General features: G+C 40.0%; 2 protein-coding genes, 1 long non-coding RNA gene and 1 pseudogene across 7 annotated transcripts; 1 reads left to right on the top strand and 3 right to left on the bottom strand.

Moving 5' to 3' along the window:
- Window positions 1-159,834: 159,834 nt before the first annotated feature.
- On the bottom strand, window positions 159,835-182,965 carry Inhba (inhibin subunit beta A). 5 transcript variants are annotated; one of them, XM_021650789.2, is made up of 5 exons: window positions 182,824-182,965; window positions 179,470-179,654; window positions 177,316-177,397; window positions 174,050-174,582; window positions 159,835-165,115 (listed from the first exon to the last, which is right to left on the bottom strand). In XM_021650789.2, exons 4-5 carry the CDS (start codon window positions 174,435-174,437, stop codon window positions 164,229-164,231), a joined length of 1,275 nt encoding a protein of 424 aa, XP_021506464.1. In that variant the 5' UTR covers window positions 174,438-174,582; window positions 177,316-177,397; window positions 179,470-179,654; window positions 182,824-182,965; the 3' UTR covers window positions 159,835-164,228. The 5 variants fall into 5 exon arrangements, with proteins under 5 accessions (XP_021506464.1, XP_060228662.1, XP_060228664.1 ...); XM_060372679.1 differs by lacking the exon at window positions 182,824-182,965 and adding an exon at window positions 179,761-180,014; XM_060372681.1 differs by lacking the exon at window positions 177,316-177,397.
- On the top strand, window positions 165,113-279,371 carry LOC132649265 (uncharacterized). The gene is made up of 6 exons (XR_009587705.1): window positions 165,113-168,353; window positions 237,595-237,763; window positions 240,725-240,786; window positions 264,782-264,884; window positions 267,236-267,585; window positions 277,300-279,371. It is a non-coding gene; the product is annotated as an uncharacterized LOC132649265 (long non-coding RNA).
- Window positions 273,529-273,897, bottom strand: LOC110556831 (anaphase-promoting complex subunit 15-like; the record flags this gene model as incomplete). Its single annotated transcript, XM_060372540.1, is given in 1 exon segment — window positions 273,529-273,897. A coding segment is annotated over 1 exon segment (315 nt), but the record flags the coding sequence as incomplete, so codon positions are not given.
- Window positions 279,372-280,939: 1,568 nt separating the features above from the next.
- On the bottom strand, window positions 280,940-281,521 carry LOC110556829 (large ribosomal subunit protein uL6-like; annotated as a pseudogene).
- Between the last annotated feature and the right edge of the window lie 6,837 nt (window positions 281,522-288,358).

The following is a 288,358-nucleotide window of genomic DNA, read 5'->3' as shown; positions in this document are numbered from 1 at the left end:
AAGCTGTTTGCTATGAAGAGTCTTGGGGGAGTAGAGCTCCCTTCACAGCTTTGTTTTAGTTATTGTCAAAACTGAACAGGAGGAAGTGGGCCACCCTGCTTTTGCTGTTGTATAGTTTTCACTATGGTGGGTTAGTTGTTTTTTTTTCTTTTTCTTAAGAGAGAAAGAGAGAGTAGAATAATTTAAGAAAATCATCTATTTTCTAAAGTCTGTGAAAAGTAATGTCAACAATAGTTTATTTGCATACAACAATACATGTTATTTATGTTTCGTATGTTATTTACACACAAAATAACAAAGTTAAAAGGACAAAGGGGTATATAGAAGAACCAGGACACCACATTCAGAACAATTTGTATACAGGAAATATGGCACAAATATTATTTCTTGCTCTCCCAGACAACCCTCCTCCTACCTTTCAGTGGCAGAAAACTAGTTAAGATTTTTCTAAGGTTGTTTGGTTTGTTTGTGTTTGTTTCTGTTTTTGACTACTCACCTTTTCATGGTTTCTGATACTATTCCTTACCCCAGGCTTGGGTATCTGCCTAGTTCCTACCTTTGTTATCTTCTGCACGCAGGAGCCACTCAAGCCAGGCAGAGCACTTAGCAGGACCTCGCACACTGGAGGCTAGTGTCTGGATAGAGCATCCAGAAGAGAAAACTGCAGCCTGCAATACAGAGCTACACCATACTGGTTCCACAATCCTTCTCACTGGGTAAAAGCACAGCTTCAGGGAAGAAAGCTCTAAGCGCAGATCCCAAACCGTGGCATTGGGTCTATGAGCCTACCATGGATCGTTGTACTTGTCTGAGATCAGAGAAAGCCAGGGGCAAAGAAATAGCCGGTGTGTGTGTGTGTGTGTGTGTGTGTGTGTGTGTGTGTGTGTGTGTGCTCCTTGCTTCTGGGTCCTTAGAGGCATACCATTTAAAACGTGTGTCTGTAGCAGAACTGATGTTCTAGTTCGCACTTGTTCTAGAGAAGTGAGTGGGCTCCAGAAAAAAAGCGAGTGGAAAAGAGCAACAGCAGAAGCAATCAGAAACATGACTGATAGGCTGATAGGAAACATGACTCTTATTTAGGATGGGAGAATTGAACAAGACAAGCACAATTAGCAAGCTGTGATCGGTAAAAAATGTTTTTAAAAGCTCCAGCAAAAGTCTATGTGAAAGAAGGCAACTTAACACTCCTCGGCTAAACATGCCCACGTGAACTATAATTCGGCAATAACCGGAGCCATACAGCATACTATTAGGCCCAGTTTATAAGACACAGCCTCCACGCACGGTAACGCAAATTACCATGATTCCAATTCTAATAGGCCCTTGGGTGGGTAAGTTATGAGGAAAGCTTAATATGCAGCAGCTCTAAGGACAGCACTGAGAAAGGCTGGTGCTGTTTTACTTGGGCCTCCTAGGTTTGGTTTAATCCTGTCCTTGGGAGAAAATGAGTGAGTGAGTTCTGGTTCTCTTGCCTGCAGCTGGAAGAGAGGAGGGATTTTAGCAGCCTCGGCGTGGTCCTTTTGCATTCACTTCTGCCGTCAGTCCAAAACCACAAGCTTTTAATTTTCCCTGAAGATTAAACCAATATTTACCAGTAAGCCTGCATTTATCCTAGGAACCCTTTACTGTAAACTATTGGTTTCAAGTAAACGTTAGATCTTGTTTAAGCCGCCCCTCCTTACTGCAGCAGCGACAGGGGAAAGAATGCTGCATCTAGAGCAAGAGAATGAAGACGGAAACCTTCCACCGCTCCTGCCAGAGTAGGCTTTCACAGTCTGTTCCTCATTTGTTTCCCAGGATGTCTAATTAGTGATCCAGTGTAGTCATTCCTGAATCCCAGCAATGAATTACTTCCTGAGGTGCCCGTTAGTAGAGCGAAAGATGTAAGGAGCTCAGTAAAACAGTGAAAAGAAATCTAGTCCGATATAAAGTAGACTAATGAACAAGAGACTTAATAGAAAGCAGTCGCAGCATCAGAAAGCATATCGTTTCCAAAACCGCCTGTTGTAAACTCTGCATTTGCCCTACTCCAACTCATCATTGGAGAAGACAATGTTTTTCAGTCTGTTTAAGGCCAGTGCACTTCAACTTCCATTAACCAAAAAGGCTGCAGAATACTCTCACAACTTGAACCAGCTTTTGCTTCATAAGTGGTTTAAAGTTTTGATGATCTAAGTGGAATCCTCCGTTAACAGAATCCAAGTAGTTTCTGTACCATTCCAGACTGAAGGGTAAAGGCTGCATACCAAAGATTTCCTGTGCTAGAGTTCCAAAGAAGCTCCAAAGGGGCACACTGAGATCGTGTTCGAGGTCTATTACTTCTCAGAGATGACAGAGGGACTCTGGAAAATGCCACATGAGCACCGTTCATGAGGCCTGCCTGATGTATTCCCTTCAGTGAGGAAGAGGAGCTCTGGCTTCATTCAGCTGCCATTGGTCACTGGGCGCTGTGACTCATTCTAATATCATGAAGGGAGCTGCAAACTGTGCTATGGAGTATATGAACTTGGAGGAGGCTCTGATTTTTCTCCTGACACCGTGCTCGAAAAGCTATCTGTTATTAAAGGTGAGTCCTATGGTACACTGTGTAGTCTTTTGGAAGTCTACTTTACCAACCAAACAGTTTGTTCCTGCTTCAAAAACCGCCTCGTCGAAAGCTATAGAGAAGCAGCGCAGCAGATTTTCTCTGTATTCATTCCAGGGAAGGTGTAGCTGAGCCTGTAACTCCAGCCTGGAACAGAGCATTTCTACTGTAGCAGCTGCACTGACACTCTTTCTCAACATGGCTCATTCTCCCTCTTTGCTCCATTTCTGGAGATGAACTAAGATGTCATTGTTTAAGACTTCCCTCCCTGAGTGTGAGTGTCCATTTCCTGAAGGCACAAAACTGAAACAGGCCCCAGGAGTCCTGGGGCTGTATTCTCATCATGCCTCTGCTGAAAAAACAATGTGTCATCAGTAACGTTACAAATTGGACACATGTTTTGTTTCCTTTGTTTGTTTCAGAACCTGTAGCTGTGCTTCGTTTTGTTCTTAGGAACTGAACCCTTTTCTTAAAGGTGGTTTTATTTTTAAATCTGGTGACAGAAAATGGTTAAAAGCCATACAGCTTTGGATGAAGTTGGGCTAACAACCTGAGTCCCATCCACTGGCTTCCTTGCCACTTGAGGGGACTTCACATAAGCTTCCACTCAGCGTCATTGGGTTGTCAGATAGCCTTCATGATCTATGGAGGTTTCTAGCTCTTTTACCCTTTGAAATTCTTCCTATGTGTGTCTTTTGTTCAGTGGAATATTATGGTCAATCATTACACGGAAGATATGGAAGCAGGCAGGAGATGGATGTCTGCAGGAAGCCCGCAGGCCACATTGCATTTGTACTCAGCATGCACAGTGTCTAGGAAGCAGAACTGTGCTATAAAATAGCTCCAAGACCTGCCCACAGTGACCCACTTCCTTCAGCAAGCCTCTGCCTTTAAGGGTTCTACACATTCCCAAATAGCACCACCAGGTGGGGACCCAGTGATAAAAAATGTGAGCCTGTGACGGACATTTCCCATTCAAGCCACAACAAAATGGAATGGGCGCATTGAGTATTATTTGAATGTTGCTGTCAAATGAAAAGAAAAGCCAAGAATGATAACAAAGTTTCTAACTTGAATTAAGGTAGAAAGTACCGCTGCCTACCATAGGAAACTCTAGAAAATGGCTGTTTTCCTTTTCATCTGAAGACAAGATGAGCTTTCTTATTTTATAATGAATAAATGACAGCATTAACTCCAAAACAGCCCAATAATTGAGCGTGGCTAACCTCTCTGGAACTCTTTCATTGTTCTTGCAACTGCCACAGCCTTCTCATTCTCTCATCTACCATCTTTTGTGGTTTTTGTGTAGACTTCTGTTTCTTGTTTGTTTTAAAGTTTTGAGGATCTTTCTGAGTCCATAAAGCAATATTGTTTGGCATGTGACACAGCTCTCATGTTTGTACTCAGAGGCCAACCTTCCCTTCTAATCCAGTTCCATTCAGTTGCTATCTTTACTTAGAAAAGTTTGCTTCTACCTTAAATATGAGATGTGACACAGGAAGCCAGAGGAACTATTTTTATCATAATTTCCAAACAATGTGATGGTCAACGTCACTTTGAATGTTTCTTCTTCAGGAATGTGCTTGTGAAATAGTTTTTGTGTCATGTGCCTCTTCTCATAGCTGTTTTGTTTGGCTACACCTGCTCTACTTCCTCTCCTCAAGCCCTTTTCAGGATCGCTTCTAATGTCAATTGTTTGTGAAACCTCCTTTGCTAGTTTACTGATTATGCCAGTTCAAAGAACATGTACAAAGAGATAATTAGCATTTACTCACAAATGGAAAGTAGTAGAGGAGATTTAATGAAACTGTGGGGCTCTGAGTCATTTAAGCCTGTATTCTAGAGCTGATTCTTATTCAATGAAACTTGTCTCGTTTATTTCTGGTTGTCCCCCTTCTTACTATTTCTAATTATTATTTCATCTTTAAGTGACAAAATCTCTAAAACATGTTGACACTCTGCATTGTTTTCTCGAGAGCCTGCAGTCATGCTTAAAATTCCACAATCCTTAATAGCAAAGCATGTGTTTATCCTCTAAAGCTGAGTCATCAGTAATATTCTATTTACATGCCCTGGTGCTGTTAGGATGTAGATAATGCCAGGAGAGGTGCCAGACCAATTTAAAGATATATTATTTTATCTTTGTAAAGCATTTTGATTACTTAGATAATTTTTATGACTATGCTATAAAATTAGCATCTTGTGACTGGGATGCTGTCTTATGCCTTGCTTTAAGAAGCAATATTGAGATTGTGGGAAGAAGTAACTCTGGCCAGAACATAGGGACTTCTAATTTTGTAAAGTCTTGAAGCCCTCCTTCTACGAAGCACACATGTTATATTTTCACTCATATCTAAATAGTCTGCATGACATTCGACATGCGGTATCTTGTTTGTATGTTCCTTTGGTTGGTTGGTTTGGTTTGGGTTGTTGGTGGTGGTGGTGGGTTGGGGTTTTGGTTGTTGTTGTTGTTTGGTTTTGGTATTTAGCCTATAAGCCTAACAAGGGTAAGATGACCTGGGATAATGTTTAAAACAAGTTGTTTGCATTGCCAAATCATTACCAGTAACACAAAAGATCTGAAAATTACCCAGGATCCTGAACAACTAGGGTGCAGGAGTGCTGCTTGCAATTGCCTTGTACAGTCAGAGAGCATTTCTATCATACAAGCCAGACCCTGGGCTCTGGCAGGCCAAGGTCTCCTCGGTTCCAGTAAACCAGGGCAGAGAGACAGAGGAGAGCTAGTAAGTTGCACGCATATGTTTTGAAATAAGCCACTTAGGCTAACGTTATTTTCTCCTCCACAAAATAAAACAAAAGTTCTTGAGAAGAGAATGAAGCAGAGTTTTCTGTATTTTGTTTATTTCAGAAAACTGGAGTTCTGCTAAGCCACGAATGGCAAAGGAATAAATAATATCACTGAAATGATAACACCGACTATTGTAGAGGCCTTAAGATATTCTCTTACCTAACACCAATCATATCATATCCTCACAAATTACCTATTCACTAAACCAGAGGTAAAGATCCCATGATTCCTTCAAGTCTCCTCAAAACAATGGCCATGCCGAGTCAGTTGTGCCAACTGTCTCAATTTTCAGCCTGCACTTTCTTTGAGTCTATGAATTGCCAAGTAAGACATTTTATCAGATTACCTTTGAACTTATCTTAAGATCTTTTTTTTTTTCTTTTCTACCATGATACTGTCAGAAGAGAAGGAATAGTAGAGAAGCAGACACCAGCCACATGGAGAGCCGGAAGGAGGAGAGGACCTGTGCTAGCTAGTTTTATGTCAACTTAAATCAAGCTGTGGTCAGTTAGAGGGAGGGCCCCCCATCAGACTGGTTTATGGGGAAGTCTGTGGTGCATCTTCTTAACTAATGATTGATGTGGGAGGGCCCAGATCCCTGTGCACAGCACCATCTCTGTGGCCCTGTGTATGAGAAAGCAAGCTGAGCAAGTCATGGAAAAGCAAACTCCTAAGTAGCATCTCTCCGTGCCTTAGCTCCTGACTCCAACTTCCAGCCCTGCTTGAGTTCCTGCCCTAATTTCCAAATATGATATGGAAGTGTGAGTAAACTAAACCCTTTCCTCCCCAAATTGCTTTTGGTCATGGTGTTTATTATAGCAATAGGAACCATAGATAATAATGGGCTGCCACAGTATGAAATGCAGACAGAGAAGGGACACAGTCTGCTCCCTCAGAGCCCTTCCTGTGACCAAGCTCTCAGTAACAAGAGAGTACAACCCTGCGTGCCCCCACGCTGTCCTCTCAATCACTATCCTGTAACAAATATCATTCCTTAATCTACTTCCTAAAGCAGTTTTCATCTTGTCATCCCTTGGCTGAAAATTCTACAGTGGCTCTTTTTGCCTGTAGAAATTCAAATGCTGAGTCTGGTATTCAGCCTCAATTATTCAGGCTCCATTAATTAACACCATCTTATCTACTTGGCGCTCTTCTTCATTCATCTCCAGTACGTTTTGGTAGTGCCAGGCTAGGGACTCCTGTCACAACACAAGCCACGCACATTTTGACTAACGTGCATATATTTTTTTTCCAGTTTCAATTCTATTTCCCTCCTTCCTGCCAAAACAGAAACTAAGCCAACTTGGAAATTGAAATAAAGCCTCTCTCCTTCACTCTTTTCTGTTTTAGCTTGGGAACTATTCTAGCCCTGATGTCTATTCTTGAACTATTGGGTTTTTTTTAATTATGTTATACTTTTTTTTAATTACAAGATTTTTATTTAAATTTTTTTTCAGACAATATGTTTTGATCAGGTTTTCCCCTTGTCCAACTCCTTCCACATCCTGCCTCTTCCCTACCCACCCAACTTCATATTCTTTATCTTTCTCTGTCTCAAAAAGAACCCACAAAAACACAAAAACGAAATGTAAAATAAATAAGCAAAAGACCAATAAGACAAAAGAAATGCTCAAACAGGACAAAAATGACATTAAAAGTCTATAGAAGTTCTTTTTTTTTTTTTTATTTTTGTTATCAAACTACTCCAGGGCATCAGGTTTGCTGAAGAGGAGCAGGTTGATATAACCAGTGACACCCCACTGGAGAAAACGGATTTTTCCCTTTGCAGATAGATTCTTGTTTAGGGGTGGTACCCCACGTCAGCTTTAAACTCTTAAAGTTGGGATTCCACCTGTGTAGGCCTTGTGTGCCACAGTCTCTGTGAGTTGGTGTGTGTATCAGTCCTATTGTGTCTAGAAGATGTTTCCTCAGAATCATCATCACCTCTGTCTCATAATTTTTCTGCTTCCTCTTGCACATAGATCCTTGAGCCTTGAGGGATGGCATTTGCTGAAAATGTTCCATTTAGGACTGAGTGTTCCAAGGTCTCTCACTCTCTGTGTATTGTTCAGTTGTGGGTCTCTGTTAATTTTTACCTGCTGTAAGAAGAAACTTCTCTGGTTAAAGTTGATTGAGGCACTGATCTATGGGCATAACATATACATATGTGTGTGAATGTGCATTATATGTGATATATGTGTTTGTATGACATATATGTCACAAATGTCATTAGGAGCCATTTGTTGCTATGTCCCTTTAACCCAATAATAGTATTAGGCCCATGACCAGTCTAGTCTCAGGTTCCTGACAACATAACCAGTGTGGATTCCATCTCATAGAGTGGGTTTTAAATCTGATCATAAGGTGGCATTTGTGCCACTATTACATCAGTATATCCTGCAGGCAGGTCACTGCTGGAAGTCACAGGGTTTGTGGTTGGCTGGTATTGATGATTACCTTTCTCTTCTAGAAGCATGGATAGTACCTTCCGGTACCACGAAGGCTGGATAGTTGGGATGAAGCTTCTACTTAGGCACCAGCTCCACTTCTGTAGTGTTGTCGTCAGCGATAGGGCCTAACCATGTGGTTGTGGAGAGGAACAAAAGTCTTGGTAATAGCCTGTGGTGTTTGGGGCTTCCATGGGAAAGGAACCCTTTGACCAACACATCTACAAAATTAACCCACTTCTGGCACTTGAGGCTTACTTGGTGGCATAAGATGAATAGTTGTGGCATTGTTTATCCTATTATATGGCTATTCCATTTATATTCCTTTCATATATGTACAGTTTAGGAATCTTCTACAGTAGTAGTTTTTCGTATAATTTTCAAATGGCCTTTACTGTTAGTTACCCCTTCCCATATTTCCTCCTTTATCCTCTCCCATGGCCAGTCCTCCTATTGTAGTTTTCCCCTTTTCTCTCCAAAGCAATATATTCTATTTCCCCTTCCTTTGGAGATCCCCCCCTTCTCCCTTACTGGGTATCTAATGAAGAGACTCTAGCCTACATTCTCTTTTCCTAGATTTTCTTTACCTTGCTAAAAACTGTTATATTACAAAAATTTAGCCACAAACTGAGTTGACCACTTCATCCTCCTGAGGCTGACTACCAAGGTCTAACTATCAAAATATTGAAATTCAGCAACCAAGGCCCCTTTGGCTCAGCTAATTATCACGTCCAATTAAAATTAAACACCTCAGCCTAACATGGGGTTTCACTTCCTTTTCTCTGTCTTCCATTATCTGCTGTCTTTGTATCTTATTCCCTGTCCCCTCACTCTCTGAGGCAATAAATATCCTTTGTGCTGAGAACTTGGTCTTGGGATGTCTTGAGCTGACTTCAAGGTTCCCTACACCTGCCCTCTGTGGTTATTCAGAATATAGCACACATATCAGAAGTTTAAATACTAACATTCTCATATAAGAGTAAACATACAATATTTGTCTTTTTAGTTCTAAGTTACCTCATTCAGGAAGATTTTCTCTAGCTCCGTCCCCAGTCACCTGCAATTTTCACAATTTTATTTTTCCTAACAGCTGAATAATATTCCATTGTGCAAATGTACCGGAATTTAGTTATCCATTCATCAGTTCATGCACATCTAAGCTGTTTCCAATTTCTGGCTATTATGACTAGAGCAGGAATAAATATGAATAAGCAAATATCTCTACCAAAGGAAGTAGAGTCCTTTGAGTATATTCCCAAGAATAGTGTAGCTGGAAGATTCTTAAGGGAAATAGACAAGTATTTTATTTTATTTTTTCTGTACTCCCAACAGTGATTGCCATAATATAGACCTCAAAGCATGTACTCACATATAAACTAACATATGAACTTGAAACAGTAAGTTTTTAGGCTTTCACAAGGATACAGTCAAACTGCTGATAACCGACTACAATGTGTTCTGAAGTTTCTTGCTCAACAACCAGTCCTACCATCTATCAGTTTGAAAGGCTTAAGTCATGAAGGCTTTTGTATTGCCACATAATCAAAAGCTTTCATTTTCATGAACTGTCGTGTAGGACACTGCTGATTTTCTGTGATTGCAAGTTCCCTATAAAATGTTAAAATTCCTCTTTGTATATTAAGTTTTAACTTCCCCCTTAAAGAGAATCACAAAGGAAGACAATGCAGCCAGTCCTGATGAGACCTGATAGGCTAGGGTCAGATAGAGGGAAGGAGGACCTGCACATCAGTGGACTAAGGGTGGGGCATAAGGGGAAGAAGAGAGAGGGAGGGTAGGAGTGGGAGGAGAAAGGAAGGGGGGCTATAGCCAAGATACAAAGTGAATAAATTATAATAAATAATAAACAAATTTTAGAAAGAAAATTAGGCACTATTCTTGAAATGAACCTGAAATAAAAATGAAAACTGAGCTGTAAACTTGGAAGAGTATGTCCATAAAGAAACTGTAGGAGAGCTGAACATCAAGTTTGTATGCCTCACCACTGTGCCACAGTCTTCTAGGCCATTGACTACAAGAGAATGTATCTACTTTCTGAAACAGGCGTCCTCAATTTTGTCTTCCATTCTTCACCATCAACATCATCCTGAGGGTACAGTTTATTCTCAGTTTTTCTTTAGAAGAGGTTTCTGCATGGAAATCACAAACAGGAGAGTATTAACACCACACAGGAATACTAGTTCAGTGAAAAAATTTCAGAAAAAACACTTTCACAAGAATTCAATTGTGTTTAAATAAAAAACTAACTTGCTTATAGCCCCAAGTCTGACTGACTAGAAAGGGCATTTTGGATACCAGTCATGGGTGTGTGGCATAAAGAAACACATGACAGAGATTTAATCTTTCAACTACTTGTTGAATGATTTTCTCAGCTAATTCTTCCTTCTATGATGCTTTAGATGGAATCTATGGGAATAACAAGGTTGAGAAGATTTTCCTGTTATGTTTTGGGAAGGATACATCCCATTTAACACCAAGATTAATGAGAATGAGATGAGGAACTAAGTTATAAGACTCATTTGCAAAATCTGGGAACTATGCAAGTAGGTCCGGAGCTGAGTTCAACATTTATCAAGGAATCTGAAACTCAAGAAAAGGAAAAGAAAGCACGGAGCTCTTGTAAAAATGTCAGACTCATCTGGTCCTCCTTACAGAACCAAACATAAGAGAGACACAATTCAGAACAAACTGTGGAGATGGTCTTGAACACTTTTGAGAACCCCCAACAGACTCATCTTTCTGAGAAATCTCCCACTTACACATGAATAATGAGCAAAAAGGCACTCGTCAAACCTAAGACTTCAGGGCAGGAAAAGAAGCAGGGGCTGCTACAAGGGTTAGCCCAGATAAGCTTCCAGAACACACTTGTAATAGGTTTGAAACTGCCAGGCACCTTCTGGAGCTAGTGTTTCTCGAACAACAATGTCAGCATGACCTGAGTACCTGGTAGGGGGGCTGGTTCTTGGGACCCATCACAGACCCACTGAGGTAAGACCATCAAACTATATGCTGTGATAAGCCCCCCGGGTCACTGTGATTTAGACACAACTATAGCTATGGGGGCTTCTGACCCATAGGACTCCTAATTTTGACCATTTTCTTCCCTTTTTATCTTCCCTTCATCTTTTACCCACCACCCCTATGTCATAATGACTCACACTTATCTAGTTTAAATGGAAGAAAGAGAAGGATTCTTACAATTTATCACAAAACAGTTATTAATAGCTGAAAAGAGAGAAAGTGGCAAAGGGCACCTCTTCCATTGTGTGTGTGTGTGTGTGTGTGTGTGTGTGTGCGCGTGTGTGTGTTCAGACCACACTTTAGCAGTTGAAAGTGCTGGCTCCAGGGCCAGAAGGCCCACGCTTGCTTACTCTGCTGCTCTGCCACCTGCTATTTGTATGATATGGAGCAAAGCCCTTTACCTCTTGGTAACTATTTCCTCAAAAAACAAGGATACAAGCATACCACCCAGCAGGGATATTACGAGCATTAAAATGTTTACAGAGCTGTGAAGTATTTAGAGATGTGTTTGACTGTAAATGTGAACTCCAACATTTAAGGTCAGGCAACACTGTGCATTTACCATGACTTTGTCTAGTCAGCACTTCTCTATTTAGGACTGTAGTTAAAAAAAATCACAAGATCACAACATTATGAGGTATCAATGATCTTTCTTACAAATGAAAGCCACTCCCCCTGTCTTGTGTTCTCAAGCTACCTTCAGACAGCAAATGGATAGGTCCCTGCGAAGGATATAAGAGGCAAAATTGCTTGACAGCCCATGGGAGTTTTTACACAGGATGACATCCACGCATGCTGGTCTCTGCGAAGTCTACTGTACCTTATCTCTTACATATTTTTAGAAATGCGTGGCACGCTGTGGGTGAGATGCCTCCGAGAGACCAGCACTTCCTCTTTTCTCCTCTTGTCTGCTGTCCACCCAGCCTTGGAGTAAATACTCTTGCTGTCTTCTCTATGAAAATTTGTGACATGTTCTATTTTTCTCTTTTTTGAAGTACATATCACACGTTAGTGCTCTAAGGGCAGGCTGTGGAGCCTGAATTAGAGAAATGTGGGAAGGACCCAGCCGTCTCTCTAGCACTCTGATGTTAACAGAAGATTTGGGACCAGCATGTTAGATCCTCCAGCTGCCAAATTCTTTATCATACTCCCATTCAAGATGCTCTTGCATCAGATTTCTTTGTATATTCCATGGGACAGCCTTCCAGCTACAAAAACCATTTAGATAAATAGAGAGGAAGTTAGAGTCCCAGCCTCCAATCTCTTACAAAACATACATTTTTACAACCTGTCTAACTTTATTAATTGTTGTTATGGTTCTGGAAGAAATATTAGTGTCTGGAAAAATAAATTATTTAAAAACCAGTCTAACACCAAGAGAATACAACATCAAAACCACCTATAAATTTGTCACTATATTGCAAGTTTAAACCATTTGCTTGAATTTTATAAGCCAAACAAGTTCACTTCCCCATCACTTAAATACATTGATGGGCAGAAGGTGGATTACAGTATATGACCTCATTTGTGAAAATTAATGCCTTCAGAAGTCTGGAGCTAAGGATATGTTTCTAGGGCAGCACTGGTTCAGACTTACGTGGCTTTCTGTGAGTATCATACCTGAGCTGAAGCTGCCCTTTCATTGACTCTTATCTGCACCATCCCCACATGCTACTGAACTGATAAGGCAGATAGATTTGGCCACCTGGTTTTCTGTAATCCATGTTTGCTCTGACCTAGCAAACCACCACTCCATATTCTGCAAATGATTTTTCTCCCTACATTTTCTGTTCCATACTTACGCTTTAGACTGTGATACTGGTGAAACGAGAATTTGACCAGGTCCTCCTTCTCTTCAAAGCCTTGAATCCTCAGAAACAGTGTCAGGACATATTTCTCCATTTTGTCCTATTGGCCTATTTACCTTCATGCATTCCTACTTCTTGCTTCATATTTTCTAAATCAATCACTTCCCATGAGCTTCTAATTAGGCCACTGTTTTCTTCTTATGAATATTCTTTCAGGTTACATTTTATGCCCTCTCTTCACCTGACTGACATTTAATGATCCTCAGCCTAAGTGCTGTATCTCCAAAAGAAGATCCTTAAATTGTTTCAGTCCTCAGTTATGGCCAGCACCCCGAAGTGATGTCGCATCACGTTTTTATCCAACTGGGAGTTTTCTGGTTGAATAATACTGTCTCCATCTGAACTATGAACTCTAAGATGGAGATCATGTTTGTCTAACCACTGAATCCTTATCCATGATTCTATGTGATCACCTTTCAGCACCTTTTGAAAGTTAAAGGAACTAATCAAGTGAAAATCAGAGAGTATTGGGATGGGTCACGAACAGGTGTGTGTTTTCAGTTTGGGTGATTTTGCCGTGTAACCAAATTTTTCACTTCACAAAAACTGTCAGAAACGTTGGCTAATAAATACCTGCATGAGGGTAATGGGCAAATACCCAGAAGTTAACCAGTTTATATCCCGTTACAGTGAAGAAATATAGATGGCAGAAACTTAAATCAGTTAATTACATCACACCAATAGTGTAAAACAACAAGAATATATCTTGTTTGTGTATGTTTGGTTCAGTAGTGTTATTTTTCTGTTCTCTTATACATTAGGACTCTGCCTAGAGAAGGTGCTGCCTGCCCTGGACTGGATCTTTCCACTTCTATTCAGCTAGTTGAGACAATCTCTCATAAACCAATCCAATATAGAGAATCCCTCCTTGAGATGCTTCCCAAGTGATCCTTGTATAAAGCTAACAATTAAAGCTATCATACTATGTCCCATGTAAACTTGACATGCAAACCTATCACTCTAAAGCTGTGCTTCTTGTCCCCAGATCTCATTTTTTTCTATAGTGCAAAAAAAGGTTCAACTTTCAAAGTTCAAAAAAAAATGTGGATGAGGGAACTGTAACAGAAGCCATGGAGAAACTCTGCTCACTGGCTAGCTCCTAGTGACTTACTCAACTTACTTTGTTACACCATTAAGGATCATGTGCCAAGAGGTGGCCCAGCCACAGTGAGCTGTGCCCACCTACATCAATCCCTAATTGAGAAAATGCATTACAGACTTGTCTATAGGAAAATCCTCTCTCGATCTTTTCTTTATGTTTGTTTGTTTGCTTGTTGTTTTTCTTTACAGGATTTCTCTGTGTAGCCTTGGCAGTCCTGGACTCGCTTTGTAGACCAGGCCGAACTGGAACTCACAGAGATCCGCCTCCCTCTGCCTCCCCAAGTTATGGGGTTAAAGGTATATGCCACCGTGCCTGGCTGTGTATAGGGAAATCTTAAGAAGGCATTTTCTCAGTTGAGAGTCCCCCTTCCCAGGTAACTCCAGCTTGTGTCACGTTGACAATAAACAGGATACTCCTCAGTCTTGTAAAATTCATTTCTAATTTCTTCTACCATTTCAAGGTGATGTCTGGCTCCTTTGACCACAGCTGTACCAATTTCTTCACGCTGACCCTGTGAAAACACTTCCTTCTTCCATGATCACAGGAGGCTTCGCTCCAATGGTGCTTGTCCCGTCTTGACAATCACAGCTGTTTCTTCAGCCCCAAAAGGATTGGTAGACATACTCCTAATAGAATAACATGGAATAACTCAAAAAATAGCCCCTGTCCCTGCTAAAGTCTTTGTTACTTTCTAAAACCTCCACTAGTTGCTCTCAGCATTATTATCTTCCATGCTCCCCCTAGAGAAGCCCATTAAGCTCTGCTCACAGCATTTAACTACATTTCCAGCCCAATATACCAAATGCTTCCATATTCCTTCCACAAAAATAGTTCAAGTCATAAAAGCCAAGAGGTCAAGTCTATTACAGTAAGGGCCTTGCTGCCTATATCTACATGATGCTATTTTCACTTCTTTTGCTGTTGTAAAGTATTTTGCTAAAAAGAAACTCATATGATAAAACTTACTTTAGTTCACAATTCCAGTTCATACTCCACTTTTTGGGGGGGAATTCCAGGTGGCAGAAACTTAAAGCAGTTAGTCACATCATATCAGCAGTAAAGAACAGAGAAATCAATTCATCAAGATTATATGTTGATTATATATAGATTATATATGTTCAGTTTAATTTCTCCGTTCTTATACAGTTCAGGATCCACTGCATAGGGAATGGTGCCTCCCATAGTGGGCTGGGTCTTCCCACAATAATTATCCTAATTAAGACAATCTCCTGCATACTTGCCCACAGAACAAGCCAATGTAAACAATCTCTCCTTGAGAGTCTCCTTCTAAATGATTCTAGTTTCTTACTAAATGAGTCTAGGCTCTATCAAGTTGACAATTAAAACTAACAACCAGCTACTTAAAGCCTGAGAGAAGGAATTAAGTTACAGAAAGCAGAAGAAAGATCCAAAATCTGGCCAAACTGATTACAGCTTCTTTCTGTCTTATTGAAGTTGGCTATTTTGATTGGCTTAGACCCAGCTGCTCCTAAGAGGAAGAAAGATAGTAGCCTGTAGCTTACTGGACACGTAGAAAATCTTCAGGCAAAACTTAAAATATGCTAGAGGCATATTTGGTCCAAAACTTATAAGCATAAACAGTTCCCATATGTCTTTCTTCCACTCTTCTTCAATGTTAGCATTTTACCGTTGAGATCAGGCAGTGCCCTGCTCTAAGTTATTCCATATTGTATAAAGCAGTGGTTTTCAGGCTACAGCCTTATCCCAAAAGATTCCTTTTAACAAGTATCATTTGACCCCACCTTGAGTACTAATGCAGAAGTACGATGACTCTGCACCTTGTTGAACATGTCAACAAGATATAGTGGTTTAAATGGCAACATCCTCCATGGCCAGGATATTTCAATACTTGCTCCCAAGTTTTTCTATTATTTAGGGAGGTTTAGGATGTATGGCCTTGCTGCAGGAAGTATGACCCCAGGGGTTGGCTTTGATGTTGAAAGCCTGTTTCCACTTCTATTTGCTGTTCAAGATGTTAGCTCTCAGTTTACTGCTTTTGCTACACTGCCTGACCCTTTTGCCATAATGGCTCTACCATTGTGGACTTTTGTCTTTTGGGACTTTAAGCGGAAATAAACTCTTTCATTTATTAGTTATCTTGGTCATGGTGGGTTTTTGTTTGTTTGTTTGTTTGTTTGTTTTTGTTTTTTTTAAAGCAACAGAAAAGCAACTAATACAAACATCATCTGTCCAACACCACCCACGTGTCAAAGACTGATAACTTATTCCTAAAAGCAAAAAGGGTGCCATTTAGAGAATTTATAAAAGTCGACTGGGACTGTATGAGCACATGGTGGCATTAAAATATCAGGAAAATCAGGTCTGAGAACCTATCAATCATAACAGACTGAGGAAAGCATGCAACACCCTCACCTTGGGGTCATATAGAGGAAGACTTCATTTAGAGAGCAGCTAATTTTCTCAGCAAATTCTGCTCTGCTCCATCCCCATTGTAAGCTTGTTCAAATTGCTATGTTTGGACACCTGTTTCTCTGTCTGGTCCTAGTCCTGTCTATTCTTTTTCTGGTCACCATAGTTATCACTTCTACAGCTCTACTCAGTTTTTTGAGTGTCAGCTAAAATCTGACCCTGCTGCTTGACTCTAGCAGCAGAATCTCAAACGGATTTTCCATAACCAAAGACTTAAGGCCTTTGAGCTTCCAACTTTGGCCTTGCAGAGAGGCTAACCACAACACTCTGTGAACTCTTTAGGGTTTTGTGCTCACTGTGTAACCTGCACACACACACACACACACACACACACAGAGAGAGAGAGAGAGAGAGAGAGAGAGAGAGAGAGAGAGAGAGAGTTAAGAACACAGATTGTTCCTCAGAGGATGCAGGTTCAGTTCCCAGCACCCATGTAGTTGTTCACAAACACCTGTAACTCCAGTTCCAGAGGATCCAACGCCTTCTTCTGGCCTCTGGGCACCAGACATACATGTGGTACACAGACTTACATGCAGACCAAACATCCGTAAGTGTGATTTTTCTTTTTTACTTAAAAAAAAAAAGATTGGAATAAAAGAAACTTTTTCCTATAAGACCACAGATAAGAAAATAAGTAAAAGTGTATTTATTTGCAGATAATATGATTCTATACTTAAATGATTCCAAAGAACATTTCCTCAGCTGGTAAATACATTCATCAAAGCACACAAAATTTATGAACTTTCCCATATACAATCAACAGATAGACATAAATAAATCAAGGAAACAATACAAGTCACAATTACTTTAAAAAATACCAGAGAATAAAAATAAATAAGATAAAATAAAATAAAATCAGAAGTGAAAGATGTATACAATGAAAACCAGAGGAAGACATTGCAGCCAGTCCTGACGAAACCTGATAAGCTAGGGTCAGATGGAAGGAGAGGAGGACCTCCCCTATCAGTGGACTTGGAAAGGGGCAGGGAGGAGATGAGGGAGGGAGGGCGGGACTGGGAGGGAATGAGGGAGGGGGCTACAGCTGGGATACAAAGTTAATAAACTGTAACTAATATTTAAAAAATTAAAAAAGAAAACCTTAACACACTCAAAAATAAATTGATACTAGAAGATGGAAATACCTCTTGTATTCATGGATTGGCAAGATTAATATTGTAAAACTATCCATTCTTCCAAAAGCAATGTACAGATTCAATACAATCTCTACCAAATTTCCAAAACAGTTATTCACATAAATGTAAATGTAATCTTAAATTAAATATTGAATCCCATACACACGAACAAACAGACAAACAAAAACAAAACAGGACAACCAAAACAATACTGAAAAACAACAAAAATAAAAATCCTGGAAGGATCACTATCCTAGATTTCAAGTTTTGTTACAAAGCAATGGTAATAAAAACAACATGGTACTGGCATGAAGGTGTTTTTGCAGGACTCCAAACTGTGGGAGCCATGTGTCTCTGACTCTTGCTTGCTCTTTTCCTCCTACTCGTTTGCCTTGTCCAACCTCAATATGAGGGCTTTTGCTTTGTCCTATTGTATCTTATTTTGTCATATTTGGTGGCTATCTTTTGGAGGTCTGCTCTTTTCTGAAGAGAAATGGGGGGAGAGGCTAGATCTGGGGAGAGAAAAATTGGGGGGAAGCTAGGAGGAGTTGAGAGAGAAGAAACAATGGTCAGAGTATTGTATGAGAAAAGAATCTATTTTTAATAAAAAAGTAAAATAAAAAAAGATTTATTGGAGCTGGAGAGATAGCTCAGAGGTTAAGAGCACTGGCTGCTCTTTCAGAGGTCATGAGTTCAATTCCCAGCAACCACATGGTGGTTCACAACCATCCATAACGAGATCTGTGCCCTCTTCTGGAGTACAGATTATTAAAAAAAATAATAATAATTAAAAAAAAAATATTGTGTCACAAGGGCTGTGGTTCACACTTGGAATAGACCATGCTTGGTGGGAGAAGAGCTCATGATGCTACATCATCCGAATATAGGTGCGGATGAGACAGATAACACTCTTGAAATTCCTATTTGAGATTCTATGTGAGCGATGCCACATGGTCCTGGAGCATCCTGGTGAGTAGGATAGTGGGCTAGCTCAGGGTCCTTACACAGTACCCCAAGTCCTTACCTACGGGCTGGTTGCAGAATCCCGCACAGTCCCAGAGCAGGGTGGTGGGTGAGAGAGAGCTGAAGGAGAGGCATGTGAACTGTCTCTGCAAATTTCTATTTGGAAGCAGTCACATATCTGTAGTTTGAGCTGCGGGTGGAAACACCGGCCAGTGAGCAGACTGGTTCTGGGATCCCTTCCTGTAGTTCCAGGTTTCATGACTCCACAAAGTCCCTAGCTGATGCAGTGAGTGGTGTGGCTGAAGTCGCAGATCGCCATACTCAACATAGTGCCAGAACGAGTGTGTAAAAACTCATTCAGCTAACATTTGGTTGTCCTGAGAAATCTTGTGGTCATTTTTCTTGAACTTATGAGTGTATCTAACTTGCAAGATTTCTTTCTAACACTTTACAACTGGAATTATTAGTGAGATTGACCTACGGAATTTGGGATCGTGCTTGTTATTATGATGATTTTTAGCTACTCAATGCTTCATTCTTAGTGAGTCAAGTACTAGGAAAGACAGTACTATTACTGGATGCATGTATGAAAATTTTCCAAGGGCTGGTCAGGCACGAATCCTCTTTAATGGAATCAATTGCTACATTCTTAACGTCTCTGTGTCTTCCCTAAATTGATCTTCCTGAGAACAGACCTGGGATCAAGTCCAGCCATCAGGCTGACTCCTTTCCCATCACTTCTCACAATTGCCTTTTGTTCTGAATAAGAAAGACAGAACTTTCACCGATCTGAATTTAACCAGTTGCATCCAAGATTTAAATCTCTAAAGAAGATTCAAAATATAGTTCTAGGTGTTGAGAACATAAATGATGTTGATAACAACATAATACCTTTCCAAAATTGTTATCTGGTTTTCAAGTCTTCACTTTGTACAAATTGAAAAAAGACTTAATATACTATCAGTGTTGGATCACCAATGTTTAACTTAGAAGAAACTCAAAACGAAACAAAACTTGCCAAATTTTCCATTTCTACTTACAAAGTTTCTTAAGATTACAACTGCTTCAAAAGAAAATTTAAAATAGCAGTTTTAATGATGGTAGCTTACATTAGTAATCCAAAACTTAGGAGACTCTGGCAGGACAATTGCCATGAGTTTGAGTCCACAGAGAGCTACATAGTAGTTTTCAGTTCAGCCTTCACTATATAGAGTGAGACCTTTTCTCAATGAAAAAAGTAGAGGAAAAAAAAGAACATTTTTTAAGATGCTATAGACATATATATTTAAAGATGCATCCAAAGTCTTAAGGGGTATTGTTGCAACAAGACTTTATCTTGTGTTTAATAACTGTTCTGATATATATTATTTACCTTTTTATCATTTGCATCATGAATAGTTATTGCCATTATTATTACCATGCTCTAATTAATACACAGACTACTGAACATATAGATTCTTACAGCTCTGGAAATGAAAAATCTGTACCTTGAAATCATATAAAAACAGTTGAAACTGGCAAAAATCAAACAAGAAACTTTTAAAATTTTGTTGCATAGTTTAATTTAAATGAACTGATTATAATTTATATGCATTTGATTATTTTAAAATAATTCATCCAAATTTTATTTTGAAAGGAACAATTTGACTCTGCTCCAGGAAGCTTTTTCTTCTTCTTTTTGTCCTCTTAAACATTTTATACTAGACTTTTTTCTATTATTATTATTAAACTAATATATTAATACACTGGCCAAAGTTAAAGTCTAAAAGTAACTCTTAGTCCAAAAGATTGAAAATGTGCCTGAGACTCAGCCACTTGGAAGCTGGCTCCTTCTATCTGAGTTGCTATGTGACTCGTGGCTTATATCCAAGGTGAGGCCTTGGGAAGCATGGTGGCCTGGGATCCTCCCAGCAGTCTTTGTGGCATGACTGGCTGCAGCTTCACTGTAGCTCCTCCATGGAGCTGCATGTGTGGTTTCTGAACCAAAAACTGACAGGAAAATAACAAAAAGGCCAAGGGTCGGGGCAATTGCTTCTCTCCTTGGTATTGATATAGAGAGCATTCCTGCTTTGCATCCTACCCATCTGTTACAATGGTTGCTTTTCAAGTTAAAAAAAAAAAAGTGTAATCGTTTTTCTCCAAGAATTGATTTAGAGGAGTCCCATCAAGGATTTCAGTCTAGAAACCTTCTTTGTGGTATTTTGCCGAAATTGGGCTCCACCAGCAATGAAAATCAGACCTACTCCAGAGTAAAAACTTGCTGCTTTCTCTGTCTGTAACCTTTACACTTTGCCTCAGCATTATATCTCAGTTCAAATGACACTTCAAGCTCAAAGTAAAGATGGGGCCTTTCCCCTCTCAAATGTCCTCATACACCCCCTTTGGAAAAGTGATCTTTTCTAATCTGTGTTAGCCTTTCGCTCTTCTCTAAAAGACAAAATCTTTAAGGCAGAAATTTGTTTATGCTGCTCTTTTCTCAAGTGTTTTCAACACTTGGCATAAATAAATGAGCAATATTTTGAGCGGAACAATAAATAAAACGTAAAATAAAGTATTACAACTCACACAGCTAACTGTCTTCTTCAAGAAAGACCTCAGATAGAACATCATATTTTTTTGGACATGGAAAGGGCTTTATTTTGACACAGTTTAAGTTTATGTTCTGGTATGGCTAACAACGCATAAAGACAGGAGAGTAAGACAGCTCAGGAAGCACAGAAAGAGGGCTGGTGGTTGTTCTCCTTGGGTAGCCTGCAGGGTACCTTATGGTGCGATGAGAGGTCATCCTCTAGGGGAAAGCATCCAGATCAGATACAGCTCAATTCCTCCAAGTCCTGTGTCTGAAATGTGGGTTGTCTTCAGCAAATGATTTATATTCAAATGCTAGGAGGCAACTGAGGACAATGCCAGTAGCCTACACTGTTTGGGATCTCTTGATCCTTCTGACCACCACTTAGACAGGAGGTTTATGGTGCTTGGGTTTCTGTTAGCCTATGGTTTTTGTAAGGAACATTATTACTGTAAGTGGCATAATGTAGTTTAAACTATATCAATACGTGCGCGCGCACACACATATACACAGAGAGATAAATATATGTGTGTGTGTAATTTTAGGTAAAATATTCTTGTTCCCTCTGGCCTTCTTTCAAATGTTGTTAGTGTTATTTATTCCTCTCCCCCCTCTCTCTATCTATATTTCCCTCACTCCCCTTCTCCCATTTTTTTATCTCCTCATTCACATCACATCTCGCTATGCTCCTCTGTAGGGATTCCTGGCTCCATGATCCCATTTTATTTTTTTTTTCTCGTTTTTGTGGTTGCTTGTATCTAAAGACACAGAGGTAGGAACCACAGATAACAGAAAATAGTGGCATTTGTTTTTCTGGATATTAGTTACCTCACTGTGTGTGTGTGTGTGTGTGTGTGTGTGTGTGTGTGTGTGTGTGTGAAAGTTACATTTTTCAGTCACTTTTACCTACAAATTTCTTGAGTTACCTAAAAATTTCCTTTTTCTGAATGAATAGAATTTCATTGGAATAGATGTTCAACATTTCCATTACTCATTTATCACTGGAAGGATATTGAGTTAGAATTCTTAAAAATCTCTCTATAATATGACCCAGCTATGCCACTCATTGTTATATGACCAGAGAAGTCAACATCCTATTCCACAGATGCTTGGCTCCATTCATTGCTGCTCTGTTCTCCACAGCTAGAAAATAAAGTGCCAGTGTATCTTAACAAATTTCTTCTTGAACTGTATCAATGAACTGATCAGTTACTCAGTGTATGATATTTATTGAGCACCCATTCTTGTCTGTTGTGTTTTAAACAGGAAACGTCTTACATACTGAAGGTCTAGGTATCCGGTAGGTGGCACCATTTTGGTAGGTCCTAGAAACATCGGAAGACAGGCACAGCTGGAAGAAGCAGGCCATATTCTTTGGCCGTCATCCTGCCCTCTTCTTCTTGTGGCATGAACCATGCCTCCTGGCTGCCTTGAGATGAGCAGTTTTGCTATGTGACTTCCTTCCTTCCATGGTCCTCAGCTTCACTTCTGGTTCAAAGAAATGGAGCCAAAGGACCATGGGTTGAAACACTTGAAGGCACAGACCAAAACAAATTCTTCCAACTTGGACTGCTTCTCTGGGGCATTTGGTTACAGTGATAACAAGTTAACGAACACAGTTCCTAAACCAATGCTGTGTCTCATTAATATCATTCCTCTGACAGGAGGAATGACTCTGATCTACACCCAGCAAGGTTTACTTCATTTTCTGGAAAACTGCAATATTCAGAATTCTTAAGAAAAAACATATTTTACTACAAGGGAACTAAGAGATTCTGAGAGGGGTAAACAATAGTCTTCCCCAGGGAAGAGATCTCTATTAAATATCTAAAATCAAATGGTCAGCCTTAAAATCATATTCATAGAACTAACATTACCTTCACTGAGCAAGCTATCTTCATTTAGCTAGGCATACACACACACACACACACACACACACACACATTTCATAATGAAAGGAAAATAGGCCATGATTTAAGGGAGATCAAGAAGTGGGTACATGAGAGCCACTGGGAGGAGTAAAGGGAAAGGAGATAAATAAAAAAAATATGTTTAAATTCAAATATAAAGCTAAAAACTTTGAAAAGTAAAATTAAAGAATATTTTCCTTAACTTTATTTTTCCAGTTCTATGACAGTCCAATTATAACTTTTATTGTTGCTCTTGGTATAACCATGTAGATTTCCCTGGCACCCACATAGCACTGATATTTTTATGGCAACATTGGATATTCACTGTCTCAGAAAACATGAAGGAGATTCTCAGGCAGTCGTCAGCTGAAGAGCGGCTGGCTGCCAGTAGCTCTTTTTACTTTGCTGACTCAGAATTGCCTCTTCCCTCCCTGAAACCACAGGTCATCCTTTTCTAGTGCTTCACTCAGCTCTTTGGAGAAGGAAAGAGAACAGTTTCTGTTGAATGTTGCTTGGTCTTATTTCAATAAACTAGCAAGGCCAGTGGCTCATGAAATGTGCTGCAGAGACGTATCTGATTCTTGGCCATCACAACAGGTTATGGAATGGAATGTTTCCTCTTGTCTAAAACTTTTAGCTAAAGTTCCAAGCTTACCCTAATGCTGTTTTAAGAACGGTTACATTCCAGAGCAATACACTAGATTAGATAGTCCCGACAGGGCTTGCTAAGCAGAATCTATCCATCCTGAATCAGCCCAAAGGGTCTATAAAAAGAGAACAGTAAGATTTCAGTAGGGAGGAACAGAAGTCATTTCTCTGAAGTGAGTCCAGCAGAATGCAGAGCACTGTGACATTTCCCTGCTTTCCTTACCTCCTTTATTCTGTAATCCAAGCAGTGGGCTGCTGGAGGTACAGGCTCAGATCAGACATGGAGGGGGTCTGTGAGAGGCAAGAAGATTTGTAGCTCCAGCCAGCTGGACAGGTCCCCAGTTGAACAATAGAGTGTACAATGACTCATACCCCAAGGACTGGAGACTGAAGATAAAGACTGCACTCTCTGATGATTAAGAACGTTGAGCATTTCTTCAAGTGTTTCTCTACCATTTGATATTCCTCTGTTGAGAATTCTCTGTCTAGCTCTGTACCCCATTTTTAAATTGGATTATTTGATTTTTTTGCTGTTTAACCTCTTGAGTTCTTTCTATATTCTGGTTATTATCCCTCTGTCAGATACAGGGTTGGTGAAGATATTTTCCCAATCTGTAGGAAGTCATTTTGCTCTGGTGACAATGTCCTTTGCTGTACAGAAGATTTTCAGTTTAATGAAGTCCTATATATTGATTGTTGATCTTAGAGCCTGTGCTGTTGGTGTTCTGTTCAGGAAGTTGTCTCCTGTGCCAATGAGTTCAAGGATCTTCCCCTTTTTCTTCTCAGAGGTTTAGTGAGTCTGGCTTTATGTTGAGGTCTTTGATCCACTTGGACTTTAGTTTTATGCAGGTTATAAGTATGGATCTATTGGCATTTTTCTACATGTAGACATCCAGTTAGACCAACACCATTTGTTGTCATCAGGGAAATGAAAATCAAACGACCCTGAGATTTCACCTTACACCCATCAGAATGACTAAGATCAAAAACCCAAGTGACAACACATTCAGGAGAGCATGTGAAGAAAGGGGAACCTTCCTCCACTGCTGGTGGGAATACAAACTTGTACAACCACTTTGGAAATCAATCTGATGCTTTCTCAGACAATCAGGAATTGTCAAGATCCAGCTATACCACTCCTAGGCATATATCCAAAATATGCTCAAGTATACAACAAGGACATTTACTCAACCATGTTCATAGAAGCTTTATTTGTAATAGCCAGATGCTGGAAACAACCCAGATACCCCTCAATTGAGGAATGGATATAGAAATTGTGGTACATTTACACAATGGAATACTCAGGAATTAAAAACAAGGAAATCATGAAATTTGCAGGCAAATTGTGGGACCTAGAAAAGATCATCCTGAGTGAGGTATCTCAGAAGCAGAAAGACACAAAGGGTATATACTCACTCATAAGTGGATATTAGACAAATAACACAGGATAAACATACTAAAACCTGTACACCTAAAGAAGCTAATCAAGAAGGAGGACCCTGAGTAAGATGCTCAATCTTCATTCAGAAAGGCAAAGAGGATGGACATTAGAAGAGGGGAAAAACAGGGAACAGGACAGGGGCCTACCACAGAGGACCTCTGAAAGACTCTACCCTACAATGTATCAAAGCAGATACTGAGACTCCTGGCCAAACTTTGGGCAGAGTGCAGGGAATCTTATGAAAGAAGGGGGAGATAGAAAGACCTGGAAGGAGTATATACCCTGTGTGTCTTTCTGCTTCTGCCAACTTTTGGGCAGAGTGCCAAAGAAAGTGGGAAATGGTAAGACCTGGAGAGGACAGGAGCTCTACAAGGAGAGCAACAAAACCAAAAAAATCTGAGCCCATGGGTCTTTTTTGAGACTGATACTCCAACCAAGTACCATTCAGGGAGATAACCTAGAACTCCTGCACAGATGTAGCCCACAGCAATTCAGTGTCCAAGAGGCTTCCATAGTAATGGGAACAGGAACCTTCTCTGACATGAACTGATTGGCCTGCTCTTTATTCACCTCCCCCTGAGGGGGGAGCAACCTTACCAGGACACAGAGGAAGACAATGCACCCAGTACTGATAAGACCTGATAGACTAGGATCAGAAGACCTCCCCTATCAGTTGTCTGGGGGAGGAACATGGGTGGAGAAGGAGGAGGGAGGGTGGGATTGGGAGAGGAAGAGGGAGGGAGCTACAGGGGGATTATGAAGTGAATAAATTATAATTAATTAATAAAAAAATAAAATTAAAAAAACAGAAATGGCAAAGATAGAATGAGTATGCAGTCATGAGCACCAAGGTATTAGATAACATTCCAAAATAAGGAACCTCCATAACTGTCAAGACCTTATGAAAATTAAAAACAAAAACATTGATAACATGGAAAAAGAAAGAAAGACCTGGAGGGGACAGGAGCTCTGCAAGGAGATCAACAGAACCAAAAATCTGGACACAGGAGTCTATTCTAAGGGTGATACTCCAACCATGGACCATTCATGAAAATAACCTAGAACCCCTGCACAAATGTAGCCCATGGCAGCTCAGTGTCCAAGTGAGTTCCCTAGTAATGTGAATGGGGACTGTCTCCGACATAGACTGATTGGCCTGTTCTTTGATCACCTCCACCTCAGGGGGATGCAGCCTTACCAGACCACAGAGAAAGACAATGCAGCAACTCTTGATGAGACCTGATAGACTAGGATCAGATAGAAGGAAAGGAGGACCTCCCCTGTGAGGGGACTTGAGGAGGGGCATTGGTGGAGAAGAGGGAGAGAGGATGGGAGTGGGAGGTGAAGAGGGAGGTATCTACAGGTGAGATACAAAGGGGATTAACTGTAATAATTAAAAAAAAAGGGCTAGACTCTTTCACTAAACTACAGATGCCCAGAGGTAGTCTAAACAACTGATGAAAGTAGGAGGAGCAGTAGGTACTGCCTGCACTTCAGAATGTGGTAGGGTGAAGATACCTGAGGATACCTGGGTAGAGCAAGTGTGGCTCAACCCATCTTCAAAATCGTGTAAATGAATGTTCTGCCACAGCAAATGGGAATTTAAAATGGGGACCTAGAAGAGATTACAAATTTAGAAGGCACTGGCATCTTTGAATGTGTGGGAAGAGATAGATCAACTAGGAAGACCCTGGTACCACATGATGGTGGCTTCAATTCAGTTAATGTTCTAGTGATCTAGAGAGCACTTCAGCCAGGGATGGCTAAAAAGCAAATCTTTTTCTCCATGTAGTACGTTCTCATCATCATTTGTGTCACAAGGAACAGAAGGAGGTGATGGGATGGGAATGAGCTGAGGAATTCCAAAGGGCAGAGTCTGCCTCTTCTGCTGCTGGCAAAGAGACTCTCGAGTAAAACTAGACTGATGGATGGGGGGATGCTTTAAAATTGAACACAAGTTCAGTATAAAAATAAAACTGGCTGAAAGAAGAAGCTATTTATAAATGTCAACAATGTCAGTGTCTTCTTACCATGCTGTGGAAGTGATATGGAATGGGCAACAAGGATTTGGAGGAATCTGTAAGGAAGCAAAGCTATTACCAGAGTTCATATCACTGTCAGTGCCTTTCATGAGTGGAGTTCTACAATTGGGTTAAAGTTAACCTAATCACATCAGGGAATATGGGTCAGGGAGAAGAAGTCTCACACTGCGGGCCATTGAGAATCCGCTCCTTCTTTTCTAGAACTTCCCTAGATGAAAACACCTCCTACTTAGAAATTGTATGTCATAAAATATTAAGTGAAATCATTAAAACATGTTATCTGTTACTACCTATGAGGAGAAAATCGCTCCTGCATCCCCCCCCCCCCCACACACACAAGATTTCAGTATAATTCTCTCTTGAAAGACTTCAGACACTTTTTCCAGACTTTCATCTCTGTAAGTGATCTGGATAAAAGTGAACAAGTAAACCTGAGGTTGTATAACAACTTGATTTGGTTATAAAGTATGTAACCAAAGTGTGTGGTATCTTCAGTGACAGGGTCTTACCATCAAGTTTTAACAGGCGACCAAGAGCAATGGCAGTGTCCTGTAGTGTTTGGTGGGTCTCCAACACAACCCAGACCAAAAACTCAAGAGGAATTATCCCATGCCTTGTTAGCTTTCATACCATAACAAGGTTCCAGGCTGTTGATAGAGTCTTACCATGGTGGGAGCCCTACAAGCTGCAAACAGCATAGAAAAACATGCCCATGGAAGCAATGGTTATATAATGTTTTGGGGGGTAACAGCATGTTTGGGATTGGATTTTAAGGCCTACTTCACAGGTGAAAATGCATGCCTGGTATGGAAAATCTGGCCAAGAAATTATGTCTGGGAAGATCATAGGCCCTAAAAATGAGCCTATTGCTATTATTTTGTTAAATGAACATCGTATCAAACTTCCCTTTATAGTCTCATCTCTATACCCACAGGTCAGTGCAGATCTCAAAACATATTGGAGAAGTTTCTTCGTGCCATGGGAAATAGTCAATACAGAAACTCACAACTAGTCAAAATGTAGAGAATCGGTCGTTGCTATAAATTGGGCATCTGCCTCTTCTCCTCTTTCCCAATGCTCAAGAACCAAAGCTAAGAAGACAGAGTGGAAAGACTGCAAGAGCCTGAAGTCAGGGAGAACTGGTGTGAAACAATGCCGTCTGGACAGGACAGGACCACTCTACTCACAGAGCATCCGGAGTTGCCTTCCCAAGACCTGAGCAAACTCAAGCCAGTAAACATTTTAGCATGAAAGAGGCTCAGAGAAAGCTACTGAAAGAACAAGAGTCAATTTTTCTTAAAAAGCATGGTCTTTGGTAGGTCAATTATGCTCCAGTGGATGGCCTCACATCCTAGAGTACATGAACAGCATGATTTAGACTTAGTGGGTTATTTCAAAAAATAATAGAGAGCTTGAAGTTGGGAGAGGCTGGTATGGATCCAGAAGAATTTAGGGGAAGAAATTGAGGCATGCAATCAAAATACACTGCATGCTTTGCTTGAAATTCTCAAAAACTTAGTGAAAATATTATACATTTTAAGGAGCAGAATGTGTATGTGGTGTATGATCTGAAAACAAGGCTAAAGTCTATGGGTCTTACTCTCTAGCGCAGTGGTTCTCAACCTGTGGGTCATGACTCCTTGGGGGGGGGGGATCACATACCAGATATCCTGCATATCAGATATTTACATTATGATTCATAACAGTGACAAAATTACAGTTATGGGGCAGCAATAAAATAATTTGATTGTTGAGGGTCACTGTAATAAAGGAACTGCCTTGAAGTGCCACTGCATTGGGAAAATTGAGAACCACTGACCTAGTGAAACCAAAGGCCTTTGACCTAACCACCAGTTCTCATCGCATTTTGTACCTAGTAAGGAGGTCCTACAGCCAAAAAATCTTTTTTATCCAGGGTGCAAGACACAATTCCTATTGTACTTTGAAAAGTAGGTCTTAAGTATCCATCAGTCCATAATACAACCAACCTAAGGAAACAAGGGCTGTCTCATTCTCTTGTCATATCAAGTCCATTAGCTTGCACTGCTTCTTTTTTTTTGTCATAGTATGCACATGATCCACTTACATACATGCAAGCAAAACAATCGTGCACATAAAATAAAAATGAGTAAATCTCTTTTTTTATTTTTTTATAAGTTACATTTTATTAACTCTGTATCCCAGCCGTGTCCCGATCCCTCATTCCCTCCCAGTCCCTCCCTCCCTCCCTCATCTCCACCGTGCCCCTTTCCAAGTCCACTGATAGGGGGGACCTCCTCCCCATTCATCTGATCCTGTTTTATCAGGTATCTTCAGGACTGGCTGCAAAGCCCTCCTCTGTGGCCTAACACGACTGTTCCTCCCTTCAGGGGTGGGGAGACCAAAGAGCCAGTCATTGAGTTCCTGTTAGAAATAGTCCCTGTTCCCCTCACTTTGGGAAACCAATTGGTTACTGAGCTACCACAGGCTACATCTGAGTGGAGGTTCTAGGTTATATCCATACATGGTCCTTGGTTGAATGTCAGTCTCAGAAAAGACCCTGTGCCCAGATATATTTGGTCCTTGTGGAGCTCCTATCCTTTCCCCATCAGACTAACTCCCCTTCTTTCTTATGATTCCCTGTACTCTGCCAAAGGTTTGGTCATGAGTCTTTGCTTTGAAAACACTGCTAGTTAGAGTCTTTCAGATGTGCTCAGTAGACTCCTGTCATACGTTCAATGCACATCCCATCTGTCTTTCTAAACGAGGATTGATCATCTTACCCCATGTCCGCTCAATTGATTATCTTTTTTAGGTGTATAGATTTCATTATGTTTATCATATCTTATAGGTCTATATAAGTGAGTATATCCCATGTTTGTCTTTCTCCTTCTGGGATATTTCACTCAGAATGATCTTTTCTAGATCCCACCATTTGCCTGCAAATTTCATGATTTCCTCTTTTTTGATTTGCACTGCTTCTTGACTGTTCTCAGGACTGATTTTTGTGTCCATACATGACACAGTGCCCATCTCCTCTGCACTGAGTTTCTATGGCTTCTATCCATTGCTTCTGCCTCACCTATCCAATGCACTTATCTGGTGCAGACTGGCACAAATTGGACCATCATTGTGACTCTGGAGTTGGGGATCTTTGCATCATCTGTAAGGGGAATTACAAGTGAATAAATCTTTCCCAGAACGGTGTATCTGGATCCTGTGGTTGACCTGTTTTTAACTTTTTGAGGAACCTTCCACACTAATTCCCATTGTGGCTGTACCAGTTTCCATTCCCACCAGCAATAAGTGTTCCCTTTTCCCTCCATCTTCCACAGCATCTGCTGCCACTTGTTTTTGTTTTGTTTTATTTTGGTCTTGACAATTCTGACTGGGGTAAGATAAAAATCTCCAAGTAATGTTATTTTGCATTTCCCTGGTGGCTAAGGATGTTGAATTGGTTTTTAGAGTGTTTTTTTGGTCATTTGTGCTCCTTTTGATGAAGCATTTCTATTTGGGTTATTTGTTTTCATGTTGGTTAGTGTTTTGAATTTGATGCAATTAACAATGAGACTCAGAACTAGTCAAAGCGCAGAGAACCAGAGACACGGGAGTCCTCAGCCCTAAATTGTACTTGTCAGCCAGAACAATTAAGAAAGAGAAAGAAATAAAATACATGCAAATAGGAATGGAGGACTGGCAGCATTTATTTGTAACAATGTGATTCTAGAGATAAAGAACCTATATACTGACTGTTAGAATTCTTAAATTCACAGAATTTGTAAATACAAACTTGTGTGCAAAAATAACTAACATTTTTATGTATCAATTACAAACTGCCTGTGAGCAAACCAAGCCATATATGGAGGTGGGGGCGATGTGTACAGAAATCAACATTTGAGTTACACAGTGCCTTATGTCTACAATGAGAGCTACAAAGTTAATAATATACATGGAAGTAAATTTATACTGAAAGTCATAAAATGGTGCTGAAAGAAACTAAAGGCACATACATGCAATGACAGAAAGACCACCGTGCTCCTAGATTAGAAAGAGTGCTGCTGTCACAGGATTCCTACTACCCCAACAGTTCCCAAACTCACTACAGTCCACATCAGAAATACCAGTCTCTACAGATGTCATAAAAACAACAATGAGAAAATAATATGGAACCAGAAAATACTCCAGATAGGCCAAAATAATCTTAGGCAAAGGAACAAACCTGATTACATAACAGTAACTAGTCTTGGGATGCTACAGGACTTTCCTAACCAAGACAACATAGACTAGGCATAATGATCAACAAAGAGAACAATGGAGCATAGAGAAAATGCAGAACTAATTCTACACACAGAAAATTGATTTCTGACAAAGATTCCAAAAACATATTCTAGAAAGAGAATAGACTTTTCAATAACATTTTTAACTAGGTAACTAGAAGATGAATTGCTTTTTTTTTAATTTTAAACTTAATTTGAGGATTTAAAATTGATTCCTGTCTGGCCACTTGCATAGAGTAGTTTGAATACTGTGATCTGGGGAACACTGCAAAGTATGCTGCTGACTAAAGTGGCTGTAAATATATTGTACCTACCCAAAACCCACATGATGGAATGTAATCCCCAATGTGCTGGTATTGGTAAGGTCTTAGATTCATGAGGATAGAGCTCTGAAGAATGAGATTCGGTCTTTATAAAGAGACACACAAGAGAACTGGCTTCCTCTCTTGTCTCTTCCCCTCACCATAGGAGAACACAAACAGTGACCAGACTTCTACAAACTGAAAAGGCTTTCTTACCAGGGTCCTTAGCTGCCTTCCCAGCTTCTACAACTATGAGGAATAAATATCTGTTATGTAAGCCAGACAGTCTATTTTAGTTTTGCTACTGGGGTGGGGGGGAATCTTTGTAAAAAGCAACTATGAGATAAACTGTGAATTAATCCATCATATTAAGTTATCAGTTGATATTATCTTTTCACATAATATCAGTTGATATTATTTTTTAGACAATATTTTCAATTGAGAAGCCGTACTCTCCCTCAATACTAAATTGTGAAAGATTCTAGGAAGTAAAAATTGTTGGATGTGGGATACTAGCAAGGTTTGCTGAGGTTGAACGACATAGATTCCAATGGAGTCTTCTAGTTAAGGAGAGTAGAAAAGGCAGGAGTGCACCACTCCTGTGTAAGAAACAGTGGAAATGAAGGAAAAAGCTGGAAAAACAATGTTAGGTGGCCTTCACTAGTAAGGAGATTTTGACAAGTGATGTTAGTGAAGAACAAGGTGAAAAAAATCTGAGTTATGACAAAAGGGGAAGACAGGCTAGGTGCCAGGGTTGTGCAGTGGAGTTACACAGTGGGTTCATAAATCATGCCATGTGGCTGGTTCCATATGGGAGGTTTTATTAAAGGAAGGGAAGAGGATCACAGAGACCATCTCTGGGCAGGGTAGGAGAGAGAGGAAGTCGTAAAGTTCTCTTATCAGGTGATTCAGAGCATGCACAGGTAGTTTCAGGTGGTCCATAAGTGGTCTGTGGCCTCACAGATGCCTGAAATCCCATTTTTTAGGTCCCTTAGAGCCGTCCATAGAGATGTCTGCTTATGGATCCCAACATTCCTTCCTTTTTGTTTTATTAAAACATGAGGATCTAGGAAGGGGGTGATGGTGGGGAGGGTATAGGGGCAACCTTTGCTCTTCAAGCTACTTCCTGCTGATTGGGGGTATTGTCATTCTCAGGGTATAGCTGGTCCCCACCATCAGGGTCAAATGGAAGGTCATTGTCATCTGGTTCTGTAGGCAGAGGTTGATAATCCTGTAAGAGTAACTGATTAATGGTTTGGTTAGAGAATTTTTGCAAGTCTTGTTGGAGGAATGTAAAGAAGAAGTTAATAAAGCAGGGTGAAAAAAGCAAAAGCAGAAAGATGAGCAGAAGAGGTGTGAGGCAGGGCAGAATCCATTTCCATATGGGGTTCTCGAAGGCCCAAGAGCTAGAGGCCTCGAACTGTTCCTTTCACTTTTTTACATCTATCTGGAGCTGTTGGATTTTGTCTTTTACTGTACCTGTACCCAACTGGTTGACATAAAAACAGCATTCCTCCTGCAGGAAGATGCAAAGGCCACCTTCTTTAGCTGTGAGGAGATCCAATCCTCATTGGTTTTGAAGTACTACTGCTGCCAGTGAGTCGTACTGTCCTTGGAGAGTTAGTATTGTCTGAGCCACTTGCTGGAGATCCTGGATGAACTGGGAAGAAAGCTGATAATACAAAGTTAGGGAAGTGCCTAGTCCTGCTGTCCTGGTCCCACAGCTGCTGTGTTTCCTGCAACAGCCAGGAGGGGCAGGATTTGAATTGCCTTCTTATCCTGCTGGGCAGCTATTGAGTCCATGACCAGGATTGGTAGTGGCTCCTTTTCATTTACTACCCCCAGCTCAGGGAAGAGGAGCGCCTGACCAACCAGCATGCAGACGATGATAGACCTGAGTACCACAAAGAATCAAGGTATTATTAGCAGTAAGGCATTGGGGTTGAGATAAGGTATCAAGGATTATAGTTTTATAAAGAGTAGGCAAACAAAAATTCTTGGACAGAAACAGGCAAGAGGGAGAGGAAGAAAATGTATATCCAATTCAGTAGGGTCGAACACAGCTGTTGCAGAGAGGCCTCATTTCTCTGGAACTGGAGGCAAGGTGGATGATCTTGGTGTCTTCTGGAGCTTGAGGGAGCAGAGTCCTGTTGGAGTTAATATGTAGGAGGGGGCATTGTCTTGAAGAGGAGGTGTAAAAGGCTTGAGGTGAGATAGATGAATCCAATGAGAGAAGCCCTCAAGCTTAGCAGCTGTGGGGGTCACAAGAGTCATCTTGAAAGGGCCTTGCCATTTAGGAAAAAGAGATGAGGGGCTTTGTCCTGGAGGGCCTGGTCCCCAATGTTAATAGGGGATGGATAGGGGTTATTGTGTGGCTGTGGTAAACAGTGGCCAGTAAAGCTCCATAGAAGAGAACAGAGATGACAGAGTAAGGGAGTAAGTAGGTGGTTAGGGAGAGGCGAGGATTTAGCTGAAAGACCAGACGTTAGGACCTGTCTTCCATACATGAGCTCAAAGGGCAAGATGGACAGAGGTTTTTCATAGCCTGAAAAGGGCCAGGTGAGGAGTTTTATCCAATCAAGGTGAAGCTCTTGTGATGGTTTAACAAGAGTATTTTTTAATTCTTTATTAATTACACTTTATTCACTTTGTATCCTCCCTGTGGTTCCCTCCCTCCTCCCTTCCCAATCCCTCCCTTCCTTCATCCTCTGCATGCATGCCCCTCCCCAAGTCCACTGATAGAGGAGGACTTCTTTTCCTTTCTTCTGATCCTAGTCAATTAGGTCTCATCAGGAACAAGAGTATTTTTTAAGGATCAGTTAGTTCATTCTATCTTTCCTGAGGACTGGGGATGGTATGGGATATGAAAATACCAAGGAATATTAAAGGCTTTAGATAAGGTCTGGGAAACCTAAGAAGTGAACTCAGGACCATTGTCTGACTGGAGGGAGGTGGGGATTCCAAAACGTTTGATATTCTCGAAGAGAAGGTGATCTGAATCTGTTGAGTTCTTTTGTTAGTAGGGGGAAGGGGGAAGGGAACACCTCCACTGATCCTGAGAATGTGTCCACCAAGACCAGGAGATACCGGATATCCATTTGACTGCTGGCATGTGGGTAAAATCAAGTTGCCCGTCAGTCCCAGGGAGAGAGCCTCTAGCCTGGTGGGCAGGGAAAGGGGAGTTACAAGATTCTGAGTTAGGATCTGAAGTCTAGCAGATTTTACAAGAGGCAGTAATAGTCTTTAGGAAATGCAAGTCCTCAGGGGTAGGCTCCAGGTGGGTCTCGACAAAGTTAGACAAGGCTCAACTGTTAGGATGAAAGAGCTGGTGTAGATAGAAAAGAATCTGACTGTCAGGAGATGACAGGTGAGGTGAGATGTGGGTTGTAGTGTAAGGATGTCCTGTGGTGGACAAGACCAGTCTAGGCCTTTAAGGGCTACAGCTTTGCTATCTCGCCATCCTGGTTATTTCCTTTGGAAACGATGGAATAGGCTGTCTGGTAGGACCGGCAGTGGACTATTCCGATGGCTGTGGGAAGGCGGGAGGCTTCTAGCATGGCCATGATTTGGCCTGCATTGATTACAGCTTCTCCCTTTGCTGTAAGCAACCCATGCTCTCTCCAGGTGGCATCATGGGAGAGAAGAATATGATAGGTATGTTTAGAGGCTGTGTAGGTGTTTAGGGATTGTCCCTAGGCCAATTGGAAGCATGGGTAAGAGCTATTAGTTCAGCCTGTTGATTAATGATGTGGGCAAGGAGGGTTTGTGCCTCAACTCCTCAGAAACTGACAGTGCAGCCTGCTTTTTGAATTCCCTCATGTACAAAGGAGGTGCTATCTGTATATCAGGTATAGATGGCCTGAGGCAATGTGCCCTCCTGTATGTTTGAGGGGTTGGGCACTAGTTCCTCTAAAGTTTCAATGCAAGAATGAGATGGGTGTAGTCAGAGTTAGGTCAAGGAAGAAGGTTTGAAATATTAAGATGTGGGCATGGTTGGAAAGTAAGAGTAGAGCCCTCTATTTGTGCCACGTAAAGGAAAGAATCCTGGAAGGAGGTAGAGTTTTTAAGCCTTTATATGTTCAATGGTGAGACAGATTATGAGAAGAGAAGACAATAATAAGTGACTCAGAAATTAGGGTTTTTTTGGACTCTCAGATAAGAAGCTCAGCAGCCGCTAAGGCACAAATGCAGGATGCCCATCCCTGGATTGTCAGGTCTAATTTTTTTAAGAGGTGTGCTAAAGATGCAAAGGAGGGTCCCAGTTGGGACCAAGGCTACAAGGGCATATCCCTCTTTTTCTGTTATATTGAGGGAGAAGGGAAGGGATTAAGTCTGGGAGATGTAGGGCTTGGGGCCTCAAGAAGAGCCTGTTGGAGCCTCTGAAAGAGCTTAGTAATGGGATTAAGAAGGGGTTCATGCAAGGATCCTAAGGCTGCCTCATATAAGGGGTGGGCAAGAAGGGAAAGGAAAGGGACCCAGGACTGTAAGAAACCAGCCATTCCCAAAAACAATAAAATCTTTTTCTTTAGTAGAGGGAACTGCCAGAGACTGTATTAGGTCTTTTCTATCTAGGATGATACCCTTGTGGGTTATTGGTTATTGTTAGTCCCAGGTAAATGACTTCAGAGGTGGACAATTAGACCTTGGAGGGTGAGATCCGATAGCCCCTGCTGGATAGAAAATTTAGAATAGCAGAAGTGTTAGTTTGGCTAACTTGTAGGGATGTGCTGCAGAGAAGAGAGTCAACTATGTTTTGTATAAGTTTAGATTTAGGGAGAGATAAGGAGTGTACATCAGAGGCTAAGGCTTGGCCAAACAGGTGTGGGCTGTCCCAGAATCCCTGGGGTAGGAGAGTCCAGGCAAGCTGAGTAGAATCAAGGGTGTCAGGGTCAGTCCAGGTAAAGGCAAAGATATTTTGTGCCTGGGCATCCAGGGGGAACAGAGAAAAACACATCCTTGAGATCCAGAACTGAGAAGTGGGAGGTACCTGAGGGGATGGATGGTGGATAGGGGAGTATAGGGGTTAGCGACAACAGGGTGAAGGGGGACAACTGCAGAATTGAGAAGCTGGAGGTCTGGAACCAGGTGATAGGTTCCACTGGGCTTTGTGACTACAATTATAGGAGTGTTAAAAGGAGAGGAAGTGGGGCGAGGGAGATTTTTTTTCTTAAAAAGTCAGCGATAATAGGCTTAAGTCCCCTGAGGGACTCTCAAGAGGAAATGGCTATTGAGCTTGGATGATATACCAGGTGGTATCTTGTAACTAAATGACCACAGGGTAATGGTACCTAGTAATAGAGGGGTTTTGGACATCCCAGACTTAGGGATCCACTTGAGAAGCTGGTAAAGGAAGTGATGTGTCACAATTGGTAGGTAGGGTAGCTAAGAAAAAGAGGAAAGAGGATGCTGATGAGCAAATGGGTGGAGTGAAGGAGACAGAGGCTCTCACTCTGGCTAAAAAGTCCCTTCCCAATAAGGGAACTGGGCAGGTTGGCATCACTAAAAAGGAATGAGTCAAGGAAGCACCCCTGAAAATGAAATTGAGTGGTGGAGTCTCTGGCAAGGCTGGCAAGGCTGTTGCCCTACCCTGGCAACAGAGGAACTAGAAGGAGGGGTTGGTCCCCAATACTGTGTCAGGACTAAGTGGCTTTAGTGTCCACAAGAAAGGAGATGGACCACCCCATTGCCATGATAATTATCAGTGTCTCCCTGCTAGTGGTGACAGTAGTTGGGTCAAGGGAACCCGGGCACCTTCATTCATCCATAACCAGGCCTAGGATATTGGCCAGAGGGCTATCTGGGAGTGATGCCCCCATATCATGGAAGAAACAGTGGCAGTCAACACCCCAGTGTCCTTCTTAGTGGCATTTTGGACATGGCCCCTGTGGCTTGTAGGAGTTAGGACAAAATGGAGCCCAGTGACCTACCTGACCACATTGAAACCAGGACCCCATGGTCCTCATGCCTTAGGAGGCCAGGGAGCCTGGGTAGTTGCTGAGGCTGGTCAGATGGCCTTGGCTAGCATTTGGCATTTTTGCTTGCAGGCTTTCTCATGTCTCCCATGGTACACCATGATAAAGGCCAGTGCTAAGACTTCTGCCTGTGGAGTCAGAGGTCCTCTCTCCAAGCACTTGAGCTGAGCCCTGATGTAGAGGTGACTCTGGGAGAAAAAATATGTCATCAGGAGTTGCCTACACTCTGTCCTTTCAGGTCTAGATTAGTGTGTTGCAAGAGGGCCTTTGTAAGGCGCGCTAGGAATTGAGAAGGGTTTTCCTTTTTGTCCTGAATGACCTCCTGAATCATTTCATAATTAACTGGCTTGAGGGCAGCCATGCAGAGCCCAGCCAGGAGGCAGGCCGTGAACTGATCTCTAGCTAAAATGCCTTCTGGGGTATTATAATCCCATTTTGGATCCTGGTCTTGTACCACCTCAGTCCCAACCAGGTGTGCTGTGTTTGTTTGGTGAACCTCATCTGCATGTATTCTAGCCTGTTCCTAAACTTGCCTGCGCTCCAATAATAGGTTATAACCAATAATAGGTTATTGGTAAGAATCATATATATATATATATATATATATGTATATATATATATATATATATATATAACATGGAAGGTGAGACTATAAGATTGAATGAGACATTGAAATTCTTTAATGAAAGTAGAAGGATTAGAGGTATAGAAGTCCAGTCTCTTTTCTTTTTTTTGGGGGGGGGGAGGAAAGAGGTGCGGGAGAACTGGACCTGGCCTTTATTATTATTATTATTATTATTACTATTTACAATTTCTTTATTTTATATTCCAGGTGTAGCCCCCTCCCTCATTTCCTTCCTGTCCCAACCTCCCTCCCTCTTCTCCCTCTATACCCCTCCACTAGTCCACTGATAGAGGAGGTCCTCCTTGCCTACTATCTGACCCTAGCCTATCAGGTCTCATCAGGACTGTCTGGATCCTCTTTCTCTGTGGCCTTGTAAGGGAAGGTGATCAAAAAGCAGGCAACCATGTCATGTCACAGACAGCCCCTGTTCCCCTTACTCAGATACCCCCATGGAGACTGAGCTGGCCATAGGCTACATCTGAGCAGGGGGTTTAGGTATTCTCCATGCATGGTCCTTGATTGATTCATCAGTCTCTGCAGACCACCCGGGGCCCAGATTTTATGGCTCTATTGGTCCCCTTGTGGCGTTCCTGTCCCTCTAGGTCTTTCTATTTCCCTCTACTCTCATAAGATTCCCTGCACTCTGCCCAAAGTTTGGCTTTGAATATGAGCATCTGCTTTGATACCCTGGTAGAGTCTTTCCAAGGCCCTCTGTGGTAGGTTCCTGTCCTGTTTCCTGTCTTCTCCCTCGTCAGATGTGACCTGTGCTTTTATATATATATATATATATATATATATATATATATATATATATATAAATTACAGTTTATTCACTTTGTATCCCAGCTGTAGTCTCCTCCCCCATCTAGTTTCTTTTCTACTTGAGAAAGTTCAGTTAATGAGAAGGGAACATGCACCCTAACTAAGCCATCCACGCTGGCCACCTCTTGCAAGGGAAGAATTGAGGCTGGTTTAGAGAGAGCAGGAAGCAAGAGGGCTAATAGCTGTTGGTGGGGTGAAAGTGGGTGTCAAAGTAAGATGGCCTGTTGCTAGGAAGGAGGGTGAGGATGCTGGAGAAGCCAAAAGGAAAGAGGAAGAAGCAAAGAAGGAAGGAAAAGCCACAGGCAGAGAACCCAGAGGTTGAGAACAGTGAGGCAGAGGTTCATCCATAGGATCAAAAGTAGAGAACTCTTGAGGTTGAGACTTTATAGCTAGGGGAAGTTGGGTAGGAGAACAGGAAGAACAGAGAGAAAGTTTAGAGCAGAGGAGAGAGAATGCTTAAACTTAAGATACCTCCTTCCATTTACCAGATTGCTGACAGTAATTAAAAAGATCCCATAAAATATTGGAATTTAATGTGCTATTAATCGGCCAATTTGAACATTATCTAAGGAATATGTAGGCCAAGTTTTATTACAGAGGCATATGGGCTGAGAGGCCTTTAAGTCAGGCTCCATGTGTAGTGTTTTAAAATTCTCCAGAAGACATCCTAGTGGGCATGCTGGAGGAACAGGACGAATGGGCAGTTCCCATTGGGAGGGTAAGAGTCAGTGACCTGCCAAAGGCAGCCCAAAGGCAAGGTTTGGCCCAGTAGAGAAGTATGATACTACCTGATCCAACAGCTCCTCAGCATTGGCCAGAGACCAAGGGCACAGCTGCCTACAGTAGTTTACCTAGCACTAGGATTTTCATAAAGGAGTAAGAGGGGGACAGGCAAAACCTTACTAGTGGGGAGAAAAAATCTCACCCAAGGAAAAGAGAAGCCCCAAATGAAGGTCAACAAAAAGAGCCAACTGTGGCCAGTGAAGGCCATAGTTGGGGTCTCCTTTATCTCAAAAGGTACCAGGAAGTTGCCAGACACTCGAAGGTCAATCTTACCTACCAAGAGAGTTGTTTGTGCTGACCAATGAGGGAAACTTACTAATTCAGCTGCTGTTACAGGTATGAGGTAGTGATCTGATTGCTGGAAAGTGGGCCTCAGGCAGATTTGAAATGAAATAGGCTTCCAGCAGCTCCGGTGGTGGCCCTGGCACCAAAAGCAACCACCACACAGTGTGGTCACTGAAAGTACCTATTTGACCAATGCACCAATGTTAGGCTTGTGCAGCATAGTGGCAGGTTCATAAAAAAATGCTTCAGGACTGGTTGCTCATGGGAGGTTTTATTAAGGGAAGGGGGAGGGGGTCACAGAGACTGTCTTTGTGCAGGATAGATGAGAGAGAGAGAGAGAGAGAGAGAGAGAGAGAGAGAGAGAGAGAGAGGAGATGGTGTGAATGCTCTTATAAGGTGACCCACAACATGTGCAGGTGGTTTCAGGTGTTCCAGGTGGACCATATGTGGCCTGACAGATGCCTAATATCCAGTTTGTCAGTCCCCTTGGAGCTGGCTGTAGAGATGCCTGCTTACGGATCACAACACTAGGGACACTGGGATGGGTAAGCACAACAGGGTTTGAGGAAACTACAAACAATGAAATATTAAACAGGAGTGGGGGCACAGGAGAAGTTGGAGGAAGGATCCAGAGCAGGGAAATTATGTAAATACAATTCTCACTTATGAAATTATTAAAATTGAATACCCCCAAAATTAGGTTCAGGAAGAACATACAGAAGTAGCCATGGTAGAGAATGAAGTCTGTGTTTTGGTTAAGAAGCACCATCAGGCTGGACTTGGTGGCACACACCTCTAATCCCAGCACTCAGGAGGCAACGTGAGGTAGATCCCCCTCAGTTTTAGGCCAGCCTAGTATACATTGTGAGTTCCAGGATAGCCAGAGCTATGCAAGCAAACAAGAACCACAACACCTGCTGAAAGAGGAAGGGCCAGGGCTCAAAGAGTACAGACCCTGATAAGCCTGCCACACCCTACCTGCAGCCTACATACTCAAGAATAGTTAAACAACTGGTGGAAAGGGCAAGGGTAAGGATCCGGGAAGAGTTAGGGGAGAGGGTGAATGTGGTGAAAACGTATTCTACAACATTCTCAAAGAACTAATTTTAAATATCCATAGGGGCCAGAGAGATGGTTTGGTAATTAAGAGCACTGGCCACTCTTCCAAAGAATCCAGGTTAGAGTTCCAGTACATGGCAGTTCACAACTCCAGTTCCAGAGGATCTAATACCCCATTCCGGCCTCAGTGTTTCACAGCTGATACACAAATAGACATGCCAATAAAATCTTTATTTATTATATAAAGAAAATAATAAAATTTTAAAGAGTGTGGGGCAGGAGGCATTAAGGATGCAGAAAAAAAACAACCTTGAGTGTTGTTACCCAAGAAACATCAGCCTTTTTTGTGAAACAGGGTCTCTCAGTAGCCTGGAACTCACTGAGAAGGCTAGGATAGCTGTTGGTGATCCCACAGTATCTACCTATCTCTACATTTTTACACTGAGATTTCAAGTGCATATATATATGTATATGTACATATAAATGTATATCTATATATGTGTATGTACATATAGATGTATATGTATACATATTCACTTTACATCCCTTTTGGAGCCCCCTCTCTCTTCTCCTCCACATCCCACCCTCCCTCCCTCTTTTTCCTCTCCCTTCCTCTATTCCTCAGAAATGGAGAGCTCCCCAACACCAACAACCCATCCAGGCTCATCAAGTCAAGTCAGGACTGGGTGCTTCCTCTTCCTCTATGGTCTGGTGAGGCAGCCCTGCTAGGAGGAAGTGATCAAAAAGCAGACAATAGAATCCATGTTAGAGACTGCCCCTGTTCCCCTTACTAGGAGATACACATGAAGCCCAAGCTGTCCATTGCCTATATCTATGTAGGGGCCTAGGTCCAGTCCATTCATGGTCCATGGTTGGTGTTTCAGTCTCCACAAGTCCCTCTAGGCCCTGGTGAATTGGCTTTGTTGGTCTTCTTGGGGAGTTCCTATCACCTCCATGTCCCTCTATCCTTCTCCTTACTTTTCCACAAGACTTTCTATAATTCACCCAATGTTTGGCTGTGAGTCTCAGCATCTGTTACCACCCACTGCTGGGTGGAGCCTCTCAGAGAACAGCTGGAATTTTAATAAGGTTCTGGGAACTGGATTCTGGTCCTCAATTTCAAATCAAGCACTTTACTGACTGAGGTATCTTTCCAATGTTTTTTAATTGAAAAAACAATTCATACAATATATTCTGAATCACAGTTTCCATTCCTGACTCCTCTCAGATCCTTTCCACCTCCTCATCCACCCAACCCCATGATCTATCCTTTTCTCTCTAGAAAATGCACACACACACACACACACACACACACACACAAATTTAAAAAGAGATACCACACAAGAAACACATATGTACACAAGTAAAACCCACAAAAAACAAAAAGTTGGAATCCAAAATAAACAAACAAATGACCAGTAAGGTAAAAAATAAAATGCTTAAACAAAGCGATGTGAGACAAAATATTTACAAAACTTCAGTGGAGTTTGTTTTGTTTTAGCATCTACTCCTTGGAATGAGACCTGTTGTTTAGTGTGGTTAATATAATCAGTAATACTCCATTGAAGAAAATTAATTTTTCCTTTGCAAGTGAATGTCAATTGGACAGAGCTTTTTAGTTAGGAATGGGAATGCTGTGACCTGGTCTGGCTTGAACCTTTGCAGGCCCTATGTGTGCTAATATGGTCTCTGTGAACTTGAACTTATATTGCGTCAGTACTGTTGTATCTGGAAGATACTGTTTTCACAGAGTCATCTATCCCTCTGGCTCTTACAACTTTTATGCCTTCTGTTATGCTACTGTAAAGAGAGGATAGAAGAAGAAAGTGAAATTGAAATAAGATGAAGTTGTGTGCACTATTACAGTTCAATGAAATTACTTTCAAAGGTGTCTAAATTTTCTTCCTATATGAAAGTGTGCAAAGTTGCTCATCTCAAAATTCTTTCTATCTAGTGTCTGGGACACCTGGACTGGTCATGCTATTCTAACTTACCAGATGAATGGAATTGAAATTACTACTGTCATGAGAAATTTCTGTCTGCCTCTACTTAAAAAAAAAAAAAAGCCATGTGAAAATGGCATTTAAGTTGTAAGTAGTTTTCTCTGACAAAAACACAAGTGCTGTCTTTCCAATACTGTTACACTTGTTTCTGTCCCATGATAACTGTCTTTTAAAAAAAGATATGGTTGGTTTCTTTTAGATTTCTCTTGCTTCTGCACATCCTTTACCACATACAGAATGAAGCAATGGACACAGTCATGCTTTTAGGTCATGGGTATTCTAAAAATAATAAATGCTAAGAATTTTTACAATTTCTTCCATTTCATTGTTATATTAGCTTTTAAACACTCATTTGTTTTGTATTTCAAATCATGACACTATAAGGTGGAACTCACTTTTCTTCAAGTGAAATTGTATTTGGAGAAGTGAAATCGGTAGTTTTATAACCTTTTTTATAAATAGTTTCATAAGTCCCTTAGTAAACAAAATCCACACATGCTTTTATCTTATTATTAACCATATATATTTTAATAATAAAAAACTTTAAAACATTACACATACAAAAACTGTTCTGGAATCTCAACAGACCTCCAAATTTGTTACATTAAATACAATTTGCTCATTAAATTCAGACTAAGTTTTTGAAATGATACCCTGTACATGGACTGGGACTTTTAGCTAAAGGCCAGGGTGATAACATACTTGGTCAATTCAATATGGTGGCTTGGAGTCATGAAAGAATCTGATTAATCTTTTATCACACAAAGTACAATTTGAATGAAATTCAACTGAGCTGTTTCCTAACTTGAACAAAACAAAACCAACAAACAAACAAGAAAACAAAACAACAACAACAAAAAACAAAAAAAAACTGTATTTACTACATACCACATTTCTCTCACCACCTTTACCATCTCAAAAATCGAAAGGAACTGAAAGACTATTTATTCACTCAAACACCTATTGATTGCTGTGCAATGAGATACAAATTACTATTACTTTCCTCCCCTCCCAATATGCTCCCTGCTCTGGAATATCCTCTAGTTAGTTAGGAATGAAAGCGTAGCATAATAGAGGCACTGCTATGAACCTAAGAAAATGGGTAATTGCTGCTCCATGGGAGAGCCTAGGAAGTTTATACTTAGTATAAACATTTCAATCAAGGGCTAGGAAAACACCCCCATCGAATAACAAAGAAAAAGATACATTCTCCGGGAAGAAATCTATGGGAACTGTCCGGAGTGGCTGGACAGCAAAGTGCTTCTGAGGAAGAGGAAGGCAAGAGCTGTGGGGGAAAGGGTGAAGGGTAGATTACAATAGATTCTCCTCCCTGGGATGTTAACCAAGGCAGCAAAGAAGCGTGGGAAGAAAAGGATATAACAGCAACACAGCAGATGAAAAATACTCAGTGCTACTCAGTCAACGTGCTGCAAGGGGTAGAGAGGAAGGAATGCCTGTGACGGTTGCTGCTCGTATTGGGGTTCTATTGCTATGAAAAGACACCGTAGCTATGGAAACTCTGATGAAGGAAAACATATAATTGGGTATGGGTTACTGTTTCAGAAGTTTGGTCCACTATCATCATGGCAGGAAGCATGGGGGCATGCAGGCAGACATGGTACGCAAGTGGTGGCTGAGAGTTCTGCATCCAGGCCTGGCTTGGACATTTGAAACCTCAAAGCCCACCCCAGTGACACACTTTCTCCAAACAAGGCTACACCTACTCCAACAAGGCTTTACCTCCCAGCCCTTGTTTAATGAGCAGGCATTCAAATATGAGCCTGGGGGCCATTCCTTTCAAAACACCACAGTGGTATAGACTTACAGGATGTGAGCATTTTGTGGACCTTAAATATCTGTTGGACATGGAAGTGAGAGAAAGGTTATTATTACGTTAACTAAGAAGAAATTAATGTCTCCACAAATGCTACGGGGGACAGTAGATTGGAAGAGAGCCTGAAGCAGCAAAGTGGGGAGTTTTCCTATCATATTAAGGTTCAGATTGGAAGCACTATATCCAGGGGACACATACAGCAGACAGGATCAGGGATGACAGGTTACAGATGGCCTGAGGATTTGCTAGTTGGAAATACTATGGTCTACATGGACTTTGTCCTTTTAAAATCCATGTTGAGACTTAATCTTGAAATGAGTGTGTTAGCAGACAAGAAGTTTGAAAGGTGAATGAAATCAGTGTCATTTGCTAATATAAATTTCTTGTTAGGATTCTTGTGACTGGCATGGTGTCCTCTTAAATGAAATGCCAGAGAATCCATGTAAGGACAGAAATAAAAGGTACTGTCTAGCAAAAAAAAATAAAAAATAAAAAGGGCCCTTTTTAGACACCAAACCTGGACCTGTCTTGACCTTAGATTTCTTTGTCTATTAGAAATGAATTCATGTGATTTGTAAGCTATCCAGACAATAATACTCTCTTATAGCAACTCAAATATACTAAGAAATACCAGCGAAAGCTAATATAATTGACACAGTCACTCATTAGTGCTATGGTTAATTTCAAAATCTGGGCCATCTGTTCTATAATTATTAATTTGAGGGTTGCATTGTATTAACATCCATCACTACGGACTTTTGATGCTTTTATTAATAAAATTGACATCATTGGTGTCAGTGAAATATTGTCATAATGCATTCGATAGAGATAATAAAATAAAAATTTCTTTTTTATATTAGTGCTTGTTTTAATGTCTGTCAAACTCCAAATCATTTGTTTATTTTTGAATTCATAAAATTGAGCTAAGTGAACATATATCTAGATATAGATATAAATATGGTTATAGAGGTAACTCAAGTATAGTAATGAAATAGTAACATGCTTGTTTATATATATATATTATACATATTAAATACAATATATATTGTTAGTTCAGTGTTCATCTTCATCAAAAGTTACCACTCTAAAGCATTTAGTTTCTTTTTATCTACTAGTTATTTTTTTCACGCACTTTTTGAAAATATATTTTTTATACAATATATTCTGATCACAGTTTTCACTCTCCCCAACCTCTCCCAGATTCTCCATACCTCCCCACTAACCCAAATCTCCGCTTTTCTTTCCTGCTAGGCATTAACTTCTATCTTTAATTCTTATGGCTTTGAATACCATTAGGTAACTGACAGTTTATTTGCCACAGCATATCTCTTTGTATTTACTGAGAGGGACTTGAACACTTGAAGAACTCACTTAACTGCAGTGGATGTAGTCTCTGCAGCAGTCTTGCTCTATCAGGGTGAAGCAAGGATGACTCTTGAAGAGCTCCCAAATGCTTCAGGTGGTGAAGGTAGATGCCTTTCTCCACATTGTCCTCTGACGGGCTTACCCCAAACTGGCCTTACCTTAGGGCTTCTTAGTCAGCTGCCCAGCATGTTCTGTGAAAAAATGCCTGTTGGTGTGGTTTTAGTACTGTGAGACTGAGCCTGAAATAAAAATGGACCTGGTTTTATTTTACGCCTCTCTTTGTTCTACAAAACAGCACACATTCAGGCAGTTATATCCTCACAGCCCAGGCAGATGTATATACGAGCCATCACATAAAATCCCTATGCATTTACACTGTGTATTTGGATAACATATACACACAATAAAGCTTTCCGTAGATACTTTTTCATTGTATGTTCTCACTTCTAAGTGAAATGAAAATCAACGCAAGAGATCACTACATGCTTCACCCAGATGACATTACTGTCATGTGTACCATACCATAATTCATATATTAATACGTAAAAATGACATTTTTTAATAAAAAGTGTCACTTTAATTTAGGGCTGGAGGAGAAGACATAGGAAAATATTTTCCAATTCATTAGGCCACAGGCCCAAAGAAATAAATCCTTCTGATGAATCCTGTCATCGCATTGTAATTCCAACACTTCAATATTCTGAAATTAACCAGACCCATGCCACCCTCTACTTCACTATTTCAGCCTAAAAATGCTTCCAGAAAGTTCCCCAAGCAGTGGCTGTGAAATTACATTGTGCACTAATGGGAGTCACTAGGCAGGGGGTAAAGAGAGTTTTTGCAGCGTGTAACTGATGTCAGATAAGGCAGTGAGCTCATGAGTCAGGAAAATGACTTGTTTCCTTTCTGTGTTCTACATACTGAAACAAACAAGGTAATTTTACAAATAGGGGTTTTGCTTTTGCTGCTGAGATTCTGATTGTGTGTGTGCAAACAGGTCTCCTGCCTCGATCCTGAGGTCTGTTTTGGTATCATTTATTCGTCATCTTTGGATGGTTCTTCTCCCTCATGTTACGTGCCTGGGGAATTTACAGCAGCAACGGATCCGAACTCCAATGCAAGGAGAAAATGAACTGGTAAATTGGACACCATTGCTCTTCTCTTTTGATTCCTCAGCACTTCAGGTCACAACCATCTCTGGCAAAATGGCACGAGAGACTGACAGTATTTTCCTTCCAGGCATTGGTCTTACAGAACCAACTTCATACTTTCAAACCACAGAATCATCCCCTTAGCCCGATGGGCTCCTAGCGCTATGATGCACCAGACAGTGCTTGCCATTCACTTGGGAATGTTCCTACAAACATCTACCCAGGATGGGACTTAGGGAGACACTAAGCTCATTTGTAAAGCATGGGTTTCTAAAGAAATTCAAAGCACAGTATTTCACAACTGTCTCCATAGATTCTTTTAGAACAGCCATAGCCCCACTTACTGAGATGTGTTGTGTGCTAGTACTTGGGATGTACCTGTAAACAAAATAAATATCCCTACATTTGAAGAATCCAAAGATTAGATAATGTTTAAGAAAATGTGGGAACACTTTTAGAAATATCACTGCCACTCCTCAGTTCTAAGACAAAAACAGTATTCTTTTTCACCTTTCCAGTTTATTTGATCACAGAATACTTTAATAATTTGTATCAATAACATCTTTTCTTCTTACATATTTCCAATTATTTCTTTCTGCATATTCTCTGATTACTCAAAAGTTAAAGCCATCTAGTCAGAGGCTTGGATGGTATGAGATATATTAGAAGCTCTAATTTGTGACGAGCAGTCTTTGAATTTTAAATGTTGCAATCCCAATAATTTAAGTTGCCCTTTACATTCTTTAAAAGAAAAAAAGAAAATACAGATAAATATGTGGCTGAAGGTCATAGAAATGTGTTCCAGTAAGGCTAAGTATGCCCAAAACAGAGTCCCTAGACCCAAGACCCTGGCTCTCACTTTGTGAAAAAGTTACCTTTGACAGGTCCATACATTTTCTGTTCTTCTGATATTATTACAGAGGATGCTTTGCCCAACTCTGCATCCCAAATCAATTAAAGAAGTCACCCTTTCTTTGTAGGGATCACAGTCCAAGACCCAGTGGATCCCTGGAACTGTAGCTAGACCTGAGCAGAAATGTACTGCATTTATATGATACAGTAGAAGCTGTAAATTATGAGTAGTAATATTCTAATATCAATGACTACTAATAAAATAGAATTATGGCAATAATATTTCAACGAAAATTATTTAAAACATGCAACTCTTATTACTACAACTTGTCATTTAATATTTTGGGAGCACGACTGATCTGGAAAGTAAAAGGGGTCTCTGCGGGCGCTTCTTTTTATACAGCAGTTGTCTTGTAGAAAGTGCCTTTATCACATTCTTTTATGTACATCTAACCATTGTCTTATGTACATCATGCTTTGCACATATGAGCATCCCACGGGAAATACTGTTCTCAATTTTCACTGTTCCCTCGATTTATTTTATCTAAAAAAAGATTAGCAGTTTAACATAGCGAGGACCACAAAAGAGAGAGGAGAGAGAGCAGCCTTAGCTAACTTTCATTCACGTTTTAAAATCTCCATAGGGAATAAAAGAGGAATGAGTACAGCAAGAAGGTTCTATGGGGTACACAAAAATTTTTAAAGGCAATATTTCCCTGATATTTCCAGAATTTATGGGAGGAAAACAACAATACTTTATTGGGAATAAGAAAAGGAATGCCTGTAATTTGTACCACATATCCAATATGTTAGACGTGTAGGGGAGATTATATACCTGTATATAAAGTTGTCAATTGCATACACACAAGTATAGGGGCAATAAAAAGTCTCAGTGAAGTTAACTACCCGAAGGTACTGAAATAACTGAGCTTCACTGCTCTTCACCACATTGATTTAATATCAGCATCATTCAAACATAGAAGCATGGAGAACTTCTTTCCCTGGCTCAGGATTTCAATCCTTGAAGCATTTTATCCCTAGTACCTTCCTGCTTCGTTCAAATATCTTCAGAACACCTACCTTTGTCCGTAAAAAAAAATACATTTGTTAATGTTTCACAGTATACCAGACACGTGGTTGAAAGGTGTGAAGTACACCAAGATGAACAGAAGAACGATCCACATAGCATGCGGTGCAGTTGGGGGGAAAAAAGAAATTATGTGTACTGTACAAGGTGGACAAGTAACCATGGCATTTGTATGGGGATTAGAGAAGGATACAGAGAGCACTGTAAGTGTCTTTGCACAGTCCTGGATGCTTTGGATGCAACACTGGATGAACAACAATCTGCCAGTGCCAGACAGAACAGACTGCAACTCAATGCTATGGTTTCTACAGTCTTCTGTAGCTAAGTTGATGAGGGCCTCCTTTCCAATGGTAAAGGATGGAGGGAGCCAAAGGGGTCAAGGACACTACAAGAAGACCGACAGAGTCAACTAACCTGGGGTCCTGGGGGCTTACAGAGACTGCACCACTAACCAAAGAGCAATCATGGGCTCAAACTCGACCCCTACCATATGTAGCAAATTGCAGCTTGTTCTCTATGTGGACCCTAACAATTAGAACAAGCAACTCTGTTGCCTGCCTTGAGATCCCTTCCCCAGAGCTGGGCTGCCCTGTCAAGCCTCAGTGGAGGAGGATGTGCCTAGTCCTGCTGTGACTCCCTGTACCAGAGAGGGTTGATACCCACAGGGGAGCCTCCTCTTCTCTGAGGATAAAGGGATGGAGAAATGGGTGAGGGGTGGGAGGGTGGGACTGGGAAAGAAGAGGGAGTGGGGTTACAATCAGGCTGTAAAGTAAATAAAAATGATAACACAGGTTTTTTAAAAGATGTAGAGAAGAGGATCAAACAAACATGCTCCACTAATCCAAACAATCTTCCTGTCAAATAAACCAAGACTAGAAATGGCGTACATAAGGTACCTTAGTGTGAGTGAATAGGGAACTCTCCTAAAGAGTCATATAGGCCTAAGGCCTGATAAGTAAGAACCAGTAATCAAGACAGACATTCCAGCAGGAGCCACTTTGGAAAGAGATGCTGCATTCTGCTTAACTGTGTAAGGCAGAGAGGCAGCTGTGTGGCCAATGAGCACATCAAGCAGTTGAATACCCAGGTTTAGAGTCTGAGCTCCCGAGGAGATAAAGTGAAGCCATTTACTTTATACTGTTGGGTAGGCAAGGTTGGGCACAATAGTAATGAAGCAAAGCTAAAATGTTTTTCCTTATACAGTCTGAAAAATACGCTCTTAAATCCAAGCTTCATGGGACCGCCTTATATCCTTGATATTTGGTTTATGTGGAATTTTGCCTGTGCTTGCTTCGTATTTCTACTACTCTGCTTTTAAATCTCGCCGTCTTCTCATTGTTCCTTCTGCTGCCAGTCCTGTGGCTTGTACCAATAGCTGGACACACTAAATTTCACTCAGCACCTCCCACACAGCAGAAGTTAAAAACCTACAAATAGATGACAAATATGACATTGGTAGATTGTCTTGGGAAACTTCTGCTATTTTTTTAATGAAAACACACAACAGGATACTTATGAATTAGCTCATGTTTCCTGGAGCTGAAGCCTAAGGAGAATGGCACAGGCTTTAGGGTGAGGGCTGTATCAACCCCTCTCCATGTCTACCCTCTCCTAATAACACCAGTGTGGGACCAAGCCAGCCTCCTGTCACAGTGGACCCTTAAGGGGCATGCAGCAGACCACACCCAAACTGTAGGGTATAGTATTTTCAAATATTTCATGTGCTTCCTATGATTCCCTACCTCCGTGGTTGCTAAGTTAGAGCCACAGGACCAGCTGTGGTGGGTAAACAATAAAAATAAAAAATAAAAAAAATAACACTTTCAGTTCAAGGCAGACTAGGTATCCTCTGACCATGTGCTCAGGGCAGCGTCTCCCCAGATGGATGCCACCCCACACGACACACAGTGTATAGTATGTAAATAAGGATTAAATCTCGGTTGGGCTAAGCCACTGAACTTTAGGGAGCGGTCCGTTGTGGCCAGTGGTATTACTGACAACAACTTACATAGCAACCTAAAGGCACATACTGTTTGAAAATGAATAGGCTGTTTGCAAGGGAAGTTAAAAAAGAATCAGCAGGCAGAATAAAGCCTTCTGGAAGGGAGATCTGCATGGCCTGTGTCCCAGATTGCACCTTCAAAATGTTCATGTCATTTGTCCTCTACCCCTAGTCCTTGAGCTTGCAATAAAAAGAGAAGAATTAACAAATTCTCTCATCTGTTAGTGTATTGTGAGATAATGTACTAAGATACGCAGCTGCCTCCTGGCTTCTTGTACATAGTTGCTTTCATTAGAAGTAAGCTATTTCTTATCACTGTGACTAAATATTCTATAAACAACATACAACAATACTGAAGACAATTATCCAGGAGCATCCTTTTAAGGCTTTCGACATTGAACTAAAATACATACACACACTATAATTTGACCATAATTATGCTTTTCCACTGCACTATGGATGGACATTGAATACTTCTGATACAAAATTCAGTTACATAATTATGTGGTACTCTTATTTTAAACACAACTTAATCTTCGGTTGGAACCTAGCGATGGTGAATTTTTCTGTGAGTTTGTGCACTCTCCACAGGATGGTTCCTTTTCAAGAGGATCAAATGGTGAGAAGGCAGAACTCACTGGGAGGTTGAAGCCAGAACTTTATGCTTAGGGTTAACCATATTCTCCTCCCAACCCCAGTAAGCATCTGAGGTTACATGAATGACATGTGGTATGATTATGGTTTACTGAGCACAAGACATAAGATGGTTATAAAGTTTGGGCATGAAATCCATGCTATGCCAACACTACACATTTTCCCACACCTATTTGGGGCAAAGTGCATCTGTTTCTTCCCTTTGTCTGTGGATGGGCCTTTTATATGACTGTGGAATATCTCCTCTGTCAAAAACCAAAGCATGAAGCTCTGGCATCCAGAAAGTTCAAATGTTTTCATATTTCATATCATCTCATGTCTATGGCCACACTGTTACAGTGGTTGAGTTGGCTTTTCAATTTTCAAATGATGTAATACAGTTGTCCTTGCTATTTACAGGACTGAAAAGAGAGCTAAAACAAGAGTCGTCCAAGACAGTGAGTATGGTCTCCAAAGTAAATTTGTAAGAAATATATTTGTGGAATTGGCAAGTTTAGCAAGATATAATAATTGCGTCGGGTTGGGGGTAGGGAGCAGACCACCAGAAAAACAGCAGCCAGCCAGCATCAAGACATTGTTCTTAAATATAGATTATATGTTTAAGGGAAGGGAGTTCTCGTGAGAAGTTTTAAATCTGGCACCGAATGGCAGCATGGTTTCATTTAGTTAGAAAAATAAAGTTCAAACATCTCTAAGAGTTTGACACAGTAGTAAAAAGGGAGTTTTATTTTATTTTATTTTTTATTTGTTTGTTTATTCACATTACATCCAGATTGTAGCCCACTCTTTTTCTCCTTCCAGTCCCACCCTTTCTCTTTCCCTTCCTCCTTCCCTACTCCTCAGAAAATGGGAGCCCCACCACCACCAACCCACCCCAGAACATCAAGTCCCATCAGGACTCAGTGCTTCCTCTTCCCCTGTGGTCTAGAGACTGAAACACCCAAGCAAGGACCATGCATGGAATAGACTTAGGCCCCCTACACAGCTGTAGCTGTGGACAGTGGGCAGCTTGGAGTTCATGTAGATCTTCTAGTAAGGGGAGCAGAGCCTGTCTCTGACATAGACTCAATTACCTGCTTTTTGATCACGTCTCACTGACTGGGCTGCCGCAGGAACAGTTTTAGTCACAGAGCAGAGCCTCAGTATGTGCCAATCAGGATGTGTAGGACAATGAGAGTCTTTGCTCCTTGTTCCTAAAACCCTTCCTTAAAAAGATGTTAAGAAAGTTTCCCCCACTATATTGATGGCTATCTGAGATTCTGGAAAAGAAACTTCCATGTTAAGTTCAGATGATGGAATATGAACTAAGCCCACCAGTATCAAAACTTCCACTTGTTCATCATCTCACTCAACTGGCACACGGGCAATCAAATGTCAACATGTTGCACCACCTCCAACACACACACAAACACACACATGTGCGCACATGTTTCTACACAGTCTGAAATTCTTAAGGGCCTAGACAAAGGCAAATTTCTGGTACTTGATTGTTTTCCATATTGCTATGTGTCTCTGAGTATTTTCAATAGAATTACAGTATTTCATATCCATTTGAGATCTGGTTTAACTCATGTGGCCTCTCCTTTCTTGACATCGCCAGAAACTCGAGGAATTAAATGGAGTGTACTTCCTGTCACCTCTTCTTCACCAACAATAATTCATTGTCTATTGTTAAAACAAAATACCAGAGGCTGAATTGTCCAAACTAAAGGAAGTTTATTGAATTAACTGATTTTGAGGCTGAAAGTAAAATTGGTTTTAGTTTAATTTAGACCCTGGAATGGAGCCCTTGCCCTTATAGTATTATTGATTCATCATGATGTCTATAAAAGAATGACATCAAGGAATATACAGGTAACAAAAGGGCACAGTGATGCTAGTTATGAATGTGAATCATTTTTTATAAGCACTCACTCTGAGACTGAGTGGAGTCTTGGGGGACCTACAGATATACAACAACACAAGCACCTCTTTAATATTCCACCGCCTCCACACAGCCATATTGAGGAAGGAGCTTCCGCCATTAGAGCCTCTGGAGAATAAACCACATCCAACCTCAGCACACCTCAAGCACCAGGAACTACTTTGCATTGTGGGAAAATGTTATGACTACACTGGTGACCTTCACCTGCCTTTAGAATTGTACTCTTGGCTGAGATTTCCTTCTTTCTAAGTGCTAGCTGCCAAACTGGATCCTCAAATATTGGCAATGACCAGAATTATTCACAAATTTTAATATGAGCCCATGTTGGGATTAGTCATTAAGACCCCTGACAACTCACACAGAAGACCGGGGTTTGGTTCCCAGCACACAAATGGTGTCTTACAATCATCTATAACTCCAGATCCAGGGGATCTGACACTTACTTCTGACTACTATGGGCAACAGAGATAAGCACTTGCATATATATGAGCAATTAGTCATACAGATAAAACTAAGTCATTAAATCCTTTTTTTTTTTTAAAGGCACTCAAAAAGTTATCAAAGTTACCCTTACAAAGGCCATCTCTATAGAGTGGATTAATCTCCTGACTCTGCTCATGGCTCCAGTAGCAGGCCCCTTTTACTTCAAATATCATGACTCTACCTTATCAACCCAAGTATACCAAGAAGCACCATCAATTACTACCCAAAAGTAATGCTGGAAGTTTTTGTTTGTTTTCAATGATAGGAAACAAATTAGAGAAAAGTTTAAGCCTCATCCCCATTTAGGCCACTGAAAATATACCGAAACAGGATACGTTTTGTTTAGTTAACTAACAGGTATTGTTTTACGAATTAACTCATCAAAGATTCCTCCTATGTGTCTCCACTTATTGAGAGGAAGTATTTGGTGGTTGTTGTCAGAGGTGGTTTTGCTTTTCCTTCTGATTGAATTTGGACAGGTGCTTTGTGAAAAGGCACTGTGCCAATTTGGGGGCCTTTCCTCTTGGATTCTGAGATGTAGTGAAAGAAATATAGTAATAATGAGGGTGAAGGGGAGGGGAACAGCGGGATGAGAAAGAGGGAGGGAGACAGAGAGAAAGAGAGAGAACGGACCAGTTCTGATTCTTAGAAAGTCACCAAGATGACACCCATATAAACGTATAATAAAGCAATCTTTGACACTCTAACCGCAGTTAATCACTTAATTGAGTTTAAGGGAACAAGCAAGCTATACCACCACACACAGCAGAAGGCGCACACACTTCATGATGATACCTGTTAAGTTGTCGTCACTATGTGTTATTAAATGCTGATGTACTCTGGGTGTAGAACTATACAATGAAGACAAAAGCATGTCCTGTAATCTCTGTCCTGCAAGCACTCAAGGTACATTAATCTCTACAAACACTGCCCATGGCTCATTGTAAGAAGTGAAAATTAAATGAGCCTACAGGAAGATCTCCTGGATCTTTAAATAGCATTTCTTACCCCCAAGCTGGGAATAATTTCAGGGAAGTTGCTGAGATAGATGGCAGAAGGTCAGGACTAACCCTGTGCTTCCTCTTCTTCTTTTTGTACTAGAAGAGACTACTGGGAATAAGTAGAAAATAATTTCAATCTAGCTTCTGACAGAAATTTGTTTTTTCAAGAGTGAACTCTAGAGTAAAATAACTTCTCCATCTGTTATCTAACACCTAACTCATCTTATGTCTCCTATGACATGACATGCAAAGCAAGGACTTCCCATAAGCCGTTGTTTGCTTCAAATATTTATAGGAATTCTACAAAAGCCTGGGCAGGACTTGAGCTTGACAATGACTTAAGCTAATGTTGAATATACCTTCCTGGAAACACCATGTATCCAGCTATGGATTTCAAGGAAAATGAAAAGTATTTCCCTGAGCAGATGTTAAAATGGAAGGCTCCAAATTACAAAGTTACATTTGTTTTCACGAAGAAGAGTGGGGGCCCATGAGATATAGCTCAATAGCTAAAGGCAAGTGCTGCTAAACCTGGCAACCTGAGTTTGAGACCCAAGATCCGCATGATGGACGAAGAGAAATGACCCCTGCAAGTTGTTCTCTGACCTCCGAATGCATGTAGCACATGCATGCATGTATAGCCCAAATGTGTGTCCTCACACATACATATGCCTACTAAAATAAACAATGTTGAAAGAGAGAGAGAGAGATCAAACCAACACTTGTTTTTTCTATGCCTTTTGCTTGTGGAGGGCCTATTTACTCTAGTTTGACTGAGCAGAAGCCCCACCATGGATACAACATGGAGGTCTTTTGATAGCTCCTCAGGGCACCAGAAAACTCTTGGATAACTGCTAAGTCACTACTCTGCATACAAGGGTTTGATGGCACAGACATCATTTGAGTCCCTACAGGTAGACAGCTGTTACCATTCCCAACTCCTCTGGCTCCTGGAAACAAAGTGAAATGAAGCTGTTTGCAGCTGCAGGAATCAGCGCTGCCATCTGCTTGGTTCCCCAGAAGCTCCCAGCCAAGGACTCTGCAACCAACTGCTTCACAGCAGAACAGGCAGTTTTCTGTGGGGAACTGCTCTGAAGGTCACCTCTTGTCATCTCCAGAAGGCCATTTCCAGAAAGAAGCACACAGCAGTTCTGACCCTTAGCCATCTATCTCTGCTACTGCTCAGAAACTGCCCCGAGAAAATAAAGATTCAGGGAGGCTTTCTTCCCGCGGGATTCTCTCCAGTGCTTCAGCAATGTGGCCATTTACCTCTGCACAAAATTCTACCTGGAAATTTGCCCATTCTGTGTCCTTCTCTTATGCCAACCATTTCCCTAAGCAGCACTCCATTCTCCAGCCCTGAGGGATAGCAGCCCCATAGACCTGAGTCTTCTATTCTTGCTTTTTGTTTTCTGATTGCTCTTGCCCATCTCATTCCTGTACACTGTGTATACACAGGTCAATCAATAACACCCATGTCTTTGCCTTCCAACAGCATGTCTCCACTTGGACTTCAACCTTTCCCAAAATAGCATCTTTAAAATAAATGCAACAGTAGTCCTACCCAGATGATTAACTAACACTTATCTTCCTTACCTAATCACTTAAGGTTTTCAACCTTGACTCATAGCCTGGAAGCTATTGATCTATTCATATTCAAAGCCAAATATTATATCCAAGGAGTGTGGGACATCATAAGCTAAACTCTCCACACTTGCAATAGTCCTCTATGCTTGGCTTTACATCTATCATTTTGACTTTCAAACAAAAACATAGATATTTCTTCTGGAGAAATTTCTCCAATGCAAGTTTCCCTCTTTACCTCTCTCTTCAAAAACCTCCAATTGTTCCTTATTTTGAAGATAAAGGTCCTCATACTCACACTCAAGCCTGGTTCAATACATACCGCCCTGGACTAACTATCTGATAACATATATACCCATGTCTAGTGCTCATAGAAGTATAGACTTAGGAATAGATTACAGTTTGCATCTGGAATGTTCCTCAAGGACCACTAGGTTAAAGATGCAGCCCCCAACTATTGGAAAGTGGTAAAAATTTTAGCCTTTTCTTCCTCTCATTTACTTCCTGGCCATGAAGTGAGAGAAATTTGCTCTGAAGTGTATAGCTGCCATGATTGTTGCTTCACCACAGGCATAAAAAGTAATAGGGCCAATCATAGGCTGAAACCTCTGAAACCTAGCCAAAATACACTGTGTAAGTTCCTTCAGACAGTGTTTTTTTTTCCCCACAGTGAAGGAGAGCTAACTAACACACAAACTATCCTGTTAAATAATTCCCCCAGGGGGGCATTATGGAGCCTCAGCCTCATCCTGTTTCTGACCGATTGGGTGCTTACCTATCGTTTACATTCCTCAACTTTTATTTTTCTCTTGTATTCTTAAACTCAATATCTGTGTCCTTTCCTCTAGGAAGACCTCTCTAGGTGACTCAGTATTTACTCTACATTTAGGTAGTGAATTACTGCTTAAGTCATTACGATGGCACTTGTCTTCCACCAGGCCCTTAGATAAGTTTGATCATTTTTATGTATATTGTCAATTTATAATATCTGAATACATTTCCTACAAATGCCTCTGAAATTGTATGTAGCTGAACGTTCAAGGAAAAAGTTTTTATGTAATTTTTTTGAGAAGTTCGTACATGAGAGTATTCTATGTGTATCATTTATGCTCCTCCTACTCCTCCATCAATCTCTTCGTGTGACCCATCCCACCCCCTCTAAAATCCATAACCTTTTCTTCAACTATAGTTGATATATACAAATAAAATAGATGTAGACATAGCATATCTGAATAGATATCCTTACCATCCCAGGCAGTAAGTAATGCAAATCAAAAATAACAATAGATATGCCATAAGTGACATGACCTAGCTAACAATAAGAAAGACTACAAAACACAAAGATGTATGGAGCACTGAGTACATAATATATTTGTATATTATCATATATGCCTACGTATGCTAATATACACTGAGTCTGTATGGTGATATATTTGTATCTTGGCACATACTCAGCCTATTTCATAATTTTCTCAAAATGTGTAGATAGATAATGACAATTTACCCCATAGGCTCATATATTTGAAAATTTTGTTTCCAGTTGATGGTACTATTTGAGGAAGTATAGACTTGGAGAAGGTGTGTGGACTTTGAGAGTTTATAGTCTGTGTCATTTTCCAGTTTGTTCTTGAGGTTTCAAGATGTGAGCTCTGAGTGTCTTTGCTCCAGGAAACATTGCTACTGCTTGCTATGACTTGCTACCAAAATGGACACTTACTCTCTGTAACCATAAGCCCAAATAAAACCTTTCTTCTATAAGTTGCCTTGGTCATGGAGCTTTATTACAGCATTGTAAAAATAATACAAATGTATGTAATTTACTGAATCTTTTTAATGTGATGCGTATGTAAATGTGTTTAGGGCTGACTACAGATTGGATAAGACAATTTTTTAAATTTGTTGTTTTGGTTTTTGGATTTGTTTTGTTTTGTTTCCCAGAAACAACTGTAAGGTCTACAAAATATGGACTGGAGAACATATTGTTTGTTTTCAGGTGATGTCTGAGCAAAATCATCTGACAAAAACTAAATAGCTAGCTGTATTCCCTGATAACCAAAAGTCTCCCTTTTCATTACTCTTTATATATGACATTATATCCTAAGAAATTAATTCACATCAGTCATGATGCCACTGCTAGTATTAGCCAGGCAGTTTAGAGATGACACTTATCTATCTTGTGAAAAATACTATTTGTAGAATGTGGTATTGCTGGCCAGCTAAAGCTAATTTCTGCCCTCCCTTGACATCATCACTACATCTTCCTAATTTCCCTTGCATCTCTACCTCTTCTTTTTTTGCCTGATGACCTTATTTCTTCACATTTTGCCCTCAGAGCTTTCTCTTTGACCCTCTTCATCTCTCATTCCACTTGATTTGGAGTAATGATTTCTAGTGTCTCTCCAGTAAAACTTAAGTGACAAATTCACCTCCCACCCATGTCTCTCACTTCTATTCATGGCTGCACTAGATTTCCTACTTTTCTTAATCAACATCTTCAAATCAAAAGCAGTCCAATTTCCACCTATATGATGACTGACTCCTGACTGTAATACTACTGACAGTGAGTACTGCATTTGCATCGTTTTTACTCCACTCCTTCTCCAGTCCAACTCCTCATGTGACCTACTTCACTCCCTCTCACATATATGACATCTTCCTTGATTATTATTGATATACCTAGATGGTTGACAGAATAGATAGCTGATAGATAGAGATACATAGATAGACGCATACATGCATACATGCAAACACACATAGATGGTATATATAGATGAGAGAAAGATAGACAGATAGGTAGGTAGATAAATACTGATAGATGGATAGATAGGTAGATAAATAGATAGATACATACATACATAGATGGATCTTTAAAAAGTCACCTCCCACACATAATTCAGATCACCATAAATTTGCATGAGCCATGATGTCCCTGTTAATATCAAGTAGACAGCTTATGGCTGATACTTATCTTGTAGAAAATGAGCATTCTGCCACAGCCATCATTGCTGCTGCTTGCCATCTTGCCTCTCTGATGTGAGCACATCCCTCACTTGATGTTCTTCAGGCACTACAAACTGAATACGTTCTCCTTTCTCCCTCACCTTTTCATCCTGTTAAATGTCATAGCCATTGTCATCTATCTGGGTAATAGTCCAGAGTCATCATTTATCTCTTTTTCTGTTACCATTCTTAACACCAACCTTTTATCTCTTGTGGTTTTTACCTCTAATCATTTTTCTGCTTTCAAAATACAGATTCAAAGTGTAATTAACACTAGCTGCTTTGGATATCAAGCCTGGAAATTTTAATGGCTTATAGTAAAAGGCACTTTCTATAGATTTAATCAAATCTGACTCAGGCTGTGTGCTCTTCTTCAACTGGTAAGTCAGGATCCATCCTTGGTGCTGCCTAATCTTCTCACATACTCTGTGATTGCTGATGGAAGGGAGGAAAGGAAGTTGGATAGCTTTTTACGGCCTCAGTCAGAAACAACAATAGAAGTGACATAAGTTACATGATTTATTTAGCCACAAGAAAGACTTAAAATGCAGAGATCTATGGAATATGTAATGAACACTGCATATGTACTGAGAACCATTCATCTCTCAGTTACATTAATGCTACTTATAACTACATTCTAATTTCCACTGTAGCTCCCTCCTTACCATATACTTTCACTAGAAACATTTATTTATTGTTTTTCTTCAAAAAACAAAAATAGATCACATTATGCTACAACCTGTAAAGCTTCTGGATTGACCTCACTGGGGCCACAGGGAACGAAAAACCAACAGACAAACATACAAAAAAAAGGTGGACCCAGTGGAGATATGGGCTTTGATGACGATGCCCCAGCAGCCAGCACTTCCTCAGCAGCCTGGAAACTCAGCTGATTATTATACACAGCTGGAGGAGACAGGTTAGCCCATCTCAGTAGGAGGACTTTGTGAGGGAGCATTATGAGGCTGAAGTCATCTGAGGAGGAGGCTGTGACTGATACTTTATGGCCATACTGTCAACAACCATACTCAGTCAAACCAGGGAAGAGTTTTGTGATCCTCACATCCCTGAACCTCAGAAGTCCCAGCCATTCCCACGTGTCTAAGGCACTGGGATCCTTGACTTGGTCATGCTCACATCATCAATACGCATGCACTCCGGGCTTCGTGTCCTCTCCTCTACCTCACCTCCTCTTCCACCCATCAATGGATTTCCACTGTTAACAGAACAAAATATGTATGACTACAAAATATTTTTCCAGCATCATCACCATACCTACGAACTGTCTGCCAGAAATACATCTGATGAAATCATCAGAACATTCCATTCATTTTCTATCCTATTTTAGCACGTATGGGCAGAGCCCTCTTGCGTCACGTGGAAATGTAATTTAAATGTTTTGACTTTACTGTGAATTGTTATGATAATGCAAATGTTGAATTTGGAACCATAAAAAATATAAGGAAACAAACCGATTCTTAGAATTTCCTTATCTTAAGAAAACAGGCCTACAGCTTAGTTTTCTTCTTTTCTCCTTAAATTAAGAATGTGACCACAATTGGCCATCATTCCCATTCTATGTATACTGTAATCCCTCAAAAAGCCAGTAGTGAATGATGTCGCCTTTTTGAAGACAGGTTCCAGATCCCTAATGAGACTATTAGGGGGAAAATTGGACATACTTAACAGCTGATGAATTTCATATAAGAATTAGAGTATTTCCCTTCTGGTCCAGGCCATGACCGCACTAGCCAGGATTCTGTGCCAGGAATTACCCCTGGGATCTGGCTTGTATGTAAGGGAAGATGAGGTCTTTGCTGCTGACAGCCTAAGCCACTAGGAGCTAAGATTATTCAAACACGGAATAAAGAAAGTTCCTTTGGGAAGCTAGGCTGCTTTAGCAATAGAGGAAGGGATTAGTGGGAAGGCAGTGTAGCCTACTGGATGCAGCCAGGGGTCTGAAGATGAAGAATAAGTTCTGCTAAGAAGTCTAGTGAGCTTCTGAAATGATGTAACTTTTTTGAACTGAAGGAGCTTCATCTACATATTTTTTAGGATGATAAGTGATTATATAAACAGTGTGTCACGGGCTAATTTTGTGAGACATTAACTTGTTTTTGTTCTCTGCAGCTCCTCCAGGACATTCATTCACACACTCCCAAAATCTGGATTCACTTCAGTCAAGGGCTTTGCACAGCATGGAGGAAAACCTGTTATCTTGTTAGAAACATACTTCTTGTCCTGGTTTGTTGTCAGTTTCTCAGAGGAGACTTTAAAAACACTGAAGGGACTTTAGTGACAGGGACTTTACAATCTGGGGGGGGGGAGGGAAACCTGGAAGCTGGAAGGAGAAAAGAAATCTCCGATGATACCATTAAGGAGGTTAGGCTAAAGAGCCTTCCTAAGTACCCTCAAGCCATAGTGCGTTATGGAAAGCTCAGTTCTAGACTAAGTAGAGGTCTCAGAAACAATCTGAATGGCTTGAAAACTAAGTACTTCAGATACCTTTCACCCGGGAAGATAACTGTGGTGTGCTGATTGGTTCTTTTGTTAACTTAACACAAACCAAGACATATCCAGGAAGAGGGAACTGAACTGTGGAAGTGCTGACATAATGCTGACTTTTGCTCAAGTCTGTAAGGCATTTTCTTAATTAATGATTGGCTCTGATATGAGCCCCGAGCAAGCAGCCATAGGCTATACAAGAAAACAGGCTAAGTAAGCAAGCCATGAGGGACTAACTAGGAATCAGCATTCCTTCACGATCTTTGCTTCAGTTCCTGCCTCTAGGATCCTGCCTGTGTTCCTGTCTTAGATTCCCCTGGTGATAGTAGGCAGTAGCCTGTAAACTGAATAAAGCCTTTTCTCCCCAAGTTGCTCTTGGTTGTGATATTTTATTATAATAACAGATAGCAAACTGAAACATAAATTAGCCTCAGAAATGGACTGCTGCTGCAACATACTTGTTATATTGTGGAAAGGATTGTGGGAGAAATTTGAAAACTTGCTTCGGGCTCATATCAGAGCCAACTGTTGGGCAGAGTGCAAGAAGTAATCTTATGTAAGAAGTGGGAAGTAGTAAGAGCTGGAGAGGAAAGGAACCACACAAGGAGAGCAACAGAACCAGAAAATTTGAACACAGCGGTCTTCCCAGAGACTCATACTCCAACTAATGACTATTCATGGAGATAACCTAGAACCCCTGCACAGATGTAGCCCATGGCAGTTTAGTGTCCAAGTAGGTTACATAGTAATGGGAAGAGGGACTGCCTCTGACATAATCTGATTGGCCTGCTCTTTGATCACCTCCCCCTGAGGGGGGAGCAGCCTTACCAGGCTACAGCAGAAGACAATGCAGCCAGTCCTGATGAAATCTGATAGACTAAGATCAGAAGGAAGGAGAGGAGGACCTCCCCTATCAGTGGACTTGGGAAGGGGCATGCGTGAAGAAGAGGGAGGAAGGGTGAGATCGGGAGGGGAGGAGGGAGGGGCTTATGGGGAGATACAAAGAGAATAAAGTGTAATTAATAATAAATAAATAAAATAAATAAAAAATAAAAGAGCTTCTAAAAAATAAAATAAAAACAAAGAAACCAAATATATATAAGGAGGAGAGGAACATCCTTAGAATACGATAGACAGTGGAGGAGAACTATAAAATAAAATTGTGCTTAAAGAAGTGCTAAATCATGTTAAAACCAAGCACTAAGCATTCCTTTCTAAGTGAGTAAGAAGGAAAGGCACAGAGTGAACAATTTCTCTCAAGTCCACACAGCGCCTGCTGTTTGTGTGACTGTCACCCTCAGCCACAAAGCCAAAACTATACCTGAAGTCAATGAACTTGAAAAGCCATGTAGTTCAAATTTGAAATACATGACTACTGCACACGCGTGTATGCTGCATACAACTGAATACATCAGGACTGCTTAACAGAATTGCCAGGAAAATGGTGGTCACACAATGAGGAGTGCTAAGATTGACCCAGGAGGAATCTGTCCTGATGTGCCAGTTCAGCTGCAAAAGTCTTTGTGAACACTGAGTCTTTCCTCCCTCTGTGGCAACATGAGGGTACAGTTCCCATCTCGTAATCCAGGGTGGCAGCTAGAGCCGCATTCCAGCAAGCAGTAAGATCAGGAAAGGGAGAAAAGTAAATTATTGGCCTTGAGTCTAGTTCTGTGTGTGCCATTTTAGTCCCAAACGTAAGCAATCATAATGTTTTGTTGGCAGGTGGCAGGCTTCATGGGAGGAAGTCGTCCTCTTTCCAACAGACTTGGTGTATAACAAGCATGGCTCATCTATGGAGAGGGTGCATCGGCCAAAGCCCCAGGCTTTCCCTGACCATCTTACCAAGCGAGGCTCGTGCGCTCCCTAAATTCCAACACCAACTGGTTACATTATGTGACTTCAGCTAGTCTCTGCTTCAGTCCCACTCAGTCTAATGGAACACTTAAATTTTAGACTGTTTGACTTAAGGCAGTATTAAACTTTCCTATATTATCTATGCTTGTATTGTTTTAAAAAAAACAAGACCAAATATTTAAAGCTTTGCCATTCAAATCTCGTTTATGTGAGAACCAGAGCTAGGGCTCTCAGGGCAGACCACCCACCCACCACTGAAAATGTTTCCCCATTTTTCAGGTTTTACCATTTATTTGCTTGGTTTATTGCCTTAGAGGAGTGGCATTCACTTGCAAATTACAACTGGGTATGTTTCAACTAAAGAGGATGCCAATCCTGAGATATACTGATCTCCGAGATGACTGTAGTAGATGCAGAATTTGAATCTCAAAGGGCACAAATAAACCAAATGCAGTAAACCTAACCATTCCATATGGGGGGAGGGGCGGAGAGAGGAAAACTATGTAAAACCTTTCTTACCCACGAGATACTCTGAAACCATTTCCCAGAGCTTCAGGTTATATTTAAGAACTTTACTTAGCCAAGATGTTAATTTAAATCACAAAAAGGGGCCATTGCTGCCTCTAATGTCTGCTTTGAATGAGTCCCTCATCCAACCTTCCTTCAGCCAAGAGTCACTGGGGCTTAGTGCACTTGTCTGTGTGTTCTTCTGTTCCTTTTGTATTCAAAGGGATACTGTCAATCTAAAATCACACTTTTTATAAGAGAGATTTCAGACAATACATTTGTAAAACAAACGAACAAAAAAGAGCATCATTTACATCTAAGCCATCTTTGATCATTTATTTGTTTTATAATGAAAACCTAATTTAAAACCTATAATTCATTATCTTATACCCTAACAGGTATATACAGCCTGCTATTTTACATGGTTTTACATTTATTATGACATACTCAGGATCCATTAAGTGCCAGGAGTCTTGTGTTGTCGCGGAGTAACTTAACTGTGCTTCAGCTTCACTCTCTGCATAAGGAGCTTGTGCCCTGACATCTAGTCTCGGAGGGGAGGTTTCCCACGCATGTCAAAGCTCTTTCACAATATCCCAGTACTTATCCCTTGCCACAACCACACTTCAGCCCAGGCAGAGAGTCACTGTGAGAGAAGGGAGCTCCTTGCAATCTGCCATAACCTCCTTTGTAAAAACATTTTTTGTTGATGTTGTTGTTGGAAGAAATTAAAGACTGAAGGAAATGGAAAAACATCACTCATTCATGATTAAAAGACAGTGCTGGTAAGATAGCAAATGCCCCAAAGATGATCTCTAGATTTAACATAACCCTGGTAGACTTGTTTGTAGAAATTCAAGAGCTGATTCTAAAATGCACGTGGAATCTCTAGAGATCCAAAATACCCAAAGCAATCTGAAAAAGGGAAAAGAAAGTAGAGGAGTGCCCTCTGAACTTTAAAGAGCAGCGGCTGTAGTGAAGTCACTCTGACTTCAACGCAGTGGTCGTCAAGACAATGTAGTACTGACATGAGTGGCTAGAAAAGGCTATGGGACACAACTGAGGTTACCCTCAAGAATCCATATGCCCGTGGTCAACTTACTTTCAGAAAGAATGTTGGCATCGTTCAACAGAAAAAAAAAATTAGAGGTTTCAACAGCTATACACAATAAAAGCAGAAACAAAAACAAAACCAGTCTCTTCACCTTATTCACAGCGTACATAGATATAGTTCTAATATAGATCAAAGACCCAATTGTAAGAATTAAAACACTTAGAAGGGGAAAGAGAGGAGTAAATATTTATGGCTTTAAATTTAGCCATGTTAAATATGACACAAAACCTGAGCAATGGAAGGAAAGAGTAGGTAGGTGATGGGAAAGTCATTTCATCTTGGTCACACAACAGATCCAGAGCACAGCTAAGGGAAATTTTGATGTATCAGCTCCATGAAAGCAATTATGTAATGGAATTCCCTGAACTCTGACCATGAGGTTCCAAAGAAGAGACTGAAGAATCCAAAGACTGTGGTTTTCCACATTTGCATCAAACCTGGATAACACGATGCAAATCTCAAAGAACTGAAGGTCTGGTAGAAGATTTCCTACAATTCTATGTGTAATTTATATAGTTGTAAAGGATCTGGAGAGATGGCTCCTTAGTACTGATGTTTTTCCAGAGCACCTGGGTTTCATTCCCAACCCCCATTGCCAGCTCATAACTATCTGCAAATCCAGTCCCAGGGAATCTGACACATCCTTCTGGCCTCCTCAGGTAACACATACACATAGTGCATAGATAATGCATGCAGGAAAAACAAAAAAACAAAACAAAACAAAAAAAAAAAACAACAAAAAAACACATGCATACAAAAATAAGAAGAAATTAAAAGGTTAACAAAATTATTCTTCTACTTTCTATAATAAAAGACACTGATTCAGAAAAAAATAATAAAAATTAAATTTTCAATTTTATATTTCATGGGACAATTTTAAAAGGTGTCAACAAATATTTAAAGACATTTCCTTTCAAAGGAAGTCATCTTTTTAATTGTCAATAGAATTATTAAATTGCTTTAATAAATAAATTATAATAGTGTGTAGATATGTAAATTCTAAGAACAGGTCAAAAGGCCCCATGGCCTCCCCTTTCCACAGAAAGTCCTTCATTCACAATATAATTCCAGGCCTGGGACAATTAGGGTGTTCCATTACCCTGAGAGAAGCTAAGTAGCAAAAAACAGGAATGGGACACAGGAATGGGACATTGGGAAACTGATCCTCCCATACCCAGTAAAACCTTTGGATGATGTAGATCTCTCCCCAATGTGACCTTTACAATAACCTTTGGAGGAGGCCTGACCTAGGACCAGCAACACCACACACTGAACTTCTGACTCATGAGAAAGTAAAATAGATTTCTTGCCCAAAGCCATTAGATCTAGGTGTAAGTCATTATTTCCCAGGAGTTCATCATCTTTTAACATTTCTTTTGGGTGCAAATAATTTTAAATATGACTTTATCTCTCAGTTCCACTTAATCTGAACCCCGCAGTTTTGATGTTTTTATTTTTGTTGAGAATCAAGTAGCTTAAATTTCTTTCTGATACATTGTTTGCTCCAAGATATTTAACAGCCACTTTAAAATTATATTTATATGTATATGTATATATATATATATGCTCAATTTTTTAAACTTTAGCTAATATTTGACTTAAAATTTTTAAAGCTTTGGTCCCATGAGCATATAGTTTTTTTTTATGTAAGTCATAAGAATATGTTTTGGGGTTGGCATTACATGTAAAGGTGGTTGCCACTAAGTCTGACAATTTGAGTTCATTATCCAGGGACCACATGCTACGAGAGAACCAACTCCTACAAGTTGGCATCCGACCTCCACAAGTGTGTCATGACATGAACACACACACACAAATAAGCAAACGTAGCATGAAGATGTTAAAGACTATCTTCCGCCACTGGGATTATTTTCTTCATGCTTCCTGTGTTAACCCATCTCTTAACTGTAGTTACATGCAGTTAGTCTGCTCTCCGATAGCTTATTCTGCAACAATAAAAATGTTGTGTTAACTCATGATAGTGTACAACTCATCAGCTCACTTGCCTTCCCTACTGTTGTTAGTAAAAATCCTCCATGCCATTGTAACAGAAATCCCCACAGACACAACTCAAGGAAAGAAGGATTCGTTTCGAATCACAGCCCACGAAATCGTAGAGCATCATAGAAAGTTGTGAAGGTTCATCTTTGCTAAAGGGACTTGGAATCACCCAGAAAACACACTTCTGGGTATATCATTGAAGCCATTTCCTCAGAGGCTTATGAGCAAAGGATGACCAACCCAAACATGGGTGGGTGGCACTACCCCACAGACTGGGGTCCTAGACCGAGTCAACGGGGAAATGCAGAAGCCAGATGACTGCTCTCCTTTCCCTACCCTTGATCTGCCTGGACAGTGAGGGTAGTTGTACTACATACTGGAGTCACATGCACCTCACTTTCCCTTCCCTCCACTGATAGCCTTGGGGTTGACACCAACACGTTTGCTATGCTTATATTTTAATTGATTGCATACTTGCACACTCATCTATCATTTTACTACTTAATGTACTACATTTTTACTATGTATCATTTCCTGTTTCGTTGCCTTTTTCTACATTAACTAATTTTTTTTAATGACCTAGTTATGGCTCCTCTTCACTCTTTAGGGGAACCTACTTATTTTTCACTATTAAAGTTAACATGGCAACTCACCATACAAAGACTTTTTTTTCTCCCACCTGAAATAAGGTTTTTCGGTTTTGGAAGTTTTGCCTGAATAATTGCCTTTATTTATTTATTTACTTACTTATTTATTTACTTATTTATTTATTTATTTATTTTACTTTTCCTTTTTCCATTTTTCACTTGTTATTTATGTAAGGGTGATTATTTTTATGTCTGCAATATTTTTGGTTTTGTTGTTTAAGACAGGGTCTCACAACGTAGTTCTGGCTGTCTTGTAAAGTATGTTTATTAGACATTTATCAACATAAAAACCTAATTTGTTGGTACATTATCTTAATCATCTTTAGACAAGGTTCTGTTTGCTATATAATGAAAACTGTCTCTTGTCAGCCCTTGGGGAGGCCATTCTAACAGCTTCTGGCTTCTCTCGTAGTATTATAGATTTGTTTTATTTTTTATTTTTTGCCTTGAAGGTGATGAAAGTATTTGATATTAAGAGTAATGTGTACCCCTCCTCCCCAGCTTCAATGAACCATTAAGAGTTTTATATTCTTTGATTTCAGTGAATTTTACAATGCTATGCGTGCAATGCTTTGTTTCTAATTTTGTTCTTCTGTTTTTATATTCTGAGTTTCGAACACTATTTAAGTCTGTAATTGATATCTTCCACCAACTCTGGACACTTCTTTTCACTATTATTTAAAAATGGAAGCATCCTGAAAATTGGAAGAGTTTTTCATTGGCTTTCTTCTATTTGACCTTTTGTCTTTAGCTTCCTTTGCTTACCTGCCCCTGTGTTCTTCAGTCTGCTTATTTTCCACTGAGCTATGTCTTGGTTCTTTAGCTCTGTATTTTACTACATTGTTTTGCTATTAGTTTGCTACTAGTAGTTCTGCCTTGTGTTTGTCTGTGGTCATTTATGTTTTAAACACTTCTTTTAAATTATTTATTCACTCACTTTGCCACCTGCTTTTAGAATACCTAATGATCATGATTTATAAATCTTTATCTATTAGTTCCAGATTCTCAATTCATCTTGGGTTTAATATTCTTGGTTGTAGTTTTCTCTGCATTTTTAAATTCATTTCTCTAACAAAAACTTTCATTATAAATTCCTTTTAATTAAAGTTGGAAGTTAGTAGTTAAAGTAATGAGCTTCATTGCGGCATTTTCATACATACGTGTCATTAGACACCGGCTAGACCATCTTCTTACCTCCACAATCGCCCAGTGATTTCCTGAATTCAATGCATTATGTTATCCTACAATCACTGATTATGTCAATTATTTTATTTTTATAGAAAATAAATTTTTCACACAATATAATCTGATCAGTTTTCCCTCCTTTATCTCTTTCTAAATTCTCCCCACTTCTCCACTCATCCCAACATCACGCATTGTTTCTCTCTTCAGAAATGAAACACGTTCAAAAACAAAGTAACACAAAGACACAGCACAAGAAATACATACACGGATAACGTGTGCGCATGCACACACAACACAAAAATACAAAATTGTAAACCATAATATATAAGCAAAAGACTAGTGAGACAAAAATAATCATGATGTCCAAAGAAATAAGAGACAAAATTTTTTAAAATGACTATTGGGTTCATTTTATATTGATCACATACTGCTGAGATAGAGTCTTCCTTAAGTGTGATTTATACACCTAGTGAAACTCTATTGGAGAAAACCAATTTTTTCTTGGCAATTGGAGAAGACTTCTTTGTTAGGGATGGGAGTTTCTGTACTCTTCTCCCTCTCGGTGCTCAGATTTCACCTGACTTAGACCTGGCAGGCCCTGTCCATGCTGCCACAGTGTCTGTGAGTTCATAATTGTATCAATTCTGTTTTGTCTGGAAAAGAGTTTCATTGCTGTCATACATCCCCTCTGGTTCTCGTAGCCTTTCTGCCTTCTTTTCTACGTAGCACTCTGAGCACGAAGGAAGAGGACTTTGATGAAGATATCCTACTTAGGACTGAATATCCCAAAGTCTCTGATTCTCTGAACATTGTCAAGGTGTAAAGATTCTCAATATTAGTTGGCATCTACTGCTGGAAAAAGATTCTCTGATGATGGTTGAACAAGAAACTGATCCATGGATATGGCCAAATGTCATTAGGAATCATTTTAATGCTATGTTCCTTCAGCAGAACAATACTATTTGGTTTTCCCTTAGACACATGGCATATGTAGCCTCAGGTTCTTGGCCACCCAAGCAGTGTCGGGCATGGGTTTCATCTCATGAAGCAGGCCTTAAATCCAGAGAGTGGCTGGGTACTCCCGCAGTATTTGTGCTACCGTGGCACCAGCATACCGTATAGGTAGGTCACCATTATAGACTGCATGGTGTGTGGGTTGATGGATACCCTTCTCCTCTAATAGCAGGCAGAGTACTCTTCAGTGCCAGGAACACCAGTCAGAAGGGATGAAGGTTCAGTTTGGCATAAACTCAGCTTCATCACTTTCAATGAGATTTGTAGCTATTGTCTTAAGCAATAGAGCCTTACCCTCAGTTAACAGAGAACAGCTAAGAGCCCAGGCAATAGCCTGAGTTGTATGAAGGTTTTCAGGGGACCTCTTTGGCCAAATGAAATGTAACCCATTCCTAGTACTGGAGGTTTCACACTTGGTGGCAAATAATGTCTAGTTGGGCTTTTCCTACTATTGGATGAATTATTCCGTCCCATGAAATGTATGGGACTGCTTGTTAGGGAAAATCAACTATCTTAATAAAGAGATACAGTTTTGAAAGTATAATTTCCCTCCAGAGGTGATATTTTTACAATTGTAGGTGTCATGTGGTCTGATGTTAAACTGATTTGAAATGTTTTATCCACCGTGAAAGATTAATATTAATCTAGTTATTCTAAAGTCTAACGACTGAATTTCTTACTTTCGAGGCTGAGATGTCTAATGGTAGCCTGAGCTCATTGGTGAGCTCCTGAGATTACTGAAAGGCCTGCTCAAATTCTATCCTCACAGTCGCTGTTTCTTCCCCTAGTTTTTTAGAGTTTACAGTCTTCATAGATGTTTTGATTTCAGTTCCTGTTCAATGAGTATGAGTTTATGACTGCAAATTCTCAAGACAGACATGAACCTTTCTTTTCTGATTCAGTTCAGAGGCAAGGCCTCTGCTAATGTGCGTTCTGCATCTGTACCTGTATATATGTGAATATATGTGTGTGTGCATGTATGTATATATGTATATGTGTTTGCCTGTATTTGTGTGTGTGCACATGCGGGGGTGTATTATTTCCACAGTCATCTTTTAGTTTTTATATTAGTGTAGAACCATTCATCTGTATCATTTATACATAGCCTCACCTTTTGCATCTTGTCCATATCTTACATAGAGCAGTAGTACTTCCAGGGACTTTGGATCACTTGGCATTGGTAGATATCCCCAGAGCCAATGACATCCACATTGAGCTTGTGTTTGCAAATCAATGAATGCTGTCCTCTGGGAAAATCTCTTCATTATTTCTAATTGCTTCAACAGCCTATTTAAATAATTTCATCATTTAACTCACTGTATTAGGTGTGCGGCACCAGGAGGTGTATTTCTGAACATCTGGGATGTCATAATGCTTTATGTTAGTACCTAATCATGCTGTTCTTCAGTCACATTAAAAACTCATTCCACACGTTCCTGCTCTCAGTCTCTGAATCTGCCAATTCTTCTTGAGTTAAAAGATACTAACCACTGTTCCAGAGTTGTCTTTGGAGTTATACAATTTGAATTAAATTCTTTGCTTTACTACCCTCTAAGCACATTACTTTGAGTTTCTTACTTCTAAGGCCTCTGTTACCTCTTTTACAAAATGTCGTGTTAATAGTGCACTTAGAGAATTCGGCAAGACCATAGTGAAGTACCAAGAACAATATTCAACACATTGAATAAGCAATCTGGAGCCAAACATAATAGGCATAAATCACCATGAGTTATTATTATAATTACATAGCATAGTTTTCCGTTGTGTAATTATTTGTTGGGTTTTTCTCTTTCATTTAAGGATCAACATATATTTCTACTGCTCTCCAAACCTATTCTGATTTCTCTACCCAGAGATGATTATTTACATTATATAATCTTACAACATGTCTATGTTTTAAAACTCCAACTATTTATCTAGTTCCACCAGGCTTAGAGTATTTGCATGAGTATCTTCTCCACTAGTCTGTGAACATCTATAATATAGATTCAGAGCAGTCTAACTTGACATAGCAAGCCCTAAGAGATGCATCCTGGAGTTCACCAAGTTGAATCATGTTTTGTACCCTCTGGGATCAAAAAGGCTCCAAAGTGAGTAAATAATATGTGCATATAATTGAGAATAAAGAACAAGTTTAATAGGTGAAATTTTCCTGAGATTCTGCATTACATATGTTATTTCATGTGATCCTAACCTGGTTGACGCTTCCGTAGAGTTTTTCATTTCCTTTTCACGGTCTATACAGATCTATGTCTAATTTTTTCTTCAAAGTGCGATGAAGTTCGGGTTTCCCGATATTAAACCAAGTGAAAACAGTGACACTCAAATCACTTGATCAGAGAAAGTTTGAGAAAGCATGCTATGTTTTAAATCAAAGAAAGGTACATTTTCCACAATAGAGATAGTTGAGGTGAATTGGGATAAATGAGATAAGAAATTGAAGAAATTTATAGCTGTGTGTTGGTCAAGATCCTCCAGAGAGATACTGAGAACAACACATTGCATAAGCAATCTGGAGCCAGATAGAATAGGGCGTAAATCAACCTCAGTTACTCTTATAATTACCTAGTGTATTCTTCTGTTAGGTGATGATTTACTGGGTTCCTCTCTTTCTTTTAAGGATCAACACACTTGATGCAGTCAGACACATAGCTAAGGAAGAGATGAGACAGCCAACAGGCCAAAAGGCATGATGGCAAAGTTTCTTCCTGGGCAAATTTCTTTAAGGCCTCCAGGTGACAGGGAAAACCCACTCCTATCACTGTTAGTGTGTTTCACCCAGAGATGGATGAATTAAAGTTTAGTTATAATATGCCAATACCATCACATCTAGACAAGTGTTTGATTGAAAAGTAGGTCTGACAATGTAATCAAACTGACATATAAAGATAACTTAGAATCACAATGGCAAAGAGAAGATGTACTCATGAATAAATCATCTTCACATTATGCCATTTTGTGTCCTTCCTTTCAGCTGTTTATATTTCTTCTTCACATTGTATGCTCTCTGAGCTCAGTTCTGTTAGCTAGATTTAAAAAAAAAAAAAAATTCTTACACCTTCTCAGGTAGTAAAACTAACCTTTCCAAATGACCTTGAGTCAAAAATTCAAAGAATCCTTTTTTTCTTCTATCCACCACCCCAACTTTCCTTTGATTTTCAAAAAAATATATATAGTTTTACATGGCATCTTGGGATATGGGAGATTTTTAGCAATGTAAGTGAAGAGTGATGAAATAAAATGGGATGGATAGAAAGAGAAAGATAAAAGCGCTCATTCTGAGAAGACCTAAGAGGAGATTTGAAAGGCAAAGGAGGATGTGTAGATCTAATAGTGTCAACAAAGACTTTCCTGGAATGCACTAGTTTGGGAATACTTTGAAAGACTGAGAGCTTCATGGCTGAGCAGCAGCCTTGCAAAAAGCAGCTCTTTCTCACTGTGTGGAAAGAGCAGTGCTGAGGAGTCTGCAAAGAAAACCTGTCATTTCTAAGAGAATGGTTCCTCACGCCGCGGGTTAGGCAGTAAGCACTGGTTAGCATCTTCTTCCTGGTACTCCATCAGTGAGATTTTAGACAGTCTCCTGAGTACCCAGGTCCCTACCAGTTGAGTATCTCCATTTTTATAGTCCACTAAGAGCCACATAAGAAGGAATAAAACTTGTCAAACTTCTTTAAAACTTAATATTTTCTATGTTTCCAAGGATGACTTTATACTCGGAAACAATACGGTTTGTTATTACTAAGATACAGGCACACTACCGAAAAATGTAATCTTGTTCTTTAAATAATTAACTGAAATAAGTCTGCTATGCTCATTATCTTTACCATAGTCTCAAGCACAACTTCAGAAGCTGTAACGTGATCTACATTTCCTTGCGCTGTTTGAATATCTTTCACAGTATTCTACACAAAGCAGTGATATAATTTGTGTCTGAAGCTTCCTACTGGTAAGGAACCCACTCCAAAGCCCTCCTATATTTTAGACAACTCTGCCTGCATTCCACTCTTATGTTGTCCTGTAATCTGTCTTTCTGGGTACCCACTGGCATGCTTTCTACTATTCAGGTCCAATTACAACCAGCCTAGGACGTTTGATTGCTAACACTCCAATTACATGATGAGAATCTCACTCCACTCCTCATATTTAATTTAGAATTATCTTTTCTTTAGTTATATTTCATTATTACTTAGTGTAATATACATTTGGCTTTCTAATTCCTTTCCTTTAACAGATTCAGAACTAGCCAATTCTATATATGATCTGACCAGCAGATGATGGTGGAAAACTCTTTTGATTGCTCCTATTATTTCATTATCATATCTTTTTAACTTTTCAGTTTATTAAAACTCAGCCGTCATTTTATCACATTCCGCAATGCTACATTGCTTCCAACTGTATTTGGGCAGTGGGGTTTTTGGACCAAAGTGTAAGATCTTATGTTAATCCCTGTTAACTTCTATCTTTTTAGAGATTCATCCCATTGCTACAGACTGACAAGATTTTTTTTTTTTGTTGTTTCAATTCTGGTTCTGACATACAATGTGTTCGTTCTCTTGCCAGGCTTCATGCCATCTACATATTTGATAAGCATGCCTTCTGTGGCTTCATACAATTCAATCTATAGGATTATACAGTCGTAATTACATCTTTTGAGAACTTTCCAACCTTCTAAAGTTATATTTCCTTTCAAAACTTCATGTTATGGAGTAAGGACCACTTTTCACTCAACTTTTAGAAGTTCTACTTTCTAAACTTTGCAGTATATCCTTCCTTTCTTTGAATAACACATATTCTCCAATAAGGGTTTCAGATATTCAAATATCATTCATTTCATTAATTCACAAACTCACAATCATCTTAGCATATACTTGTTTGCATTAAGAGAATTTATTTAAAATTGTATCCATTACCCAATTTGGCTGTAACACATTATCATAAACCCAGAGGCTTAAAATACTAAAATTTACCATCTTACACCTCAGAAGATCAAAAGTCCAAACAGGTCCCAATTGACTAAAATTAACAAACAAACAAACAAACAAATAAACAAACAATGTGTTGGTGAGGCTGGATTTCTTCACAAGCCACAGGGGAACCCACATCTCTCTTTCCCAGTTTCTAGAAATGCCTATGTTCCTTGGCTTGTGGCCTCTTCTTCCATTGTTAAAGCCAGAAGTATTTTCAAGTTGTTCTTTCCCAACCTGACTTCCTCTCCTGCCCCACTCTTCTACAGTGAAAAGGCCATGCAATTTCATTGGGCTTAACTTTCAAGGAAGCCTATGTACTTTGACCAGTTAGTTCAACAAACTACAGTCTTTCATATTTGAATAAAACATCTATTTAAAATGTCTAAGAAAGGGACCTGTGAGCAAAATAGAAGGCAAATGTCTAAAAATGAGCTATTGGAAGCTTGTAAAGATGGTGGGTTAAATTAAGGTTGTGGTGTTTTAAAAATCTATTGACTACTAAAGTGAAACTAGTTTGGATTTGGTATGATCACGTGAGAGAACAGATTATGAAGTGAAATTGTGATCATCAACTAAATGGATGCTGAGAAGTCTTCATAAGCTCCTTCACTTTAAAAATCACAGGACAAATGGGTCTTGGCTTTGGAAAACACAGAATTTCAGTTTGTCATATACAACAGAGTATCTGTCTGTATATTCATAGATACAGTCTAGAGCAGTTATACCACGAAGGGTAACAGTTATCCTCTAAGAGTCATGGGCTAGTTAACGAAACCCTTAGTGCCATGCATGAGAAACCTCCTCTCAGCTTTGTGGCAGGAAGGTCCAAGAGACCCAAGAGCTATGTAGGCTGTTGTTGTCCTTGTTTGCCTTCCAGAATCTGAAAGAAAGTGACGACACTATTCACTTTGGACATGGGACTTAGAAGAATCAAGCAGGAGTAGGCCTGGAATCCCTGGAAGCTTAGCTAATGACTTGTGGAAGGAGGGTTCATAGACTTGAGGAAACTACCTTCTACTGTTCAAATCCGAAATGAATATGATTTTTATTTTCTGAATACTGACCCTTATAGTTACAGAGAAGTAGTTTTTGCTCCTCATCAAAGAAACTTCTTTTGACAACAGATGGAAACTATTATGGAGATCCACAACTGATTAAAATGCAGAAAATCAGTGATTATGGGATGCCTAAGCTCAACTGATACATCTCTTAAGCAGCCCCTAAACTTAAGGCTCAGGAAAAATCACAGAAGAGAGGGTGATTTTAAGAGCCTGAGGCCCAGTATCCTGGCTGATAAATTGTGTCCCATAGACATGAAAGGGAAATGAACGCATAAGTCTCAAAATGTTGTTACCTGAAGAAGATAAACATAACAACAATATCAACTGACACATCAGTGTGGGCAGGAAAACTTCTACTTGATTCACCAGCAGACGAAGGGCAATGGCTGCTTAGAGAAGAGAATCACTTACCTCCAGAGATGATTCCCACATAAGTCGTTCAGTCTCCTGTGTTTAGCCATGGACACATGCACATTTGAGAAAACTTATATCCCTATAGAATCCATGTAGAAACAGATATAGACATAGATGAAGACATAGACATACATACAGATAGAAATAGATGATATATATATATATATATATATATATAGAGAGAGAGAGAGAGAGAGAGAGAGAGAGACATAATTTTGGAGAAAGGAGAGGCGTTGAATACAGAGAGGGAGAGGCAAGAGTGATGCATGTATAGTATTCATGTATGCAATTCTCAAGAAAATATAACTTCCATTTAAAACTTTGGTGGTATTCAGTTTCCTAATGTCTGAAGATGTTGAACATCTCTTCCAGTGTTTCTCAGCCATTTCAAAAGCGTTTCCTCTTTTGAGACCTCTCTGTTATTATCATTACTGCAGTTTTAAAATTATGTTATTTGTTTTTTGATGCCTAGGTTTTTTATTTCCTTATGTATTAAATATTATATATATATATAGGATATTGAATATTGGATGTAATTTGTAAAACTCTTTCTCCATTTTAAAGCTTGACTCGGATGATGTTGAGATTTGACATACAGAAGCTTTTCAACTTCATGAGGTCCCATTTATCAACTGTTGTTCTTAGTGCCTGCCTGTGCTAATGATGTGCTATTCAAAAAGTCGTTTCCTGTGCTAATGAGTTCAAAACTATTTTGAACTTTCTCTTCGATAAGATTTAGTGTGTCTGGCCCTCTGATCCATTTGCAGTTGAGTTTTGTGCAGGGGGATAAGTATGTATGTATCTCTTTGCTACCTTCTACATGCAGCCATCCAGCACCATCTGTTGAAGATGCTCTTCTTTATCCATTGTTTATCTCTGACTCCTTTATGTAAAAAGAAAAAAAAATCAGCTGTCCATTTGTATGGGAATTTATGTTTGAGCCTTCAGTTTGATTTCATTGATCAACATAACCGTTTTTATGCCAATACTATGCTGGGGTTTTATTGTTGCTGCTGTTGCTTGTTTTGTTTTTGTTTTTGTTTTTTGATAGTACAGTTTTGGGTAGTACAGTTTGATATCAGAGATAGTTATAACTCTATCAATTCTCTTGTTATTTAGGATTATTTTTAGCTATACTATCCTAAGCTTTTTTAAATTTGTGTTTCCAAATGAAGCTGAAAGAGATGTCCTTTTTTTTTTAATTTTTCATCAATTACACTTTATTCATTCTGCATCCCCCCATAAGCCCCTCCCTCCTCCCCTCCCAATCCCACCCTCCCTCCTCCCTCTGCTTGCATGCCACTCCCCAAGTCCACTAATAGGGGAGGTTCTCCTCTCCTTTCTGATCTTAGTCTGTCAGTTCACATCAAAAGTGGCTGCATTGTCCTCTACTATGGCCTGGTAAGGCTGCTCCCCCCCAGAGGGAGGTGATCAAAGAGCAGGCCAATCAGATTATGTCAGGGGCAGTCCCTCTTCACATTACTATGTAACCCAATTGGACTCTGAACTGCCCTGGGCTACATCTGTGCAGGGGTTCTGGGTTATCTCCATGAATAGTCCTTGGTTGGAGTATGAGTCTCTGGGAAGTTCCCTGTGTTCAAATTTTCTTGTTCTGTTGCTCTCCTTGTGGAGACCCTGTCCTCTCCAGCTCTTACTATTTCCCAGTTCTTACCTAAAATTCCATTCACTCTGCCCAACAGTTGCCCATCAGGCTCAGCATCTGCTTTGATAGTCTGAAGGGCAGAGGCTTTCAGAGGCCCTCTGTGGTAAGTTCCTAGGTTGTTTCCTGTTTTCTTCTTCTTCTGATGTCCATCCTGTTTGCCTTTCCGGATGGGGATTGGACATTTTAGTTAGGGTCCTCTCTCTTGCTTAGTTTCTTTAGATGCACAGGTTTTAGTGGGTTTGTCCTATGTTGTATGTCTATATGAGTGAGTATATACCATGTGTGTCTTTTTGCTTCTGGGACAACTCACTCAGGATGATCCTTTCCAGATCCCACCATTTACCTGCAAATTTCATGATTTTCTTATTTTTCATTGCTGAGTAATATTCCATTGTGTAGATGTACCACAATTTCTGCATCCATTCTTCAGTTGAGGGGCATCTGGGTTGTTTCCAGCTTCTGGCTATTACAAATAAAGCTGCTACAAACATGGTTGAGCAAATGTCCTTTTTGTGTACTTGAGCCTCTTTTGGATATATGCCCAGTAGTGGTATGGCTGGATCTTGAGGAAGAGCTATTCCTAGTTGTCTGAGAAAGCGCCAGATTGATTTCCAGAGTGGTTGTACAAGTTTACATGCTGCCCTCTCTCTCCATATCTCTTCAACATAGTACCTGAAGTCCTTGCTAGAGCAATAAGACAACTAAAGGAGATCAAGGGGATACAAATTGGAAAGGAAGAAGTCAAATTATCACTATTTGCAGATGATATGATAGTATACGTGAGTGACCCCAAAAACTCTACCAGGGAACTCCTACAGCTGATAAACACCTTCAGCAAAGTGGCCGGATACAAAATTAACTCAAAAAAATCAGTAGCCCTCCTGTATACAAAAGACAAAAGGGCTGAGAAAGAAATTAGGGAAACAACACCCTTCACAATAGTCACAAATGACATAAGGTACCTCGGAGTAACCCTAACCAAGGAAGTCAAAGACTTGTATGAAAAAAATTTCAAATCTCTGAAGAAAGAATTAGAAGAAGATATGAGAAGATGGAAAGATCTCCCATGCTCATGGCTTGGCAAGATTAACATAGTAAAAATGGCCATCTTACCAAAAGCAATCTACAGATTCAATGCAATGCCCATCAAATTACCAACACAATTCTTTACAGACCTGGAAAGAAAAATTCTCAACTTCATATGGAATAACAAGAAACCCAGAATTGCTAAAACAATCCTCTACAATAAAAAATCTTCTGGAGGTATCTCCATCCCTGATATAAAGTTGTACTATAGAGCAACAGTTTTAAAAACTGCATGGTACTGGCATAGAAACAGAATGGTGGATCAATGGAACCGAACAGAGGACCCAGAAATAAACCCACACACTTATGGACACCTGATCTTTGACAAAGATGCCAAAACCATACAATGGAAAAAAGATAGCATCTTCAACAAATGGTGCTGGTCTAACTGGATGTCTACATGTAGAAAAATGAAAATAGATCCATACTTGTCACCCTGCACAAAACTGAAGTCCAAGTGGATCAAAGACCTCAACATAAAACCAGACACATTAAATCGGCTTGAAAAAAAAGTGGGAAATACCCTAGAACTCATTGGTACAGGGGAAAACTTCCTGAACAGAACACCAACAGCACAGGCTCTAAGAGCAACAGTCAATAAATGGGACCTCATGAAACTGAAAAGCTTCTGTAAAGCAAAGGACACCGTCATCAAAACAAAGTGACCACCTACAGATTGGGAAAGAATCTTCACCAACCCTTTATCTGACAGAGGACTCATATCCAGTATATATAAAGAACTAAAGAAGCTGAAAAGCAGCAAACCAAGTAATCCACTTAAAAAATGGGGAACAGAGCTAAACAGAGAATTCTCTGTAGAGGAATACCGAATGGCAGAGAAGCACTTAAAGAAATGCTCAACCTCACTAGCCATTAGGGAAATGCAAATCAAAAGAGTTGTCCTTTTTAATTAAAGTGAAGAATTATGTTGGAATTTTGATGGGGATTATATTGAATCTGTAGATTGCTTTTGGTAAGGTGTCCATTTTTAATATATTAATCCTACTAATTTAAGAGCACGGGAGATCATTCCATCTTCTGATATCATCTTCAATTTCCATATTCAACATCTTAATTTTGTATTATACAATCTGTTTATTTTCTAATTAGAGAGAGCAAAAAAGCATATGGATTTTGGTAGTTGGGAAAGTGGGAAGTTCTGGAAGAAATTGGGGGATGGGATCTAATCAGAATATCTTGTAGGACAAAAAAAACTATTTTCAATTAAAAGAACTATCCCCCATAAAAGTTCACGCTAGAATATGGAATATATGAACAAGTTATAATGTTTGTAACATCTATGGGCTGGTATAAGTTAACTTTTTATTTATAGATAGCCACTAAAAACATAAAATACCTTGATGTGACTCTAACCAAACAAGTGAAAGACCTATTTGAAAAAAATTTCAAGTCTCTTAAGAAAGAAATTGAAGAAGACATCAGAAGATGGAAAGCTCTCCTGTGCTCATGGATAGGTAGGATTAACATAGTAAAAATGGCTATTCTGCCAAAAGCAATCTACAGATTCATGCAATTCCCATCAAAATACCAACACAATTCTTTACAGACCTTGAAAGAAAAATTCTCAGCTTCATATGGAAGAACAAAAAAAAACCCAGAATTTCCAAAACGATCCTGTACAACAACAGATCATCTAGAGGTATCTCCATCCCTGATCTCAAGCAGTACTACAGATCAATAGTAATAAAAACTGCATGGTATTGGGATAGAAACAGAATGATGGATCAATGGAACCAAACAGAAGACCCAGAAATAAACCCACACACCTATGGGTACTTGATTTTTGACAAAGAAGCCAAACCCTTTCAATAGGAAAAAGACATCATCTTCAACAAATGGTGCTGGTCCAACTGGATGTCTACATGCAGAAAAATGAAAATAGATCCATTTTTATCACCCTGCACAAAACTAAAGTCCAAGTGTATCAAAGACCTCGAAATAAAACCAGACACACTAAACCTGTTAGAAGAAAAAGTGGGGAAGAGCTTAGAACTCATTGGCACAGGAGACAACTTCCTGAACAGAGCACCAACAGCACAGGCTCTAAGATCAACAATGATCTTAGACTAGGGTCAGATGGAAGGGGAGGAGGATCTCTGCTATCAGTGGATTTAGAGAGGGGCAGGGAGGAGATGAGGGAGGGAGGGTGGGATGGGGGGAATGAGGAAGAGGGTTACAGCTGGGATACAAAGTAAATAACCTGTAATTAATATAAAAATAAAAATTATTAAAAAAAACATTCCTCAGACTATTTGTTTGATTTTTTTAACAAAATTCCCTTTGCTGTTGTTACATCTACATTCTGTCCATTTCAGACTGAATTCATTAACTTACGCAGCACGGCCATTTAGAGACAATTTTCTATAACCCTTTTGAAAGGGAGTTGTATAACCCTTCTTTGAGGGAGGCACCTTTAGCACTGTCAGGGTACATCAGAATGCGTGTGAAAAAGAAATCGGGAGAGTAGGTGTATTGCAACTAATTTCACAATGTAAACAACAGCAACAATGTTCTGACTTTTTGCATCTTTATCAGTGTTTGTAAGAAATCTCTGTGTCTCATACCCTGTTTTACTAAAGGTATCTATTAAAAGATCCCAAACAGGCCGAGTATGGTGCTACACACTTGTAACCCTAGAACTTAGGAGATGAGTGAGAAGGATTGCAGTCAACTTGAATTACATAATTAGACTGTATATCAAAAGGGGGAATAACAAAAAAAAGAAAGAAAGAAAAGAGGTCACAATACAAATAACAAATATTGTCATTTTCTGATTCATGTACTACCTATCTTTAAGACAGTAATGTAATCAACATATAATCTAAAATGATATCCAAAGGAGAAAACCTAAGTCCACACTATTCAAACTGTAAAACCAATCTTGAATAATTAAGAATTGGCTTCATACAGTACAGTTTTAGTTTGCAGTTCCTGAAACAGATACCCAAGAATTTGTGCCGTCAGAGAAAAATTAAATAAAACAAATGGGGAAGATGAAACCTCTTCACTAAAAAAAAGTATAATCAATGAATGCTGAAGAAATGGGTAAAAATCCCCAGCAAACTCTGGGGTAAGGATGCTACCAACAGGATCCACTAATACATAAAAACAAAACAAAACAAAAAACCTGCTGAGTGATATGTGGGAAACATAGTTTAAGGTGACAATATTTCATTCCCCTAGTGTTTACTAAACATTATAGAAAAAAAAATGGTATGCTTTGTCTTTACCAAATCACCATTTTATATTAGAGCACGTCACAGTATGTGTTAGAACATTGTGGTGAGTTCTGTTTCTCTAATTAATAAGATGTTCAACCCATTTAAGTCAAGGTCTTAATCTTGTTCTAACATTTACCTTAACATTAGAAAGAAACAAAACTTGAATAAATATAAATGGTTTTTCCATATACTGTTAAAAACATGTCACAACATAATTATCAACACGATATCTTAAAATTATAATTATCAAACCAATACCCTAAAAACACATGAAAAATAAATTTTCTAAAATCATCTCTAAATAGACAGATAGGGAGGAAAACAAAACAAACTGTTCTTTAGGAAATAATCTATTTACAACTGACGTATAACCAATCTAGGCATGCCAAAAGCAAAAAGCAAAACAAAAAAACAAATTGGAAGAAAACGTCACAGTATCTTTTATGTATGCAAAAAATAAAATATTAAAATAAAAAAATAAAATATTTTTATCATTACATAAAAATAACACAGCACATTAGAAATCAAGCATGAAACTGGGAAGAACATTCGCAACAGATGTAATAGCAAAGCCCAATGACTACAAAGTCTACAGTGTCATCCACTTATTCTCCCACACATACACAGTCTGTCCACTTCTTTCACTCAATAGTATTGACTAAACAATATTCTGTGACACAGCGGAACCCAGTAATCAACAGAACAAAGTTATTCCCTGCATGCGTATCCCCTAAAGGTAAAAGTTTCTACAGGTAATAAGCAATCAGTCCATCAGGCAGTTTGAAAAGGATCAATATGCAAGTTCAACATAATACTGCATAGTGGAGGATGCTGGCCAACAAAAGGATAGTGTACAGCAGGAATCATTTTATACCAGGTAATCAGAAACACATTGATGCCATAATCTGAGAAGAAACCTCCAGGTAATGTAGGAAATTGCCGGGCAGATGTCAGCATGAAAGCTTCCAACGGCAGAGGAAAGGGGGAAAACGAGTCAGGCTTAAGATGGAAGTCACCTATCATGCCCAGTGCTTGTGAAAAGCCTTGTGCAAGAGCTGAGTATCAAAGGAGACAGAGGGTGGAAGTGTAGAAGGGAAGGGTAGTCCCCTCATACATGATTGTGGAATTAAATGGCGACATGATTTTACTTGTTTAGTCTCTATTTGTTGACTGACTTTGTACCGCTCACTCCCCTGAGGTCACATGGCACAACTATAAATAAATTCTGCCCCTTGGGGGTGTTGTGCCTTTCCTTTCATAAGGAAAGGCAGCTAACCAACAAATAACAGGAATATCTGTGCTACTTAACAGCAGTGCATACTACAGAGCATGTAAAGCCTGCTGGGACAAGGAACATTCAGGATCAGTTTCAGAGGAAAAAATATCCCAGTCTCTAGATGTACGAAGGACAATGGCCTCTGGAAAAGCTCTCCTTAGTATGAGAAGCAAGAGTAGAAATGAGGTACAAGAAAGCTATTGAAATAACTTTCTGAAATAGTCTAGGCAAGAGAAGTTTTCAAAATTAGGATATAGAAGAGCGAGTAGAAAGTTTTTTTGTGTATTTTTTTTTTACCTGAAGTCTTAAGAATGCTTAAGCTGCTGGATCCGAAGTTACTAGGCCTCCAGACATAAAGAAAAGCAGGAAAGCATGCGCTGAAATATGAGCCACCAACAGGAATGAAAAGACCATCATCAATGGCCCATTTTATATCTTGGAACATTATCTCACTGGGTACCAAATCCCATAACTAATGGCATGGCTTTCCGTGCCATTTTTTAATTAATAAACTACATTTTTCTCAGATTAGACGGAATGGTTGAAAACAAAAGGGCTGTCAACACGAGAGCATTCTTGTACTTTACTGTTGACTGCGTTGAGGCTGAAAGCTGGAAAGCTTCATTAATGCTATCAGTCCCAGAGAAGACTCCTTGCCCTCAAGTGAAATTCCTAGCCTATTCACAATGAACCTATAAATCAGTTCTGTACCTGGAAGCTTAGAAAGGTTTTGACCTGTGTCTATTTAGGAGTCCTGTGCTTTCATTTTTAAATGTTTATATAAAATAATCACCTTGTCCTTTTTCTTTACTAGGCGATGACTGTCATTCTATGTGGTGCCATGAGAAAGGATTAAGAGGCCATGGATGAAAGATCAAGAGGAAAAAGGGAAGGAAGGAGGCAAGGAAAGGAGAAAGGGATAGAAAACAAGGAACAAGCATGGTCAAGATGAAAAGGAGGCAACGGTAGATGAAAATTCCTGTCTGCTCACAAATTACCCAAAGGCCACGTGGAAGACTCACCAGAGTTTCCTGACTGCATTGTTTCCCCTAGTGGTTCAGGCAGAGGAATGCTTGCAACACTCTCAATTGGAAGCCAGCATCTTATGAACTGAAATGAGAAGTACCATTCTCATTACTCAGTTAGAGTTTTCTAAAGCACACAGAAAGAATTTCCAGCAATCCTTGGGGCCTCTGTGATTGGGTGTCGTTGCCACTGTGTTCCCAATCTCACTTAACAAAAGCTCTTGGAACCTTAACCAGAAGAGAACATAACAATGTGCATTAGAGATGTTTAAGTTAGGACACCAGCTTCCTATTGTGGTGGACATGATGGACATGGGAACAGTTGAATGTCTTCCATAAAATTGTTTCAAATGCTTAAGGCAAGTAATGACATTAAAAGACACAGACATTTAAGGGTGATTTGAGGACTTGAAGACATCAGTTGCTGTCCATTTGTTGGAGAAGAGTCTCAACCCCTCTGAAAGGAATTTCTTTGTTTTATCATAATGTTGAATTGAGGACAAATCATAACAAACTTTGTCAAATAAACTTCCTTGTCCATATAGCAAAGACAGCTCTTGCCTTGATTTGGGGCTAGGTGTATAGTTTCTAGTTGTTTGTTTGTTTTATATTTAGTAGAAATTTAATACTTTAATTTAACATTCAAATGTTAAACTTAATATAGCTCTATATTTAATGGACAGTTGCAAGTTTCTTCACTGTAATTCTAATTCTTATAGCTTGAATTTCTTAAAATAATTCCTAATTTATCTATCTTTCTTTTGAGGTTGTTTTCTGTTTTTTTTTGTTTGTTTGTTTGTTTGTTTGTTTTGCCCTAGCTTCAGAAGGCTCTGTTTTCTACCTGCTGGCACCTGTCATTTTTAGTGAGCTACTTGGGCATTTTGTCACAGAAGTTTCTCTGATAATAATACCCCCATTTTTATAGAGATCCTCTATTATAGAGAGCCTCTTTATTTCAAGAACATGTCAAGAAAATTATAAAAACCAACATTTCTTCAAGAGAACTACAAATAATATAATAACACAGGCTCGTGCATGCTCCTTCTGTGAGCAGTCAGAAGGGGACGTGATAGCTAGCTGTTTTCCCTTTCTCAGAACAGCCTGATTGGAAATTTACATCCCATGTTTCCTAAACCACCTTCTGGAAGGACCGCTATGTGTTTCTCCTCGGTCAGAGCATCAACCACTGATAAATACAAGTCTGATTTTGCACTTCTTCTTTCCTTCTTTTGCTGCTCCTCACCTTCTTAGTCTTTTTCCTTCTTAGTCTTTCTTTCCTGGCTTCCTTAATTCTTCAGTATACTGATACCCTTTCAAGCTTATACATCACAACTTCCTCATGTGACAGAAATTCCCCAGGAAGCTTTCAGTGTGGTTTTTCTTTTATTCCTGAAATTGTGGCAGGATACCAAGTACACATATTTGAATTAATGAGTAATATAACCTACTAAATTAAAAAGTAATAGGGTTGACAGAAAAAAAGAAATGAAAGACTTACCTAGAAATCTTTATAATTGTTTAGCATATAAATTGTTGAAAATCTTCAGTCCTGTCTGATAGGACTTACTGTGAAATCTATAGAAAAAAATATCAACCTAGTCTTTACACATAGTTTTTGTATTTTGTTATATTTTCATGATTTTCCCCTTGGATTATTACTATTTTCATCTGTATAGTATGACCCTAAACTCAGTGTTTATATAATACATGAAACATAATAAATGTTTACATAAGTGATTCACACACAATCAAAAGTTGTTTCTTGGTGTCCACATTTGTGCTGTGGCACTTGCCCTAGTCTCTACACTCATACACACAAATATATAAATAAGTAATAAAGTTAAATAATGAAGTCAGCCATTTTGATACTCCAGAACCCTGATATCTTTAAAATATGTTAATTTACACAATAAATGTGAATTCTTTTCTAGGAGACAAGGTGGTTTAAAACTGCAATTTTGGGTCAGCCAGATAGATCAGTGGGTAAAGTAGCTTTCCACCAAAGCTAATGGCTTGGGTTTGATACCCAGAATCTATATGGTGAAAAGAGAAAAGACTTTCCCAAATTGTCCTCTAACCTCAGTCTCCCTCTCTTTCTCTCTCTCTCTCTCTCTCTCTCTCTCTCTCTCTCTCTCTCTCTCTGTGTGTGTGTGTGTGTGTGTGTATGTGGGTGTGTATGTGTGAGTGAGAAGCATTTTTGACCAACAGAATCATCAAGCCTGGGATAATCTCTCGAAAGCGGCAGCTTCCCAGGAGCAGCTCTCTGATACCTGCATTTGTGTGTTCTCTAACAAGCAAGGAGAGGAAGAACTCAGAAAACTGAGAAATCCTTTTTCCAACTGCTTATGCACTTGTTTGTCTTTAAGACTGTGGCTGTGTGATAGTTGGTGACCTGCTTCTCCTCAGCCACTGAAAGCCAAGGGTGGTGGGAAGAGTTAGTTAGCAGCCTTGCTGGGTCACCAAAATGGTGAACCAGTTCATCAACACCTGCAGACCAAACCAAGACTGCCCCAGAAGGTGGTATTGCAATGTTAGAATTGCTAGAATTTATGGTACATCTTTAAAGGGTAAGATGGATTACTGTGTCCTTGGGGACGTACTTGGCTAAAGATTAAGGACCCATTGACCAATTGTTTGAAAAGTGAAAGTCTGTGCTTCTGTGCCCACATTTTCTCATTCCTTTTTTTTTTTCTTCCTCTATCTCTCTGTCACCTCATGCACACTATGTAGGGCCTTGGTGAGCAAGAGTAACAGGATAGAAGGCGGATTCCTCCCAACAAACTATTCCTCATGCTCCAGGGCTTCAACGAACTGTCTCCACCAAAGTCTTGCTAGCACAGAACCACCCCCTGTGCCCCCCCAACTCCAGCTCTACTTTGAACCAAGAACAGCAGTGTAGGATTTTCTGAAAAATGAAGTAGCTGCCAGATGCTGTTAAAATTTCCAGATCTTGAAAAAAAAAAAAATGCATCTTCTCTCCAGAGTGCGCATTCAGCTGACGGAAGCTCGAGTTTCCTTGTGACCATCTTTAAGTTCTGAAACATCTGGATGATGTCTGCAGCTTTGTGGTGCTAAGTGCCCCCTTATTCATCATAAAAAAAAAAAGAACTTACCACATTATAAACTGAAGACAGAGCTCTTCTTTATGGCCAGACCTAAAACAAATGGATTAAAGGAAGTGACTTTTATCTCCTCAGGTGCGGGTCTGCCCTCTGGGGGCACCACATACAAGTTAACTCAAAACTGCTAGTGGACAGAAAGTTGCCATTACCCAAGAAAAATAATTGTGAGGAGACTCTAGCATGAGAAATGACAAACTCGAGGCCGTGAAAGAGGACGAAAAAACCCTTTCTGTTGCTCCTTATGCCGTATTCACATTCCTCCATGGAAAACTATGACTTCTGAGCACAACAGGGTTTTATTTATTTATTTATTTGTGTATTTATTTATTTATTTATTTATTTTGGCTATTCTCCCCATCCCTTACCCACGAAACCTAGATGAATATTTGCTCAGCTATTGTCTAAGAAGAGCTTGGCTTTCACACATGACCTATCATCCATGGGCTTAGGAAGTTGAGCAGGCTGTTCAAACACTACATACAATGATGGAATTGAATTCAACTTGATGTTCATTTTACCTTCCTTCTAACAGTTCATGCTCCACATATATCTTCAAGATCTTTTTTTTAAATTTTCGAAATAAGTTAACATTCAAATACACCAAGAAACATTTGAATGCACAGTGTGCATTTCAACTTTCTTAATGCTCTAAGGAAAAAAAATCTGACTTTTCTCCTTTTCTTCTCTAAGTCTGGAATTTAGGGCTTCTTCTCCTGCTTCTGCTTCTGCTGCTTCTTCTTTTCCAAGACAGGTATTCTCTTTGTAGCCTTGGCTGTCTTAGACTCACTTTGTAGACCAGGCTGGCCTTGAACTCACAGAGATCCACCTGCCTCTGCCTCTCCAAGTGCCGGGATTACAGGCATGCACCACCATCACCAGCTATTACCTTCTGTTTTATAACATTTTATAACATTCTGCAATAAAGATTTACTTTGCAAGTACCTATGATATAATTTTTTTATACTGAAATCTATTCTGAAAATAGGGGGTTAAATGTAAGAATTAAGCATTTATCTTACCAATGAAATTGCAGTTCATTCCCCTTGAGGAAAAAAAAACAATTCTGGCTTACAATCTTTAATAAATTAAGAAATAATGAGTGTCTACATCTCCCAATAATTAAGGCAAGGAACACCAGCGACTGCTACAGCTGCAGAGAAAAGTCTGTTGGCAACTGGACCATACATGGTGTCTGAAAGTCACTTCAAAAAGAATCCACTAAGCAGAAAGTAGAAACTGGACATCGAAATGGTGAGAGATCATCTTATGGCCACGTGGCTAAATTCAGCTGTACAGCTAGGGGAGAACCTAGACTCCTGTAACTCTTGCCAGTACACAGTATGAAGTACATAGCTCCATACTGGATATTCTCAATGAAATGTTTAAGTGAATCTAGTTGAGTCTTTTTCTATACCTAACAACTACTTCATAGGAATAGGCAATACGAGGGACACTGAAATGTCGTAAACCCAAAACAAGAGGAAACAATCAAATCAAACCACAGTAATGAAATATTAGATAGTTTTTAATAGCTTTTCTTAAAGGTTTGACGGACTTACCAAAATTTTCAAAGACTAAAGAAATGAAACTTACCAAAAAATGCACCCAGAAAATTGGATTCTGCTGTGAGATTGTGGTCAACTAAACAAGATACCAGCAGATATACCAACAACGGGGGAAATCTCAAAGGTCCCATCCCAACATGAAAAATGAGTGTGTGTTGAGAGTGGCAAAAATAGGTCTTCTCCAGGCACAAACTCCCTGATCAGTGACACACTATCAGGCAGTCAGCTCTAAACACATGCACATATGAGCAACACTAAATGGATTCAGCAAGCTATGTTTATATATAAATATGTATATGTATGTATGCATATATTCATACATATGCATATAGGCACATATACACATATAAGTAGAAAAAATATTTAAAGAAAAGGAGGTGATTAATTTGAGAGGGAGTAGAAGGGGACATGAGAGGAATGGTAGGGGAAGAGGCAGGGGTGAGATGATAGAAATACAGTGCTCATGTATGAAATTCTCAAAAGAATAAAAAGGTTTAAAAAGAATTCTAAAAGCATCTAGAGTACATGTGAGAAGAGCTGAATGTGAATTTACTGTCAGATGTTAAGGAATCGTGGATCGCACTTTTCAGCATTGTGGCTCCATGGGAGAACACCCTTAATTTTAGAGGTGCTAAAGTATTCAGGACTGAAATTTTCTTTAAGCAACTTCAATATTAAACAGGAGATTTAAGAGTTTCTCAACCTCTTTTTTTTTTCCTTGTTTGTTTTACAAACAATTTGAACTGAAGAACTCTTTAGTTTAGGGACTTAACAAAACAGTGGCCTCTACCTATTAGATACCAGCAGCACAAACTAACCCTTCCTGTCTAAGGTAATAACCATCAGTGTCTTCAGACATTGTTAAATAGACCCAGAAATTATTCTGGTGGAGAACTACTGTGCTAGATAAAGCAAAAATTATATATTTAAATAATTTAAGTCTGGCCAAATGTTAAGAACTGACGGATCTTCTATAGGGATATATGGGTAATTTTTAAGCTATTCCTTCACTATTGGTAGGCTATTCTTTCAACTCCTCTATAAATAGGAAAATTTTTCTAACGAGGATGGGGGGGAGGGTGCTTTGGTTTCATTTGCTGAGACTCCTAAATGGGTTTGGTTAAAGACTGGGCATTTGTGTTTTTCTGAAGTTAGTATCTTTTTCTCCTTAGGATCAGCAAGGATTGGGGACCAACAGATAGAAGGGATTTTGAAATACCATCAGAGTTGCAATAGAGCCTTATCAAATATAAGAGGAAAATGAAATACAATGTTATTTAAACCATATTCTGTGTCTATTAAACAAAAGAATCCCTGTTGCTGGTGTGTACCCATGAGCAATAGAGGATTGAGAGCATCAAGGATGTGATCTCACTGTGTTGCATCAGCACCATCTGAGAGCTACTGAGCTTCAGACTCTACTCAGGCCTATGGAACCACACATAGAATCTAGCAAAATTAAGTTTGAAAACTGTCATAGAAAATATCCCATGGTGGCTGGGATACTTGTTTCTTTGGGGGGACCTTTCTTACCACTGCAAGTTAAGAGCTAAACAGCCAGTAATTAAGTGAAACAGTGAAGAGAAATGAGTCAATGGAGGCATGTTAAATTCTCGTTTAATCCACATATTGCTTTGGTCTTATACAAAACAGAATTGAAAATTTACTACCATCTATTCCCTCCCCTCTGTTTCCTCTTTTCTTCCTCCCTTCCTCCTTTTCTTTCTTCTTTCCAAAGTTATTTATTTTCTTCCTCTAGAAAGATAACTCTTCCTTTAGTTAATTAATTTTCCACTGGTTACCAAAGATACTCTTAATCACTTTATTTCTCAAAAAAATATCAAAAGTGCTATTCTTTTACTCCTATAAATAATCTCTAATTGAAACTAGTGAATTATCAACTTCTGTGATTTTTTTCAAAACTGAAAAGACTCAAGAACCGACTTGCTAAAGGAAAGGAGGGAGCAGAAGCATGGAAAGCATTTGCTTTTTTACCACATAACGCAAAGGAGCAAGATTCATGCTCTCTACTTTGTGTTCAAAGACTTGTTTTCTCCTAGTGATGTGACTTGCACATCTCCCTGTGAGGAAATCCCTTCTGTGGGAATAGTTCTGTGGGCCCTAATAGTTGCAAAGGGAGGCAGATGCAAAGGCCAAAAGATGCCTGATCTCCAGCTCTCCATTCTTTATCCACACACATACACAAAAGCTTTAAGACATACTTTCTATTCCTGCCTCCCTTGCTCTGTTAAGTGTTTCAAGAGATGAAATATTCATTGCATCCCTTTGACTACTTAGAGCACAACAGGCTTCTCGTTAGGAAATATTTTTGGTAACTCTAACAATTTTTTTCCGTGTACAATTCCATCTAATTATCCCGTACTACAACCATTTAGAGACCCAAGCCAGCCCTTCTTCTCTGTAGCTACACCCTCCAAATATAGCTTTTGGAGTTAGAGTCAGCTTTCATATCCACTCTTAGTCATAGCCCAGGTGCCTAAGAAGAGTAGAAAGCACCTGTCAAAATGAATCCACAATAGAAACCCTGAGTAGGTGAAATCCTCCTCTTTTCTTTCTCCCTCCTACATCTCATCTGAAAGTTGAGGAAGAGAAGAATTCTCTGCGATTTTTCAAGTAGAGAGGAGTTTTCCTTTTACATTGCTCCACAGTGTTCAGCATCTCTCTGCTCTTTCTTCCTCAGGATTTAGAGAATTTTCAGGTCAAAGTAGCACTATTTGCCTGTAGACCTTGTACTACTCCTCCTTACTTCCCAAGGACTAGTATCTCTGGCAGAATGGCTAATTGCTTTAGGAGCACGTTATGAAAATCCACATGATGAACTGCAAACATGGTTGGTTGCAGTGAACAATCACTGAATGCTCAGTTTGCAGAGCACTATTTCTGTGTCCTCCCACCCCACCCCAGATCATCATCACAATTAGTTTGTTTAGCCAAAAGGAAGGCCTTCTAGGTTTAAGGGGTTAATTTTCTTTTAGCATAGAAAGAAATGCAAATGATGCAAAGAAAAAAAAAAACAGAAGTAAACATTTAAATCTTCTGGTTGGAAAAGGCTGTGTAGTTAATTAAAAAAAGAGGAAGCCACCACTGGTTTGCATGAGAATTTGTGGGAAGGCTGCCCATTGTTAAATTAGGATCATCCATTCATTGCTGAATTTGATTTCACCACACTCCTTGCTTTAGTTCTTCAGTGGGAACAATGCCAGGTTTGAGATTTACAGCCTTCCCCATCTGTTCTTGCCAACACATGGATATTGGGAAGGTGCTCCATAGCATATAAGATGTTTTCAATAAGAAAAACCTGTCTGTGGGGTAAGTTCACTTTTCGCCCTCGCCTTTTAACTTTCATTTGGCTATGAACTTGGCTTCTTTGTTCTTTCATGACTAATATCCCCATCTGTGACATTACATATCAACATAGCAATGTAACTAACATATTAAACACAGGAAAACTCAGAATGTTTGAGTTCATCCCAGCATTTGTTGCTTCAAGTTCCAGGCCTGCTTCCTAGCCACCTAAAGGGCTCCCCAAGTTCCTGGAGACCTAATAGGGCATAATTATTCAAAACACTTTCATCTCATTAGAATGGAAACCACAAAACCTTTGGCATAGCAATCCTTCGGTAAGATGTCATTTTTGCCTCCTGACAACAGCTTTTCAGCTTCAGAGGAAAGAAGAGTCCTTTGGTGATATCCCTATTCCCTGTAAGAAACTGCTACTGAAAGAACCGTCTCACTTCCCTTTAGAATGAACTTGGAAGAGTTTCTGTGTGGATTCTGGTTCTGTGCACAGAGGGTCACACAGCTGGTCCAAGAGGAAGTGAGCAGGGAACCAATACAGTACACCATGTGGGGAAGAAAGACGCAGGAAGCAAAGGTACGATTTGAGCAATTATTACGATGGATTTGTCAAGTACTTGGGCTACTTGCAGGAGAAGCCACAAGGTGAGGCCAATACAAAGTTTAAAAAAAACAAGCCTGGAATATTGCTTAATAGTAGAGTGCTTGCCTAGTATGCTTAAGAGCCTATCATTCTTCAGTTACTCAAAAAAAGGGAAGGAAAACAAAAGGTGAAGTATATGTGTGCTCTTACTGTGTGCATAGTAATATATCAACTTTTCAAAATAATAACATCACGCGATGCTTACATTCTTAAATCTAATAAAGAAAATCACTTTCAGTTTTACACTGTACCTTTCCATAAGTTTAAAAAGCATCCTGAGTTCAGATGGCAGAATCCTCAGGCTAAGAAGCCCTTAGTGTTTCCCATGAACATCCTCAGTATGCCAGCACAAGTACTGCCTTATGCCTGGGTTCGCTGGTACCAAGTCCACAGTTAATTCGGTTTAGGTTTTTGCTTCACATTTTTAATTGTAAATAAGACCATGATTGGGAAAGTTGGTTTTGCCTTGGGACAGACTCCAGGCAGAGAATCGCGGATAATATTTATTATAGGAACAGGTTTATCACATGATGTTGGGGCCAGCTCCTGTTGCTATAATAAAATACCGTGGGCTGGGAAGCTTAAACAATAGACAAGACAGTAGGAATCCAAGATTAAGATGCTAGCTGACCCAGTTTCCAGGTAAAGGCTTTGATCTGAACCTCACATGATGGACAGGGAGAAAGACCTCTTCTCTGGTTGCTCTTCTACAAGAGAAAAGTAGCCCTATCATTGGGGAAGCGCTTTAAAGCTTTATCTAAATTTGATTTCCTCTCAGAGGCCTCAACTTCAAATATCACCACTTTTAAGATTAGAACATAAACACAGGAAGTTTAGAGACTCAAAGATTTATGATACAACATGCATACATGTTAATGAGTGTCAGCCTAAACAATCATAGTGACAAAAGTTGATAGGGTTGGACTCCATTTGGGTAGAACAGACCTGTTATAAATGACATTTTCTGCAACTGCATTCAATAGCGTCAGTGTTTTCTGTTGAATGTTTGTTTCAAAATTACTTTTAATTTCACTTATGAACCACTGTCTGAAAAAAGACAAAAATGACAATTACTGTCCCACAGGAAGAGAATTTTGGGTTTTATTTCGGAGACACATACTAATACACACACACACACATACACACAGTTGAGAATTTTATACAATGTGCTTTCATTATGTTTACAACCGACCTGTCCCTTAACTCTTCCCAGACTCACATTCCCCTTCTTTACCTCACAACTTGTGTCCTTTCCCTCCACCAAGGACAATTTATGCTGCCCAAATATTCTTGGCTGTGTAGTCTTCCACGGAGTATTATGGCTAACTGTTCTGGGGCTACACATTTCAAGAAAACTGTCTGCCCTTCCCCAACAGCTAAAGGTGAAATTCTGTGCCCAATTCCATTTCCCATGCTAGGATTTTTTCTGGCTTAGGCTTGCTGTGTTGTGTTTTGTATTGGCTTAGGTCCTATGCATGCTGTCACAACCGCTGTGAGTTTGTACATGCAGCTAGCTGCCCTGCTCTGTTCAAAAGGGACTTATCTCTTAGCTGTCTACAACTTCTGGCTTTTACATTCCTTCTGCCCCTTCCCTCTTCTTCAATAATCCCTGAGCATTTGGAGGAGTGGCTGTAATATATGCTTTCTGTTTAGGACTGACAATTCTACGGTCTTTCAGTTTTTGATTCTCCATACCTTGGGCAATTGTGTCATTCTGTATTAGTTTTCATCTACTGAAAATAGAAGCTTCTCTGACGCATTAATGCATATGTACAGTGATGTCATTAGGAGTCAATATAATCCTGTGTCCTTGTAGCAGGATAATAGTAATAAATTCTCTTCAGGTTACATGCCCTGTCTGTACAAAGGTTCTTTGCCCACTAATGATATCAGGTATGGGTTTGCTTTATGGAGAACAGCCTAGATGCCCATCAACTGTTGAAGAATTGATAATGAAAATGTGGTACATTTAAACAATGAAATATTTCTCAGCTATTAAGAAAATGAAATTAAGCCGGGCATGATGGCACATGTTCAGCACTCCTGAGGCAAAGGCAGGAGGAGCTCTATGAGTACAGCCTGGTCTACAAGAGGAGTCCCAGGACAGCCAGGCCAGAGATACATCGAGAAACCTTGTCTTGAAATACAAAACAAAACAATAAGAAAAGGAAAGGAAAGGAAAGGAAAGGAAAGGAAAGGAAAGGAAAGGAAAGGAAAGGAAAGGAAAGGAAAGGAAAGGAAAGGAAAGGAAAGGAAAGGAAGGAAAAGGAAAGAAATATGGAATTTGAAAGTAAATAGATGGAGCTGGAAACAGTCATTCTTAATGAGATAATCCAAATCCAGAAAGACAAATGCTATGTCTTTTTTCCTCATTTGTGGATACTGGCTAGAGGTTAGATGTGAATGTAGAGATATGTGTGTTTCATTTAGAATATCCATAGAGGTCAACAAATTACTAAGGAGCAATATGGGGGGCCTCCCATGGGAGGAAAATAGAATGCTCTAGAATAGAGAATTAAATGGAATTCTGGAACAGGCAGGGTTAAATTGAAGTAGCAGAGGGGAAGGCAGGTTCTAGAAGGTAAAGTAGGAAGGGACAAATAAGACCACAAGTTTTTCATAAAAGTCATATGGAAACCTGCTAATATAGATGAGTCCTGGTGTTTGTGTGTACTATTTATGAGCCAATAATGCCCAGATGCTAACAAAAAAGTCTGGGGCCCAGAATGAGTTACTTGTTTTGAAGTTATTGGCCAGTGAGGTTCCATGGATCCCAAAATATTTTTTGCGCTCCAGAACTTGATGGTAAGACCACATTGCTGAAAATACCACATAGTTAAGTCATAAAACATGGAGAAATCAAGCTGGTACAGACCTGAAAGTTTCATCCCTATTCCTGCCTCTCATAGAAGGTGTCTCAGTTGCTTCCCAAACATAATTTGGCCAATTTTATTATGGCTGTTATTATTGTTATGTCAACAGGTAGTTAACAGAGGGGAACAGGCTGAGAATAGGGAGGAAAGAAGCTCAGTGGGCAGTATTTACTGGTACTTATGTTATAGATGGCTGAATTTAATCTGTCATCCTGTCTTTACAAGATGAGATGTACTGTAGCTCATTACTAGAAAGCAAAGTCTCCATGGGTTAAACAAATAGTAAAGTCCAATAATAAAATTAGGCAATGGTATGCTCTGAGTATTTATTACCTTTCTCTTTAAATAATTCTAATTAAAATTTTACATAATTTAATTTTTAATGATAGCTGTGTTGAATAAGTGACTTACATAATTCATTTAAGAAGTTTAATGGGTTTGACCAATTTCACCACTGGATAACTATGGCTCTTAACATTGGAATCTCCCCATGGCAATAGAAGTCTACCATAAAACCAATAGCTGGCATCCTGAAGGGATCATCTGCCTCACTCAGCTTCTCCATTCTTCCCACCCTCCAGTTCTGCACAAAACCTAAAGTAAAGCAAATACATACATACATACATATATTCCTACATACATACTAAGAAATAAAGAGCAAAAAAAAAAAGAAAATTTCAGTCCGTTTTAAGCAGTCTAATGGTTTATTAATGACTTTTAAATGTTTAGAAAGTATATAAACATTAGAAAAACTAGAAAATATTTATGCAAATAGCTTGGAAACAAGTTCACTTGGATATTTAAAATTAAATGGGGTTTTTGCATTTATGATTTTTCTTACCTTAAAGCTTTTAGGTTCTTTTTGGATAAGCAATGAAATGTAAGGCACTTGCAATTGTCTAGACCAGTGTAAGAAACTGCTGTGAAGACGGGAAGGATGAATGAAAAGTGCAGTTACATTATGAGTTAGAGGTGCTGTGTCACCAACGAGCACCCTACCCTAGGTGAGATTATGTCAGATTAGGAACAGCTGATGGACCTACAAAGGTTAAATCAGAGCTGAACCATTCACCATCCTTCCCAGAGGCAGGAAGGGTCAGTACTCCTAGCCACATAGATCCTCCCTGAACACCACAGCACCCAAGTTTCATGGAAAGTGTCATTCCAGAAATTGTTTGTCATTAGTGACTAAGCAATCACCAAGAACGGGTGGAACTAAATACTGATTTCACACTCTATTCAGAGAGATTTTACAAACTAGCCCAGCAGCTGTGTGTAATCCATTAACACTGTACTTACATTCAGAACCATCTCTTAGGAGATGGAGAAGAAACTTCCTCCTGATATCATAGTACGTCCTAGCCTGAATGGGGAAAGAGGCATTTGCCTTGGGTAAAGAATCTATTATTTCTGGATAATTATCCAAAACATATTGCTACTCTTGCTATGGTTTCAACATGGTGCTTTCAACAGCCGGTCCCTAGGTGGTTCTATTTTGAGAGCTCTGTAGCCTCTTGGAGGTATGGTCCAGCTAAAAATGGAGAAGTCACTGGGGTTGGGCTTTTTCCTGTATGTCTTCCTACTTGCTTCTTGTGAAACCCTCTGCATTTCTGGTTGCAGCCTCCCCAGCAGTTTCTGACCACTGTGACCATAGTACCACACTATGCCTTCCTTGACATGATGAGCCTTGGACCTCTGGAGCTGTAAATCCAAATAAAGCTCTTCTCTTATCAGTTGCCTGTGTCAGAATGTTGGGCATAGTAATGCAAAGTAACTGCGATGGTTAATTTCAACTGTCAATTTGCTGAGATCTATAATCACCGGGAGACAGGCCTCTGAGCTTGTCTGTGGAGTATTATCTTGACTGTTTGAACTGACATGGAAAGAACCACCCACTGTGCTGTGTTACTCCAAAGGCTGGTATCTGGAACTGTCTCAAAAGGAGGAAGGTACTTAAGCACAGGCATTCGTGGCGCTCTGCTGGCTGACTGCATGTGCACTGAGACCAGCTTCTTCATGCTACTGCTACCATTACTTCCCTGCCACGGTAGGTTGTAGCTTGGAACCGAAAGAAAACATTTCTTCCTCCTTTAGTGACTTTTGTCAACTCATTCTCTGAGCAATAGGAAAAGTAACTAGAACAGTAGCTAATATAACATCCGAGCTGACTGATTTCCCTAGGATGGAATTCTCACCCTCTACAATGTTAGCCTTCGGGACCAAGTGACTCTTTGTCATCGAAGACTCTTCTGTGGCAGCAGGATGTCTGGCAGCACTGCTGATCTGTCCTCACTGAACACCAGTCTCATAATCAATCCTCGTGAATACCTTACTGCTTCCACTCCTGCTGAAAATCACACCAAAGCCTTAGAGACAATGCTGCTCCTCTCCCATTGGCTCCCCAAGACCATATGCAGAAGACTGTTGGCATCAAAAGGTGAACATTTACAGAGTGCATGCAAAAATAAAAGAAAATCAGAAGTTCATAATTCAAATGCTTACATTGTCTTGTTCATTTTAAAATTCTGTTTAGGCTGAAATATAAAATTGCTACCATTTAACTATGTCAATTTCTTGTGTCTTGAAACTGATAATTTTTGAGCATATAGCCAGACCTAAGTATTTATTCCATTTTTTTCACAAAGAAAGCCTGGATGCTGATGTAAAGAGGGGTATTACATGGATGCTCCTGCGATGGCCATTGAGATCTAACTAAATTTGGCATGCATAAATTTGAAAAGGTGGACATATTTATTTTTTTAGTGAGACAGCTGGCATCTTTGTGGGGACAGAAGATAGGAAATCCCTGGCAATTTCTAGACCATGGGGTTAGATTGAATAATGGCAAAATTGAAAAGAAGACTTCTTCCCTGTGCTGTTATTTTCTGGATGAACTTAGGAGTATAGAAAACAGTACCAAAGCAAACCACCCTCTTTCTGACCTCTGACTACATCTTAAAGACTCTGCTAATGAAACAGAAGAACAGGGCATTCTCCCCAGGGAAAGGCCCAGTCCTTGTCACCAGTCCTGACACCACTAATGGATTCTAAAGTCCAGGAAGCCCCAAGGAAGTGCTGGTTCAGTTAGTGCCTGCTGTGTGCTACCTACAGTATGCAGCTTCAAAAGTCTGTGGGGGAAAGAAATGAGGCCCTGAGTCACTTGTGCTGTGGCCCTGGCTCAAGCTGACATCAGTGGAAGGAAGGAAGGAGCATTAGAAAAGAATAGCCATCATCCCAGAAGTAGAAGCCTTTTGAATTTGTGCATAGTCCTCATGTCCTTCCTTCTACCTACCCAATGTCTCGGAAAACCCTGACCCAGGAGAAAAGCTGAGGAAACCACAGATGAATGTTTTATCTGCTGGCAAACTGATCACACAAAATCAGAATTGTACAGTAAAAGCAGAATACTGAGACTCAGAGTTTTTCAGCCTAGCATTTCTGTTGGCAGCAAGTACCAAATCCAAGAAGGAACCTTAAGACACTTCCTTTTCCTGTTTCACACTCAGTGAAAGTGGACAACAAGAGTGAAACATCCATCTCCCCAAGTTATCAAGAGTTGCATATACTGAACCAGGCTATATCATCTTACCCCTCTCAACCAGCTTAATATTTCAATTTCACATTTAGCAGCCATGCTATCAGTGTTCTGAACATAATTAAACATAGTGTTTAATATAATGTCAGTGAAATTAAAGTATCCCAGAAAGTTACTAGGCTACAAGCTATTACTGTGCCTGAGTCCAGTGGAAGGGCCATGATGATGATGAGGTCCCCCTGGTGGGTGGGGAGATTTTTGATAACAACATCAGAGGAAGTTGGCTACATGAGGCAGAGGAATTAGAGAAGGATAGAACCAGAGAGGGCTGAAGACAACCTGTAGCATCTATGGAAGCAGCGAACCTTCATCTCTCCAGAGCTGTTGCTCTGTGATGGGGCTGCCCCAACATCTCCAGTAAGCAGACAGTAGCATCTGCCTGTCAAGAGCACCATGCCGAAGAGGCCTGATAACACAGGTCTGGTGACACAACTTCCTACTTACTGCATTGGTTTGATGTAATGATGGCCAAGGACTCATCAGAACATTCTTAAAAGAAGTTTATGAAACCATGCAAAGCCTGAATTGCCCTAAAGCTCATCAGTAAGTTTTATAAGTGAAGCTCATTACAATCATCTAGGAAGTTTTGTGTGGGTCTTCCTGCAAGGCTGTCAAACATTTTATCAGGATAAAATTAAACCCTTCTTATTAATATGGATACTGAAAAACTACTAAAATAATCACTATCCTCAAACTGGCTGTGTCAACACTGAAGTGTATGTATGTACAAACCATGAAGAATTATGTTAAACATTTCACATAGTCCAAAACTTCCTAGTCCCTTTATAAAACAAACTCACCACTCCCAGAACCCAGAATACTCAAAGGGGTAGAGAAAATAACTGTGACTGTGAATGTGCATGGGTGTATCTGTGTCCTTTTCTGTGCACGAATTTCTGGATGTCTGTGTGTGTGCCCGTGTGTATGCGAGTGTATATATTCTTTTTCTACCTTATTTTGTGTTCTATTGCCAATAACATACCACCAACAAAATAATTTTATGAAAAGATTCATTTCTGCTCAGAAATCTGGACCAAAGTTGAGGGCAGCACATGGTAGTGGGCTTCTTGCTAGCCGAAACTCATGGTGTTACAAAGCAAGAAATAAATGGACAGAAACATTGCATGATTGGTTTCAATAGCAGACCATTCTCTGAATGCCCTCTAACCCACTGATCCATTAACCTACTAATTCCATGAATGACCAGACCCCCGGAGAGGAAAGACCTCTCTTATGGAGAGGAGTTATGTTTACCAAGTCAGTGATATTTTTCTTCATGCAGCTAAGTTTTGTGTGAACAATATTTTATTTTATAACTATGTGAAACATGGGGAGTAATGGGAGATGCTAGTACAGAAAAAAAGAAAAAGTCTTTGAAAAGTCTGAAAAAAAAAAAAAGCCTGGGCAAAATCAAGCCAATGCAACAAAAGTTATGGAAAATACATAAAGACCCTGACATTAGTTAGTGTTTGTAAGTTCTAAAACCTTGGTTCCACTTTGAAATAACTAAGTCCGGGAAACAAGTGATGCAACACTGATTTCACAAGAACAAGAATTAAGAGTTCTCCCACCAACAACATGTACCCAAAGATGTGGGAGCCACACGCAAAGACTGATGAATGGGTTTGTAATGAGGACTGCTTCCCATCATACTTCAGTCATCTTTTCCTGCTCTCATAGTTAACTAGTAACATCAACAGGTTGGAGAGAGGATGTAGCACAATCCTGCATGTATTTTAAACAATAGAGTCACAAATAAAGAAGGAAAATTATTATTTACTACCTTCTTGAACAGAAAATAACAACTTGAAAAAGAACAAGTAAAAATGTCATTTCGGATACTCCACCCAATTCCTAATTTAAAAAAAAATGATGCACATTTCCAAATATAAAAATAAAAAGCTTATGTATATGGCAAATGATATTAATATGGAGGGTCTTTCATAATATAAAAGTACAGGAAGATAAATTAAAATATTAGGTTTTCAAATGTTCAAAGAAGACCTAATAAAATTAACTTTTAAAATGGCAAGCCACATGATAATATTATATATGATATATTAATTGTATATTGTATTTATATTAATACAATACATGTTCCTTGGCAAGAAGGACACAAGTACCCCGAGTGCACACTGCTGTACCTCAGAGTCCTGAGATGAGGAGGAGGAGGGGAACGATCACCCTTAGCCCTTCGTTCCTGCAAGCGGCTAATCCCTTCTCAAGTATGCTCCAGTCTCCCTTCTGAGTGGGCGCTGCATGGCACAGGAGCCAAATCATTGGGTCAAAGACTGTTTTAAGAATAAACAGCACAGGGTAATGTTGGCACTTCCTCTGTCCTAGTCTTGCGCTGGCTTTCTTGGATAGACGGTGAGTGCGCGGGCACTCTTTTCTGTTGCCTTTCTATGCACTCAGGAAAATTCACGCTGAGCTCAGCCTTTGCAAATAGCCTCAGTGGAGTATGCTCCCTCAGATCCTACTTCTCTACCCTTCCAGGTGGAGTTCTAACATCCCTCCCTGTTTTGCCTGTCTTTTGGTGGGCACTTCAGGGTCACTGACAGATGCTTTATAGTCATGTCAGAGTCAAGTCTGAAAATGCAGTGAAGTTCCAAATTATAAATTTCCAGTAAGAAAATGAAAGTCAATGTTGCTCCTAAGATTTTCTCATTATATGTGTGCACGGAGGTGGGGTAGAGACACAGGGTAGAATTTAATTGTGTGTGTGTTTGTTTTGTAATTAAGCAGTACAGGAAACACACTACCTCCTAATCTAAAAAAACCAACTATTTCAGTTTATATTTCAGAGAAGATTGTGACATATTCCTGGAGAACTTCTGGTTTGGAGAAATAGGATGTATGAGGCTTGGTTTCACAAGAATAAGCTCATGGGTCTGTTGGTCTGACCTTGAAATAAACCTGTTAGAAATCATGAGACCCATGCCCTCCCTTTGGGGTATCTAATGTAATGTTAATGTGGTAAGGTAGTTGTTAGCAGAAATATGATGATGGATCCATAAAAACTGATTTATAACTTATTCCAAACAGCCAATAATTATGAGGGTGAATGGAGACCATGAGAAGAAAGGCTGTGAAGGCAGAATGAAAACAAGGTAAGTGTGAGGCACAATATACATATTCATGAGATAAAGAGCCTGTGGAATACTGAACCTGAACAATGAGTATCCATTCATAAAGGAAGCAATTGGTGATGATAACTTCAGCATTGGCTTAAAGATAGGAATTAGGAAGGAAGCATTTTTTAGTTTTGTTGGTCTGCTTGTGGAACTCCTTTCCCCTCTGGGTCCTTCCATTCCCCCATTCTTTCCTATGACAGGGGCAGCCCCTGCTCCCCTTACTCGGTCACCCACATGGAGACTGGGCTGCCTATTGGCTACATCTGAGCAGGGCTTTTCATCTTCTCTATGCATGGTCCTCAGTCGGTGCATCAGTCTCGGTAGGGCTCTGGACTCAGATTTTTACCTTTGCTGGTCTCCTTGTGGAGCTCCTGTCCCCTCCAGGTCCTTCCACATACAACTCCTTTTTCATAAGACCCCCTGCACTCTGTCAAAAGCTTGGCTGTGAGTCTCAGCATCTGCTTTGATCCCCTGTTGAGTGGAGCCTTTCAGAGGACCCTCTATGGAAGGTTCCTATCCTGTTCCCTCTCTTCTACTGTTATGGTGTCTGTCCTGTTTGCCATTCTGAATGAGATTTAAGCATCTTTCCTAGGATCCTCTGTGTTGTTTAGCTTCTTTAGGTCTATAGATTTTTGTATAGTTATCCTATATTATATGGCTTATAAGTGCTTATATCTTCTTATAAGTGAATATATCCATGCGTGCTTTTCTGGTTCTGGGTTACCTCACTCAGGATGATTTTTTTCTAGTTCCATCCATTTGCCTGCAAATTGCATGATTTCCTTGTTTTTAATAGCTGAGTGGTATTCCGTTGTGTAAATATGCCACAATTTCTGTATCCATTCCTCTACTGAGGGACAACTAGGTTGTTCCCAGATTCTAGCTATTGCAAATAAAGCAAATGTCTTTGTATGGTGGAGCATATTTTGGATATATACCCAGGAGTGGTATAATAGCCGGATCTTGAGGTAGTTATTATTCCCAATTTTCTGAGAAAGCGCCAGATTGATTTCCAAAGTGGTTGTACACGATTGCACTCCCACCAGCAATGGAGGAGGGTTCCCCTTTCTCCACATCCTCTCCACTGTGTGCTACCACTTGAGGTTTTGACCTTAGCCATTCTGATCAGTGTAAGATGGAATCTCAGAGTCATTTTGATTTGCATTTTCTTGATGACTAAGGGTGATGCACCAACCAAGTACCATACATGGAGAGGACCAAGATGCCCTGCTTAGATGTAGCCAACAGGCATCTCAGTCTCCAAGTAGGTCCCAAGTAAGGGGAGCAGGGGCTGCCTCCATCATGAACTCAGTTGCCTGCTCTTTGATCACTACCCCCTGGTGATTCTTCTTGCCAGGCCACAGAGGAAAAGGATCCAGGCAGTCCTGATGAGACTTGAAAAGGCAGGGTCAAATGGCAGGAGAGGAAATGGACTAGGTGAAAGGGAAGGGAGGGTGGGACCAGGAGGAGAGGGCTACAATCAGGACATGAAATGAATAAAGTGTAAAAAGTAACATAAATAAATAAATAAAGCTTTTTTAATTTTATTTTTCTTATTAGTTACATTTTGTTAACTCTGGGCCCCAGCTGTATCCCGTTCCCTCTAAATAAAGCATTTTGAACGTGCTCATTATTCTCCATGTGTCTCTTTTTATTATTGTGTGCTTAACATGACTGTTGAAGAATGATCTGCCAGTAGGGAAGAATTAAAGATTAACAGCTATCCTCTTTACTTTGGATGACAAAGATAGATGTCTTTCTTTCTTTTGGGGGAGTGGGGCTTTGGGAGGGAGCATTGCAGGATCCAGACACGGTTTCTATGTGTAGCTGGGGCTGTCCTGGATTCAATTTGTAGACCAGGCTGGCCTTGAAGTCACAGAGATCCTTCTGCCTCTTCCTTCCTAAATGCTAGAATTAAAGGTGTAAGCCACCATGCCAGGCTAAGGATAGATTTCTTTTTTATTTTTTTCTTTTATTTCTGCTTTTTTCTTTTTTCATTTATTATTTGTTTATTACAATTTATTCACTTTGTATTCCATTGTAGCCCCCTCCCCATCCTCATCCCCTCCTAACCCCACCCTCTCTTCCTCTTTTCCTCCCATGCCCCTTCCCCAGTCCACTGATAGGGGAGGTCCTCCTACCCTTCCTTCTGATCATAGCTTATCATGTCACATCAGGACTAATTTCATTGTCTTCCTCTGTAGCCTGGTGAGGCTACCCCACCCTGAGGGGCAGGTGATCAAAGAGCCAGCCACTGAGTTCATGTCAGAGACAGCCCCTGTTCTCCTTACTAGGGAACCCAGTTGGACACTGAGTGGCCATGAGCTACATCTGAGCAGGGGTTCTAGGTTATATCCATGCATGGTCCTTGATTGGAGTATCAGTCTCAGAAAAGACTCCTTGGGCCCAGATTTTTTGGTTCTGTTGCTCTCCTTGTGGGGCTCCAGTGTCCTCCAGGTCTTTCTATCTCTGCTTTGGTTTTTTTTTTTTTTTTTTTTTTTTTTTCATAAGGTTTCCTGAACTCTGCCCAAAGTTTGGTTATGAGTCTCAGCATCTGCTTTGATACCCTACTAGGTGGAGTCTTTCAGAGCCCTCTGTGGTAGGCTCTTGTCCTGTTCCCTGTTTTCTCCCTCTTCTGATGTCCATCTTGTTAGCCTTTCTGAATGAGGATTGAGCATCTTACCCAGGGTCCTCCTTCTTGCATAGCTTCTTTAGGTATACAGATTTTAGCATGTTTATCCTATATTGTATGTCTAATATCCACTTACGAGTGAGTATATACCACGTGTGTCTTTCTGCTTCTGGAATACCTCATTCAGGATGGTCTTTTCTAGTTCCCACTATTTCATGATTTCCTTGTTTTTAATTGCTGAGTAGTATCCCATTGTGTAAATGTACCACAATTTCTGTATCCATTCCTCAATTTAAGGACATCTGGGTTGTTTCCAGATCTGGTTATTATGAATAAAGTTGCTACATACATGGGTGAGCAACAAAATCAGATATGAAAAGGAGGACGTAATAACAGACACTGAGGAAATCCAAATAATCATTAGGTCTTACTTCAAATGCCCATTTGCTACAAAATTTGAAAATGTAAATGAAATGGACAAGTTTCTTGATTGATTCCACTTACCAAAGCTGAATCAAGACCAGGTAAATAAATTAACTAGTTTTATATCCCCTAAGTAAATAGAAGCTGTCATCAAGTCTCCCTTCCAAAAGAAGCCCAGGGAAGGATGCTTTCAGCACAGAATTCTACCAGACCTTCAAAGAAGAGCTAACACCAATACTCTTCAAACTATTCCACAAAATACAAGGATAGATTTCTTTAAAAAGATAGTCCGTTGATGTTGGCCCTGTTGTTCACTGAATGTCAAGGACTGGTGGTACTATGTTCCTTCACCAAAACTCATGTATTTCTGAATTTAAAGATTCATTCTTTTGATACAAAAGCAGTTACTTAACAACATTTTCTTTCTTTTTTTAAAAAATTAATGAATTTATTTATTCACCTTGCATCCTGATTATAACTCCCTCCTTCTTTACTCTCAGTCCCACCTTTCCTCCCTCTCTCTTCCCCCACCCCTCTCCCCTATTCCTCAGAAAATGGGACATCCCGACCAACTCATCTCACCACCTCAAGTCCAATAAGAGCTGAGTGCACCTCTTCCCCCTGTTGTCTGGCAAGGCAGACACCCTGCAGGGAAGTGATCAATAAGCATGCAACAGAGTCCATGTCAGAGACAGCTCCCATGTCAGAGACAGCTCCCATGTCAGAGTCAACCTCCGCTGCCATTTGAAGGGGCCCACATGAATCCGACCTGCCCAACCACTTCGGCTACATCTGTGTCAGGGGCTGTGGTCCAGTTCATGCGTGGTCCTTGGTTGGTGCTTCAGTCTCCTCAAGTCCCTTCTGGGCCTTAGTTACTTGCTTCTATTGGTCTTCTTGTGGATCCCCCAACCCCTTCCTATCCTTCCCTGCACTTTTCCACAACACTTCCCTATGCTTTGCCCAAGGTTTGCTGTGAGTCTCAGCATCACCCAAGAGCATTTTCTAATGATACACCTACAATAAAATATGAGAATACTACAATGAGCTGAAGAGCTTTCGATACTTAAAGAGTTTAAGTTGTGCTGATGACATCAGCAAATATGGGCACTTTATTAACATGCTTATACATTAACACGTACAGCAACAGATTAGGTGCCTAAGCAGACAAAAGACTCCAGCTGAGTTCCGACAAGAGACTTGCAAAACAGTAAAACGAAGCCAGTTTTTTACCGCTATTTATTTTGTCTCATGAAATTTATTTTTCATTAAAATGTTTCATTTTATGAGGATATAATTGATTTTTCATTGTTATGTTAGCTGAACTAACTAAGCTGCTCAACTTTAACTTGCAATTTGATGTATGTTGATAAGTAGCATGCATATGCGCAATTCTTTGAAGCCCTCAATGACTCTTTAAAAAGCATGAAGAAATCCTAAAGACAACATTTAAACTAGATGAATAAAATGTGAACCTTGACACTTGACTATTTTTACCTTGGCCATTGCAAATAAAGCCAATGTTCGGTTTTAAACTGTGTTTGCTGAGCACTTCCTTTGTGCAGTACTGAGCTATGAACTCCATTTATATCGCTAGTGTGTGATCTTCCCACAGTGGGGACCTTGGCTTCTGTGCTCTGCCCACAGACTTAAGTGGTATAAGTAACGGATCAGGCCCAGATCTGAAACCAGCTTTCCTGTACCAACGGCTGTGTCCCCAAACAGTGAGTAACACTGACAGATCCCCCTTCTTGTGACTTTGCTGTGTCATTGAAATATAGCATGCTAGAACGTTTATAGATTTTTCAATATACCATGCTGTAAATCATTCTTTCTCTACGCCTCACCCTCCCACTGCCTATAAGCCTCTAGTCACGTGGTTACACTTTCTTACCTCTTTCCAGATTTCTCCGAATCACTGCTACCAGAGGAAGCAATAAACAACCCAGAACAGAACCTTTAATGAACCAAGGTTTTAAAAGTTCTATTCCCAGGAAGGGAATTCTAAACATAAGACACATAATCAATTTTATTAAGTGTTGCTAGAGAATCTTCCAGGATGTAAATAAATTATGGGTTTTCCTAGGCAGAGCATCAAGAGTAATTTTACACAGACAGTGATGCTTTGTCAGACTTTCCAATTTTAGCTGTCGTGAAGGATGCAACCTCTTAGGGAGCTATCCCTCTTCATTGGCAGCCTGTTCATGGTTACAGGACTGTGGGTGGCTTCCTGGAGCCATGGCTTTCTCCTTTGCACTGCAAAATTTTGACTGTATCCCCTCTGCTCTGGAGTTTTCTTTTTTTCTTGCTGGATTTTACTTTTAAATCACAATGTTAATACTTTCCTCATAGTAAATATATTCTCTTGTCTGTTATCCTTTGTTATATTTGTTTTAGAACTCCTTTAAAAATGGCACAAATTTAAAAGCTGTAAAATGTGTCCAGTTTCCCTTTTTAATTTTTATAATTTTGGGATCTGATATAATTTTATCCAGAAGTCATGATGATATTTTTTTTACATTTTTTTCTACTAAACTTAATATTTTGTCTTCAAGTTAGGTATTAATTTACCTGGAGTTTGCTTTTATATTTGCTGAAATTTGTGAATCTGTTTATCTTTTTTGATGTCTTCTGACACAATTTTATGTTTTTTCTCAATTTCTTTCTTACTATTTGTTTTTTAATTGAAATTTATTTTAATATTTTTTTCACTTTACATCCCAATTGTAACCTCCTCTCTCATCTCCTTCCAGTCTCACCCTTCCTCCCTCTCCCCCATCTCTTCCCCTACTCCTCAGAAAGGGGGAGTCCTCTTCCCCTACAATCTGACCCCAGCCTATCAAATCTTTAGGACTTCCTGCATCCTCTTCCTCAGTGGCCTGGCAAGCCCCCATCCCACCCCATCAGGGGAAAGTGATCAAACAGATGGCAACAGAATCCATGTCAGAGAAAGCCTCTGATCCCCTTACTATAGGACCCACATGGAGACTAAGATACCAATGGGCTACCTCTGAGCAGGGGTCTAGGTGCTCTCCATGCATGGTTCTTGGTTGGTGCATCAGTCTCTGCATGCCTCCCTGGGCCCACATTTGTTAACACTGTAGGTCTTCTTATGGAACTCCTGTTCCCCCAGGGACCTTTCATTCCCCCACTCTTTCCTATGATTTCCTGCACTCCTCCAAAAGTTTGACTGAGTCTTAGCATCTGCTTCCATCCCCTATGGGTGGAGTCTTTCACAGAACATCTGTGGTAGCCTCCCATCCCATTCCCTCTCTTCAACCACTTCTGTCTATTTTATTTGCCCTTCTGAATGATAATTAAGCATCCTCCCTTGAACCCTCCTTGTTATTTAGCTCTCTGGATTATTAGGTCTCTGGATTGTAGTATGGTTATCCTGTATTATACGACTAATATCTGCTTATAAGTGAGTATAAACCAGGCATGTCTTTCTGCATCTGAGTGATCATCCTGATCACTCAGGATGATCTTTTCTAGTTCCATCCATTTGCTTGCAAATTTCATGATGTCCTTGTTTTCAATAGCTGAGTAGTATTCCACTGTGTAAAAGTACTACAGTTTCTTAATCCAGCCTTTGGTTGACAGAGGTCTAGTAATTTAACTAATGAGCTTTATGTAAGTACTACACTAAAATTATCGACACGAATAATTTTCTTTCTTAAATTTAAATAAACGTTAGTTCTGACAACAGCTTTTAGGCTCACAGCGACACCCAGCAGGACGCTCCTGTGAGTTTCTTGCCCCACGCTCAGGTGGGGTCCGCATCAACCTTCAGTTCCTAATGCCTCCTCTCCACCATTGGCATTCTGTCATGCGCAGTCCACAGAGCTGGTGAACCCCCACTGACACCTGGTCATCTCTTCTACCGCTCTGCGCCGATTTCATCCCGGGGGTTTTCCTTCTGAGGGTGACAAGCGTGTGACGGCCTAGATCCACCATGCTAACACTGCACAGAAGGCTCCGAGGAGGAAACTTACAAAGCTACAAGCAAGCTCACGCTCTGCCCCATTTTCCTTACCTCCACGTGACCTCTTCTTGAGCTCAACTGGTAACAAAGCTCAGCCTTTGTGCCCCAAGCACCTAGTTTAGGAGGAAGGAAACAGCGCTGGCCTAGTGCTCTCTACCTGAGCCGAAGCTACTGTTTTCAACCCTCAAGAGTGTGAGTCTCCTAGTCTTCGGCTCTTGCTATTTACCCCACTTCTCTTCTCAGTGACTCTCTCACTTTTGTTTTTTGTTTTTTGTTTTTGTTTTTGGTTTTTTTTTTTTTTTTTTTTTTTTGCTTGATGAATTTTTCATAATTGTTAAGACCCAAGAACAATTAGCCTTCTCTGTTTCACTCTTCTCTGAGACTGGTCTTGGCATCAAGAGCCAGCCTTTCATATTAGTTCTGTTCTTGTCAATCAAGTCAGAGATGTCAACTATATTTTTACTCTAAAATCTATGCTTTCTGACATAATAAGCAGAGTGAGGACTTGGGACACTAGGACAACTAGAATTCCAGACGCTGTCTTAAAATAAGATGCAGTAAGCATTCAGCAAATGCTCCTCGCAAAATTCAAGGACAGTTTTTCTCAGATACAATAAAATTCCATTGCAGAACATGTTGTTATTAACTCTAGATAAACATGCTTTAAAGATAGTATATAATTTGCAGTATCAATTTTGTATAAATTTCAACTATATGAATTTCAAGCATAAGGAAAATCAATTTACATTTTTCTTCTCATAAAAAAACCAGCATAGAAAACTCCTAAAGTAGTTCAAAGAGAAGCTGACTTTAAGTTCAAATGCAGAGCACATCCCTATGAGCTCTTGGCCAGAGGCAGACTCAACTCCTCAGAAAATTCCTACTCCATGCCAGAGATTTAAAAAGTTCAAGATCTATATCCTACTTCAGTTGAAGATAAATTTAAAAGAACCCGGAAAGGTTGGTTACTGCTGGGAGGGCCTTCTGGTTTGTTCCTGAGCTTTAAGATGGTAGTTATTTTCCCCCTTTTGTGTTCACAGTATTGTGTTTTGATAACATGCTTTTCCAATGACATAACTTCAGGGCACATTTGTGATTTCAAGCATTATACTTGGTTGTTTAAGGAATAAATAATCTTAAAAAAAAAAAAGAACTAAAAGGGCCAATGAGATGGCTTATCAGATAGTTTTCAACTGACAACTTGGGATAGATTCTCATAACCAAACCTGTGGAAGGATATAACCAAATCCCTGAAGTTGTCTTCAAATCTCTATATGCATACACCATGGCTCACACTCACACACACAAACACACATACACAGTTATTAATTATTTAATTAAATGCAATTTAAAAAAGGATGATAAATGTGGTTTCAGGGCCTTTTATTTGTAACTTCAGAAAAAGGATTAAAGATGTAATCAAAATAACAAAGCAGCATCTTGCTTTCCATGATTGTAAGCGGCCAGTGGAAACTGCCGGAGAAGGATCAGTGACAACCTAAGGCTACTGAATACCTTCCAAAGTCTGACGTAAATTATTGACCACTGTTTACATTTTAATCTATTTTAAAGCTACATAACCCTCCTGCCACTCATCTCCTTTGCTATTACAGGAGAAGAAAGTGAGAAATAAGCACAGATGAAATATCACCTACTGATTGACAATTTTATGTGTTGGGGCAGGTAAAATGATGCATAATAAAACCACTTAACTACTGTAATAATTAATTAGCTTTACTCTATTTTCTCCAGAGGAAAAAAAGTTTCAAGAAACACACTATGTAGAAAACCAACCCCCTCCATAACCCACAGGCTTAGATTAAGAAACTCATCTTTGATAACTAAAGTTCGCAGGACTACTCCCATTTTGTTTAGTTTCATTTTCTATTTTTAATAAAAAAGTATTGCTCAAAAATTAGGAGATCTAACTGAGCCATTCAATGTGTACCAGTGAATATTTTTATTATATTCATAGAACTGTGCAACTGTCATCTTTCCAGAAGGGTCTGTACCTATTAGCAGTTATTACTCATTTCTCCCAACTTACCAGCCACAGTCCACACAACCACCTATATACATTCTGTGTTTATGAACTTGTCATTTCCAGTACCAATGGAAAGGAATGGTGACACCTGCAGCTTTCTGTGCCTGGCTTTTCTCACTTAACACAGTGTTTTCCAATTGCGTTCAGATCTAGCATATAGCGAGACTTCATTTTTTTCTTCCTGCCAAATAGTGACTGTTGTATGGAAATATTACACTCTACCTACTCATTGTTGTTGACTTTTAGTAATCGAGAATAAGGCTCTACAACCATGCAGGTAGAGTACTTTATGTGAATATATGTTTTAATCGCTCCTATAGAAGTGACATCTCTGGCTTACTTGATGACCACTATGTAAACATTTAACGAACTGTTATAAATCTTATTTAGTGACTTGTTCATCCATAAAAAGGCACTCACCCACTGCCCCATTGCTATTTTAGTTCCCCTATCTTGCTATGTCCTCCAGGTATACCAGTGTTCGATAGGAATATTACAGCTGTGAACCCACAGTTGCTTAGGCATGGTTTCCCTAAGGACACCAATGCCTTCTTAGTTCACCACTGATTACTTGGTCCTTAGCAAAGTATCTGACAACTGGTATTCACTCAGTACATACTGAATGAGTAAATGAGTAGATGGAATGAGAGATGACATTTTATTGACCTCTAAGGAACATTTAATGTCTTAGGCATGTATCTAAAATTATTTCTCAGCAAGAATTTGCTAGAAGTGACATTTTCTTGTTAAGTTTCAATAATCTTGAGGCTCCTTACCCAGGAACCATAGGCTATATTGCTCAGGAAAATTATAATTAAAAATTATGACGCACATCTGAATACCAGGCCAGATCTGTACTCTGCACTACTGACCCCAATGCATACTGAGCCTATTTCTAAAATGCAAGAAATGCAGATATCTCTCTTCATTAAATTCTATTTGATAAACCAAGACAATACATTACTGCCTTATATATTGCAATTAAACTTGAACACATTAAAAACTCACCAAATATTTTTGCCTCAATATCATGTAGACATGTGACTAATTCTCTTATTTTTTTTAAGTACACTTTCGGTGCACAGAGATGGCTCAGGGGTTAAGAACATTGGCTGCTACTCCTGAGGACCCAGGTTCAATTCTCAGCACCCACACAAAGATAAGCAACTCCAATCCCAGGGGATCCATATCTTCCTCTGGCCTTCATAGGCACAGCACACTTGTAGTTCACAGCCATAAAGGCAGGTGAAGCCCTCATACACATGAATGAAAAACAAATAAATCTTCCTGAGAGAAAATTTAAAGTACACTTTATTATTGTGTGTATAGATTAGAACAGCATTTCCAAGGACCAGTTGAATTAAAGGTGTGTCTATTTTTAAAGTACATGGTTCTCTTGATAAGATAGATACTTTTAGAACTTGTTATTTGGATGATCAACCAAATATTTTTACGTACACACATAGAGAAAAGTTAGTGAAGTTCGATTTCCAGAATTACACTATACTTTGCTAAGAAGAAAAGCATGTGGAAAAAAAATCATGCACTGAAACGTTAACTGCTCCTACAAAGATGAAACACCTGGTCCTTAAAGTATTTCTCCTTTCCTGTTACATCAGGAGATTTTTTGAAATTTCTGAAGATAGTCTTTGGCTGCTTAGAAAAGTCATCTGGTTTATTGATTTGTTGATTCTGTTATTCTGGCTCCTGAAGACAATGTATTTTTGCTGAATATTAAAATGTAAAGTATCAAGGTAAGTGTTACTGCTGAACGTGCAGCCAGGAATTTACATACTTCTTAATCAAAATTTCCATTTGTTGTGTATGTGCATGCAAGTGTGTATGTGTGCTTGTGCGCACATGTCTAAGTCCACTCATGTGCTAAGGCACAAATGTGAAGATCAGAGAACATCTTGTAAGAATAGGTTCTCCTCTTTATCATACAGATTCTGGCAATCCAAGTCAGGTCATCAGTCTTGATGGCAAGTGACTTTACCCCTTAATCCATCTTGCTGGCCCTGCTGGTTTTTTTTTAAGTCTTCAAGGGGAAAAGGGTCTAAGGATGTTTTAGTAAGTCCTTAGCTGAGGTTGCCTGACTCAACTGGTAACCTTGAGTTGAGAAAGAAAAACAAGAATCAAAGAATTTACTGTGATGCCACCTAAGCCCTCCACCTTAGCGTTGCCCAAGGAAGGTGTGAAGTGAAAGGATGTGAGTAACATGGCTTACCAAGGAACCATGACAGCTGCTGGCTTTCTACCTTTCAGTCCCATGGTCACGTTGTAGGAATCAGAGTGAATATGTACCATCAAATTCTTATTCCTTAAGAGTGGTTTCTTGTGAGGCAATGTTCTTTAATATTGTTTAAGTGATTAGAAAAAAAATGTAAAATATTTTCATGGTAAAAACCAATGTGCGCTATCTGGAGTCCATGGAAGCAATCTGAGTGCTTCAGAAAGAGATGTGGCTGGAAAAAGGAACCACAATCTTTGACAAGAACAAATGGCATTTGGGGACCCACTAATTTGAAATTAAGTTGCCATTAGGAAAGACCTTTACCCCTAATCTATCAAAACACTGTAGCCAACGAATTTGTCTGCGAAGGGGAAGCAGAGGAAATGTATTGGGTCATTTGAAATAGAATCCCTTGCAGCTGACCCATGAGAGGTGCTGATAGCTTCCAGATGGAGCCTTGTCCAGTTCCCATTGGCCAGATGTTTGGGCCTGTCCAGAATGATTGTTTTGTATGTAGAGTGGGGAACCATGGAAATAGCATCAGGATTGACCAAGGACTTACCCCAAAATAAGAAAATTCCAGTCAGAGGTGTGGCCTATAGCTTGACGCATATTCAGTGAACTAACTGGCTACAGAGTCCAGCTCTCTTCTTTCAGAGCTTTGTACCCTCAGGCAAATTAATTAAAGTCTGAGAATCTGTTATCTCATCTGTAGGGTGGAGACAGTAAGAGCTAAACCTCTCAGCATTATTGTCAGGAATACAAAGGCTAGATAATAACTTTTCAATAAGTAATTGCGGTTTGCAATCATTAGATCAAGTCCACTCTTTACCGATTGAATACCTTCTATATGCCTACCACTGTATTGGGTATTGAAAATACAAAACATTTGTGGAAAACAGTTCTGATCTTCATGAACTTCGGTCAAGGGAAATAAGTAAGCAAACAATAAATAAACCAAAGTAGAAGAGGGCTGGTAGAGATATCCATACGGTTCTCAAACGGAGAAGAAAGTGACTTCCGTATTTCCACAATTGCTATATGGTAGTGCCAGGCTTGGTATTATCTATTCAGTGTCACTATTTCTCCCACCGTACAGGTGAGAAAACCAAGGCAAAATAAACTGTCTAAGTTCATACAGTTTATGGCAAAGTTTGGTTTTATCTTTCTTGTCCTTGTCTCAGCTGGTATTTCTGCTTCCCAAGTTCCAAGGATGCTTGCATCGAAGAGAAGGAAGTGGAAAAGTATCTATATCATTTTTATATCTGTGACAGATTGCTATAGATTAGGAAATTTTTAAGGAACAGAAGTTGTTTGGCTTGCACTACTGGAGGCTGTTATATCCAAGATCTCAAGGATGTATACTTCAAAGTTTCCCTCCCTTGTTGAGAGAGCAAGCAGGATTGGCTTCCTCTTAGAAAGCCATTAATCCCAACATGGCGAGCCATCCGGAAGACCTCTGTTATCTAATGCCAATAACTGATGTCTCAAGGTTATTAATCGCATGGCTAAAGTGATTACTGTCATTTTTTTTACTAGAATCCATGAGAAGGAACATTTTACACATTGACTGAGATGCAAGCCTACATAGACACATTAATAAAGCACAATGACCTACCTCTCCCTACCTGTGCAGCCTAAGGTCACTGACATTTCTACCCTACTGTGGCTTATTTTACTGATTCTATGAGCATATGAATTATAGCCTACAGTTTTCAAAACACTGAAAAATATTGCCAGGAAAAAAATGTACAGTGCATCAATCTTGGTGTTGAATAGCCTGGATGAGGATAACATGTTATTTCTACCATAATTGAAATAACTGTAAGATTGTATGCTATATTCTTGAGGGTGGAATGAACATGAAGCAAAATTTGCCTCACCTGTTTAATGAATTTTGAGCCACAAACTACAGATTAAGTTATCAAAAGAGACAAACTAATGTTAAATACTAAATGGAAAGAGTGACAGAAAAAAAAAATCCTGCGGGTATAGGCAACAAAGTTGAATTTAAAAAGTAAATTTTGCTTCTATAGGAAGATGTATGTTTACCTCTAAGCAATTTACTTGATGCATCTTCCTTTTCTTTCATCCCAAGAAAGACATTTTCAGCGATAGGCGTCATTTTGGGTGGTCCTAGAGCATGCCTATTAAATTGGTCAGGTTCTGCATGCAGTGTTGTGCTACTGAAGACATCCAGCCCACAGAAGAGCGCCCTGCCAGCACAGCTAGGGCTGGATCAGTCACTCTTTCATTTACTCTAGGAGCACATTATTTACATGAGGTTGAGTGGCCCTTTCTCAGACTCTCAGCCACCCTCTGAACCTTTGCCCGTGTATATTCTCAATGTTCGGTTGATCTGCTGCAATGTTTGGATGTAGAGTTTACAGCAGGCACTGGAGCAGGAGGTGTCAAAACACGACAAGAAAGGCTTTTTCTTGTTTGACTCCTGGCAGGGATCAGAGTGAAAGTGATGGAAGGCTTGGGAAAAAGCCCAAACTTGTCAGTTCTTCCAGCCAACTTGGCGGACTCCACAGGTTTAGAGAGTTCAGATGAGCTTCATGTCCATAAACCTTTGAATACTTATAGAAAAGCTAATCTCACTATCTGAGGCTTTCTGAGGTTCAACCCATCTAATTGTTCTAAAGCCAAACTCCAGCTACAATCAGATTACCCTCTCTGTCATAAATAACGAAAGGCTTCTTACTGCATCATATACGTTCAAGAAGACAGCAAGCAAGCTGGTGAATCGCACACAGCACCCAACCCAGCCTGGAAGTACCACTTGACGTGTGTTGCAAATACAGCCCAAGTTGTTTGTTTGTCTATTTTGTTTTTTTAAGTTTGTGCTTTTGTATTTATTAGAGGTGTGCACAGTAAAGCAGGCACTTTACCCCATTGTGTTCCAAGTGCAGAAATTTCTGCTTCCCTGAGGGAGACTTAGACTGATAGATTTTTAGAATAAAATGGTTTGTTGGGATGAAGTATGTATGTGAAAGAACATACATGATCTACGTGTATTTTAAAAGCCACATGATGCCTTAAAAGATAATGATTCGGTTCTAAAGTATTTGTGTTATAATTTCCCTTATTTCAACTCTCAAGCTTCAGAAAAGGATGGAATAGGAGCCACCTGAGCAAATGACATCACCTGGCTCTCTGTGACACTGAGCACAGAGGTGGGCCTAGGAAGGACTATGGGATTTTGACCACATCCATTGTTTGTACATTCTGCAGGGCTCAGATAGTATTCTAGGGCTTTGTCGAGGTCTGCTGGAGACTCTGCATAGATTTCAATTATCCAAAACACACATATTTCCTTGAGAACATTCTTATGGAAACCACATTTCCAACCTTTAAGTTGCTGGTGTTAGTGTGCCTATGAAGCTGGCTCAGGACCAGAAACATGTCTCACATCTTACTGCCACATTTCCTGAGTGAACTTGGGTTTCGGTTTTAGCTAAATTTTCTCTGAACATTCAAGATAACATTCAAGAAAGAACAGTCTTACAGTCTGGGAATTTGCAAAAACTCGCTTATTTTGGAGAGCAAACTTCCATAAAGGACATTTTGTGTGCCCACTACTATCAATGGTGTCTTTTGGACTTGTACATCTTCTGGCTTTGTTAGCAAGGCAGTTGGCATTCATTCTATAACACATCCCAAATGTCTAAGTAGGTCACCAGAACTAGTCTCTAATGGATAGAAGCATAAAACATTGTTAAAAGGACAAAAGGATGAAAGATAAATCTTCCCATTTCAAAGATTCATTGTCTATACTTTTTACTACAACACCCAGAAGGAATGCAATATACTTCAAACACCTAGCAAAATCCAAACTGGAGACTTAAAATACCCTAGACTTTACTTCTGTATCAGCAACTCAATAAAAAGAAGATGCTGTTTGAAGCTGATATTTTGTTGATTTCATCCTGTTTCTGCTTTATAGGGCTCTCTAATGTGTCTATGCATTGGGGTGACACTTGGGAGTTTGTCAATGAAAGTTCAAACATTTTCATTTGAATTGGAAATGAAATAATTCACCATGTGAAACAAAATTGGGCAAATGCTTCTACAAATCAGAATGAGCTCTGTTATGTTAAGGGATTTTAGTGTGCTCCGTGTGTACATAATAATTAGGAGTGAGTGCTTTGCCTTGCATCTATAGAGTTCTAGAGCCACCATAGAGCACTGCATGGATGCCCTTTTGAAAGCTTCTGTACAAATAGGAAAAAAGGAATAAATGCCATGCCCTGTAGGGAAGTGTGTTTCAAAATCTGTGCATGACCATATGACAACAAACCCAGATTCATCACCATAAAAAAGCAAACAGCACCATATCCCATAATTTCAGAAAGCTAAATATCATTCAGTAGTGTGTGATGAACTCAGTGATTACATGGGTGCGTGTGTAGCAACAGTTACGGCGCAGACAAGGTAATACAGAGTGCTGAGCGCCTATAAGGCCTTCCAAACCCAAAGGAATTTCACTTGAATGGTGTCATTTCTGAAACTGGGGCAGACAGTTGGGCGGAGATGTCAGCAGCTGGCACATCTGCTCATGGGAAAGGTCAGTCACGCCCGTTTTCTGGCAGGGGTCTGTAGCTTTTTCTCTCCCCGCATAGCCATGCCATGGAACCAGAGCCGGTTCCTAGCAGCATACCAAACACTTAATGAACAACTTCATTATTCTTTCAGGAGGGCACTAGCCACAAATCTGAGGAGTTTAGGGAAGAATTTTTACTAGATTTGTTTTAGTATTTTTCCTCCCAGACTTAAACATGGATAAAGACTGTGGTCTTCCATTTGATCAGAAACATGCAATAAGAGCACCAGCATTCCGCATTCTTTCCCTGTGGGGAAAACAAATTAGAAAGAGAAAGCCAGGCAGGGGAAGGCAATTTTGCCCAAGGATTCATCTTTCAAGTGAAAATCCTGAAGGGTGCCTACTCAACAACATACCACACTCAGGTTGTGGTGTGTGAGGAAAAGAATCACTGTAGCAGTTTCAGCTCTGAGGGTGTGTTCACAGAGGGAAAAAGGAAAAAAAAAAGCAAAAAACAGTAGAACACCATATTTGGATTTTCCTCAAACCACAAGGTGTGTTTTCTCTGTCGACAGAGACTCCTGCAATAACAGGAGGCAGTACCCACAGAAACCCAGGGCTCTGATCACAGTGAGAACCTAATGGTGAACCAGCTCCCCACGTGCCAGCTTTCAAATGCACTGAGCAGCCAAAGCTCAGCTGTACATGGCCAAGTACACTAAAAACAACTCTCAGGCTGCATACATTTGCAGGTAAGCTTTCTATGGAAGCAGAGGAGAGAAATTCCTAAATTTGTTTTACATTTTATTTTTCTATTATATATTGTGACTGAGATGAAAATGAAGTCAATAAAGGGAAATATCAGGCAAATATATCACCAATTAATAGGTTATATTTATCCAGGGTTAATTTCATCAACCATTACTCACCTTATTTCATCTTGTAAGAATTTTAAATTTGAAAAGATAAAATTTTAATATTCAGTGTCAACCAACAGGATTTTAAATACCTGATTTAGGCCAACCATGGGGGAAAATAAATAGAAAAGGGGAAGGTGGGGAAAGGGAGGCAGGGAGGAGGAAGAGAGAGAGAGATCACAATATCATAATCAGAGATTTCTTTTCCACTAACATTCTCTTCCTGGAATGAATGTTCCCTGCAGGACAGTGTTTCTCTAGGACAGTGATGCCCTAGGCAAGTTAGGTTAGGCAGATACACAGACAATTTATACTCTGTAAGTATACTCACTCCATTAAGCATCAGAATTCCCTCTATTGAGACCTTGGACTGTGTAGCTAGCTCACTGGTCCAGACCAAAAGTCTGCATGAGCACTATGCTTCCAGACGGTGAGTAGAATTCCTTGTAAAGGGCAAGTTCATTAAAAAAAAATTTTTTAAAGAGTTTCATTCTCAATAAGACTAAGGAAAGGTAACCCCTCACACATGTGTCAAAGTCTTTCTAGGCAAGGCAATGTGGAAAGGGTTTTTACAGAGGAAAACCAGGATTAGAGAGGTGATGGACAATGAAACAACCTCCCAGCCAGCAAAATGAGAATGTCTTTCTCCCAAGGGTAAGGCTGAGCTAACTTAAAGAATACATATATTATGATTATGTAATTGGGGAAAAAATTGCAAGCCAACCTTTTAAAGCAAAAGGGTCAAGAGTCAGAGATAAGACATCTAAAAGAAAGAAAACATGAGAAAGGAACAAAAGAATGTGATATCATTTCCTGGGTCTAAGTCAGCATGTCCCCAGATCTTCATAGAAGACGAATGGCCTTTAAAACCCAAATAATGTGTCACGGAACATGCAAGTCTGCCTTGGTGGACACTGAGGGAGGTGGGGCTGAGGTGAGAAAAGCTGAAATTGGTTTCAAGGTCCACGGCTCCACTGTTACCCTGAGAATTGTTTCCATTGCACATGTCAGTGGTTCCCACGAAATTACTTGGCTTCTGGGACATAAGTCAGTTTGAAAACCACCTCAACTAGCATGCTCTCTGGTGGCTACGCATTCCTCCAGATGCCGTCTGCAGCAGAGCCTCGCGGTGGAGTCTTGTTGGCATTCCATCAAGTCAAGTGAAAAAATTAGAACACTTAATTCATCAATCAGCCTGTCTCTCTCATCGCCTGTTAAACCCACTTACAAGAGTAGATTAACATAGGCACCCAGCACAGTGTCAGTTTCTTTGCTTATCTTGGAGAATCACAAACTGTCAGGGGGAATTATTTTAGCTACATCAGCTTTGCAGAGAAAAATAGATGAACCCCTAAATCTACAGTCCTAGAGTTCTAACTCTGTTGTGGGCTTCAGCTCACTTCCTAAAGAAGTGCCTCTTTTTCATGTGCTTGAATCTGCCTCACTATGAACTTCCAGACTTTACATCCCCTAGGGAAACGTCACCAAACAGCACCGAAGAACAGCCATTTGTCATCTCATTTCTAAAGACAACTTTTAGATGTCTTTCTTTGGTGTTATCATAGTAGGCTTGAGACATTATCACAAAGAGTCAATTAACTTGGTGCAAACAGAAACATTCACCTATGTAACTCAGACATATACCAGTAAACAAGAATCAATAATATTGGCTAGAAATGTCTCATATGGGTGGAGGTGGGAGTGCTTGTCATTTCCCTGTTACCAGGATCTTGTGAAGAATTTCTAATATGCCTTTCTATGACCAACTATGATGCACAAAAAAAAGCCACTGTGCATTCTGTCACCTTCAGTTTGTAATAGATATAAAACTTGTGTCTGTATAATAATGAGAGTTTTATACTTCTAAGTCAAACCCATTCATAGTGTCCGTGTCCCTGTACTAGTACATTGACATATAACAGACAATTTCTGAGACAATCCTAGACCTTTGCTAAAAATCACATCAGTAAAGTCTTCTTTGGTATCCTATCTTATTATGGCAACAACATGTGTTTCAGATTTCAGTCACTCCCATGTTATTTCTCGCAGAGGAAGGAGTGCATTGCACATGTCTGAATGACGAGCATATGTTAGCACACAGACGTACACATGAATTTATTTTGAGTTAAAATCTCCTAGTGGGACCATAATCCATGTGACCAAATGAAAGTTATAGATGTGTACTTGAAGAGAGACTTTGTTAATTCACATAATTAATAAAGCTTGTTCAAAATGGAAGGTTCTCATTGCTATATTTATCTGCAATGTTTCCATTTTAAGTAATGGGCTCATTCATTGTTCTTGAATTCAGGTTGTGGCTTTCCGTCTCTTAAAATCTCGGTCAGAGGAACCACTTGCAGTTTGTGGTCTCTATGCCCTGACATGCAATTTTGTTTCCGTGTGCCCAGTGAAAGCTATAAAGACGGAAGGCACTCTGTCAGAAAACTTTTACTCCAATGGGATTGTTTGGCTACAATCTGACAATCTCTTGATGGTGTGGCAATTTTAAAGCATTTCCAGCTGGCAAAATATAGAAAATGCAAAAAGTTGACATGTAAGTTTAATGAGAACTTGCTATTATTTGTGAGCAATATTTTAACACAGGATATACCTCTTCTACCATGTGTTGGCCTGGGTGGTTCAAAGTTAGGTGTGTCATGAAAGTCAGAGCATTGCTTCTGCTCACAAACTGTGTCCCAGGACCTCTAACAACATAGCTATTGTCTTGGTTTGCTTTTTCTTGATATGATTAAAAACTCTATGACTAGAAGCGACTTAGGGAGAAAAGGATTTATTTAAGCTTATAGCTTAAAGTCCATCATGAAGGGAAATTAGAGCAGGAAAAGGAGGCAGGAAAAGAGAGGCAGGAAGTGAAGCAGAGATCATGAGGGAAACACTGCTTACTACCTTCTTCACAGTGTGTTTGGTCTGCGATCTTAAATCACCTATGGGTGCCTGCTCAGAGACAGCACAGCCCACAATGGGCTGGGCCCTCTTATACCAACCAATCAAGAAAACACCCATACATGCTTATCTTGACAGGTCAGTCTGATGGAGGAATTTTCTCAATTGAGGTTCCACCTTCCCAGATGACTCTAGCTTCTCTCAAAAACTAACCAGGACAGCAACCAAAGTCCATAGGCATCATGCATTTGAATGTCAGTATCCTTCCTTGTCAGTACTGTTTTTCAGCAGGAGCAGCCATATTTTGGGTCATATTCCATTAATTCCCATCAGTTGTGATATTGAGCCATTGTCTTCTTAACATGAGAATTCATGTCTGAGGGACAAGAGCACCAATTTCCATTCCTACAGACTGTGGGAAACTGAGGCTCAAGCCAGGACCACTATCTCCAAGAATGAGCTGTGGTCATATATTGCTGTAATTTTCACCAAAGGAGACATCACTCCTGAATAGATGTTCAGTTCTTCTCTTGAGAAGGCTGTGGACAGTCACATCTTCTACAGAAGTCCTGGAATCTTTCAAGAATCCATTATAATTTTTTTCTTTGTCTGCATTTTGCCTGAGGTTTGAGAATAAGTCCTTGCCTCACTTCCCAATATGATAATGAAGAATGTGAATACTGAGTTCCAGCCCTCCAGAGACTTCACTGGAATAAGGCTGAACGAAAGGGCTTCTGACTGTGCCTCGTTACATTTGCAGGGCTCCAAACCAGAGAGTGATAGGACTCTCCAGATTCTATTCTAGGTTCCCATCATCTGGAATTGGCTCAGCCCCTCTCTGCAAGTGGGAATTGTCCCCAAACTCCAATGTCAAAACCAATCCTACATACAGAAAACAAAACAAAACAAAATAAAACAAAAAAACCGTAATCAAGCCATCCCAAGCTACCCAGTTCAAGCCTCCCTTGAACCAAAAGATAAAAAGAAAGAGAAAAGTAGGAAAAACATAATATAAAGCTTATATAAAATGAACATTCCTCTGTGACAATCCCCCCTCCTTCTTTCCAGGGCTAGAACATTTAGCTCCATTTCTGAATGTCTGATCTCCTCAGAGCATGCACCCAATACAATCCTGTCACCATCACCTTTTCCTTTCTTCAGGAAGCCTCTCATTTTCCACACCAGCCGGTGTAGCCTCTACTCAGTTATGAGTCTTAGTGATCTTGTCTGGGCTTCTCCTTTTCAAGCATCACTCACTCCTCAGATTGAGAGCTGTGCTTAAGGACCAGGAGAAGGGGAATCATGAGAAGTCCCTTTTCCTCTATCTCCCCAACATGCTGCAGTCTGAACATCCTGTGTATACAGCAGTCCTATTACCACATGAGCCCAAGACTATTCTCTCTCCCATGTGAGACTTTCCTTTGCCTACCCTCTCTGGGATTGTCATACAGGTCCTGTTATGTCCCCCACTGCACTGATTGCCAATAGGTGGGTATGTGCAGCTATGAATCCTTGCCCTTCCCTTCCTGGGCCTCAGTACTGCTACAGACCACTTTGCTAGGCAAAGACTTCAATGAGTTTTGGGGTACTCAAATTCTATTAGTGACCCCAAATCCCTTTTAGTTTATTAGTGAGTGATCTAGTAAGGTATTAAAACTCAATCAAATTTCAATGACATTTATAGTCTTTACTTGGAAAATTCATTTGCATTTATTATGCCCAGGGATTTTCTACAGTTTAAATTCTATCTCTATGGAGTTACAATATAGCCTCATCAAGAAAAAACAATCCAAGCTGAATACTGTGTGTGTGTTCAGGTAATGCCTTAAGGACAACCATATTCTCTTTTGCTTGTTTTCAAGCCTTATATTAAAGTCTGACAAGAACTATATATTCTTATTCTGTTTCAGTTTGTTAACTTGTGTGCACCATATTAACAGGATCATGCATCTCTGCTAAAATATAAATTTCTTAAAGGCAAGTAATACGTCAAGTCTTTTCACTGCAGTGACTTCTGAGTCTAGAGTAGCAGTTGCTATACAGTAAACATTAAGTACACTTTTATTGTATTTTATTTTTTATTTTTGAGACAGAGCTTCTTTGTGTAGCCCTGGATGTCCTGGAACTCACTCTGTAAACCAGGCTGGCCTCAAACTCACAGAGATCCACCTGCCTCTGCCTCCTAAGTACTGAGATAAAGACATGTGCCACTACCTCCAGGCATATAGGAATTTTCTTTCTTTTTTTTATTTTATTTACATTGGTGTTCTGCCTGAATGTACGAAGGGGTTGGATGACCTGATATAGAAGTTATAGACAGTTGTGAGCCATGTGGGTGCTGGGAATTGAACCAGGGTCTTCTGGAAGAGCAGCCAATGCTCTTAACCACTGAGCCATCTCTCCAGCACCCAAATAAACTTTCAAAAGTTATTTTATTTGTAGAGGTATTTTGTCTGCATATATGTCCATGAACCACATGTTTCCTGGTTCCCATGCACACCACAGAGTCCTTTGGTTCCCCTAGAACTGGATTTATAGATAGTTATGAGCCATCACAGAGGTGCTGGGTATCCAACCTAAGTCCTTGAAATGTAAGTCGGTTCTCCTAATTGCCAAACCATCTCTCCAGCCCCAACAACACATAAACTTCCATTGAACAAGCAAAATTGCTATTTCGTGAGCACATGCCAAAACTTGACAGGGATCTAAGAGTCAAACTCGTCATGGAAAGAAATAACAGCCATTGTGTAAATGTTGCGCTGTCTTCAAGACGTTGTATACTCACAGTGTTTTCTGTTTGGTTTTAGAGTCTGATGTTAAATCCATTTTCATCCACCGTAAAAAGTAAGAAACAAACCCTCTGGATTTACTTATGCATGTGTCTACAAAAACCTTGCCAGTCGCTGGAATAAAATGCTTAATTACACACTTAAAAAAGAAATAATCTTCAGCAGGTAGTTGAGAACAGTATATCTTGGGAATAGGAAAATACAACTGTTTAATTTTCCTTTCACTCAGACTCGTTGGCTAGTTCTAAGACCTGAATGCTTTCCTCTGAGCGCATGGCGCACTAGTCTAGGTGCTGACACATTTCATGTCCTACTGGACAAGCTATTCTCTGTAATTACTTGGGTTCCAGGTCAGACGTTAGTGGCTCTGCTTATCCCACACTTGGGTTGCCTCCAGGCTGTTTCAGCTGTCCTTACAAAGCTCATCTGTAATTATTTTCTTTTAAGTTAATTAAATGTGCTTTAAATTTTGTATAGCTACACATTATGCGTTAATCATATTCCCCCTCGCACTTCCCCACTCTCCCTCATCCTGCACGCCCACATTCTGTTAGCTCCCTTTGTCCTCCTGGACAGTTCTGCGTCTATGCCACATACACGTTACATATGGTTGGACCCACACATGTGCGAATCATCTAGGAGCTGTGTATGGAAGAACATGGTATTTGTTTTTCTCAGACTGGCTTGACTCACCTACGATGACTGTCTCCGGTTTCATCTATTTCCCTGCAAACCACATGAATTCGTTCTTGTTTATGACTGAAAAATAAAATTCCCTTGTGTTTGTGTACCTTGTTACCTCTATGGTTTCTCTGTAGTCGACTAATAAGTTTGTTCCATAATTTAGACATTATGGGCAGAGGTGAAACAAATATTCTTTAATGTAACTATCTCTGTGATGTGTCAACCTAGAGTCCTCTGGGTATACAGCCAGGAATGGAAAAACACAGTCATATGAAAGATTTGTTAGATTTTTAAGGAGGCTCCAAAGTACCTGGACTTGGTTAATTTCCAGCTAAGCTGTACAAAAGGGTTCTCTTTTGTCCACGTCCTCAAGACTTCTTGTTATTTATTTTCTAAATGTCTGCCGTTTTTACTGAAGTGAAACAGAATCTCATTTTGATTTGCTGGCTCAACTTGATTCTGATAGCTGGCAGTACTGAACTATTTTTCTGTGGTTTATTGGTCACATGAACTTACTCCTCTGTGTACATGTGAAAATTTGTGTTTAGTGGATGGAAATGAGTATGTGGGTACTAATACCTGTGTGAATTCATGTGAAGCTGAAAAAGATGTCAAGTACCTGTTTCTTTTACTCCTTGCCTCTTTGTGTCTGCCACTGGGCTGAAGGCTAGCTATTTCAAGCGGACTGGTTAGAGCGAGCTTCTGGAATCCTCCTGTCTCTAACCAGCATTACTGGAGTTACAGGCACACACAGCCATGTGTAGTCTTTTACATGCTGAGGATTTGAACGTGGGATCTCACGCTTGCAGAGCAAGTATTCCTACCCATACTGAGCCATCCTTTCATCACCGTGTTTTCTCTCTGGGGAATGATCTAGTCAGCTATTTCAATAGCCCACTTATTGATTGAGTTCTTTGATATCTTGTTCTTTAGACATTTAATTATTTATATATTCTATGTTTAAATTCTGTTTGTTGCATAGCTAGCAATGATTTTCTGTGATTCCGGGAGTTCCACTTTCACCAGATCTAGTATCAGCTTTGCTGTGTATACAGAGTTTAACCTCTGAGGTCCCATATACAATTATTGTCATTATTTCCTAGAGACCTATTGAAGAAATGTTTTCCCTACTTTTTGCTTGACAGTTTCAGAGTTTTAGGTGTTGCATTAAGGCCATTCGAAACATTTGAGTTATTTATGTGCATGGTGAGATAAGAATCTAGTTTTATTTTGTGCATGTACTTACCTAATTCCTCCAGTATGTTTGCTGAAGACGCCATCTTTTTTCATTATATTTTTGGCATCTTTATAAAAATCCTCAAAGCGATAGCTCTGTGGGCTTTCATCTGGATTTTCGATGCTATCCCACTGCCTTGCACATCTGTTGGCGTACATGTACAATGGTTACTTCCGTTGCTAGGCTCTGAAGTATAGCTTAAAATCAGGTATGGGGAGACATCCAGCAATATTTTTATTGCTCAGAATTACATTGGTTGTCTCTGGTCTTCTCTGCTTCCACATAAACTTTAAGATTTTTTGTTTTGTTTTGTTTTGTTTTGTTTTGTTTTGTTTTTGTAGTTCTGTGTAGAATGACATTGTAATGTTCATTGAAATTTCATTGAACCATTTCACAATATTCATTTTTCCAGCCCATAGATTTCTTTCTACAGTGTTTGACATTTCGTATTGTAGATGTCTTTTACATCTTTTGTTACATTTTTTTTAAAGTTATTCTGGGGCCAATTGTGCATGGGATCGTTTCCCTGATTTTGTCTTACAATGTTATTGATATATCAAAAATAATAGGACATAAAATGAACATACAAAATCAGTACCATATATATTTTTTCTTTGATGTTTATAATGTTCTTGCTTTTTTAAAGCCATAAAGCAATTGTTAAGTTATTTATTTGGGATCGCTCTTATTTTTTTAATGTAAGCAGATGCAGTGACAGCACTCTCTTAAACTTCCGTATTTGTGTTCCAAAGGCACACGGTGCTTTTATTTTCCTTCACTGCTGTGCATTTTAAAATTTTCTTTCTTAATATATTCAATGGCCTCTGACCAGGTTTTCAGCAGTTCTGACTCAAAGTTCTCCAGAGCCTAGCAGTATTCTTCTGGCAAGTGTAAATGAGTATACCTGTGGTACTTGCCCAGGGTGTCCCAAGAATGTGACTCACAGAGGGTCCTAAACTACCTGGCCTCTATACCAGCAGAGGACTCTTTGGAGTACTATTACCACTAGCCCATCCAGTGCCTTGTGCCAGTTGGCAAGCACCTAGCATTAGGAGGCAGTGTTTACCTGTGAGGGTCCTCACTCTTCAAGGAAATCATGAAATTTGCAGGCAAATGGTGGGAACTAGAAAAGATCATCCTGAGTGAGGTATCCCAGAAGCAGAAAGACACACATGGTATATACTCGTTTATAAGTGGATATTAGACCTATAATATAAGATAAACATATTAAAATCTGTACCTCTAAAGAAGCTAAGATAGAAGGACTACCCTGGGTAAGATGATCAATCCTCATTCAGATAGGCTAACAGGATAGATAGACATCGAAGTGGGGAAACAAGGAACAAGACAGGAGCCTACCACAGGGGACCTCTGAAAGACTCTACCCAGGAGGGTATTAAAGCAGATGCTGAGACCTATAGCCAAACTTTGGGCAAAGTGCAGGGAATCTTATGAAAGAAGGGGAAGATATAAAGACCTGGAGGGGAGAGCAACAGAATTAAAAAATCTGGGCACAGGGGTCTTTTCTGAGACTGATACTCCAACCAAGGACCATGTATGGAGATAACCCAGAACCCCTGCACAAATGTAGCCCATGGCAGCTCAGTCTTCAAGTGGATTCCTTAGTAATGGAAACAAGGGCTGTCTCTGATATGAACTCAGTGGCCAGCTCTTTGATCACCTCCCCCTGAATGGGGGCAGCCTTACTAGGCCACATAGGAAGACAATGCAGACAGTCCTGATGAGACCTGATAGGCTGGGGTCAGATGGAAGGATAGGAAGACCCCCCCATCAGTGGACTGGGGAAGAAGCATGTGAGGAGAAGAAGGAGGGAGAGCAGGATTGGGAGGGGGCTACATCTGGGATACAAAGTAAATAAATTGTAATAAATTAAAAAATTTAAAATAAAAAAGATTGCTGGCAAGATGTGTACTTCCTCAAGATGTCTCTGCTCTGACAGCCTGCTCTCCGTGCTCCCTCACTCTGGGGTCAGGGAGCTCTCCACAATGAGGCTATTTCTCAGAGGTACTTTCCAGACTTTTTCTGATGCTTTGTAAATTTGGCTACTTTTCTTTGATTTTGAAACTAGAAGTATTTGGGCATCACTCACATCTTCTGGTGGTTGTTATCCAACTTTCCCCATTTCCTTTTTTTTAAATTAATTTATTTTTATTTCATGCTCATTGGTATTTTACCTGCATGTGTGTCCATATGAGGGTGTCAGATCTTTCTAGAACTGGAGCTACAGAGAGTTGTGAGCTACCATGTGGTTGCTAGGAATTGAACCCAGATCCTCTGGAAGGACAGCCAGTGTTCCTAAGCACTGACCCGTATCTGCAGCCCAACTTCCTCCATTTTAATGGCGGACACTCTAGTAAATTATGCTTGGATGTCATGTACCACCTAAAAAAAGTAAATGGCAAAACTTTTAAAAAGACAGAGACAAAACCAAACAAAACATTATTTTATAATATAAAGCATAAAACAAACAAAATTCTATTTCCAAAAGATCAACAAATGCTATTGTTACCCCCCAAATATTTTAAAATGTTTTCCTAAGATGTTATTATCACTTTAAAATTTTTGCTTTGCTAAATTGCATTTATTAATACAAGTCTTAAAAACATAAATTCTAGCGTTAAAGCTTTATTAAAAAAACTAAAACTAATTTTCTGAGCTTATATTCAAGGTAGGATTTAGAATACTAATTTCAGATCTTCCCACTTGCAAAAAATATATATAAACGGAAAACAATATGTGACTAGAATTTAAAAATTAAAGGAATAATAATTATTGTTTATTATGCATAGAATATTGCGTTAGCGATTTTTGAAACATGTTTTGCCTTAAAAAAATTTTCTATGAAAGAGCTATTATCTTACTTCTTAACACCATCATCTTTTTAGATGTAGGAAATTTGTGGCTCTTGGGACAAATTAATTTGGGATAGGGATGAAGTTGGTGGGCTCAGAGCCAATGACCTTTGCCTTACCTTTTATTTAAAGCTATAGCCCAGATCTTCTTTGTTTCAATATGTTCATCTGTTAACTGGTAGTAGGGGGTAATCTACTAAGAAGGAGAATTACAAAAGAACTTTCAATCACATTCGTATATAAAATATAAACTTTTAAGATTTCTAAATTATCTAGGTCAATGTGTAGAAATGGTGTTAAGTAAACTTTAAATAAAGATCATAAGCACATATGTAACACCATCAAAGGCTTCTTGCCTGGGAATTTCTCAATTCCTATTGTTGGATTGCAAAGCGTTTTGCCAATGGGATTTGTAATTCTACTGAACTGAACTGCTATATATAAAGATCAGCAAAAATGACCTGGAGAGGACAGGAGCTCCACAAGGACCCAAATATATCTGGACACAGGGGTTTCTCCAACAAAGGACCATGCATGGTTATAACCTAGAACCTCTGCTCGGTTGTAGCCCATGGTAGCTCAGTATCCAAATGGGTACCCTAGTAAGGGGAACAGGGACTATTTCTGACATGAACTCAATGGCGGGCTCTTTGACACCCCCCCCAAGGGGGGAGCAGCCTTGCTAGGCCACAGAGAAGGGCTTTGCAGCCAGTCCTGAAGATACCTGATAAAACAGGGTCAGGTGAAAGGGGAGGAGGTTCTCCCCTATCAGTGGACTTGGAAAGTGGCAGGGAGATGAGGGAGAGAGAGTGGGATTGGGAGGGAATGAGGGAGTATGATACAGCTGGGATACAAAGTTAATAAACTGTAACTAATATTTAAAAAAAGAAAAAAGAAAAAAGAAAGAAACTTCTTGGCTTGGTTCTACACAACAGCAGTGTAACTTTAGCTCCTTCACCTTAAACTCTGTTGAATGAGAAATGGGGAGCTTAAAAACTGAAGATGACAAGAAACTGTTTTCAGCACACACACACACACACACACCTTGATTTCATTGTTCACAAACTACATTCAACCTTTCTGCCCAGCCAGGCACTGGAAATTCTGCCCAGGAGCCTAGCCTGGCAAGTTCTCCTGATCATTACCTCCACAAGGCACCATTTCTAATCCTCACTTGTATCGTGAGTCCCATATCTAGTCCCCTGTCCTGTGCTAGAGTGGATATGCCTGCATATACCATGCACAATCTCCAGGTTTGACCAGGACACACATCCTTCCTGACAATATTGGGTCCCTTCTACCATCTTTAGCAACTGGGAAATGCAAGTCAAACAATTTTGAAGTTTTATCCTTCCCCGGTCAGAACTGCAGAGATGTACAAAATAACCAATCACAAATGCTTGAAAGGATGTGAGGGGAAAGGAACTCTCATTCGATATTGGTAGATGCTAAGTGGACCAGCCACTCTGGAAATCAGTGTGGAGAACTATCACAATGCTAAAAATAAATCTACCGTATGATACAGATATACAAGAAATTCAACATCCTACACTATAGATACTTGCTCAGCCATTTTCATTGCTGTTCTAACCACAATGGCTACGGAATGGAACAACATAGATGTCCTTCAAATGACCAATGCATAATGAAATGTAGTGGTATACACTATGCAACACTTTCTAACAGCAGAGAAAAATGAAAGTTGAAGGTAAATGGATGAAACTAGAAAATATTATATTGAATGAGGTAACCCAAATCCAAAAAGACAGATTTCACATGTTCTATCTCGTTTATGCTTCCTAGCTTGAAATCTTCAGATTTAGGTCTATAACCTGGAGTAACTACAGAATCCAGGAAAGTAAAAAAGGGACCATGAAGAGGGAGAAGCACTAGGAAGGGGAACAGATGAATACAAATTATTTGAGAGGAGAAATTAGGAAAATTGGAGAGATTTTACTGGGGAGAAGGAAAGGGGGTCAATACAGAAGAGAGAGGAAGGAGGGCAAAGTAATAGTAAAGATACCTGAAAGTTTAAGAAAACAAATTATTATTTATTTACATAAATAAAATATAATACATGTAAGGATATATATATATATATATATATATTAATGCAGTTATTCCATGGAGGCTGACAATGCTCCCCATAAAACTCAGAGACTATCTAACAATAACCCCAATACCAGCATGAGAAACTTTCCTTCAACTTGTTGGTCACAGAAGTTCAAGAGACTCACATAACAATAAATATTATTGCTGTTGCCCTTGACGGCCTACAACAGTCTGAAGGTAGAGGTGCTTACTTCTAGACTAAATTAAGAATGAACCCCATAGGCTCATATGTTCGGATGCTTGGTCCTCAGTGGAACTGTTTGGGAAGCTTTAAGGAGGTGGGGCTTTGCTGGAGTATGTCTAGCAATGGGCTGAGCTTTGAGGTTTCAAAAATTCACACCAAATCCAATCAGGTCCAGTCTCCCAACTTTGCTCCCCCCAACCCTTTCTTTGCCTGATGCCTTTGGATGAAGATGTAAATCTCTCAGCTACTGCCCCAGTGCCATATCTATTCACTCCCCACTGTAATGACCAGGGACTAGGACTACCAAACTGTAAGTAAGCCCCCGATTAAATGCTTTCTTTGATAAAAGTTGATTTGTTCATGCCCTCTCCTCAGCACTGGAACAGTAACTCAGACACAATGACACCATGCACTTTGGGCAAATAACTGAGACGATCTAAGCTGCATCTAACTTGAGAGCCTCTTCCCTGAGGACTAGCTTTTACAGAACTGAAAGATGCCAGGTCAGCTTCTAAAGGAGGGAAGCAACCAAAAGTTGTACCCAGCTGTGACACCTGTGAAACACTATAACTACCTGCATGGCATACTACCATGAGGGTAAAGTAAGTACACTTCTATATTGGCACCAAACAACACCTGTCTAATTTGGCATACGGCCCACTCAATATGGGGGAAATCATGCCTACTACGAGAAGACTAGCCTAATGAGGTCATGTATGTTAAGGAGAATCCATTACTGCCGCTTTACCTGACCAGCACAATCTGTAACTATATTCCAAGTAATTATCCTTAAACCCACGGGTGTTTCTCTCACTCCTCGTTAAAGGCACGTCTTCTTGCAATGGAGAACATTACTGGGAAACACAGCCAATCAAAACTTCAAAGAACAAATGATCATGATGTTCCAAGTCCCAATTGATATATCTATAATACAACTCCTGTACTTAAGTCTCAGAGAACATGATAGAAGATGGGACAGGAAAATTGGTATAGCCAGAGAACCAGGAAATCTACTGTGAGGTTGTGTCTCCTAGAAGGAGGATTCACTGCTACCTCAACAATCTGGTTGCCTATAGAGGAAAAGAACAAGCACACTATTAGATATGTGAACATAGAAGAGGATAATCTTACAGGACTCCACCTGTAGATAAAGAACCACAGGAAACTAAGGAATGCTGAGAACTGGATTAATCTTCTTCAGGGATGAGTCACCTAATTGATTATCCAAAACAAAGTGGTAATCCCTGAGATAATTTATACATCTAAGTATCACAAAATGGACTACATATACAATTAATAACAAAGTAAAGAGACAATAAATTTGCAATGGTCCACAAGTGAATGCATGTAAGGGGTTAGAGGGAGGACAGGGAAGGGGTAAAATAATGTGTTTATATTTTAATAAAAATTAAAACTATAAAACAAAAGGCAAAAATGTATTTCAAAACCTTGAGAAAAGCTAGATACTCGTTACCCTAGTTCTACTAGCTAAGGAGCCTGAGGCAGGATGTTGACACGAGTCTAGGAGTTCAAGGGCAGACTGGGAACAGAATAAAGCCCCATTTTTACATATTAAAAAATTAAAAAAATATAATTGAATGATATCATAGTAGGATAGAGAAGGCAAAACAGGAAAGTCAATGTTCTAAGACTTTCAAGGAAGCACTGAATCATACTGCTCTGTCACTCAGGCTCTTATGAGGAAGCTGTCGCCACCCATTAACAATAGCCATAAATGTGCACAGAGCTTCTCCAGCGAATCCACACAAAACACCGGAATCTCAATGTCATTTTGATTTTAAAGATGATGAAATTCCAAATAACTGGGTGCAAGTTCATAAAAGTGAGACTTAATCCCAAACTGACTCTAAACCATAGACTTGTGTGCCGGTTGGTTTTTGTCGGCTTAACACAAACACAGAATTACAAATTCTGACACCTGAACTTAGTAATATCTGGGGAGTAATACGTATTGAGGAAATGCCTTCACCAGAAAAAATCTGGAGGCAATCTTGTGGAGCGTTATGTTGACTGCTGTCAAAGGCTGGGCCACTATGTGTAGTACCATCCCTGGGCAAGTTTTCTAGGGGTGACAATCCAGGAAGAGCAAGCAAGTAAGCATCTTCCACCCTGGTCTCTGCTTCAGGTCCTGCCTCCAGTTTCCTGCCTTAAGTTCCTGCCCTGGCTTCCCTTCATGATAGACTGTAAACTGTGAGATGAAACAAACCCTTTATTACCAAGTTGCTTTCAATCATGATTTTATCACAGCAATGGAAACCTAACTAAGATAGAAATTGGTACCAGTATTCGCTGTGACAGATCTGACCACGTTGTTTTGACAAGGATTATGGAAGGAATTTGAAACTTTAGGCTGGAAAATCCATTGACTGTTTAGAGGTTAGTGAGCTATTGTGAGAATTTGGAAACTAATCGTGAGAGCAACACAGACAATGGAGGCTTGGCTTACGAAGTTTCAGAGGGGAAGTTTGAGAGTTGTTTAAAGACTCTATTGGTGCCATTCATGTGACATTTTGAATTAAGAATCAATGGCTCTCTCAACTTGAGCTAAATAATCAGCAAAGCTTAAGAAGACAGCAGTGTCTCTAAAGTGAAACCTTTGCTTTTTGGGACAATTGATATTGGTTAGCTGGAGTTGAAATTAGTTGTGATTAGGAAGAGACCAGCATCATTGGGGAAAAAAATCTTTGGGAATATTTTTTCATATTCAGTGCATAGGAAGCTATGATCAAAAAGAGCCATGTTTGTTCTTCATTCCAGCAGCTGTAGTTGGTAATGTTACATGGTTCTGGGTTTTTAGGCACGAAGGGGTCATATAAAGCAGCTAAGACTTGGCAGTGTGAGAGGTCAAGGGCAGCTGCTAGTGAAGGTGCATCCTTGGTTGCAGTGGAAGCCCTAGGATTGAAGGGGTCATGGGGAGAAGCTGGAGCACCATGTGCCCAGGGTAGAATTATCTAAAGAGAGGCCAGGTCAGTGGTGAGGGGGTAAGCTGTGCAGATTTCAACATGTGAGAGAATTGAAGACAGTGAGTCAACTGCCAAGGACAGACAGGTGTGGAATGGAACTAGATGAACCTACAGAGCAAGCTCAGTGCTCTGCTTGGAGAAGGGGAGATGCTCAGACTCTTTGGAGAACAGAGAACCATGAATGGGTCCCAGATGTCAAACACTGGACTTTTTATAAACACTGCACTCTCAGATTTGGGGTTTGAGTTGATTTGATTGCTGCTTTGCCCTGGATCTTCCCTCTTAGAGTAAGAAGGTTGTTTGCTTACTTGACAAGAACACACAGTTGAGAGACCTTGAACTTTTAAAGTGACTTTGGATATTTAAAAGAGATTTAAATTTTAAAGCATTTGAATTTTTAAGACTGGGACTTTTAAAATTATTTATGTTTCATATTGTGATGTTAATACTCATATAATATTGGGGCACAAACAATAAAGGAAAGGTTATGGTTTAATAGTGTATTTGTGTGTCAGGTTAACAATGGGTCAATTGTACTGGTTCATTCTTGTCAACCTTACATAAATCTATCTAGGAAGAGGGAATCTCTGTTGAGGAAATTCTTCCACCAGAACAACATAGAAAGAAGTGTGTGGAGCATTTTGTTTATTGATGATTGATGTGGAAGGGCCCAGAGCACTTTGGGTGTAAATGCATGTTTTCCTCCCACACTACAGCATTAGAAATAATGACTATGAGGCTTAAATATATTTACAAAAGCATAAGCCAATATAACTAGGCATGTTCCCTCACTTTCTCATAACTAATATTCTGTTTATTCCCTTCTAAGTTCTGCCATGTGGCTGGTTATCTCTGGTCAATTTCATACGTCCATCTTCTTCAGAATCCTGAGGTGAAATCTCCCACCTCCTGGCTTTATCTCAGAGTTCCCTTCACTCTCTGTTGGAATGCTCACCTCCTATTTCCTGTCTCAGTTAATATACCGTTTGCTTTTTACTAACAGGTAATGCCTCCATACAGACACAAGAAATTCCTTCTATATTGGGTGATGCCATCTCTAGGCAGGTAGTCCTGAGTATATAAGAAATTAAGTCTGGTAAGCCAGTAATCAGTGTTTTTCTCCATGAGTTTTTACAGTTCCTGCTTCTAGTGAATTCCTTGAATTCCCATCCTTATTTCCCTTCATAATGAATTATAAGATAACACAAAACCTTTCCTTAAAATGTTCCTTCTTGTCACAGTGTTTATCATAGCAATGGAAACTTAACTAAGACAGTTTACTTGCCTATAACATAATCACGACTTTAGAGGCCTTGTTGGTTTATCATGTTCCGTCTACATAATGAAGTTGGCCAGTGTCCCAGATAAAGAAGGAGTGACTCCCCACCACAGCTATAGAGGGATGCTTAGAGTTCCTAAGAAATCTATCCATTTTATTTGGAAGAAATATCAGGCTGAACCATTCAGTGTAAATTATCTGCTCTCTCTCATTAGTTCCTGCATCTCTCTAGCTCAGGCCTGACTCTAGAATCTGTAACAAAACCTACATTTCACCTAAATCCTTTTAACCTAAGAGCTTCTATTCTGTGCTGAAACTCACCTATGACCATCTTAGACAAATGTACAGAATGATCACTATAAGATGAAACTCTACTAGAACGTACTAAGCTGGGAAACTTTTCGTTTTGACTCTGAACAATGTTTGAAATCTGGCTAGCATGAAACAACTATGCTCCTTGGAGTCATGTCCTTCTTCCTCATTTTAACAAAAACATCACATAGTCTGACAAAATATAAATACTTTGGCTTACATTGGATATTGTAAAAGACTATAAAGCAAGAGGGTAAGATTGGAGAGAAATATAAAGAAAGATAAAGACAAATATAAAGAAACAAAGGAAATATGAAGCCTTTTAAACCTATTTTAAACCTTGACTTTGCCTGAAATGCCTGTGTGCCTAGATCCATATTTTAAAATGCATCTGAACACTTACCCAAGCCTAAATTTAGCCCCTCGATTATTTGTTCTGCCTGTCTTTATCATGATTTAGGCTTCATATTTCATTGTGTGGAAGGCATATGTGGCAAGCTAATGGTCTAAATACCTCAGTCTCATTTATAAATATTTATTGCCAACTGGTGTGTTCATGTCTTTGAAGTCATGTGCATGGCTTATTGTGAGCCTGTATCTCCCTCCCCTGCTGGTCGAGACAACCTACTCAACATTCTTTACATCAGGAGATCGGACACTAAGTGATTTGTTTTTTAATCCTTCATCTCACATCACTCATCTCTAATTGTCATAATTTTTCCTCCTTTACTTCACACCCCATGTAGTAAAGGCCAGCAGCAGTAAACCAACTGTGGCAGTGTTGCCAATGAATGAAAGCTCTGTTGTAGCCAACTTTGTATGAGTGTCACTGGAAGCCAAGTGACAGTAAGTTTAAGTGAGACCAAGAGTTTCATGACACAATGTAAAAATGTCCAGGCTCCACATTTGTATATGAAGTCCAGGAAGACCTGAAGCGAAATGAAAGATGATAACCAATAGATGACAGTACCAATATGATAGACAAATATTAGAACTGTGTCAAAATTGGAAAGTTTCCATAACAATATATACTAATGGTGTAAAAAATAAAATCAAAGCAGACTGTAACTTCTTTAACTTGGTGGACTATCTTTAAGAACTTTATTTAACCTTATTTAGTTGTAAACTACACAATACTTTACTCCCAAGGCTAACAATGTGATAATGATTCCATCTCTTATTCAACTCTAATTCAAGTAAGCCTGGAAGTTCTGGCTAACACAATAAAGCAGGAAAAGTAAACAAACAACATATAGATATAAGACAGAAACAAAACTGTCTTTCTTTTTTTTTCAGCTGAAGGAAAATGTAAGAGAACCTACCAAAACATTTCCAGGAGAAATGAGTGTTATCAGCAAATCACAGTGTATAAGAAAACTATTCAACATTGATTGTAATTCTAAAACTAATAATGATTATGTGGATAGTAAAAATAAAGACATGTTATTTATATTACCTTTAAAAAGAGAGAGAAGAAATTAGGTGCGTGTTTAACAAACCTGCACAGAGTTTGTAAGTGAAAAGAAACCAAGGAAGAACTAAGAAATGCGGAGATATGTAGTATTTATGGATTGGAATAATCAAGATAGCAAAGGTATTATTTATCTACAAATTGAAATGTATGTATAATACTATGATTATAAAATCCATACATGATATTTTTATAGACATGAATTATTCCAAATTTTATATGAGAAGCGGGGATCTGGAACAGCTAAGACAGTTTATTTATTTTATTCTTTCACAAGTTCATTAATATGTATAATATACCTTTATAATATTCCTTCCCATTATCTTCTTTCTTAACCCATTCTTCCTCCCACTGAAACCCTGCTTCTTTCCAGAAGTCCTATTCACTTTTTAAGGTCTTTTTGTTTGGTTTGTGTATTCGTGACACTTTGCATTTATTTAGTGTGCTTACATGAATATGGGTGAGGGTTATTTACTTAAAGAAGGGCAATTTAACAATAGCTTCGCCACGGAGGAATGTTATTGGTCCTCTCTCTACAACAATTAACTGACTATAGCTTCTTGTTGAGTGGTGGGGCTTCCTTAGACCCTCACACATCCATGGCAGGATGTTGATAAATCCAGGTTTTTTGAAGTTATCACTGCTTTGTGAGTTCATGGGTACAGACATCATGTCAATGCAGAAGAGAGCTTTGCACAGCACTCCTTCCCATCCTCTGGTTCTTATTTCTACTATACCTTCCATTACATTCTCTGAGCCTTGGGGAGGATGATGTAGCTGTTCCATTGAGATTGAGCACTCAAGAGCTAACAGGTTTGTTTTACAAAGTGGAAGGAATTAATGAACAGAATTTTAAGATTTACTGCATATTTTGAGAGAGAGAGAAAGAGAGAGAGAAAACATGAAGTTGGGTGGATAAGGAGGATTGGAGGATTTGGGGGGGATTTATGAGGGGGAAGAATATAATGAACACACATTGCTTAAACTTTTTAATAAATTTACTGTAGAGCTATAGAACACAAGGCTATGTGATGTGTGACATGGATGGAAGGACACACACCAATGAAACATAATAAAGAGACCAGAAATACATCCAGAAAAAAAATGTCCAACTGATTTTGGAAGAATTTGTCATGATTATCAGTTCTTCACATGAGCTCCTCCATGGGTGTTTCATGTTATGGCAACTGTTTTCCCCACAATGAATGGGAGACACAGATAGAAAGAGAAAAAGACGAAGGAAGAACCAAAGATTCTTTAAAATCTAATCTTGGAAATGACTTGTCCCTATTTCTGTGATGTGCTATTGGTCACAAACAGTGATCCAAATATAATGAGTGGTCTGGTAGATGATCTCCCAAGAGGTAAATTTCAGAAAGCAAGGTTGAGGTGGGACTAGACCAGAGCCTGGCTATTAAACCAGAAGAATAAGGATGCATATATATTCTTCATTGGTGCTTTTACATTAAAAGAGTAAAATTACTTTAAAAATCAGGGGGAAATTGTACAATGAAAACAGGATTGCCCTCTGTGTAGTTTTACCTTCTATTGTTGACAGTGTTAATTTCAAAGTCCAATGCTCTTAAACCCGTCTAGCTTTTGAGCAGCTATTTTTCCAGTGCTGAACAATATACACTTACATGTTATTTTTTTTTTAATCTAGTAAATCTAAACTCACTAGACTTGGGCATTGTATGATGTCTTAGTACAGAACTTAGCATCACCTCCTACTCATATACATTCATACTCACACATTCAGGCTTCTATTACTTCATCTTTCTAACGTGCCATAAAATCCTTCTTGCCTGATATGAGGATAGCTAGTTAATGGAGAAGAAGTTGGTTGAGGAGGGTAATTATACAAAATGACATATGTCCATAACATTTGGTCTTAACATAAAATATGTCACTGTAGATTCGTTTGTCAAGCTTTTGATACAGGGCCAGGGCCTTTTCTTTGAAAGTGGATCTCTGATTAAAGGTTGACATCATGTTTCTTCTATGACTTTAACAATTTCCAGTGCACAATTCTTTAAATAAAAAAACAAGAACTTAAATATTTTTATAAAATTTTATGAATGTTGTCTTTTTTCATATTTGGTGTTTCTTATATGGTGTGTGTGTGTGTGTATTTGTGTGTGTGTGTGTTCTTTACTCTTGCCATCATCTAATCCTATGGCTAATTTAACCACAGAAGTTTTATGTTATTAGCCATTAACTTTAGAATAATTTAATTTACTTATTAATTTTTAATAGATTATGTTATATACTACTACAAGTTTTCCTATAACACAACACAAACAGCATAACAAGATTTGTGAAGAAATACACCTGAATTTACAGCATCCAATGCAATGAGAGCAAAACTTCAGAAGGCTGACATGGGGGATAGCCTCTGCATTGTACACAGATTATGAAGAATTCTAGACGTGCCCGCAGGAACCCAGGCAACAGACGTATGCAGTTTGCTGAGAACATTGGAACTGCATATAATGACCCATTCATTACATGTGTTCAGTCTGCTAAGAACACTGGACACTGTTCTGTATTATGGACATGTGGGTTAGGTATCAATCCCAGAGCTGATTAAATCGGTTCAATAAGAGATACTCTCATATTTCATCCCATAGAAAAGCAAAGCTGGGGGGGGAGGTTGTTTATATAGCATTCATTAGCCTCACAAGGACTGTGATGACAAAGTAGGTAAAAGAGTTGAGATAAGGCTATAGAATTTAAAAAGAAAAACTATTTCGGCTGAAAACAAACAACACTGTCCACCTAAGTAGAAGCCACTGGGCTTACTGAATAGTCATTTCAGTGTGATTGTGAAAAGGGTCACCTATGTTCAGTGTTCTCCATTCCGGGCTATGGAGATAGGAGATCCTCTTTATTTTTTTTTCCAACAAGCCAAGTAAAGTACCATTTGGGAGGCTAGGGATTTAACCCAGCACCAGAGCATTCACCTGGATTCTGAAGGTCCACTTCTCAGGACCAAAGAGAAAGGGTTTGTCTAATAAAATAAAATGATGTGGGGTTTTTTCCTCCATTAATTTGTTTATTCACTTTACCTCCTGATTGAAGCCCCCTCTCTCCTCCAAGTACTCCCTCACACTCTGTGCCCCTCCCTTGTCCCCTCTCCTCCTCAGAGCAGGGGCAGTCTTCCATGGGTACCAACCTGCCCTGGCACATTGAGTCACTGCACAACTAGGTGCATTCTCTCCCACTGAGTCAGGACAAAGCAGCCCAGCTAGGGGAATGGGATCCAAAGACAGGCACCAGAGTCAGAGAGGGTCCCACTCCAATTGATCACCCCAGTCAACCCTTTGTGATCTAGCAGCATTATTATTTAGGGAAGTGATACCATGTCCCGAAATTTCATCTACTAAATCTCAGATAAACATGGCCTTCAGTCACCATGTTCAACCTCTGCCAATTTAGATTGTTACTAGGTAAGATATGAGTGAGTTTTGCCTAAGTCCTTCTTTCCTGTTTAAAGCAAGCCATGGGAAACGATGTAGAAGTGGATGCAAGAGAAGATGAATACTTTCCTTCTCTTTTTTATTTTGTAAGGCTTTATGACCATTACCTGGCAATGAATAAAAAACCTGACTTGGAATGATTAGAAAATATAGCTGGTGCCATCATTGTGTTTTTGCCGGAAAATGTGGTCTTTTTTGATACAAGCAACAAGTGTCCTTACTCACTCCTTTCTAGCCACTTCTACTTAAAATACCAAACCAACACCATTTATGTTGTTTTTCCAGCACTTAATTTTTTTTCTTCATTTATGGGCAAAATGTATTCTTTACATGAGATAATTTCATTGTTATCATGTTCATGCTTAAATGCTGATTTCATTTATATATTGCAATAATATGCATTGTTACGCAAGCAATTGATTAAGACTGGATGGATAGTTCTAACAGGTTATTTTAAAAACTATTTGGGTAAAAAAAAATAATAAGCTTTAATGATTGATGACAGGCAAGCAATACCTATATCCACTCCTAAGTGAATGCTGCTGTCAGTGATCCAGCCCTGCAATGCATAGGACCAGGGTGCAAGGAGGGACGGTGCTATTTATAGCAACCCTTCTAAGAGAGTGAGCCACCGTCAGAGCCCAGGGCCTTGGGTATAGGCTCAGGGTGTAAGGAAGGAAAGATGGTGCCACTTTCAGGGCTCACATCCTAGGCTGAATGCGAGGTGGGAAATTGTTTCTGATAATCCTTGAAAAAGGCAGAGCCAAATGCTTTTTTCTGCTTGGAGTTGGTGGAAAATAAACATCAGACACTGAGATCAGCCAGTTCAGGGTCTTTCCACTTGCTGTTTTGCAAGTATCCCTGGTGGATTGGCCCTGTTTTATCCTCAAGTTAAAGAAGATAGGGAAAAATGACTGTTTCCTATGCCACAGAGCTAGTAAGTGCCCAGCATAAAACCTGGCTTTTCTAAACTGGAAATTACTTTATTTACCATTATTATATATATATATATATATATATATATATATATATATATTTTTTTTTACTTAAAAACTTGGCAGGCTAAGACAAAAACAAACAAACAAAAAAACACCTTGCAAGCCAAATATTACAGGGCCTGTCAAGCTATAATGATATAATGATAGGATCATCTCCCAGCATTTTCCCATACCGGAGTCACCTCATCTGAACTCATTCTAAGAGCACCCAACCACCAGGAGAGCTACTTTCCATCTTTATAGATATATTCTTTTTCTTCTGTACATCTTTAGAGGGAGGCGGGTCTGCGATAAATACATCTCAGTGCTTTTACATTATAAGGTACAAGTCAATGTGCAACATCGGAATCCAGAGGCACTTGAAGGTTGGCTCAACTTGAACACTTGATGTAAAGGCAGTGTTCATCCTTAAGAATATACTATCATATATGCAACTTGAAAAACATCGTGCTTCACAGTCCCTGCCCATCGTTTCTAAGTCCTTTTTATATAATGTGTTCTTTTAGTGGCTATGGTACAAAAAAGTGGATCATTAGGTCCAAACAAAGATTAAAAATAAATTAATGGCCTGGGAACTGTACTTATGATGCCTTTACTCCTAGAATAGTTCAACATGTGGTCACCCTCATTATCCAGAGACATGGCATAAGAGGTCTTATCTGTTCAATCCTAAGAATAATTCTCGGGTGAAAATATTTTACTCAACAAAATACCCTGCCAAGTGCACTGTCAAACATCTGTATCTTCAGCATTCTGAGGCAGAGGCAGGTGGATCATCCATAAGTTCCAAAAGATCCTGAGTGACATCACAAGACTCTGTCACAAAGAACAAATAAGCAAAAACAAGCAAAAAATCCAGTTCACAGTACCATCACTGGGCTGTAGTTCTTCTGGGCTGTAAAAGGACAGCTGAGGCCAAATATGTTTGTACCTACTCCACATCTAGTTTTATCATTACCAGTAAGCTTAATGCTACACACTAGCCACGCCAATGAAATTCACTTCAAATGTCTCAGAGATGGGTTAATTTCATGACTAAAATTGCTGTATGGGGCTAGAGTGATGGCTCAGCAGTTAAAAATATTTACTGCTCTTGAGGAGAGCCTGGCTTACAACTATTCACAACTTCAGTTCTATGCATCGACAGCCACTGGACACACACATGGTGTACATACATTCATTCAGGGAAAACAGTCATAAATATGAGAATAAATAAATCTAAAAATGTTAATTCATAGTTAAATTCACAGAGGAAAAAGATGCAAATATATCGCTAAAAACAGTGCGTTCATCACTAATTACAATGTACTTAATAATCTTTTGAAGAGAGTATTCATTTCTGCAGTCACTAAAGCAACTCTACCCAGTTTCTGTCTGTTCTGTTTTAGATTGTGAATGATTTCAAAGGACCACATGTTATTTCCATAGAACTTATGGTGACACTATTGACTTTTAGGAAGGTCCTGTGTCTTATGAAAGGTGCTTATGCATTTTGGACACGACTCAAAGAAACTGTGAGCCCTTTGCTTTCTTCCTATCTATAGTTACTTTTTTCAGAACATACGTATCCAAGAGCAGTTAGCTCACAGTGTAAGGAGGTAATTATTTACCAGCCTCTTATAGTACAGTGTGTATTTCTTTTTATATTTGATGTTTTCTTTTGACAAGTTCACTCACGTGTAGAATATCTTTTGTTCATACCCATTCTTTTTTTTTTTTTTAATCACAGGTCATTCACTTGTATCCCAGCCGTAGCCCCTCCTTTTTTCCCTCCCAATCCCACCTTCCCTCCCTCATCTCCTCCCTGCCCCCTTCCAAGTCCACTGATAGGGGAGGTCCTCTTCCCTTTCCATCTGACCCTAGCCTATCAGGTATCTTCAAGACTGGCTGCAATGTCCTTATCTGTGGCCTAGCAAATATGCTATTCCCTCAGCGGGGGAGGGCGGGAAGCTCAATGAGCCAGTCATTGAGTTCATGTCAGAAATAATCCTTGTCCCCCTTACTAGGGAACCCACTTGGATACTGAGCTACCATGGGCTACATCTGAGCAGGGGTTTTAGGTTATATACATGCATGGTCCTTGTTTGGAGAAACAGTCTCACAGAAGACCCCTGTGCCCAGATATATTTGCTCCTTGTGGGATGTCTGTCCTTTCCAGGTCATACTAACTCCCCCTTCTTTCATATGATTCCCTGCACTCTGCCGAAGGTTTGGTTATGAGTCTCAGCATCTGCTCTGACACACATACCCAATCTTAAATCTCCCTTCCTAAGTGTCCTGGGTACTCTCCAACACCTCCCTGTCTACATTCATGTTCACTCTTTATGATTTCCTTATAAATCATTGAGCCCAGTTACTGGAACCCCGACTGATCTTGTTGGTTTGATCTTCGGAGAGCCTCACATAGGTCACCAGGACTGCAGTGAGTTCATGAGTGCAATCACCATATCATTTGCAGGAGCCAGTATCTCATAGCAGCCTTCCCATACTCTCGCTCTTAAAATCTCTCTGTCACTACTTCCACGGTATTCGCTGAGACATACGCGCATTTACACAGATGTCCCACATAGAGCTGTGCACCCAACAGTGACATATTATCATGGCTTTGACCACTTATGGGTCTCTTTTTAATTGCTGCCCGTTGTAAATGAAGCTTCATTGACCAAGAATGAAAACCTGGGTACAATTCCTGGGTATAAACATAAATGCTTAGAAGACAGTTAGATAGCTTGCACGTTTAGTAAAACAGTAATAGGTTCACCCCTAGGACCTCCTGAGCATTAGGTTTTAAATAAAATGGGATTTGACTGGACTTGAATTCCCTTCTTTAGAGCAGGACTCAAATCTAATCATAAAGCAGTGGGTTATCCCATAACTTTCATACCAGTGGACATATCTTTCCTAGCATATCAGTATTGTATCATGTAGGAATTATGAGTTGAGTGATACCAATGACTTTTTCCCTCCAGCAGACTGCACTATGAAAAATGAGTCAGAAGGGAGGAAGGTTTCAGGCCAGTACCCACTTGAGTTTTTATGATCTGCAGACAAACTGTATTGCATCTCCAGCAATATTATAATAATATAATAATAATAATAAATAAATATTATTTATTTACAGTGAGTTACCAAGAGGTGTGGCAACAGTTTGTGTTGTTTTAATGACATCTAAGACTTCCCTGACCAATAACCCATACAAAGCTATCTCATATGTGGCACTAAGATTTTCATTTAGTTACCCATGCTTTCTGGAGAAAGTATTGTCCATCCAAGTGGGAACAGAAATTCAAATTTTTAAAATTATGTTATTTAATTATCTTACGGAACAGTGGGTTTCCATGGTGGGGGGATACATTCTTATAGCTTTTTAATTCCCTTCTGCATTCTGACCTCTCCACCCTATCCATGCTTAAACTTTTAACCCAAATATCTCCCTCTCCACTTTCATATCACATCTGGTCTACTATTCTCTCATACACTGTAGAAATTTTTCCTCCTCCTCTTGTGGACCATTTCCAGTTTCCTGACTTCAGTAGGCACCCCAAGTTAAACAGACAAATCAAGAATTCAAAACTAAGATCCCCATATTAGAGAAAGCATGTGGTATTTCTCTTTCCGGACCTGGGTTACCTCGTTTAGTGTATTTTTTTAGTTCTATCCTCTTTCCTACGGACTTCATTTCATTTTACAGTTGAATAAAATTCGGTTGTGTACATGAACCACATTTCATTATCCATCCACCAGCTGATGTATAGCTAGACCGATTCCATTTCCTAGCTCTTATCAATAGTGCATCAATGAAAACATATGTGCATATAGAAGGATGTGGAGCCCTTAGGGTATATGATCAGGAGCAGCATAGCTACATCTTGTGGTAGTTTTTGTTTTGTTTTAGTGTCTGCAGCAGTTTATACTCCCACATGTGGGCTTTGCTGGATTGGGTTGAAGTCTGATGTCTCTGGATAGTCATTTATTGTACTCAGTCTATGATGGTATGATGGTCTATGATAGACTCCCTTTTCTCAGCAAGGCCCTAAAAATTCGCCCTGTCCCCCTGATCTGGGTAACCCCAAGTCTTGTAAGGAGCATCACGCACCTCTCATGGCAGATTACAAGCCAGACCCTTTCCTGATAAGCAAACCACTCTAGTAGCATCTAGGAATTCCCAGAAGTGTCTCACCCTGCTAAGGATCTTAGTCTTCAGCAGCAACCTTCAATTGCACTTGGAGATTTTCTCTCATTGTATTCTCCTTCTTGTGACAGGACCATGCTACTGCATGGAAAATGAGGTGCTGCACCACCACATTTAAATCAAGTATCCCTGACCTCCTGACCCCAGTGAATCAAACACATTCACCCTACAAGTTTCTTCCACTGCCCTAATTTCAAACAAATGTGCTGGGGGTGCATGAATGCTGCTGCTAACTGGCTGCGTGATACCATCTGCCATGACCGCCTGAGATTTCCTCATTCAGCCTGCACCTGCTGGATGAATGAGGAAATTCACCAGGCCCGCCCTCTGGCCCCTGGGCCTGGGCCGGGCCTCAGCAGGCCTGGGTCTCTGCTACAAGCTGACCAAGCATGGGCTTCCACCAGCACCTCTACCGTGCTTAGCACAGCCCCTTAACCAAGAGCTACAGTACTTTGGTCTCGCCATAGGCTTTAGAACACCCAAGCTTGCTTCCATTGCCACTGGCGATCTCATGCTAAAAGAGATAAACTGTAACACTCTGTGGAAAACCTTTTCCACACCCTGGCCTAGCACATGGGTCTTGCTCTAAACCGCTCTAGCTGCCCCTGAGAGAAATGGAACCCTCATTCTCCATCCAGAGCTGAGCCCCAGGCCCACACTGAAATCCAGGTCCCCGCCAAACAGAGAATGCCACCAGCAACAGAGGGTGTGTTTCCTTTCTTCACATTCTCACCAATATTTGTTGTCATTTGTTTTCTTGATGATACCTGTTCAGATCATGGTGAAATGGACTCTCAAAGGTTTTAATCTGTATCTCCTTGATGGCAAATAACATTTAATGTTTTTTAAAGGTAATATTTTTAACCTTTTGTTTTCTTCTTTTGATAACTTTCTATTCAGCTCCATGGCCTATTTTTATTAGGATATGTGTCTTCTTGATGTTTGGCTTATAGTTCTTTGTATATTCTAGATGCACTCTATTGGACATATACCCAGCAAATATTTTTTTACGTATTCTATAGGTTGTCTTTTCCTTTGCATGACAGTTTCTTTTGCGATACAAAGAGCTTTACAGTCTCATGATATAATCATTGCTTTATTTCCTGAGTGGTCAAAATCTTTTCTTTATACCCATATCTTCATATACATCCTACTTTTTCCTCTAACAGTTTCAGTGTTCCAGAACTTATCTTGAGGTTCTTGATCTATTTGGAATTGATTTTTTTTTTTTTTGTAAGGTGAGAAATAAGAAGCTAATTTTTTTGTCTGGTTTTTCTACCTTCACTTTTTGAAAATTTCTCTCCATTGTGTATTTTTGGTATCTTTGCTAAAATCATAACGTCTGTGGTATATATATCTGCATCTACTATTCTATTCCATGACCCATGTGTCTGTTTTTGTGCATGCATTTTATTTTTATTACTATGGCTCTGTAGCATAACTTGAAATCAGGTACAGTGATACCTCTAGCAATATTCTTCTTTTTTTTTTAAGGATTTCTTTAGCTTCTGATAGTCTTTTGTGTTTCCATACGTGAACTTTAAGATGTTTTTACTTATGTGAATACCATCGTAGCACTCTGTATTTACATTGCCTTGAATATGTAGATTGCTTTTGATAAAATAGTCATTTCTACAATACTTTTTCTTTCTTTCTTTCTTTTTTCCATTCATGGAAAAGTCTCCCATTTCCAAGTGAATCTTTCTCAATTTCTTTCTTCAGGCTTTTAAAGTTTTTATTATAGAAATCTTTCACCTCTTTGGCTAGGTTATCTTCAAGGTATTTTTAAAGGCTATGGTGAATGAGAATACTTTTTTTAATTATTTTTTTTCAGTTCGTTGATCATTTGTACATGAGCAAGCCAATGATTTTCTTGTGTCAATTTTTTTTATCCTGACTAGTACGTCCAAATGCTACAGAATGCTCATGTTTCTCAGAAGCTCATGGAACTTTCTCCAAGTCATTTTTTTTTTAAAGTTCTTTCTATATACTAGTTACTAAGCCTCTGCTAGAATTATGACTGGTAAAGTTTTTTTTTCACTATGTAGCAGTTTTGTTTGTATGTTTTGTTGTTTTTATAAACTCCAGTGGCAGTGGTGTCCTTTTCTGTGCAGGAGCTCCTAATTTCATGAGAGCCCACTTATCAATTGCCAGTCTTAATGTTAGTGCCAGCAAGGTCCTGCTCAGAAAGTCTTTGCGTGTGGTGGTGAGTTTAAGTATATTCTATACTTTCTCCTCTATCAGAGGCAGGCTATCAGATCTTATATTGAAGACATTGATCCACATAGACCTGAGTTTTGTTCAAGTTAGGGAGTGAGGATTGTATTTTATTCTTCTATATATTAACTATCCAGTTTGACCAGCACCATTTTTTGAAGATGCTGTTTTTCTTTTTTCTTCAATGTGTATTACTGTACTCTTTGTCAAAAATCAAGTGCCTGTAGAAATGTGGCTTTAAATGTGAGTCCTCTGCTCTGTTCACTTGACCAATGAGTCTGTGTCTATATGCCTTTTGTGTGTAGGTTTTATCTCTTCAGACTAGCACACATATCTCTGATTTCTCTACTGGTGCTTTCATAGGATTTTTGTCTTTGTCCCCGTTTGTTCCACTTCCTCTGCCTTATCTTCAGCCTCAGATATTCTGTCCTCTTCCTGGTCCATTCTATTAGTCAGACTTTTCACAAAGCTGTTTAATTGATTTGTTGTGTTTTATTCATTTGTCACATTTTCCCCTATATCAGGGGGAAATTTATTGGCTTTCCAGGAAGGACAAAAATTTAAATTACTGCTCTATATCTGCGAGAGACACCATGATGAAGACAAGCTATAAGAGGGAGCGTTTAAGTGGGGGATTGTCTAAAGTTTCAGAAGGGAAGTCCATGATCATCATGGTAAGGGTGTGTCAGAAGGCATATAGGCATGCTCTGCAGAATCATTTTACTTTGATTTTTCTTCAGCATGTTTCTTTGTGGAATTCCTCATATCACTTTCCGTATTTCATCTACTTATGTTTTGAATCAGGAGTTTATTTTCTTTGATTTCTTTGAACATACTTATAATAAATCTTTTGAAGTCTTTGGAATTTTATCTAACTAAATCTCACTAGATGTTATTACTACATAGTTAATTTTTGCAAAAATTGCATTGTCTTGGGTTTTGTGTGTTTTTTTACATTAGTATGTTGGAATGTATACATCTGATGTTATTTCTTTGCTTGTTTTATTTTTTATTTAATAATGTTTTTAGAAATTCATATATAATTCCTGCATCTATACCACTCTTAGTCCACCCTTTTCCCCTACAATTCCTCACAAGTCCCCTCCCAAATTCATGATGTCTTCCTTAGTTATTATTACATGTGCATTATACATATGTGTGTATGCATATGCATATATTTGTATCTATGCATACATGTGTATTTATAGCCTTCTGAGTCCATTTAACTTTACATGTATACACATGTGTCCAGGGCTGACCACCTTAGATTGTCAACATATGTGACAGTTTGTCCCTGGAGGGGACAGATTCTTCCTCTCTTGTCGAGCATTGACCACATGTAGCCCATCAGACCATGTGAAATCTTCCCTGCTCACACACTGGCGTGTCAACTTGTGTTGTAACTATGCTGCCCTGCGCAGACAACCAAATTGGTGATAGTTCACGGCTTCAGCTTCCCTGTCGTGTATCGAAGACACCGTGTCAGAGCAGACAACCTGCATTTTTGTTGCTGCTCTTGCTGCTGTTGTTTAAAAGGCGTATTCCTTCAGTTGACGTATTTGCTCTGTTCCTGTGGAAGCCGAATGCTGTACAGTTGAGTGTGTGCTCTAGAAAACAGCTCCTCAGTCCAGAAGCTCTGGGTGGCAGATGTAAACTCTGTTATTTCTTGCAAGAGCTGCTTAATATTATCATCATGCAAACGTCATACTAGCTAATTACCCTCAATGACTGTTAAAGGGTAAATATCCAGACATAGTGTAGGATACTCCAGGTTTAGTTAGTGAGCTTAAGAGTGGAAGGGAGGTCGGGGAGTAAGAATGAGTTAAACATTAGGTTAACTTTGAAAAGGAAGAAGCTGAGATGGATAAAGTAGCTCCAAAGGGAGCTTTGGATATTGTTAGATTGCACAGATTTTAGAGAATGAAGAAGCCATAAAAGATTATAATTAAGAAGAAAATAAGAGGAGAGATAACAGGTTGAAGGAAAGGCATAGGAATAAGACGTGTATGTGTGAGATGTGGCTTGTCGTATCAGAGTAAAGAAAATTAAACAGTCCTAAGATCTAACTGAATACTAGACAAACAAAAGCAAAACCATCATGGAACATATATCTATAAGGAGAAATTGACTCACATACACACACAATAAATAAATAAAAATTAAAAAATGTAAAGAAAGAAGACTTGTGAAGAAAATTGCTGGCATAGCTGTGCTGAGTTATGGGTGATGGTGTCAGATCTCTCTGGCTCTCCCAGACTCCATGTGGCACTGCGTGCAGGAGGACCTAGTAGGGGCCTTTGGCCTCTGCTTCCTCTGTGTTCTTGAGATTCTGGTGTGGTAGCTCCCTGAACCCCTGCACTACTCTGTGGTCTCCTCCTGATCTGCAGTTAGAGGGGCAGCATTTCTCCCTAAGTTCTACTGTCTGCTGGGCAGCTTTTCTCTGTAGGCAGGCAGCCTGGTGTGGAGACAGCTTCCTGCTGGGCTATGACTATCACCTTTCTGCTTTGTTTTTCTCCCCAAGGTCTCCTCCAGCTTAGTAAGTTTATTTGCAGACACTGGCTCTTTGTTGGGTAGAAGTTTTTTGTGTCTCATCTTTACTTCTTTCTCACACTCAGTTTCAGTGGTGAGGCTTCCAGTCTGTCTGCCATCTTACTCAGAAACCGAGTATACAGTTGTATATGTTTGGTAGAGAATTGATGGACCTTTCTCCTTGGCATCTTGTCTTTGCCTTTCTGGAGGATGAGGTGAGTTATTTGGCTCCATCTAGTGTTCCCACCAAGATGTGCTGCTTGTTGATAGGTTCCATAGTTCTGACTAAAACCTCCAAACTGTGAGCAAATATGTCTCCTTGTTTTATAAATTGTATTAGGATAGTGACAGAAAGCTAACCGTTCTGGCTTTGATTTGCTGCGACCAAATGCCTGTGGTAATCAACTTGAGAAGAGGAAAAGCTATGTTGGGCTCAAGGTTTTGGCAGTTTCTGTCTGTTGTAAGTTGAACTCACCACTTTAAGCCCTGTGAGAGGGCAGGGTGCCATGGCAGTAGCAGTTGGTGGAATAGCCTGTTCACCTCATGGTGGTTAGGAAGGAAAAAAAAAGAGAGAGAGAGAAAAAGATAAACCAGGAACCCAATGTCCCCTTTGACCACATGTCCACAGGACGCTGACTTTCTCTCAGTAAGGATTTCATCACCTCTCAGTAGCACTTCAGGCAGGGGACACAAGCCTTTAACACATGGGCTTTCATGGAATCCATTCAATCTGCCACCAGTGCGTACAGATCAATATACTGCTCAAGAGTCTAGAAAAGACATTCTGAGCAGAAGAAATACCCAGACAGTATCAAAGACTTCAGAGTCACTGACAGAGTAGGGCTGGTGTCAGTTTCTCTAAGTGCTCTACCTTCATATCCTTATGAAAACAGAAAGAAGAAACGAAAAAAAAAAAAAAAAAAAAAAAAAAAAAAACTCAGCTTCACAGAGCTTTCCCACTATCCTGACCTGTTAAAGAATCTTAAAAATGCGAAACGTTGAGTCACAAAATAAGTATTTCCAGATCTCACTACGAACATGCGGACTCAAAATGTCTCGCAGGTGAAGAATGAGGACATGTTTAGTGACGCTTACAAGCGATCATGCTGCGCACCGCTAGAACTGCCTGAGGCAGGCCGTGAAGCTCCATTTGAAATTTCACCATTTTCTCTCTTGGCTTTCAGATTTAAAAAAAATATTCAGTAGGAGTGTGTAGAGTGATAAAAGAATAGCACTAGGGAAAAAAAAAAAGACAACAATCTCTTAATGGGCAGTGAAACAAAATAGGTAGAAGCTGATTACATGAGGTGAAACACAGATCCGTAACAATAACCTCTTTTTTTTTTTCATTTCCCCTTTCCTTCTTTTATTTCCTTTTTTAAAAATTATTATCACTTATTACAATTTATTCAATTTGTATCCCAGCTGAGGCACCTCCCTTCTCCCAATCACACCCTTTCTCTCTTTTCTCCCCCTATGTCCCTCCCCTAGTCCACTGATAGGGGAGGTCCTCCTCCCCTTCTATTTGACTCTAGCCTATCAGGTCTCATCGGGACTGGTTGCATTGTCTTCCTCTGTGGCCTGGCGAGGCTGCACCCCCGCCCCCAGGGGGAGGTGATCACAGAGCCTGCCACTGAGTAATCCAATTAAAAAACGGAGTACAGAGCTAAACACAGAATTCTCAATAGAGGAACATCAAGTGGCAGAGAAACACTTAAAGAAATGCTCAACATCCTTAGCTATCAGGGAAATGCAAATCAAAACGACCCTGAGATTTCACCTTATAATCATCAGAATGGCTAAGATCAAAAACTCAAGTGACAACACATGCTGGAGAAGATGTGGAGAAAGGGAAACCCTTCTCCATTGCTGGTGGAAATGTAAACTTGTACAAGCACTTTGGAAATCAATCTGGCACTTCCTCAGAAAAATTAGGAATAGTGCTACCTCAAGATCCAGCTGTACCACTCCTAGGCATATATCCCAAATATGCTTAAGTACACAATAAGGACATTTGTTCAACCATGTTTGAAGCAGCTCTATTTATAATATAGCTGGAAACAACCTAAATGTCCCTCAGTGGCGAAATGGATGCAGAAATTGTGGTACATTTACACAATTGAATACTACTCAGTTATTAAAAACAAGGAAATCATGAAATTTGCAAGCAAACCTCTTTTTTTTAATAAGTATGGGTAAAACGTGAGGTAAGATTTTAATTGGGGATGGGAGAAACATCTCAATACAGGAGAGGGAAAGGAGACGAAAAAATAACTCTAAGAATGGCTGAAAAGGACATTGGGGATAAAATTATTATTTATTTACTTAAAATTACATATAATACATGTAATACATATAATACATATAATTATTCCAGAGAGAGAGAGAGAGAGAGAGAATGAAATCATCCTTTTGGGGCTAACAATGCAACAATGCTCCTCCCAAGAGCCATAGAATATCTAACCCCAATACCAGGCATGAGAAGCAAACTTTTGAATTGTTGGTCAGGAGAGTTGAAGAGACTCCCAAAATAATACAGGCTGTTGCTATCGCCTCTGGTTGTCTTCTAGAGGTCTCAATGGCTGAAGACACTGTGCACCCAGACACATAACCCAAAGAATCTAAGCTGGATCTGACCTGAAATCCTTCTCCCTGGGTGCTATCTTTTATAGTGCTGGAAGGTGCTATGCGAACTTCCAAGGTGGGAAAGCAACCAACATTCTTCCCCAGCTGTGATACCATGAACCACAACAATGACCAGCACGGCATGATAATCCTAAGGGCACTGATATGTTAGCAGTAACCAACCGCTATTTAAGTGGACTTAAGACCCACTCAACAGGAAAGCAACCATGCCTGCTACTAGAAACCTAGCAAACCACCCATGCCTAGTGAGGTCTTGTAACTGCTACCACTTGACTAAATCAGTGTACTGCCTAACTACACTTTAAATGTTCCTAAACCCCCGGGTAACTGTAGCTCTCACCCCTCATCAGGGAAACTTTCCTTTGCAACAGCCAGAGACCATTACAGAAAACTATAGCAGACCAAACATAAAGGACAAATGATGGTGGGGTACCCACCCACAGTGGATATCTCTGTAGCACGACTCCTAAGATTCAGGGAACGTGGAGGAAGTGGGGGCCAGAAAGACTTAGCGCAAGAGGGCCAGAAAAATCTGCTATGAAATCATGTCTCGTAGAAATGACAGTCTTGATGGTACTCCAATGCTTGCCTAAACAAGACTTGAACAAGGACAATTCCAGCAGACACCCTAATGTAAAATGGGGAACATCATGGGGCCCCACACGTAAAAAACAACTATCTACAACTAAGGAATTCTGAGAGAGAGAAAAACAATAGTCATAATGAACATCACAACTGCTTATCTAACAAAGTGGTCACCTTTTGAAATCATATACATACAGGTAACAAACACTAAATAGACTGATAGCTTGTATATATTTAGTCATATATAAACATTTATTATTGTTGCATATATATATATATATATATATATATATTGTTATTGTTACATGTGTTTGTTTGTGCAACAATAGCAACCAAAGAAAAAGAGGCCATAATTTCAAGCATGGGTACATGGGAGGGATCGGAAGGAGAAAAGGAAATGGGAAAAATGATATTAAAAAAGTAATGTATGTGATTCTGAAGCAATGGTTAGTCAATTTTTTTGAGAAGTTTTCACAATTGCTCCCCACCCATCCCTTGACAAATAACTAAAGGAAATATTTTAGTGCTGTTGCCACTCTTACAAAAGTACCGGGAAATAAAAAACAAAACAGTAGTAGATTAAGAACTAGTATCTAATTATTATGCAGGTCATTGTAGTAATCATATGTTTCAGAGGGGGAAGCAGCTGGGATCTGGGGCTGGAAAAATGTGTTTAGCCTGTGCCCAACTGCTTTGGGTTTTGACATCCTAAAGATGAAATACACTCCATGGATCCAAACTCAGCCCTTTCTGTAGCTGTGTATGCTAAACCCATAGACTGCAGTGCAACCTGATATGGCAAAGAAATGTTTCCTTTCCTTCCTGTCTTCTCACCACAGTGCTGCTCAGCACCTGCAGCCCGAAAAGTAGTTGGCTGTCGCACTTGTTAGTATGTAAAGTGTGTGTAAACACAGAAGGTAAACAAGAATGAGTTCTGTGAACTCACTAAAAGAGAAACATCAGCCATGCAGTTGTTGGGGAGGGAGCAGAAAACAAGAGGGATGAGGCCCGTGCTGCCCCCCCCCCCTTAATTCTGTCAATCCTGTGTATTTAATATTGTGTGGCTTGAGTCTCTGTCAGTTTCCTCATCTGTCAAGTGGTGGTCAAGGTTCATATTTGAAAGAGCAGAGCTAGCGTTTGTACATGACTTAGAAGTATTTGGAAGAGTGTCAAGAGTTTTGGGTAGATGTGTGTTACAGCCTCACCCGTGGGCAATAGGCTTCCTTGGCTGCCTCCATCTGAGAACTGTTTCCATGCCTGGCTTGTAGTTACCAAGTCTTCCCTGCTACTACCCATTGCCACTTGACTGGCTTCACTTATACTGAACCAAATTATCAAAATAAAACCGATTCCAGAGATCTCCATTAGCAAGACAAATATGAACATCCTGTCCGTCCGTGACTTCCTGGTGGCACTCGCTCTTCCACGATCCAGGAAAGACTGGTGCACATGCGTTGTTTTGACGTTCGTGTTTAAGCATTGTGTGAGCCCCATAACACTTTGAATGATGTTAGCCAGCTACTAAAGGTACACCGTAGCCTCCAGCCATCATAGCAAGTTGGTTATTCTGCAAGGTTTAAGATATGATTACTCATATGGAAAATTAGTTTTATCATCAAGGGACTGTCCTATTTAATGACAGCATTACTCAAAGTCTTTGAGAGATAAACAAATTGACCATGAAACACAAACATTTGTTGTGGAGATCAATGGCAGAATCCTCGCTGGTTCCATTTAGAGGAGTTTGATGCCTGTCTTCAAAGGACTAGCAGCTCTAGCACAATACATACTTTGAAGCAGGGTGCTTTGTCATTCCCTGCCTTAGGCCTGCCTGCTTCTGGCATACATTAGCAAAGCTTGTCTCTCTCTCTTTTTCTTTCCTTTCTTTTTTTTTTCTTTCTTTCACAATGGAAGAGGTTTGCCTTAATGACCATTTCTATCCCATGAGTGCAGAGCTTTTCACACAGCTTAGCCCGGCACTCCACTGTGCTGAGACAACTTCATTAATAAAAGGCGGATTCCGTGGGAGCCTTTGTAGCTACATTGTGGTGTTTGTGTCAGAACATTGTGTACCCCACATCATGATGATGCAGGCAGACCAGCATCATGACAGGAAGAAATACAGCAGCAAATTAGCTCTGGCCAGGATGGCTTTTCTGCTTCTTTCTGGCAGAAACTGAACAATGACCGGCACTTCCTCTGACTTCTTCCTGAGGGGACCAAAAAAAGGGGCTGGATCTTTATCATGTGTGCTCAGTCAGTCGGCCTAATATTTCCCCAACCACCTCTAGATCTTAGCTGCCATGTCTTCTGTAAGAAAAATATTCCTCTGGTGTGTACTTGATGAATCTAAACTCTTTGGAACACAAGCTTTTATGAAATTAGACATCATCAAGTGAGGCAATTGTTCACTCTCAAACAGTCTTGAAACTGCTCAGCGGCACTTCGCTTGTGGGTAAACAAGTCTCTTTTTTACTATTCTTCTTACTTCATTCACTAATTGTATTACAATTGAGGAAAACTAGAGAGGGCGTCATAGAGACTCTGGAACTAACACCCTTTCTTTTAATGGCCAAAGAGAACACTCAGAGCTTCAAGAAAGCAGAAATACCAGAGTTCTTTCAACTGGAGAAGGAATGTAGGCACTATTCTATCCCGTGTTGGCAATTGTTTCCTGACAAAAGCTGAAGCCACGGTGAAGATGGGTTGGGTATACTCTCTTCTCTCCTCCAGGTTGTGTGTGTGTGTGTGTGTGTGTGTGTCAGAGGAGAGAGAAAGAGAGAGAGTTTGCATACTACCAATATTTCTTTTAAATTTCAGGGTTGTTTTTCCCTCTAGATTAAGATGATATCTATATAAAATTTGCAGTGAAATTCACTTACAAGTTACTGAGATTTTTGATGTGTTTTGTGAATCCCTATGCTGTGTGGCAGGGGCATGGAGGTCCTGAATGGTGTAAGAGTGGAGAAATCGAGCAGAGCACAAACAAGCTAAGTGAGCACACATGCATTCATTTCTTTCTGCCGGATGTGATGTGACCAGCTGTTGGAAGTTCCTGTCTTGCCCTCCTCACAATGATGGACTTTTCCCTCTACTTGTAAGTTACAATAAACACATTTATTCCATATGTCGTTTTGTGTCCTGGTGTTTTATCACAGAAACAGAAATTAAATTAAACTAGAGCCAAAATGAGGTGACAAACACCCCCAAAGTTGGATACAATACCAGGTAAAAACTATAGAAGGAAAAATTAAGTTACTAAACTAATTCTTGAGTTTTCATTTGGTCACAACTTGCTATTGTTCATTCTGGTACTAGAGTGAAGTTTGTTTCTTTGGCATGCATATTGTTTTCTGGCTTGAATTGACCCCCATATCCTCAGTGGATCCACATACTGCAGTGAAAAGAGAAAACAGAAAAAGGAGTGTGGAGAAAGGTAAAGAGTATCTCTTGTAAGTGACACTACAATTGGAGAAGAAAAAAAAGCAAAATAAATACAAGATAAATATTGCAGCTTAGTGTTAGCTTATGCTATAGAAATATTGATAAATACTTCTCTACTGACTTGCCTCACCCAATAATTGGTACTCCGTTCATATTCAGTCCATTTCTCATCTCCGGAAAATTACAACAGAAACAAAATTACCCCCTAGCAAATGTGTGATGATATGTATGAAGGTTGATCATGAAAAACAAGTAGACAAATAACAAAAATAAAAAATACATCCCAAACAGGTCTTTTTATTTAACATAAGGCCAAAGAAGCTATCAGGCATTGCTGAATACTGCCTACTAACTGTACAAAATATTGACTGCATGCCTCGCAAACACCAGAATATCCGCTGGAATGGAATAGAAATAAATAACTTCTGCTATAAACACATGAAAACATATCCAACTGTTATCTCTTTAAACATATTGTAAATAAAAAATTACCAGCACTTCTACAAAATAAATATTAAGAAACCATTGACATAGTTGAAATGCACTCATATAAATTAACAACTTTAATTACATTAGCCAAACAGACATTGGTTAAAGAAATGCATGTAGTATGCAAAAGAACCCACAAAATAAAAATAAAAACAAACAAACAACATCAACCACATAACATAAAAAGTTTTAGACCAAAACAGGTTTCAGATTATCTTGGCTTTCATAATTATATTTTTCTTTTAAAGAAAAATACCAACCCATTGTCAATGCACTGTTTTTTCAAAGCATTTAAATAGAGGGTAAAACCCATTGAAAATTAATACAGAGGAAATGATTCACTTTACGCATAAAAATAAATAATAATATAGCTGAGACATGTGATTTGCTTCTGCTCTTGAAGATGTGAACAGCATCTAAGCATTCATTATCTCTGACCCATCCAATAGCTTCTCAGTGATAAGGGGTTTAATTTAAAAACATACAATGTCCATCCCCAAACCTCCTGCCCACATCTACAAGTCTCACTTATGCGGGTTTTGGGGTGATTACCTTTTTCTCTATATTGAAAAGAGAAATTGCCAAAAGACCCAAGGAAATCATATTTTCCAAGTGACCACAACCATTTGAATGGATGTTACTTTATCTGAGGCATATTTATTCTCTTTTTAGTCACCTCTTGAGTTCAGTCCCGCAAACGTGAAACTGTTTTGCTTATTCTGCCTTTTCAGAAAACGGAAGGCCTCTCCTTGACAATGGAGTGTGGAATCAATCTTAAACGAACTTGGAATTGTTTGGTCTCCTAGGATAAGGAAGTCCCAATCATTGTGCTGGAATTTGTTTTATTGGGGGCGGGGGGAGATGTCAATTAAGCTTACAAGTATTTAATGTTTAAAGAGATATTGAGCACAGATGCTCTTCGGAACTTCAAGAATTCATGTGGGCAAGTACTTAAGAATTATCCTAGAGAAAGTGGGGAGACCAGGTAGAGCCACTCTAATACTTGGTAAAGCACACCATGAAGAAACTAAGATGTTAGGCATTAAAAGCTTTTTGGTTTGTACTATACAGCTCTGTGAAAAGACCAGTTGTTCACAAGACTTTGTGTTTCCTAGATTGCTAACTCTAGCAAAAATAATATCTCATATTGTTAAAGATGTTAGCAATTTAAATTCTATTGCAAGGCCATAAAAATTTGATGAGCTTAGATGAAGTTTATTGGTATGTGACAGCCAAGTCACTCGATCTCCAATTAATACACTGTCCTGTGGAATCGCATTTCTTTCTAGACTCAATTACTGTGGTTACTAATTAAACCCGAGCTTACCTCCAGAATATCTAAACTTTAAAGGGCTTTAAAAGATTGCAGATTCCTCTCAGACGGATGAGAACTAGTATTAGTAGTTTCATAAATCCTGCCCTTCCCACTGTCTAGGCCATCTTCAATATGGCACAGTAGACCTTTACACAGTATTTCTATAGGTCCCAGCATTGGGTCCAGTAACAAAGAAACAGTTCAGAGGGCCCTAAAGTTTTTTGTTTTTTTTTTTCCATAAAAAATTGGCAAAGTTGAACCCGGACATCTACCTCCCCTCAATTTGTCCTCACCATGCCATCTGTCCCCACATGCAAGATCTCCAAGGTCACTAGACCTTAATTATTATTCATTTCTTATGCAGTACATGCATTTCCTGCATAAGACAGGGAGGGCCCCTGGAACACAGTAAGTATGTTTGCCCAGTAACAAGACTAAAGTAGTTTGCCTACATACAGCCTAATGTGAGAAGGTATACTGACTTAATATATATATAATATATATTGACTTAGTTTATTTTTAAGAGTTAAACCAGCTTTTGTAAGATTTAATTTCTCATTGGCATCTCATTTTCCTACAATGACTTTAATCTATGGACTGACTTAATGCTAAAAGCTTCAATACTTTATAAAGTACTGAGGAATATAGCTTTTTTTTTCAATTAGAGTTTTTTTCATTTTTATAAAGTTTTTCAAACTTCAAACAAGTCCGTAAAAATAAGGCTCTGTATTTTAAATACATAAATGAATAATTTATTAGCTGTTTTAGACAAGCAAAACACTGGACTAAATTAGAAACTTGGGTTTAAGCGTGTATTTTGATCTTTAGAAGACAATCTTTACAGTTTTGCCTTTGAAAATATAAACTTGCACATCAAGAATTTTTGGCTGCAAAATAAAATATTAGAGATTTGTACAACTATCCTACTCTCTGGCTCCTAAGTGCTCTCTCCCTTAACTCCCACTGTCTTAAATACTTTCCTGCTTATTTTATTATTTAAGTAGTAACAACACTATTCAAAAAAAAACTTTTATTCTAGCCTAAAAATATTTTTTTCTGAAAAAGTTTCTGATTTAAGATTGATTCCAATAAATAATAAATAGAAGTTGAAAAAAAAATCAGCCCATTTTTTTTCATTAACATCCTGTTTTCCCCACAGGGGATAGCTTGTAGGGAGCAGGGTTGAGGAAGAGGGGAGATTTCATCCTGTACAATTAAAGAGGGCCTGGCTGGATACTCACTAGGATTTTCAGGCTTTTTCCCATCCAAATATTTGAAATGTACCCACCTAATACAGAGTAAAAGCAAGAAAAATCTATCACTTATCCTTCTTACAAATACTGTGTTTTGCACACAAACATTCATTGCTTTAAGAACATTAAAAAAAATGACAGCCTGAAGTGCTTAAAATGTGTATGGACATGGTACAGAACATGTATATATACACACACAGGTACGCATATGCACAAGCCATGTATATATACACATACAAGCATGTAGTCTCATGAATTTGAACTTGATAATCCAACAGTGTACACTACTGTACATCCAGTAGGAAATGTCCTGTTTCATGGATGTAAAAAGAGTCAAAGCCCAAACCTCTCAGGTCTTTTAAGCCTGAACACCACCCACCTAACTCAGCCTTAGATCTCTGCCCCTGACTCATGGCGAACGATACCAACCACAGATAGACTGTTTAAAGGCTCACACAAATGTCTTTGGTGTATGTGTCTATTTTTAAGGTACAAAATAATAATAATAATTATAATTATAATAATAAAAATAGCTATTTTTGTGTGCTGTAGCAGTTCTTTTATAGCTCACATGAAGTGCAGCTCTGAAACCCCACCCCCCACCCCCACCCAAAGAAAATACTTGTTAAATAAGGATTAGACAGGTCAAACACCATTGTAGTGCAAATAGTAAACGATAAAAAAACAACATTTACAAAATATAGAAATGTTTGAATCCAACAGATGGACAAACATGTTCCTTTCAAGTATCTCTCCTTGAAGAAAATAAAAATTAATCAGGTTACTTCCAATACAAAAAAGTCTCTCTTTTTGTCCTCTTTCAGGTAAACAGTTTCAAACCTATTAGGTTGCATAGTTCTAAGATCATAAGCACCTTAACGAAATGTAACTAGGTATTCTTTATTCCTTGATCTTTTGCTCTTTCCATTCTTGTTCTCAAATGTTTTATGTTGGTTTTTTTTTTGTCTGGTGGCAAAAGTGGTACAGAAAAGAAAGTGTGACCACCCTCACAGAATTGTTCTCTCACCAGTATGTGTATGCATGTGGTGTGTGGAAATGCCTCTGTGTGTGTGTGTGTGTGTGTGTGTGTGTGTCTGTTTGCGTGTGCTGAAATACACAGAGATAGTGTCACATAGACATACTTATGACCTGGGTAACTGGGTGGGACTGGCCCTTTAAAACTCATGGCTTTCTAGACGTTATTTGGGTTGTGCTAGCCCACATTACTGCAGAATAGACAAGTAGACTTCCAGGCTCGCAAGGGAACCACAAGAGGCAGGAGAGAGGACAATACCCAGTTTGGACAAAGCCGATGCAATCAGTTTGGTTTTGGAAGAAATGAAGGGTACACCATTCTCTCTTTTCCTCCCAATCCCTGTCTCCTTCAACGTTTCATTTCTGAGCCCTGGCTTAGAATATTTTCCACATCTTCCTTCATCTGTTTCATTAGGTTTTGTTTTCAGTTTAGTTTTTTTGTTTTTGTGGGTTTTTTTATTATTATTATTATTTCTATTTTTCTGGTTGTTTTGTTTAATTCAGAAACCTTATATTTCTTCATTTTGCCACTGTCTTCTCTGAACTTTCTAGATCCGTTTCCTCTGGGACCTGGCATCTCTAGGAGCAGCCACACTCCTCCACAATCATGTTCTGAATGTCCTTTTTGATGATGTTTTGACCATCATCATAATACAGCATGGACATGGGTCTCAGCTTGGTGGGCACACAACATGACTTAAGGTTGGCAAAGGGGCTGTGACCCCTCATGCGGTAGTGGTTGATGACCGTTGAGTGAAAGGAGAGCGAGGACCCAGAGGTGCCTGCTATGTGGCTCGGGCACTCACCCTCACAATAGTTAGCATGGTAGCCAGAGGGAGCAATGATCCAGTCATTCCAGCCAATGTCCTTGAAGCTGACAAAGAACTGTTTCTTACAACAGATGTTGACCTTGCCGTCGCACTCCAAGCCCCGCCTACGCCTGCGGTGAGGATGGTCTTCCGACTGCCGAGCCTGCAGCATGAGGAAAGGTCTGTGTGACTGTTCCTTTTCTTCCTCCACCCCTCCGTCACCTCCATCCTTCTTCTTCCCATCTCCATCCACTTCCTTCTTCTTCTTTTTGCCCAGGAGCACCAGGCTGGCACCACTCTCCTGGCACTGCTCACAAGCAATCCGCACGTCCAGGGAGCTCTTTCCCTGGTCCAGCAGGCGCTGGATGCTGCTAGACACTGGAAAGATGTGCCAGGTACTCTTCCGAGCATCGACCACTTTCTCTGATAACAACAGTTCACTCCTCTCCCCCTTTAAGCCCATTTCCTCGGCCTCATCCCCCATGTCCAAGCTGCCCTGCGGATGCTTCTGCTGCTGAAACAGACGGATGGTGACTTTGGTCCTGGTCCTGTTGGCCTTGGGAACTTTCAGGAAGAGCCAGACTTCTGCACGTTCCACGACTGACAGGTCACTGCCTTCCTTGGAAATCTCAAAGTGCAGCGTCTTTCTCGCTGAGCCTGAAGATAAAACACAGGAGAGAGAGAGAGAGACAGAAGAAAGAACACTTGTTAATTGTGAATTGTACATCTATCATTAACTTCTGGCAGCAAGAATCTTGTTATCAGCTCTCTCATACAATGCTCAGTCAGCAATTTACTACCCACACATGAGATAAACCTGCTTCCATGTGGCCACTGAGTTGAAAAGAGTTTTACAGTTTTGAAATGAAGAAAGAAAATAATGTATTTTTTTTTACATGTGAAACTCACCTGAAATGTAAACTTTGGTGTCTGCAATGCAGTTTTGTTTGAACACAGTTAAGTCTTTATATGTTGCCCATGAGCTTGCTTTACTTATACAGAATCAAGTAGTTACGGGAGACACACTAACAGAGACAAGTTTGTAGACCCTGTTCTGTAATGAATGAAAGCTGGGGCTTCTGCGCCTATGTCATTCACACCTTCATTTTAGTTTAATCTACAAATAAGAATGATAAGCTGACATGTGCCCAGGAATCTCAGGTTTGAGAAGCTCTAATGGAAAAAAAAAAAAAAAAAAAAAACATAAATGAAACCCTATGGAAGCCTTAGCAAGTCATGGAATTATTTTCTCACAAAAAGCCAAAGACCTTTTCCCTGCATCTATGTGTGGGTCACTGTGGGCCAGACTCTCTGACACATCTTCTTTCTGTCACTGCCTGAGCTAACTTCTCTGTCAACCTGTCCCCAGTTACGGCAGCAGAGTTTTCACCAAATGACCCCTGAAGCTTTAAGTCTGGCTTCTCCCAGGTCGTTTCTCTGTTAAGCGAAGAAACCTTCCCTAAAAGTGGGTCTGATTGTGCTCCTCATCTAGGTCCATGTCCCTGCGGCCCATCTCTTTATTCCCTGGGAACCCTACCCACTCAACACACCTGTAGCAGTGACACTGGTTGTTCCTGTGCCATCCAGGCCAACCAAAACAATGCTATCAGTTATCTGACTGGCCCTACTTTTAAACTGCCTTCCTTTTCTTCACCCTCCATGCCCTCACACCTATTTAGTTAGGACGCCTAAGGGCTTAGGTCTTATCTATCTCATCCTGTCCTGCTGTAGTAGGAAGCAGAGGGTAGGTAATTGTCTGAACACTAATTAACAATGGGAGCCTATTAACACTGAGTTGCATGAATTTAAGAAAGCACCTCTTATCTCTGAATCCTTTATTTTTGCCTCTGTTTAGAATGCACCAAATAAATACCAACAGCATACTTTACTTTCTATCAACTCTTAAAACAGAAGAAATCCTAGCAACTACTCAGATCTATAGTTCTAGCTTTAGAGCCAGAAACTTATTATCTCTGTCTCTTTTCACAGACGCTTGTAGGTTTATTGTGCAGCATCATTTATGATAAGAGACACAATTTACAGTAAGAAACAGAATTTCTTGATTAAGTATATATTTTCCTCCCATCCACATTACCTCTGGAAGGCATAGAAAAGCATGCTTTCTTTTACCTGATCATGTCCCTATTCATAGCTGTCTGCTGTATATGGCTCACATATAATCTGGGAACAGTCTTCAAGAGGTCCATCTTTGACATCACAACTTCCTAGGAGGATCTCCCTAACTGGATGCCCATAGCTAACAGAAATCCAGCTCTGCTCATCAGTAGAGACGTTGAGATGTATATGATACCATATATTTCAGCACAGTTTCAAGTGCTCTTGAAGAAAAGCTTTTCTTTTGCATGATCCCAATCTCAATCCCAAACACTCTAGATTATGACTACAATACTGATAAATTTACAAAAGCAAGGGTCAGAGAGCACTGACTATAGTCACAGAGAGCCCCCTGGCCTCTGCCTAGAAGTTTGCCAGGAAGATGGGGAGGTACTGGCATTCCTCTGAGTGACTTCACATTTTTGTTAAGAGTTAAAATAAATTATAAAGATATATTTATTCCATAGCATATAAAAGCAAGGAACAGTGAGGAAGAGACACATGATAATAGTCTTTAAAATGAATCCTATCTCACCCTTTGCTAAGGTTGAGCGGGTTTGTTGTTGTTTGCTTGTGTTTATGAGAAAGTAAAGGCTACGGGAAGCAAAATCTAAGATGGTAATTGCAGCAGCTCATGAAGTGGTAGAGTACATGCTGACAGAGGGGTCCAGAGAGGTTGGGGTAAAGAAGGGATAGGTTACAGGGGGCTTGGAAGAGCACAGGTTTGTTCACTGTATGGGGCGTATCTGCTATGCCTTTGGGAAAAAAAAATATCAACTAGGTACCTATCATTTTCCTTCCTGCCCCTAGGCAGGACCTTTTCTAAATATGTGAGGGATCAGTCCACATACAGAGAGAATAGAAGTAGCTGCTAAATTAGAGAAGGCAGAAGTGGCTGCTCTCTCTAGGAAAGAGCTCCTGACTGGCTCCTGGCTTTCAGGGTTCACTGGGTCTCAAGGCGACCTTCTCCCCAACTATTCTGTCCCTGTGAATGCTTGGTCTAGGTGTTAGGGTAAGGGGCTGATAGCAGCACTGAGCTGCTCACAGTACTGAGATGCTCACACTGGTCTTCCCATGAGCAGTCCCGAGCTGAGGACTGCAGATGCTGGGGTAGGGACAAGAGAGGATTCATTGGCGGACTAGAACAAGTGACTATGCATACGAATCGCTTTTTATCACGGCTGAGGCCATGTGCTCCTGTCACAGAGCCCGAAGGATGGCCCCTCATTTCATGGGAACAAGTTTCTAACGCATGGGGTAGCCCCACCCCTTCTTCACGGGCGGCTGTACTTGGAAGCAAATGATTTAGTGTTCCAGCAAGAGGATCGTACAAAGAGAGTGCTCATTAGAGGGGGCTCAGTCTGTCAGGTGTTCTTACACCAGGCTCAGGGAGTCATCATAAAACGACTTTCAGGCCGGTCTCGGCTGACAATTAACTGCAAGCCATTGCTTGTGTGTCACAGGGAGGCAAGGACGCTGATTTACGCAGCAGTTTAATTATCCAGCCAAAAGCCTCTGCTCCCTGTGTTTGTATCCATTCTAGCTTGCTTCATCTCTCCCCCATATTTCTGACATTTGGATTTTCCCCTACTAATTGACATGCCTGTCCCCTCCTTCTCCTGGTGTCCATTTCTGGAACTGCTATTTGTGTATTGCATGATATTTTATCAGGGGGGGAAAAAATAAAACTGAGATTCAATTTCATGAAAATGCTGTTGCCGTCTGCCCAGGAGGACAGGGGGAGGAGAGTCAAGTCTTCCTCCATCTACCTCATGCGCAGGTACATTTTATGAGTTCTATTGTATTCTGACTTATTAAGCAGTGCATTTTCTTTTTTTCCTTTTACCTTAGCTTTCATTGCAGAAGGGTGTGGGGAGAGTGAGGTGGATGGAGGCTGAGGTGGACTGACCGTTTATCAGACCTGTTGGCTTCAGAAATATATTACAACTGTCACGTTAGTTACATAAGGGTACAAAATGGAATCAGGAAATGTTCTATTCCCTTTATCTCTATTACCTGAGAGAAACTGCTCTATTGCAGTGATGCTTCCAGGAGGCCCTGAGCTGAACATGTAATGGTTTTGAAAAGGGGAAGAAAGATACCTGAGGAGGAGACGTTCAGATCAACTTCCCATCCATTTCAGGCCTGACTTAAATATCTGGTGTCGTGAAACCCTGAAATGAATGCCTCCCATGATGCTGCGTAAGCAAGTATGGTACGCGTGTGTACAGGTGTGTGCTGGGCTCCTCCATCAGGCCGCAGCTCTCCAGCAAGGGCTGCTTGCCCGTAACCTCTCATTAACCACTCCCTGGTAGCATTCTTTTCCTCCTCTGTGCTATTTTTTGTCCCGAGGCTTCTGAGCAAGGCTTGTATCACAGCCTGCTCTGTCTGAGTAATTCACTAAGAAAGTCCCACGCAAACCCATGTGGGTGATCATATCTCATCGTCTAAGCCCATGGGAGCTTGGTGGACACGCACCAAAGCCGAAGAAGACAGGCAGAACATTCGGTAGGGACCGATTTTGTACCTTATAGGGAATACCTTTGAAATGCTGCCTGGTGGGAGGGCTGGACAGAAAGCCTAAAGGAAGGTTGTATGTAGCTGTATGTAGCTATTCTCTTTTGCTTTTGGGATTTTTCACTGCCTTGATCAGGAAGGTAGGCCAGGGCTTAAGTAAGCAGGCTCCTTGCTTCCTTCCCCAACATTAGTATGCAAATGGCACCTACAGAAAAGTCCAGGTCACAGCTCTGTGGGCTATATGATCATTTCCAGCTAAAGAGTCAATATACACACAAAGTTTAGTTTAATTAGCCTGCTTTTCCTCATCAACATCCTGGGTAAAATAGGCTGCCCTTCCACAAATAGCTAATAATTACATCTCTGCGAATGTGGAAAGCCTTGCCATTCACAGTGCACATTTAAACTCACCATGAGGGGAGCACAGCTCTGCTGTAAAATACATGTTACTTCACTTTTCCTTCAACTTCACCGAGTTTCCCTTGCCTGAATATGGTGCAGTCAGTAGCATGAGGGGCCAGCAGTACAGCCTGTGTATTCTATGAGGCACTAAGACAGCCTCTGGATGGCTTCCAGGGCTTTCTGCAGAAGGCAGGTCTGAAGGGTTGCTCTTGCTCTGACCTACAGTGGAGACTCTTGCCTGCAGCAGATTAGCCTGCATGTATAAATTAGCCTGTCTAACCCTCTAGCTTTAATACCTCTTCTTGGGATCCATTTTTGAATTATAATAACTCTTCAGGCCTGAGTAACTTATCATCCACTGCCTCCTTTATTTAAATAACGACAAAAAGGGTTAAATGTTCAAAAAGAGAGAGAGAGAGAAGTCTTACTTTATAATATAAATAGGAAAAAAAAAATTCTCAAGATTCAACCCCAGAGTCTTTTTCCAGAGTTCCTCAAAACTTTTATACTTTTAATTTTGGACCTAGGAACCAGTCAAGCATGAAGAATTCTGAACTAAAGCGAAGAGATCATGCTCAAGTTTGATGTAGCAGGAGGGCCAAGACAAATAAGTATTTTCATGCAAAGTGCCTGGGAAGCTACTCCTTCTCTCCATGTGAAAACTGCATCTCTCCCCTGACATCTCCCCATTCCCACTACAGTACACCCACTCCACAGGCAAAAAAACCCGTGCTCATGTCTTTGCACATCCTTCCCCCACGATTTCTCTCCACACTCTCAGCTGGGAAACAAATGCGTCCTCAGCAGCTGAACTCCGTGTTCCTACCAGGCGTTAAATAAATAGTCTTCTCCCCCCCTCCCTGTTGGAAGTCACTTGTCATTTGTCCCTTGTGAAAAGCATTGATAAGACAGGCAAACTAGGGAGCAGAATTAGGGGAGATGGAAGATGTTTTTCCTAAAACCCAGGCGACCGTATTAGGGAGAGACTGTGTTCACATCAGTGTGGCTGATGATTCATGCACATCCCCATCCCTGCTCTGTTTGTTTTTGAAATGTAGCACTCCTCTGCTGCCCATGGAGCTTTGGAATGTTCATGTGGACCACAGTACTGCCATTGCTGTGCCTCTGTCTGGCTTAATGTCTTGCAGGTAGTTGTACACCTCCCGGCCCATAAAAACTCTGCAGAAAGATGGAGCTGCAGAGAGGCAGTAACTGGTATTCTTCAAGATTAGGGTGCTACAGGCTGGGGCTTCAAGTAGCCACAGAACTGCCTTTCCCAGATTAGCTGATAGAGATGAAGATTTAGGGATGCGCCCTCTTGTGGCCAATCTTTCCCAGAATTCAAATAAGTGGGAAACCTTAAAGGTTCAGAGGTTTGGTGAGGTGGAATTCAGAAGACAGGTCAAAGGAAAGGTGTGGATGGAGCTGTGAAAGTTTAGTCCACTCTGAGATGGCTTTCTGGAGTATGCAGAAGTAGTCTTTGGTTGAGCTGATGTCTAAGTCAAATCTCCTGTACCTGGGGTCCTCCAAGAGTCAAGATAATACCTGGGCAGTATCTACTTATTCAGGTATCACTTTCTTTGTTTTTCTACCCTACATAGCAAGCAATCCAATAAACTAATTGTGAAAACCAGAAGCTAACCATGGCAGAATCTATGTAGACTCAATGGCAGGCTATTACCGTACATTCACTGAGCAACGACTATAAAAAAGCAGAAGTTGATAAAACACAGTGCAGTAGCCAAGGTCTCTGATCTCAGTTTCATTGGCAATTTAGGTCATAGCCATTGGATTGGTTTTAGTCATCCATACTGCTGTTTCTTTGAAGAAAAATTAGCTCTCAGGGTTTGGAGCCAGCCATGCAATGAATACACTAACTTTGGGAAGTACTCTTGAGGGACATCTATATAAATAAAAATCAGTTTTATTTATTGGAACAGATTTCAGAGAGCTTAAGGGTGAATGCCTGATAATTAGCCAATGCAATCCAAGTCAGTTTCAGAAAGCTGAAACACCACCTGAAGGCAGTAGGATGAATTCGTGTAAAAGACCTGTCTTCTGTAGCCCTTTGGAGTCCCTTTATTTGCATGTTTTTGTCAGCTTAATCTAATAACCTTGAGTGAAGAAGCCGAAATAAAACATACGTCTTGTACCAGGAATTGTACTATTAAAGGGTACATCTATGGTATGTTTACAGGTGACATTCATTGACTATACTCTATGTCAAACAAGTGGTTATAAAGGAAAGGGGGAAAAAAGCATGCCCTTCTCTAGTTTTTGAAATATGTTAACATGCTAAATAGCAAAGTAGAATTATTGGAAAAGCAATGAAGCAGATCATTGCAGTTCATTTTCATATATTTGTTCTAATTAACCAGATGGTAAATATGTTTCCCGAATAGGCAAAGTGCTTACGTCATGCTGTACGCTACTTGGAGAGTAGATTGTCCCTACTAAGATCCTTACTTACATCTGTGAAATTATACTAAATCAACCTGAAGTCAGTCTATGCTACTTCTCACGGAAGAAGATAAGCAACTAACAAAAATACTATGTTCCTGGACTAGAAGGGGTTTCCTCTTACAAATTTCACACTCAGTCAATGTGTGAGTCCAGGGAATCACCGATGTAAATAGTAGCTCATTTTCTCTCAAACTAGACAACAGAGAAGCAAAACTGACAGGATCCCATTTAACTGAGAAAGTCATTAGCTTTGAAAAGGCCATAGGTAAGAAAGTGAAGATGGCCCATTTCTTTGGCCTATCTCTAACTGCCAAGCGATGAATTTTCTGTATGTGCCTACTAAGTCAGAAGGCTGGAGTGCTAGCATCTACGGTGCAGTTAAATATGGTGGAAGTCACACGTACACTTAGTCACATGACACAGTAGAGTCCAAGTTAGTGGAAAAAGCAACTGGAGCCAACATTGGTGAGGGTTGTATATAAAAACGTATATGAGTCATTTCATGTCAGGGCCAGGACCAATCTCCTAAAGCACAGAACCCATCCCCCCCCCCACACACACACACCAGCCTATGTCATAAAGCTTTTCTTTCCTACCTTCCAACTAGGAAAGGTGGAAGAAAATTAAGTGGCAACCTCATAGGTCCAACCTGTCCTTTTCCTCAATATGGTTCAGAAAATAAAATCACAATGACCAGGGTTTGGGGAACTCTTTCAACAAGAAGCTGATATGTGAGAAAGTTGAACTGGGACAGGGCTAGGCTGTCTAGGAAGCTGGTGGGATACCAAGGCTTCTCTCATAAGAAGCCACCAAGCCAGCAGTCTGCAGCCTCCCCACATCTCCCCTTCCCCCAAGGATGCCCAGGTCTTGCAAGGTTTTCTTGAAAACAGAACATCTGAGTCAACAGGTTTTCAGGATTGGAAATTCTGAGTGTTGCCTTAATTGTTTACACTGCTGCAGCAAACTTTTAAACAAAATCCTGGGAGTCCCTGCACATGGTCTCCTAGCCATATGCTCCACCAAACAAAACAATGCCATTCCTTTCAAACTGATCCTGCTCCTTAGCCTGGCGATTACCATCAAAGTAGAGAGGTATTATTAAAACATCTGTGTGGCCAGCTCCCACAGACTTGCAGGAAGATCTGTGTCCTCCTGACTATGAAGAGCCAGTTCCGAGGCTAGGCCCTAGGCTTTGGACAGGTATTTTCTACACAGCAACAGGTTACTTCCGTCCTGAGCCAATGATTAGAATCTACTATAGTTCTTCCCCTTAAGGATTAAGTACTTCAGCTAGTGTCTGGGAGCACACTGTCAAGGTCGCATTCCTTGGCAAAAAGTTTTTAGTAACTTTACAAAGAATAAAATTGGGTTGGGGGAGTGAAGATTTTTTTGTTGTTGTTATTGTTGTTCGTTTTATTGATATTGTTGCTTTTGTTTTTATTTTGTTTTTAATCTGAAAGCAAAAGTGTCAGTGTTCTAAAGTAGTCACTAATTCAATGCCAACTGCCCTGGGAGTGGCTCTTTGCTGTCTTGGGTGTGTTGTGCACAGAGGCAGGCTTTTGAGAGGTGAAAATGATTGTCACTAATAAATATGTCCTGAGTCTGGCTCCAGTGCGGCCCCAGATCAGACATTTAAAGAAATTTGTTTTCAGACAGTAGCATCAGTGCCTTTGCACTTGGCCCCCAGGCACTCTCACTCCTACCCAAGAAAAAAACTTTGGATGGGGTCCAGATGCTGCCTTTGCACCCCAAAACCCGAATGCCCTGCTTTCATCTGTCTGCTCAGATCTGGTTTCCCAAGCAGGGCAGCCCGGGGAGCCCCATGCAGACTGCCTTCCAGCTCCAGACTGGCCCAAGAGCTTCCTCTCTGGGTAACCGCTGAGTTTGTTTAGCAAGTGTAAGCTAGCCATAGCCGGGCAGGGCTCCCTGGCAAAGAAGTCCTTTTCCCCCTCCGCTGTCTCTCCGTCGCCACCGTCACCTAATAACTAATAACCTTCCCGGGAAGTCTCTAGCTGGAGGGAAAGAAGTTCCTGCTAGGACTGTCAACGAAATACATTTCCCTGCCCCCGCCCCCACCCCCAAGCCAGCACCCACCTGACTCGGCAAAGGTGATGATTTCCGAGGTCTGCTCCATGAGTTCATTCATTTCGGCCCTCCTGCCAATGTCGTCCTCTATCTCCACATACCCGTTCTCCCCCACTTTACCCACATGAAGCTTTCTGATCGCGTTGAGAAGCGCCGCCTTGGGCACCGGCTGGGTGACATCGGGCCTCCTCTTCAGGTGCAGCATGTTTAAGATGTGCTTCTTGACGGCCTCTACCATCTCCGGCTGAGAGTTAGGTCCGTCCTTCGGAAGGGTGGCCAGCGCACAGGACGGGCAGTCCGGGGTTGCGCCGTGCCCCTCGGATCCTGGGGTGGGGGAACTCCTCACTATAATCCAGCAACTTGCCAACAGAAATCCTCTCAGCCAAAGCAAGGGCATCCTGGCAGCAAAAGTCGTGTGTGGTTGCCTTCTTTAAAGGCCCTGCTTTTCCTCCCCACCCCTCACGCACAGGTTTTTTTTTTTGTTTTTTTTTTTTTTTTTTTTTTGGACTTTTTTTTTTTCCTTCTCCTCTTCAGCAAATTCTCTGGAACAAGAGCAAAAAGTTTTCTGTGAAGTTTTGTTTGCAGGTTCCCTCTCTGAATGCAGTCAGTGCTGTAGGTTTGTGGCTGTCAGGGAGGAGAGTTCTGACTGTCTCCGAGTAAAAGAGAAGGAAGGAGGGAGGGAGAGAGGGAGGGAGGGAGAGAGGGAGGGAGGGAGGAAGGAAGAGACAGGGTGGGGGGAGACAGAGACTAAGAGAGGATGGGAGGGAGAGAGACAGGGAGAAAGGAGAGAGGGGGAGAGAAGACAGAGGGATAGGGGGAGAAAGAGAGGGAGAGCAAGGGAGGGGGAGGGAAAGAGGGGAGAGAAAGGGAGAAAGGGAGAGGGGGAGGGGAGAGAGAAGGAAGGAGGGAGAGAGAGGAGAGGAAGGGGAGGGAGGGGAGGGAGGGAGAGAGGGAGAGAGAGAGAGAGAGAGAAAGAGAGAGAGAGAGAGAGAGAGAGAGAGAGAGAGAGAGAGAGAGAGAGAGACGGATTGGCCCTAAGTGAGTGAGTGAATGGGAGAGGGAGGGCGTCTGTGAGTAAAAGCTGTGACTAGGGAGGAGGGACAGCCGGTTTCTGACAGGCTGCCTTCCCGCTGCTCCCTGCTCCTTCACGCACACCTCTCTTCAAATCCTACCATTCTCGGGGTGGGTGGGGGCGGGGGGATTCTTCAGTCGTTTCTACAACAAATTCTCCTACTCCTGTTCACTTTTGGTCTGGGGGTTTCTTTCTTTTTCTTCTGTTTTTAATTTTTTTTTTCTTTCTTTCCCTCTTTATCTGCTCAACCCTTTCTCTTGCTTCACCTTTCTTCTTTGGAAGTGGAAACCCAAGCAAACTAAATGCACTGTTTCTATTCACTGAAATAACTTGATTGGAAATTGCGCCCCCCCCCCCACCCCCAAGTCTTCTCCCATGGCCTTGCTCCCAGAGTAAACACCCATCTGGCCCTGCTGGGTATCTGAGGGAGGTCCTCAGGTAGCTAGTTCAGGTCAGAGAACTGGGGCTGGGGTTGCTCTGAGACAGCTGGTTGCTCTGCCTCACAGAATCCAGAATTCCTTTCTGCCATTCATTCATATTTAAATGTCCAAGGTCCTCATGCCAGCAGGAGATCTGATGGGACCTGGAGCGCAGAGAAACTTTTGTCTGGGGTCATATAATACACTCTGCTTTTGCCAAGTGGGCACCACAGCAGGGCATTGGAAGGTCCCTTGGGCAAGCAGCATTTTACATAGTCAGTGAAGCTACTCACCTCTCTCTCTCTCTCTCTCTCTCTCTATCTCTATCTCACTTTCTCTCTCTCCCTCTCTGATCTGGATGTCCATGTATTCACAAATTATAGCCCACTTGTCCTGGCTTCACAGATAAAGCACAGAGTTCATTTGGCCTTTCTCACATTCTTTCAAAAGAAGTGTACTCTTATGATATAAAAGTGTACTCTTTGCCTATAAGGAAAGAATCTCTAAAATATATTCGCAACTTATTTTTTCTCTGGCGTGTGCTAGCTTTGTTTGGTTGTTCTGCTTGCCCCCTCCCCTCCCCAGTCTTGACCATAGCATCCATGGCAGGTTGCCTGGCTGCTTCGTTTCTCTTCAAAGTAACAGCAGAGCTGAATTCATCAAGCACTACAGTATTCTCAGATCAGGACAAATGTGCATTTTAAAACAATGCCTTTCTGAAGCTTTTTTTGTTTAAGTCTGCATACCCCCTTTTCATTTTCTGTCTTATTGCTTTTATCTTGCAGAAGTATCTTTAAGGCGTCCATCTGTTAAAGCTGTCCTTCTCTCTCAGTTTCTTCCCTACACATAAGCATTCTTGGTTTCTGTAAATACATTCTGCTTCTATCTGACACCTACTGTGTGCACAGCATTCTAGTCTAGCAAACCAGGTCAGGAGGACAGAGTTAATAGGTGTCAGGACTACAAGCAGAAGATCTACATACAACAAGAGGTTAATAAAACCGTGAGACTAGGTTAAATCCAGGTTTGACAGGTAACAATGCTTTTCTGAATCGTACAAATTCTACACTTTTCTAAAGCAACAACGCACAAGAACTTCTTGGTTACAAGCCCTCTGACACCTTTGCAGGGCTGCGAGGACTCTTAGCTCCAGAAACACCAAGGACTCTGCTGTTGTAGATAAGACTGTCCACATTACCTAAAACTCCCATTTAAAAAAAAAAAAAAAAAAAGGAAGACTGGCTTAAAAAAAAAGTTGAGGGAATAGGGGCATGGGTATTATAATGGTTCAATAAGACATCTTTGTATTATAATAACGTCACCCACCTATTTGGAGTTACAGATACAGAACCCGGAGCATTCTGTGGTGCAGTTAAGTTTTACGAGACAGACTAACATAGAGCTAAAAGTTTAATGACTCTAAACAACTTGAGAGTCCTAATAGTAGCATTTGGATAACAGCAACTTATCAATGTTTAGATTCTCTCTGCATGTGAATATGTGTGTGTTCCCTGGATTTACTGTTTGCAAATGGAACTCTTAAAAATAGCTTTCTCTTTGGCATATGTACTTGTATATGTGTGCTGAGTAGGTTGTATAAACACATAATCTATTTGCATGCTCTAGGACTATTAAAAAAAAAAACAGTATTAACCTGCCTGCACAATAGAAAATGACACAGATTACAGTGCCTACGGAGGTGCCAAAAAGTTGTAAAAGTCCTCTTAGCCATAGTGACTTTTAATGTGTAGAGAGCTCATAAGCAAGAATTTAAAAAGCATTACCTTTTGGGTCCCTTCTGTTTTGCCAGCCGGCTCTTGTATCATGAGGTCAGAGCTGTCTGAGTTCTTCTTCATGGTATTGGCACTGTGAAGTTTTATACTGTAGTACTTAGTTGTACACTCACACATTGGTACCTCTCAAAGAAGAGGGCTGGGGCTTTGTTTAGGATTGGTTAGAATCAGCATGACATCAGCAGATGACTAGTTTTTCCAGTGTGAGACATTTCATAATTCATTATCTAATGGAAATCTCTCTCTTGGCTTCCGAGACACTACCTGGGTGATGCACTGAGCCAGCAAAGCCCGTGGCTATGAATAGTCTACCCTTTAGAAAAAGAAGAGAACCGAATACACACATCCCCAAGAGTGTCCAGCTTTGACTCTTTCCTACTCATACATACACTTCTCCTTATATTCACATTCAGCTTCATGTCTGTGCATAAAACATCTGTTACTTTATAAAGTTTCTGTTTGCAAAGCACTTTACTTTTTTTACAGCAAAGAAAACTCATAGGAACTCTAGTTTTATAGTTGTTATTTAAATAAGCTCTTTTTCTTGTGGAAAAGCGCAGGGAAAATCTGTATGTCCATGTGTTGATGGTCTCCCTGCCTTGACTCACACTATTAATTTACACCTTGAAATTGAATGCCTGCTTCATACATCATTGATCACCTCAGACTCGAGAAATGGTCCTTCTTTGCAAGTGAACTCTGTAAGCATCCTGCCCAGACCTTTAGAATCCCATCCTAACTGGCAAAAAAAACAAAAAACAAAAAAAAAACAGTAACAGAAAATGATGCATCTTTTTTTAAAAGCTAGAACTTCAAGACCTATAACTGACAAACATTCTGAATATGAGTTTAATGAAAAGAAGCGAACTCTCTTTGAAAAAGAAATAAAGTTAGGATTGGGGTTTTCTTTTTGGGGGGTGTCACACTGGCGGGAAGATAACACAGGGAGGAGGAAGGCTCCGATAAGCACCATGAAGAAGGGCTCTTGTTCTCAGAAAGGAATATAGCTGAAGCACTGTCCAGGTTCTCATGACAAGTTGGATAAAATGTGCAAAATTGGGAGCTAATGAAAGCCATATGACCAGATAGGGTGTTTTGTGTGCCGGATTTAACATGCATAAAATAAACTTTTCACTGTGCCCACAAGCGAAATCTAGAGGCTCTGGTCTCCTGATGCACAGTGGGGGAAGGTTGCTTTATGACACCAGGCGCTGTCTGTTCCAGGGTCCCTCTTGACTAACACACCCACCGAAGCATGGATGCTAGCTATCTGTGGGGGAGGAGGGGAGAGGAACATTCTAAGAACTGCATAGGAGAACTGAAGTAGGAAAGAAAGTTGCGGGGAAGACCAGAATATGAGGGGCAAAGAGAGAAAGAAACTCAGTGATGGTCAGTTCCCTACCCACCCCGGGATGAAGACAAACTCTTGGACAAGAGGCACTTCCGTACTACCTGGTCATAACCTCTGAGAGTACAAAATCACCTCCTGCCTCACTCCTGCCTCACTCCTGCCTCTTAGGGAAAGAACCACTTGCTCCCGAATGTAGAGAGGGTGACCCAGAAAAGTGCCCGGATCAGACCCCAGCTCCGAGGCTCCCTCACCATTTAAGCTCAGGCCTCAGTGTTTCCATCTATAAAGTGGGATCTATAAGTTCAGGGTCAAAACTCAGCGGTCACAAAGGAATGTCTTTTCTGGGCGTCCTGGTGGTTTCTTAAGCATGGTGTGTCATGAATGTTGTTCAGGACCCTGACTGCAGGGGCTACTCCGCACGTGTCGCCCTGAGACCCTGTTGGCCTTTGACTCCACGGAAGTGCCCACCTGCTAAGCCAGTCTAGCAGCTATGACGTAGCTGGATCCCCCAACCTCAGAGCTGAACCACATTTGGGAAAAGCCTCCTCTCTTTCCGTGGAAATCAAGTTGGGGGTGGTGGAGGAAGCGGGCAGGTTAAAATAGCTTCTCTGGAAAATTCTAGGCTAAGGATCTGCGTCCTCCCCCCTACCCCACCCCCCCGAATTTCAGGGCCCAGGCAGGGCGTGCGCTGGTCAGCGCAGCTCTGAGCGGGGTTGGTTTCTCTTTCACTTCCTGCCCCTCCCGCGGAGACTCCCTGCACCCAGGCCCTGTCCCTTCTCAGCCTGCCACCGTACCTTGAGCAGCACCTGCTGGCAGTTCCCAGGGATCACTCCCGAATGCGCAGCTCCAGCCCGGCTCGCGGGACGCCTGGACTCAGGGCCAAGCCGGTCCAAGCGGCCGCCTCTATTTTTACCCTGAACACCACCAAGGGCAACTTCGTTTAAAAGCGCAGCTCTTGATTTTCCCCCCCTTTTGGCAGCTAAAGAATTCAGGGAGGGGAAGAAAAAAAAAATCACTGTTCAGTGAGTGCAGCTGGGAATCTCTGATCCCAGTCCTCGGTGCCAGGGAATGTCAGGGACCCGGACCTGCAGTGGGGCTGGAGGTCTCCCGGCCGTCCCAGGAGAGCGGCAGCGCAGGCCCCGCGCCCGCAGACTGCCCCTTTCCCGAGTGTGGAGTTCGGTCCCACCGATGCACTGGCAGAGTGGCCCGCTGCCACCGCGCTCTGCACCTAGCGGAGGCGTTCTGATTTACTGGCTACTTCACAAAGCTCCAACTCCAAGCTGGCCCTGTGCTCGCCTGGAGGAGCAGCCACTAGCGAACCCGGGGAGCAGCTTGCTGTGAGGAGGAGCCCGGAGGGAAACTGGTACCTTATTTTACTGTAATTGCAAAAGGAGCGATGTGCCAGAGATTTATATTTAGAAGTTGTATGTTTCTACTTTTATGTAAATGGAGCAATTAGGGCCTGTCTTGTTTCTGCTAACTCGGATGCGTGAGCATTGCTGGGGAGCTGGTGTTTTCAATCACAATTAGTGAGCTGGTCAAGAAACAAAGTTCCTTTGAGGATAGAGCTCCTTTGTGCCGATGGGGGAGACCTGCGTTTTAGTGCTGGTCTGTGGCTTGCGGTGACACGTATCTCAGGGGCACGGCTAACTCTGGTCTAGTGTGTCTGCCCTGTGCAGCAGCTGGGCCCATATAAAGTTGGCAGAGATCAAGAAGTGAGAATATTCACTTTTCCTCTCAGGCAAACCGTATGTCCTTAAGCTTTCATCCAGGCTATTAATCGCTCTTCCCTCACTATTCCTGAAGCAAGGAGACAGGCCTAGAAAGGGGGCCGTTTGCCACGACTCTGTGGTTAGCTGCTGCTCACAGATCCTATGATTCAGTCAAACATGCAAGCCAGGGGATGTGGACAACCTAAGCAGGTGACTGAGCAGTGTCCTCTGATTCAACCAAATGACAGGAGGCTGGTGGTTCAGAGGCAAGGCAAGCTGCTGACAACTCAGTGTTTGATTCCTTCCCATGGGGGAAAAATCTGTTTAAAAAAAAAAAAAACCCCTCATGATTTCTGCCTCAGCCCCACTGGAAAAGTGAACTTGAAATGTGACTGTGGAAACGGAAAAGCTCTTCAAGGTGTTCTCAGCAGCTAAGTGTTATTCTGGGCTTAGGAAGGAAAACCTGGCCTTCTGGTTAGTAGTGACCTCACTCCCCCCACAGGCAGCTCTGCATGCAGAAAGCATGGGCAGGATTCTCAATGATATCTAAAGCAGTAAAAATTGTGGGAGTCCCTTTTTAAGCATCCCATCAAATGGCGTTAGTAGAGTGTGGCCTTGGCAGACCTGTCTGTTTCCAATAGGCCACAGCCTGCAGCCAGTTTGGGCCAAATGTTTGATACCAGGATTTGAGCCAGAGATGGAGCCGCACTTTGCAGTCAAAATCAAGCGAGGGGTGAGAGGTGGGGGTTGTGTGCTTCTAAGTTAGATCAAAAACGAGTAGTTCAAAACAGGGGTGGAAAGGGGAGCATTCAAGTCCCTCTGAAATGTATTGGATACAACAAATAGGAAATAGTTAACCCCAAACTCCCTAAGACTCATCATTTTTCTCAGAACTACTTGAATATCCCTCCAGGCCTCATGCTGTCTAAGGGGGCCTGTTCCCAGAGTATCAAAGACTGTTATCTGAACAGTGGACCCAGATGCTATAGCTAAAACAGGAAAAGAAAAAAAGAAGGAAAAAAAAATCAGTAAGTAAACTGTTGTTCTTCATTCCAGAACAGTGGTTCTCAGCTGAAACAGTTTTGCTCCCCGAGACATCTGACAATGTTTTCAGCTGTCACAACCAGGAAGGAGGTGCTACTGGCATCTACTGAACAGAGGCCAAGGATGCTGAGTGCCCTCCTACAATGCACAGCACAGGACGGTGCCCACACTAGAGAAATTTGCAATGACTATTCAGCACAGAGGCCCTGAGTTAGAGTCAGGATTTTAAGATTTTACCCAATTCCCTTCCCATCTGTGATTTAAGAGGCCTTGGAAACCCAAGTCTATAAAACTGGAAAAGAATCCAATTATGCTAAGTATTAATGATTCAATTGACCATGCTCCCTCCTTCTTGTGTGATGCCCAATGACTAGAGACTCACATCAGACTGACTTTCATAGGCAACTTTGCTATTCCCACCAACATCCTCATGTGCTCTCAATACATTTTCTGCCAGTTGTTTTTTTTTTTTTAATTAAACCAAGGGCAGTCTCAGTGGCAAGCAACAAATCTAGATGAGCTGACTCATACCCAAGGTATTCAAAGACAAGACTCACAGGAACTAAGTAAAGAAAGAACTGGCCTCTTCACTTTACCGATTTAGTAACCGCTCGATCAATGCAAAACAATGAATTCCTCAAAGTAAAATTTGCAAATGTGAGAAAGCCACCACTTATCTTAACTTAAAAAAATAAATCCTAATGTTCGTTCCAAGCAACATAATATCCTGCAGGCACCGTTTCCTATAAGGAAGAGAGGGTGATAAAGGCAGACTGTGGCCCTCCAGGTGCTGCTTCTCAGAGAGGACCCATACGTGACTGTGAAAGACAGAGACATGGACAATAGATGGTAACTATCACAGACAGAAGCAGCCTACCACAAGCTCACCTAGATCTGAGTACTGCTCAGAAGATGAGGGCTACAGTCCCAAGTTCATGGCTTAGCTTCTGAATGGCTCAGGTCATCCAGAAAAAGGAGAAGGTAAGTCAACGCTCATTCGCCAATGGCCAGAGCCATGAGGGGAGTTTCTTAGACATCATGACGCCGTGTCCTCTCCTCCAAGATATGAATCATAGTCTATTCAGGTAAATGGTCATTTTAGAACCAAAAGCCTCAATCAACTCCCAAATGATTCATAAATGCCTGGATTTCTTCCCAAGAATGGCTAGTACATGCAAAAGCTCAATAATCGCATGTAACCTATCGAGAAACTACATAAATATGCCTTCTCAAAGTTCTAACCAACATACATATGTTCATAAATTGTCATAACTCAGTTTAAATGGAACCAGGAAACATCTGCTACAAAAATTGATTTATTTCCCCTTTCAAAGGTTATGGAAAACATTTTCAAAGGAAGATAGAGCAGAGTGTCACCATCCTTTTCCTTACCTGGATCCCCTAGGTTAACAAGTCCCATATTCCTGGCTTGAGGACACAAAGATGAGGACACAGAGATTTAGCGTGTAGATGCCATTAGACTGATAAGAGAGCAGAGACTTTGATTCTAATCCAGTTTCACCTAGCCACAAAGATACCTCTACAACCTGTTCTCCAATTATAGATCCAAAATGTAAAAGCCAATAAAAAGCTTGAAGCTGTCGTGTGTGTGTGTGTGTGTGTGTGTGTGTGTGTGTGTGTGTGTGTTAGTTTAAATCAGTGGATTGCTACCTCCTGCATGTCCTGATAAAGTCCAAAGGTTGTGTCCCTCTGTGGGAGCAGCTCTCTGGCACGTCTAAGCCACCGTGGTGTGTTCTGTTCTTCACTGCACTGTGACCTCTTCTGCAAATGCTCTGGCAGCCACCTGGCCAAGTCAATAAATATTCCCAGGTGCCCCCTCTTTAATCTCTGGAAGGTCAGGTTTGCAAAGGTGGACTAGCAAGCAGGATTCTGTCAGCGTTAATCAGTTTGGGGAAGCAAAGTGTAAAAACGTATAATAATCTTGTGTAGTTAAACTGGGGTCACTAAATTCTATAATCTTAAGCTTTCCAAAGACAACTTATGGCCACAGTCCATAAGCCACACTTACTCATTCCTCCTGAAAGATGGGATAGGATGAAAGAACAGTTGTTCTATTAAAAAGAATAATCTCATCTCTCAAAGACCATTTTTGATCACAGTTATGAAACAACTGGAAAGCCAACAATGTCATTTTGGCCAACACTAACACCATTCAGCTATGGAATGAGAACAATTAAAATGGTGCTCCCTATAGAGAAGAGTTCACTCAATAACTTCCTTAACTTTCAAGGAGCTTTTGTTTTATTAGATGCTGTTAGCTTCATGTTAGTCACAGGGAGAAAAAAAAAATGCCCACATGCACACGCACGACTAAATGTAGTCAGTTTGCTCAGCTGCTGCTGACGTCACTGCTGCCCACTAGGAGTGAGTTACTGTAATAACCCCCTTTTATTAATCATAGGCTGGAGGAAGCACAAAGTGAGTGACATCATTAGGCAAAGGGCTGGCTAACTCATGCTCCAATTTACTCAGCTTTATTCTAACATTTCTCAAGTGTCATATGAAAGTGATTACCATTTCACACTTTCCCCTCGGAGCAGTCATCCCTAACCTTCAATTCTGACTCCCAGAGAAGAGTTGGTTTTTCAGATGGAGCCATGCAAGAGCCAAAGTCGCGCTGAGGGTCCTTATTTCAGAAAAGACTATCCACAAAACAGCTTCTTCCTGGGCTGGAGGTGGAGGCAGTTTCTGAAGCGATAGATACCGTTCCAAATGACTTTTGCTTCGCTACGACCCTGGTGGCAGCATCCGACTGCAGAAGACGGTTCTGGTATGCCTGCAGGGTGACCTAGGCCTTGGATTCTACACAGGCGAGCTCCAAAATGTGAAAATTCCATTGGGAGACTGGCGAAAGTTTGCAAACAACCACATGGGATCCTAAAGTTAGAATGTATAGGGTTAAATTCACTATTTTCAGACTTGAGGACTTGTGAAGAAATCACTGTTATCAATAGTGCATTTCCCCTGATGAGAGATCACTGGTCACAAGATGCGTCCTCTCGGGACACCAATCGTGTGGAGATGAAGGCATCATGGCAAACCCAGCACATAAAACAGGACTTGGCAGTGTGGCCGCAGATGGGTTTTTCTTTTCCTCAATAAGCTACACTGGCTAAAACGAGCCTTCCATGTCCTTCTATGTCTATGCTTGTACATTACTGGGAAGACCTATTAGCATCCGGTAACTGGGTACCGGGGTAGAGCAGGAAAAGGGAACCTAGCTTCATACCCAGCTCCCACACCAGCGTGGAAGTCACAAGCCAGCCCACATCTGTGTGGTCCGGTTCCTCGCATACTCCTACTTACCCAAGGGAGAACTTCTGGAGAGCGGAGCTGAGAGGTGATTAAAGGGAAGAACACTGCATCATGTTACTGTCCCATTTTCTGTTCTTCTTTTTAAAAAAAAAAAAAACAAAAAAAAACAAAAAAACAAGCTCTAAGCTCTCACAGCGCATACTGAATTTGACCTTGCAACCTTGTACTGTCACAGCCAACCTGTCTTTTTTTTCTGACCATACTTAAACTGTCTCACTGTCCCCATGATGATGGTTGGGGACACACACACGGAGGCGTGCATGCAGCACATGTGCGCTTGCTGGCTCATACACACCTTCCACACTTGAAAAAAAATGTTTTACCATAATCTGAATTGTTTTCAGACTCTTAAACTGGCATCTAGCAGGTGTTACTTTACAGAGGCTTTCACTCGTTCCGCAATTGGTATTTCTAACCCGAGAGTGCTTTACAGAGTCATAAGAAAGTCTAGTTAGGCATGTATGAGAGATGGAATGGTAGAAGAGAAGAGAGGGCCGGAATCCTGGGATAGGTAGACAATGGTAAAATTGACTCCGCCATTGCAGAATGCGGCCATCAGGCGAGATACCTTCTTTGCTAGCTCGGTAGCGAATCGTAAGCAGTCTACTAAGAGACACGGGTTTGCCTCTATATGATAGGCTGCTACAGGAAGCCCAAAAATGTTACACCGTAAATCAGATAATAATAATGCGCAGCAACAATAAGATGCCCGGATTGGAAGTTTTCTTAAGCAAAGAATGCCACAACGGGAAGGCACGGGGACAATAAAAGTAATCGGTGGCTGATTCAAAGTCCTTAGGTAAGAACTGTGCACGCGGCAGTTTTCAACCTTTCTGTGGTTACGCTCATGCTTTACTTCACTCCTCTCCCGAGGAAGGGGTGCTCCTGAATTACAGATGCCCAGCTGGAATCACAGCAAAGGCTTTCCCAACGCAAATCAAGAAGCCAGTGCTTGTTAATACTGTGACTGAAGGAAGTGCCCACACGACCACTTGGAACTCTTGGGAAAATTTGTGAGGCAGAAACAACAACAACAACAACAATAACAACGTGACCACCAAGGAAGTAAATCTCATGGAGCTGGGAGAATATTCCAGATTTGCCAGGTGGCTGGGCTATTGCTCCCCTGGAAAGAGGCAGCAGCGCCCTCTTCTGGCGCATCAACGTAGAAGGAAACTTCAGAAGATAAAACTCTAGTCTTCTGTAACTGTCCTGACTTAAAATTTGTCATTTAATAGTGATAAATCATTAAGTGGCGTTTATCTTTAATTGAAGTAAAATTTTCTTCTTATAAAAGCCCTATTTATTTTAAAGGTGTTTTCTCCTATTGCACTTGACAAGCGTAGCTGTTGGTTTCTACAGTTCTCTTCAACATGTCAGTAAATTGTTGACTTGAAAATCTTAAAGTTTGAAGGTCACTTTCTCTTTGACATTTTGCTGGATCATTTTAACATTAGTTGCAGAATTTATGCAAAATGCCTCCGTTGCCATTTTATTCCTTTTCTGGTGATTCTTCAAAAAATTTTATTTTATTCATTTAAATTTGACTAGTAAGTAATATGTGCAGAAGAGCACCCAAGGAGATCAAAGGTATAAAGTCCCCTGGAGCTGGAGTTACAGGCATTTGTGAGCTACCTAATACAGGTGCTTAGGAACTGAACTAGGGCCCTCTTCAAGTTCTCGTTCATAACCACTGAGCAATCTCTCCCACCCCCATGGGACTCGTTTTTGAATAGCATATTTTTAAAAAATTATCTTAGCATCTTCTTTTTCCCCCCTTTAGCTTGTCCAGGAACCATTTTATTATTACTTTTTTTGGGTGAGTCAAACAACATGCAGGGTGCCCCAAACTTCAGTATGTGCATCTTTGAACCACAATCCAGTTATCCAGCTGAAGGTTAACTCCACACTCCTAAGAAGGGACTCTTCTTTGTATTTAGGAAGAAGTTCCAGAAGGAGAAAAAGAAAATGCAAAGACTGGAAAGGGTCTCATAGAGGCTGATACTTCTCAAAGCCTCTTACAAAATCCTTCCCTCTGTGCTGCAGAGCAGCCTTCTGTAGTCTTTAAGGAGTTTTACCGATCCTGCACTCTGCTCTCCATTATCTAACCAATCCCCACTGTGGCATCTCTGATAGCTAGGTGTTCTTTTTTGTGACGCTAGGTATTGAATCTAGAGCCTCATGCTCAACAAACAAGCTTTCTGCCACCGAATTCCATGGCCAGCTCCCTCATTGTGTTTCCAGGGCAAGCCTTGCACTCAGTCTGTAGCCTGACAGAACCTGAACTCGCAATCCCCTCTTCCCTAGCCTACTGAATAGCCTGGCTGGCAGGCCCAGCTTCTGATAACTGACATCTGGATGGGATCCTAAGTACAGATCTCAGTCTTTAAATACAATGAATGAGGAACATTTCTTTCCTGTCATCAATGTCTTTGAGACATCATCATTTGGGGATCCGTTTCTTACAGCAGCAAATGCCTGTCCAGGAATGAGCAATGGCTGAGAGGAAGGGAATCTTAAAGAAAGAGTCCTGGGAGCCCCATATTTAAGAGGAAAGTGTGAGAAGAAAATCCCATGAAGATTTAAGAAGAGTAGCAAGGGTTAGAGGAGAAAACTGAGCGCAGAACACCTGCCAGGAGGCCAAGCAAAAAGTTTAGAAGTATCAGGTGGCAAAGGACAGCCAATGAGTGTACAAAGAGTCTGGCAACTGTGACAATACCCAAACTGATGCCAGGTAAAGCAGACAGGGCCTAGTTGAAGGAGGTTGAATTGTTGGGGCCTTACCTTTGAAGCAGACTGCTGGACAGAGCATCTCGTTGTCCAGCTTCTGTGAGATGGGCGTCTTGTCCACCCCATGCTCCTCAGAGACTTACTTCCTCATCACGGATAACAGAACCATGTAACTATGAAACAAAACTTCTGAAGCGTGAACCAAAAATAAACCTGCCCACTCCAAAAAGTTGCTATACACGATGTTTTGCCACAGCGATAGAAAGCTGATTACCACAGATAAGCTCGGAAAGCCCCAGGCGCCATTCGTGTCCCATGACATTAAATGCAACTGAGGTTCTTGGTGGCACCAACTCATTTACTTGTTCTTTGTTGCCCAGTTGGTTCTTTAGCTCAAAGTGTGCAAGAGAGAAACTGAGTGTTTCAGTGAAACAAAGCTACCCAAAAGTCCATTCTATCATGAAAAAAAAAAAAAAGCCCATCACCCATGCTGTGCAACAAGCCAGCTGTGGTTTGCTTGCGTGTGCTTCTTTGGCATCAGACTAAGCCCACTGTGATGTCGGCATATAGAGACATCTGAAGATAGATTCTAGCAGGACAAGAGCCCTCACAGGATGACAGCTCTGACAAAAGCCTGCCAGGGTGGCACATACTTGTAAGCCTAGTACTTGAATCCAAGGTAGAAGGGCTAACTATTTAAAGCCAGACTGGGCTACATAGCAACACTTATCTTGGGTAGGAAAAGCAAAAGGGTCAATGGAAAGCTGATAAGTTTACTAGTGAGGTAAAGAAAGAAATGAAACCAGAAGGCAATCTATGGTTTGTGCAGATTATCATTATGTACTAATATAGAAAGCAGGGTGCAGTGGAGTATGCCTTTAATCCCAGCACTCAGAGAGGCAGAGACAGGTAGATGGCTGTAAGGCCAGCCAGGTCTACAAAGCAAGGCCAGGACAGCCAAGGCTACACAGAGAAACCCTGTCTCAAAAAACAAAACAGAACAAAAATCACATAGGATACAGGCACGGGTATGATGTTTAGCGTGAAGGAAGACAGTGAGATCAAACAAACAAGCATGGAGGTTCCAAAGAGCCTATTGAATGAGATGCCAAAGAGAAATGGCAGTGAAGAGCTTGTCAGTGCAAAACATGATTAGAGAATAGATTTCTTACATGGGGTGGGTATAAAGTTTCTGATATTGAGGAATTCAGAGGCCTTTAAGGGAGGGTGAAGCTAATCAGGCTTACAGAGTGCATCAGAAGCACCCAAGATGTGTGATGTAATAGCCAGAGCCCTAAAGTTGTCTTCATGAGAAAGCAGAAACACAACGAAGGTGTTATTGTTGCTGTTCCCAGTGATCTGTAGACAGAGCGCGAAACATTTGGTTGGAGTGTGAAATTCATTTTAATCCACCCAGCAACCCTTTGAAAAGCAGATTTGCTTATTGTTGCCATTTATAAAGATATATATAAACCTATATATGCACATACATATACATCCAAGTAACTTGTCCCCCACACATGCACTAAAGGTATAATTGAGCTAAGATTTTAATAATTCTAAGCCAGGTACTTGTGGCAGAAGCAAAAGTCTTTAGTGACCCCCCGACTCTTATCCTCACCCATGTGTTCCAGATCTAGGAAGACACTTGACTTGAGGAGATACTATTCAGCAGAGATCAAATGTCAGGATAGACATGGTAGTGAACCAAACATTTAGGGTTAAAACTGAGAAGGAATCTCACCTTACTGACACTAGAACAAGTGCGAATGTTGGGAATGGTTCACAGAGAAGAAGAAGGATGCGGGCCTAGGCCTCATGGAAGGAACTCCTGGGAAAACAGCCTCCAAGAAGGCTTTGAATTGGGATGGTGCTAAAGGCTGGCAAATAAACATTAGTTGGCCTTATACTTTCACACTGAAAAAAATATACATATATAGCATGTTAGTTTAGACATGCCAATAGATATTAAAAGAACACTAAAGGTAAATTTTTAATTTGGAAGAGCTTGGTTAGTGTTTTACCTTCAACTGGATTGCTATGCAAGTTCTCATGATGCTAATATATCAAAAAAAAAGATTGGTATGACAGTAAAGATAAATTTTAATGAATATACACAGGTGATCAGGACTGGTGATTCAAGACATCAATTTTCCTTAATCCAGTACATGAATTTTACTCTGTCTAAAATCTCCAACTGTCCCCTTCCACATAAGTTCCCAAGATAGGAGCTGAGAGTGAAGAGAGGGAGCTCACTGAGTTTCTTCAGTCTTGAAGAGATGAAGCTCAGGAGAGTGAACTGTCATCTTTTATGTGACTCCACCAAGATATCTTCTGTCCTGCTCTATGTAGATCCCAGCTCTGCTGTTGCTCATTCATAGCTGATTTATTTTTTCACTTTTTAAGTTCTAATAACCATAAGAGACAAATGTAAAAAATAATGAGAAAAACTGAGCAACAAAAAGAAAATTTGTTTTAGTATTGTTTGGTAGGTGACAAAAATGTGCTGCATATCTGATTTTACAAAATCCACAATTATTATAGGCAAGATACACAACATTTGCTTAACCTTCAGTTTCATACAAGTGAGCAACATGGCAAATTTTGGCAATACTCTTTGTCTTTTTGTCATCTCAAAGCATTCTGAGTATTGACCAAAGGAAACGCTTCCTATTAAAGGTCCCCAACATCCCCATGGGCTAGTGCTGACTCTAGGGTCTTTATGGCACAGGCCCACAAGGATTGTGGCCTACCTACTACTCTCTTTGGGCATTGTCCAGTCTCTTGCTAGTCCCTTCTGAGAGGTGAGTGCCAGCTCCCCACCTCTCTCCTGCTCCTCTTTTAACCCTGTCCAATCATTTCTCCTCACTCTGTTCCCTATGCCCAATGACGGACATTTTTTTTTTTCAGATTTAGGAAGACTGTTCCATCAAGAAGCACGTGAGTCAAGCCTGGGCTGTCTACCATTCATATGGGCAAAAGAGAATACGGAGACTAGTCACAAGCCAGTGTTAAGACAATTTATATTCACAAATGTGGAGACAAAAGAACCCCCCCCCATGGTGCCAATTTACAAGATATTATGCCTGATGACAGAACATAAACATACAATAATTTAATTGTCATTCATAGTGGAAAAAAGTCAGTATGTAATACCTAGAGGTTGCATTAGAAGGTAGATGATTCACCACTCCCTATTTTGTAGAAGAGACTTGAATTGACTAGGTCATGTTGTGTAGATAAGCAGTGGCCCAGGGCACACACTCAAGTCTTCTAATCCTACAGCAGCAACCTTACACAGATGTCTTTGATCCCTTTTATAGGGAGGTAAATGAAGTTTGAATTACCCTCTTTTTCACTCTTTAGCTCTAACTCGCCTTGTCTCTAGAAAGCCATTTAAAACTGTTCTCACAAATAGTAGCAAGGCTCTGCCACACAGAATTTCTGTGAGTATTTTCTCCCTTTCCCACCTCTCCCCAAACTGCCCATGTGTCCTAGCTGTCTTGATATCTAGCCCCTGTGTGCCTTAATCATTAAGAGCTCCTTTTCCTCTCTGCTAGGATTATCTCTCTGCTCTTTTCAGTATACATTCAGACTTCCTTTGAGTGACTATCTGCATTTTTGGGTTCAGCAGACGTTGATGATTTATAAGGCATCCCATAGCCCAACATGCTCCCTGAGCTTCAGACCCTCATAAACATCCATTGATTCCCCTTAGGCTACTGTAACTTAATACATTAAATTCTTCAGGGCCTGCTTTTGAATTTCAGTCCCCACTGGCATCCAACAAGTCAAGAGTTGGACCTGACTATTTTCTCTTTCTTACTACCAAGTAAATCAAGAATTGTGCTATAGCCATTTCCCTTCTTATTATTTCTATGATATAGGCTATTTATTTTACTGTAAAGTAATAGATAATAGAACAAGATTCCATGGCTTAAATTTTTGCCCATGTACTGCCATAGTAAAAACTTCAGCATCCATTAGTGATTAATTTTATTAAATATATGAAAAGCAGGGCTGGAGAGATTTTAAAAAAGCTGTTAAAAAAAAAAAGACTAGGCAAACAACCAAAAATAAAAGATGTGAAAAACAATATTACCATAATCGAGGTACATTATGCCAATGTAGATCACAACTATTAATTAATTAGTCATTGAATATTCTGGATTAATGTCTCTGATATTCTTTTTTCTCTCATATTTTCTGTATCTTTACTCTGAGTCCTGGGACTTCAATTCTGTCATCCATCTCTTCTACTTTTTTTTTCCTTTTCTTTCTTTCCTCATTTCTTTATTCCTTTCTACTTTCCTTTCTTTTGAAGAGAGGATAATAGAAATGTTCATACAAACTGAAAATACAAGTCAAAAGTTTCCTTCTGTTTTGGGGCTTAATTTGTTCTGAAACATTGTGGAGGGTTTTAAGAAAATCCTGTTCTTTACCTTTCTTTCTGTTCCTACAATATAAAACTTTCTTTTTTCAGCTGCTATTCCTCTGATTTTCCACAGGCCTGGAGTTGTTATATTGTCTCATTATTTTTGGGGGGTGGACTTTGCCTGTTACACAGCTGGTGTGTACACTGTGTGAGGCAGTGGGTGCTTCTGTTTGAAACCTAGCATGTTTACTCTCCTCTACCTCTGCATGGTAGGAACTGTGGCATCTGGATTGGTTCACTTCTCTGAATCTTAATCTTGGTGCCTAGAAGACTAGTGTTATCATAAGAACCCTAAAATATCATGGTTATTTGTTACTGAAAGCTTTCTCCTGTTACAGCCGACAAGGTTGTTAGAGCATCTAAAGGAAGCTTCTAGTGAAAAATAGGCACTATCCCACTCCTGAGGCAGGAAGAGGAACTTATCTCAACAGAACCAACTTTCCAACCTGTTTTCTTTTTCCTTCTATTTTTGTTATGGAACCTACATAAAGTTAAATAAGAACAGAATGATGCAATGTTCATCCCACAGCCATAGCTTCCTGAACCACGAATGATGAGATTCAAAGTAGATCCTGGTCCCACATGTAGTGAAGAGTACCCAAGACACCACTAAGGTCACTAAGCCCTGGTGTCTCTAACTGTAGAGGGCATAAATCTTAGCAGAGTTTGTTTGAATTTAAGAAATGGTGTATATTTCAATGACCTTAGAAATGTCTGAAAAACACTCATCACTAGCCTTCATGATCAAACTCATAATCCCAACACATAAATTTGTTCACATAACACTGTATAATTTACACATATTGTTAACTTCCATATATCAGAGAACATGGCTGACATTCATAAAGAAGAAACTGAAAAAAAAATCAAACCTTCAAGTGTGGCATCATCATCATCTTTTCACGAAAGAAGCTTACCAAGGGATGAACACTGGGAGAATGGAAAAGGTGAAGACCAAGAAATAGAGTTTGATATTTTATATTCAAAAAGTTGAAATCCAAACTAGAAATTGGACAAGAAGTCAGACAAATTATAAGAACACTTTCTTAAGATAAAAGAAATAGAAAAGTGTATAGATTGAAAAGGGCCAACTGTGTCTCAAGAATTGCTAATAAAAAGTAACCCAAAATGTTTTCCTTTCCTCTGTCAGATCAAAGGTGCTGGGGTTTGTTTGTTTGTTTGTTTTGTTTCATTTTGTTTTTGCTTTGATTTTTTGTTTTGTTGTTGTTGTTGTTGTTTGTGAGTTGAACATGGTTGGCCAAGTAGGAGCCAGTACATAAGAATTAATAAAATATCCATCATATGCTTGTTTGATTTAATTGTCTGTTGGTTTGGGCTAAAAAGTAACAATTCTACTAAGACAAAGAAAATGCACCATTTTCAGCTAAATTTGAGTTACTGTCCATCTGGAAACACATATACAAGGGACCCTGTTCGGTTCATGCTGCTATGAAAGAGGCTTCATGACCTTTTATGGCCACATGGAAAGGATATCATGAGTTAATATTTATTAACTACATTGCCGGTGGGCATGAAGCTGTGCTGCAGCAAGAAGGGAGATTTTTCTTGTAGTCTCAGACATTACCTCACAGCAATCTTAGATGATAATCCGTCCAAGCTGACAATGTAAACTCTGCAGTACATTGTGACAGGGTGACCTAATAGTCACGGGGATGCTAGGTCAGACACAGGTTGAAAGCGGCTGTGCTAGGGTTGAGACGGCTCAAGATAACTTGGCTCTTGACCTACGAGAATCAACCTTTCCCAAATCAGAATGTCGTAGTCAGACAAGACCGAGGAGAATGTGGGACCTTTAAGACACACAGCTTCTCAGAGACCGTCTGCTTTCCCATGGTGGTTGAACAAAAAAAAAGGGGGGGGGGAATCATGAAGATGGCTCTGTTGTGAAAGAATAAAGAAATGTATGTCCCTAAATTCTGTCCTTGAAGCAGTTCTAAGGAAAAATACATGCAAGAGATTGATAAGGACTATTTTTACAATCCAACAGAGAGATATTCATACAATAAGGGGCTTCTTGGCCTTTTCTACCATCTTCTCTGTCTCACATACAGTCGTTCCTGTTCATTCTATTATTCATAACTAGTCTCTGTTAACCATAGTTTTTCTAATTAAAATGAGACAATACAAATCATGTTTTACCTGCCTATCCTAATCATTTTACTTCCCATCAAAAAACCATAAGATGGGATGTGGACCTGATTTGTAATTGGCTAGAATGGAAACAAGCAGAGGAATGAATACAGTAAGCTGTAAATTTAATGTGTTTTTCATTACCATTAATGATCACACCAGCCATTAATATTGCTGTGTTTATCACGAACCTAAGTCAATTTGCTAGGGAGAAAGCATCACCATATTTGGATATGTGCCTTGGAGTTAGTGAGGCTGAGTGCCCATCAGGGTTTTCTAGAGTCATGAGTTCTTCCACAGTCTGGCTCTACTAACAACTGATAGTCTCACATCATTCCATGGGAACCATGTATCTAAGCCTTTGGGAGGCTCCCTCATATCTGGTCCATACTCAATAAATGCTGCTTAACAAGATCAACAAGGTTCCATCTCACTTTTTTTCCCTGAACATTTTGATTGAAGGAGCCACAAATGTGCCCCTGCTTAATTTATTCCATTGCTTGATCGTTTAAACACTCTAAACTTTTTTTTTCCCTTACTGTCTTAGTTGGATGTTTTATTTTCCTTTTGAGACTCAGTCTAGTACTCTTGGTCTTGTTGCAAGTATGTTACCCTAAACTATTTAGTGGTTAGGATACCTTGCTTCCAATTTTGTGTTCCCAGGCAGTCACAGCCAAGATTGTGTTCTTGGGTTCTTTTTATATGTAAGCTGTTTGAGTAACAACTGCACAAGAACAAAGAAGGAGAGAGAGTCAGTTCGGGAAAGAAAGGAAGGGAGATCTCTACTTACTCATTTACTTTTAGGATCTTGCCTTATACGAGACAGAAGACCAAGAAGTTGTGTGAAGTAGCAAATAGGCATAAACTGCCTGACATGGCTGAACTGCTGAGAGACGGCTAGCATCGCCATGAATAACCAAACGATAAAACTGAGATCTGTGGAAGAATTAAATGACCATCAAAGTCCTGAAGAACTGAAATGCCAGATAAGTGTCATGATCCTAGAGACAAATGTGAGTTTGTGAGTTGCTGGTCTCTATAATGCAATCAGGCCCATGAGCCCTCAGAGACATATATGAGTGCTTGAGTCATGCATCCGTGTAATGCAGGTGAGCCCATGAGCCCCCAGAGACACATATGAGGAGAGGGTCTATGTCTATGTAATGCAGTAGAGTCCAATAGCCTTATAGACAGATGTGGGTGCATGAGTTACATGTCTGAAACATAGTGTGTGAGTAACTCTTCTAGAAGGATTGAACACTGTCAGGTGAGACCTATTGTATCACACATTTCCTGTGCTCCCTTCTCCACCCACAGTCCTTCTGTAGGCTTGGCCTCAGGAGATGTCTGGCTTGAAAACCATTTACCTCTGACACCAAAAGCTATCTCATCCCCATACCAGACAAGAAATATCTGCTAGGATAAAAGCCATCCGATGGTCTTAAGGAACTGTTTAAGTGCCTGCCCCACATTAAAATTCTCCCAAGTTATGATCTACATCAAGTCCCATGATGGATGCTTGGAACACGGCTTTTACTAAAAGATAGCCTCCCTGGGTCTGGGAGAAGTCAGATGTTAATAGCTGCTTCTTTATCCGCTATGATGATCACTGGAAAGATAGGATGCTATGGAGTCTGCACTCAGCTTTGCAAGATGTCTAAGTCAAGAAGCATTTATCTTCCTTTCCTACAGGACAGACAGATTTTATGTAAAAAATGACTCTGTGGATGAAAACCAAAGGAGAAGAATTCTATTACATCTTGAGGTCACAAAAATAAAAAGTAATGTGTTGAAGGTAATTAAGGCTTGTATTTTTTCCAAAGCACTTTCCAACGAAGTGGCTTTACTGTGGCACATTTCGTTTGGACTAAGACCATTTTCATCATGAAGATATTGGGGTTGTAGTTACCTCTCCTACAAGCTTTGGAACTTTATACCTAGGCGTCTTCCTGGTGTTTCTCCAGAGAAACTGGTTTGGGGAGCAAAGGGAATCCAATAGCTTGGCCTCAGTTTTAGATGAGTGTAAAATTCCTTTGAAGTGACATAATGAAGGGACCTGGACTTCAGTTTCAGATACAAGCTCTAACCCCACTCCAGCATTGATACCCTGCAGCCCTGGGCACGTACTGCAATGTTAACAGAACTGCAATGTTCTCCTTTCCCCATCCCAGCTAGATCAAACACCTCAATGGATGACACAGAGCCAACGTCTGTGTCAATAAATGTATGTTTTCTTTTCCTTTAGTCCAAGAAAGAAACACAAAACTGTTAATTAACTGTGTGATGATGATGATGATATGATGATGATGATGATGATGATGATGAGTGTCCCTTAACAGAAGATGCATCATGTAGAACATATGCCATGTACCTGTAGAGACCTATCATCAGTGCTTCTATGGACTGATGCCTGCCAGGCCCTTTGCTTTCCTCCAGGTCCAGGAAGAGCACATTCCTACTATAGCTGAAGGAACCCTTAGGGTTTCCTTTAGAAGAACCTTGAGAAACAGAAAAGGGAAAGAGCTAGGTAAGAGAATTGAATGGTGTCCGGAGCTTATCTGTCTCCCCCCACACCTCTGTTTTCTTTCTGATCCCTGGAACTGTGGCTGAAAGTTTGAAGACCTGCCTTTTGACTAATCCAAAGATGAAGGACAAAGTCGGTGCCCACTTGCAATCCTTAGCTACCTCAAGGAGAAATACATCCCTACCAGGTTCCTGTGTGCAGCCTGCTCCTTGATGCTTAGGCTTCTTTTGCATTAATTTTAATGTGTGCCACTCTGTACTGGTTTATGCAAAAAATCATTTTATAAAAAGATAGGCATAAACTGAAAAAAATAAGAAGATAAGTGAGTGTATTCACCATTGAAAATTGTTTTCAACATTCCTATGCCCTCCCCAACATGAGGACTGAGAAGTCACTCTCTGAGACTCTAGACTGCACCACACTTCTTCCAGGCTGTTAGAACATGCCACGTAGTTTCATTTAAATAAGAAAACCCAGTAAAAGTGCCCAAGTTAAACAAACAAGAGCTTACCTTTGGGTTTTAATAGCTTCCCTGTGCTGGGCCTGTATTTTAGCAAGGCGTGGCAACCATTTTTAGGCAAGTTTATTCCTACCTCATTCTCCCAGCTACCTCCTCCCTAAAGACTGGAAAAATAACATACACATGTCCCCAGCTTTCTTTGTAGCAAGCAATGTTGATTCAGTTCTGGTTGCTGAAGCTTGCCCATTACTGACAGAAACATAAACAGTGCCAGACATTTCTTTCCTTTTGCCTTGAACAGAGATGGTTAGGGCTGGAACAGCCATCTTTTGGCCTTGAGGCAATACACCATCATGTTAAAAATATCAAAGCAAAAAAAAAAAAAAAAAAAAAGGGCCGTCCTTGTATGTGTGCCTCTGAATACACTGTCTACTTAAAAATGCAAGTTCCTACCTGATTCTCAGTCAAGCGTTCTGCTACTTGAGCCAAAAGTTATCTCAACAGATACTTTCCTTGAAAACTGGTCTGGCTTTCCAGGACTGGCTCATATAAGAAAACACAGATCAGGTGCTCCACTCCTTTAGCCTGTTGGCTTCTTTTGTCATAGGGACCAAGGACTGTTGTAGTGTCCTGAGGTTGTATTCTTGAGCTGTTCCAGTGATAAAAAGGAAGACACAGTGAAATTTGTCCCAGCTCAGTGTCTTGAGAGTTGCATTTTACTAATGATCCTCAAATCTATAATGACTCTTGAGCAATAACAGATTAAAATATAAGCATGCCAGGCTTTGTGGTCCCAGCACAGAGAGGAAGGTTGATCTCTATGAGTTCCAAGCTGTCTGGTCTACTCAGTGTGCTGCTGACCAGCCAGAAATACACAGCGAAAACCTGTCTCAAAAAAGAAAAAAAATTAAAGCAAAGAGATAAAACGAAGATTGAAAAACAAAACAAGATCAGGGAGGGGAAGGTGGATTTATTTTAGTACAGGCATGAATATTTTCAGTTTTTAATTATTCTCACTTTTAAAATCATTTTATTGCCCCATATACAAATGATTTTTATTAAGTTATATATTCTTGCAATATATCTCAGAAATATTATACCAAAAACTTAAAGAATGGTGTGACACAGCAGTTAAAATAGAAGAGACACAGAGAGAACATAGAACCTCATGTAACTCTGAGAAAGAATAGATTTAAGTCCCTGAAACCACTCTCAACATAAAATCTTAGAAAAACAATGCATTCCTGTGTTCATCAGTACCATTCCCAAAGTTCCAGTAACTTGAGAATGTCAACAACATGGAAACTATTTTCTTGTTAGTTATTTTATTTATTATATGTGTGTGGGTATTTTACCTGCATGTAGCTCTGTGCACCACTTGCGTGCCTGGTGCCTGTGGAAACCCGAAGAGGGCGTCAGATCTGCCAGAACCAGCATTACAGACAGTTGTGGGCTACCATGTGGGTGCTGGGAATCAAGCACAGGTCATCTGGAAAGCATTCAGTGCTTTTATGGGCCAAATCTCCTCGGTTCCAGGGATTATTTTTATTCACTTACTCATGATGAGACTGACTGACCCTTCTCCCCTCCTGCCCCCCGCTCCCCCTCCCCCAGCATCTCACCTCCCTTTTCTCCATTTGTTCACTTGATGGTGTTGTGCTTTCTCTCATTCATGCTGTCCTGGCTCTGAATTTTTGGATCCATTTCGCAGCTGACATCCTCCTCTGCCCCACTCCTCTGATTGTTGAGAACCTCACAATGCACCTTCTGGTAGTTTGGACCTCATCTCTCTTCTAACTGATGAACATAGTTGCTCGTCCTGTATGACAATCTCAGACTGAAACTGCAGTTGAGCTGTGCTGCGAGGGGCCCCTCTCTCAGAAGAAGCACGGTTGTCTCTTCATTGTCCACAGCGGGAAGGTTTCTGGCCAGCACAGTGAAGCTAGATGTTAAAGGGTGGAGAGTAGAAGCCACATGCTTTTGCTCATGTTCGTGAACCACCCCTTGGTTTTACTTTTGCGGCTGTGTTGGGAAAGAAAGGAATGAGAGCGCATTGAGGTATCCCTGTGAAGTACCATTTCAAACTGATCCAGTTAAATGAAAAAATGAGGGAACCTGGAAACGGGATTTCTGCGTCTTTTCAGAATCAATATAGCCAACTGTGGTGACAAGAAAAACAGAGTACACGGAAGTTATAATCTGATAGTAATGAGTTCAAGAGACAATGCTACAGTCCACCGCCCTCCCACCACTGCCACTTTGTAAAGTGCCAGGAATGATGCTACAGCTGTTCACAACAATATGAGTGAACATACAAAATGAGTGAAGGAATACTCAACAACTAGCTACCTCACTACTCTGCTAAAACCTTATTTTGTTCATGGTCACCTGCTATTCTTTGGTGGAATAAGACTTTCTCCTGCTTTCCTCAGGTACTTGATTAATCCAAGCAAATGGGTGATGATACTTCCTAGAGCAGTGACTTACAGGTTCTCTCTCCCTTCCCTAAGGCAAAGGCTCTGGGGATTATCTGGTTGAAATGCAAAGGGAGTCATTGAATCTCAAAGAGAAATAGTATCAAAGTTAGAGGAGTCCGATTCCTGTCTGCACCATGTCTTATTTGCCTTGGTCTGCGCTGTCTCACAAGGGGTCGGTAGAGAGATTTCATTTTGTTTGTGCATTGTTGTTTGGTTGAGATTTGGTTTTGCTTTTTTGCCACCAGCATCCACTTGCATTGATTTTCTCGTGATGGTTGCTATCATTTTAAACAAGGCAGAGGTCGGAAACCAAATTCAGTTGTATAGTTTATCACCTGCAAGTACAGAAGGTACTAACTAATGCCAGAGAGCTGAGCAAAAGAACAAAGCAGAGAGCTGCTACTAGTCTTCCAATGATACCCAGCAAGACTAGACATGCTCAGCAATAACGTCAGCTCTATATTATTTAATCTATAACTCCCAAATCGCTTAATTTTCATTATTGACGCTTAGACATCCCTCAGGGTCTTCTACAGTGACATGTTATTATGAGTGCACTTTTAAAAAGTTCCCTTTATATAGTTGCTCAGACCTCTGTGTCACCAGCAAAAAAAATAATTTGAGCATGGACAAATCAACCTGTCCAAAATATGACTGAAGAAGGCCAGTCAATAGCCACGTCAGAGGAGGCATGGCTAATCCCATGCTTGGAGGTGGTCTCCCCGCCAGTACTGCCAATACTTGCATTTTCCCAGCCCTCTAAAGCACACAGCCTTCTGGGAATGCTCCTGACATTTCCCTGCCCACAGTGGTTTCACGTATGCTGCCAGGGAGATCATTCACTAGAGGCGTATATGCCATGGGGAGCTTTCTCCAGTCCACACTTCTCTTTTGGGAGAGTTTTCACAGGGTAGTTTCTCTGAAGAGTCTAGGAGTTGCAAGACTGCTCTTAGCTCTATTGAAAACGTTCTTAGAGAAGTCTACATGGTAGTGAAATGGAAAGTGAGGCCCGGGTGTCTTTTGCAGGCATGGCACTTGGAAGGTCTTCCCTGTTTCTTTGAACTTCCTCTCTGCTTCAAGCACGTGCTGAGTCACTGTGCAACATGTTGGAGAGACCAGTTGTCATTCAATTATTTACACGATCATTTCCCACACTGTAAAATGTACATGCGTAGCTGGTAATTATGTCTTATTAAGGCAGAATTTCTCCGTTGTAACGCAATATATGTTTTAATTACATAAAACAATCACTTGAAAATGATTGTGCACCACTTATTTGAGCTTTGAGTGCCCTCTACTGGAGCAAGAAAAAAAGCAGGAAATCAATAGTGCCAAGGCCTTAGAAGGGGTTTGCCCTAGCAGCTAAAATGCCATCATTGTTAGGAAAATAGTAACAATAGGAACCCAGTGTATCCCACTCACAGTAATAAAAAAAAATTCTGAAAGCCCCTTTAAATAGACCCAACAGTATACACTGTGTGGATTTTACATTCACAAAAATGCTGAAATACTGGCAAGAAGTACTTCAGCTGGTTGGCCTGTTCACTCATATTCAGTCTCTGCGTGCTGAGACTCTCTTTGCAACCATTCCCTCCAGAACAAGGCTGGAGCTGTGTCAGGGTCTTTCTGAAGCACTCGGTGACTTCAGCTTCCACTAGGAAGAAGCATTCTATGACTCAGCCTCACAGGTCTTTGATAGTTTTTCGGTTTGTCTGTTTGTTTGTTTGTTTGTGGTTATTTTGTTTTACCATTTTCTTCTATCTTGGCTTTAACGTCATCCCACGTACTTGCTCCACCCATGACCTCCTGCATTTACACTGCTCCCTGAAGACTGCCCGGAACCCTCTCTGCCACATGATCTTCACACTGACTCTTCCCACGGTCAACATGATGAAGCCAGTACATCCTTTTTGGTAAACGCTCTATTCAACCAGGCTTCCAGCTCCCCCCCCCCCCGCCTTTTTTTCGATTTTATTATTAGCTCAACTACAATCATCAGTGCACTCATTCCCACCAACACTCTGGTATTCTCTAGGGCCTTGCAGACAGTCTATTCTACCCTAACCTAATGATTCGCTCCAATGGACTTCGTGCCCCAAGCTGCCAAGCTCGGCTGAAGTCCGTCGCCTGGCACGGTTCATTCTCCAGTGACAGGTTCTTAGAGCTGCAAGTGAGAGTTGGAGATAATCATTGATGCACTTTCTCTGCTGCTTGTCTTCCTAATTTCTAAAGACCAGCCTTGCCTCCTTCCCTCATTTCTAAGACTTGATATGCTACGTAAGTTTCAGGAGAAAAAAAATGCAGCTTTTATTTTTCTTACTCCAAACTTCTAAATTCGTCTTTATTTCCGTCCATTTGCTTCTGCAATAGGAAATTGTCTCTTCTCCTTTTGTGAGAATCTCCCAGTCAGTCTTAATATTTGGTCCAGTAATTAGTTAAACATTGCTCTCCCTCCAAAGATAATCCTTTCTTACACTCAGACTTAAAAACATTCCACTTCCTCTATAGTCTTCCTCTCCCATCCCAGACAAGGCAAGTTTACTCTCAGAGAAGACTCCCTGACAGACTCCTCCAAGAGCCCTTTGACTCCTAGGAAGTTCCTTGGATTAAGCCAATGCTTCTTTCTACCTTCTGCTTTTTGTCAGCCATGTATACCTCCGTGAAACCCAGTGGAGCCTCAATTTTGTATCAATCACCGAGGTAAAACTGGAGGTCTCTTCCCTCGAGTTTTTGCTCAGCCAGCTTCTCTGAAGCCCCAGAGTACAAGCTGGGCTGCACTGTGCCCATTGTTGCATCTGTGGGAAGAGGGAGAAGCTAGAGCACAGCACATGCCTCCCTTGCAGAACACTTGCCAGATGTGTTTTACCTAAGACCTCAGTTTAAAATCTAACTAGCTTGGCTGCAGCCTCATGTTTTTATTCTAGCTCACCAGCTAAAAGTTGGAGGTTTCTTAGTAATCTAAGAAAAAAAAAAAAGGAGAAAACTGATATTTGGGTATATTAAGTTTTGTGTGTGCTGATCTCTCACAGGAATAATGGTAAAAAAATTTAATGAGATTGAGATTGTAAATATAAAGAAGTATGCTTTAATATTATGGAAATTTAACTTGATATTATGTGGATAAAATCTAATACTTGAAAGTTATTGAAATTTCCTGTCCGTAGGTACACTATTTATTTTCTAAATGGTTTATGAATACAGAAAGACATATTCGTGCCTTTTAAATGAAAAGTAAATAAAAGCACAGTAATTTATCTTATAAATATTATTATGTTCTCAAGCTAAGAAAAAGTAGACAAGCAGCAGAAGTGGTGATTTGACTACTTGTTACTTTTTAAAAACAGTTAGTCTGCTAAGGAGTCCATCTTGATAACTAAACACTCTCTTTTCTTAAATTAGTCTGAGTGTGTGTGGTGTGTGCGTGTGTGTTTTCTCCCCATATAGACCCTGAGGATTGAATTCATGTCAGCAGTCTCTGGCTGGCACACCTTTGTTATGTTTTAAGAATATTTCCATATATATATAGAAAACATCTTTCATCTTCTTAAAATTAATTCTTTTATTTTTGAAATTATAATATAATTACATCACCTCTCCCTCTCTCTCCTCTCTCTAATATACTGTCCTTGTTCTCTTTCAGTTATATGGCCTCTTTTCCCATTAATTGTGGAACATGATGGACAGCTTTTGTATAAAGTGAAAGTGCTATGCTGTTTCCAGCTCGACGGTAGTCTTGATAGACACATTAACACTGAAGTTCTCCTTTTCTTCTCTAGGGTTTGCAAGTCATAATTTTATTCTGTTGGGTCTTAAAGAATATCAGTTATGCTTTGTTAAGCCAGGCACTCTAATCCTCAGTACATTTGAGTTCAGTAGTATTTCCCAGAAAAACTTTGTTATGTTTTTACTTTATTCTCTCTTCAATTGTTCTATTTCTTAGTTGCTGTTAATTGAGCTGGATTAGTATGAATGAATTATGATGGGTTTCATGGTAGGAACTCTTGTGGCTTGTGCTATTGTTTTTCTAATCCATATTTACAAGAATTATACATCACCCTGTGGTTTGCTAGATCTGATACTATTTACACAGCTCCTTTCAAAGGATGTTTCCATTCATGACTTATTCATGCTGCAAATTCTCACCTCCACCAGTTGTAACATACTTTTACTTTGTTTTATTTTAGTATGGGCAAGGATAGTTCCAGCTTCCAACTTTTCTCATTTTGAAAACCATTTTATTGCCTAGCATCATGATTCTTGTTTAAGGTATATAATATTCTTGTAAAACATCTCAGAAACATTACATCAGAGACTTAAGGAAGGGTGTGGAGGAGCGACTTGGTGGCTAAAGTGCTTATGATGGTAAGCAGGAAGACCTGAACTAGGATCATTAGCACTCTCACAAAATCTGAGTGTGGTTGTGTGAATCTGTAACCACAATACTAGGCCGGGTAGAGACAGGTAGATCCTGGGGGCCTCGATGGCCAGCCAGTCTTGTTAAACTGGGGGATGAGAGTTCAGCAAGAGACCTTTTCTCAGAAAATAAGGAAGAGCACAGTAAAGAAAAGCATTCATTGCTGCTCTCCATCCTCCTTATAAACACACATGGGTGGACATACACATGCATGTGTCACTCACAGAAGAAAGGGGAGGAGGGAGGGAGTCACAGAAGGAGGAAGGGATAAAGTTTAAAGGCAATGACTGTGTTTAGAAGGGATCAGCACTTGTCAGTACGGCTGAGAGTGTGATGTGTCCGTCCCTTGACCACAGAGCCTGTTTTGTTGAGAACCATCAGCCAGAGCCATTATACGTGTGAGGTGTATCTGATGTCTTCTAATTTCTCCCCAATCTTCATCTTCCACTATGCTATAGTGGCTTTTCTTGCTTTGTCTCTTAATAAAGCTTGGTCAAATTCTATAATCTTTGCTTTGTTGAGAGGTCTGCAGATTAAAGGTCCAATCTAAAACTTTGCTTAAACAACTTTTCTCTTCTTCCCAGTGTGGGTTTCATCCACGGTGTAAAGAGCTGAAGTGTGAAGTGAGACTTGGTTAGCTCTTCTAATTACATTCTCCCTCTTCTGTGTGCACAGCTTTTTAGGCTTGGCGCCAGCTGAACTAAAACTGTAGAAGGTGGTTACAGGCTTAAGGGAATAGCAGATTAAAATGTTGCTGCAAGGTTAGGAATTTAGTGTAGTTTTAGGAAATAATGGACACCGAAGCGAACTGGGACTCCAAAAAGAGTCCGAAGTCATAAAATGTGGCTGAAGAGGTTGGCCCAGATTGCAATCTAAGATTGTAGGCTCCTCAAAAGCCATTTAAAAAATGTGAATGTATTCTAGCCAGAGCAGAAAACTATCTGAAATTTTTGAATAAAGGGGATGCTTGTTTTAGATCCTTAAAAGGTATCTCAGACCACTAGGAAAAAAAAGAGTCCATGAGAGGAAAGTGTAAGAGAAAGAAGACCAGTTAGAGAAGGGTGTAAGTAGTTCAGGAAAGTCATCAGTGTCCTGGCCAAGGATGGTGTGACACCATTGGCAATTGTGGACATTTCTGAATGAACAACCATGACGTAAGTAGACATGTTTGTCCATGATACCTATTGCATCCAAGTGAACATATTAGGTGGGTGATTGATATGTGAGTCTCAAATCTTTAGCTGTAGACACATATTCAAAGCCATCAGGGTATATATGGTGTCTAGAGCCACAGGAATCTAAGCAGTTACCAAGACACTAAGTGTAGATACGGGAAGGAAAAACTAAGCCTTTGAAATCCCAACATTTAGAGGTGGAGGAGGAAGGAAGCAAAGATGGGTAAGGAATCACTGCCTTAATAGAAAGAGACCTCCATGCCAGTTAACAAAAAAATCTCATAAAATGTCTCAAGAACGTTGTCAGTCTCTGCTTACACTCCTTTTCAAGATCTTGTGACTTCATTTCACAGCGGAAGCTTATTGAGAACATGCAATATTTTTCTCGTTTTGATTCAAAATTATTTTTAGAAGTATGCTTTTCCTTCGCACTTCCTGGAGGATGCTATCTTTCCCTTGTGAGATAAAGCATTTTCAAGCCTCCCGGTGTTCACAACTTTCTCTCTTACAGCATAGTTGTAGCATATACACATTTAATGGGTGAGGTTGAATTATATGATCACTTAGAGTAAAGAGAGAGCATTACAATGCTGTGAATGATTCTACAGCATCTCTGTGCCATGCATGTGCCCAAGAGCAGAAGAACAAAAGTGTGATGATCTGGAGTTATGCCCACAAAAAAAAAAAAAAAAAAAAGAAATACAATCTTGAACTACAGGCATTCTGGAGAAGATTTTTGTTTGTTTTATCAAGTTAACTATGTGCTTGCTCTATATGCCAATCTTGCAGTCCTGCCTTCTGTTAAATATGCTTCAACTTTACCTAAACCAGAGTGAGGTGCTGGCCTTTCTCCACAGGAAGTATTCGTGAATCATTCTTAGCAATATATTTCCAGGATGCCAAGTCACTAAGTCAGTTTTCCTAGTGGGTCACACTGGGCATTCTCCTCTTTATACTATTTATGTCAACAGATTCATATTAGGTCCTGAATGACCATATGAAAGAAAGGAACCAAAAATACTTAAGTTTCTAAGTCTGTGGACAGTGTCTGGTGGTTTTATTTTGGTCTGAATGGGGCCAAAAGATGAATGAGAGTCAGGGCTCCCAAGAAGCTAAACTTTGGCTCAACAAGGAGCCAGAGTAACTATAAAGAGAGTTCTTTCTGGCTGAACAAGTTCTAAGACCTTTCATGAACCAGCATACAATGGTGCACTTTGCAGTGCATGTCTTTCTTGAAGTGTCCAACAACAGAATTATATCTTAAACTAGGATTTGAATGGACATTGGAGGGAATAAAGCTAGGGCCAGTTGAATTTGGTACCTTGAGTCTTCTGCCCTTGCTATGGAATTCTTAAATCCCATTTTGCTAGCAACATTATGTAATGACAAAGCCTATTTCAAAATCTGGGAACTAGGATCTCCCTCATGGAGATAGTCAAGTATTCAGTGTTCTTTTCTACAAAAAAAAGTTATTAATTACTACACTGGGTACCACTGGGGACAATTCCTTCACCTGATCAACAGGACAAAGGCTTTGTGTCAATAAGGTCTGGATCCCAGGAAAAAGGAGGCCTTAATTTGCAATGCAAGCTGGTGATATGGGTAATATCTTCATCAGAATTTTTAGTGTGGAATTAGAAGACCTCCTGTGGAAAGACCTACCCCCATAATCCCAAAAGCATTGGTTTCATTTAGCAGCAAAGAGCAGAGTTTAAGGAAAGCATAATGCAATTAAAAGTCATATCCACTATTCTACTGCTCAGCTGATGTCTTATTAAAATGTGTGTTTGTGGCCAAGGAAGTAGGAGGTGGGCTCTCAGCTGTCACGCAGAGATGAGAGTGCCGTGTGTGCCCTGGATCCATCTCTAACGGCCTGCACGCTCAGATTCCTGGCCCCCAAGGAGGGAGTCGTTTCATCCTCTTCCCACATGACAATCAAAATCACACCACAGACTTCACTTTTCTCACTTCTCCTACACAAGGGCTCATGGTTGGGCATAAGATAATGAGGACAGGCTCTGTCACCCACAGTGTGGCAAGATAAGATGGAGCATAGTCAGAAGGAATTATTTTAGGGTCCCCCTCCCCCAGAATTTTCGCCGGTGACTCAGTTCATCCTCTCTATGGCTAAATGGGTATCAGAAATGGATCCTCAGATGCCCTAGGGTTTTATTTCAACCCTGCTTCTGGATTCATTTTGTACTAAATATATCATTAAATGTCTCCACACTTGTCTCCCCGAAAGGAGAGTTCACCTGCAGCTCACCTCACCAAAGAGTAAGGGACAATAAATTATGCAGCATCACCTGGGAAGTTCACTCAGATTTGCACCACTTTGAGGCATGGCCTGCAGCAGCCTCTATGTGATTTGTAAATATATGAGTTGAGGTTTACCAAAACATAGCTGAAGAAATATAATTTTTTAATTGTACCCATTTAGTGATTATAGTTACAGCCAGCAGGGTTTGTCCCAATGTCTCCAAGTGGTCCTTATGAGATCAGCCCTGTGTGGATGGGCCAAAGGAGCTTTCCAGGAGAGAACGAGAAGAAACAGAAAAGCAGAGAGCAAAAGAGCGCTCCATGAAGATGCGTTTGGCTGGGAAGACAGAGCAGGCCAAGGCTGATCTCGCCCGGCTGGCAATCATTCAGAAACAGCGGGAAGAAGCAACAAGAAAGAAAGAAAGAAGAAGAAAGGGAAGCAAAAGATGACGCAACTTTGTCAGGAAAATGAATGGCAGTCGCTGTCCCTGAATAAGTAAGCTGTAGGAGGCGATGCCAGGGAACTGGGCCTTGTCACCAGGACCTCTGCCGTGTCTCACTCACCTTGTGCCCTGGTACTGCTGTAGCAGCTCCTGTGGCCCAGGACTTCCTCTTCGTCTTGGCACAGAAATCGTTCAGGAAATATGCGGGGTCTGGAGAGAGGGGCAGCTGCTCTCTTTGAGACAGAAAGATGCAGGACAGCCTTTCATATGTAACCATTTGAATGTTTTTACTGTTTTTAGAATTTGAAACCCTGGGGGCGGGGGGCGCGCCTGGGAAGTGGGGTTAGGAGATTCTGTTTATCCAGTAGATTGCACGTTATAGAGGGGCGGGTAGTATCAGCGGCGGCTGCTGTGGGAGTTGATGACAGCCGGCCTAGATCGTTGTCTGGGCGCTCATTCAGAGGGCCTGTCCCTGGAGCCTGTGCTGCTAAGGGTCTAATGCCCCTAAGAGTTCAAGGTTTGTGGCTAGCCTGTTCTGTCTGATGAGGCCTCTCTCCTTCCTTCTCTTTCCCCCCCCCACCCACCTGGTCAGGGCTAGTGCCCATTTTTAACCCTACCCATTGACCCTTTCAAGAAACCTCTGGTTATTGTGCATCACCCAGACAAGACATGCTCCCCAAATTCAACTTGTATATTTGGCAGATTAAATGACATTATCGCTTAAAAAAACAAAACAAAACAAACAAACAAACAAACAAACAAAAAGATCAGCCACGAAGCCAGCCCATGCCTTATACAGTTCACAAAGCCTTTAATTTTGCTTCCAAGAAGGTGATCATCTCAAACATGTTGTGTGTTTAATACAGAGATTGAAAAGTGTTCAATGACCATAAAGAAGATTAAAAGTTTGAACCTGGGCTGGAGAGCTGGTTCAGCGGCTCAGAGTGTCTGCTGTTCTTCCAGACCCATAGCCAATTCTCCGTGCCTATAACAAATGCCTGTGGCTCCCGTTCAAGGGAACCCACGACCTCTGGCCTTCCAAGGCAACTGAATTTATGTGCATATATCCACACACATATAGACATAGTTAAAAAATGAAAATCAAAACTTTTTTTTTAATGCTTAAGCACCAAAAGAATAATCAGTGGATTAAAGGTATAGAACTGTAGAACAGGAGATAGAAGGGGAGGAGGAAGAGAAGAAAAAAAAAAAGCACAAGGAAATTGAAGACACGTGGTTTTGCTTGTCATTTTGTTACTTGGTTAATTGGTTTAAAAGGCCCAATGCAAAACATTTCCTTATTCCTGTACCTCAGTTTTACCTATCTGACGAATTGGAATACAGCTCAGATCAACTCAGATAGTGTGATATAGATAGTTAAGCACTTTAAAACATGATTCCCACTCATTCAATAACTACAAAACCACAAGGTTTATCAGCACAAATGCTTCAGACAAAAAAATAATTATTAGTCCTCAAATGACTCGCCACACAAAATCTATTTTTCTAATAGATTTTGAAATATCCTATGTTTGTAGTGATGTCATATTTTAAAAACAACTACTTTTTAATACTATTTATATATAAGAGTGTTAACTCCTGAAAATGCTATTAAACAGAAGAATTGCTGCTGAAGATTTACGATCTAAGTATCAAAGTTCAAAAGCAGAGTAAGTAAAGGCAAATATTTCCAAAGAAATGGAAATACCTGGGAAGAATACCAGCATGGGACATGATCTTTGTTTGAATATGAATGAAATGTGTGACTTAAGTTTCTATTTAATTAGAGTTCCAAGAAGTTTCCCTACAAAGCAAGTGCTGATAGATTACACATCAATTACTGCAAGCTGCTTTCCAAAGGAAGAGCTAATCCTGGGTTGTGATTTCTTGAAGTGGTCTTTGTCTGTTGCAGAGTGAAGTCCCTTTGAGGATGAAGACTACACTTACCTGTGGGTGTGAGGTCACATACTTAGGATGTGCTTAAGGATGATGCTGGTTAAGGAACGTGGCAGTAACAGGTTCTCCTTCAAGACCTGTAACTTCACTAGCCCAGGGTAGTTGGCTGGGTTTCCAGTTCCAGGCACAGCTTCCCTCCTGTTGAGGGGGTCTTAGGTCCAATTACAGAGCTTGTGGTTATCACTAAGGAATGAATGCCACTATGGCACCATTAGGGCTGTCATACCAAGTTGTTCATTGTTGTGGTTCATAACATCGTGGAAATAGGGAAATGGGTGTGCTAATTAAAGAAAGAAAATGCAAAAGAAAGAGAGAAAAGGGTAAAATAACAGTAAGGATATCTGAAACAAAGTCACAAGGAAGCAAACTATTAAGTATTTACCTAAAGAATACACTTAAGTCTTTATCTAAGTATGCATTTATAGTTTGAATGAAAATTTCCCTACTTGTCTGACAATGCTCCCTTCAAGAGCCAAAGACCTAACAAAAGCCCCTGACACCAGGTGTGAGAATCCCTCCTCAGAGTTGTGGGTCGGAGCTGTCCAAGATATTCCCAAAACATTAAATGCTATTGTTGCCCCTGTTTGCCCCAGTGGTAGAAGGTGAGACCTGATTGCAAAAAACAATATGGCCATCAGACACAGGACCCAGAGGCCCCTCAGGTAAAACTGACCTGACTGCCTCCTCTTTGAGGGTGGGTTTTCATGGTAACAGCTCTCTTCTTAGCCACCTGTTCTCACCTGGAGCCCAGGTGTCCAGAGAATCCAGGGGTCTTCATACTAACTGGTTAGTAAGAAATTCTTCCACATCATTTTCCTCGTTGTTCCCATGGAGCAGCTCCCCATTCTTTTCCTCTTTGTCGCCACCATTGATTCCTTGGCTACCTTCTCTCACCATGCTCTGAACTTTTCCTTGCTGCTTTCATGATGGACACCTGTTTCTGACTGCTCTGGCAATCTCTCTGCTGTCCTTTTGTGCCTTATCCATTTTTCCCCCTGCAATTCCTTTTACATGTATTTCAATCTGGCTCCCCACTGCACACATCAAAGACTAAAGGACCACTATTTCCTCTAAGCATCTCTTTGGTCCTTACCTTTTTCTAACTTCTCCTGAGTTGCTATTTCCCTTAAAGATAGCTTTCATGAATTGTAGTGGTCACCAAAATTGCCAGGATCCTTAAATGTGGGGGGGGAGGGGAGAAGAGAGAGCATGTGTGTATGTGTGTGTATGTGTATTTCTGTCACATCTTCATAAAGAAACACATGTCTTTTTCTCCCTGAGTTCATTTATGAGCCCCTAAGCTTTTGCACATGCCATGTGTATTCTTTTCCATAGTTAATAATTGTTAACTTGCAAAATTGTCAATATATAGACTTAGCAATCTTAGAAACATCTTATAGAAGCTGCTAATGAATGGTCCAATATAAATTTGAATTTATGGGGAAATTGCCTTTACTGCTTTAAGGTTACCTATTGTGATGTCTATGTTCATCAATTAACAAGTTACAAAACTAACAGCATGGCTTCTATATCTTCACTGATAATGGTTTTGCAATTTTCCCCAAGAATCCTGCCATAATCTTTGGGTTGTTAACGTACACAAACAAAAAAGAAACTTTCTGAATTTTACAAACTGAGATAAATCTCCAGCTTAAAAAAGTGCCAGGATTGATGGTGGTGGCACACACCTTTAATCCCAGCACTCCAGAAAGAAGCAGGTGAATCTCTGCACTCAAGTCTAGCCTGGCCTACAGTGCAAGTTCTGGACAGCCAGTACTACACACAGAGAAACTGTATCCAAAAAATATACATGTCTCTATGCATACAAACATATGTACGTACATAAAGCCTATTAGAATCCTTAATGCCAATGCCTTTCCTAAATAGCTGTGCCCCGTAACAGCCTTCATCACCTAGCACAGGGCTGAGCATCTAGACTGAAGCAGCCTGAACTCTGCTGGGCCTTTTTCCCTTCTGATGCTGTCTTACTTGGGGCATGGGGAGGGGGGATCCATCTCTGCTCTGTTTGCTATTAGAAAAATGTACATTCTGTGATGTCTGTGACTGAACTATGTTCCTACCTCAGCACCACACACCTTCGTTCTCTTCCTGAATTCGCATCTTGATTAAGGAGCCAAACTTTACACACATGCCCTGGGTGAGAACCTTTCTATCCATGAAGGTCTTTGCATCTGTCTATTCAAATGTTCAGACCTGGTAGGTGCTCAGTGGCTTTGCTGGATAACTGCTGTTTTAAATTTGACCTCTTATATTATCTCCCATGATTCTATACTCTGTTGCATAAACTTCTAGCTTCACTCATGTTTCCTTTTGCCTTTCAGACTGCATCCCTACTTTAAGATAAATTCAGACTTTCTAAATAGTCTTCAATACCTTCTCAACTAGTAGCATTTTAATAAGACATTTTGTTCTTTTTCCATCATAGATATTTTTGTCTTATCTTCCCTCACTTTTTTAAAGATGCTGTTGCTTGTTCAGTATTTTTTGGCTTCTTTGTCAAATATCAGAGGACCAAAGGTAAAACAGAGGCATTTATATCTTGGGGATAGGCAATAGCTGTATAATTGAATTTAAGACTTACTCAACAGGAGAAAAATCACTCCTGGTGCTGGAAACCTAGCAAGCTACCAAGAGCTTGAGAGGTCATGCATCTTAGAGAACCACCTGCCCCTTTACTAGACTACCATAATCTAACTGCATTCCAAACCTACTCTTATACCCACATGCAAGTGTAGTTATTACTCCTCATCAAAGAAGCTTGTCTTTGCAGCAAACAGAATCATCACAGAAAAGCACAAACAGTAATAACACACAAACCAATGGACTGCATGGAACCTGAGCTCATCTACAGCACAACTCCTGCATCCAAGATTGGGGAAATAATTATGAAAGACAGGGTAGAATGATTGTAAAAGCCAGAGGGGAAAGAATCTTCTGTGAGATTGTCTGTCATAGAAATGATAGGGAAGCCATAATATGTCAACAGTACAGCTGCCTACATAGACCTGAGCATTGATAATATCAATAGACATGCTTATATGGAAAGAGCAACTCTCAGTGATTCCCACTCTTAGAAAAAAAGCTATAGGCAACTAAAGACTGCTGAAAAGGGGAGAATTAATCACTCTCAGGGATGGTCATACTAATTGGTAATCCAATACAAAGTGATCAACCCTGAAATCATATACACACAAGCAACACCAAATGAATTAAGCAATAAATATGTATAAGACATACACATAAATATATGCATAAGAAATATATATTTACTAATCAAAGGGGAAAAGGCTAACAGTTTAAGAGGAAGAGAAAGGGATGGGAAATATTAAAGGAGGGGAAATAGGAGTGGTTGGAGTGAGGAACAAGAAGAGGAAAGTGAAGTGATTACATTTTAATTAAAATGAAAATAATAATAATAAACAAAAATTCTAATCCTTGATAATAGGGCCTGGAACATAGTCAGTACTATGAATATATGCTGATTAACTGCTGGATGGTAAGTACACAATGGTAAAATCCAAGCTTTGACCAATCCAGTATCTCATAAAAAACTGTTGTTTCTCTTTGTGAAGAAGAAATGTAAGTTTCTGAGAATTATGGGAATTGGGATTTTTTTTTTATGTTGGAATTATCAGGATGGAAAATATCCATCAAACACATGCCTTACAAAGTTGAAGAGAGTGGTCTCAAACAAGGCTCTCTGGCTGAGGAGATGACTGGGTGGGCAAACACACTTTACTGCACTCTCATGAAGACCCGAGTTGGAACTCTCATGGTTACAACTCTCATGTAAAAAGCCACCATGTCTACACACGTCTGTGACCACCAACATCAGAAGATCTAAACAGGCTTACTGGCCATCAGACTAGCAGAAAAACAACCAGTTCCCGGTTCAGTAAAAGATCTTGTCTTGCTGTAGGGAGAAGGCAGAGAGCAATAGAGGAAAACACATCATGTTCTCTTCTGGCCTGTGTATTATCTATGGGTATGTGTGTATGTACACATACATATTGGCATACATGTTCATATCACACACACACACATACAAATACACACACACAGGCTCTCAAGAATTCACTAGGTGTCGGGGGCATTATGGACATGTTGAAATACAGACAAGGATAACTGTAGAGACTGAAGAATATTTCTAAGGACCTGAGGACTATTTGAAGTAAAATATGAAGGCTTCTTTCTATTGGAGGGTGAGTGGGAAATGAATGCCCCAATGAGAACTAGAGCAATAAAACAGGGGATGATTCAAATATATTAAGAAATCAACAAGTTCACTGTGATATATAAAGAACTGTAAGCAAGGGAACATAAATACTTAATAGGAAAGTCTCATCCTAATATTTTCTTTACAATATAGGATAAACATTCTAAAATCTATACACCTAAAGAAGCTAAGCAAGAAAGAGAACCCTGGGGTAAGATGATAAATCTTCATTTAGAAAAGCAAACAGGATAGACATCAGAAAATAGAGAAAACAGGGAACAGGAGCCTACCACAAAGGGCCTCTGAAAGACTCTACCCAGCAATGTACCAAAGCAGATGCTGAGACTCATAGCCAAACTTTGGGCTATGAGTGTAGGGAATTATGGAAGAAGGGGAGATGAAAGACTTGGAGGGTATAGGAGCTCCACAAGGAGAGCAACAGAACCAAAAATAAAAATAAAAAATAAAAAAACTGGGCCCAGGGGTCTTTTCTGACACTGATACTCCAACCAAGGACCATCCATGGTGATAACCTAGAACCCCTGCACACAGATGTAGCCCATGGCAGCTCAGTCTCCAAGTGGGTTCCCTAGTATGGGTAACAGGGGCTGTTTCTGACATGAAATCAGTGGCTGGCTCTTTGATTGCCTCTCCCTAAGTGGGTAGCAGCCTTACCAGGCCACAGAGAAAGACAATACAGCAAGTCCCGATGAGACCTGATAGACTAGGGTCAGAGGAAAGGAGAAGAGGACCTCCCCTATCAGTGGACCTGGGGAGGGGCATGGGAGGAGATGAGGAGGCTGGGATAGGAAGGGGATGAGAGAGGAGGCTACAGCTGAGATACAAAGTAAATAAACTATAATTAATAAAAAAAATTTAAAAGAATATTTCTTCTTTATTTATTTATTTATTTATGTTTATTAATTACAATTCATGGTCTTGCTGTTGCCAGAAACTGTGTGGAGGCCTAGGAACCATCCAACTTGTGAAGACTGCAGAAGTACAGATGAGAAAGAGGGGCCTGTTGTCTGCTCCTGATTAGATCTTTTAGGAGTGGATTAGTCCTGGGAGCACTATCCATGTGGTTCTAGAGTATAGCAAGTCTATAAATGATATCTATTCCTGCATTTTATTCATTCTTCCACCCAAAGGCTTATGACTGTTAATACCTGCCTTACCAATTCTGTTGACATTCCTCTTGAGAATGAAGTCCTTAGCTAAATGAGATAGTCACATTTCACTTAAGTATTTCCATGCTGTGCTTAAAGATTATTTTTTTATTCTGTGTATATGAGTGTTCTGCCTACTTGTATGTCTGTGTATCAAATGTAAGCAGTGCCTTGGATGACAGTGCATTCACGTACTTGAGCCTGATCCTCACCCGGTTGCACTCCGTCACATCTCCAGTTCTGCCTCTCTCCACAGCACACATACAGCTCTGAGTTTTCTAGTTTCCCATCTCTCCATCATCTGTTTGTTAATCGACCATGGTGGTGCCCCCCTCCACTGCCAGTGCTGTGAAGCCAGGGTGGCCTGGGTGGCTTCCCTCCCCATCTTTCTATTTTTTTAAAATTTTTATTATTATTAATTACATATAATTAATTCATTTTGTATCCCCCCATAAGCCCTTCCCTCCTCCCCTCCCGGTCCCACCCTTCTTCCTCTTTCTGCATGCCCCTCCCCAAGTACACTGATAGGGGAGGTCCTCCTCTCCTTCTTTCTGATCTTAGACTATCAGTTCTCATCAGAGGTGGCTGCATTGTCATCTTCTGTGGCCTGGTAAGGCTGCTCCCCCCTCAGGGGGAGGTGATCAAAGAGCAGGCCAATCAGATTATGTCAGAGGCAGTCCCTCTTCCCATTACTATGTAACCCACTTGGACACTGAACTGCCATGGGCTACATCTGTGCAGGGGTTCTAGGTTATCTCCATGAATAGTTCTTGGTTGGTGTATGAGTCTCTGGGAAGTTCCCTGTGTCCAAATTTTCTTGTTCTGTTGCTCTCCTTGTGGAGACCCTGTCCTCTCCAGCTCTTACTATTTCCCACTTCTTACATAAAATTCCATTCAATCTGCTCAGCAGTTGGCCATCAGGCTCAGCATCTGCTTTGATAGTCTGCAGGGCAGAGGCTTTCAGCGGCCCTCTGTGGTAGGTTCCTAGTTTGTTTCCTGTTTTCTTCTTCTGGCTTTCAGAGGCCCTCTGTAGCAGGTTCCTAGCTTATTTCCTGTTTTCTTCTTCTTCTCATGTCCATCCTCTTTGCCTTTCAGGATGGGAATTGAGCGTTTTAGTAAGGGTCCTCTCTCTTGCTTAGTTTCTTTAGATGCACAGATTTTAGTGGGTTTGTCCTATGCTGTATGTCTATATGAGTGAGTATATACCATGTGTGTCTTTTTGCTTCTGGGACAACTCACTCAGGATGATCCTTTCCAGGTCCCACCATTTACCTGCAAATTTCATGATTTCCTTGTTTTTCATTGCTGAGTAATATTCCATTGTATAGATGTACCACAATTCTTGCATCCATTCTTCAGTTGAGGGGCATCTGGGTTGTTTCCAGCTTCTGGCTATCACAAATAAAGCTGCTACAAACATGGTTGAGCAAATGTCCTTTTTGTGTACTTGAGCCTCTTTTGGATTTTTTTTTAACTCATTCCAGCACTCTTTATTTCCTTGTCTGTCTGTGTATATGTTCAGTGATATGTGTTAATATGTTCACCAAAGTGTTAGTATGTTTACCAATGTGTGTATATGTGTGTATGTATTTAGAACTTGCTGTGATCTCTTATTGGTTTACATCTTAGTAAAAAATTGGCAGGCATTCACTTTACAACTGCATTAAAATTGGGTAATTAACACGTATTCTTTGAATTGTGAAAACTGGTGATAGCAAGATGATTATAATTGTCAGATTTAAATCAAATTGGAGTAAGGGAAACTTGTTTAAGATAATAACATTATTGAGGACTTTTTTAAAGCTCCAAAGAGATTTATTCTCATCAAACCAAACACATGCTCTGCGTGATTTCTGCTTAGACACGGATTACCCTTAACATTCCTTATGACTGGAGGTTGTTGTTGTTGATTTTATGCGTTTCAGTGTCTTGTCACATGTATGCGTGTGAACCACAGGTGTGTCTGGTGCCACAGAGGACTGAAGAGGGTGTCAAATCCCCTGGAACTAGAGTTGCAGATTATTGTTGCTACCGTTAGTCACCTTGTAGATGCTAGAAATTAAACCAGAGTCTCCTGGAAGAATAACCCGTGCTCTTAATCACTGTGCAATTACTCCACTTTATTATTTAAACACACACACACACACACACACATCCTTTCACTAGACCAGTAGCCTCACAGTGACATCTTCTCCAATTAACTGATGGGACTCCTAGCAGGAGGCTCCAAGCTCACTCAATTCTTTGTGTCTATGTAACTTCTATGAAATTCTCCATTTTTTTTTTTTTACTTTATTAAGGTTCTCTTTCATTAACCTCCTTGGCCCTTCTACTGTTTCCTAAGGTAGTTAAATACTCTACTATTCTCAGATAAGTGACCTTGTATTTTGCAGAAATTTGCCGTATTGTTTTGTATTTGTTTGGGTTTGGGGGGACATTTGTATTTTTAGGGAACTGGCAAAAACAAATAAACAAGATTCAGAAACTATTAACCAAACAGACACACAGTCCAAAGTTCACATTTCAGGCCTTGCCTTTCTCATCTATAACAGCGAAGTCAGAGCTAGTATTGTCCACATCTCAGGTCAGCTAAAACCCTGTCTTTTTCAAGAAAGACTGAGAAAAAAGTAAGATATCAAAAACATATGATGGTCCAGTTGCTTCACAATTTTACTGGTAAATGTTTTCATTTTGTTTCAATTATGGTCAACCTAATGAATGTCATAAAAAAGAGTTTGGTTGGTTTGTTTTTCTTTTTGTGTATTTTCGTGGGTTTGTCTCTTGGAGGCCAAGTCTCACTATGCAGACCAGGCTGACCTGGAACTCAAAGAGATCCGCTTGTCTCTGCCCTTTGAGTAATTTGATTAAAGGCATGCACCTCCAAGAATTTTAATAAAAATGATTTCTTTATGTATTTGAGTGTATCAAGCTTTGGAAAAGACTAATACAACCAGAATGAATGCCCATGACTCTGTTCCAATCAAGAATTAATTCCCATAATTTTCTTGAGGAAGCCTTTACACTTACCTTTTAACTTTGCAGTGAGATATACATGTATATTCACATTTTAAAATATTCAACGTATGAAGATGCAGTTAGGAAAAGTAGAAAACATTTCGCCTCAATGCAACATGTATATATGTGTTTCCCCCCTTTACCTTACTTTTAAAACTTTCAACAGATAAGCACACATACTCCAGAAAATGTACTGTTTTCCCACTTTCTCATCAGAAAGGTGTTTTATAGGATCTGAGACGAAGGGGGCAAGAAGCTTATTATTTATGCCCAACTCAGAAATCTTTAGACCTGGAGTCACATCTAAGAGAAAGCTGTCTGCTTCTTTTCCTTCAGAATAATTGGGGAAGAAGTAAAAATTTTGAACACCAAAGTGTGGACTCATGAAAGAAACAAATAAATATCCATTCTTTATTTATCCAAACCAGAGTGCTTGGGAAACAAGGGCACATACAAAGGTGAGCCTCATAGTTCATGGACTCCACCTAGAAATGGGTGTAAGGAAAAACGTTGTTTCTGCTTAAAATGTTTTCTGGATCCTCAAGAGAAAAGTCAATACAATTTTCCCCAGAGTAATATTATTTCAGTGGGAAGTGCCACAATTTCCTTTGAAGAGCTTGTCCACATACCGATCAAGTTTACAATGCAACACAGGTAGCACAGAGAATTCTTGGCTTTTTACTTGTTTTTTTTTTTTTTTAGTTGAATTTTTTTCATACAATATATTTGGATCATGTTTTCCTCTCCTTCATTCTTACCAGATCATCCTAACCTCCATACCCATCCAACTTTATGGTTTTTTCTCTTCCTCTTTAAAACAAACAAAAATAAGAAATACACAAAAACAAAACCCCACAGGAAAACAGAGAGCAAAATGAGTCAAAGAGTCTATAAAAAATACCATTGAGTTCATTCTGTGTCAGAGTCCATTGGAGAAAACAGACTTTTCTTTCGCCAGCGTCAGTTGCAGATAGCTTCTTAGTTAAAGGTAGAACTTTGTGCCCATTTCCCTTCTCAGTACCGGAACCTCGTCTGCACTGAGCCTGTGCAGGCCCTGTGCATGCACTCATGGTCTCTTTGAGCTCATATGGGCATCAGTTCTGTTGTGTCTGGAAAATACTGTTCTCTTGGAGTCATCCACCACCTCTAGCTATTGCAATTTTTCTCTTCTTCCACATAGATCCCTGAGCTTTGAGGGGAGAGCTTTGATGAAGATAAGCCATTTGGGACTGAGCACCTCACAGTCTCTTACTCTCTGTACAATGTCCACTCATGTACCACTGTTTTAGGTCTCATCTACTGGGAGAAGAAGCTTCTCTGATAAGGACTGAGTAAGACACTAATCTGTGGGCATGGAAGTATATCATTAGAAGGTATTCTATTGCTATGTTTCTTCAGCAGAACAAGCATTAGGCTTTCCCTTAAGCCTCTGACTTATCTAGTCTCAGGTTCTTAGCCACCTTAGCAGTATGAGGTTTGGGCTCCATCTCATGGTGTGGTCCTTAAGTCCAATCAAAAAGTGTTAGTTTATTCCCATAACATTTGTGCCATTGTAGTACCAGTATATCTAACAAGCAGGTCACTGTGGCAGGTCACATGGTTTATTAGAGCTGGGACGTATTGATGATTGTCCCTGGTAGTGTGCCCAGTACCTTCCAGTACTATGAATGCTAGTCAGCTGCGGGTGAAGCTTCTAGTCAGGCACAGTCTCAACTTGTCTGTGCTTGATAACATATTTAAGTATTGTCTTCAGACATAGAGCTTTATCATGAGATAGCACAGAGAATTCTTAAACTTGTTGGTGAATTATAAGCTTAGAACCATTGGTAGTCACTATTATGCCAAATAAAGTCATGGCATAGAGAGCAAAGAAGCTGTTAGGAAAACATGAGAAGTCGTAGGGAAGACTCTTGGAGCTAATTGAGACCCAGCAAAACACTAATGGAGACTTAAAAGAATAGCAGTGTCTGTCTCCCTAGAAACTTGGAATAAATAAGATTATTTTCTAATTTTGACACCGTGCTCCCTGCCACCTTTGTTAAAAGCACACATGATATTTTCATTTCCCCGTGACTGTTAGCTGGTCCTGAAATTCTTGTCTCCACAGAGCCCAATATAACCTGAGGAAATAAAGGAAGCAGAGACATAAACTCAATACTCCAGCAGGGTTTCAGAATAGCTCAGACACTGGGCACCATGATTGCTAATAAAGCTTCAAAGGGATTTTTTTTTCACCTTTTACTTTCCATTTTTACTAACTTACTTTAAGTGAAAGTTGTTCCAAATGTTTCTGTACTCACTAATTTATGTGTGTACCCTCAAAGCTCTCTGTGATGAACGTCCAATCTTCAATGTGATGGTGTTTCTAATGAAAAATACTTTGGAGGTGATTAACAGATGAAGTCACAAGGGTAGAAACTCCACGATAGAATTAGCAAGCTCAGAAAAAGAAGAGATGAGAGCTCTCTCTCTCTCTTCTCAGATACAATGACAAAAACAAAAGGCTACTGAGAAAGTAGCCATTTGTGAGCATGCTCTCCTCCACTCCTGAATACAAAGTCGACTGAAACTTGGTGTTGAATGTTGTATCCTTCAGAACTCTGAGGACTATTTGTTGTTTGTGTTATTCTTTTCTATGACAAATACTACCACCATCGAGTCACATCCAATTTCACTCCTCTTCCCAGGAGTCACCCTACTGTCTTTATCACCATTTTGAACTTCTTATATTTTCAAATATAGAGAATTTGTGTAATAACCTACGGGCATGTTACTTACCTCTTGTACCTCAGTTTACTCAACTCTAACATGAGTAACAATAAAATATTTTAAGAGCTAAATTAGATACTGGATCTTAAATGACCAGTGTAGTGATTAGCATGTTTTAAAACACTTAAATTTATCTTTCTATAAAATCCAGTTTTCCCACAAAGAATGTTCTTTGGCTCAGATATAGCCCATGGTAGCTCAATATCCAAGCGGGTTCCCTAGTAAGGGGGACAAGGATTATTTCTGACATGAACTAAATGACTGGCTCATTGATCTCCCCCTCCCCTGTAAGGGAGGAGCAGCCTTGCTAGGCCACAGATAAGGACATTGCAGCCAGTCCTGAAGATACCTGATAGGCTAGGGTCAGATGAAAGGGGAGGAGGACCTCCCCTATCAGTGGACTTGAAAGGGGGCAGGGAGGAGATGAGGAAGGCAGAGTGGGATTGGGAGGGAAAAAGGGAGGGAGCTACGGCTGGGATACAAGTGAATGACCTGTGGTTAAAATAAAAAATAAATTAAAAAAGAAAAAGAAAAAGAAAAAGAATGATCTTTGTGTTTCTGTGAAACTTTATTTTTCACTTAGGAAGTCTCTTAAGCTGTCTTTTATATCTAAACATATAACTCTATTACCATTTTATGATTATTGTGTAAAATTTCATAAAATGATCATACTACAGAAAATTTAACCATTCCACTGGTTAAATTTGTGGGCTGCTATCAGCTCACAAGAATGACTCAGACACTTCAGTTGATTCTGTTGTAAAAAATGTTTGGATTTTTTCTGCAGTATAGCAACCAAGACGGCAGAAATCTACATCACAAATTATGCTTATTAGCAATCTTGGTGCTCACTGTGGTTCTTCAAAAAGTAAAATAAAAACTGGCACAGAAGGAGAGTACTTCTTCCTCAAAAATGAATTCAGGTTTTCTACTTTTGCTGTTATTAAGTGTGGTGACACAGGCCAGAAAATTTCAATGAAGTACATGCTCATTTGTCACAATGCCTTCACACACACTCTGGTTACAATAAGAATTTGGAAAGGGACTACAGCTCAGTGGTAGAATGCTAGTCTGATATGCATAAGATCCTGAGAGCCATCCCTGGCAGTAAAAACAAAACCAAAGAGAGAAATAGATATGTGGGCACCACTCTTTTCTTCTTAGTATTACAGCTATTGGCCCCTTTGGGAAAATGATGTGTCTCCGGGCAGAGGTCATGCAGAGTATAATAGTAGAGCTATTGTAGGAGCTTTGTAGGAAGGATTCCTACAAAGTCTTCAGATGCAAAAAACATCACTGGGTTTGTGCAGGTTGACTTTTTGACCACGTCTTCCAGTGCTCTGGGCATCCGTTTAGCAGCTGCTAAAATGTTAACAGAGTTAGGAGACCGAAAGAAAAGCAAGCAATCCCCCAAACTCAAACCTTCCGCAAGCCTACATCAAGCCATCTGCGGAATGCCCTTCTCTAGTAGCCATCTTAGTGCACACTGGCCAGGCCCTCTTGAGATCTCTTCTTCTGTTCAGTAATGCTTGGTGTTAAAGAAGGAATCACTTATCTGGAAGAAAAGTCAGTTACTATAACCAAAGGGTCAAGGATTCTGGTATATCACCCACAGGAAAAGTCCTACTTTTGCATTTGTCTACAGGTTCATGTCTTACCCATTGGAATGCCTTTCTTCCAATTTCCATTTACTCATCTTAAAGTGCTCAACTCTTCTTTGCACTCTTTATATACTTTACACTTTTATTTGATTGTATAAAGTATATTTTATAAGTTAGGTTAGAGCTAGGCAAGAAGGTTCCACTATTAAAAGATACATGTTGTTTTTGTTAATAGCTTCATATTTTTTTATTTTAATAATTAACGTGAATGCTTCCTTACACATTAAGATGTTCAGAAGTTGCATGTGGCCATTAGTCACAATTTAAACTATGAATTAATTGGGAGTATTCTTGCTTGGAGAGGTGTTCAGTATAAGGTTCAATAAGAAAAGCCTCTTTCTTACCCAACTATATTGAAAATATATAGAGACAGAGGAATCAGCTAAATGTGAACAAAATTGCAGCTCTGTTGTCTGTAAATTAGTCTGGGTAATGTTGTTTGACTATGTGACAGATGGTCGTGCTAAAACCTCTGCCCAAGTGAGGAAATAAGGACAGTTTGCTACCACAGGAAACAGCCCCCAAAATCGCCTATAATAGCTCAGTCCCATGGAAGAAGAGAGAAAAGATTGAACCATAACTGAAATGCAGGGTGGAGAAGTGAAAAAAAAAATAAGTCACTGCTTCACCATAATATTTTATTCACTGTTTTTTATTGTGATAATATACACATTAAATTTTATTTTAACAATTTTAACATGCTTAATATTCAATGGAATTAAATATATATTCAGAGTTGTAGAGCTGTTACCATGATCTCCTGAACATTTTATCACCCTGAAAAGAAACGTCATATCCATGAAACATTCATTCCTTATTGTCCCTCCCATAGCCTTTGGCAGCCATTAATTAACTGTCTTCTTTCTATAAATTTATTTATTCTGAGTACTTAATATAATTTTTATTATACTATATTTAGGTTCTTGAGTCTGCACTCACTGAATATTTCTAAAGTTCATTCTTTTAACATGTATATAATACCGCATTAATTTTATGACAGACTAATATTCTTTTGTATGGACATACATTTATTCATTATTCTGACTGATGACAGTGTTTTGCAGATTTCTACCCTTTGTCCTTTGAATATACTATTGCTATGAACATTTGTTTACAGATTTGGGCTTCAGTTTCTGCTATCACATTTTATATGTTGTGTTTAACCAGGAATGGAATTAGTTTGTTGTATGGTAATTTTATTATAAGATTCTGGAAGAATTACCAAAAAGTTTTCCAACTCAGCTCCACCATTTTATATTCCATCAGCAACACATGAGAGTTCCAACTGCAGGTCTTGTCTGATGCTTATTTGCATTTGTCTACAGGTTTATGTCTTACCCATTGGAATGCCTTTCTTCCAATTTCCATATACTCATCTTAAAGTGCTCAACTCTTCTTTACACTCTTTACACACTTTCCACTTTTATTTGATTGTATAAAGTATATTTTATAAGTTAGGTTAGAGCTAGGCCAGAAGGTTCCACTATTAAAAGATGCATGTTGTTTTTGTTTATTGCTTCATATTTTTTTTATTTTAATAATTAACGTGAATGCTTCCATACACATTAAGATGTTCAGAAGTTGCTTGTGGCCATTAGTCACAATTTAAACTATGAATTTACTTTTAATTATAGCCATCTTCGCGAGTATTAAGTAAGTTTTAGTGTGGCTTTGATTTGCATTTCCCTGGCAGCCAATGATAAATTTACATGTGCGTATTGGCCACTCGAATAGCTCCTATGGAGAAGTTAATAGCTCTACGACTTCTGCACATCCTTTCCTTCTGAGGCAGAAGCTCACTGTGTAGCCTGGGGTGGTTTCATTTCTTGGTTTCCCTGCCTCAGCCTCCAAGGTGCCTGAAATGCTGTGGTGTGCCAGCACATATAGCTTCCTTTATCCATTTCTGAAACTGAATCTTTGTGGTGTTGTTGTTGGCAATTTGGAAATGTTATGTCTGAATTCTAGAAAAGGACTTTCAATTCTGTTTTCTTTTTACTTTCTTGGCAAGGCCCATTGATGCCTTTCATTTTATTTTTTGGTTTAGTCTAACTTACCTTGCCTCTATTTTTGTGCTTTTAGTGTCATGTTTAGAAAAATCAGTGATAAATCAACATCATAAATATTAACCCCGCCATTTTCTTTTAAGAGTTGCAGTGCTTTAGCTCACATAGTCCTACGATTTTTCCAAAGGAGAAAAGGAAAACAACATATCTCTAACCCTCAATGACGTATATTTAGCAGGTGACGTGATTCTTGAGTCAGAAATGTTAAACCATAGAATACATGTAAGGACCTCACCTAACTAGAAATATATCAGATATGATGTTCTTAAAGGCAGTTGTGATCATAAGAGCTTCATGGAAAATAACTTGACAATAGATCAACTGTTGCTCTGTGTAATAGTGCATGTCCCAGTCTTCATGAAGTGGCCCTGTATATTCTACTGCTGGTAAACTATTTGCATGGACAACATCAGACCTGTGCATATGAAGGCCATAAAAGTGGAGATGACCTGGAGAGGAGAGTGGAGAAGGGTGGATCCAAGAAGAACTAGGGAATGAATGTGATCAAAATCTATTATAAGTCTGCATGAAATTTTCAAAAAAATAAAAAATATTAGTAATATTTTAAGAATATTATTAATGTACTGTTTTGTAATATGTAATTGCTAATGAATTATTATGACCACAGCATTTATGTAAAATATTTTACTAGTCAGCTATTTCTCAGTGTGAAAATGTACACTTAAGGAAGGGTTTATTTTGGCTTGATATTAGATATTTTGAGCCATCATGGTAGGGAAAGAGTGGACAGCCACTGCAAAATGCCTTTACCAGACCACCCAATAGGCAAGTGTGTAGGGAATTTTTGATTAATGATTGATTGAGGAAGGCCCATCCCACTATGGTGGTGTCACCCTGGGGAGATAGTTCCTGGTAGAATAAGAAAACAGGTTGAGCAACCCATGGGGAGCAAGCAGATAGGCAGCATTCTTCCATGGCCTTTGCTCCCATTGCTGCCTCCATGTTCCTGGCCTAGTATCCATTCATAATGGAATGTAAATTATAAAGTGAAAGAAACACTATGCTCTCCCAAGTTGCTTTGGTCATAACATTCATCCCAGCAGTAGAAAGTAAGCCAGAAGCACTTTTAGTTTTGTTTTATTTGGTTGTTTGTTTATTTGTTTGTTTTTTTCTGGAAAAGTATGGAAGAGTCTGGAGATGAAGGCTAGAACACATCCAGAATGCTGCTATGTTGAGCTAAATGGGTGATTTTAGAGAGAGCTCAGAAAGTCTGAATACTGTGTGAATATGGATAGTGAATGAGGCTTCAGATGGAATGAAGGATTCTGGGGACTGAAACAGAGACTATTGTTGTTACATTCCAGAAAAGAGCTTGTTTACACTCTCCATGTCCCAAGACTGCCTAAAGCTGAATTTAAGAAACATGCTCGCTAATACCATGAAGAGAGCCCAGAAGTCTTTCTGTGGTCTGGGTGATATTAAATTATTTTAACCAGGTTTACATTTAAAATTAGGCATGGAGACAAGACAGAAAGACTTAAATACACATGTCTATATAAAAACAACCTGCCGGGTCCACTTAATGTTGTTTGTAGGCATATATGTTTAGGATTGACCACTCAAGATTGAATAATCCATCAGGAATTTCAGCCTGTAGAAGACTGGCTTTCCCTCTCTTAACTGACTGTAGCTTTTCATGTAAGATTGGAAACTTTAGATTCATATCTGTCACCTTGCCCAAAAATCAACTCCAAACAGATCAAAGACCACAATATGAAACTTGAAATGCTGAAACTTCTGGAAGAAAACATAGCTTTTACTTACTTGGAACTGTACAGTATCTGGCCTTCTAAAAATATCTTCTTTTTCTTAGGAATAAAGACATCGCCTTTGCCCATCTATGTTCTCCTCTTCTATGGATCATTTACCCAAAGTCAACTATAGTTCAAAATTATTAAAAAGAAAATTCCAGAGAAAACTAACACTATGCTACTCTTCTTAGTAATGTAATCTAGCCACCATTTTCCGTCCCACTATAGTGTAAATTGTCCCCTTGTCCAATGTATCTGTGCTGTATGAGCTGCCTATGTTGCATTCATTTGGTGGTAATCTGGGCCATTGCATGGTCTGACACAGTATCACAACATTGTATTCAAGAAATGAAGAGAGAGGGAAAGAGAAGGGATATTATTTTTCCTCCCTCATTATTATTGGTTATGTTGATTTTAACTGCTCCTAACTTATAAATCAAACTATCTCAGAAATGTATGTATGGGAAATATACAGTACATATGCTTAGTTTGAAGCACTTGCCGATTGTCTTGAAATGGATTTCCAAGCAATAAGGGAGGACTACTAAACATGTTTAGGTATTCCTTTCGTGTTTTCATTGCTTGACATCTTTCTGTGTGAGTGTTGAAAAATGTATCAGTGTTTAAATTTGTCACAGTTGACTTTTATGCTCACTCACTGAACTACATCTTGTTTTTCTCATAGTTTGATAAGTATTAGTTTAGCTTCGGTAAGAATATGCATCCAGATGTTTGTGGACAGAAGTTTTCAACTCCTTTGAGTTAATACCAAGGATTTTGATTGTTATATCATGGTGTGAGTATATTTGGTTCTATAAAAAAAAAAGAAAAAAAAAACTTTAAAACAATACATCTGAGTTCCCATTGCCCCATATCTTTGACATCATTCAGTGTTGTCAGAGATCTGGAGTCAGCCATTCGCTAAGCAGGTAGTACAATTGCACTGTTTTAGTTGTCATTTTACTGATAAAATCCACTGTGGAACATCTGTTCTTGTGTCTACTTACCAGTTTTATAGCTTCCTTAATAAGGTGTCTATCTAAGTACTTAGATATTTTGGTTAATCATCCCTTGTTATACATATTCTTTCCGAGTAGTTTTCTGGTTTCGAAGCTTTTTTTAAAATACTTTTATATAATATTTCACAGAACAGGAAAATGTCAACTTTATGACTCCGGCTTATTGATTTATTTTCAATATTATAAATTATTATTTTATATCAACACAAAGAAGGAGGTGAGAGTAGTTCTAGTTAAAAGATATCAATAATTTCAACTACTCCATTATTTAGAACCCAAATTGTTTTAAAAGTCTCATTTTATATACCTTCTCATGCACTTTTGTAAATTCTATTTATCCATTCTTTAAAAACATTCAGATACAGAGTGTGAGGAACCAGCTCTTCCCATAAGGCACTTTTAATCCAGCAGGAAATAGTTAGAATAGATAAACAGTTGGAGTACATTTTGAGATTGGAGAAATAGCAAGTGCACAAGAGGTACAAGAGGAGTCTGAACATTACAGAGAGACTTGACAGACCTCTTTTAGCTCACACATCTATCAGAACTCATGTGTATGTGTCAAGAATCAGTTACTAATGTTGATATTAGTAAAATAAATCATCTTTTCTGTTTAAAGTTAGCGATACTTGAACCACCTGATCAAAACTGAAACAGGAAGTTCAATCACCTTTTCATTGATTTCTGTGAAGTTTAGATGTGAAGATGGAAGGAATTAATGAAATCCAGACACAAGCATTAGACATGCCATCAAGAGATTTCCATGCACCTATCAGCACAAGTCAAGAGGTGCAGACAGGACAGCAGCACTATTCGATACGTATTTGAAAAATACTTCTAAGCATCACAAGAAGCAAGATCGCCCATCCTGGATACCTGACAGCGTCTAGAGACTCTGGGGGTGGCTTGATGCTCTCTGGCATCCTCTGGATGTTGACACATACCTGTAATGACAAAATAAAATGGAAGTGCTAGAACAATGGCAGGTGTGGAGGAGGTGGCTACTGCTGGATTCTCAGAAACCACTATAAGACATATATTTCACTCTATTCTGAGCCTCCTCCCTTCCAAATATGCATTGAATCTCCTGGATTCCTGACAAAGTAGATTTAACAACTCTGAACATCTCACTGTCATGTGACTAATTTGCTTTGACACCTGGAACTGTATCCCAAGCTAAATATTTTAGAGGTCACAAAACATTCCGGTACTTTTTCCTGCTCTATGACATTTCAAAATGTCAGCATTTTTGGAGCTAGACTCTGGCATGGAAACTAAAGTTCACACATGCTAAAGGGAAGTCTTCTAGTTTAACAGTTTCAGACCAACTGGAAATACCAGAGGTGGTCGGGCATAGTTCACATCCAAATAATAACCTATCAGGCCTGTTTTAAACATTTCAGAAGAAGCTCTCCAAAATTTTATGGAAAATAAGCATTCAAGAAATATTTCCTTGACTTGAGAAAAGAAAAGGAAGTTTCAGATTCTTCTCACCTGCTTATAAATGTTGAAGTGTATTTGGGCTGGGAGGACGAGACTGTTTTTTCATCAAAGCTCCAGAGACTGTAGGAGCTCACACTGACTTAGTTGTACACAGGGCTTGACTTTCTGTGAAGCCAGACAGAGATGCAGGATGAAGGCTCACAGGATCTGTTAGATGGTGGTGATCTTCTTGCTCTAAGAATAACCTTTAAAACAGCTCTGAAGCAGGCACATGGCAGGTACATTATTCAAACTTCTGTCTTAATTGATCAACACGTACTTGGACCATAGGCTTAAGAAGAAAATTATGGTTGCTTCAGTGAGAGCCCCATGAGGATTTGGGGATGCTGGGGTAAAAACCCCAGCATAGACATGAAGAGAAGTGAGAGGAGTTTGATGGTCTTAGTGGGGAAGAAGGAGGACAGCATGGGTGAGATTTAATGGCTGGGAGAGAAATGAATGTCACTGAGATGCCAAAGAAGTGACAATAAGGAACAGCCAGGGGCATGGTGCTACAAAAATCCAGGGTGGCAGAGGAATATCTTCCAAGAAAGTTGCAAAAATTTCTAGAAAGCAACTCCATCCCATACACTCTGTAGATGGAGTCTGCTCACCACGCCCTATGATTAAAGGTTAAACAAAATAATGGTAGTTAGTTACTTCTTTTTAGAACCCTGGTTAGGAACCAAAGCCAAGACTTTCAGAGGCTAAGTTAAGAGGACTAGTTGTGAAAACAAATTAGGCTACATAGAAACATTTTGACTTAAAAGCAAAAGAATCTTGATCACATACCACGGGCACAGGACAGGTGATCTCTTCTTCCTCTTCCTGCTCAGCCTCCTCTCTTATGGTGTCCTCCTCCTCTTTATCCTCCTTCCCTACATCTTCTTCATCTACATCTCCATCTTCTTCCTGATCCTCCTCTTTTACATACTTCTCTACTACAACATCTCTTTCTCTGTGCCTTCCTCCTCTACATCCTTCAGATCCTCCTCCTATTCCTACTCCTCTGCCTCCTACTTCTCCACTTTGTTCTTCTGTGATGAGGTTTAAACACGGAGCCTTAAGTATGCTACCAAATTGTTATTCCTTATTCTTATATCAAATTCCTATTCCTCATTCTTACATGGTGAGTAGGTTTGATTATTGCTCCAGGTTTCAGAGAAGGAAACTGAAGCACTCAGAAGACTCACAAGTTGCAAACAACAACAATAACAACAACAAACCACTTAACAACTGAGCTAGAATCTAGGCTCTAATGATCCAACTATTCTGATTCCAAGGCCCAAACTTAACCACTCCATGTGTCTTAATAAAGGACCTGAATATGATATGTCTATGCGTTTGGCTGAAATAAATGATTTAGCTTCGCAGAGAAAGAAAGATATTATGAACCATAGTTCCAATCCAGCCAGCAACTGTACAAATACATGTTATTGGTCACAGGAGGTTTGCTTGATTTTCACAATATTATATATTGTTGGCTGATAAAATAGTTTTCAATGCCTCTCATTGATTTGTGTGTTTGTGGCACAACAGTTGTGAAGGACAATGGGCATACCCAGTTGTGCCTCACATTAAATGAAATGTTATCAAAGATTTCTGGGTGCATAAATGTCGAAGAAATGCAGTGAGGAAGTGCTTTCACACCTACTGGGTGGGGGACATCTGAACCATGCCTGTAGGCACCCCAGTTTAATCCATCCAGGAAAAAGAACTTCCTGGTGACTGTACCTAAACACTGCATGATGCACAGACAGAAGGACATAGCAGGGCATGGAGTTGGAGCCAGATTTTGCAGAGAAAAAAAGAAAAGGAAAAGAAAGAAGCCAGTTCTGGAGACATTCTTAGACAGTCGGAGTGGACTAACGGCAAAAAGCAGGTGGCTGAATCTTTGACTTTGCCATCGGCATCTATTTTAAAGTTAATATTCCCGAACTTTAGCAGAGGCACCAACATGAGACAGTTAGGCCTGCACCTAAATAACAGGTTCCTTCATTTATTTTTTGGTCAGAGGCAGGAAGCATGGAAAGGAAATATTTTTTTTGTTTGTTTTTGGTTTTTTTTTTTTGGAAATGCATTTTGAGAGGCAGTTGTGCAAATTTCCGTGGCCTTCAGGGTGAACAGCAACACTTGAGGAGCAACAGCCTCTATGTCCATGCTCACATCACTCAAGCGTGGAGTCCCTGGAATCAGCAGAGCAGGTGGCTTGTAGTGAGAACCCACACAGCTTCGCTATGTGACAGCAAAGGGAATTACCTAGGCAATTCACAAGGCACCTAAATCTGGGTCCATTTAAATGTTTTCATTAAACTGTCTTCCTGGTGGCTGCAAGTGCTAAAATTTTTATGGAAAGAAGCCCCTGTCCTGATCATCTCTCACCCCAGCTTATTCGGTGGTTTTCTCTCCTACACAGTAGCATGTTGGGGAGGAATGGGGTATTGATAGTGTTCAGTGTTCCATCTGGTGGAGTCATTCCCAGACCAAAATAAGCTGCCCTGAGGCAGGGGAGCAGAGGATGCTGCTGAGCTGGGTTCGCCTGTTCTGTACAATAGGATCTTGGCTGTGATAATCAGCGGAAGTCTACCAATTTGGATATTAGCATATGATAACATTTAAAAATAGATCCTTGATTCTGCGATGAGAATTGTGGCCATTTCTCAATTTATTCAGTGTCTACACAGATCCATAAGACAGCATGTAAAATAAATGCATGTAACTTAAAACCTTTAAAGATGAAAGAGTAAAATGAAGAAGAAATTAACGTCTTTCAGTAATATGAATGCAATAATTTCACAAGTATTGCTTTTTAAAGTTAGGGCTAGAGCTAGAATTATGGTTTGGGTTTAGGGTTAGGGTTAGGGTTATGTCTAAGGTTAGGTTAGGGTTAAGGTTAGCAGTAGAGTTAGGTTTGGAGTTAGATTTAGAGTTAGGGTTAGGGTTAAGCCTAGGGTTAGAGTTAGGAACAGGGTTAGGGAAAGGTCTAAGTTTAGGGTTAGTGTTAGGATTAGCATTAGGCTTAGGTTTAGAGTTAGGGTTAGGGTTAAGCCTAGGGTTAGAGTTAGGAACAGGGTTAGGGAAAGGTCTAAGTTTAGGGTTAGTGTTAGGATTAGCATTAGGCTTAGGCTTAGGTTTAGAGTTAGGGTTAGGGTCAGGGATAGGGCTGGGAAAAGGCCTAAGGTTAGGGTTAGCATTAGGGTTAGGTTTAGAGTTAGAATTAGGGTTAGGCCTAGGGTTAGAGTTGGGGATAGGATTAGGAAAAGGTCTAGGGCTATGGTTAGGATAGGGCTAGGGCTAGGGCTAGAGTTTACTTGGGTCTTTTTTTTTTCTTAACTTGTAAGTGAAATTAAGCAAGTAAAGCACTGATTTACAAATTAACAAGTACTCATAATTTTACAAATTAACAAATACTCATAAATCAGTGAGTACACTCTTGAGCTCAGTTCCACTTCTGAGAGGAAAGGATGTGGGAGTGATGGTAAAGTTTCCTTAGAGGACAAGGATAAGCAACTTCCATATGCCTCACATGCATCTGAAGCAAGAATTTACAAATACGATTTTTTTTAATCAGCTTTCTTGATTTCCTTGTTTTTTATTGCTGAGTAATATTCCATTGTGTAGATATACCACAATTTGTGCATCCATTCCTCCACTGAGGGGCATCTGGGCTGTTACCAGTTTCTGGCTATTACAAATAGGGCTGCTACAAACATGGTTTAGCAAATGTCCTTATTGTGTACTTGAGCCTCTTTTGGATATATGCCTAGGAGTGGTATAGCTGCAACTTGAGGAAGCGCTATTCCTAGTTGTCTGAGAAAGCGCCAGATTGCTTTTCAAAGAGGCTGTACAAGTTTACATTCCCACCAGCAGTGGAGGAGGGTTCCCCTTTCTCCACAACCTCTCCAGCATGTGTTGTTTCTTGAGTTTTTGATCTTATCCATTCTGATGGGTGTAAGGTGACATCTTAGGGTTGTTTTGATTTGCATTTCCCTGATGGCTAATGAGGTTGTGCATTTCTTTAAGAGTTTCTCTGCCATTCGATATTCCTCTATTGAGAAATCTCTGTTTAGCTCTGTACTCCATTTTTTAATTGGAGTACTTGCAGGTAAATGGTGAGATCTGGAAAATATCATCCTGAGTGAGCTATCCCAGAAGCAGAAAGATGCACATGGTATATACTCACTCATATAGACATATAATATAGGATGAACCTACTAAAAACTGTACACCTAAAGAAACTAATCAAGAGGGAGGACTCTTGCTAAAAGGCTCAACTCCTATCCAGAAAGGCAAAGAGGATGGACATCAGAAGAAGGAGAAAAGAGGGAACAAGTCAGGAGCCTGACACAGAGGACCCCTGAAAGGCTCTGCCCTGCAGACTATCAATGCAGATGGTGAGACTTATGGGCAACCTTTGGAGAGAGTGCAGGGAATCTTAGGAAAGAAGTGGGAAACAGTAAGATCTGGAGAGGACAGGAACTCCACAAGGTGAGCAACAGAACCAAAAAATCTGAGCACAGGGGTCTTTCCTGAGACTGATACTCCAACCAAGGACTATGCATGGAGATAACCTAAGACCCCTGCACAGATGTAGCCCATGGCAGTTCAGTATCCAAGTGGGTTCCATTGTAATAGGAATAGGGACTGTCTCTGACATGAACTGATTGGCCTGCTCTTTAATTACCTCCCCCTGAGGGGGAAGCAGCAATACCAGGCCACAGAAGAAGACAGTGCAGCCACTCCTGATGAGACCTAATTGACTACGATCAGAAGGAAGGAAAAGAAGACCTCCCCTATCCGTAAACTTGGGGAGGGGCATGCATGCAGAAAGTAGAGGAAGGGGGGGATTGGGACGGGAGGAGGGAGAGAACCACAGGGAGGATATAAAGTGAATAAAATGTAATTAAGAATTTTTTAAAAATCAGCTTTCTATCTTCCTCTTCTTCCATAAGGATTCCTGCACTATGTCCAAAGTTTATCTATGAGTCTCAGTATTTCCTTTGATACCCTGGTGGGTAGAGTCTTTCAGAGGTCCTCTATGGGAGGCTCCTGTCCTGTTCTTTGTCTTCTCTTACTTCCAATGTCTATCTTGTTTGACCTTCTGAATGAAGATTAAACATCTTCCCTAGGGTCCTCCTTGTTTAGTTTCTTTAGAACTATAGATTTTAGTATGTGTATTCTATATTATATGGCTAATATCCACTTATAAGTGAGTACACATCATATATGTCTTTCTGCTTCTGGGTTACCTCAGTCAGGTTGATCTTTTATAGTTCTTACCATTTGCCTGCAAATTTCAGGAACTCCACAAGGAGAACAACAAAGCCAAATTAGCTGGGCCCAGATGTCTTTCAGAGACCATTACTCCAACCAAAGACCACGCATGGAGAGGACCTAGACCCCCTGTTCTAAAGAAGCCTATAGTCTGCTCAGTCTCCACGTTGGTACCCTAGTAAGGGGTACAGGGGTTGTCTCTGACGTGAACTGGCTCTTTTATCACCTCCCCCAGAGGGGTGCAGCCTTGCAGGCCACAGAGGAAAATGATGCAGCCATTCTTGATGAGACCTGATAAGCTAGGGTCAGATAGAAGGAGAGGAGGTCCTCCCCTATCAGGGGACTAGGGAAAGAGCATAAGGGGAGAAGAGGGAGGGTGAATGGGACTGGGAAAAGATGAGGGAGGGGGCTGCAGCAAGTATACCAAGTGAATAAATTGCAATAAATAAATATATATAAATAAAATTAAATTTTAAAACTCTGCATCCAAATCCTTTTTCTGGAGCTGGTTCCACCTTATAATTGACATTACATTTGATTCATTTTTCCATAAATAAGATTTTTTAGGCCTATGTTTCCATAAAATATTTAATATTGCAGAAATATTTTGGCAGCAATATATATTTTTAAGTGTGCTTTTTCCTTGGAACTCTTTCAGAGCAGTCAAGAAGCCTGCCACAGTAGCCGTGAGGCCTAATGAATACGCTGTCACTTCAATCATCCTCTAGTTTCTTTGCATGTGTTGAAAGGGAGATTTGAGAGGATTTCTTACCTGGTTCTTATCTTGTGTATCCTCCATTACCCATAACTAATGGGGTGATTGAAAGCTTCAGAGGCTGATGACGATGCCATCTTTTTCATAAAAAAGACTCTCACTGACCTTTTGTAAGTAGATTTTTTGACCTCTTGCTATATTTTAAGTATTAACTTTTCTTTTTTTCTTCTTTTTTTGCTGAAATCATATTAAAATGGTTTGACCACCAAAAGATAGGAAGTGATAGTGCCAGGCAGAACCCTTAAGTGACTTAAATTCTGCACTCATGAAGGGGTGAACATATTCATGGGATTATTGAATTAATGACTCTCTCCAATGCGGGCCCCACTATGAAAGTCAAATTGAGCTAAGACATTTGAGCACTCTCTACTAAACAGCTGCCTCTGGACTCCGCCAATAAGAAAGCACATCACCACGTGCAGCCTTTTGACCTTGGAAGAAATAAACCTCTTTTCTTTGAGATTTATGCTATTGTGTTGTTAGCATTATAAAATAGACCAAGACATTTCTGCTACTCTGTCCATTTTACCTTTAACTCTGCTGTGCCATAGATTCTACCTCTACTTTGAGAGATCTGAGACTAATTCCCTCTCTCTAGGCTTGTAGTTTACATCATATCATGGAGAAAGGGTACAGTGAGCCACACAGATACAGTAGTTACTGTTTGGGGTCATAACTGCAGATAGATCATCTATTAAACTGAAATATGTATGGCAACCAGATAGTTTTCATGTAATAATAAACTGCATTTCTGTTTGTACTCCGCACTAAAGCGTAGTTCTGTATGCAACTGCTTAATTACTTCAGGTTCCCGTTTCTCTATTACATCATACTAACACCTCTTACAAGTTAAGACAAGGCACATGACAAAGACATGAAATCTTGCCTGCTCATGTGGCCAACCCAAGAACAGATCTCTTCCATGTAATATAACAAACTAGGCCGACCTCCGGCTTTCTTTGCCTGGTATGCCTGGCATGATCTCTTCAGTGACAAGTTGTCACCTCTTACCTGAAAAGCACACTTTCGTGAGTCTTATAATTGTGCCACAAGAAGTTTTCCCTCCATCTGAAACTTACGTTTCTGTCAAGTTTTATGACAAACACACAGAAGCCAAAGCAGGGTTGTCCTCTCAGGAGCATATGGCAAGGACCGTGTGTGCTCACACACATGGACACACAAATATCCCACTCCCCGTTCTCCTAGAAAAAAGAGAAAATGAATTGTTCAGGTTTTGAGGGAATTTAAAGTACGTAGAAGCTATTAACCACAAAACTTCAGGAAATGCCTCCTGGTGTCCTCTGTGATTGCTACGACATTTGTTTCAGTTGAGCTCACCCTTGGCCAGTTTTTAACTTATATATTATTGTTTTCAGTCTTTCAGTATTTCAGTGTGTGTATGTGTACACACACGCACACACATAGTGGAAGCCTATCCTAAATCCATTTCCTCCTCCCTCTAAAGACAAGTCCTCAGCCCTGTCAAAACGACTAGCCTTGTGTTTAGAGCTCTCTTTCTGCACTTTTGCATGGGAATAAGCCACCTTCAATGAATGGTAAGATACTACTCTAGCCCCATTGTCCTCTGACATTATTAAATCATCAGCTGGCAGGATCATTTTGTTCATGCTGCTTCATTCTCTGATATTCTACTCAACATAGAAATCACAGTGTGGGACTTTCTGAGACACCAAGTTTTATCTCAGCATACACACACACACACACACACACACACACACTCACACATCCCTAAAGTGGGTCATAATATTCTAGTAAAACTTTAGTTCCTTCCTATTTCTATATTGCAGTGAAAACAGAAGTTTTTGGCCTTTTCTTCCCAGGATTCAGTTAAAAATGTCTCACACTTATGTAGAAGCACAGCATTTGTCATTATTAGTACATCCAAGATTATTCATCATGATGTGTGCATATCACATCTCTCCCCTTAGGACTCAGAAGACTTTGCAGAAGATGGGGAGGAAATATTAATTGTAAGATCCAGAAATGAAGGATGACTTCAAGGGAATAGTATTCTCTGGACCCGACAGTGCAGCCATGCATATGCAACCACAGCGGTTGTGATGGCATGCACAAGATTTGCATAAGCTCAAGCCAGACACAATCCAAGCATGGAGATGGGCACAAAATTCCATCACAGGCTGAGGAGATATTGGCATTTTACAGTTGCTGGAAGAAGGAAGGCCAACCGCACTCCAGGGCAGACTCCACACCAGTAAGGAGCTGAGCAACACAAATTAGAGTTGAGTGAGGGAAACAGAAGAGGAAAACTCAAGAGTCCAATTCAGTAGGGAGGTAAAGGTGCATATGAGAGGGGTTGTAGGTGGTTAGTGTGATTAAGATAAATGATTTCAAATTCTCAAGGTAATAAGAAAAGTTACCCTAAAAGAAAGAATAAGCTAATTATAACTGTTTGATTGCCTTGGAAAAATATGCTTCAGAACAAGGAAGAAAGCACTACCCTATGTACTGTGTAGGAGTGACAGGAACTCTGTTAAGGAAGTACCAGGAGGTAATGGGGTGTGCATGGCTTTGCTTTCTGTCTTTAGAGTTGAAGTTTTCTACTGAAGATGGCAGACCTGGTATCCTCACTGATCTTCTTGCAGAACTGAAGAGGTTACTCAAGTGCGATATCCCAGGCTTATAAAGCATTGAACTCAAGTTGGCTTTAGATATCCTGTCCTGGAACCCCAAAAAGGACATGCTCAACCTGCTCAGGTTTGTTTGGAACCAATTTCCACCACTTTTTTAATTTAAAGGGAGCCAGTTCGTCAAGTACAGAATGAAGGTAGAGACTGATGCATATGGAGAAATCGCTTACTGTAACCACTTGATCAATTATCGCATTCTTGCTCATGTGCTAACGGATAAATTGGACCACAGAAGGAAGAGAGCATAAACATCTGAGAAACGAGAGTAGGCCCACCAGCTGGACTTCCTTCAATATCATCTGCAGAAGTATTTATAGGCTTAGAATTTGGTTTCATGACAGAAACTTTCCCTTGTACATTTTATCATACACAAGTAAAAGGGGATGAATCAACAATGCCCCTAAAAGAAACACACACACACACACACACATATTTGGTATGGTTTCATGAACAAATTAAACCCATTTATGCATTGCCTCGGGAGACAGACAATAAAACTTGACCACTTGAGAGTTTCTTCATTAACCACCACCCATGCACAAAAGCAAAACAAAACAACAATCAAAAAAAATACCTTCTTCAATAAGCTCGGAGAGGTACAGTAAACTACAAGCAAGGAGATTAATTTAAAGGTGAGGTTGATACTGTGTCCATTCATCAAAGCAATAAATGTAACACTGTCCCTAGGATCTGAGAGTCACCAACCATGGCTTCCTAACCAAACAGGCATATTTCCACCTGTGGAACAGGCCTTAAATGCAACCAGAAAATGATTGGTTTTCCCCATAATATTTATGCACTGTTATACCCAGGGGCGTAAATTGCCATACTGGTCATTACTGTAGGTCACATTTTTCCTACCTAGGTAAGACTGTTGGTGTGCGCCACCCCCACCCCTAGCAGCCTTCATAACCTTGCAGTAATATGAGAGCTATCCATCATGGAGGAAACCTCCTAATCAATGCCAACTTGATCTTTCCATGTAGTGTGGCTGACCAGTGTATATGGTGTCTTCAACAATAGTGTCTTACCACCAAAGCCTGGTGGGCAGCCAATCATCAGCAGTGTTTGGGAGGGGCCCCTGAGACACCTCTGACCAACAACTTTAGAGGAGGAATCCACACCACACATAAAGTTCTTTTGCTGGCAACCTATGGATGGCTTCTAAGGTATTGATGAGTCTTGCAGTCTCAAAGAAAGTAGTTTATTGGGGTATTAATATGTTGGATGTTATCATGTCTGAAGGTAGCCTCTTCAAAAAGTCTACAGCATTTGGATCTTCACAGCATTTTCCTTGCCCTGTAATTTTATTTGTGTGCCAGGGCCCTGTGCAAAGTGATGGAGCTGGATTGTATGGATGACTGAATATTGACGCTAATACTATCCTATTCTGAAGGAAAAAAAAAGATCCCATCAAAGTGAAACACCCTATCATTCCCACTGACATCAGTTCTCGAGTGTCCCTGAATTCTAACACATGCCAGTGTGTTGACATTACAGAAACAGGTGTTTCTCTATAGTGGGTTTTGATGTGCCATAACTCTATACCCCCCAAAATTCCATGGCCACAAGAAGTAGAACAGTTTTTTCTGTAAAACTCAATGTGCCCTAAGTGGGGATCCGAAGCCTAAGTTCCCTTGACTATGTACGTGACTCACTGTGTAGCCCCAGATCAGCTGATCACTTGTGTATTCTTTATGGGCTAAGCTGCTGAAAAGAAAGGCAGGAGACAGATAGAAAAATTCTGGTAAAACTCTCTGAAATATCCACTCAAAAATGTGGTCAAAAGATAATTACATACCAGTAGATTTTCCCAAGGAAATTATGCAAGTAGGGAAAAATTGAACAGTCAAGAAATACCGTATGCTACCAATGAGTCCGTAGCATATTCTCAGTGGGAAGTATAATATTACCCTTCTTCTCGCTTTAATGGGGTAAAGGAACTGTTAATGTTCCACAGTCAAAATAAACTGTAAGTCTTTTTTCAAAAAAATATTGGAGCATAAGAAGGTCTTCAGTAAAGACTGTACTCTCTGAACTTATGAATAATATCACACAAACCTTCCAGCATAATGTTATAATTCTTATAGTGAACAGTATCTTTAAAGGAACTAAGATGTTTCACTGTTATCAAAATATTGAAGTAGCATACCCATTTGCACTGTTTAATATCAGGAGGATGATGAAGGGGCTAGAGCTTGTTTAGCATGTACAAACTCCAAGCCTGGTTCCCAGCGTAGCATAAATCAGGCATAGCAGTATATTCCTTTAATCTCAAGACTCAGGAAGTAGAAGCAGGGGGATCAAAAGTTCAGTGATCCTTGCCTACATCATGAGTGGAAGGTCAACGGAAGCTACATGAAACCCTGTCTCAGGAAACATAAGTGGCCAATGGATACACAAAGCCCTTTGAACAGAAGACCGATCACTCTTCTCAAATCTTGTTAAGCAGTGGATGACTGCCATTCATATAAGCAACATTTCTTCTAGAGTGACTTGCTAGCTTGTCACTACCATAGTCCTGCACTCATTCAGTGTCGTCCTCGCTCCAGCACTTTGATGTTGTACATAGCAGCTCACCTTTTCACTGAGCCAGCATTTGTTATGTGTTTTCATCTTCTCTTTAAATTTTGTACTTTCTGCATGTGGGTGCTTACTTTGGTGAAAATCAAGATGACCCACCTTGCAAACAGCCTTTATCAGTCTGCTGGTCTTAGAGAACTGTGACGGGACAGGGAAGAATCTGGATCCTTGTCATCTGATTGTCTCTTCTTGGAGAGCTCAAGTAAATTTTGGAGAGCTGTTTTCCTTTGTGACCTCTTGTGTTATTAGGCCCTTTGGTTTGCGCTAATTTGATTAATATCCTGTGTTTATGGTTTTGTATTTATGATATGAGCTATTAATAAATTTGATATAAATCAATTATATAATTAGAATGGGTTTTGGAAACTACTTGCTATCTTCAGTATGCAGGTATTGTATTATATTCTCTGATAACACAACTTGGATATTTTCATTTATCATGCAGATTTTGATGACACTATCCTACTAAAGAAAGAAAACTCTTTTTACTGGAACCTTATCTATAAGGTAGGAATTCACATCTAATTCATATTCTCAAATTCTCTCTAATATGTAAACAAGCATGATAATTCTATTTTGTTTGGTATCCCAATATACATGCCATGGCTTCAAAACCCACACTGAATCTAAACCACCATCACCATACATAATACATGGCTAGGACCCTCATGTTTCTGGGGTTTGCTGTCCCTGAGAACTGGCCTCAGACATGAACCCTGACCTCTCTTTTGCAGTTAGTTACAAGCTGGTAACATATTTTTCTCTTGAGTCTTTGTGTCCCAACAAAATATCTCAACAAAAATGCAAGTCTAAAGGAGGGAAGGTACAATGTTGTAGCAGAAGTGCTGAGAGAAGGTCTCAGTCCCCAGGCCTCTTCAAGAATCCTGACCATCAGCCCTCATCCTGTCCCCAGCCCAACTTACAGTAAATGTGACTTTCTCGCCCTCTGTGCCCTGCAGTTCCCTCAAAAATCAGCTGCCCTCAGGATTGAGGCCTTTCTGACCTGAAGCTCTGAGTTCCAGGCCCCAGTTCCTTCTCCTTCTTCAATATTTTTTTGAGTCTGGGTTTAACTTTTCCAACCTTGACAAAGGGAATATTCTTTCTTGCCCATAACTCAGAAGAAAGGTAATAGCTGAACCCCGCCATTTTGTGAGTTCTTCTTGGTAAACCGAGTCCTAGGAAATTGTGTGTCTACTAACTAAGATTCTTCTTGCTCCACTCCCCAGGTCTCAGTGCTGCCATTCTAGACAATGGCTCCAAATACAGTTATTTACACAAAGCGGTCACAATTGGCAATAACTTGTGGAGCAGCACCCTTAAAAATGGACAGGCCTAGAAATTCTCGAACATTCGTTCTCTTTGCCAGATGACCATGACTCTCAGACAAGAGTTTGGCTTAGTTATTCCCGAAAATTGATGTTACAAGTTGAACACTTAACTTCTCAGTCTAAAACATCTGTGTTTGGGTTAATGCTGACTTCACATTTCCCTCTAGAACAGTGAATGGATGTTTGATTTACATTTTTGTAAATAAATGGTAAACTCAAGTGGTTTTCCCAGACTAAAAGCAACTATTTGCCTCTGAGGTAAATCTGTGTCTCTACCCTTGGAGACTAGAAACTCCGTGTAGCTTTAAATGTTCCCCTCTTTTCCCAGCTACTAAAGATCAAGTTTCTAACAATATCTTGGGGTCAGTGGCAGCCAGGGTAACCAATGGCATGTCTGTGGAATTATGAGAATTGGGCTATTTTAGGAACTTACTAACTGTAGTTGTACACACCCATGGCAATGTAGACCCAGGCAAGCAAAACCACCTGGGACGGTCCTAGGCATATCAAGCCACTAAATGAGGAACGCAATGCTTGGGCCCAAGCAGCATGTACTTCAGAGGTCCTGCAAAAGACTCTGACCGCTGATGAGCATAGGGTTTGTCAGGCAGAATTACCAGGAATTCCCTTGGATTCACCCCAGACCTCACAAACTCTGTAACAAAAGATGCTTCTTATTTCGATGTGAAAGTGAATGGAAATTAAAAAAAAAAAGTCATATAGACTGAACAAACCCCAAAGCCAATGGAAGCAAGGCCAAGAATGCAAGAAGGAAGGAGATATGATTAATATCTCTGCCGTGGGAGAGCAGAGTGAGAGACTGTCTATCTATGTTTCAGTTGGCAGCCCCCATTGCTCAAAGCAGAATTTTAGCAGGCCAGTTCCCTTGCACTTGCCTGGAGAAGACCATACAACTGCTTCTGCTAAGGCTTGCACGACCAGCCCAGGAGAGAGCACTAAACAGACCACAAGTGTGACGTCTGATGAGCTCATTGCAGTGTCAATGTGGGAACTGTAGAGGTGCCCAGACTCTGGAAATATTAAAGAGATGATTATAACTTATTTCAAAATTAAACTAGATTCAAGTGAGTGCCTGTAAAAGACACCTAACACAGGTTTCATAACGCACAGGGTTATATAGTTTATGGCACCATGTACTCTTAGACCTTACTAGCTAATAATGAAGAGCAGAGATAGATATTGTCAACTTCCACGCACAGCACACACCACAATTCCACCAAAGCTGTGGAGCAGGTCCCACAGGAAAACCTTGGAGAGAGGTGGAATTTGACCTGGAAAGGTCCAAGGTAAGTAGCTCTTAGAACCACATGGCCTTAAAATAAGCCTCTGTGCTATGTAAGTGTCCAGAGGCTCACCTCCAGTGTCAGCCCACCCTCCTGACCAGACACAAAGAGGTGAGCAGTTTATTACATCTCTGGAACCTTCCTCTAGATCTAGAAATCTATCTCCAGCTCAAGGGGGAGTGTGGAAGGGCCAGCCAAGGGTGAAAGCTCCCTCTTGGTGATTACTACATCATACTGTGCTTCTCTGCTGCTAGAGAAAGAAAAGTATTCTTTCATGCTATATTTAACACAAACCTCATCTCCTCAGAATGGCTTTACCATGTGGAAGGGTTACCTTGTAATGAAACTTCTCCAAGCAATGTTATCTGCAGCTGTCTAAAAAATTAAGATCCTTTCACATCGGCGGACAGTAAATCAAGTGAAGTACTTCAAAGTAAACAAACCACAGGCTTGACATCAAATCTGGCTCATCACTTAGTTCTGTAAATAAAGTTTTATTGAGACGTATAGACAGCCATTTACATAGACGTGTCATAATTTGTGGCTGCAACATTCTCTATGTCTCACAAAGTTTAAAATATTTACAGCCATGCTGCTAATTACTCCTCATTTCAAAGTCAGCCACTGAGCAAAATGATCCTTGAACCCTTACTGATAGAACTCTCATCTCTGCTCTGAATTGTTGCAGTTATAGTCCAGGGTTGGAGAATTTTATAGCTTTAAACAAATAAAATCTAGAGAGTAAAGCAATAGGTAGGCACCAACAGTCAACTCATGAAAGAAAAAAAAAATGACTGATATCTCAAAGAAAGAGATTTTAAAGAAAAGGCCACTTTCAGGGTTAGAGATAAAATTAAGGGAACAAACAAGACAACAGAGAATTTTATTATCCCTGGGGCTCGAACGTCAAGAAAGAAAAAAGTGCTGCTGAGCAGGGGAGAAAGCTTCGAGACTTGCAGGAGTGATAAACACCCCCAAATCCTCCTCTACCATCCCCTATCCTCACCCTGCCACCACTGCTAGAAGATCAAACTAGAAACCAGAGAACGAGGGTACCCAATCATGCACACAGTCCAGATCATCAGGCAGAGAAAAGATAGAACCCATAGGGACGGTGACAGATTCTGAAAACATTAGTGAAGTGTCATACTGGTGCTGTGTATCGAAGCCGCATCCTCAGTCCTACTAACATTTTGGAATACATAAGTGCCCACAAAATAACTTATACATGACTCCCAGATGTTGAGACAGTGGACAGAGGCACTCTGACTACAGATTGATGATGAAGCTCAGCAGGGACCACCACAAAAACATTGCCTTTGTTACGCAACAAGATTGTCAATGAAAATAGAATCAATTAAATAGTGGCTAGGCATTCTGTAAAGTAATTGAATTTTAAAAGCTCTTTATTTTTCTATACCTCCCCAATATCTAGCTGAGCTAGCAAATATAAAGTCCAACCTTTTAGAAGAGAATAGATTCTTTTGCCTACCTCAGAATTTTTAAAAACAAAACGTCTGTCACAGACAGAAACACAATGGCAAAACCTAGGCAAAGGCTGCAATGATCAACACTAAAGAAAAAAAAATTAGTATTTCTTAGGGCCTCAAAAACTAAAGTCCTGATCAGCCCAAGGAAGTTATCTTCTTAATTCCCATGCTACATTCATGTTCACAGTTTCTTACAAAAAAAAATCTAAAATTTGACAAACTACAATATTTTTATGAGTCTCCATAGTGACATTTCTATAAATGTAATATATATTCTATATATGCCAGAGAAATTTCCATGAGAAAATTATTATATTAATCAACAGTGAGTCATTTATAATTATACTTTGGGATCTTTTGTTTTTAAAAAGATCTACTTTTATTTGTATCATGGCCCAAGTTTATTTTTGCTTAAATTTCACATCAAATTCAGAATAGGAAATTCCACTGGAAAGTTGTTTTTTAAACAAAGAATTTTGTTTCCAAAAAGAGAAAATGAGAGAACAAATGGGCACAATAATGCCAATAATTACATACTGCATGATTTTTATAACCAACCAGTTTATTACAGCTGCTCCTGTGGGTGGGACAATATATGTGAACACATTTCCAAACCAGTTGGTGATTTATTGAATATTAGTAATCTTTATTACAGGTTGAGTTTTAGGATTTATGACTGATCTATTTGCCATGGAAATCAAAAAGGTACACATAGAGCAGAATTCTACCTACTACCTGATTCACCTGACAGCCACTTGCACAGAACGGTAGGCCTTCAACAGTGAAAAGCTGGTGGGGAAAAAAAGTGCAAGAAACAAAGAAAAGAAGGTGCATGGTCCCTGAAAACAGAGTTTAGTACCTACTGACCACCAATAAAATAAAATAAACTATCAGTTTATACAAAAGACCAAGCTCAGGCAAAATTAACTCAGAAGCCCCTCACCTGACTAAGCCTAAAAACATTTTGATCAAATAGCCAAATCACCTGAGACATTAAATGAGACTGAAATCCAGCAAGGATGGTGTCACCATTCTCCTCTTTCCTTTAAAGACCATCACTATTTTCTTTTCCCTTTTAATGACACTACCAGAGAATTAGATGGAGAGATGAGTTATATAATATTTTTAAAGGTTAAATAGTCACTCCAGTTGTTAAATCAAAGATATTGTTATTGTCACAATGCATAGTGAATAATATTCAGTGACTCATAGAATGATTCTATCACCAGCCCCAGAATTCAAGAAAAAGTTTGTAAAAAAAATTGTAAACATATTTGATGTTGTATTAAACAATAGAAATAGAAGGGTGTCTTCAACAGCTAAAATATCAAGAAATAACAAGTGGCCTGTTCTCTAGACCCCAGCTATCTCATGGGAGGTCCCATGAGGCATGACAGGTCAATTTTCATCATGTCATGACTTTTGTTCAACTCAAAAAGAAATGCTGTGTTTCTGATAAACCAGGGTGTTGGTGACACATGCCTTTAATCCAGCACTCTGGAGGCAGAGGTGGCAGGTTGCTGTGCATTTGAGGCCAACCTGGTCTACAAAGTGAATCCAGGACAGCCAAGGCTACTCACAGAAACCCTGTCTTGAAAAACAAAAACAAAACAAAACAAGAAACAAGCAAACAAAACAAGGCCTTAGCTATCATCATCTTGCCTACTGAGCTCTATGCAAGACCAGGAAATGGACACCAGAGAAAGTACCCAAGACCTTCCTCTCTCTATCTCTGTCTCTGTCTCTGTCTCTGTCTCTATCTTTATCTTTCTCTCTCTCTCTGTCTCTCTCTCTTGCTTGTTAGCATAGAACCATGGTAAATGTTACTGAAATTACTAAGAACCCATGGGGAATGGCTTTCAAAATGGTCTTTGGGTGGATGACACCTAAATGAACATCAGTACAAAGTCCCAATTTATTTCTAATATCAGAGATCAGACCTCTACTCTTGCCTGATGTGTCTAAAACAGAAAGGGGGAACTGTAGAGAGCTGCAGAATGCTGCGCCTTAAAGATGGAGCTGGTTTCCGCCTTCCACCTTCCCGATGGTGAGTGCTCTCTGTCACGAACAATTCCACATTTGGCTAAGGCCGAAGATCTGGCTTGCTTCCATGTATGTGGAACTATCTGCACTGCCCACATGGCACGCTGGGGTTGGCTACCCAGAGGCTATTTAAGCTGTGGGCTGGCTTTCCCCAGGGTCAGATGATTGTTCAAGGTTCCTGAATAAACTGCATTGAAAAAAAAAAAAAAAGGAAAATGAAGCAAGAAAGGTTATACTAGGTGGTGTGGAAGGTAGTGTAGAAGAGTGTGAAGAGGAATAAATTAACACAAAAGACATTTTAAAAAAACATATTGAAACCTACTGCTATAAAAGCCTCCAGATATATGGAAAGAGTAGGAGAGTGAAAACGGAGTTACCCTTTTACAGGACAGCAATGCCCCCTACTAACAACCAAGGCTAACATCTACATCAACCCAGGAGCAGATTACTTCTTTTTAGAGATATTGGCTAATGAGGATCCATTAACCTTGAATATAGTAGGCAATTGTCATAGGTATCTCAATGGCTACCATTCAGATATTGTATAAAATAAAATAAAATAAAATAAAATAAAATAAACTGTCAGTTTATACTTGATGGGAAGACACTATTCTTGAAGGCACCATATGCTTAAATCACAAAATATGATAAATTCAAGCCTGTACAAACCCGAAAGCTTCATCACTACTGGCTAACATTCTTTCTGCTGGAAGATGCTAGGCATGCTACCAGAGGAGAAGAATAATTGTCTAATACATCCAGCTGTGCAACTGTAACAATGACTCTCTAGGAAAGAATCTCCACGTGTGTGATAGTGGCAAAAATCTCATGATAGTAACCAACTACTTTCTGCTTGGATTGAAGAACCATGTTACAACATTGAAGTTCATACCTAAAATGATTATGGGAGGTGAGCATATGGCTAAATGGGTAATAGGATCTAGAGAAGAATCTGCTACTATTTATGCTGATAAATGGACGTAGTATTAAATCAATTCCTAATTACTTATTGTTATGCCTATAGATTAATGTTTCTTCCTGCCCCCTTCTGAGAAGCATCTGGTTTCAGTAGACCGTGGTTAAAGCAGTATTCCACTGTTGATCAAGGTACAATGAATAAGAAATTGTAAAATTTTGAACCTCAAGGGAATATATATACCAAACTGTCTCTTCCAAGGCTCAGGTATCATCAACAAAGTGGGGTTGGAAAAATGCGAGAGTCGTAGGCAATGGATGACTACATCTTCTGAACACAGCGGTTGTGAGAGCATGCACAAAACCTGCAAAAACTCAAGCCAAACCAATTCGCCATATTGGGTAGAAGTAGAACACACAACCCGATCCATGAAGTAACTGAGAGTTGTTAGCTACTGGGAAAGGAAGGATTGGTTTTCTCCCTAAGGGTATAGATAGGCCCTGGTAAGTCAGAGGTCCCAGCAGAGTATCACACACCCATGAATGTTTCGAATAGCACTGATCGTACTTGAAGGTTTGAGAAGAAAGGACATAAATGCGCGTGCGTGTGTGTGTGTGTGTGTGCGTGTGTGGACATAAATGTGTCTGTGTGAGAGAGAGCACAATTTTTTTACAGAGGACGTATACTTGAAAGTTATAGGGGTTGGGATGGGTTATTGAAGGAACTGGAAAGAGGAAAGAGAGGTGTGTGAAGGATGTAAATACAGGTACCCACATATTAAATCGCAAACCGTATAAAATTTTAAAAGGACATGCTGCTACTATGAAATGTTCAATAGACACTGATTGTGCCAAGTAAAGCGTGTATGTGTATCAGAACTGCTCGCAGAAGTCCACATCCTAGGTTTATGAAACTGTACAAGTCAAGCCACAGCGTCTGTACTAATTGCCTTTTTCATCACCTTGGGTCAGAGCCCCTGCCCTCCGTGTTCTTAACCTGTACTTGGCATCTGCCTGAAGTGAAGAGGGCGTCCTGTCAAATATTTTCATTGGCTTTATGTATTTCTCTGCGCAACATGGCAACATCATTATTTTTCAGTTTCCTCTTGGGACATCTTCTCTCCATTTATTTATATTAACATTTTATATATCCTCAAACATACTTAGCTGATATGATTTTTTAAAAACATGCATGAAGGTCATAAAATTATTCAATGAGCAGAAATTTTCTCCTTCTCAGGTAATTGAACTTGTCACCATTTTCTCCGTAGCTTTGATTTGTAATTGCTTAAAGAGGAAGCTACATGAAAATCTAAAATATATTAATTTAAATAATGTTCTAAGTATTTTAAGGCATTCCTTTTGGCATTGAATGTTTGCATTCACCTAGGGTTGATTTAGGTCTACCATAAAAAGTTTTTCAAGTAATTTAATAATAATAAAATATTATTCAAGTATTTTAATAATAATTTTGAAAGTAATTCAAAATGAGAATGAAGACTACTTTGTATACAAATTAGATGTTAGTCTTGTGCAGATTCTAAAAGTCTCCTCAGAACAATTGGGGGACCAAGTGCATTCTACAGGAATAAACCATCTAGTAACTCTTCCAAACTTTGAATCCCACTGTCTTCAGAGAACCTTAGAATCTGTATACTGATACCTACCTGGGAGTCTTGTTTTATGTTGAGAACTTTGATCCACTTGGACTTTAATTTTGTGCAGGGTGATAAATATGGATCTATTTGCATTTTTCTACATGTAGACATCCAGTTAGACCAGCACCTTTTGTTGAAGATGCTGTCTTTTTTCCATTGTGTGGTTTTGGCTCCTTTATCAAAAATCAAGTGTCCATAGGTGTGTGGGTTTATTTCTGGGTCTTCGACTCCATTCCTTTGACCTTCCAGTCTGTTTCTATGCTAGTATCATCTAGTTTTTATTACTATTGCTCTATAGTACAGTTTGAGATCAGGGATGGAGATACCTCCAGGTCTTTTACTGTACATAATTATTTTAACGATTCTGATTTTTTGTTTGTTTTTCCATACGAAGTTGAGGATTTTCTTTCAAGTTCTGTAAAGAATTGTTTTAGTATTTTGATGGGGATTGCATTGCCTTTGGTAAGATGGCCATTTTTACTGTTTATCCGACTGATCCATGAGCATGGGAGAGCTTTCCATCTTCTGATATTCTCTTCAATTTCTTTCTTCAGGAACTAGAAATTTGTTCAATATATATATATATATATATATATATATATATACACACACACATATATATATATATATATATATATATATATAGTGAAGGGTGTTGTTTCCCTAATTTCTTTCTCAGCCCATTTATCTTTTGTATACGGGGAGGGAGGTTACTGATTTTCTTTAATTAATTTTGTATGGAGCCACTTTGCTAAAGGTGTTTATCAGAGATAGCAGTTCCCTGGTAGAATTTTGGGGGTCATTTATATACAGTATCATATCATATGTGAATAGTGATACACTGACTTCTTCCTTTCCAATTTGCATCTCCTTTATTTGTCTTATTGCTCTAGATAGGACTTCAAACACTATATTTAAGAGATACAGAGAAAGTGGGCTGCCTTGGATGTCCTTGATTTCAGTGGGATTGATATAAATTTCCCTCTATTTAGTTTGATCTTGGTTATAGGCTTACTGTGTTTAGGCATGTGCCTTATATCCCTGATCTCTCCAAGACTTTTAACATGAACAGGTGTTGGATTTTGTTAAATGCCTTTTCAGCATCCAAGGAGATGATCATTTGTTTTTTGTTTTTTTGTTTTTGTTTTTGTTTTTTAGCAGTTTGTTTATATGGTGGGTTACTTTGATGGATTTCCATATATTAAACCACCCCTGAATTCCTGGGATAAAGCCTAGTTGTTCTTGGAGAATGATATGTGATGTGTTCTTGGATTTGGTTTGCAAGTATTTTGTTGAGTATTTTTACATCAATATTCATAAGGGAAATTGTGCTGAAATTTCCTTTCTTTGTTAGGTCTTTGTGTGGTTTAGGTATTAAGGTGATGGTGACCTCATAGAATGAGTTTGGTTATACCTTCCATTTTTATTTTGTGGAATAGTTTGAAGAGCATTAGTATTAGCTCATCTTTGATGGTCTGGTAGAATTCTGCACTGAAACCATCTTGCCCTGAACTTTTTTTGGTTGGGAGACTTTTCATGACTGCTTCTATTTTCTTTGGAGGATATAGGACTGTTTAATTTATTTACCTGGTCTTGATTCAACTTTTGTAAGTGGAATCTTTCAAAACTGTCCATTTCATTTAGACTTTCAAATTTTGTGGCATATATGCTTTTGAAGTAAGACCTAATGATTTTTTTGGATTTCCTCAGTGACTGTTGTCACATCTCCCCTTTCATTTCTGTTTTGTTGATTTGGATCGTGTCTCTGTGCCTTTTAGTTAGCCTGACTAAGGCTCTATCTATCTTGTTGATATTCTCAAAGAACCAGCTCTTGGTTTCATTGATTCTTTGGATTGTTCTCTTTTTTTCAATTTTTTTTTTAATTTCAAGCCAACTACTCCTATTAGGTATGTGTGCTTCTTTTTCCCCCCTAGGGCTTTCATGTGTTCCATTAAGTTGCTTGCATGAGATGACTTCAATCGCTTTATGAAGGTACTTAGTACTATGAACTTTCCTCTTAGCACTGCTTCCGTTGTGTCCCGTAAATTTGTGTATGTTGTACCTTTCTTTTCATTGAATTTTAGAAAGTCCTTAATTTCTTTCTTTATTTCTTCTCTGACCCAGTTGTGTTTGAATAGAGAGTTGTTCAGTCACCATGTGTGTGTATGCTTTTTGTTATTTCTGTTGTTGTTGAAGTCTAGCTTTAGTCCATGGTGGTCTGAGGAGATACAAGGTATTATTTTAATCTTCTTGTATCTGTTGAGGCTTGCTCTGTGACCTTATATATGGCCAGTTTTGGAGAAGGTTCTGTGAGGTACTGAAAAGAAGGTATATTCTTTTGTATTTGGGTGAAAAGTTCTGTAGATGTCTGTTAGGTCCATTTGATTCATGACATCTCTTAATGTTATTATTTCTCAGTTTAGCCTCTGTTTCGTTGACCTGTCCTTTGGTGAGAATGGAAGTTGAAGTCTCCCACTGTTAATGTTTCTGTGTGGTTTAAGCTTTATTAATGTTTCCTTTACAAATGTGTGTACTCTTGTATTTGAGGCAGATGTGTTCAGAATTGAGATGTTGTCTTGGTGGAGTTTTCCTTTAATGAGGATCATCTCTTTTGATTAATTTTGGTCAAAAGTCCATTTTATTAAATATTAGAATGGCTACTCCAGCTTGCCTCTTGGGTCTCTTTTCTTGGAAAACTTTCTTCCAGCCCTTTATTCTCAGGTAATGTCTATCTTTGTGTGTGAGATGTGTTTCTTGTATGCAGCAGAATGTTGGGTCCTGTTTATGTATCCATTCTGTTAGTCTGTGTCTTTGTTGAAGAGTTGAGTGTACTGATGTTGAAAGAGATTAATAACTAGTGACTGTTAGTTCCTCTGCTTTTATGTTGGTTGTGGTAGTGTGTTTGTATGCTTGCCTACGTTTGGTTTTGCTGTAGTGAAGTTATTTATATCCTGTGGGGTATTTTGGGTGTAGTTAAACCCTTTGGGTGGGAATTTTCCTTCTGATATCTTCTGTAGAGCTGGGTTTGTTCTTGGATATTGTTTAAATTTGTTTCTGTTCTAGAATATTTTGTTTTCTCCATCTACTGTGATTGGAAGTTTTACTGGGTGTAGTAATCTGGATTTGCATCTGTGGTCTCTTAGGGTTTGTAAGATACCTGCCCAGGCCATTCTGGATTTTATGATCTCTACTGAAAAGTCAGGTGTGATTCTAAGAGATTTGCCATTATATGTTACTTTGCCTTTTTCCCTTGCAGCTTTTAATATTTTTTCTTTGTTCTATATATTTAGTGTTTTGATTATTATGTGGCAGGAGGATTTTCTTTTCTGGTCTAATCTATTTGGTGTTCCGTAGGCCTCTTGTATGTTTATAGGCATCTCTTTCTTTAGATTGGAAGAATTTTCCTCTATGATTTTGTTGAAAATATTTTCTGGTCCTTGAAGCCAGAAATATTCTTTCATCCATTCCTATTATTCTTAGGTTTCGTCTTTCATGGTGTCCTTGATTTCTTGTTTTTTGTCAGGAATTTTTTAGATTTAACATTTTCTTTAATGGATGCATCAGTTTCATCCATTGTATCTTTTACAACTGAAATTCTCTCCTCCATCTCTTGTATTCTGTTGGTGGTGCTTAGCTCTGTGGTTCCTGTTTTCTTCTTTAATTTCTCTCTCTCTCCAGGATTTCCTCAGTTTGTGCTTTTTGTTGTTGTTGTTGTTGTTATAAACAAAAGTGAAAATCCAAACCATTCTGTTTTATCAATAGAGACTAGAAGCCAGATGCTGGGGTTAAAATCTGCTAGCTCAAAGAATCAGAGAAAGCACCCAGCTGATCTTCTCAGCTCACGTCCAGATGGAAAAAATTCAAAAGGCTTGCTAGCTCAACTGACAGCCAGAGCTTGAGCAAAAAGCCCTTTCTTCTCCGTGCTTTCTTAAATACCCCTCAACTCAAAGACCCTCCTACTGTTCAATCCCTGTCAGCTGGTTTCTTGCTCTGCCTCTTGACCTAGAGATAATTTTATTAAATCCTATACACAGAAAGCTCTTGATTAAACATGTGTGCTAAGGCTGAATGAACTACATTCTAATCACCTGTTTATAATCAAAAGTTCTTGGATTAAAGGTGTGTGATAGGCCTCAACCACACCAAACAAGAAACAAGGTTTTACAGTTCACAGTTTTGGGGTTCACAATGGGATCAAATATCCTGCAACATTTTTTATTGTTTTCATTTTCATCTTCAGAGCTTGAACTGTTTTATTGTTTTCCTTTACCTGTTTGTGTGTTCCTGTATTTCTTTTAGTGATGTATTCATTTTCTCTCTACAGGCCTCTTTAAAGGCCTCAGTCTGTTTAGGTATGTGCCTTGTATCCCTGATCTCCCCAAGATTTTAAACATGAATGGGTGTTGGACTTTGTTAAATGCTTTTTTGGCATCTAAGGAGATGATCATGTGGTTTTTCTCCTTCAGTTTGTTCATGTGGTGGATTACATTGATGGATTTCCATATGTTGAACCACCCTTACATGCCTGGGATGAAGCCTACTTGGTCGTGGTGGATGATATCTTTGATGTGTTCTTGGATTCAGTTTGCAGGGGAGCAGCCTTGCTAGGCCACAGAAGAGGACATTGCAGCCAGGCCTGAAGAGACTTGATAAGCTAGGGTCAGATGGAAGGGGAGGAGGTCCTTTCCTATTAGTGGACTTGGTAAGGGGCAGGGAGGAGATGAGGGAGGGAGGGTGGGATTGGGAGGGAAGGAGGGAGGGACTACAGCTGGATTACAAAGTAAATAACCCGTGATTAATATAAAAAAATTAATTAATTAAAAAAAAAGAAAGGCCTCAGTCTGTTTGACTATCTTCAAGTATTTCATTGCTGATTTTATTTGTTTCCTCTGTTATCATCTTCATAAGCCTAGATTTAAGGTCATTTTTCTTGTGTTTCAGTTGTGTTAGGGTATCCAGGGCTGATTCCTTGGGATAACTGGGTTCTGGAGATGCCATATTGCTTTGGCTTTTGTTGTTTGTATGTTATGCTGGCCTTTAGCCATCTGTTGTCTGTGGCATTGGCTGGTAGTTTCTGGAGCCTGCTGGAATCCTGTAGAAGAGAGGTACAGTTCGGCAAGGGTCCTGGACAGCAAGCTGGATATCCTTGCAGGAGTTCTTCTCAGATTGGAGGGTATGGCCTCTGAGTGGCCAGTGTTTCTCAGTGAATTTCCTTGACCTCACATGTATGATCCTGTGGACTATCTGGAATCCTCAGGAGCTCTCCTCTCATTCGGAGAAGTCCCAGAGACAGCTGCCCTGCCACTGGCTTTCTTGCTCTGACGTTAATGAGCTGCAGCTGCCCAGTGTCCTCAGACACTGTGTTTGCTGGGTACAGCCATCTTGGAAAACTAGCAATCCCAGAGGTTTAGTCAGTCTCTCTAGGAAGATGGGTTGAGTTTTGGAGTAGTGTCTGGGCTGTTCCTGTGGATCCTGGAGATCAGGAGGCCCGAGGTTGGAGTTGCAGGCTCTGGTACCCAGAAGGTGTTCTCTGGACAGCGACAGTAGCACATAGGTGTGTGGCTAGATGCTGGAGATGAACTGCTGGAAGGAACCCAGGAACTTTTCTGGGGATTAGCTGGGTGACCTAAGGTCGGACCCACTTGTATCCTTCACCATGGGGTCTACTTTTACCTGGGAAACACAGTTGTTCATGTTTGGAGGCCCACACTTTGGTTGTCAGTAGATCAATGTGCAATCATTGCTGTCCTACTGATCAGGCACCATATGGGATCCATGCTGCCATCTTGGAGCAACCCCCAGTCTCCACTTTTTATTGCCAGTTTGTTTCACACAGTGCTGTTAAATTATCTGGCATCATATTATAACTCACAAGTGTCTGTACTTCTAAGAATTATTTTCACTCAGGGTTGAATATCCAAAGGCTTACCTAACTCCTGAAAACACTGTCAACCTCTCTTCTGGTACCATACAGCAACCCCTGAGGATAAAGTCTGGAAAAGATTAGAATGATAACGGGTGCCTGGCCTTCAATATTTAAGAAGATATATAGAGTTCTGACTGGATTATGTATATTCTGGATTTTGTATATTCACACATATGCAAGCATGAACATACATGCATATATACGAGAGAAACTGTGGCTTGTATTCTATCTAACTTCACTTGAGTTTTATGTACAAGGCCAATTCTTGATATTTTCATAACCAAAATGCCACTGAACTTCTCCATTATTTGTATTTAAAGGCTTACATCACTACAGAAAGTTAATGAGCTTGAAAGAGTTAAAGAGTTTTTTAAAAGATATTTAAGGGCAAGCAGTGTAGCTCACTGATGTAGCACTACTAATCTAGTATATTCAAGATTATATTACCCATATCACCCATGGAGCCACACACACACACACACACACACACACACACATACACACACACACACTACAGTGGGTTCCCTCAGCTGGATTCTTTAAAAAGCTAGGCTCCTACACATATGTACAACTCCCCTGCCTAGGCAGTTCTGTCATTGATTTCTCTGGAAACATGTTTCCAGGAACCACTGGGCTAGATGGGGAAATCATCTGGGAACTACTTGCCTCACTGACAGGAGAGGAAGGTGGGGGAAATCTCCCAACTGAAACGTTGGCTCATGGCCTGTGTGGTTACATGGGACTGTCATCAAGACAGTTTCAATTGGTTGGTAAGGAGGAGGAATGTTTCTCAGTTTTCATGCTTGTGCAATGCAATTTCAACAGTAAATGGGAAAAGCTTCTGTGCTTGTTTCGCACAGAACCCCAAGCTCATGGAAAAAGGCTAAGGGTGTGAAACAAGGATTAAAATATGTGAAATGTCATGGATACTGATTAGAATTACACAGGGCTTATTTATTCTCCATGGTTTGCCCTCAACGCTCAGCATCCAACACTGAGTGACCAGAGGGAAGCAGGAGTGGTACTAAAATTGCAGGGCAGAGTGGCAGGGAGTGAGGATATAGTGCAGATGAAGTGAGAAGGGAAAAGCTTGGGTATGGAAAACTGCACATGGCAGCCACTGCCAGTCTAGGAAATGAAAAGGCCCTTGGAGTGGGAACTGATGGAACAGACTCTTCTATTTGCCTCCAAATAACATGCACACATTGCCAACAGGAATTTGAGTTGTTCAGAAGGGAGAGATGAATGTTGTTCATTCAATGTGGTGTGAAAAAAAAAGGAAACTTTCCTGCTAAAACTGGTCATCTCAATCTTCTACATGTCCTGAGATATACAACAAAGTAAGGACCAGCCTGAACCCCTCTGCAGTTTAGGATTATGGCCCAGGAACAGACACTGTGAACGAGTGAGCAAATGAAGCCACATGGAAAAGAGTTAAACTCAGTGAGAACCCAGCTCCCTTTGTCCTCAACCTGCCCCTCCATTCGCTCTTCATTCTCATACCAACCTTCTACATATCACCCTACTTCATGTTTCTGTTCCCAGAATCTCAGCAAACAGTCCATTTAAGTGAATTCAGAATTCTGCCATATCTCATTCTTCTCTAGAAAATTCAACAACAACAACAAAAAAAAGAAAGAAAGAAAGAAAGAAAGAAAGAAAGAAAGAAAGAAAGAAAGAAAGAAAGAAAGAAAGAAAGAAAGAAAGAAAGAAAGAAAGAAAATGAAAAGAAAAAGATGGGGGAAATGTTGTAAATTCTGTTATTCTGTTGTCTAGAGATGCTGCCCAGTTTGGTCGTAGGCCAGATGCTTGACAGCTTGTTAAAAGGCAGTTTAGACATCAGGCATTTCTACCATTGAATAAGAATCTGTGTTTTATAAATTAGCACACAATATTTTCAGATACTTATAAGGTACACACAAATATTTAACACATAACATATAATGATCAAGTCAGAGTAATTATCATTACCCCTGATTCAAACATTTAGGATATCTTTTTTATCACTCACCTTTCATGAGGAACCATTAACTGACAATAGCTACTCATAGAAGAGTGAGAATGTTGATGGGCTCAGTCTTGTACAGGTCTTGTGCACAATACCATAGTCTATGAACCATAGCAGGTCTGATTTCTTGGTTACAATGTCTTTTGTTATGTCTAAAAGACATTTCCACAGCACTGGCCCCCATCCTCTGGATCTTGCATTCTTTTTACTCATCTCTTCTTTTATGTAAATAGTGACTTAATTCTCAGCATTCTGACTAGTTATGTTTCTCTGCATTAACCATCACTTGCAGCAAACAGAAGATTCTCTGAGAAAAAAAAATGGGAACCAGAACTAAACTAATCTATGGATATAAACAAAACAAATTTAAAAAAAAATTAAGGTAGCTTGACACCACACCCATTCACCAAAACAATAGTAGTGGGTCTGTCCCCTTCCACCCACCAACCAAGAACTGTGACCTTAGAAGCTAAAAGTCCATAGACTTTTACTCAAATTTATAGAATCAAACATGACTTCTATCCTTGAGAGGGAACTTCAAATCTAATCAGAAAGCAGTTGAATGACCCATGACACTCATACCATTATTGCACCAGTGGCTCCATCTATCCTAGAAGGTTGGTATCAGCTCTCAGGATTCACAGCTGGGTGTGGTTTTGATGACCTTTCTTCCAAGGCGAATGGTATAGTGCCTTCTGGCACTATGGAAGCTAGCCAACGAGGAGGATGCTTCTAACTCAGTTCTAGCATGATTTTTCTATGTTGTGCCGTGTTTAGGCTTGAGTTCTTACCATTTAGTTATGGTGGGCAACCAAGAGTGAAATAACTTATACTTTCTATATGTTGAAGTTATTCAGACTTTTCTAGCTATCTTGAAACATTTGATAATTCTTGGTAGACTATAATCTACTTACTATGCTATAAAACACTAGAATCAATTCCCTGCTTGCCTGCATTGTCTCACTTTTTTCTAAACACCTTGTCCCTACACTTCTAATGAATTAACAGGCACTATTCTACTTTCTGTATCTATGAAATCAACTATTTTTATTGCCCACAAATGAGAACATCTAGTAACCACATTCCTCTGCCTGCTTTATTTCATTAACATAATGTTAAAGTTTAAATATAAAGTGTTCTCTATGAGTCCAAGTGGTTCTCTTTTGGCTTTGGATACAGTTTGGGGAACTTGTGGAACCTTTAGGAACTAGTTCTAACTGGTGTGTGTGAGATCTTGGGAGTTTTAAAGTCCAGACTCCGCCCCCCCTTTTTTTTATTCCTTTCTCTCCTCATGATCATCTAAAATGCTAACACGTAGCCTCATGGCTTCTACCACCATGCTTTGGTGGGGGGGTGTCATGATAGCTGGTCCTATGAAATGAGAAGGAAAACAAACCATTCTTCCTTTACAATGTTTCTTATTGGGTGCTTTGTCACAGCAATGAGCAAAGAATGTAATGAACAGAGCATCTCCCAGGTTGTATTTTCCTCCCATAAGTCTTTTCCACCGTGGCTAATAGCTATCAAATGCTAAGCTGCAGATGCTTTTATTTTCACCTCTTACTATCTGGGTCCTAATGATCAGCTATACATCCGTATAAAGAATAGCAAAAAAGGTAAGCTAAAATTAATTTGTCCCTATTATTTGATTAGCCAGTTTTCCATTTTTTTGTGACAAAATAACCAAGATAATAACCTGATAAGGCAACAAGGTTTAGGGCTTGGGAGCAGCTCAGTGGAAGAGCACTCAACGAGCATACAAATGTCCTTTTATTCTCTCCTCCAGGAACACAAAGTAAAACAATAAGGAGGAATAGTTTATTGGGGTTGTTGTGTTCAAAGGGTCCAGTCCATAATCACTTGGTTCCATGAAGAACCAATTAGGTTCCATCTGGCAACTCAGTTCATCATATTAGGAGCATGTGACCAAGAGAACCTTGTCACCTCATGGTATAAGAAGGGTTGAAGTTCACAGTATCCACCTAGGTGATTTACACAATTATACAACTTCCTTCTGAAATGTCTTACCTTCTAAATACTTCCATGCTTCTCAATAATGACATGTGTCACTGAATAAACTTTCAATACATGAGTCTTTAGGGACATTTAAAGTCAAATTGTAACATTACTCAAAGTGTGACATTACTCAAATTACAGCATCATCTATAAGCTTGTTAAAATGAAAAGTTTTGAGTCCCACCTAAACCTACTATTTCTACATTTTAACAATTTTTTTTCTCCAGGTGATATGAATGTGCACATTAAAGTTTGAGAAGCTCTTGCCAAGGAAACACTGAACTCATATATCCTATTCACTGTTGTCAACATTGCTCTTTGTCAATTGAACACTTTCTATTCTAGAACAGTAAGTCAAACAAGATGTACTAAGAATACTTACTGCTTTCAGTTTATCTTTCCTGTTTCTCTAATCCATTTCTAGTGACTTGTGAAGAGAGTGAAGAAAGCATTGACTAGTCTTCCCATCCACAGGCTGTGGGCTTAGTAGAACTTATCCCAACCAGGTGCATAAACTAAGCCCAAGATAGAAATAAAGATTTCTTCCTTTTTTCTGCTAAAACATCTCACACACACACACACACACACACACACACACACACACAAAGGACTACACCAAATTTCATTCCTGTATCTTCTCTGGCTTAGGCAAGACTATGAAAATCACAAAGCATATTTTAAAGAGACCTAAATCTTTACTACATTTACCTCACCAAACCTTCCTCTGCAAACAAATATTTGTCTAGCTTTCCAGCTTGTTATTATTATGTTGTTATAAACTAATGACATGTCAACCCTATCTTTATGACAGTCAAATAATACAGTTTTAGGTTTTTTTTTATATGAAAGCAATTTAGTGGCATCAAGTAGCCATTTGTTCTAATGCTCTTGATGCTCCCTAGTTATTAGTAAGCCACTTAGATACTTCAAATTACTTTCGTGGTGCACAGATTCAGACGTCTTAGTGCATGCCCAACCACTGACAGTAGAGTGAGGATATTCTCCACCTCACCTACACCCATTCTAAACCTAAAACACAGTCTTCAATCTGAGTGCATTTGTGTCTGCTCACCTATTTCCAGGCTACTGTTATAGGACTGACAGTAACTTTTGGAATCTCTAACCTAAGAAAATGAGCTGCAAGCAAGTTTATTTGCAGAAAGAGTCAAAACATTGATTTTCTTCAGGCTTCTGTTTACAAGAACAAGGGAATTTTATAAATACTAAGCAATCGCCTGCAAAGCTCAGGAAACTGAAGGATGAAGGCAGAGGCTGCCTCTGAATTTCTGATGGACCACAGTTGGTGTTCTGCTTAGTATCCACCAGTCTTAGTCATCTCTACAAACACACATAAATGACAAAAGGGCTCAATTTAGACAAATATGTGAAGCCATTGGCTAGTTCACAAAAGACATCTCCAAGGATTTCCTGTAACAAATGGGCAAAACTTTGAAATGAGAACAAAGACTCAGTATTGCATAATGTGGAAGAAGCTGAATTGGGACTTAATAGGAAAGTATTTGCAAACAAAACCTAATGAAATCTAGGGAAACTAACTGGTTCCAATCAGCTTGTACAACCTGTCTTTCCAGCAATTTAGAGCACCAAAAAATGTAGGATAAATGAAAAAAAAAATGGAGCCCTGCCTCTTTAAAATAGGATTCTTGATTGTGGCATCTTCCCAAAAAATCAACACTGAAGAAACATACCAAGTAATTTACACCACCTATAACAGCTTTTGACTTGTTTATATCAAAACTCATTTTAAATGACACAAACTCAGTTGGACATTGAATCATACTAATTTCACATGAGCAGTTTGTCTTATCTCATTTTTTATTAAATTTTTATTTTTATATTGATTACAGTTTAATCACTTTGTATCCCAGCTGTAGCTGTCCTCCTCTGTGACCTGGCAAGGCTGCTCCCCCAACAGGGGAGATGATCAAAGAGCCAGCCCATGAGTTCATGTCAGAGACAGACCCTATTACCCTTACTAGGGAACCCTCTTGGAGACTGAGCTGCCATGGGCTACATCTGAGCAGGGGTTCTAGCTTATCTCCATGCATGGTCTTTGGTTGAAGTATCAGTCTCAGAAAAGACCCCTCTGCCCACATGTTTTGGTTCTTTTGCTCTCCTTGTGGAGCTCCTGTCCTCTCCAGGTCTTACTAACTCCCCCTTCTTTCCTAAGATTCCCTGCACTCTGCCCAAAGTTTGATTATGAATCTCAGCATCTGCTTTGATACACTTCTTGGTAGAGTCTTTCAAAGGCCCTCTGTGGTAGGCTCCTGATCTGTTCCTGTTTTCTCTTTCTTCCAATATCCATCCTGTTTTTCTTTCTGAGTAAGGATTGCTCATCTTACTCAGGGTTCTCCTTCTTGCTTAGCTTCTTTAGGTATACAGATTTTAGTATGTTTAAAAACATACTAAAGACACAGAAACACACACACAGTATATACTCACTTATAAGCAGATATTAGACTTATAATATACGATATATATATACTAAAATCTGTCTTACCTCATTTTAACTCACTGAAGAACACAATATTGTTGTTCTGGTTTAAGCTAAAAGCAGGAAGGTATTGATTCTATTTATAATTGGTTAAAAAGAAAAAAAAACAAGCAGATGTAAACTTAATCATAAGGAGAAAAAGTATGTTTTCTTCTGAGTCCCACTTCTAGTTCTTTATACTACCCAGTCATGTTATAGTAAAATAGGAAATGTCATCTCTCTTCATGGAAATCAGATCATTGCACCAAGTATGATGTGGGAATTTGGCAAATCTTCATCAGTAGAAGACACTGGAAATATCATCTTAAGCAAAGTATGCCATACTTAGAAGACAATGTTTCATGATTTTTTTTCTCACATACAGATCTCAGAATTTAATTTTTAGATATTTGCAATATGTATGTGGGAAGGAATAAGCCATGAAAATAGAAGTGAGACCAGAAGAGGAAACTAGAAGTATTAAGAGAAGGCTGGGGAGAAGAAAATCAGAGGAAATAGAAATAGAATGCTAGTGATAGGGGAATAGAGGGAAGATGGTGGTGGAAGAAGAAAGCTAAGGGGTAGGACCAGTAAGAAGGATGGAGAAAACAAAGTGTATGTGAAAATGCCATAATGAAAGGCATTATTTCACATGTAATTTTATAACTTAAAAAATTTAGCCAGAATATTTGACTCAACAAAACCTAGATACAAGCAATTTAACAACTACCACCTGAACCATAAACTTTGAATATTTAACTCCAATTTACTTTGCTGTTTTATGTTAATATGACTGAGTGTTGGATATCTTGGCTTTCACATATCTCCCACTATACATTCTGCGCTACAGTTTGGATTTTTAAAGAACAATTGTCCAGATTATTGAATCTCTATTCAAAGGTGTCTAACCAACAACCAAATTTTTTCATTTAAACAAATCATAATTTTCTGCTCTAGATTTTCAACTTTCTTTTTAATTATACTGTGTTGGTAATGCTCTCTTCTTACACTATAATTTCTGTTCCTTTTTTGCATTTTTTATTTCAAAAATAGTTTCTATTATTTTTCAAATTTTGTATTAAACCCCAGAATACTAATTCCTTTTTCTTCGTTGCTTGTTTTAGCTTTTTATTAAATTTTTATGAATTTTACATCATGCACCCCAATCCCACCCTTCTCCCCATCCTTTCATATCTGCTGTCTTCCCTTGCAACCTCCCCACCGAAAGAAAATTAACTAAATAAATAAATGCAGCAAAACAGAGAGAGACAGAAAAAATATATTAAAACAAAAACATGAACATCTCACTGTGGAAGCTGCAGTGTTTCCCACAGTAGACCCTTTTCCCCAAACAGCTTTACTTGCAAATGTTCATTGCAATGAGTCATTGGTCTGGTTCAAGGCCTCGGGCTTCTGCTGCACTATCAACACTGGATCTTCACTGGGACTCTTCTTAGATATCCTGTGTCATGAAAATCCTGCAACTTTGGTTCTGTAAAACCAACCCTTTCGTATGCTCCAGTATTTCATAAATGAGGTAGATACTGGGATGGCCAACTCAAGGCCATGCATCTGAGCCTGGGTTGTGGCTGTGTTGGTCAGCTTGCCATCTCTCCTTCACTCATACTGCCAGGGCTAGCTCTCCCAGTTTGCCCAGGAGAAGGGCCAGACCAGCTCTCCTACTTGTGGCAGCCTGTCAGCTCTCCCATGCCTGTGCCAGTAGGGCCAGTTCTACCAAGCTTCCCAGGCCAGGTGAAGGTGTGGGGCATGTTCTCCCCCGTGCTACAGTCAGTGAGAAGCAGGGCCAGGCTCTCCAGCACCACTGCATGGAGGGGTAGGGCCATTTCTACCACACCCAGACAACCAGGGCCAACTCTTCCACACTGCCCAAGTGAGGGAGCTGGGCCAGCTCTTCTGCCTGCCACTGGTGATGGCAGGAGTGGGTGGGAGCAATGCTAACGCTCTCACTTGCCACTTGTGTCTTCACAATGGGTCTTTTTTTTTTTTACTATCATAGTTTATCTTATTAGAGTTCATCCTTTGTGAGGATTATAGTTCCTGTGAGAACCCCGATTGTTTCTGGTGCTGTCACACAAAAGGACTGATTCAGCTGAGCCTCAGGAATTTTATCAGCTTGTGTATTAATCTCTCCCACAAATTCCCATCATAGAACTAATGGGTTTTGTGCTGTATTTCATAGACCTCAGATCCCAGTACCTAGCTAGGGGCAGTGAGGAAATGAAAATGGACATAAACAGAGACATACATTCAATGAAGTTGGGAGTATGTGACTTTCTCTAGCTGATTTGATGAAAATGTTAGCATGTTTACTATGTACAGCACAAGAGAAATAGTTGGCTAGTCTCTGTAGGAGGTCTGTATGGGACAGTCTCAGTCCATAAATGTCTGGGAAAAGAAAGCGACAGTTGTTCATCTTTGCACACACTGATCAATTGTTCATAAATACTCATATGCTGGCTCTCCAGAAAAGCTTTGCCATTCCTCTTGAACCTGGCCCATATGGGCAACAGCTTTGTCAATTTCCCGTGGGTTAATTGGTCTTGGAGTCCTAGACAGGCTGTGTTCATGTCAAAAACATTCACTCAGGACTTTTTCCTCCCTATAGTTTATGCTCTTACACTCAGCACAAATTTAGTCTTTGTGTATTAATTATGACAAATATTGTTGCTTCTCAAGTCTTGTGGGTACAATTTCTTCACTTTCTTTCATAGTTTTGTCAGTTCTCAAGATTCTTAGTACAAAGAAGCTAAATTTTCAGCTTTCTGTTCTTGTGGGTGACAGGAACACAAAGAAAGCTGCCTTCTTCCCTTGACCTGGTTAATCTCCTTTCTGTTCTGGGCCTCCAGGCCTCTCTGCCCCTTCCATAGTAGCATGGGCTGGCCATGCAATCAACTTTGCCTCTTTCCTGTCATGTTGAAACTTCTCTTTTAATTTTTATGGAGATTAAAGATACGTATGAGTTTACCTAGGTCATATTTCAAATTCACAACTTGTTTGGGTTGAGCACAGCTACATCTCAACTCGTAAAAAATCCCACCTTTTTTAGTACAACCACCAGCAACTTGAATCCATCTGAATATGTAGTTTCCTGACATCTTCCTTGATACATATGTACAAACACATTTAACAAGAGCAGAGTAGAAAAGAATGGAAATTATGTCCTATATGCTTGTATATACAAAATCACATCAACATCTGTATCTGTAGAACTAGCTACTTAACATTTGTAACTCAGTGTTTGAAGTTATCATTTGAAAACCTAAAATAAATTCTCCCTGTGCTTTCATGGCTACTTACAGATGTGTTTGGATTTTGGATGATGGAGATAGAAATACCTTGACAACCATGCTTTCAGCAGAGACTGAAAACAGCTACACTCTGCTCTCCTGCTTCAGCTCTGATGTAAGCAAGTGTCTCCTTACTATGAATATAATGACACAGATGTTGCATGTTTATACTATTTTTAGTGATTTAAGTGTATAAAAGTTCCTCTAGTCATACTACTAAAAGGCTATCTTGTGTCCCTAAACAAAAGGAGGCTGTGGAATGTGTGTGTGTGTGTGTGTGTGTGTGTGTGTGTGTGTGTGTGTGTAGTTTTTAAACAGAAAAACCTAAAACAGAATTAGAGAATTCTGAATTATGCATTGAGGTGTTGTTGAACATGTTATGACCAGAAGTTCAAAGTCCCTAATTCTGTTTTTCTCCTCAGAATGTTGGCTTAGTGTTTACAACTTTATATAACACAACTATAGCAGATAATGAAATCAGAGTTATATTCGTATAAAGCAGGAGAAGGAATTAAAGAAAAAATTATTGACTGATTACAGAACATACATACACACAAATCTGAAAACATTAAATAAATGATAGAAAGAAAGAAAGAAAGAAAGAAGAAAGAAAGAAAGAAAGAAAGAAAGAAAGAAAGAAAGAAAGAAAGAAAGAAAGAAAGAAAGAAAGAAAGAAAGAAAGGAAGGAAGAGGAGAGGAGAGGAGAGGAGAGGAGAGGAGAGGAGAGGAGAGGAGAGGAGAGGAGAGGAGAGGAGAGGAGAGGAGAGGAGAGGAGAGGAGAGGAGAGGAGAGGAGAGGAGAGGAGAGGAGAGGAGAGGAGAGGAGAGGAGAGGAGAGGAGAGGAGAGGAGAGGAGAGGAGAAAAATCACCAGGGAATATATTTTGATGATTTCCTGGAGAGGGTAAACTTCAGGCCTCACAGTTCTTACGCTGGTTTACTTTGCACCAACCTCAATTCCTTTCTATTGATCTAGGTCTCCCTTAGGGGACACAAAGAATAAAATCTTCCAACCTAGCATGAGAAAGCCCATGAATCATCTCCTCAGTAAGCCACATCTAGACTGTGGTATTCCTTTGATTTTTCAGACTTCTAAAACTTTACTGAAATATGTATTTGTGTCCTCTCAGCTCGTAAAACATTGCCTCCATTTCAGCTATCACAGAGGGGAATTCTATTATTTACTTTTATTTTTAAATATTAAGTACCAACTTATGCTCAGATAACAATTAATATTTAGTTCATATTAAAATAATTGGATTTTTGTTAGGCTGTCATGGCTAGGTTGGGAAGAAACTTCAGAGGGAGGTAAGGTACCACACCCAGAGGTCACAAATAACAAGACCACAGGACGCACAGGGTCATGAACAGTGCTCTCTATTTGGCCTAACAATATTTTGAGTAGCTGTGAAATTGGAAAGCAACGTTTTCCCTTTCATTGCCTATAATAATTTTCCCTAGGGGAATTATAAATATAACACTCTTTTCATTCTGCTTTTTTTTTTCCAAATCTATAAAGGACCACGAACCTCCCTTCTTAGAAAAGTGGAGAAATTTGGCAAGCAGGAGCCCTGTTTAGTCAACTCCCAATTTTCCTAACCTAAAATCATGGTGCATCCATGCCACTATGAACAGAGTTGTTGTGTAAAAAGAAACAGCAAACTACAGGTTCTCACTCACACAAAACGTTATGGACTCTTTGAGCTTCAAACAAACATTGGGTTGGCATTGGCCTTCCATCTTCACAGAGGGCAAATCCTGACACCACCACCACTGAGCGTCTTTCTTTACCAGGTGGTGCGGTTAGATCCGTCCAGAACCCTACTCAAATACACTCGTGTCCTAATCAGACAAGCTATTTCTCAGATAGTTTGTGATCTCAAAACTCTGTATCCTCAACAGCAGTCTCAGAATTTCAGTAAGTCAAAGGGTCATTCTTGGATTATAACTTTTCCCAACTCTGCAAATATGCTCATCCAGTGAATGCTGGTAAAGTTGCTTCAGCCCTTGATGGCTTCTGCTCAGTCATATTTTCCCACCCGAGGCAGGCTTGTATGCCAACCAGTTTAGCCTCTCTGGTATATACAAGGGGAAGGAGTCTGTGTTGTTATTTAGTCACACTTACAGAAACCAATGAAATGCTTCTGAAGCCAATTACAAAGGGGATGTTGGAAAATGATAAGGGTGACCAGGAATCATATTATCAATCCAATGTCAAAATCATCTTGATCCAAAAGTAATGAAGTTAAATATACTTAAGGGTGTTTCTGTGAGTGTTGAGAATAGCCTGAAGAACAAATTCAGTAACTAAAGCTGAGAACCATGTATATGGAAACTGTGGTGATTTGAATGAAAACAAGCTCATAAGGATTGGCACTATTGGGAAGTGTGGCCTTGTTGAAGGGAGTATATTCCAGGGCTTTGAAAATTCAAAAGCCCAAGCCTGATCCACTGTCTCTCTCATCCAGCTGCCTGCTGATTCAGATGCAGAACTTTCAGCTACCATTCCAAAACCATGTCTGACTGGACCCTGCCATGCTTCCTGCTACGATGATAATAGACTAAACCTCTGAAACTGAAAGCCAAATACCAATTAAATACGTTTTTCTTTATAAAAGTTGCCATGGTCACGGTGTCTCTTCCCAGCAATAGAAATCATAAGACAGAAGTTGGCATCAGAGTTTGGGTTATTTTGCTGTTACAGACCTGACCTTATTTCTTGGTGGAATGTGGACTTTGGGATTCTGGATTAGGAGCGCAGCTGACTGATTTAAATGGAACTTAGTGGACCATACAAGTTGGAGCAGGGAAGGCAATGGTACAGTGACAATTTTGGAGTTTCTCTTTCTTTCAAAAACTTCAAAAACACAAAAATATTATAAGAATATGTTTCTGTTTTAATCCTAGGTGTAGAATATGGGGTTGCTTCCAATTGTTCACAGCAGCTGACTATGATTTGGTCATGTTTTATGGGGCATGATTTTGTCAGCTGTCTATAGTTTCTGTGATTGTGTGACAGTTGGAATTCTGGAGATGTTTTAGAGGTCATATAATGTTAGGGCCCCAAGAACTGTGACGGGTTCTTGGTTGGTAAGTGGTGGTTGCTGTTAGTCATGGTTTGTTAGGTAGTCATTCACAAAGAAGAACTAGATATCCCAAAGGCAAAGTTTAAATTTTACCCAAGGAACTTGACACCTCTAATCATCAGGAAGCAGTCTAATGATAACTTTGTTCCCCTCTTCTGTCTAGTGTTAGGGAGTTAAAAGGGTAGAAGAATAGGGGTGGAAAGGAGTGGAAGAAAATAGTGCCCACAAGGTAGCAAAGACAGGCTACACAGTGTTGTTGAGAACAATGTAGATTATGACAATCTAGCTCAAGAGGTTTCTAAGAAAAGTATTAGTAAATGGACTAGAGATCATTCTTAGGATATTTTGATGAAGAATATAGGTGCTTCCTGCCCTTGTCCAAAAAAAAAAAAAAAAAAAAACTTTGCCTGAGGCTAAAGTGAAGAGTTTTGGATTAACAGCATTGGCAAAGGAGATTTCAAAACAGCCTTTTGTCAACTGTGTCCTGCAGTTATTGGTGGCCAGTGTTGTGTAGGTCTCTTATTAAAAGGAGCAAGCTGAGCAAGGAAAAATACAAAATTTACAGTTTAAGGATGAAAAAGTACCATGCATGGAGGCCAGAGAAGCCATTGTACAAAACTATGAAGGTGAAGCCTGGATTGTCCTGGAATTCCAAAGTTGTTGGAAAAACCAGAATCATGGGTTAGCTGCTGAGGAAAGCTGAAGATTGGATGTGGAAACAGCCCAAGAAGAAGAGTGTTTTAGTCAACAAAGCCGAAAAGAGACGGGAATGTGAAGAGCTCTTTGACATCAGGCATGGAAATGTGGAGATTTGTCCTTCTGGTTTTAGGTCTTACATTGGTCCAATACTTCCTCAATATATTCCTTTCCTTCCATTTTGGAATGGTAATGTATATTCTGTGCCCTTGTATGTTAGAAATATGTGATCTGCTTTTTTATTTTGATTTCAGGGAGTTAACCCTGAGTCTCATACAATTTTGGAGTTTTAAACAGTTTTGAGACTGTGATAGACAATGAGGGCTTTTGAAGTTGGAATGAATGATTTTTGTATTATGATAAAGTTACCAGCCCAGGAGTGGTGTGTGGTGGTTTGAAAAAAATTGGCCCCTATAGGGAGTGGCACCATTGGGAAGTGAGGCCTTGTTGGAAAAAAATGTGTCAGTAGAGGGTGGGCTTTGGGATTTCAGAAGCTCAAGTCTGGCCCAGTGTCTCTCTTTCTCCCTGTTGCCAGCAGATCCAGATGTAGAACTCTCAGCTACCACTCTAATATCATGTCTGCCAATGTGCCACTATGCTTCCCACCGTGGAAATAACAGGCTAAACTTCTGGAACCGTAAGCTAGCCTCAATTAAATATTTTCCTTTGTAAGAGTTGCTGTGATCAAGGTGTCTCTTCCCAGCAAGAACATTGACTAGTACAGAAACTTTACATAAACATATATATTCTTTTGATATCTGTAGGTATGTGGTACCCAAAAAAATGGGGGGTCTAGAAGACTTTGATATTTTAGAGTAAATGATGCTCAATGCTGTGATCCTGATGTAAATCACATTATATCATTCTGTTAACTTAGCTGTTTCAGTTTGCACCTAAAAGAAAACAAGCTTTCTCTCAATCTCCTCTTGCTATATTGCTGCCACAGTGGTTTTAATCTGTCCTAGAATAATCCAAGTACTATCTTAGGCCCTTCTCACTATGCTTCTCTCTGACTATGGCACTCTCTCCTTGGCCTTTTCATAATGTATCTTTCCTATGCATTAGGTATGCCTAGATTGCCACTCAGTAGCACAGGCCACCCCATTCAAATTACTCATTCTTTAAAAAGGCATAGGGGATCATATTAGTTTATGTTTACATCAACATATATATATATATATGAATATTTAAATGAAGGTATGCCCCTTGGTATAATACCTCAAGAGCAGGGACCAAACATGGAAAACATTCTTTGGAGATGTTGGTTGAGAGAGTACAAGAGACTCCAAAACAATATATGCCACTGCTGTTGCCCTTGGTTACCTTCCAGAATTTAAAAATACCATGTGCTTCAGACACAGGACTTGAAGGGGCTGATCAGTATCTGATCTGCAGGCCTCCTCTGAGGACTTGTTTCATAGTACTGGTAGTTGATATGTGAACTGCCAAGGCAGAGGGAAAGAATCAATAGTCCTGCCCAGCTCTGAAGCCTGTGGTCCACAAAAGTGACCAACAGGGATGGTATACTTAAAGGTGTAATAGTGGCACTCATATGTTTGTGGCAACCAACAGTTGTCTAATTGGATGCAAGGCGTGCTCAATAGAAAATTCAAGCCTGAACACTGAACTATGTCTAACAAGGACATGCATCCTAGAAGAGAACCTACTGCTGCCACTTCCCCAAATACTCAAGTAAGCGTCACTCGCATCCCTCGTCAAAGAAGGTGCTTTTTTTGTAGCAGACAGAGACAATTACAATTGAACAAAGTTCAGAGAACTGACCACAGGATGCCCAGCCTGAATTAATACATCTATAATACAACCCCTATGCCTATGGCTCGGGAAATATCATGGAAGAGGAGGCAAGAAGACCGTATGAGTGAACAGGCTCAGAAGTCTACTGTGGGAGTGAATCATCCAGAGATGACAAGAAAGATGCTCCCATGAAATCTTAAAAGTGTTGTTGCTCTCATAAATATACTTAGCCATTGACTATATTGGGAAGGAAGAATGCTACAGGTTTTGTTGTGTTTTGTTTTGTGTTTGTTTCTTATTTTTGAGAGCATTGTTTTAGATGACTTTGTAAATACTTGGAACTATTTTTCGGATATCTGACTTATCCCTATGTGTTGTGTTTCGATTTTGTAAAAAGAGTCTTTAGAGGATTTTTAGTAAAATATTTAGTTATTGAATTATTTGGGAAAAAAAGTGTTGCTGCCTAATCAAGGCCTGAAAGATGACAGCACAATTTTACAAGGCAAAAATGTGAAAAGCAGAATCTTGTTGGGCTCCACACTAATAGAACTACAAGGAATTAATGACTAGTAAAAGGAGGAAGTAAGTCTTCCCCAGGTTTAAGGCCCTCTAACTGGTTAGTTAATATGAAATTATCAACCTAAAACATATACATATTGGCAACACCAAATAAACTCAAATATATATATATATATATATATATATATCCTGATACATTTATATATATATATATATATATATATATAATCTGATAGATATATATTAAAGGACATGAATTAGGGAGTGAGAGGGACATGGAAGAAGATGAAGAAGAAAAAGGAGGAGAAATTATGAGAAAACAGTGTAAACATATGATTCTTGAACTTTTTTTTTAAGAAAAGGGGTGTACTCACTGTTCTATAAGTACCACACACTAACTGATTGTACCACTGGAGCGAAACTTTGGGCAGAGTGCAGGGAATCTTAGGAAAGAAGGGTGAGATAGAAAGACCTGGAGGGGACAGGAGCTCCAAAAGGAGACCAACAGAGCCATAAAAATTAAGCCCTGGGGACCCTGAAGAGAATGATACCCCAACAAAGACAATGCATGGAGAAAACCCCAGCTCGAAGCCCATAGACTCAGTCTCCAAGTGGGTTCCCTAGTAATGGGAACAGGGACTGTCTCTGGCATGAGCTCAGTGACAGGTTCTTTGTTCACCTCCCCCTGGGGGGGTGCAGCCTTGCCAGGCCACAGAGGAAGACAATGCAACCAGTCCTGATGAGACCTGATAGGCTAGGGTCAGAGGGCAGGGGAGGAGGACCTCCCCTATCAGTGGACTAGGAGAGGGACATACGGGGAGAAAGGTGGGATTGGGAGGAGACAAGGAAGGGGGCCACAGCAGGGATCAAACTGAGTAAATTTTAATAAATAATAATAATAATTAATAAAGAAAAGGTGGCAGAGAGTGGCTTGCCCATAAAGAGTACCTACTGCTCTTGCAAAGGACCCCAGTTGATTGCTAGCACAGGTCAGAGGGCAAATCACTGGCTATAACTTCAGTCCCAGGTGATCATTTGCTTTCTTCTGTCTCCGTGGCCACTGGTCTGATCTGCGCACATTCGCAACATGTACGCATAATCTAAAGCGGATTTTTTAAGTGTCCTATATCATACGACAAAACACAATTAACCTAATTACACACCTTTCAGATCTAGTATTATAGTAACGCACTGCCTTCTAAAATAAAGAAAGTACAAACTAATTTTAAAAGAAGCACCCTGACTGGAGCCTGTCTGCCTTTGCTGTGAATGCTGTTCTGAGTGGAGCTGGAGCCAGCTGATGTCGAAGGATGACATAACTGCCCTTTTTCTTAGTCACACAGTGAGCCACTGTTTCACACCAGAGGCCTTTTCCCTGTTACCACAGAATGAAATGACGGGGTTGTCTGTTGCAAGGAGGATAATTCCCCAGTCTGAAGAAGCCACGGAAAGTCATCAGAACACCGAATGCCAACATCATCATATGTTTACCTAAGAGACCTCATGGCCAATTTGATTATGCTGCTTTTCCCTCACTGCTCCTTTGCCGCTGGTTCATTCACAAAGACACTGAAAGGTCAGATGCCTCATTGGAGTTGACGACAATGAGTTCATAACCGTCTTCTCATCACTTTCCAGCCTCCAGTCTGAGAGCTAAGGCACAGTCAGATCCACTCACTGGAACATTACTTAGAATTCCCACTGGCTTCTCTCTTCTCTGCATTCTATGTCTTTCTGTCTTCCATATTCTTGTGATCACAACACATATAATATAGTAAATTAAGATTAAGGAGAGTTTAAAATATGTTTTTATGCAGTAAACGCCCAGCTAGCAACTTAAATATCTTATTACCCACCAAAGAACCATAAAACCTTATTTTGTACATTCTTGACATACTTTCCAAATAAAAAAGCAGCAGATTTTTATATTACCTTACCTTAATAAAATGGATATGTGAAAGTACCAATAGGATCAATGCAATGTAAATATCTAGACCGTCTCTGTTATATAATCAACTGTGCGATTCCACTCATTCAATACAGTTCATGATCAAATCACTGGGGGGGGGGATGGTCTAATTCAACATAGAGACAATCAACTTACTTGCCACTAAAATGTATAATTATCTGTTTGTGTTACATTGATAGTTACACATAGGATACAGTCAGACACACCAAGAAAGTGAAGGCACTCCAGCCACATTGTACAGAATCACAATCATACAAGGTATTCTAAAAAGAGGCTCTTGTATTTTATCATTGAGTTCATATTTAGTGGTTCTGGTATAAAACAGAAAATAAATACTATTTTTAAATGCAAAATTCTGATCTTGGCTCAGCCTTGGCCCTTCTGTTGCTCTCTTCTTCTTCTTCTTCTTCTTCTTCTTCTTCTTCTTCTTCTTCTTCTTCTTCTTCTTCTTCTTCTTCTTCTACTTCTTCTTCTTCTTCTTCTTCTTCAAGAGTCAGCCCTGTGTCTTTATTTAAGAAGGTTAGAAAGGGACCACACCTGGCAACCAACCAAGGAATGAGGTACCAGCCAGGAAGGTGGGATGGATTCAGGCTCTAGGAATTCAAGGGAAGACTGATGGCCTAGACGGGCCCAAGGAGACCTTGTCCAGGCAGCAGCTGAGAGAGCGCCTAAAGGAAAGCTTTAGGCACTACATCCACAAGCTGGATGTGGAGGCTGAGGGGCTGAAGCAGTGGATGCAAAATAGGTTGGGGTGGATGGAATCACTCTGAGGCCACCTTGGCTTGTCTACCTAGATCATCCACTGGTCCTGATCCTGTTCATTGCCTTCCATGTCCACCTCATTGACCTCTCCAACATCATTCTTCTCATCCATGTCCTGCATGTCCTCATCATCTTCTGAATCCCCTTCACTGTCCTCATCATCTTCATTCTCTTCTTCCTTATTATCGTAATGCTCTGAAGCAGACTTGCCAATAAGTAACAAGTTGTCTTTCTCTGCGATGCTTTGGAGCCAGGCCTGATACTGCTGCTCCTGCTGCTGCAGCTCTGTCTTTTTCACACAGGATCAATCCAGACTAAACTACAGTGTCTCAGTCACATGAGGAAAGAGTTAATGGAACAAGATGGGTTCCTAATCATGAACCAAGAGCCAGCAGCTGGTGGTGACCCCAAAGCACTCACCCAGGCCTCTGTTGCTTCCTTCTTAAGTGTTGCCTTCAGGTAGACATATGCCTGATCATATCATATTTTAAAAGGATCACTGTTTAAATCTAAAATAATTCATCTCTAATAGCAAGCAAATAATTCAGTAGGTCTTGATAAAAGGCATTTCCAATAAAGAAAAAAGACACACCACAATAAAAGTCAATATTGGGAGGACTGGAGAGATGGCTCAGTGGCAAAGAGCAGTGACTTCTCTTCCAGAGGTCCTGAGTTCAATTCTCAGCAACCACATGGTGGCTCATGACCATTTATAAAGGGATCTAATGCCCTCTTCTAGTGTGCAGGTACATACCCAGCAGACCACTCATACATGAAATAAATATTTTTTAAAAAAGTCAATATCACAGAATTGTGTTTCTACATAATACATTGTTTATACTCTAATCTCTACCCTATTGGTATGACGAGCAGAACTAAGCATTCCCATTAAAATTAAAAATTAATCAATATGGACTGGGAATGTTTAACCTCTTTATTTAATTCTTTTTTGTTTTTGCAATCAAACCATGAAAAGATGAAAGAGGAAAAAATGTTTTATGTTATCTTAGTGACATTTGCAAAGAAGCAAGAAACCGTTAGCACAGGTGCATGCTTCAGACTATCACTCCATCAGACTTGGACCCAAAAAGTAATTTGGAGTCTGAGGAAAAGTTGAAAATGAGTGCCCAATCAAATCCATAAAGTCTCTGAATTGTAGTATCCTTTTTAGATAGAGCTTGAGTGCTTCAGAATGAAGGAGCCAAAGTAGAAATTTTCAAATTTTATGGGTAAGCTCTAATAATATCTTACTTCTTTGTAAGCATTTTATCATATGAATAAAATGAGCCAAGAATTAACTCTCCAGAGCGCAGGGTGCCTGGCAGCCCCTATCAGACAAACTGAGTTCCTCCAATATAAGGAAGTCATAGCCTTTTTTGAGAGACTCACAAGAGGAAATGTGAAGCTCTAAAGCTCCAGACTAAATTTTCTTTGCTTTTGTTTTCCTATCTGTTATGAAAACTCAGTGGCATATTAAAAATAAGCTGAAAGGATACCAGACAGCAAAGCAATCCTGAGGAAAAAGAGAGAGAGAGAAATACTGGATGACTTGCCATTCCAAATATGTTATGGAGCTATAATGAGTACTGGCACAAAAGCAAACATGTAGATCAATGGAACAAAATAGAGGGTACTTGTATATACATCCATCTGATATTTTACAAAGAGGCAAAAAACATACTCTGGAGAAAAGGCAGCATCTTCAACAAATGCTGCCAGGAAAACTGGTGTCCACATGCAGAAGAATGCAATATGAATGCATGTCTATTATCCTATACAAAATTAGATCCAAACAGATCAAAGACATCAATTTCAAACATAAAGCAGTAAAACTACTAGCAGACAACACAGGCAGTACCATACAAGACTCCATTATCAAAGACTTTGATAAAGCCTCAAGGAATTAAGGCCAACAACTGACAACTGGACCTTCATTAAATGAAAAAGGTTCTGTACATCTAGGGAAATAATCACACAAATGAAGGAGAAACCCACATGATGGGAAAGGATCTACATCAGTTATACATCTGACAGAGGGCTAATATGCAAAATATTAAAAAACCTCAGAAAATGAAGAATGAAGAAAACATATTACCCAATTTTTAAAATGGCTAAGTATCTCAACAGTTCTGAATAAGAGAAATAAAAGTAGCAAAGAAATACCCCAAGACATGTACATTATCCTTAGAAATACTAGAATCAGAGGGAAGGAAAAGAGGTTCTCCCCTATCAGTGGACCTGGGGAGGGGCATGCATGCAGAGGGTGGAGGAAGGGAGGGATTGGGACAGGAGGAAGGAGGGAACCACGGGAGGGGGGGAAACAAAGTGAATAAAGTGTAATTAATAAAGAAGAAAGAAAGAAAGAAAGAAAGAAAGAAAGAAAGAAAGAAAGAAAGAAAGAAAAGAAAGAAAGAAATTAGAGAACCACAAATTAGAGTAACATTGCAATTTCATCTTACCCCGGCCAGAATACCTAAGATCAACAAAACCATTGAACACAAATGCTGATGAGGTTGCAGAGAGAGAGAGAAATCTTCAGTCACTGTTGGTGGCAATTCAAAATGGTGTAGCCACTCTCGAAATCAGTATGGGAAATCCTCAAAAACTAAAAATAAATCTACCATAAGACCCAGATAAGCCACTCCTTGGTATATGACCATAGGAATTGTTCGGCAGTGTTCATGGTTCAGTGTTCGTAGTCACAATAGCAAGAAAACAGAAACATCCTAAATGCCCTTCAGCTGATGAGGTATTCACGAAAATGTGCATCTACACAATGGAATACTAATTCTGCTGCAAATAGAAATGAAATCATGAAATTTTTAGGTAAATGGGTGGAGTTAGAAAAGATTATATTGAGTTACATAACTCAAACTCAGAAAGAAAAAAGCCTGGCCTGGAGAGATGGGTCAGAGTTTAAGAGCACTGGCTGCTCTTCCAGAGGTCCTGAGCTCAAGTCCCAGAAACCACATGGTGGCTCATAACCATTTGTAATGAGATCCGGTGCCCTCTTCTAGCATGCCAGCATACATGCTGGCAGAACAGTGCATACATAATAAATAAATAAATAAATAAATCTAAAAAAAAAAAAAAAAACGAATGAAAGAAAGAAAGCCAAAATCCCCACGTTCTCTGTCATTTGGGGTTCCCAGCTCCGAGTCTTCAGATGTGAATACACAATACGGAATAACCACAGAAACCGTGAAAGTATAAAATGACCATAGGTGGGGGAGCCTTAGATGGAGAATAGGAAAATACAAGTAATATAAAGTAGAGAATGGAATTGGAAGGGGATTCCACAATACAGAAGGGACAGGCGAGACCACAGACAAGTAACACCAAGTCTATTTGAGAAAGCCTCAAGGAATCCTATCACTTTGCATTTAACTAAAATGTATGTATACATAAGCTAAACCGCTTGGGCTGGCAATGTCCCCCATGAGGAAAAATAGATTAACAAAAACACCAGTACTAGACATGAGGAACTTCCTTTCAAATGGTTGGCTCCCAAAGCAATATAAATTGTTGACAGAGACCTCAGCCTCACATGTTGGTCGCAACCAATGGCTGTATAATCGGACTTAAGACCCACTCAACAGGAGGGAAATTGTGCCTGGTACTGGAATCCTAGACAGCTGCCTGAACCTAGTGAGGTCATGGACCTTACAAAAGACCGTACGACAGCTGCTTTATTAGACTAGCATAATCTCTTTCTATATTCTGAAACTTATCCTTACACCTACAGATAAGCATAATTACCACAATAACAATAATTACCCCATCATGGAGACCACCACAGAAAACCACACCTGGACACAATGCATAGATCAACAGGTCATGGAAAGGCCATGCCCAAGGTATGTATCTGCAACAGAGCTCCTACACCTAGGGCTCAGGGAGGAAGAGGTGGAAACAGCGTAAGAACCAGAACACCAGAAAATCAACTGTACAGTCTCTCTTAGAAATGACTGTGTAAACTAGACCATGAAAACGGAAATGTCAACGGACATGGAAACATGCAAGGGAGAAAATTTTGCCAGGTCCCGCCCCTAGACAAAGAACTGCAACTAATGACTGCTGGGAAGAGAATTGGCCTCCTTTGGGGATATGACCCTTTTATTGGCTGTCCAGTATAAAGCCATCAGCCCTGAAACCAGATCCAGTAGCTAGGATAAATGTATGCATACATGTACAATATGTATGCATATAGGTACATGTGTGCATATACATACATAAGCATGTGTGTAACGATAACAAAGAAAAAGGAGCTATTAACTCTAAAGTGGTGGGGCTGAGCATGGTTTGAGGAGTCCTGGGAGGGATGGAGGGAGGAAAGGGAAGATGGAAAGTGTTATGATTCTATTGTAATTGAGTTTAAAGGTAGCAGCAGGAGCTGCTTTCCACAGGCCTGTGGTGCACTTCGACGATCTGAGAGGCACGAATGTGCCAAGATCCCAGGTGGCACTCCAGCCCAGGACACAGGAGTCCTCTCCTCCTTCCCCACCTGTGTAGACGGTGCTACCATCCTCTGCTCTGGCTTTTATGTTAATGCAGTTATTGTTTAGAGCTGTGGATGAGCCCACCCTCTCTGTGGGAATCTCCCCGGCCGATCTCACTCACAGAACTCACCAGAACTCACAAGACTCATTTTTTTTCATTTATATCTTTCTTATTTTCTGTCATCACTCTTTCTTGATATGCCCCCAAATAAACACAAAACAAGCATAAAAAATAAACCACAAGAAGAAGGAGGAATAAAACTTTTTTTTTAAATGCTCAGAGCAGTTATAATGAACAAACCTGGCAAAATGTATCTGGCTGTGTCAGCATTTTCTGTCACCAGAAATTTTAGAGGCTTGCTTCCTCTACACAATGTTTGCATCTTGAAGGCACGCCGAAGACAAGCTCTTGGCACACATGCAAAGCCGCCTGTGCTTTGTGGAAGATATGGTCTTTAACCTCAGGCTGAACTAAAAATCACTGGACATTTTAAGAGTCGGCTTTGACCTCTCCAGGTCACTCAGGATGGGAATCTGCCTGGCAGTTGTTGGTGGTTTGATTGAGCTCCAATGCTGTTTTTCAGACTCTGCTTACGGTGTGGCCAAGTTAAACACACTGTCTTTTCATCTCTCCTCTCCAGCCAGCCTCCATCCTCAGGTCTTCAGTCATTTTTTTTTATTTTTTTATTTTTTTGGTCCTCTGGATGCTCTCCAACTTGTTGACAAATCCTCCAGTCTTCATCTAAAACTACTTCTTAGTTCCTTCCCGATGGTATCACACAGTGTTTCCTCAACATCACTGTCTTACTCCAGTTCTGCCCACACAGTGAGTTGAGTGTGGGAGCAGGAGGACAAAGGAAAGATGCAGAGATGCTTGAGGGAGAGGGAGCAAGGAGGGGACAGAACAGGCTTCTTGGAAGAGGAAACAGCCGCACAGGGGCTGTCTTCTGCCTGGCCCCTCTGTTTTGAGTATCTTTTCTTGACAGTGAAATGCATATTGCTCATCTCTTAAAAACTTACAAAACACAGACATGTGAGCAGAAAAATAAAACCCATGGATGGTCCATAAACTACATACAGTCACTGTTCATATTTTTGCTTTCTCCCATTTTTTATACATAAACCTTTTAACCAAATTTAATTAGGTATCAAGTTCTTTTTCTCATGTTTTTCACCCACACTCTTAGTTCACTCTTTCAACAATTACTTTATCCATGAGAACCATGCTACCTTCATTATAATAAAAAAATATACACAATAAAAATACAGTATAATTTTATCTGTGCTCCTGTCTTTTTTCAATATTCTCCCAATCATTACTTAATAATTCATTAATTGTGCTGTTCTCTTTCCATACAGATGCTCAGTTGATTTTGGCATCTTTTGAAAGAGAACTCTCTTGAACACAAAGGCTAACCCTTGAAAGGGAAAAGAAGGCTAGCAAGATGACTCAGCGAGTGAAGGTGCCTCTCATCAAGCATGACGCCTGAGTTTGAGCCCCAGAAGCCACAGAGCAGTGGGAGAAAACTGACTATTGAACGTTACCCTCTGACCTTTGGCTCTACCTACATGCACATGCATATGCCTTGCTCTCACACACACACACAGTGGAATTAAATAATTGATCCAGTAAATAATAAGTAAGTAAGATGCAAAACTAAAAGATGAAATAAACAGGACAAAGAGCTGGAACAGCACTGCTCCCGGCAGGTTCCCAGCTCTTGCTCTTCGTGAGATTTAGATCCCATAAAGACTTACATTGCCATCACTGAGCTCTTCCGATTTTAAATAAATCCTTCTAGCGTTTTAAAGCCATCGGCTCATACATGATCTGTGTGTGGGCATTCATGTATCTGCTTTGCATTTTTCTATTCTTCCCTCCTTATCTGGGATAAAAGGCTTTTTAATTACGATAAAGTATACAGCCCCAAATTTACTATTTTTACCAACCTTATGTGTATGATTTCAAAACTTTAAGCACATTTCCTTACAAGGCTGTACTTGGGTTGTTCTGAATTCATAGATCAAGTAAGAAAGAAATGATGTCACAAATACTGAATGTACTAAGTCTTCTTGACCCTTAACATGGTAGCTCACATTCCACTGGCCTCTCTGATTTCATTCATCAATATTGTTTTTGCTTTTTTTAATTGAGAATTTCATACATGCATATAATGTATGTTAATATGTTAAAATACATCTACCCCGATTCACTCCCCTCCAATTCCTCTGCTATCCTCCAACTATTCATGTTTTCTCTCTCTCATTTCATATTTTATTTGTTTCATGCTGGTATTTGGGGAAATGTTTCACTTTTATGCATTATCTGTATTTCTCACAACCTTATTCTCTTTCTGGTTCTAGGATTACTTTTTCTGATTTCATATAAAGTCATATCATCCACAAGTAAAAAACAGTTTTATGTCTTCCTCTCTAAGTTCATTTTTTCCTCTTGTCTCACTAAATTAGCTAAGACTGGGGATGATGTTGAAGAGTATAGGATGAGAGTCCCTTGCCTTACTCTTCATCTTAGTGTCTAAGACGAGAGTTTCTAATTTGCATCTGTGCACACTGTTATCTAGAGTTTATACCATGGATGTGTGATGAAATTTTAAAGGCGTTCTCTACAGTGTGACAGTACTTCTTCAATGGACGGGTGTGACACTGAATAATTTTTAAATTTTGAGCCAGCCTTCTCTGTTCTACCAGGCTAAATCCCACTGCAGCACGTGATTCTCTGTCTGTGTTGTTAATTTTGATTAAAATATTTTACTGAGTATTTCTGGGTTGTTTTTTTTTCAATATAAGTCTTTTATTGCTCCCAAAGACACCCCAAATTCTACTTATAGTTCAGGATCTTGTTTCTGCAGCTGGGTAACTTAGGTCTTATTCATCAGCCTGCTGCACTGTTCCCTTTTCAGATACAGATACAAGCTAAAAACTTTGTAATATCCTCTTTTTTAACTTTGTGGCTTGCTGAATCAGAGCTGCTGAGTTTGAGACAAGTTCAATATCATTTCCTTCAAGGATTAATTCATCTTTCAGGGCTTGAGGGAGAGAGAATAAGCAACACATGTACTCATCCAACCCCTGCCAATGTATTTTTCACCCCCCAAAAAATTTGGATTTTAACCAAAGCCCTATTGTCCTGGATAATGACATTGATGAGGAAGTGAGCGTACACAGACCTCATCTTATAATGGAAGCCCAGTGTAACTCCCTTGATCATAGTCTGAACATGCCTGCAGATGGTTCTGAGGGTAGCCAGTTTCTTTCTGTTTCCCTGCCATTTGTCAACCCAGAGCCTCTTGTTTTTCTTCCAGAGAAGACTCAGCTCTACTTCGATGTGATTGAAATCCCTCCGCAGAGTTCCCTGGGGGGGGCCTTCACAATGACTGTGCACCCCTTCAGAGGGATGCCAACATCTTCTGGGATGCCGACTGTCTGATTGCTGAGAACGGTCTTCATTCTCACAGTAGATGGGGCAAAGAGCTATTTTTGTTTTCCATGAGTACATTTATCTACTAACAGTGACACAGTTTATAATTATGTAGAGGGTTTTTGAATCCTTCAAGATTCAGGAACTATGAATTAGTATTCCCAGGTATTTTCAGAATTTTCAAAGTTCTGATATGTTAAGCATACTTCTATCATGCTTCACATTCATAATTTGAATAGCTAATATTCTTGTTTTAAGAATAAAATACACTAAGCTTAGCAGCATTTACAAAGAATGTAAGTCCGCCAGGTTTAACAAGCAAGTAAAAAACACAGGGTTTCCCTTTTTTAAGTCTAAATGCTCTTCAATTTTATTATCTACCACATTTTTGTTCACTCATTCATCATCAGACATTCAATTTGCTTCTGTGTCTAAGATATAAATAATACTTCAGTGAGCATGGGAGTGCAGACTCCACTTAGAGATGCTTATTCAAATTCCTCTGGCTTCTGAGCGATGGCTAGAAAGTTGAATTTATTTCCTTATATGTAGAATTAAAGAAATAGAATATGCGTACAACGTCATAGAATCTCGTACAGGGAAAGATTTTAGAAAGCATTTAGCATATCTTGCTTAATGAGAAGAACAAGTTTCCAAAAGGTTTAGGAATGTGTTTAAGGTCAGCCAAGTATTAAAAAGATAGGCTAGAACTAAAAAAAAAAAAAAAGAGTGTTCCTATACATAATATTAAAAAAAATAGAAATGAAGAGAATAGCTCAACTATGACAAACTTTGAAAGCATAGACTTACTTATCCTAATAGTAAAATAGTGAAGAGTAAAAGACTTATACATAAAACTATTATTCTGACAGGGAAATAAAGACAGAAATAAATAGAGACCACACCGTAATCATTGATTTTATAATTAAAATACCCTCTATTTTGTTTCTTAGAATTTTGTATGGAAACCTTGGAAGAGCATTTTTAACTTTTCCTTCATTTTTCACTAGTCTTAGGATTTCTCCGCAAGGTCTTTTACTAATATTCACCTCAGCTCCTCCTGTATCCACTGTCCCAACACACCCAACTTTGTGTGCCCTCTGTTTGAAAACCCATCAAGATCAGTTTGTACTGCCTATTCCCATGTGGATGCATGGCCTTCCTCTGGAGTACAGCCCACCTCTCAGAGGCCACACCTTTGAAAAGACTGACTCTCCGTTTCTTAGTAGTTATAAATTCCCAATAGCGCCTCAGCTGGGGTGGGACTGAATGCCAAACTCCCCTCTGCAGGCTGGGACTTTGCACACTGCCACAACCACTGCAGGTTCATATGTGCTTTCTTAACGTATGTTTGATATTTATCTTGGAATTTTAAAAAAAAATTATGTTGATAAGGGAGAATTATGTTAGTTCATTCTTTGGGGGATATGTGATCAACGAGTAAAATGTTTGACACAGAAAAGCCTGATGCAAGATAGATATTCACTGAACATGATCGTCAAATCAGCACAGTCTTAGGAATTGGACACAAATAACAGTCAAAAACCAGCACGATCTTAGCAATTCTGTGTATCATTGTCCATCCAAATACATTGGGTTGCCACAGTAGCCACTTTGGTATTGCCCTATTTCACTGCTGTTTTAGGTTCCTCACCTGTTAAGTGAGAATAGTAGTGGTACCTATTCTTGTAAATTTCACTGAAAAAAAAAGATAAAATAAAACATATATTTAAAATAAAACATAACAAGCACTCAGTAAATGTCTATTCATCATTAATTGAATACTAGAGAGCTTTGTTTATTGGACACTACCAACATTGCCTTTAATCCTTTTACTAACTCTTTATCACAAGTAGTCTCAAAATTAAAAAAATAAAAACTTGAAATTCAGAAGGATTAAGGAACTTTGCAGTTCACTTTTGTTTTCAATTCCCTCAGTCAAGCTTTATTAATATTTATCTGTTCACTACTCTCAAGAAGTTGAAAAATGTTTATCTAATTCTCTCTCTCTACCATAAACCATTTATTCATTCTGCCTCCTAACTTAAGGCAACAAGTTGGTACCCTGCCAGTAGGGCCTGAACACTCACCCTCCCTCAGTTTCTCAGAGCTTCTGGACTTCTGAATTCTCAGTTTCAGCCTGGGAGCTTCTGTTTCCTTCAAGGCCTCTTCTGCACAGGGCAAGCATCAACTGTTAGGGAGCTAATGTCCTTAGGAAGGTTTCCAGTCGGTGATAAATGAGATGACTTCGGGAATAAATAAACCCACCTCGCCTAATTTGACAGGACAACTATCAACACAAAAATGTCCTAGCGGGATGTAGTCTCCGTCTCACCATGGCAATCTGATAAGTCTCACATTTGCCCTTGATTTCATCCTTCTGCCACTTGCCTGGCTTACTAGCCTATTTCTGTGCTCATCCAACTAAATTACCCTCAAATCCTAGTCTCTGATACTGCTTCTCAGAGAACCAACTGAAGATAACTCTCCATTCCCATTCAAGCCCTGAAATTAATTTTCTTTCAGTTGAATAATTGCAATGTTTTCCTGGCTTTTCTTTTTTTAAAAAAACAAGGAAATCAGCTTCAATCTCTATCTTCAAATATTTCCTTTGAAGAAAGATTCCTGAAACATAAATGATTCCTGTCTTCCCTGGCATGAAATTTGTTATGAGTTCTCACCTTATGTGGGACAAAATATACACTCTTTTGCAAGGTCTTCCTTGCATTCAATGCTCTCATGATCCTGATTGTCCCTCTCCTTTCACTTCCCATGTGTCCCTTCTAGCACCCTGTGCTCATATGAAAAGCTGTATGTCTGTGGCATACCATTCAAATCTCCTGCAGGTTGGAATGGCATGCCCTCTTGATGGAGAAAATTTGCATGCAACATCTTCTTCGACTTCAGTGGGATGGATAAACATTCATTCTACATATAACTAATAGGAAGGTCACATAGCTTTACATTTATGCTAACCACACTATTTATGGATCACTTTGTGACACTGAGTTCCTTGAAATAAGCACTCTTCTCCTGGACCAAAGAGTCTTCAGTGTCTCGGCAACATCACCCACAGGGCAGGTGCTTTGGAAATTGGTGTGGAAGTGACAAGGCTGAGCACCTAAATGTGAGAAATGTACCAGATGCTGGAACTGTAAATCACACATGCGTGTGTCAAGTAATGACACCTGTGCTTGTCTAGTGTAGTGTCCTCTCTAAAGAAAGGGTGGAGTCGTGATGTTCTACTGCTGTGACACAAGCGTGATGAATTTGCAATCTTCATGCACTTTAATGTGTAAAATAGTAGGACTCCTTTCATGGTCAGAAAGAGAATCCATCTGTGTTCTAGAGGGTTAACAGTAACTCAGAATCTCTTCCATTTTTCCACCCCATGAAGCTCTTACTCCTTCTTTTTCCACGATCAAAAGCAAAAAGCGAAGAGTGGCTGAGAATATAAAAACAAGAATTAAGATTGCTCTGATGAAGGTATCACAGAGGGATGACAAGAATTGATGGATGCAGAGGAGGTGGGAGAAGACGTGTTTCACTTCCGCTACTGTGAAAACAAAGAAGGAAGAAATCCATGGCTGCATTGTATTTGAGTCTTTCTGTGTTGATCCAAGTCACTGTTAAAATGAGCATTGAAATTACATCACTCTATTGAAATTCAGATAATGCTTTTGTCTAAGGTTTTAGAAAAACATTCTTATCAGTCTTCCCCATTGTGGCACTGGAGAAGGAAATCAGAAAGTCAAGACAAGCAAATACTTGCAAAAAGGGTGAGAACACCACTGTTGTTGATCCAGTCCCCTTCTTTGGACAAAAACAACTTGGCTTTGTTGCCTGGCTCACTCAGTAAATCGCTAAACTCCTCAGCTCTCAATATGACTATACCACGGGGCACCCATGGTGGCCCAAGTCCCCATCTCCAAGCTTCATACTTTTCCACTGCCTCCTCAAGGGTGCTTTCTCCATGCTGTAAGCCCAAATTTTGTCATGAATTTGACTATGTTTCTTTTATTTAGATCTTAAAAAAATTTTTGATTATGTTTCTTTTATTTAGATCTTATGTTATATAACTGAAAGTTTTTATTATCCCTTGCTCCTTTTTGGTAATTATTTAAGAATGCTGCCCTCAATGGCCCCTATATGAAAATTTCAGGTAAATTTTTTTTGATTAATCCTAGGTAATGGAGAGATAATAGATTCTGAATAATACATTCTTGTCTATTCAATTATTAAAAGCTAGGGATTAAACCCAGAGCCTCATGCATGTTGAACACCCTACAACTTCAGCTGCATTATAAAAGTCTTAACTCTTCACAAGCAGACAGCCATAGAGGCTAAATGTTTGGCAATAGACTACTTAAAATGCTGCTGATATACTGTTAGAGGTCAAATTCAAAATGCCTATAAGGTTTACCATCAGCCATATTGTTAGAGGATTACCACACTTATATTACATATGACTTTTTCTACTAATATCCATTTGTATATACAATTTTCCTCTTTTGCCAAAAAGAATGTCATGAAAGAAAAATCCATTTTAGTAACCAATAGTGGACATGTTACTACTCTGACAAAAATGAGAAAGGGTCTATAGATAACTAGAAAACCTGGGATTTATAACCTCTGTAATGTCTCTATGCTGAATAATTTTTTGTTAACTTGATACAGCTTTGATCATCTGCAAGGAGGGACCCACAATTAAGATCAGGTTGTAGACAAGCCTGTAAAGCATTTTCCTAATTAGTGCTTGGTGGGGGAGGACTCAGCCCCTTGTGAGTGGTGCCATTCCTCAGCCAATGGTCCTGGGGTCTTTAAGAAAGCAGGCTGAACAAGCTATTAGGAGCAAGCTAGTAAGCAGCACTCCTCCATGGCCTCTGCATCAGCTCCTGCCTCCAGGTTCCTGCCCTGGGTCAGTTCCTGTCCTGACCTCTTTCAATGATGAACAATGATACTGAGGTGTTAGCTAAATAAATTCCCAGCAAAACCATGTATTAAAATTGAAGGGAAAAAGTGTTTCATGATTTAAAAAAAGAAAAAACAAGTGCAGCGGTTCTCAACCTTCTGAATGCTGCAACCTTTAATGCTGTTCACCAAGTTGTGGTGACCTCAACTATAAGATTATTTTCATTGCTACCTTATAACTGTGATTTTGTAACTTTATGAATTGCAATGTAAACAATTTTAGAGATAGAGTTTTGCCAAAGGAGTCACAACCCACAGGCTGAGAATGGCTGGATTAAAGAAATACATGATGGGGGAGGGGAGGGTGGCACAGGTCTTTAATCCCAGCATTCAGGAGGCAAAGGCAGGTGGATCTCTGTGAATTCCAGGCCAGCCTGGTCTACAAAGGAAGATCCAAGACAGCCAAACCTACACACACACACACACATACACACACACACAAATTAATCCAGATCTACAGAGGGTGCTAAGAAAAATTCCATCTGAAGAGAACAGTACACATAACTAAGAAGTCACAGAGAACAGGTGAACAATACCAAAACAAATAATCAAAGAAGATCTGAGATCAACACAGAATCAACAAATAATAGGAATTAACACACCTGTCAGTAATAACTTTGGATATTAATAGTCATAATTCACCAATAAAAATACAGACTAATCAATGAAATTCGAAAAGATTACAAATCATCTTTCCACTGTCTCCAGAAAATATACTTCACCATCAACAATAGATACCACATTAGAGTAAAAGCATATAAAATGGTATAAATAAAAGCATATAAAATAGCATACAGAGCCAAAAGAAAGTGAGAATCTTAATTAATAAAACTAAAGATAAAAAGAAGATATCACAACAAAAACTGAGGAATTCAGAGAATCATAAGGATATATTTTAAAAAGCTATGTTCCCCCAAACTGAAGAAATATAAAAAGAATAAATAAATATATAGATATATGCCCCAACAATATTAAATCAAGTTAAAATAAAATTTTTAAATAAATCCAAATTGCCCAATGTGATAGAAGCAGTAATTTAAAAAAAAAAAAATCCCACCCCCCGCAGAAAAAAGCACAGGGATAGATAGATTCAGCACAGAATTCCACCAGACCTTCAAAGAATTAACACCAATACTCATAAAACTATTCTATAAAACAGAAATGTTTTTTTAAAAAAATCATAGTCAAGTTCTTTCAACAAGGTCAGTTTTACCTTGATGCCCAATTAGACAAGATCCAACAAAAAAGAAAATCATAGGCTTTCTGAAGAACATAAATACAAAATAAATTTTCAACAAAATACTTATAAACCCCACCCTGAGGGAAGAACAGCCTTGCCAGGCCACAGAGGAGGACATTGCAACCAGTCCTGATGAGACCTGATAAGCTAGGGTCAAATGGAAGAATAGGGGAGGGCCTCCTCCCCTATTCTTGGACTTGGAAAGGGGCAGGGAAGAGATGAGGAAGAGAGTGTTGGATTGAGAGGGAATGAGGGAGGGGGCTACAGCTTGGATACAAAGTGAATAAATGTAATTAATGTAAGAAATAAAAATTTAATTAAAAAAGAATGCATAAAATACATTACTTACCACAATCAAGTTGGCTTCATTCCAGCGATGCAGGAATGGTTCGACATATGTAAATCAAAATCATGTAAGTCAATAATCCATCACACAATAGACTCAATGACAGAAACCAAATGATCATTTTGTTAGATGTAAAAAAGACCATTGAAAACTTCAACATTTCTTCATTATAAAAGTCCTAGAGAATCTAGAAATTGACACAGGAGACATACCTCAGTTTACAGTATGCCCATACCCAACATTATCCTAAATGGAGAAAAACTCAAAAGAATTTCCATTAAAAAAAGCCTTCATGTATAAAAATGGTAC

Source organism: Meriones unguiculatus, chromosome 19 (assembly GCF_030254825.1).
Source record: "Meriones unguiculatus strain TT.TT164.6M chromosome 19, Bangor_MerUng_6.1, whole genome shotgun sequence".
Lineage (NCBI taxonomy): Eukaryota > Metazoa > Chordata > Mammalia > Rodentia > Muridae > Meriones > Meriones unguiculatus.
This window is presented reverse-complemented; position numbering and strand designations above follow the sequence as displayed.

What these genes read in the sequence shown, in the direction of transcription:
- Inhba (XM_021650789.2), bottom strand. Translation starts at nt 174,437, where the DNA reads ATGCCCTTGCTTTGGCTGAGAGGATTTCTGTTGGCAAGTTGCTGGATT. An exon ending in CATCACCTTTGCCGAGTCAG is followed by an intron (nt 165,116 to 174,049) that starts GTGGGTGCTGGC and finishes TTTTATCTTCAG; the next exon opens with GCTCAGCGAGAAAGACGCTG.